General features: G+C 60.6%; 5 protein-coding genes and 1 long non-coding RNA gene across 8 annotated transcripts in view; 2 read left to right on the top strand and 4 right to left on the bottom strand.

Moving 5' to 3' along the window:
- Positions 1 to 4111: 4111 nt before the first annotated feature.
- Positions 4112 to 22847, bottom strand: ADGRA1 (adhesion G protein-coupled receptor A1). Of its 2 annotated transcripts, none has more exons than XM_090278815.1 (7): positions 22532 to 22847; positions 21730 to 21934; positions 16086 to 16213; positions 14972 to 15095; positions 11356 to 11501; positions 6326 to 6466; positions 4112 to 5803 (listed from the first exon to the last, which is right to left on the bottom strand). In XM_090278815.1, the coding sequence occupies exons 2-7, from the start codon at positions 21730 to 21732 to the stop codon at positions 4606 to 4608; spliced, it is 1740 nt and encodes a 579-aa protein (XP_090134941.1). In that variant the 5' UTR covers positions 21733 to 21934; positions 22532 to 22847; the 3' UTR covers positions 4112 to 4605. The 2 variants fall into 2 exon arrangements, with proteins under 2 accessions (XP_090134941.1, XP_090134942.1); XM_090278816.1 differs by having other exon boundaries at positions 6326 to 6424.
- A 26969-nt stretch (positions 22848 to 49816) lies between these two features.
- CFAP46 (cilia and flagella associated protein 46) lies at positions 49817 to 115826 on the top strand. The gene is made up of 60 exons (XM_090278789.1): positions 49817 to 49865; positions 50070 to 50194; positions 50341 to 50472; positions 53289 to 53353; positions 55156 to 55320; positions 56034 to 56157; positions 56582 to 56676; positions 57243 to 57353; positions 59044 to 59143; positions 60932 to 61030; positions 61817 to 62007; positions 64175 to 64403; positions 64502 to 64622; positions 66133 to 66256; positions 66895 to 67025; positions 67868 to 67995; positions 68216 to 68349; positions 69582 to 69794; positions 71011 to 71176; positions 72087 to 72236; positions 72976 to 73083; positions 73546 to 73712; positions 76772 to 76903; positions 77176 to 77338; positions 79694 to 79778; positions 80880 to 81018; positions 81306 to 81489; positions 86420 to 86579; positions 87379 to 87584; positions 88299 to 88436; positions 89205 to 89354; positions 91420 to 91568; positions 92083 to 92181; positions 92837 to 92969; positions 93482 to 93628; positions 94152 to 94352; positions 94429 to 94535; positions 95782 to 95958; positions 96849 to 96984; positions 100811 to 100999; positions 101737 to 101925; positions 102543 to 102671; positions 102742 to 102921; positions 103024 to 103194; positions 103569 to 103666; positions 104023 to 104099; positions 104800 to 104930; positions 105115 to 105127; positions 105264 to 105360; positions 105867 to 105946; positions 107076 to 107258; positions 109753 to 109823; positions 109914 to 109974; positions 110046 to 110081; positions 110356 to 110458; positions 111099 to 111211; positions 112346 to 112427; positions 112939 to 113075; positions 113166 to 113246; positions 115126 to 115826. The coding sequence occupies exons 1-60, from the start codon at positions 49817 to 49819 to the stop codon at positions 115245 to 115247; spliced, it is 7776 nt and encodes a 2591-aa protein (XP_090134915.1). The 3' UTR covers positions 115248 to 115826.
- LOC150010807 (uncharacterized) lies at positions 101240 to 102528 on the bottom strand. Its single transcript, XR_016511267.1, has 3 exons — positions 102382 to 102528; positions 101714 to 102025; positions 101240 to 101342 (listed from the first exon to the last, which is right to left on the bottom strand). It is a non-coding gene; the product is annotated as an uncharacterized LOC150010807 (long non-coding RNA).
- Positions 115827 to 128359: 12533 nt separating the features above from the next.
- NKX6-2 (NK6 homeobox 2) lies at positions 128360 to 129673 on the top strand. Its single transcript, XM_090278802.1, has 3 exons — positions 128360 to 128821; positions 128906 to 129078; positions 129280 to 129673. The coding sequence occupies exons 1-3, from the start codon at positions 128416 to 128418 to the stop codon at positions 129535 to 129537; spliced, it is 837 nt and encodes a 278-aa protein (XP_090134928.1). The 5' UTR covers positions 128360 to 128415; the 3' UTR covers positions 129538 to 129673.
- A 1761-nt stretch (positions 129674 to 131434) lies between these two features.
- Positions 131435 to 270183, bottom strand: INPP5A (inositol polyphosphate-5-phosphatase A). 2 transcript variants are annotated; one of them, XM_090278800.1, is made up of 15 exons: positions 269863 to 270014; positions 233468 to 233509; positions 218452 to 218552; positions 214131 to 214218; positions 182229 to 182292; positions 172090 to 172193; positions 166860 to 166912; positions 165245 to 165364; positions 155537 to 155621; positions 148540 to 148635; positions 148364 to 148438; positions 143588 to 143661; positions 134991 to 135102; positions 133179 to 133244; positions 131435 to 132435 (listed from the first exon to the last, which is right to left on the bottom strand). In XM_090278800.1, the coding sequence occupies exons 1-15, from the start codon at positions 269935 to 269937 to the stop codon at positions 132355 to 132357; spliced, it is 1236 nt and encodes a 411-aa protein (XP_090134926.1). In that variant the 5' UTR covers positions 269938 to 270014; the 3' UTR covers positions 131435 to 132354. The 2 variants fall into 2 exon arrangements, with proteins under 2 accessions (XP_090134926.1, XP_090134927.1); XM_090278801.1 differs by lacking the exons at positions 131435 to 132435; positions 133179 to 133244; positions 134991 to 135102; ... (2 more) ...; positions 148540 to 148635; positions 155537 to 155621 and adding an exon at positions 164286 to 164630 and having other exon boundaries at positions 269863 to 270183.
- A 5484-nt stretch (positions 270184 to 275667) lies between these two features.
- Positions 275668 to 277880, bottom strand: part of LOC150010803 (uncharacterized) — an 8673-nt gene continuing 6460 nt past the window's right edge. Inside the window, exons 6-8 of the mRNA XM_090279450.1 lie at positions 277462 to 277752; positions 276893 to 277032; positions 275668 to 276333 (exon numbers count right to left, since the gene is read on the bottom strand). Coding sequence (XP_090135576.1) covers positions 277618 to 277752 — 135 coding nt within the window. The 3' untranslated portion in view covers positions 275668 to 276333; positions 276893 to 277032; positions 277462 to 277617. The remainder of the gene's footprint in view (positions 276334 to 276892; positions 277033 to 277461; positions 277753 to 277880) is intronic.

Below are 277880 nucleotides of genomic sequence, written 5' to 3'. Positions count from 1 at the left end.
GGAGCCATCTAGATCGGGGACTCCACACCAGGGCTGAGGGGGCAGCAAGACGTGTGCACAGACAGCCACGCAGCCCGGGGGTCCACTGGCAGTGAGTTCCCAGCTCAGTTTCAGACAGCGCTGAAAATCCCCACGAGCAGACCACTGGCACGGCCCCCTGGCCCGGCCTTGGCACCTGCCTCCACCCTATCCGAGTGTCCAGGACAGGCCTGGCAGTGTCCCCCTTCCTGGGGCCTCTCTCAGGTGCTGTCTGAACCCTGCAGGGTTCTCATGGGCCTGGCTGACCGGTCTACTCCCATTCTGCTTCAGCCCCTTCCCACAGGCTCTCCCTGTGCACAGCCCCTTCTCCTCGGTGCTGCGATTTGGGCCTGACCCGCCCTTTGACCTCTATCCTGGTCAGTGCCCGGGACAGGAGCCCCCCACGGGCAGGGCCTCGTGTAAAGTCGGATCACGCGGGTAACTGGCCCTTGTCACACTTGGTCACTATCAGGACTTGGTCTTGTTTGCTGAGCTCCATCTCTCTGCAGATGGGGGCTCCGTCCTGTCTCGGGGGCAGTGGCCCTCAGCATGGCCAGGCTGCTCTGAGGTCAATGGAGCAGGGTTTTCAAAGCCCCGCCTCTCACTTTCCCTAAAACAATTTGAAGGGCTGTCAAACCCTTTGCACATTTTGAAGTCGACATCCAAGTTAAAAAAAAAGCATAAAGTATAAATAATTGCAATGCCTGCCCTATCTGGTGTGGTGCAAACATGGACACTTTGAAATAGAGCTGTCAGTCACTTTGTAAATGCACCAGAGTGGCGTCGGGACCACCGTCGATCGTTCGCAGAAACCACAACGCCGTCTGCCGTGAACAGTCAGGAACCCGCCTCGGGACGTTTCTCGTTAAATTCATGCGGTCGTCCAGCTGCGCCCAGAGCCTTATTCTACGCTGACATCTCTGTGCTCGAAAGTTTCTGTAGAGCTCCTGTTGCACTTTTTGGCAACAAATAGGCGTGTAAGTTTTAATAAATGGAATACTTGATAAATTATTAACGCCGGTTTCCAATAACCGTGAGACTCCATTTCCGTCTCCCTGCCCTTTGGGTAAAGTAAGCGTTGGTGCTTCTCTCACGGACGGGCACGGGTCCAGGACAGTGAGCCCCGACCTGCTGCTGGGGAGCCGGCGCGGCCTCCTCCTCGTGGTTGTCCCCCCGTTTCTGCATGCTGGCTGTCGCTGTCCTGACCCCATCTCTGTGGCGTGTGCTGAGGGTGCTGGAGAGTAGGAGGAGCCCCCCACCACCACCAGAGCCAGCCTCATCACCCCCATCAGGGACCCAGCACCCGTGGGGACGCCCACCCCCACCCTCAGAGGGCTGGGCCCCAGGTTCTAACAGCCCAGCCTTTCCCTTGGTCCCCAGGGGACCTCATGCTGTTGCCTTCACCCTTGGGCGAGCCCTCGCACCTGAGCACCCAGTTCCTCGGCACGGCCGTCCCCTCTGTGGAAGTCACAGTGTGGCCCCGCTTTCCCGCTGGCGCAGACCGAGCCGCTCCTTCCACATCAGGGTGCCACGCAGGTCTGCCACCTCCTTGCTGTTGCAATCACACGAACGTGCGGCGGAGTGACAGGTCCCAGGAGGGGACACGCAGGGACCAGGGGCTCGCGTGTCATCCCACGCTGCCCACGCTGCCCGCACAGAGGCCTGACCTTGGTGCCAGCCCACGTTGCCCTTCTGGGGACTCATGGGGCTTCTTTACAGGGCTGGGGGACACAGGGGTCCTCGTGCAGCTGCCCCGCTCTATACACACCCGAGTTGGAAACACTCGAAGACCTCAAATGTGACTTCCCACTCTTGGGGAGCTTGAGAAAGACCAGGGCTCCCTGCCCCATGAGAAACTGGCGGGGGGGGGGGCACCTGGGCAGTCGGGGAGGTGCTGCTCTCCCACGGCCCTGACCTGAGGAGACACTGTGCCCAGCTGGGGTGCAGTGGGACGCTCTGTTTCCAGCCACTGCATCCCCAACTCTGAGGGCAGAACCCAGGCCACAGGGAGCCAGGCCGCCTGTCAGAGGCAGGCGTGGGTGTGGCCAGAGCTGCGGGTGCAGGGGAACCTGCTGCCTGAGAAGAGCAGGCGACGTCAAGCAGTAGGACAGAAGTGAATTCACGATGTCACTGGGTGCGTCCCCCTCCGGGGAGGGGGACACGGCATTGGCTGGCAGTTCCTGGAGACACCTGGGTGAGGACACCACAGGGGTGACGCTTGCCAGCTGGCAGGTGTGGGGGCTGCACGGAGGAGGAGGACGGGGGTGCCATTACCCGGGGGGGCTCTGGGGAGGGCCCCTCGCTGCACCCTCCGCCCCCATGCCCCTGCCCGGGCACAGGGTTTGTGGTTCTTAGACGGACGAGGTTACCTCTGTGACGTCAGGCCAATGCCTTTGGATCCATGGCCTGGAGGGGGTTGCTGCATGACACCTTGGAGGACTGTCCCTTGGGTGGCATGTCCCTGTCACATGTGTCTTGTGTCCCTGTTACGTGTGTCTGCCTGTCCCAGCTCCATCTAGCACGCCTGCCCTCTTGGCCCGCAGGAGCCAGCACAGCGGAACTTGGGATCTGACCCCCACCCTGCAGCCTGTCACTGTGAGATGCACACAGTGGCCATGGGTCGTGTTTGAGGGGCGTGGCTCTCACTCACCCCCCTTCCTGCTCTGCCCGCCCTCTGAAGAGCACACGTGCACGCACACACTCACACAGTGCACACATGTACACACCAACGCACACATAAACACAAATCATGCACACACACATGCACAAACTCACACTCTAATGCACACTCACATGTGCACAGACTCACATGCGCACAGCCATACACTGTACAAACCTGCGAGCATATGTGTGAGCACACACATGCACACATGTCTCTGTGCACGTCCTCTCACTGCACACTCACACACCCACAGCTGTGCACACATGTGGACACATGCACAGCGCAAGGCGGGGACACAGCGTGTCAGGCCGCAGGCAGCCTGGGCTCTGTCCCACCCCAACCGTTCCGGAAGCTCCTTGCACAAGGAGCACCCGCCTGCTGTCGTGTGGTGCGTCTTCATGCTCAGGAAACGTCCCGTGCCAGTGGGACACGTCACGCGCAGCTCCCCCTTGGGCTCCGGGGTGGAGCCAATACTGCAGCTTCCGCGGTGATTTACTCAGTGCTGAGCTGCTTTGGTTGGAGTAATGAGTGGGCTCTCTGTCCTGCTAGGACCGTTGAGGTGTGAGGGATGCTGGGGGGCCTCGCCTGGGGTGGCCGCCCCCGCGGGTCAGAGATGCACACGGATGCCATTAACCAGCCGCAGGAGGGTGAACTACACACACGCTGTATTTCGCCTGACGGTCCTGCACGTACAGTGTGTGTGGCACTGTGTCGGGTCACGACCCATGTCAGCTACAGAGCAGGTGAGCAGGCTGGACCGTCCGGAGGCGGGAGGTCACCTGCTTGCCCGTCTGGCTGACCCGGGAGGACACGGTGCGGCAGGGACAGACTGCAGTGAGTTACAACTTCACGGTTAGCTTCGCAGGAGTCTCAGGAAGGGAGGCTCCTTGTGCTCAGATACTGAGTGTGCGACCCGGGGCGCCCGGCGCTCTGCGCCCTCCCGGTGCGAGTGAGGGGAGTTACTGCTCCAGGGACGTCCTCCCGCCCAGATGGCAGCACAGTGGCCTCACAGCGATGGCGGCCGTGGTGGGCACAGGGTGCCCGGCTACTCTGTGTGTGCATGATGTGCTGTGTGCATGTGTGGCGGTGATGTGAGCATGGGTGGGGGTGAACATGTGATTCACATGTGGCGTGTGTGTGTGTGTGTGTGTGTGTGTGTGTCAGTTCCAGGAGGAGGTGGGGAGAGGGGGCGGGCGGGGCGGCCGTGCACGGTCTCACGTGCACTCACATCCCTCTGGACGGCCAGGCTCGGTCTCGGCAACCACCCGTGGGCCGATGTGGGAGGGGCCCTTCTGACCTGAGTCAGGCCTGTGCCCAGCTGTTCAGAGGAATGCCAGCCCCTTCCCTTTTGGGGCCAGGGAACTTCCTTTTCCCAAATGCCCACATTGGGGTGGGTCCCATCCTGACAGCAGCTGGCTTTCGACGTCGAATTGTTGTTGAAGGACATGCGGGCGTTTACAGAGCCGTGGGCCCCCGGCCCCTCTGAAGGCAACCCCCGCGTCTCTGAGGCTCCCTGGCTGGGGCTGCACCCGGCATGGGGGGCTGAGGTGGAGATGGTGCCTGGCACAGGCTCGGACGTGGGTCCCAGATCCAGAGTGCACAGGACTGACCAGCAGGCTGCCTGCCCCTGGGAACAGAACGTGGTGCGCACACTGGGCGCCAAACACCAGCGGGCAGCTCCCCGCCCTGAGGCCGCCCGGGGCTGGGGCTGCGGGTGGGGAGGTGGGGGCTGTGGTGGTGGATGGCTTGTCTGACCTCGGGTTTAGAGTGACCCAAAGCATGTTCCCACTTGAGTCCTTCACAGCACGGGGTCCCAGGGGTGCCAGCCGCCCCCGAGAGGCTGTCCGTTGGTGACCCTCCTCCACCCTCAGGAGGCAGACGGCTCTGCTCTGCTCTGAGACCCGGCGGGGAGGCGACCCTGCTGGCTACACGGTCGTCTCGTTCTTCCAGGGCCCCGTTCGGATGTTGCCCGAGCTGTCAGTGCCGTAAGGCATGGCTGCGCACACGTCCCCCTTGAGTAGTCCGTTCTGGCCAGGGCCACCAAAAGGCAGGGACTGTGTCCTCCGGAGCATCTCGAAGTGGGCCGTGCCGCGGGCTACCTCCCTGCCGAGCCGTGGGGTGCAGCCGTAGAGTGTGGGGCTGACGTGGCCGCCCTCAGGCTGGCTGACCAGGGGGAAGGGGTCGCCCTGGGCGCAGCAGGCCAGTGTGTGCAGCTCCGCGGGGCCCTCAAGTGAGCTGGGGGGGCTGTCCGTGTGGGAGCTGCGGGGGCTGCCGTCCAGGCTGGACGGGATGTGGTAGGCGTACTCCTGCTCCGCCGCGGCTGCCCGGTGCCGGCTGAAGTAGTGCGGCCTCGCTCTGCCTTGGAGGCACCGGCGCAGGTGGGGCTCATGTCCGCAGGCGTCCTCCTCGTGCCCGGGGCCCACGTCCCCCAGCAGCTGCTCGCAGGGCATGTTGGCACAGCAGGGCGTGGCCGGCGACAGGCAGCCGACGTGGCTCTGGGCCGCCTGCAGGTTGGTCATCTTGCAGCGGCCGGCCGGTGGGTGCCCGAAGCCCCGCGGCTGGCCGGGGCGCGGTGAGTCTTGCAGGCAGGCGGTGTGCCCCAGGGCGTCCCCGTTGGCGTCGAGCGCCGCGGCCCGGGAGTCCCTGCGGGACGGGCAGCAGGACCACCAGCAGCGCCACACATCATCCCGCTTGGCGCAGTGGTGGATGAGGACGAAGAGCCCCAGCGTCACGCAGAAGGCGCCATACAGGCAGCTGAAGACCATGTCCAGGAGGGGGCCCTGGGACACGGCCAGCGCCCCGAAGGCCCACGTGGCCGTGAACAGGAACAGCGTGAAGGCCGCGGCTCGCAGCTGGGCCTCCAACGAGTGCTCGTTTCGCAGCAGCGAGGCGGCGGGGGCCACGCAGGGGGGCGGCACCCCCGGGGGGGCCCTGGGGCTGGAGCCGGCCTCGGGTCCCGCCAGCCGATGCTGCTCCTCCGTCCGCTCCCTGAGCTCATACCTGCGCTCCGGGTGACGCCGCAGCTGGATGTAGGTGCCCAGGAAGTACACGCAGGTGACCAGGGTGATGAAGGCCGCCGGCCCGTAGAACGCACCCAGGCTGGGCTCCCAGGCCATCCAGCAGCTGCAGGGGGAGAGCCAGTCAGCACAAGTCCCACTGCGCGGGGCGCCTGGTGAGCGAGGGTCACTGCCCCCAAGCGGGGGGGGGACGAGGGCGCTCTCTAGGGTCTCAGCAAGTGCAGGTGTGTGGCAAGGCACGGATGACGCGGCCCCCACAAGGTGCAGGACAGAGCCCGGCCGGCCCTGCGGCTGCGGTGCAGGCGTCCTGTCACCCGCCAGCGAACAGGGGTGAGGGGGGCACAGGCAGGTGCCCCACCTGAGCTGGGATGGGTGAGCGTGGAGGGCACAGGGCTGCGTGTCCTGCGGGGGCGACTGAGGGAGAAGGAGCTGGTGACGAAGTGGGGGTTGGGGGCACAGCTCCAGGGCCCCGAGGGTCTGGGGAGGGCAGTGCTGCGTCAGAGCCCAGTGTGGCACCACCAGGAACGTTGGGGGCGGGCTGGCCTTGCGAGAGGCGGGGGGCGGCTGTGGGGAGACAGCCCAGTGCTGCCTGTGTGGCCTGCGCCCTGCCCCCCGCACTCATACTCACTAAGCCGAGTCCTCATTTTCTGTCCCATAATTCCTGATATTGGTGGCAGCTGTGACTCCGCAGATGACGAAAGGCACCCCGCCACTGATGAGGTAGAGCCTGAGGAGAGCAGGAGGCTGGGTCCCCCGAGGACAGCACCACCTTTGGGGCAAAGGTGGGAGGCAGGGCCCAGGGGTCCTGGCCAAGCAGCGGTCAGTTGGGGGTGGCGCCTGTCCCACTGGCCAGGGAGCCGTGGCCCAGCCCGGCCGCTCCTCCATCCCTCCCCCCTTCGGCTCGCTGGCTGCTGTGCCCTGCAGAGGTGGCCTCGTCTGGCCCCAGTGCCACGGCCCCTGCAGAAACATGACCCAGGTCCCAGGGCCACGAGTGGGAGCAGGGTGACCCCTGGGGGCTCTGCCTCCCAGAATTCTATATCCCGAGAACATACCCTTCAGAATGAAATAGAAATGAAGACATATTCCAACAAAAATAAAACGAGGAGACGTGGCCGCTAGTCCTTCAGGCCGGAGGGGTTTTGTACCCGATGGACACTTGGAGGAAAGCCATCAAAATGCTAAGTACTCATGTAAATACAAATGACTTTGCTTCCTCTTCTTAAAATATGTGTGACTATTTAAATAAAACTGTTAACTCTGCCCGTGGCGTTGATGACACACATGGGTGACATCCATCCATCCACAGCAGGGGGACAGTGGGACGGGGGATGGTCCCCAGTTAGTCAAAAGGTTTCTAATGCAGTTTACATGAAACAGGAGGATTTTCACACTAACTAGACTGTGAAGAGGCTGTGGATTTCAATCTCTGAAGCAACCACAAAAGTTTATAGGCAAAAAGATGTGATACATTTTAAAAATATTAAAATAATCTGAGAGAATAAAGGTAAAAGAGGAAAGGAAGAAGAGAAACAAAGAAGTAAAAGCAGAAAACAAATAGTGACGTGCAGACCTAGATCCTACCGATGAAAAGCCCACTGAACTTCAGTGGCTGCTTAAGATTCTGAAGGCAGAGCCTGTCCGACCCGACCGACAAAAGCAGTCATTTGCCGTCCACAACAGAAGCGTTTAAACTATAAAGACACAGAGCAGTTGAAAGTCGATGGACGGAGCCTGAGGAGGCTGGAGCGGCGGGCGACATTGATAGCAGCTGGAGTGAACCTTAAGAGAGAAAGGTAAAGAAGGGCGATTTGTCATGATGCCAGTGTTCGTTTACAGGAAGTCGTGAGAACTACAAGAGTGTGGGCGCGTATGAAAAGATTCAAAACGTGGGACGCAAAATGGACAAGACTAAAGGAGAAATAGGCAATTCCAAAATCACAGCTGGTGATTTTAACTGCTCCTCCTTAGCAGTTGGTAGAACAAGTGGTAAAAAAAAATCAGCAAAGAAACAGAAGGTTTGAACAATATCAATCACTTTGCCTGACTTGCTCTTTTTAAAACATCACAGCCAACAGACACAGAGCATTCAATTTTTTTAGTTTACATGGTCCATCCACCATGACAGATGACATGGTGCTTCATGAAACACGTCTCAATACATGTGAAAGGATAGAAATCAGACAGAGTATCTTCTCTGACCATAATAAAATTAAATTAAAATTAGTAACAATAACAACTAGGAAAACCCCAAGTATCTGGAAATAAAATGACACACTTCTAAATAATTCATGGATCAAAGGAGAAATCACAAGGGAATTTAGAAAATATTTCAAGCTGAATGAGGAAGAAAATGCAACATAAGGCTTCTGGGATGCAGCTAAAGCAGGAGCCAGAGGGCTATTCATAGCTGTGAGTGCTGCTGTGAGGGGAAAAAGAAAGGTCTAAAGGGCAGGGACATCAGATTCCACTGCAGCAAGGCAGGAAAATAAAAAGATCGAAGTAAAGGGAAAGGAGCCCGGGAGAAGGAGATACCAGAGACAGGAGCAGAAATAAAAAAGAAAAAAGTCCGGGGTGTAACACACAGCATGGTGGTGACTATGTTAGCAACATGACGCTGTGTCTTTGAAAGTTGCTGAAAGAGCAGATCTTAAAAGTTCTCCCCACGAGAAAAAGAACCGCGACTACGTGGGGGATGGATGAGAACAGACCTCCTGCGGTCACTTCGCAATATATACAAACACGGAGTCGCTTTGCCCTCCGCCCGAAACTAAGAGTCTCGTGTCAGATAAACCTCCCTTTCCAAAGAAGACGAGAGAGTGACACATGCCAAGGCAGAAGCTGATGTCCTGGAAACAGAGACAAAGCTACGTACCCAGAGCCAGATCCAGGAAAAGAGAACAAATCGCAGCATCGCAGAGGTGGCCTCCACCGCCCGCCCCACGGGCTCCGACGGAATGAGACCAGGCGGTCTGGGCTGACTGCCGGTGGTGCTGCTTAGGGTTGTTCAACATGACGATGGAGCGAAACGATACGCATTCAGCAGGAACTGTGCTTTGGATTTTGAATTTTGCTCTTTCCCTGGCTGGGCGTATGTGGTACGATGTGCCCTCATGACGCTGGGGGGCGGGGTGAGCTCGGGACCCCATCAGCCATGCCACCATGAGGGTAGCAGCCGCCCCTGACGGTGGGCTGTGCTGCCAGCGGTCCTGAGCATGTATCAGGGGGGTTAAGCTAAGCTATGATGCCTGTAGGGTCGGTGTGTTAAATGTGCTTTTGACTTAACAATGTTTTCAACAATTTTCAGTCGTTCACCAGCACGAACCTCCGCTGTGAATCACGGAGCATCTGGATAGTGTACACACGTGCATGTGTGCCATTCAGCAACTTAGATGCAATGGATACATTTTTTGAAGAAGAACCAAACAAATCACCAAAATTGAAACAAGAAGTAGAAAATCGATTACTGTGTGTCTAGTAAAAAGACTTGACTTCAATATCCACAGACATCTGGCAGCGACTCCGTGTCCTGAGGTCACAGGAGAAGCCGGTCACACAGCTAAGGACGGGGTGGCCAGGGTCCTCGAGGAACAAAAGGGGCAGCACCCTCGGGTGCAGTTGGAGGCTGGTGTCCAAACCAGATGAGGACGTTAAAAGTGTGACTTCCTGTAAGTGTCCCCCGTGAACACAGGCACCCCATCTCTGACAGTGAGTCAGCAAGCAAAGTCTAGGACTTTACGGAAAGGACCGAACCGCAGGAGCGTGCGGTGTGTTGTGTGTGATGACCAGTCAGTACCTCCCCACAGATGTGTGGTTACGGGAAAGCGCACAGTGGTCCCGTCGGTGCAGAGCTGGCATCTGACAAGACGCACATATCCCAACAGACCTCAGCGAACCAGGAGCGGACGGTGGGCTCAGCGCCGTGGCCTCCATGAGCACCGCGGCCAGAGTCCTACCCAACAAGGGGACGGGGAACGTTCCCCTGAGGTCAGGAACAGAGAGGATGTCCCTGTCCCAGGCCCAGCACTGTCACGAGGCTGCCGAGCAATAACAGTGGGAGCCCGTGAGGGAAGAGATGCTGGCATCTCTGTGCTCACAGGTAGGTGACAAGATGGCCTGAGGGTGGCAGTGGGTCCCTGAGACAGCAAGGACCAGGAAGCGAAGGTATGGAGGTTGCAAGGTTAACGCACAGAAATCAGAGCTACTTTGTCAACAAGCAGGAAATCTGTAGGAAGCAGAAGAGAGCTGTTCAGTGAGGTAAAACCCGGATCCCAGCAGAGCTTTTTTAAGCTGGCAAATTTATTCTAAAAGTTAGACAGAACTGCAAAGGACCCAGACGACCTAAGGTCATCTTGAAGAAGACCAGGAGGGGGAGGACTCCTGTATCCTGGCACCAAGATGGACGCGAAGCCACGGCAACCAGGGCAGCCTGGGCACTGCCCCCTCTGCGCCCTCTCCTCCGGGGCAGGGCAGGGGCTGCCCGCCTGGCCAGAGAGATCAGGCTCTTCTTGGGAGACAGGAAACACCTGAACCTAATGCCAAGCACAGTGGCCCATGAGCAAGACCCTCCGAGTGCCTCCCTGGGCCAGACTCTGGGCAGCCTGCTGCCTGGGGCCCCTCCGTCTGGCCCCTTCCGGCTCCTGCAAACCACAGCGAGGAGGCCTGCGTGCTGCTGAAGCGTCTCCCTCCGCCGAGCGGCTGTGGGCTGAACGTGTCCCCCAAGGTCACACGGTGGAACCTGGGAGCTCAGCTGAAGGGGAGGAGGTGGAGTCTGTGGGGGGCGACCAGGTCACAGGGCGGAGCCCCTCGGCACAGGGGCGGCAGGAAGCCCTCCGCCACAGGGGCACAGGGCAGGTGGGTTTTAAACCCGGAGACCCGAGGCCTCCAGGAGGAGAGACAGATAATGAAACCCCGCCTCCCAAGCCCGCGTTGGCGGCACACGCACTGCGGGCCCCCGGAACAAGGCCACGCGTCCGAAAGCCACACCACGTCGGGACCCCCTGGCAGAGGCCACCTTGGTGGCGCAAACAACACATGACTGCCTCACCTGCCTCCAAACAGGCTCAGACGACTTTCAGGTGCCAGAGGTGTGGCTGCAGGGCCCTTCAAATTCTGAGCCAGACAGAACCCAGTCCCGGGCGTCCACGACCCCACCCGCACAGTGGCAGCAGCGGCCCCTCATGCGACCGCCTGGGTACCCAGGAGCCTCCTGGCTTGAGAAGATTACAGGTTGCCCGACTGGACTTGGGGCCCCTCCCAGAGTCGCCGTGCGCCCCAGACGAAAGTCTCCTTGAAACAGCAACTCCAGCAACGGAGCTGCCTCCGCTTCCCCAGCTAATGAGCAGGTGTCTTAACTCACAGACCCGGGAATAACCGAGGCCACCTGCTCACCCCGCCCCTGGGGCCGTCTGCACCAGGCCCACCCACGGCGAGGAGCTCAGCAGCACTGGACAGACACACTGCCCCAGACCTGCTGGCCAGGCTCTCTTCCCCAGCTCACTGACCACCCCAGCACCCCCTAGGACCCCCCAACCCCTGGCTACCTCATCCACTGGCCCCGAGTTTTCCTCCGAGCCAATTTGCCGCAATGCCCACAGCAGGTGCAGGGCTGGGGCTCCCAGCACCAGGGGTGCAAAGGGGGACATGCACGTGCACGGGTACCTGAGCAGGGGCTGCTGGGAGTACGGCGGCGGGTCTGTGCCCGGGCATGGCGGGGCCTTCTTGGTCACCTGCTTGTAGATGTTCCTGGCGGTGACAGCAATCCACAGCATGGTGCAGAGGGTGCAGAAGTGCAGTACGATGCCCACCTGGCAAGGGGGAGAGACAAGTCAGCTGCTGCCTGCACCCAGGGACCGTGTGCACACATCCCTGTGGTGGGCGTGGCCTGGGCATGGCCCCCCGAGCTCCAGGGAGCGGGTGCCCCCCCAAGGGGAGGCGGTGTGGCGTGCGGTGGCATCTCTGGTGCCGGCATCTGGTTTTTGGCGCTGCCTGCGGGATCAGCACCTTCTGGATCAATGGGCAAGCTGCTCCCTGCCTGCCGAGTTGCTCGTTACTATGGAAACAGTGCCAGGTGCGGCCCGTCGCCAGCACTGACTGCATCAGCTAATCAGGCACTGCACGCTCCGTCTGCGGGCGGCTCTGGAGAACGAGGTTACTCTGAAGAGGTAACCTCACATTTCACGGTGACAAGGGAAACATGGCTGTGATTGGAAAGGACACAGACGTTTAAGGAACACAGACTCTGAATGAAGTTGGCACTGCACCGTTGTAACGATTTATCAAACGCAGAGTTCCGCTTCCACTGATGAGAAAACTCCATAGTAATTGATGAGAACTTGGGGGGGTTCCCAGAGCTGTGCTCAGGGCTTTGGACGGGTTCCCACACGTGGGCCGGTCCAGCCTTTTCCTCGGCCTTGAGCTCCATCCCACGCACACGGCCTCACCCCACCTGGCTGGCGGGGGAGGTGCTGGGAATCCAGGAACAAGCTCACCACTGGGGGAGGCAGCAGGGAGGGAACCACGTCGCCTGGCGCTCAGCAGAGGGATGGTCTGACTCTCCTTTCAGGGAGCAGCAGTGTGGTTGTCCTCGTGTACAAATGGAGATGGTCAGCGGTGCGCTGGTCGAGGTGAGGAGGGCAGAGAGTACCCGGAGCCGGGTGGAGGGCATGGGGGTGGGGGCTGCGCTGCGCCCCGACCGCACGGGTGGGGGTCTCGAGAGCTGGTGAACAGCAGAACCCTGTCTCCCAAACATGGACTCAGGCTGGACCCATGGAGAGGCCACAGGGACGCTGCCCTGGCTTTCAGACACGCTCTGTGCCGTCCGCACCCCCGGCCCCGGGCAGCGCTGCCGCACACGTATTCTGTGAGGACAAAGCTGCCACCCGTCTGTGTTCATGATGTCACTTTGTACTTGAACGAGGCGCACGGTCATTTTTGTTGCCATAACAACTGTCTGTTCTCTCCGCCATCCGGAGCTTGGATCACTTCTGTAACATCACTCACTGTCGCCAGAGTGACCCGGCACGGGGACTGCGGCGGAGGGTGCTGTGTTGGGCACTGGGGCCGCACGTGGGGTCACGGGTCGGGGGTCAGCCTGGCTGCCTGGAGGGAGTCGGTTCACGGAACTGGGGAGCCTGCAGAGCCCCAGGTCTGCCGTCGGTGGGTGAGAGACCCCGGAGAGTGACAACGCGATTCCAGTCTGCGTCTGCGTCCGCGTCCAAAGTCAGGAGACGGATGTCGCAGCCCGAGACCAGCAGGCTTCTCTCTCTCTCAGACTTTTATGCTGTTCGGGCCCCAGTAGACAGCACACTGGGAGGGCCTCCGTTTCGCTCGCCCCAAACACTGTCACAGACACCCCCCGAATCACGTGTGCCATGTGTGCCCATCAGGAGGACATATGAAGGAGCTGCCACTTGGCCCTGTGGCACCCCCCACCTCTGCAGCGAGTGGTGGGGTGCCCAAGCTGGCTGCTCCATGTGCCGAAGCGCTGGTGGGTCCTGGTGTCTGAGTTTCCCCTCTGGAGGGGGGGTCCATGGTGCGGGGACTGGAGGCTTGTTCCTGGCTGTGCCCACAAGGCCCCTGGTGCATTTTTGTGAATGATGCCCTTGATCTCCTGGAAAGGTCGTGGGGAGGTCAGGCTGGCACCCACTGTGGAGCTCGGGGCTGGCTGCCTCCTCCAGGGGCCTGCGGGGGTCACGACGTGAGAATCGAGCATTTTCCACGCTGACGTGACCACTGCAGACCTCACCTCTCCGGGCGCTTCCAGGCCGCGCCGCCCCCACGGACCGTGCATGCTGGCTGTCCACTGCTGATCGGCCGGCCGGGCCCCGGGCGAAGTGAGGACCCCTGGCAGACGCAACCAGCTCCAGGTGCTCGCGGGCCTAGTGGGTGGGGTTGGTGGCTGCACCACCGTGAGTCTGGGGGCCCCTCCCCCAGGCCCTCCGGTGGAGAAGTACGGACAGCAAGGTGTAGCCCTGTCATGCATCTGGACGGCTCTGCGCCTCAGCAGCGTCACAGGTGGAGCGTGAATCAGGTGCCCAGGTACCGCCTCAGTGGCTTCCATGCCTGCGGGAAGGTGCGGGGAGGCCGGCTGCCCTCATCCTGGGCTTCAGGTCGGTGCTGGATGGCGGGTCCTGACGTGGCTTTGCAGAGAAGTGACATCTCCTCCATCGGGCCCCAGGGCCCCAGGATCTGGCCGGGCACCCTCTCCCGGGCCTGGGCCCTCGCTTGTGGGCAGGTGGGCGTGGGGAGCAGGAGCTCACAGCCTGATTCTTCCTCAAGGCTCCCCTGCGGGAGCAGCATCTCACCCACCAGTCTGTGCAGGTGGACAGGGGTCTCGTGTGGACAGACGGCTGCCCAGCTCAGCGCCAACACACACAGGCCCAGGTGACAAGGCTGCGGCAGCCCCCAGAGCAGCACTGGATGACTCCACAGCAGCCAAGGCAGTAAGGACAGAGCGTGACTCCCTCGTGGGCGCGAGAGCTCCCTCCACGGGGTCCAGGCGGATGCACCCACGTGTGACCGAACCTCGGGGGTGAGCCTTTGGGGAGATGCCCTGTGGTCTGTGGGGCAGCCCTCGCCTGGCCCTGCCTGGGCGCTGGAGCGACTGTCCCCCTGGAGGTGAGGGGACCCCGAGCAGGTGGCTGGGCAAGGGGCTGGGGGAGCAGGGGCGCTCGGAGCAGCTGTAGAGGCCCAGCCGCCTCCCTTGGCTTCTAGAAGCTGGAAGGGCCTCTTCTGAGCCCGGTCAGGGGCTGAAGGGCAGTTTAAGGTTCTCCCTTTTCACCCGAGAGGGAGCAGAACAGACTCCCCTGGGGCCTGCACACCTGTCGCGGTGGCCGGGAGTCCATGGCCGCCCGCCGGAGACCGTTTCTGCTGCCTGATGACGAGTCTCAGCACCAGCCTCCTGGAATCTCACCTGCACAGGGAGCAGGCGGCCCGTCCCCTGCTTCTGCCCCAGTCCCTGCAGAGTGCGTCCTGACCCCGGACAGACACCACTTGTGGGACCGTGAGCTTCAGTCAGCACGTCGCCCTCGGCTTGGAGCCAGTTGGTCCCAGTGGAAAATAAACTGTTTACATGACTGAACGCTGAGCAAAGTCCCAGACTTACCTGGGTCTGTAACAGCCACACCGGACGCCTGGCCGTCCCCTCCCAAGGAAAACGTGGACAGACAGCCAACACGGTTTCACACACAAGACAATGATCCCCAATCTCCCCGTTGGCAGGAGGGCTGATGTCCTTTAACACCTGCCGCAGAGCAAAGGCGTGGGCAGCACTCACCGCCTGGCACAGGGTGGGGTACTTGGTGCGGTTGATGCCGCCAGCAAACACCGTGAAGGTCAGGGCCGCGTGCAGGCAGAAGTTCAGGAGCGTGTGCCGGCCCTTGCGGCTGATCCGGATGGCACTGTGGGAGGGCAGGCACCCTGTCAGACCCTGCCCCTTGGCAGAATGGGCTCCAGCCCTTCACGCCCCTCTGTGCCCATGGGAACCAGGCTGAAGACCTCGGGGCAGAGAGACGCACCCCACAGATCAAGATGGAAAGACTGCGGAATCTCCCCTTCCCGTGTGGCGGCTGGGGTCTGGTGTTAAATCCCCCCGGAACACGAGGACTGGAGAGGTTTTTGAGATATCTCACCCAATCTGGCTGTTGACAGGTGAGGATACCTGTCCAGTCACAAAGATGGCGGTGGGGGGTAGACATCCTGGTCTCCTGTGCCCTCTCTGAGCAGATGTCTGGTCCCTCGAGAGGAGGTCATGACAGTGACTGGCTACATGTACCCCCTACTGCATGCCTGCCTCTGGACTCCCACGCCGCCCCTGGCTGTGACCGCGCCTCCCCTGGCTCTGGCCTCACTGGAGGTCGCCTGGCCTGTGGCCATGTGGCTGTGCACGGCCCCGGCTTTGCCCGTGACTCATGCTGTGGCCTAGACCTTGACATGGCCGGGGCCCCTGCTCACATTCCCTAGGGCATCGTGAGGTGATGGGCACATGGTCGGGTCGGCTCCCTGCTCCAAGGCAGAGGGGCCAGGAGGCCAGCCCAGCAGAGAACTGACTGAACTCCCCTTTCTAGAAGAAGAGGCACAAGGCCGCCGTGCCTTCGGTCTGCCGGCTGCTCCGCCTTCCCAAGGATGTGGACGCTCAGGTGTGTGAGGGGAGGCTGGGCCATTGGAGGAAGAACTCAGTTCAGCTGCTTGGACAGGAGGGAGGGCCCCTGAAATGGACAGGTGTGGCTGTCCCTGATGCTCAGCCACCCTCGCCGCCTCCAGGGTCCCCGGGGGCCGGGCAGGTTCAAGCTGGCCGACGACCTGAGACGTGCCTTCCAGAGACAGCGTGCTGCATGCGGGGAGGCGGTCTCACTTTGGGGGCTGCGCTGGCAGGGCACAGTGGGCCTCACCTCTGGTGCACGAGGTAGGTGATGGCGGAGGCAAGCAGGCAGAGCAGCATCACGGCCGTGCAGGCGTAGACCACGGGGTGCAGGACCTCCCCGGGGTGCGGGGGCAGGGAGAGCGCCGCCTTCAGATCCTGGAAGGACACAGAGCAGCCCCCCTGAAGCGACCTCAGAGAAACTGCGTGTGAGGTGGAGCCTCTGTTCTCCCCGAGGCCCCGCCCACCGAAAGGCGCTGGAGGCATTTTCTGAGTCAGGGGACTTGGCTGGGTCTCAGCAGAGGCAGCCGCCCTGCCGGACCGGGGAAGAACCTGCTCAGCTGAGGGTGCACACGCAGGGGGACCCTGGCCTTGTGGGCCCATGTGGGGTGTCACCCTCCAGGGCTGGCTCAACCACCCGTCTTCACGGGGTTCTGGCGGCCCTTGGCGGATTTCCCTGGTGGGGTGTCCCTTCAGCTGCCACCATGACAACAGAGAGACCCTGGATGCCAAGGGGCTTCTGCATGGTCTGACAGCTGAGGGCCCTGGTCCACAACTGAGGTCAGAGGTAGTGCCCTGGCCCAGAAGATGACCGGATGGGACTGGGGGACGGTGCTGGGACACCCACAGACTGCAGGCCGGACACCACGGTGGCACCATGCTCAGTCTGCACTGTCCACGGGCGAGGATGTTGGAAGGGCCAGTGTCCACATGCCCAGAACAGCATTGATCCCTGTCAGGACGACACAGGGTTTCCGCGGATGCGCGTGGTGCACCAGCCCAGATTCCGCAGACGCTGGAGCCCAGGGGAGAGACACGGAGGGATGTAGCCTCAAGGGGATGGATGCCGTGTGCTGCGGCATCAGCTGATGGGGAAGGCCGTCCCCTGGGCCCCGAGGAGGGTCTGCGGTCACATCCCTGCAGGCCTGGCACGGCCACCCCAGTCCCATGCCCACTGGCCCCTTAGCCTGGGGGAGGATGGCCTCTGTGACGGGGACAGTTGCCTATTGGTGAAGAAGAGGAGCCTCACAGGCCTGAGGGAGCCAAGAGGGGCAGTTCTGGGCAGCAGCGCCCAGGCACATGCTGGACTCACACCGCTGCTCAGCACCTGGACTGCCAGGCATCTGCCATCACGCGAGGGTGGGAGGGACCCTGGTGGCCCAGGAGCTTCAAGGTCACCTGCGTTTGTCCCGGCCCAGCACGGGCCAGCTGCCTGCAGAAGGCATGTCACTGCAGCAGCCAGGGAGGAGCCCGCCTCCGGGTCAGTCCTGGTTTCGAGCTACAGGGGCTTCCACTCCCTGGCCTTGTCTGTTGCCGGCAGGTGGGGACCCAGTGGGCCCAGGAATCAGGCTTGACTTGGTGCCGGCGATGTCTCCAGCCAACTCCTGCCCTGTCATCCTTCCTTGGGGAGTCCAGGGGTCCTCCCTTCCCATGACAGCCACCCAGCTGGCCACTACAGCAGGCCGTATGTGCGCGCCCGTGATAGCCCCCGCAGCCATTGGCCCTCCCCGCTCAGAGCACCCGTGTCTGCATCCTCGAGCTAAATGCCTGCCTCGCCTCTCTGGGGACTTACACCCCCCTTGCGGCCTTTCTCAGGGGCCCTGTCACTGTGCCTGGAAAGCCTGGGGACCCACACTGCTCCCCTAAAGTCCCGTGGCTCGTGCTGACGTCAGACCTGGGGACAGGGTGCAAGGCGGCGGCTGGGAGGACAGCCAGCAGAGCAGACACGCTCATGGGGAGGCAGCGCCATGCACAGCGATGCCCTGAAACCACGTCCAAGTCCAGGTCACAGTATGTCTGCGCCCAGGAGGGTCAGAGCATCTGTCCAAGCGCACCCTGTCTGTCGGTTTTAGTCACAGACACACGCCCACCCCACCCCGCCCCACCCCACTCAGCCAAGGAAGAAATCAGGGGGCTTTCTGTGATGCACAAACGTCTCAGCGTTGGTTCAGGACGCAGAGGCGTTCTGTGGGGATGCGCCCTGGCCGGTCTCGCAGGCTGGGTGCTTCCTGCGGGCGCTTCCTCTCCTCCAAGCGCCCAGGGCTGAGGCCCTCCCGGTGGCGCCGAGGCAGCAAGAGGCCCCCGACCCCGGAGCAGCTGCATCCACAGGGGACGTTTAATTAGAAACATTGAATTTCCTTTGGCCTCCGATTTTCTTCTTTCTCCAAATCAGAGTCATCAGCAATGCCGGTCTACATTTTTAGAGGTGACATTTAAAATTCAAAGTAGGTAATGCAAAACAGAGGCATATTTTATATTTCTAAGTTCACATATGTACAAATTGCTCTTGGAAGAATCCACTGGGCCAGCATCTGGCCAGCAAATCCTCATGAGGGCTGGTCTGCGATTGGTGGGGCTGGGCGGACGTTGCGGGCGCGTCCCCAGGGCCTGTGGTCCCAGCAGGGCCCTTTGAACCAGCAAGCCTGGGTGCAGCCCGGACTTCACAGCAGAAGGGCCGGGGAGCCCTGAGGGGGGGAGGAGGGGCCTCACCCGCTCGCCCGACAGAGGCTGGGGTGCCCGCAGGACACATGGCTGTGTCCTCTTCTTGGGGAACACTGGCCTCTGCCCACAGGTGGCCTCTGTCACAGGCCTGGCAGTGGATTTGCTTGCATTTCCTGTGTCTTGAGTTGTAACATCTTTTATGTTATATAATTATTTTACTTGCACGTATCTTTTTGGTATATCCTGCAAATCAAATAAGTCAAGGCATTAAGAACAAGAGGAAGAGGGGTCAGTCTGGCTGCGTGTTACTTGTCTGAGCAAAACATCACCTTTAGCTGAGAGGGACACAGGGCGAAGGGGCCCAGGGCAGCCGTCGTCATAGAGAGGCGTTCACGGGCCGGTCCTGCGGGGGGCGGGGGGCACGCGGAACGTCCTTCCTCGTGGTCTGTACCAACTGAGTTTGATTTCATTAGAGCCTGGTGTCCCTGGTCGCCTTTTTAATGATGATTGCATCTCATTGATCTGTCAACCTTCCATCAGTGTGTTCCCGGGGGAAACGCGGAGGAAAAAGTCAGCAACTGATTCATTCGGAGCACAGCTTCCTCTGAGTGGACATTGCGTTTCCACGTTTGCTTTGGTTTCCCTTTGGGGGCCGTGGGCTGGGGGACACTGAGGGCGGGGACAGAGCCCTGAGCAGCATCGCTGGGATGTTCCTGCTGGGCTGGGCGTCACTTGCTTCACGTTGGTCACAGTAAGCGGACACATTGTGGGTGACACTCCCCAGCTGCGGGGGTGAGGATGGTTCCACGAGCCTTTGGAAGTGTGAGCTCCGGACAGAATTAGCAGCAGCCGGCGGAAGCCCTTCACTGAGACCCTCCAATGCCCGCAGCACCCGGGGCGGCCTCTCGGGAGAGGTGGGAGAGGCCGTCCCGCGGGCGGCAGGGTCTGGGTGGGAGCCCTGCACTGCCCACGCGGCCCTACTTGGGGTGCCTGAGAGCTGGCGTGTCCGTGCGGTGCTCGGCCAGGGCCTGACCAGCTCCGACAACCAGCGCTGCCCTCCGTTGGCTTCACAGACACCCTGCCTGGCACATACCCCGGTCTCTGGGGTTTTTCACTCCCTCTTGAATGTGGGATACTTCCGTGGGGAAAGGGGCATCGGGAGTCTGCCCCCTGTCTCCATCCCAGCCTGGCTGGGCAGGACTGGCCTCCTGCGCTGTCCTGGTGTCGGCGGACATGCCCGAGGTTGCTCCGATGACACTGATCCCAGCCCTGCTGCTGGGGTGCCTCCGGAGCCAGAACCACTCTGAATGGATCAAGTAGCCTTTGTGCCACGTCAGGGACGGGCGCTCCCACTCAGCGTGACCGGACGCTGCTGTGACCAGAGGTGAGAGCAGGCACTGCACCTCCCACCCCACCCCCCAGGCCCCTCCCTGCAGCCGCCTCCCAAGCCCTGGGGCTGGTCCAGCACAGCCTTCCGGCTACCGATGCTGCTCCAAAAGTGGCCGAGCAAGTGCAAGGGTCTGGATGCTCGTGGGGCCACCTCCAGGCCCGTGGCCCTGCTGCCCAGAGGAGAGGTGGTCCCCGAGGCCACGAAGGGACGAGCGCCAGGGACAGGCCAGCCCACACGGCTGCGTTTCCTGGCTGCTGGGAGGAAGGCGGGGCAGTGGGGGCCTGGGCTTCACGGCCAGACACGGGCCTCCTTGGGGCAGCGCCTGGGTGTCCGGACCCCGTCCGAGTGCTCGGCAGACAGTGGGACGTTCGGAAAGGAGGCGCGGGCCCTGTGAGCCTGCCAGGGACGCTTGGAAGTCAGCGCCCCAGGGCTCCAGCGTGCGGCTGTGGCCCTGCAGACGTGGGAGCCAGGAGGCAGCTTGCTGACCACAGGGGTCAGGACGGTGGCCGCCTGGGGCAGGCAGGGGCAGACCCCCTGCTGGCTGGGCCCTCGGGCTTCCCTCCGACGCCCCTGAGCCTTGGGTGACCTGCTCAGGTGTCTGCACCACTGACTCAGACACACGGAAAGTGCTCGCACCTGCACGTGACCCCCACGGGAGGGTAGCCGCTCTCCACTCCATTCAGGGTTGGCTGTGGCCAGGGCACCACGTGCAGACCTGTCCCTGACACGGAGACTGAGTGTTAGGGGCTGGCAGGTGGGAGACAAGGCCAAGGCAGCCAGCGGTCCCCACGGTGGCCCTGAGGGGGTGCCAGGCCTGGGCCCCTGCAGCCCCTGTCCGGTCGCCGGTCCTCCACCGGCAAGAGGCTCTGCTGTGCACGCGGGACCTACATTTGCGGAGGGAGAGCTGGGAATTGTGCCACCCAGGAGGCCACGGCCGCGCTGGGCGTGGCACCTGCGGGCAGCAAGCGCGCGTTGGGAGCTGGGGCCGGGCAGGCTGCCGGCCTCTCCGTGGCGCGGCCTGTGCCCAGAGCACACAGCCTCTCAGCCGTCTGAAAGGCGAGGGCCTGGCCTCCTTCCAGGCCCTGAGGTGCGGGGCGGCCTGCGGGTGACGCTGGATTCTGGCAGGAAGCATTTCTCTTGTTTGGACATTTCTAATCAAGAGAAAATGGACAAGTGACTCAGACCGACCGCTCCTTACAGAGCAGAAAACCGGGCCAGGCTGGGACTCATTGTCGGGGCCACGGCCGCTGCTGGGCACACTGTCCTCCGGCCATCAGCATTCTCCGCACGCGCTCCGCCGGCTACGCACACGCGCGCTCACACACGCACACACAATGCATTATTCACTCGGCCCTCAACCTTCCGGAGTCCAAACCGGCAGCCGCCACAGCGAGCCCCTCACAGGCCTGGCCGCTCCCGGCAACCAGCCCCCTTTGCTGGTGAGAGAAACACCCCTGTGTCAGCCGTACGTGCTGCTGAAGCCCACTCATGTCCCCCTGGGGTCCTGTCAACTCTCTGTAGGGAAGAGGGGCAGGGCTGCCGTGGGAGGGACCCAGGCCTGGGGCCAGGAAGGCACTCACAGGCCCTGGATCTGAAGGGGACGGGGGCGCAGGGCGGACGTCTCCTCCGTGGGCGAGGTGATTCAGCGGTGCGGCACGCCATCAGCTAATTAGTATGATCCTCGCCGAGCCGTCAGGCAGGAGACAAGCGGCCGCCCCGCCCCCAGGACCCCCGGGGACAGGACCAGCCTGTGCCTGGCTGCCTGCTGGCTGACCACGGACAGCTCGCTTTTCCTGCCGGGCGTCTGTTCGCAGGGCGGCTGTCCCTGGGCGTGTGGACTCACCATGGGCACGTGCAGCTGCTGGAGGGCGGGTGCTGGGGGTGCAGACGGCGTCGCCGCCGGCCAACTATGTGGCACCTTCCTCCCCGCCAGCCTCCATGGCCGTCCGGAAGGTCAAGGTCCCTGGCAGTGGCCACAGGGCGTGAGCCCGGTTCCTGGGCCTCAGGGCGACGCTGGTGGGCAGTGAGGGTGGAGAGGTGGCACCCACCTGCAGAGACAGGGCCTGGTCAGGGCAGGGGGCGTCTTCCTGCTCCCTGCCCCCACCGCCGGCAGGTCCCCACACCACCCAGGGGCCCCCCTCTCGGCTGCCCTCAGCCCGGCCAGCCCGTGGACTCTGACTCAGGGCTCCACCTGCGAGGGGCAGACTGAGGTTCCGGGGATGAGCTGGGCACGGGAGCCCAGGGGCCTCAGCCAGACGCACTGGCAGCCAGACTGCCCCCCGAGGAGCACGTCCTCACACCCTGCCAAGGAAACTAAACTCACAGAGGTGGGCACCTGCCTGTCAGCTCGAGTCAAGAGACTCCACAAACCTTGAATCAATCTCCCCAAGAACAGCCAGCCCTGGGCGGGTGGACGTGGCCGGGCTCAGGGTCTGGCGTCCCCCCGACAGACCCACTGCCAGCTGTGGCCCTGCGCCCTGCATTTCGCCCGAAGTCACTCGGAATCTGCATTTCCAGGAGCAGGAGCCACCGCACCGGCTCAGGGCTGATGCCCGAGAAAGGACCTCGCCTCCCCCACCTCCCGCGCTTCCCGGCCCCGGGCCCACCGGCCACTCAGACCTGAGACAGGAAGCCCAACTTCTTACCTATTTTGGCAAAAACAGCTGGAGTGGCAACAGTGTTGTGCCTGTTGCCCGGGAGCCGCGGCGAGCTCTGCCCGCCGGGGAGCAGGTCTCCATTCCCAGGGCCCACGCCGGCTCGCCAACGGGGTAATCAACAGATTGCAGGACCGCAGCCGGGAGACGTGAGTCAGAGCCAGGACGGGCAGACAGGCAGCGAGGCTCTCAGCACGCAGCTTCCAGAACCCGGGTGAGGAATGCCAGCCCTGCTGTGCCTGCTTCCGCGGGCGACAGCCGGGGACGAGGACCGGCGGGAAGCGGGAGCCGTAACCATGGGGATGGGGGAGGGGGATGGCGGCGCTGTGGCCGGCTCCCTGCCGCAGGCTGGGAATGGTTCTTCCCGCGCCCATCACACACTGCAGAGCCGATTTAAAGAGACAACCGGCCAGGCTTTGCTTCCCCTCCCAGCAGAGCCGGACAACTCACGTGAAAATGTCTCCCTGAAAGGAGGCAGGAGGACCAGCAATTTTCTTAAAGGAGAGCTCTGTTCGTGGAGGGCTCGCGAAACAGAAATGAGAACAGAACATCGCTTTGAGAGGAATTCTCATAGTCCTTGCGTTAAGACATCGCGAATCCAAACACGTGCAGACAGAGGTGAACCCAGAAGGAGTCCATCCAGCGTGAGTCAGCAGGCGATGCTGCTGGGGTCAGGGTCGGGGGTGGGGGGCAGACAGGAAGGGCCTTGCAGCCCCCACACCATCCAGGCCCTAGGCCCGCCCGGCTGGAGCAGGGAACAGGGAGCTGCCGGGAGAGGGTGGGTCCTGCCTGTGCTTCCGGGGGTTTGGGCTCAGCTTGTGGGAACTTGGTGGGGGGAGCCCACCCCTCTTCCCTTCGGTCTCAGAGGCTGTGGCTCTGCTCCTCAGGTCCCTGCTGTCCCCAGATTGCGAGAGGCCTGATTTTAAGGGGGTCACTTAGGATGAAGGAATGAGAGGGGCTCTGTGCTTCTGGCCCTCGGCCTCAGGGTGCCCCGCCTCCCAGGGTCCCTGGTGGGCTCTGCGATGAGTCCTGAGCCTCTGTGACAGGCGTGACCCCCAGGGGTGAAGCGACTCCCAGGCATCAGGCAGTAGGTGTCAGAGCCGGGGTCTGAGACCCCCTGCCCCCCAGGCTTGCATGCCAGGCTTGTGGGCAGCCGTGGGCTCCCTGGGGGCCCGGGCCAGCAGACACACGGGGCAGGGAAGGAGGCAGGAGACCCATCCTGAACCGGGGGTTTCTGCGCAGACTCCCCCAGGCTGGACGACCCCCACAGCATGTGTGCCCCAGTGTCCCCCCTTCCCTGCAGCCCCTCCATCAAGACTGACTGGTACGGGGTCAGGGTGAGCTTGGGTCAACCCCTCAATGCCCCCAGGTCTTCCAGCCCAGAGAGGGCAGGAAGATGGAGTGAAGAGCCCCTCCAGGAGCCCAGGTTCCCCAGGACAGGCTTGGGGAGGGGAGGTGTGCAGAGCCTCTGCAGTCACCAGCGGCCCCTTTGCTCAGGGAGCAGCCTCGGGTGGTGTCCCTGTGCTCTCCCAGTAGTCAGTGATCCATGCTGGCCTCGGAGCAGGGGGCCGGAACCAATCCGGGGCTCCCCAAATCCCACAGAGGTGGCTCTGGGCGAACGTGAGGAAGATGCTGCTGGGACAGGGTGGGGGGCAGCCTGGTCTGGTGGCCCTGGGAAAGCCCCTCCCACCCAGTGCACCCAAGCTAAGCTAAAAGCTAAGCTCCAGACTCACTCTGGCTCTGGTGGGGTGCACGGAGGGTCCTGGGTGCTTTGGGGAGCTTCCTGGGATCTAATGGGACACAAAGAGGTCCCTAGGTCCTTGCGGGATGCTCTGGGGGTTCCCACAGGCAGACGGGCCTGGCTGACAGCTTACATTCTGACCCTGCAGGCACCCTGAATTCCAGTGGTGACTTGGGTAAAAGTGGGGCATCCCTCAGGAGGAGCCGGCGGTGTGGCGACCCATTGAGGGCTGTCCCAGGAGCCATACCTGTGACCTCTGGTGCTGTGAGGGGTTGGGGTGCCCACTCACGGCTGTCCCACCAGCCCCTGCAGGTCTCAGCTCCTGGGTCCCCAGGCCTTGCAGCTGCCACAGAGGGCCATCTGCTCCAACCCCTCCTCTGGGGCTGGTGGCTGGGGTGTGGAGGGGGACCATGGTGTTTAATCTTGCACGACTTCAAGGAGCAGATGGTGCTCTGCACTCAACGGAGAGCTGCGCACCTGTGATGTGGGGAAACCGAGCCTCGGGGTGGCCAGACGTCTTGCTGGCCCCTGGTTAGTACCACAGTCGGGCGGGGCCCATCCTGTCCTGGCTGCTGCTCTGTGATCCCCGCCTGGGCCTGCCCAGTGGGTCCTGTCTGGGGACAGCCGTCCAGGGCAGATGGGCACCATGAGAGTGAGCCACAGATCTTTGTCCTGACGAGACCACGGCCGCAGCTCAGAGGACTCAGAGGGGACCTATCTGGTGTGACAAGTCTGGGAAGTCACGGGCGCCGTGCTCTGTGACAGAAATGTGCCTTCGGCCAGGCGCCTCCTCCCGGTGCTGCTGTGGAGATCTCGGGGTGCAGGGCCCCTGAGCCCGTGCGCCACACCCTCTAGTTCACCAGGGACGCCTCTGCTCTCTGGAGCTTGGATTCGCAGGAGGACGCTTTCCCTTCTGATGTGGGGAAGAAGGTGCGCTGGGCACCGGCCTCTGACGGCTGGCGTGTGGCCCGAAGAAAAGACTCGCTTCACCCCAGGCAAACAGCGCCTGCCGCTGCCTGCAGCCTCTTGGTCCGGACACCGGGGCCCAGAACTCCGCTCAGTGGCCACCAGTCTTTCCTACGGCCGATGTCCTCCGTCTCTGAAGGAGGTCACTCTGCCACAGTGTGGCTGGGCCACTCAGAGGCACAGTGGTTGGGGGGGGGCGGGGGGAGCTGCGGCCCCACCTCCTCAGAGGACAGAGTTGGATGGCTGCTCTGCACAGCTGGAGAGCCAGAGCCCTGGTTCCTACGTCCAGGACACTGGCCCTGGAGCCTGGCTTCCCTTGGCACCGTCTGGCCTCTGGAACCTACGTGTCGTCTGTGGGAGAACAGGAGATGCCCGAGGTCGGGGGCCAGCCTGCGGGTGGATGGAGCCAAAGGTCAGACCAAGGGCCTGGGGGTGCTCAGAGCTGTCAGCTGTCACGGCATGGCTCAGGGAAGCTGGGATGCCCTCTCTCTTGTCTCTTGGGGAGCATGTGGCCCCCATCGCGGGCATGCAGGGAGTTTTCTGGAAACGCAGTGTCTCCACAACAAGAACAGACTCTGTGCGGCTGCAGACATCTCAGGCTGGACTGCCTCTTTTCTGAACGTTTTAGAGAGCCTGGGAGCTGCCTCGTTTCCAGCCACTGTGTGGAGTTCTGAGGACCTGAAATCAGGAGACACCCCATGATGCTGGAGGTGATCTTCCCGTGTGCGGGCAGCCTGGCCTGGAGGGCACGGGACAGGACGCCAGCCACCGCATGTGCCCAGCTCTGGGTCTCTGGTTGCCATGGCAACCAGCCTGGCTTTTGTGTGTGTGTGTGTGTGTGTGTGTGTGTGTGTGTGTGTGTGTGTCTCTCTCTCTCTCTCTCTCTCTCTCTCTCTCTCTCTCTCTTCCCCTCCCACCCCCCACGGCATCAGTTTGAATTTGCGCAGACCATTTCTAACAAAGATTTATGCCAACAAATTCATTCAGCCCTGAGGTGAAGCCTAGTTTGGAACCAGATAATAAAATTAACAAATTTCGAATGTTCTGAAGAGGCCCTTCCATTTGTCAAGTGCTTGTTGGGCCCAGGAGAAGCTAGGCTGCTGTCCAAGGTCACGGGCAGGTCATGCAGGTGTTTTGGGCAGCTTCTCTCTGACCATTAGCAATAAGTAATAAGTTTGGGTGCTTTTGAGTCCTCACAGAATGAGGGTCTTAGGCGGGTCTCCCCGGAAAGGCTTTGCCCAGGGCCTGTGTGCACGCCCAGGCTCAGGGGTAGCGACATGAGCCTCCTGGTCGGGGCTGAGCAGGCCGCAGGGTCAGACTGGGCGGAGCAGGGACTGCTCAGTGAGTGGAGTCCCAGGGGGCCCATCTCAGTCTCTGGGTGGCTGTGCTCGCCCCGGACTGCTACCCTGCTGGACACTCCAGGCCCCTCTGTGACCTTCAGGGCCCCTTGGAAAGGCCACTCTGAGAAGACACTTGAAGGGAGAGGACAAGAGGGGACACACGAGAAGACCCCCTGAATGTCAAGAATGTCCCTTCTACTTCGTTTTTTCTGGCCTTTCCCAAGTGGTGGCTCCATTTTTAGTCCCTTTTTCCTGCAAATTACATCTTCTCTTCTCCTTCTTAGTCCCCAGACCCTCCCGGACCCCAGACCCACGGCCCCCTCCCTGCAGGGAAGGTGCAAAATGAACATCAGGGGCTGGTGAGAGATGGCCAGTGGACGAGCTTGGGGGGGTGATGGGCGCTGGGCGTGCCAGGGTCATCCTGTGTCTAGGGGGCAGAGACCGGGCTGCCTGCCTCCTTGCCGGCCTCCTCTGAGCAGGACCCCGAGGGGTGTGGGCTGGGCTGGGGTCCCAGCGTGCACCGCCTGAGTCCGGGGCTGTAGGGGTGGCACCAGCCCTGACAAGCAGGGACGGCGGGAGACCAGCTGCTTGGGAGCATGCCTGATGCAGCCTCGCCCACCTGCTGACACACCTTCCACCCAGCAGGGCCCTGGCTCCACCATCTGAGCTCCTCTGACCCACAGGGCCCCGTCTGGCTGGACTGTCAGAACGGCCTGGCTCGGACGGACCTCACCGGCTCCCGCTGTCCTTGCCGCTGCCTGTCACTTGCCTCCTGCCTGGGGGTTGCCGAGGCTCCTGGCATTTGGGCCAAAGCAATTTTACCAAATTAGATGTGGTCCAAAGCCAGGGGCTCCACCTGGCAGTTCTGGTAGGAGAAGGATTTGTTGGAAAATTAGTATTCCCGCATCCCTGGTTTTCTAGCCCAAAACCCCTGGCAGAGCAGTTTCACAGAAGGAGACTGTCCTCCGCCCCTTTCAAAATATCCTGATGCCTAAAAGGAGCTGCAGTTTAAGGTTCTAGTCATTTTCCGCCCAGTTATTCTGGCTTTGAGCTGTGGAACAGCAGAGGTTTGCAACACTGGCAACTTCTAACGCTGGGGGTGGTCGGAGCGGCCCCTCGTCACCTGGTACCTGGCCCACAGGCATGGCTGGGAGCCGGTGCCCGTGAGCATGAGTGAGAGTGTGTGACAGCGGGCAACGGCACACGTGTGCTATCATGTGCACACGTGCTGGGCACACAAGCACACGTGATTGTGCATGCGCACGCACACACACTGGGCATGCATGTACGGGCACCATGCATGTGCATGGGTTGGCCCATACATGTACACACGCTCATACAGGCATGTGCACAATGAGACCACCAAAGAGGATGGGGGAGTTGGCTTGGTGCCAGGCCTGGAGAGAAGGGTGGATTTGGTCACCTTATTTTCTTGTGTCTATATTTTATACCTCATGTCCATGACAATGTATTGTTTCTTTGTAAAGAAAAGTCCCAACAAAATCAGTTTAAAAAATAACAAACAACATGAAAGGTTAGAGTTGAGACATTGGGTTTTCGAGTAGTTGTGGCTATTTGGTCCATGGCACTACTTGCCTACATGAAATGGAAGGGCAGGAGAAAGCAGACCCAGAGGTCTGATGCAGCCCCTAATGAGCCCCTGCCCTTCGAGCCCCAGGCAGGGCCGGCAGAGCCCTCTGGGTCTCCTCCCCCTCCTCTCTCCCCGTCTCGTGCTTACTGGGGCTTCCTGGCCCCTGACAATCTGCCTCAACCTGCTCCAGCCTCAGACCCCCAAGCCCCAGGCGTCCGGAGAGGCTCACCCCTCCCCCAGCCTAGCCTCCTAGGAGCTGCCCTGGTGCCCTGGCCCCAGAGGTGCCCCTGGGTCCCTGCTGCCTGTGGAGGTCGAGGGTCAGCTGGGCTCATGGCCTGCCCTTGGGGGCTCGCTGGCTTCGCAGCCCCAGGGACCCAGCCCAGCCGTTGTCACCCGTGGTCGAGCTGCCGCAGCTCAGGGGTGTGTGTGTGGCCGGAGCCTGAGGACCCAACACACGGGTGATGGTGATGCTGTCCCAGCACCAGTTTCCCCAGTAGGTCCCTGCCTGGAAGAGTCAGGCCAAACAGGCACCCGTTTCCGACCAGCTGCTCAGCCGTTGGGCCACGGCCTGAGCTGTTAGCAAGTCCCTGTCTTGAGACCAGAATGGGCGCTCCCGGGGGTCCCCAGAAACTTCTGGCTGACTTTAAGACTGCATTTGAGGAGAAACGCTTTAGATAGATGACAATAAATTGGAAACGAAATGGAAAAGCTTGATGCGTGAATTCTGTAAATGAGATCCTTACGGTTCTGAACTTTTCAACGAGGCATAATAAACACACGTAAACTTGACACTTTGCATCGAAGCCAATGACGAGGCTCCTGTGACAAGGTCCCCCTGCCCCCCCATCCTCGGCCATCAGCATCGCTGACGGTGGGCTCCTGGCCGCTGCTCACAGCCCCTGGGGCTCCCCGGGGCTTTCTTCATCCCGGGTGGTGGCCCGGCCAGCGCGGGCCTCTGTCCCCAAACAGGCTCACTGAGACCAGCTTCCCACCAGGGAGAAGGCGCACCTGTTTCCTCTGTTACCAGGTCACTGGATTTGACAATGCCCATCAGCAATCAACAGTCTGTGACCCTCTCCTCATTACTCACTGAGAATTTGTCCCCAGCCTCCCCTGCAAAAGCCTCATCAGCAGGTCTACGCTCGTCCCCTGAGACCTGGCCCCCCTCACCTCCGGCAGGTGTTCTCTCTGAGACAGGAACTAACCTGGGCTTGGACGGGGGGACCCCAGCCCCGGGAGCACGTCACTGCTTGGGATGGTGGCCCGCTGGGCTCTCCCCCGGGTCCACTCCCACTGTCCTGACGGGTCCCCAGACATGCCTCTCCCAGGCGGCCTGAGCTGAGCCGCCGAGTCCTGGTCGAGCCAGCAGACCCTTGGCCGGGGCTAGTCTGGATTCTCACACAACACTCATTCCACCGACACACAGGCTGCCCCTTCGTTGAAGGGCCGACCCCTCCCCCTCAGGCCCCTCGAACACAAGGGCCTGGGGTCAGGACCCAGGCTGCCATCCTCATTCCCTCCCTGCCCCGGACTCCCAATGTCATGCCCGGGCCTGACCCCAGGGACACTCACGGGGAGCAGCAGGATGGGGAGGGGGGCAGAAAGGGAGAGAGACCCCCGGGCGGAGCTGGGGAGGAAGCCGAGGGGCCGGGCCACAGGGTCCCAGAGCCTGTGCTCTGGGAGAGCTGCCCTTGCTGCCCTCGCAGGGTGGTCTCAGTGGGCACGGCCCATCTAGCTGCCGCTCTGACTGCAGCTGTCCTTGCGGCTGTCCAGTCCCATGTTCTTGGTGACAGGGCCTCGCCGTGGTTGTAGGCTTAGCGGTGATGGATCCACCAAAACACACATCCGGATTTCACAGCAAGTGGTTTCCATGGTGACAGACTCACCCCAGCAGGCAGCCCTCCTTTGTCAGGGGGCTGAGCCTCCTAAGGAGGTGGGGGCGCCTCTGCTTGGGTCTGGGGAGCCCAGAGAGAACAGAGGAGCCACATTCTCCAGAGTGGCTCTGAGGGCCAGCACTGTCCTCCTGCATGATGGAACTGAGGCTCATCCTGCACCTGCCAGGGCGTGCCAAGTCCCGCTGGGGTGTGGCCAAGGAGGGGAGGGGGGCGGGGGTCCTGCCATGGGGAGGGCAGTGGCCCTGAGGAAAGAGACCTGTGATGACTGTGGTTTGAGGTGGGATGGGAGCAAGGTTGGGCAGAGGACCATCTGTTCTGAAGGGCAGGAGCAGGCAGGCAGGGCTTCCTGGAGGAGGCAGCCTATGAGCCCTGCCTTGAAGGAAAAGTAGGAGTCCACTGAGTAGGGAGGGACTGTGGTGGATGGGCAGAGGCATTCAGGCCAGCTTGCCGGGGGAATGTCCTCTGGTGCCATGGGAGCTGCCCCCCCCCACCCTCCCCGTTTCAGGCAAAGGAGTGGCTGGGAGGGAGCAAGGCCGCAGGGTTACTGCTTGGGCCGGGTGAGGGTGGTGCAGCGCCCCGCCCGCTGCAGCGTGGGGCCGAGCAGGAGCCCCTGAGATGCCTGTAGCCCTGACCCTTCCCCAGACAAATCCAGGCTCCGGGCTCCTGTGGCCAGACTTCCATCCACCCTCAGCCGCCAACTCTCCTCCTGCAGCCCGGCCTCTGGGGGTCCTGACGCTGGCTGAGTTCAGCCCAGAGGTGCCCCACCTGCCTGCAGACACCCAAAGGGGTAGGTCCTCTGCTGCTGGGGCAGATGTCGTCCAGAGGGGCACCGTGCATCCACAGTGCCGGAACGCTGACAGCTGGCCCCTTCCAGAAGGTGAGCCCCGGTGGGGTCCGTGGGCTGCTCTCTGCTCCCAGGCTGCTCCGGTGAGGGCGGGGGTCTAGGACCCGAGGTCCTGCCTGTGCTCCAGGGCGGCACTGCTGGTCCTTGAACTAGGCTCCTGCAGGGACCGAGGCCACCGCTCTGGGTGGCTCGTATGTCCTTTGGCAGAGGCAACTTAATCAAATACGTTCCTCACTATTCCTGGCTCAGCAGACGCCTGTGGAGCGTGCCTGCGGCAGACAGCGGGCCGGCCCTGCCCAGACCTCCCGGGACAGCCCACTGGCCGGCCCCACGGCCCCACGGCCGGCTTTGGGTCCCTGGGGCCCAGGGGCCAACTGGGTGTGGCAGCAGGAGCTGGAGCGGGTTGCCTTCTCAGCACGGGAACTGGCTTTGCTCCCACATAGGCTAACCATTCTACTGGTTTTGGTTTGAAAAGAGGAGAGGCGCCAAGGGCTCGGCAGTGATTAAAACCCAGCCGCGCTGGCCGCAGCCGAGGGGCCGGCTGGCAATGGGGCCCAGCTGGTGCAGAGCAGGGTGGTGAGGGCTGCGGTCGGTGCGTTAATTAAAAGAGCGACCTGCCTGGAGACCTGGAGCCTCTGAAAACGGAACGGCCCCGGACCCGGGCCTGCGCGGACGGGCCGCAAGGACAGCTGCCTTGGCCTCTCTCCCGGGACCGATGGGCACCGACTGCGGGCCCCAGTCCTGCCGTGACGGAGACAGGGATTCCCAATGACTGGGGACCGTCTCTCCAATGAGCGTGGCTCTTACGCTGGCAGCCTCTCAGGGGGAAAATGATATGGTTCCCACTGAAACCTGCGCCAGGTGGAGACGTGCCTCAGTTTGCCCCCAGTGCTGCCCCCGGAGCTCACAGTGCAGGATGGGTGCAGCATGCGTCCCTCCCCGGGAGAGGCCGAGCACGCGGCGTCCTGTGTGGCCAGCAGGGGGGGCCTGCTCCCCACCTCGGCCACAGAGCCGCGGGGCCCACACCAGCGGCACTTCAGTGGAGCTTGCAGGCTCACTGACCCTGCCACCTCCTGGGGGATCCCAGCCTTTCATGTCGGGGTCCTCGAGGAACTGGGGCCGCCCCCCTCCCCATCCAACACTCCCGCCCCACCCCACGGACGGCCATTCCTACACATTCCAGTTCATCAGCTCTGTCCTCGGGGACTAAGGCCAAATCCAGATAGAACACCCTCGTCCGCTTCCCTCCGTGACTCACAGCCGCCAGTGGGTGGGGTGCCTTCGCTGGTCTGTAAAGATGGTGCTTTCTGATTCCGTCCTGTGGGGCTGACGGGCACTGGATGTCCGGGACGAGCACGGGCCGTGAGCTGGAACCAGTCACACGATGGCGGCCCGTCTCAAGGGCCTGGAGAGGTCTGCCCGCCGCTGCAGGCCCCTGGAGAGGGGGGTCGAGCCCGCTGGCACCCCTCCTGCGGCTCCCGCCAGACGCACGCCAGCTGCTCGTCACAGGTGCTCGTGGTGAGGACAGCAGGGGGAATGGGGGTGGTTCCCTCCTGCCCACGGGTCCCAGCGCCCTGACCCGCCTTCCCCACCCCGAGCCCCACAGCAGGGGCTCCTTGGGGCTGCAGGAAGACGGGGTGGCCCGCAGGGTCCCTGGGGTGCACCACAGGCAGAGTGTGTGAGCCTGGTCTCCCTGGGACCAGTGTCCTTCCTGCCGAGGTTCGCACAAGCTCCTCAGAGGAGGCCACTGGGGAGGGGCCCGGGAGGGGCCTGCAGCCGGGGAACCACAGCAGGGAGGGATGGGAAGGCGGGGATCCTCTTCTGGGAGGAGCTGGCAGACCATCCGTGCTGCGTCCACACAGGACTAGCAACATGGCCAGGACACAGCCCCACGGAGGCAGCAGCGGGAGGCGCAGGTGTCTGCAGTGGGCGGGGGCAGGCCCAGCACCCCGTTCTCACTGCTGTGGCCACTCTCCGGGTGGCAGAGCCTCGGGCCGGACCTCAACCCACAGTCAAGGAGCCATGGAGGCCGGGTCTTGCGCCGCCTGCCACTTTCTGGGGGCGCAGGGGTGTGGGTGGGGCGGGGGTGGTGGGGGCAGCACCTGCGCAGCGAGGGGCCCAGAGCCCCTGCGTCTGGACGGGGCTGAGGACAGGCTGTGCGCCCGGCCCTGAATCGGGAGGGGCGGGTGCTGCTGAGTCTCAGCTGAGGCTGTCACTGAGGGGCAGTGGGTCACAGAATCAGGTGCCAGGAGTCTGACGTGTGGTCAGCACTCATCTGCTGCAGGGACAGGCACCGACTGCGCGTCCTTGCGTGCTGGGCACAGGCTGCTGCCTCCTGACCAGACGCGGCTGCCGAACGGCTCCGCCGGTCACTGTCGCCGGCTCTGCCCCAGAGTCTGAGACGCTGCTGTGCTCATATGGACGGAGCTGCCAGCTCAGGGCTCCTGGACAGTCAACGGAGGCCCCACGGACGATGGAGCAGATGTGCGGTGGACCGAGGATGGCGCGGGGACAGTCTCATGTGGTCACACGACAGCTGGCGGGGACGGAGAAGCAGGTTTGTGTGTGAAGGGAGTGAGTGATCTGGGACGTCAGAGGCACTTAGTTGGTGGTGCATAAAGTGAAAGTGTCGCTGTGGGTCCTCGCTGTCCTCTGTGCGGGGCCTCAGGATGTCCGGCACCCGGGCTCTGGGTGGGTTGGGGTGCGGCCCACTTCCCGCAGTGGATGGTGGCAGTGGCCCCGGCGCGGAGTCCACAGGGCTGGCTCTGCCTGTGAGGGAAGCGCCGTGTGGCCGCAGGAGCTGGCAGAGGCTGAGCCGACAGTGTCTGGACGAGGCCCTCAGGCTGCAGGAATGCACTGCCATGCAGCCGGGGAGCCCACGGGAGGAGTGCAGACAAATGGCGAACACACGAGAACTGTGCTCCTGGAGGGGGACTCCTGGGGGTGGCCTGCTACTCCCAAGAACTGCCCGGATCTGCCAGAGAGCGTGGGTCAGACCCTTTGAATTGATGTCCAAAGGAGAAACCACATCTGAGCTTTTGACACATAAAGTCATTGGACCTTCATGGGGACTGTCCTTGCTCACCCTCACATCTCAGGTGAGCGGGGCCGGCGCCACCCTGGGTGTGGGCTCTGATCTGCTGACTTTTTTTTTTTTTTTTTTTAAAGATTTTACCTTTAGAGACAGAGGAAGGAAGGGAGAAAGAGAGGGAGAGAAACATCCACGTGTGGTTGCCTCTCACGTGCCGCCACATGGGGACCTGGCTCGCAGCCCAGGCACGTGCCCTGACTGGCGACCCTTTGGTTCACAGGCTGGAGCGCAGTCCCCTGAGCCTCACCAGCCTGGGTGGATCCGCAGTCTGCACCGATTTGCTGCAAACCCCACCAGTCTGGGTTTGAATAATAACAACACCCAGCAGAGTTTTCTTCCTTGATTAGGACTTAATTTGCCAAAACCATTTTCATTTGCTGATGCTGTTTTCTCATTAAAAAAAAAAAAAACTGAAGAGAAAAAAAGCAAATCACATCCACGTGACATGAACACATTTGTGAAGAGGCCAATGTGTCCCGGTGACCGGGAACGGGGACGGAGATGGGGCGCCGGCAGCGGAGTCACGCCCGCCGTGGAGACTCACACTCACTGTCGCGGGAGGTCTCGGTGCAGCCTCGTGTTAGTGCCGATGGCAAATGTCCTCAGCACACATTTACCTGCTCAGAGTTGTTCTGAGGCCGTCTCCTTGCGGGGGATCAGCCCAGCAGGGCCGGGAGCACCAGGCTGCGGGCCCCATTGTGCCAGGACAGAGGGTCAGGGAGCTTCCCAGGTGCATCTGTGAGCCCTGTGCCGGCCTGTGCGTCACTCCTGGGCACACGGATGCGGTGGGTGCCGTGACTGCCCGGAGCCTCCTGCCTGGAGGGTGAACTGAGCCCCTGGGGAGACCATGGGCACAGACAGGCTCAGCCTCGCGTGGGGACGGGCCTGCGCCCTCGCTCCTGCTGTGTCCCTGCAGAGCGCAGGGCGTTTCCCAGCCCCTACCAGCAGAGGTCCCTGGGGCTGGGGGCTCTGGGACCCGAGGGAGTCATGTCCTCCAGACACATTGTCTACAATGCTCATGTGGCCCCACTTTGGGGAGAGTCATCAACACAGTTCCCCCGAAACCGAGGAGGACTCATTCTGCTCCAGGGAGGGCCACCCCTCGCCATGGGGCGCGGCAGCTGCCTGGGTCCCACTGCCGCCTCCCCGTCAGCCTGTCTTGAAGGCCCACGTCCCCTTCCTTTATGAGGACAGTCATTGGGTTTAGGGACAACTGAGGACGACAGCCCCTGAAGACATTTAACTCACATCTGCCAAAGACGCTGTCCCAAAGTCCTGCTCACAGGTCTCGGGTGAAGACCTGCTGTTTTGGGGCCTCTGCCCTCTTCAGTCCTGGGGACCCACAGCTCCGGCCGCAGGTGAGGGGGTGCAGGGCAGGTGAGGTGTGGTGGCCGGGGGACAGCACAACAGCCAGTGACTCTCCGCTGGTGAATGAGCGGGACCGGGGCCAGGCTGGGGATGGATGGGCATTTCTCTCCCTGTCTCTTGGGGGCCACAGCCCAGGGGACTCTGAGAGAGAGAGGCCCAGTGAGCGGGGGTTTCGCTGCCCGTGCCAGTGCAGGCAGTGGGGTCCCGGCCGACCTCCTGGGCTCCCTGAGGCGGAGCGGGAGGCTCGTCCTCCATGGTTCTGTGTCCTTGACACCCTGCGGCAGATTTCGAGGTCAGCGTCGCGCTGTGCTTACTTCACGTGCACGCCGACGGCAGAACTGGGGGTCGTGCTTCGTGGGCACGGGCAGCCTCGCCCCCCTCCCGGGTCTGGGAGGCTGCTGTACGCGGACGCCTCAGAGGAGGCGCGAGCATGGTCCACCCGGCAGGGGCCACGGCTGAGCTTCTGACGGAAGCTCCCGACTCTCAGGCGGCCCTGGAGGGATGACCCCACCTCCCGCCCTCCTGCACCCTGCCTCGGGGCACCCGTCACTGCAGGAACTGGGAGGCCGCCCTCCCCAGGACCCCGCGGCTGGGTTCATTTCCGGCACAATTCGCTTGGTCACGTCTTCGCCGTTCACTTGGATTTCAACCTGAACCCGAGGATTCCAGCTGCTTCTTGGGTAAAGAAAATGCTCCTTCTCTGTTCAGCTTCAGCGTCTTTCACCCGGCTTTCCCGTCCGGGGGTGGCTGCACAGATAAAACCCTGTAATCTCCTGAAAGGCAACGGCTTGTTATACTAAACATAACACTAAATGGAAAGTTTATTAGGAACGGTTTTCCTAAAATACTCTGAAACTGCACGTACTTGAGACTAAATTGATTAAAAATGTATTAGTGTTTATTCGAGACTCATATTTTATATCTCTCTTAGCTTGGTTGAAAGTCTACATATATTTTAAACATTAATGTGTTTCTTCAAGTAATAAGTTTTCTCTACAAAACAAAAATGTTTAGCCTTTAAAAAATTTATGTCCTTAGTAACAAACCTCCTCCAGCCTCAGGGCTGTTGAACGAGCGCATTCATTTCCTCCCCGCGGAGCGGCCGCCACGGAGCCGCCACGGATGGCTGGTCTGCGACTCTTCCATGCCATCTGGGCAGAGCAGGCTGAGGGCAGGGGCCCCCCGCGGCCTCAGGGAAGGGGTGGGCTGCCCCTGCCAAACCTCCCGCCCTGGCGCCTGGACCCAGGAGCCGCCCACAGCCTGGGATTAGCTGCAGCCATTGGCTCTGCTTTTACTTGGTCTTCTCATTTCGGGCTCTTCTTCTTTCAGCAGGAAAAGCTTACTTGGTTTTGTAAAATATGATACGCGCTCCTTATCAAGGAAGATGCGAGCTACACAGACAACCACCGAGGAAGTAAAAATCGTATCCAAATTCAGCCGCTCAGCATGCGGACTCTTTGCACCACCTTACAGCTGGAAAGGGGAGGTCATCTGTGAGGACTGGGATGACGTACGCGTGGCAGTTTAACAAAACAGACACAATTTCACTCAAAATCAACCAGAGAAGAGCCAGTTGATGGAACGTGTCGAGCAAACATTCCTTTCCTGAGGGGTGTTGGCTCTGCCCCCAACAGCGGGCCCCGGGGCCCACGAGACCCCAGAGCTGCCATGGCCCCGGCCACAGTGGCCCCCGGTGCACTTGGCACCTGAGGCTTTGACAGCTCCCCAGACGGCAGCCGGCCTGGCCGGAGGGTCCCCCTTGGGACGTGCTTGTGAGGAGACGGGTGCCAGCTGGGAGCAGAGTGCACGGGGCGGCACAGGTGCCCGTCCCGTCCACGGGGTTTGGGGCCCAGGCTGCCTGTCCCCGCACCTGGGCTCCAGGGCGGCAAGTGGTGGGACTGCAGGTGGGAGGCCACGTCTGAGGCCCCAGGACACCCGGCACCCCGACCGCCCTTGGTCAGCCTGATGGGGACGAGGCGCTCTGACCGTGGGCCTCCTGCTCGCTGTGCTGCTGCAGGTGCAGCGTGGGGTTCTCTGGTGGACCTGTTCCTCACCTCATCTGGCCTCTGAGAGCCAGGTCAGGTCAGAGGAACAAGCCAGGGCGCCAGGCAGCCCCATGTGGGCACAGGGACCCCTTAACCTCACCCAGCCGCTTTGAACGGGCTGTGCCTGGGCCCGCCTCCCACCTCCCTGGCACTCCCGCTTGCAGCCTGAGATCAGACCTCAGAGGCCCGACCACAGACCGGCCTGCAGACGGGCCCTCAGCGCCGGGCCCTGCGCCAGCTTCCCGGGAGAGGGCCAGTGCGGTCCGAGGATGTGTCTGTAACTCTGAGCGCTTTCAAATGCCAGAAGGATCACTGTGCTTTTTATCCAACTTTCAAAAATAAAATGGTGTGGACTTTGTGGGGCATGATCAACAAAGAGAAGGCGCCCTGCGGTCCTCTGCTGGCTGCACAATGACAGGGCACCCCGGGCTTCTGAGAAAGCTCAGGAAGTTTTAACAAGCCTGGTGTCAGAGTCAGGTGGTCTGGCTGCCCCGGCGCCGGCTCCGACGTGGTGCGTTTAGAGTTTCCTCTTGAACCAGGACATCCAGCCCCTGACTGGGGCCGGAACGCGGGAGACGGATGTCCTGGTGCTGAGATGACAGGTTTCACAGCTGCCTTCTCGAGCCTCGCCGGGACCCGCCCGGCACTGAGAGCCGTGTCTGTGGGCCAAGCAGCTCTGCTGGCCAAGCCCAGCCCTTCCAGGCGCCCAAGGACTGAGGTGGGACGGTGGGGCTTCTCACAGGTGCACAGCCGCAGGCCCGGTTGACGGGGGTGTCAGAACGCCTGCAGTTCTGCAACAAGACTAGGAGGCCGCAGACCACCGGCGCTGTGTGCACTCCGTTGACGTCACGTGTGAACACCACCTGCAGGTCGCGGCCCCGCGCTCCTTGGGCACATGCGCCTGCGTGGGACCTGGAGAGAGACGGGAAGTCCCTCGCCTCCGCCACCTCTCGCTTGCCAGGGCACAGCCTCTGCTCTGGGGACGCAGCGCAGCCTGGATGCAGGCTGGCCTCCGGGGGTGCCTGGTTTGCAGCCGCTGGGCCCCACTCTCCAGGGCGTGTGCGCGGCCGCGGGTACTCAGGCTGTGGCCCAGCGCTGTGTTTCCACATGGTTCTCATTGAAGAAGACAGGCAGACCCGGCCTGCTGGTTCCTCTGCACTTTCTCGTGTTTTATTTGGGAAGCTAATTATTTCTGGGCTTCCCTGATGGCACTTGGGTCCCGGGGTCCCCCGGGCGGGGCCTGGACTCCTGCCCTGCTCCTGGGAAAGGCAGCAGCCAGCTGCTAGTTCAGAAACACGTGTTTTTACCTCCACGGTGGCAGCTGAGCACTGGGGACACTGGTGGGTGACAGGGCACAGAGCCACACCAGGACACAGAGGCATTGGGCCCCTTGCCCAGCCTTTCTCCCCGAGGGCCCGGCAGAGGCATGGGATCAGGTGCCCAGCAAAGAGGTGGCCGTGTGGCCGCCTGGCACCTGGCTCAGAGCGGTAGCTCCGCACCTGGGCTCGGCTGGCTGGGGCTCACTGGGGCCCACGTGGCGGCCCATGGGCTGCCCTGGCCTTGGCTGGTACTGGGGGCTGTGCCTCTGAGGACCAGCAGTTCCAGCTAAAATTGTGTGAACAACGTCCCAGAGACCGTCAGCCACGCCCTCTGCCATCAGCGTGGCTGCGGGAGCGTGGAAGAAACACAGCGTCAGACACACCTGCTTGCGTCTTGCAGTTTCTAGAAAAAAAGGGACCAGGATGTTCACCCCCAGCCGGACCCCGGGGACAGACGTGACTGAGGGAGGCGCCGTGTGGGGGACAGCGACCACCCGGTATGAGATCGTGAGCCCACCAGCACCGGGCGGCGTGAAGGACGAAGAGGGCACAGCCCTGCAGAGCTTCCTGGTCTATTTTTAGCTCCTTCCTGTGATCCCGATGGAGCGCCTTGGTTGCAAAGGATCCGGCAAGATCGGCAGCAGCTCCTCCACCCCTCGCTGACGAGACAGACGCGCGGCCGGGCACAGGCGTTGCGGCAGCACTGAGCTGTGGGGTCCGGCGCTCCTCCTGCCCAGGCTCCTTCCGGGACGTGGCTTCCGTGGGGCGCCCAGCTGCCCAGTCCCGGAGAGCAGGGTGTCTGCTCTCAGTTTCCCTCCTGGACTCTGCAGCTCCGTCCCCTAGTCACGGACGCCACCCAGGGCCCCAGGCCGTCCCGGGAACCCTTGGGCTCTGCACAACCAATTTTTAAAGTTTCTTATTCTGCTTGCTTCAAAAAACACTTGTGTAGACTGTGGGTACCTTCCTCCCCACCCGAAAGCCACGGAGACCCCGGGGCCGCCTGCCCACTGTGCCTGTCCTCACCTTGGCGCGGGGGAGGGGGAGGCGTGCTGCTTATATGAATTAGCGCGGCCCTGCTAGTGACACGCACTGCTTCTGTTAACCAGGAAAACGTCCCGCCCGGCTTCTCAGGAAGTATCTCACTCGTGGTCACATCGCCAGCCCTTCGTGCGAGGCCTCCTTCCCCGGGAGCGACGGTGAAGCGCTGCCTCGGGTCTCGCTGTTCATCCGCGGGCGGCGGCCCCTGCGTCAAGCTCGGCCCGCCCAGCTGTTGCACCCGGCGCTGGGCCTGGGAAAACCTGCAGCAGAGGAAGGAGAATCTGCCAAGGACACGCGCAGGCCAGTCACCCTCCGTCCTCGCCTGACCTTGGCCACAGCAGACACGCCCGCACCTCTGAGCGGAGCCTCCCTTTTGTCACCACCTGTGCTGGTGCCCCCGTCCCTGGCCAAGTGCAGGGCCTGTGCTGACCACTCGCCCGGCCTCCCCGCCCCTCGGGCAGGCTGCCTGGCAGTGGGGCCCTCAGACCCGGGAGTAGCACCCTGGCGATGGCCAGGGCACAGCAGCCCGGAGGGGCTGGTGACACAGGGATGGACGGCCCAGTTCTGGCGTGTGTCCCACGGTCACAGGACCCCGGTCACCTCGGCCTGCTGGGCCTCCAGGCGGCGATGTGGGTGGGCCTGCGCCTCACGCCGCCTCCTGGGCTGTTTTCTTGTTTTGGAGGCAGTTGAGGGACCCAGCTGGGAGCTTTCGGAAGCTGTCTCAGGATGTTGATGTTGGAAACCCTCGAAGGAAGAACCTGGATTCCATGGGGGCTTTCACGGGAATGCTCCACCTTGGACACTTTCCAGGCCACGGGTTCTCAGACATGTGCTTCCTGGTGCCCCTGCCCCGCACGGCCAAGGCCCCTGTGGAGTTCTGGGTGGGCTAGGAGGGGACCCAGCTGGCGTCATTAGACAGCACCCCTGGGCACGGAATGCACACATGTGGAGAAAGAATGGGAGGGCTGTGCTCCAGCTCTGTGCCTTCCGTCGTGATTACAGGGGCGTCAGCATAGAGGCTCGGGGGCCCTTCCTTCCCGTTCTCCCGAAGCCCGAACAGTAACGCGCGCTTTGAACCAGTGGGTTCCACATTTTCCCTCCCTTTTAAGCAGAAGAACCTGTATTTTCCTGAACAAAATCTCACACGGAGCCCAGACAGACAGCCTCACATCAGAGCCCCCTCCATCTTGAGGCATCTCTGTCCTTGTCTGTCAGGGGACAGGCCTCTGGGACTTCAGTGATATCACCAGAGGGGACTGGAGTCCACGGGTGCCGGAGAGCCCAGGCTCTGGGACACGCAAGGCCAGTTCCTCTGCAAGGAAAACTGCCAGGAACCCAGTCAGCTTACGTCCTGCGGCTGCTGTGACAGTCGCTGGCCACGGTGCCCACAGCACCCACCTTGACTTTCAGCCCCAGGGAGGGTCCCCCAGGCACGTCCTCTGCCCACCGGAGAAGCTGCCCGGCCCAAGGGACTCAGCGTGTCCCGTGTGCACAGCCATCCCCAGGGTGGGCGGGGTCCCCGGTGGGTTGAAGCCGGATGGGCTGGTTGCGGTAATGAAATGCCGTTTCATGAATGTGCACTTCTTCTCAAACTTGTGCAACATGAAAACAAATTCTGACAGTAAAAATCACACTTTTATTCCTCCTGCGTTTGCAACACCACAGGTGTCAGCCTTTTCAGGAGGCACTTGGGCTGTTTGCCACCGGGGACGAGAGGCGGGCGGCTCTGTCTTGGGGGCGGCTCAGGTGAAAGATCCTCTGTGACACCCCAGGAAGCTTGGGACTGCAGCTGCCACGGGAGCGAAAGGGGCCACCCTTGGTCCCCCCCTCCCCGGGCCCAGCCCGCACTCCTCATCTCCAGGGTTCACGAGAGACCCAGTGGGCAGAGGCTGCCTCGAAAACGGCCGTGGCGTGCTGTGGATCGCAGGACCCCAAAGCGGCCTGAAGCATGGCCCCCTGTCCGCTCACCTGGCGGCTCAGTGGCACGGAGGTGTGTTCCCACAGGCCTTCCGCTCCCACCCAGCTGTTGGCAGCTGTCAGGAGCGGAGTCCAAAGGCCTCCTCAGGGCATTTCCTTTCTGTCCTCTCACCTGGTGACGAGGGTCCCTAAGGACCTCAGCAGTGGCCCCAGTGGGCTGGGGACGCCCAAACACAGCCCGGGAGGGTCCTGCAGACCTCTGCCCCCAGGAGCAGCCCCGGCCGCCCGTGTGGGGTCGGAGGGAGAGCCCCCTTTGCCTGGCACGGCCCCTCCTGGATGGACGTCACCAGTGAGCCACCACTGCTGCCCATGGCACCTGTGGCTGAGCCCGGGCCACGTGCAGAGCTCGGCCAGCTTCGGCCTCCGCGTCGTGGGCCATTCGCGCCCCAGGGCTGTGGATTTCCCAAGCCTCCGCTGTTCATGCAGCTTCAAAGCGCTGATGCAGCCCCACCACAGTGGGCTCTCCCCAGAGAGCGGGGCACAGCTCGTCCCTCGGTCTGAACCGCCCTCCAGGGACACTCGGTGCCCTTCCGAAGACTCCCTGTGCTCCGTGGTAGCGTGTTCAGTCTTAACAGACAAGGAGGTAAGAAGGCCCCGCCAGTGTTGAGGGCGTCTCCAGCAAGGGCCCCGGGACACCTCCCTGCAGGGCCGGCTGTGACTCGGTCAGAAGACAGGCCCCCAAGCGACATGGAGAAGCAGCTTCAAGCCCAGGACACGCAGGTCCCACCAGGAAGAGGCGTCCTTTGTGCCTGAACTGAAAACAGGCAGCACCAGATGTGGCCTGCGGGGCCCTGTGAGCCACAGACAGACGCTGAGTCTGGGGGGCGGGGCCGGGGGCTTCTGAGTGGGGGGGAAACCACCTCCCTGGGGGGTGAGGAGGCCGCCTGCGTCCAGCCGGCCCCAGTCCCCAGCTTCAGGAGAGCCGCTCCCTGTCCCCCCTGCAGCTGTCGCGGCCCCACCGGGGACCCTCCCTGAGCCAGCCCAGCCCCCCAGGGCCCCGGCAGGAGGAAGCCCCATGGGCGGCGGGCAGGCGCCTCCTCTGCAGGCTGCACTGTTTCTAGGTCAGGGAGAGGGGCGCTTGGCTATTTTTAACTGAATCGCCTGAACTTTTATAGAAGGACAGAGGTGGATTCTTCTCTTCTTGCCCCACGGTCTCTGCCACCCACGGTCGGATCTGTCTTCAAACATCTGAGGAAAAGGCTCAGTAAAACTCAGTGATAAAACTTTGGTGAATCATGTATTTATACCGTTCTGAGCTGGAAGTCTTTACAGAGGCCGGCAGGCTGGGATTTTTGTGACCCGTACGGTAACCTTTTCTGAGACATCGTCATCACAGGAAAGGCGGGGGCGCGTCACCTTCCCGGCACTGGGAGCAGAACAGGCCTTGAGCTCTGCTGGGCACCCCGCATCGCACTGCCCCCCCCCCCCCCGAAAAGCAGCCTGCGGGGCCCTGACCCACCTGGGACCCTTCCCCAACGGGGAGTGGCAGCTGGAGGGGTGTCTGTACAAGCAGTGGGGTGTGAGCCCCAATCGCAGGGCGAGGTCGGGGTCTGGGGCCTTGCAGGCGAGTCCCCAGGTCCTCTTGGCTGACCATCAGTGGTGACCCGTACAGTGGTTCCTCTCGCGTACCCCACCCTCCGGTGCCGCGGCCATTTTACCCCCGAGTCCTCCGAGCCTGGTGTCCTGCCGGCCAGAGGAGGCGGGGAAGCAGGGGGAAGCGGGAGTTCTCAGGGGACCCGGGACTGCGGGCTCCACTTCAGGGTGAGGCTGACCCTCTCCGTGCAGCCAGAGCCGCTGCAGGACCGAGGGTGCCCTCCGCTGGCCACCGGCGCCACCACACCCGGGGCTCGGGGACCAGGGACCACAGCCAGCACTGAGGGCCTTGGCTGCCTCCTGCTGTCCACCGGAAGCCTCACAGCAGCGACTCTAATATTTCTCATGTCTCCCTGTGTGATATTGTGATTTCTAATAAGAAGTACGTACTTGGCCTTTGTCCCCACTCGTGGTGCAGAGCTCCTAAGAAAACCCTCGGAGCTTCCTCGGTGATGAAGGAGATCACGGCGTCTTCTATGCTAATGAGGTGACTTTGGAAAGCCCCTCAGGATGAGGCTGGTGTGGGGGATCCCACCTGATGTGGGGGGTTGGAACTTGCAGTGCCCTCCCCCTGGCCCCCAGGAGGGGAGAGGGTCTGGGCGTTGAATCTGTCACCATGGCCAAGGATCTTACCCATCTCGCCCATCTCGCCCAGGTGACGAAGCCTCCATGGAACCCCAAGAGGAGTTTGGAGAGCTTCCGTGCTGGTGAGCATGCAGAGGTTTGGGGGGTGGGTAACGCATCATCTCTGGGAAGAGATGACGTGGAAGCCCCGCCCCTTCCGCAGACCTCGTCCTGTGCGTCTCTTCCACCTGCTGCTCCCGAGTTACATCCTGTTGTAGTGAACCGGTGATCTAGCGAGGAACCCCCCAACACACACATTGGACCCTCGCAGCTCACTGTCCCTTTTACTGACGTCTCTCATGGAGCTCGGATTGAGACCTTAGCCACTCAGCAGCCGCCTGCCCAAGCGCCAGGTCTGTGGTGGGTGGCTGAGGTCCGCGTCCCAGCCCCTGGTCCCTGTGGGTGCGACTGAATCTGGGGAGAGGCCTCTGCAGATGTGAGTAAGGGTCTCGAGATGAGGCTGCCCCGGGTTTAGGGGCCCTCATGCTGGTCACCAGCGTCCTGATGAGACACAAGAGAAGGAGGCTTGAGGCAGAGACCGGGGGCAGGCGGAGGCAGGGGTTGGGGTGATGTGGCCACCGGGAGCGGGAAGGGCTGGGAAGGAACCCCCGCCGAAGCCTCGGAGGCTGTGTGAGTGCAGCTGGGACTTTGGCCTCCAGGGCCGTGAGAGGAGTTTCTGCTGTCAGAGCCGCTCAGCCTGTGCTCATTTGTGCAGCAGCCGTAGGAAACCAGGGCCCGGGCGTCCCCAGTCCGTCACGTCATCACCTCTCCCAACGGGTGGCTTTGGGGGTGCTCCCGGGAGCTGACAGGGGCCATGCCCACCAGGGGGGTCTTGGCTCTGCTGGACGTCACAGCCCAGCCTCGGCGTGTGCCTTCACGGGCTGCCCCTCCCGAGGACGGAGGACGGAGGACGCCCCGCAGACTCAGGAAAGGTGCCAGGGAAGGCTAGGGTGGTGGACGGCACACGGTGGATGCCGATGGGCTGAGGGAGGAGAAGGGGCCCCGGGAGGGAGCTGTGCTGCTGCTTCGCTGGGAAGTGGAGGAGACCTTGGGAGGTCCGGGCTCAGGGGTGACTCAGGACAGCGACTGGGACCGGAGGGAAGCTCACAGAGCAGACGGGAGGCTCTTAGGCTTTCGTTCCAATCCATCTGCATGTACCAACACCTCCCTTCAGTTTTGATTGCGGTGGGAGGTTATTAAGTTTTAATTCCAATAACTGAAACTAAGGCTGTTATTCTTGCCCCTTTGGCCCTTGGGAAAGGCTGGAAGCTCCTTGCCAACAGAAAACTAAGTCGTGAGCTGAGTAAGTCATGAAACACAGGCAAACGACTAATGCGTAGTTTTTCATAGTTCCATGGGTACTTCAGCAAACAATAGGAGCCTCCGTAGGCTGAATGACAAGGCCAGCGGTGGGGGCGGGGGTCTTCTTCCCCTGATCAATTGATGCCATTTGTTTAACATTGAGGCAGCAGTTAGTTTTATTGTCCAATTCATTGAAGGAAGATGTTTATGCTCCAGATGACACCTCCCAGGACAGGTGTTCACGTTCCGCTCCCAGGAGATGCTTGTCAGTTCAGCTGGATTCTGTTCTGGCTGCTGCTCCAGGCAGGGGGAGCATCTCTCCGGGAGGGGTGTCGCCTGCCTGCTGGGGGCGCATGCAGAGAAGTTTGTCACACGCTCACACACAGATGCTCACATTCACGCTCACACACACGTGCTCACACATACACATGCTCACTCACATGTTTACACACAGATGCTCACACACTGACACATGCTCTCACACACATGCTCAGGCTCACATCACACACAGGCTCATGCACACACAGGCCCCACGGCCCTGTGGGTGATGGAGAAAGGCCTCCCATGCCAGTGCAGGCTGCTTCTCTGGCTCCCAGGACATGGGTGTGAGGCCGTGGTTTCTGTCTGCAGAGAAACGCTGGCATTTCCTCCTGGCTTCTGCCACCTCTGCCCTTGCTGTGGCTCCAGCCTTTAGGAGGATCTTCAAAGCCACCCTCAGTCAAAACCCTTGCAGATTTCCAAGACATCTGCTGCTGTCAGGAGTGCTGACAGCTCCCGCCTGCCTCCAGCACCGGCGGCCCTGCCTCCCCTCTCCCCGCCCCTGTGCCCCTGGCTGGCCAGCTTGGGGACATGGGGCTGCAGGCAGATGTCCCAGGTCTGCTACTGCCCACAAACCCCGAGGCCTGAGTGGGACAGCCTGGACCCATGCATGCCTTTCCCCAAAGGACAGTCTGTGGTGCACCATGTCCAGGCCTGGGACCTCGGGGCTGACATGTGGCAGTGGCTTCAGCGTGGCTGCAGGAGGGCTGCTGTCCTGGCAGTGTGAGGTGGGGCACGTTCCCTCTAAAGGACTCTAGGAGCAAAGTCTGGGAGCCAGGCTGGTGACCTGTCCTGGCAGGGTGTGTGCACGGCCCTGTCCCTGGAGGCACTCTCCCAACCTCCATGTTCTGGCCACACCCCCGCTCATCTGCCTGGTCAGCTGGGTGGGACGTGTGGTCACACCCGCCAGTCAGACATGGACCTTGGCACTGAGGCCCCTGGACACGGGGCTGGCTCAGCCCCAAGGCCAAGACCTACCACAGGAGGGAGCTGCCCAGCTGCCGGCTGAGATGAGAGTCTGATGGGAGCTTATTGGGATGGCGGGGCAGGGGGACAGGAGAGGGAGGGAGGGAGGGCTGCTGGGACTCAGGACATGGGTGTCCCTGTCCCCAGGGAGTGAGCAGAGCTCTCATCGCTGACTCCCAGCAGCCTCAGCAGGGGGTGGGGGGGCAGCCCCAGCAAGCAGGCTGGTGAAGGGGGGGGTACGCTGCCTGGAAGGTCACGGGGGAGCCTCAGGCCCCCAGCAGCAGGGGAGACCAAACGCTAAGAGTGGTCACAAAAATCGGAAGTGCTCCCTCCCTTGTGGACATGTCAGCCCTCTCTCGAGATGGCGAGTGACCTCCGGAGGCCCAGAGGGGACAGTCAGGCCAGAACCAGTTGCTGTTCCTTAATGGGGCCTCCACGCATCAAGCCCTGCTGGACCAAAGTCCCAGCCTCTGAAAAAGCAGTGTGCCACCCAGGGCCACCAGCACCCCTGCCCTGAGTGGACGCACCGGCTGGCTTTGGGAGTGACGTGCTTACAGCAGCAGGGACATTCCTGGCTCACTTGCCCAGTTGGGGCTCTCGTGAACAGTCACTGATCAGCACACAGGTGGCCGCCTCTTCTGGGACCATGGCTGTCCCTCAGTCCCTGTGGGGGATTGGTTTCAGTCCCCGAGGACACCCAAATTCACGGAGGCTCAAGTCCCTTACATACATGGTGTCAGACTTGCACACCCTCCCGCCTATTGTGAATCACCTCTGGATCATACTATAATGCCTAATGCAGTGTAAATACATGTTATACTGTGTTGTTTAGGGACCAACTTTCTGGATTAAATATATATATATTTTCTCTCCTCATTGGGTTGAATTTGTGTCTACAGAATCCTCAGCTATGGAGGCAGATGGCACTGCAGAGCCTCTGTCCGGCCTTGCCTGGCCTTGGGACCCCATCAACACTGAGGAGGCCACCAGGTGCAGTGCCCCTTAAGTCACTGAACTTTTAGTCTGAGGCTGACTGCCCCCTGGTTATGGGGACCTGGGCTGGATTTGGGGGCTCAGGGCTCTGGCCCGAGGCGTTGGCTAGCTTGACCATCTACTGCCCTCTTGACCCCCATGGCCTCCTCATGCAGGTCTGTGCTGTAGCCCTAGATGCCCCAACAATGCCCACCCCTGGCGTGGCTGTCCCTTGGGGTGCCCGCAGCCCTGTCCACCACCCAGGCTGGCAGCTCCAGAACAGCCCAGGAGTCACAGCGTTGCTCCAAGAAAGGACAGGGTCCCTGGGCACCCTGTGTCTGTGGGCAGGACTATGGAGAGCGTGAGCCCCGGGGGGCTCTGTCCTCATGCTGGGCTCACCTGTGGGGCCCAGACCCTGAAGGGCCCCTACGGCACCCCCCAAAAGGCTGCGCAGCACCAGGACATCAGGGAACAGAAGGCAGCCATTCCTCTAGGGACTGGGTGGTCCCCTCACCACCACCGGGAGCACCTGGAGAGCGGGGCCCGTGGCTCAGCACAGCTGGTCACTGTCTGTGTGCAAGGCTGGAGGGGTCACTGCTGACAGCCCAGTTTAGTTGCCACCTTGGATAGGTAGATTGTGAAGTTTCCTATTTCTAGCAAATCACTGTGCAGCTTGTCAGAGGCGGCTGCTGTTGCATCTGAACAGCTAGCTGCCTGCGGTGGTGCTGGGAGAATAATAGGAAGAGTGTTCCTGAGGCCCCTAGCAGGAGGGAGGGGCCTGCTGAACAGGTGGTTAAAAATACCTGTCGGTGCCCCAGGGGGCAGAGCTGCAGGGCCCGGAGGCTCTTTCTTCCCCGGACACAGGAAAGGACATTCTCCGCAGAGAGTGCGCCCTCTGCAGCCAGGAATCTCCTCAGCAGAGCCCAGCGGGCAAACTCAGGTCTGGGCACTGAAATATCCTGAAGCCACCCGGGCACCATTCACCTGGCAACACAGTGCCCGGCCGGGCCCCCCACTCAGCACAGCGTGTCTGCACAGTCCCCCCAGACATGGGCCGGCCCCTGATTTGGCACGAAGAAGGGACTCGGGCTCCGTGGCCTGCAGCTGCTCAGCGAGGGATGAACATGAATGGGGCAGGGCCTGAATCTCGTGTGTCCCCCCACCTTGCCCGCCTGTGGGATGGATGAAGGCCGCCTGGCCTCCTGGGGTGCAGTGTGTGACCAGGTCCTGGTCTCTGGCCTTTGATTGCAGGCACCCTCTCCATTCTGTCCCCTCCAGCCAACCGGCAGGAGCAGCCTCGCTCCAGCCTGCTGTCCGGGCCTCCCCTCCTCTGTCCCTTTGCTCCTTCCCTCCTCACAGCTCGGGACCCCTTTCTCTTACACGTCTGCTTGTGAACCAACCCCGGGAGGGCGCGCCCGCGCTGCCCAGGCCTCACCAAACAGCCTTCGGTGCTGGAGCTCTTGAGCGGGGCCAGAGCGCGCTCTCAAAGGTCGTCTCCCCTCGGGCCTCCCCCCGCAGTTCCTGGGTCCCAGTGACACCCTGGCCTCGCCTGGGAGCTGCTGCCCGGTCCCCAGAGGGGCAGGGGGCAGATGGGGGAGCGGGGCGTCCTGGGTCACTGAGCCCCACGCCGAGTTGGGGGCGTGGACTTGGGCCCAGGGAGCATGCGCTGCACACGGCTCCAGGCTGCCCTGGTCCAGGTGGTGCCAGGTCACTGTCCCCAAAGCACACGAGTCCTCGTCTTCCCGCGGTCTCCCCACCCAGCGCCTCGTTCAGCCTTCATCTCCTCCCAGACTGACGGATGAAGGGTGCTCGCTCGTCTTTGCGGTCACGGTTCCCTTTACGGCGAGACTGTCCGCGGTCTGTGGGGTCATTGAGGGAGTAGCCCCCCCATCCGAGACTTCGATCCTTTAGCGTTTGTGTGGGTTGTCACCAGGCTTTCTTTTACAGCCTCTGCCTTTTGAGTCGCATGTACCCAGCCCCAGACCGAGCAACTTCAAAGTAGCCGGCTTCCGCTGGGGGTTCCTGGGTCTCGTTCTAAGTGCTGTTGAACTTGTCGATTTCCCGTAGAGCCAGTCCGGGGTAGGGGCGAGGCGGCCAGAGCCGCCGGGTGTCCCTGTCACTGCCCGTCCCGCCCTGGGAGCAGGGCCCCCGCTGCAGGTTTGCAGAAGCCGCGGGCGGGCGAAGGGACTTCCCTTCGGGACAAGTCTGGCCCCGCCGCCGACCCGTAGGGGGCCGGTGCGCGTCCCCGGGCGCTAAGCAACCGCCGCGGAGCCGGAGAGCCGCGCCATGGACCTGGTTGTCACGCAGGAGCTGGCCCGCGCGGAGAGCCGGCAGGGTGCGCGCCGTGCGGGGCCGGGGCGCCGGGACCCCGCCTGGTGGCGGCGTGTGCGGCCGGGCGGCTGCCCTTCGGAACCGCCGGCTCCACCGGGGACGCTGCTGGGCGCGGGCCGTGCGGGGAGCAGGGGGTCGCTGGGACGACCCGGCCGCGCGGCCCCCGCCGCTCGGTGCTCACCCGCCTTCCTCAACGTCTGTCCCCCAGACGCCGCCGCCCTGCGGAGGGCGTACGAGCTGATCAAGTCCGCCAACCTGGGCAAGTCCGCCTTCGACCCCAGCGAGAGCTTCAGCCCCGACCTGTTCGTTCTGTGCGCGGAGCAGGCCCTGAAGGTCGTGGTCCCGGGAACCCAGCGCTGGGTCTCGGCCGGGAGCGGCGGGGGGCCGGGCCGGTGCCCGCGGGAGACGCTGCCGGGTCCCCTCCGTCCCCCACGCGGCCAGTGGGGAGGCAGGCAGAGACCTGGCGGCTTCTCCTGCAGATGGGGCAGCCGCAGATGAGCGAGGACTGCATCCAGATGTACTTCAAGGTGAAGGGGCCGGTCACCCAGTTCCTGGGCCGAGCGCACCTGTGCAGGGCCCAGCTGTGTGCGCCCCAGTCCGCGGACAACCTGGTGAGAGCCGGTCCCAGGAGCCGCCGCCCTGCGGTTCTGTCTCAGTTCCTGTGACCCGCGCTGCCTGGGCACCGTCTGAATGATGTCCCGACATGGGGGTCCGCCCCTCTCAACGCACACGTGTCTGCCCTCTGTACTGACCCCTTGGGTTGCCTGACGCTCCTCAAAATGCCAACAGTTACTGTTTTACCCTCCTCCCCAAACTGTCTGGCTACACACATCTTTTTTTTTTTAAGTATATTTTATTGGTTATGCTGTTACAGTAGTCCCAATTTTTTCGCCCTTGCTCCCCTCTGCCCAGTACCCCCCCTTCCCTCCAGCAATCCCACCCCCCTTAGTTCATGTCCATGGGTCGTGCATACAAGTTCTTTGGCTTCACTCTTTCCCATATTTTTATTAACATCCTCCTGTCTGTTTTGTACCAACTGATTATGCTTCTCAGTCCCTGCCCCATTTCCCCGTTTCTCCCCCTCACCCTCCCAGCTGATAACCCTCCAGATGACCCCATACCTATGATTCTATTTCTGTTCTGGTTTGCTTAGTTGGATTTTGTTTTTATTTTTTAGATTCAGTTGATAGCTGTGAGTTTGTTGTCATTTTAATGTTCGTAGTTTTGATCTTCTTTTTCTTAAATAAGTCCCTTTGACATTTCATATAATAATGGTTTGGTGATAATGATCTCCTTTAGCTTTAACTTGTCTGGGAAGCACTTCATCTGCCCTTCCATTCTAATTATAGCTTTGCTGGATAGAGTAATCTGGGTTGTAGGTCCTTGGTTTTCATCACTTTGAATACTTCTTGCCTGCAAAGTGTCCTCTGAAAAATCAGCTGATAGTCTTCTTTAAAAAAAATTATTTATTTGTTTGTTTATTTATTTTTAGAGAGAGGAGAAAGGAGAAAGACAGGGAGAGAAACGTCAGTGAGCAGTTGCCTCTCATGCACCCCCATCTGGGGACCTGGGGTGCAACCTAGTCATGTGTCCTGACTGGGAATTGAACCAGCGACACTTGGTTCGCAGGCTGCCACTCAATCACTGAGCCACAGCAGCCAGGGCAGCTGATAGTCTTCTTATAGGCACCTCTTTTTAGGTAACTCTCTGCTTTTCTCTTGCTGCTTTTAAGATTCTCTCTTTAGTATCTTGAACCTCTGACATTTTAATTATGATGTGTCTTGGTGTGGATCTAGCTTGTTTGGACTTGTATGTCTATTTCCTTTGCCAATTTTGGGAAGTTTTCCTTCATTATTTTTTCACATAAGTTTTCAATTTCTTGCTCTTCCTCTTCTACTTCTCGCACCCCTATGGTTCAGATGTTGGCACATTTAAAGTTGGCCCAGAGCTTCCTAAGCCTGTCCTCATTTTTTTTCAATTCTTGTTTCCTCATTCTGTGCTGGTTGGCTTTTTTTTCTTCCTTATATTCCAAATCATTGATTTGAACCCCAGTTTCCTTCCCTTCACCATTGATTTTGTGTGGATTTTCCTTTGTTTCACTTAGCATAGCCTTCACTGCTTCTCTCATGCATTTGCTGTACTCAAGCATATCTGTCAAGCCTGTGAGCATCTTTATCACCAGTGTTTTGAACTCTTCGTCTGTTAGGTTGGCTGTCTCCTCATCTGTGGGGATGGCTATCTCCTTGTCTGTCAGGTTGGCTATCTCCTCGTTGCTTAGTTCTCCCACTGGAACCTTGATCTGTTCCCTCTTTTAGGCCATACTTCTCTGCCTCTTCATCTTGACAGGCTTCTGTGTTTGTTTGCCTTCGTGTCTTAGGTAGGGCTGTCACACCTGTTACGTTGTAAAGGGTGGAACCTTAGGGATTCATCAGTACAGGGCCACCTGTTTACCACGTTGTGGTGCTGTATGTGGGGGAGGGGTCTGAGAGGGAACAATGCTGCCTGCCCAGCACTCGCCCCTTTTCCAGGCACTTCTCCCACTTCCGTATGGGACTGGTGCCTCTCTAGCTGTTGCCCTGGCCGTCGTTCCCAGAGTGGGTGGGTCTGTGGATGTTCTAGGACCGTGGGGGCCCTTTAAACAAGCGGACTCTGCTGAGAGACCGGCAGTTTCTGCCTCCGCCCCAACCCCCACTGGTCTGCACAGTCAGAAGCAATGAGGCTTGATTTTTCCTGGCTCTGGAACTGTGAGCTGTGTTGTCTGGTCTGGTGCTGGGAGTGCTCCCCAGGTGTCCCTCCCAACTCTTTAAAACATGTGACTGTGTTTTCTGCCGGCCTGCTGCAACCTCTGCTGCCGCCGCCACCACACCGTGTCCTCTCCTCCCTGGCTCCGCTCCTCCTACCTTCCTGGATGAGTATTTCTTCTTTATATCTTTGTTTGTTGGACTTCCATGCAGCTCTATTTTCTGGAACTTCTGGTTGTCTCTAGTTTTGAGGTGGTTGTATTCCTTCTTAGTTGTGGAGGGAGACACAGCGTGTCTGTCTACACTTCCATCTTGGTCGGAAGTCCTGGCTACACAAATCTTAAAATATTGTTTACCCAGAGTTAAGTGACCAGATTCATTTTCAGGGATGTTTCCTGTTGGTTTTCTCCCTGAGCACTGCAGTCTGACTTGCACCGTTTGACACTTGACCTGTGTATCCTGGTGTCACCGCCGTGACCCCAGCAGCCACCCTGAGCCAGAGGGGAACGTGCAGGGCAGAGGCCAGGGCTTCCCCAGCATGCGTAGCAGTGGCCTCTCGCAGTCCTGCTGGCCCGGGCGGGGCTGCCAGGCCCTCTCTGGTGGCCCTGGAGTTCCCGGAGTGGCCATGAGCGAGGACGGAGGCGTCAGTGGCCAGTGGGGTGAACTCTGCGTTCTCTGTGTTTTAGGAGGAGTTTGAAAATTGTGTGACTCAGTACATGAAGGCGATCAACTTTGCAAAAGGAGAGTCCAGGTGGGTTGGGGTTCTGCCCTTGCTGACTGGGACTGTGGAAAAGGTTTAGCCCAGCGTCTGCCAAGTGGTTCTCTGTCCAGACGGCAGGGCGTCGTTCTCACTCTGTGCTTTAGCACACGTTAGTGTCACGCACGTCACTAGTGTTGAGCTGGGCTGTGGGCACTGTCCCCAGAGCTGCACCCTCGGCTCTGACCAGAGGTTTCCGGGACCTACAGGTGCCTTGTGCCAGTTTCCTCCATGGGCCTCTTTTCAGCAGCCCCCCTGGCCCTTGGGGGTTCAGCATCTCAGTTTCCTCCCTGTGCTTCCCCCACTGGCCTGCACTTCCCCGGCCGCCACCTGGGCCACAGCCTCCTGTCTGTGGAAGCAATTCAGCTGAGACTCCAGCAGTTTTCCGCTTAATTAATGCCTGCTTCATAAAAATGAAATAATATTGAGACTCTTAAGCTTGCACACGACCTATTGAGGCAGGACAGCACATTTAGAGATTTCAGCATAAACCCTGGGCTTGCTCACTTGCTCTCCCACTCCCTGCCGTTCCTGGCTGGCCCCTGTAACAGGTGCTGGGGTGCTGGGCCCAGGCCCCGGCCCTCTCTCAGCGGGGACCTGCAGCCAGAGGCTCTAAGGACCATGGGTGTCTCCAGGGCACTGTGCCCTGCAGGCGTGGAGCTGGGGCGGTGGGCATGCTCGGGGAGGCCCTGGCCACTGCTGCACACCAGGGATTTTGGGGCCCCTGCACAATGCCTGATAGGGGACCAGGAGCCTTGGGGGCTGTCGGGACCACCTTTAAAAATAGACCTGGGCTCGTCCAGGTGGAGTAGGAGCAGTGCTCTGAGTGAACCCACAAAGGAGCCAACAGTCTGTCCTGCTGCCTGTGCCCTGGGTCCTTGTCCTTCCTGGGTGCTGGTGGCCACCAGCTCACTCGTCCATCTAAGTGGGGAGGGCCGCCCGGCACCTAGGCCCCGACAAGGCCCGGCGCTGCAGAGAGGCCTGCAGTTAGAGAGGGGAACCGGCCCCTGTGCTTCTGAACGGGACCCCGCAGCCCTCATAAATGTGCCCTGACCCCCACACTTTGTATTTCCTTTAAAAAACAACAACACAGATTGTTATTCTATTACAGTGGCCCCAATTGTTCCCCCTTTGCCCTCCTCTGCCTGGCCCACCCCCCGCTTCCACAGTCGGTCCCCACACCAACGTCCATGTCTGTGGCTCATTCATTCACACAAGTTCTTTGACTAGTCCCTTCCCCTTCTTTCCACCGTTTCCCCCTCCCCCTTCCCTCTGGTCTCTGCCAGTCTGTTTCAGTTCCCACGCCTCTGGGTCAGGTTTGTGCATTTCCTGTGCAAGCACAGAGACTGTTCCCAAAGGCTCTGCTCTCCCTCTTCCACCTGCTCTCCTAGCTGATTCCTGGGCACTTTCTGGGTCTCGGCGGGATGCCACCTCTTCCAGGAAGCCTTTCTTGGTTCCCCCAGCACTTGCCTGTTCTTGTCTACCCCTTGGTATATCTTCATGGGGAGCTCTGGTCACTTTGCGGGGTCACTGGATGAGGGAGGACAGCTGTAGGCTGGCAAAAGAAGTCTGTGGCCAGGTGACAGTGGCTGGGGCTGAGCTGGATGTGTGGCCTGTCTGAGCAGGGCACCCCCAGGGAGGGCTGTGCATGTTCCCTCCTGCTGTGGGGGCCCCGTGTCTCGGAGGGGACTGCTGCCATCTGCTGGAGACAGAGGAGTCCAGGTTGCTTCCCAGGGGAGGGCTGGGTCAGGCTGTGCTTCTGACTGAGTCTCAGGTGTCCTCCTCTCGCGCCACAGGTATCACTTCCTGGTCTATAACGCGTCGGTCCTCTACTGGCGAATGGCGAGGCCCTTCCTCAAGCCGGGATATTTTCACCATCTGATCCCCAGCCTCTCCCAAATCGTGAGCGTGTTAAATCAGACCGAGGAGGAGGACAAGGACTGGCAGGCGGAGCTGATGCTGTGAGTGGAGGTGGCCTGCCTCGCATTCCTGTGCGCCCCCCAGCCCCCGCGCTCTCCCCGTGGGTGACCGTCTGCAGTGCAGGCGTGGGTCATGGCTCCCACACTGCAGCCAGAGTCGGTTTCGTGTCGGTTTCGTGTGAGTTGTCTGAAGATGTCTCTAAACTGTGGGAGACATCGTATGGGTATGACAGCAGGACACGCGTTTCAATTCAGAACACAGGGAACGGGAGCGTGTGCCGCAGTCCTGGCTCAGGCTTTTAAAAACTTGGTTCAGTACGTTGTGAACATAGTAGACGTTTTAGCATAAAACTCAGCCAGAGTGGGAAGCGCGCGCTGAGCCCGTGGCCACAGGCTCGGCCTGAGAAGCCACCGTGGGTGGTGCCAGCAGGCGGCCCTTGTGCCGATGGCACGGAAAGCCCAGGTGTCCCATCATCCTGCGTTCGGGGTGCGCAGGTCTGTGCTGTGGCTGGAGCCCAGTCTGCAGGCCTCCTCTGCGGCTGAGGCCCTTTGGGAGCCTTTGACGGAAAAGACGTACGAAAGGGACCGTCTCACGTGCCCTGAGCGGCTGCTGTACCAGCCAGACCGTGGGCCTGGGGTCGGGAGCCGGACGTCCTGAGTGTGAAAACAGAGCACGCACGGCAGCCCGCGCGTGAGGCGTTTGCCGCGGAACGCGGTCTCATCAGGTTTTCTCTCCGTCCTTCTGCGCTGCCCAGGGAGCTTCTGCAGTGTTACCTACAAGCTGGAAGGAAGGAGGAGGCCGTGACGTTCTGCGCCGCCGCCGCACCATTCATCAGGGCTCACGCGCCGCACAGATACCGGCACATGTTCTCCGTGATGGTGAGTCGGCCCGTGAAACGTGCGGACAGAGAAATGATTTTGTTTGACGTAATTGTTCAGAAAACTGTATAAAAGCTGCCGCAGGTCCACCTGCCCAGGGGTCTAAACGGTGCCGGCACAGACGGAGCAAAACCAAGCCTCTAGCCGCACCGGCTTCGAAACAGTGGGAAATGGGGACAGATAAAGTCATTGCCATAACGATGCAGAGAGAGAGCGTTCGTAACTCATCACATTTTGTGTAGGAAAGCAAGCCATCCATGGAAAGCTAAATACGAAACCTAGTTAATGAAAAGATACTTGTTCATTACAAAATTAATGTTAACGAAGGGATATTTGCAAAAGAATAGCTGGACTAACGAAGTCACTGGACTTCCCCCCTGACTCCTCCTCTGCGCCTGAGTTGCAGTCCTGTCCTGCGTCACAGGTGCGACATGAGCTGATGGACGAGCTGCAGCTGAAGGAAGAAAAGAGAAGGTCCAGCAGCTTGTCGGTCACTTTCCACATCAGCCTGCTACAAGGGCAAGTGCTGGAGGGGAGCAGGGGGTTCCCCCGGCCTAATCTCTGCAGGGGCGCGGCTGTGCCGGGGCGGAGCTGCAGAACCTGCCTGAGACTCCGTCCCCGGGGAGGGTCGAGACTTGGCCAGGGGATGGGGCGAGGCTCAGGCAGCTTGTGGGTGAAGCCCTGCTGGAGTGAGCCCGAGGGACCGGAAGAGGCTGGGCCCAGGCAGAGGCCCGCTGCGGTGGGGAGGGGGGCGGGCGGGGGGGGGGGGCAGTGGGGAGATGGCCGGAGCGAGGAGGCCTGGGCCCTGGGCAGCGGGGGGAGGGCTGGCATCCTGCATGGTGGCCCTGCGTGTGTGGCTGGTCTGGCCGGGGGGCTGCTGCGCAGGGTCCTGGGAGGTTGCTGTCGTCAGCGACATCGGAAGGAAGCCGGGTCTGGGGTGAGGCCAGCTGAGCCAGGAGAGAGCAGGCGGGCTCATTCTAGGCCCCTGTTCGGTGGCAAACAGAGCTTCATGGCCTGAGAGTTGTTAGGGTACTTGGAAGAAACCTGACAGCAGTTTGGTTATTGACGGTCTGAATTAATTTTAGAAAACTGGATAAAAACGATTTACCTGAAGACGTGAACGAAATTCTGAACAGCGCCTATGAACAGCTGGGCTTGTACAATCACCAGCGCTTCCCCGCGGTCACGGAGGAAAAGTAAGTGCGAACGTTTCCCAGTTTCTCAGCTACGAACGACGTGCAAAGCCGGTAAGTCCTGGAGAACAGGAACGCACGAGGAGCGCCGGAACTGCCGCCGCTTGCCCGCCGCGCGCAGCCTCCGCGAGTTCCTCTGGCTCCTTGGGGCCTGAGGTCTGTGCTGTTCGGTGAGCACTTGGAATATGACACTTCACGTCATACTTTTGAAAATCATATTTAACTCTGGTGGAAGTGCTTCTCAAGTCCTTACAAGATCTCCCACCTTTCTGGCGGGCCGTGCGCCATTTCTGCAGGTGGAAGACAAACACCCCACCCCCCACCCCCAGCACGTTAACTTCTCAGTTCTGGGCATCCTGGTTCCTGAACCCTCCGAGCCTGTTCAGAGCTTAGTGGGGTCCTGGTTTGACTTCCTGGAAGGGGGGAGTGGAGCTGGAGGCCACAGCAGGCTGACTGTCCCCAGGGCGTTCCTGCCGAGGTGACAGGCTCCCAGCCCCGCAGCGTCCCCTTCTCCTGTGTTTGCCTCCGAGAAGGGGTCAGCGTAGCTGAAATGGCCGCATTGCCTTTTGCCTGACGCCTCTGACCACCTGGGTGCAGCACTCAGGCCAGCCTGGCCTTTGATCTCCACCCGGGGCACCTGCCCCTTCCTCTGTGATTGTCTGCTGCTCTGCCCTCCTGACGTGGGGAGCGCTTTGGCTGTTTGCCGCCAACAGTGGTTTTGGATAGTTTTCCAGTTTGACGTTTGATAGCTGATTTGGGGTGTTGTGGGCTGCATTGGGTTTCCCCAAAGGGGATCACATCCGAGCCCATGTGGTCTCCTTCGGGAACAGGTCTTCGCCGACGTGATAGGGTTAAGAGGAGGCCAGGCTGGGCTCCGACCCAGTGACTTCTGTTCCCATACGAAGGGGACATTTCAGACACAGGGACTCCCTCAGGGAAGGAGGCGGAGCGGGGAGAGAGGCGGCAGGGACCCCGGCCCCACCTGGAGCCAGGAGGCCTCCACCTGCATTTCCTCCCAGAACCTCCAGAGGGAGCAGGGCCGCGACCGCGGACTGCAGTCCCCTGGCCTCTAGGCCCGGCAGCCGGGCCACCTCATTCAGGGGAAAGTGTCACGGCAGCGCTGAAACCCAGGCTGGCGTGGTCTCCGGTGCCGTGGACAGGGCAGCACAGACCGAGCAGCTCAAACCTTCCGTGCTGGTCGCCTCGCTCGTCCGTGGGGCTGGGCTGTGGCCAGTGCCCTCCAGGCTCGTGTGCGTGCTGGCAGCGTGTGGCTCGTGGGGCCTCTCCGTGGGGCAGCACGCTCCTCCCAGCCAGCGAGGGGCAGCGGCCAGCCCAGGCGAAGCCGCTGTGTTCTGTTGCGGATTTGTTTTTCTGTTTTTTGTTTTACTTTTTGTTGCTTGATTTGAGAGAGAGAGAGAGAGGACGGGAGAGACAGACAGACATCAGTTCACTGTCCCACGTACTGATGCATCAGTGACTGATTCTTGTACGTGCCCTGACTGGGGACGGCACCTGCGACCTGGGCTGCCGGCAGGACGCTCTAACCAGCTGAGCAACCCGGCCAGGGCCCTGTGTTCTCCCCTCACTTCCTGCTGGGGAGAGTGGGTGTCCTGCCACAGGATGCTGCCCCAGCACCCCTGGGACACTGCCCAGCACCCCCGCGGACACGTGGCTGCTTTGTTTTTGTTGTCAGGATCCTTTTGCTTTTCGAATTGGCTCATCTTTCTTTGACCCTGAAGTGTGAGGACATCTCCTCCCGCTGCCTCGCCGACCTGAAGAGTGTGGGCAGCAAGGTAACTGTCCAGTGGCAGCTGCCCACGTGATCCGGCGCAAGCGGGAGGGAAGGGGAAGGCTTGGAACCCCCAGGAGGCACGCACCCCGTCTTTCCCACGCACGTCTTCACGGGAGGTGTGGCTGTGCGTCCTCTGCCCTCTCCTGCTGTCCTGCTGAGGAGGTGCTGGCCCCCGTGGCCGCCGGCATTCGGACACTGCAGCCCGGGACTCGCAGGGCTCCCGACCCAGCTTCCTCCCCAGCACGGGCCCTGTCCCTGTCTCTGCACGTCCTGTTATTCACTGCGCCTGCCATGGAGGGTGGCAGTGAGCACAGCTTCCCTGTTGGTCAGGGTTTCCCTGAGTTTGTGGACATGACATTGTAACCCCAGGGCGTCCCCACTCTCAGCCTCACGCCCGGCCCCCAGATGGTTGCCGGGTGCCTGCCTCAGGGCATTTGCTTTTAATTTGAGAGGCTGTGGAGGGTCCCCCCCGCCCCCCCTGCCGCCTTGTGCCCTAGAGCGAGAGCTGGTTTTAGCAGGTGAATGAAATGCCAAATTGCTCTTGAGTGATACTGTGAAGAAAATGGCAATATAAGCCAGATGCCGAGAGGTTTTTCAAGGTTTATATCTGATAATGGCCTGTACCCAGATTACGTCGAGAACTCGAAATGCTCAGGAAACCCAACAGCCTAAAAAACGCAGCAGACCTGAGCAGACCTCCCCACTGGCCCCCGTGGGCGTCAGGGAAGGCCCGGTGCTGCGACGGTCCCTGCTGTTCTCAGGCAGCCGGGCCTCCTCCTGTGGCCGCGCCTCTGTTTCCACACAGAACACATCGCTCCGGTCACTTGTGCATCCCCAGCTGGCGCCCTACAGTGAGCGCAGCTCTGACGCGGTCTCCTGGAGGTGCTCAGCCCCACGAGGCTGCCCCCACTTAGATGCTGAATCCACGTCATTGTCCCCAGGTTGCCCACAGCGCCTGCCTGACGTGGCTACAGGCGGGGGTTCCCACGACCCCTCCTCGGGTTTGATTCATTTGCTAGCGCGGCCCCCAGGACTCAGAGAAGCACATTTACTGGTTTATTACGTCATGAAGGACACGACGAAGGACACAAAGAGGCCCACCGGCGGGGTCAGGCGGGCCTGAGCAGGGCGCATCCCGGGCCGATGGGACGCTACCCTCCCACATGCGTGCCCGCCAGCCCCACCTTCTGCAGGAGAACCGGCCAGGCTGAAAGGCGCCAGCCTCTGACCATGGCCTGCTCCTCCCGGAGCAGCCCAGGACCCCACCTAGACTCGCCTCGGGGTGCGCAGGGTGTTAGGAGCCCATTACCAGGCACCAGGCAGAGACCTCTGTGCGTGTCACCGTGCAGCTATGCGCCCGTTAGACTGTGGCAGACGGGGAGACGGGCTCACGTGCCCGGGTCGGGGTGCAGCGTGGCTGTCCTGTGGAAGACATGCCAGCAGGTTTGTAGGAAGTGGAGTTTCCTGGCCTCCTCCCAGCAGGTGCTCACCCCGACTCGCAGGGAGCAAGTGACCCCGGACTGTCGGCCAGAGCTCAGGACAGCTTGTGTTAAAATTCAGTGTCCAGCGACATGACCTATATTCTCTCTATTAGGCTGTAAAAATATTTTTTTAGTTTACTCAAATCTGTGTAACTTTTGGAAACATTTTAAGTTTTTAAACATATTTTCTGTTTTGATTCTTATGTGTTGACTCTCTGTCTAGTGCGTTGAACTATGATTTGAGATGGGCTTTGCGGCTGATGGTGAGCACGGCCGCTTTGCTGAGCCTCCATGTGCATGCCCTGCAGGACCCTGGGAAGCTGATGGAGATCGAGTGCCTGGGGTGTGAGCTAGAAGCCCTGAGACTGGAAAGTAAAGTGAAAGTCTACCTGCGAGCGGCGGTGGAGGTAAAGCGCAGCGGGACTCACGGGATGCAGCTGTGTGCGCCTCTCCTGCAGGTTGAGAGCCACGTCTGTGCTGCGTTTGAGGGGGCTGGGGGCATGGCGGGGGCTCTGCCACTGGCTCCTGTGTCACAGGCATGAACATGGCCTCTCTGGCAGGAACTTCAGGGGCCAAGGTGGACCCTGAGCCACGCTTCTCCACAGCTCCGAGCACGGTCCCCTGTGGCTCCCGGGGCCACCTCGGCCTCGTGGGCATTGGGCCAGGGTGAGACTCTGCCCGAGCTGGGCCCTCCTAAGGCCTGTGTGGAGCTGCCTGCCCCTGCCTTCCACGGATAACACTTCCGAGTGGCCAGGTGGTGCGGGGGCGGGAACCCCAGCTTGGGCTGGACCGCTGGCTCAGGAGCAGCGTGAGGGGGGCCCTGAGGCCCTGGGGAGGGGTGGAGTGGGGAGGCCTGTCCCCGAGGTCCCGAAATGCCACGACCAGACCTGTGTGCTGGGCAGGGCACAGACAGCACAGGTCGGAGGGCGTGGTCTTTGGGTCACCTGCATCATGGGGCACAAGACCCGGAAAACACACCAGACCGAGAGGCCAGCATTGGAATCAGTCCACCCGTGGGTGCGTGGGGAGGTGTCTCTGAGGCGAGCAGTCCTAGAGCTACGCACGCTCTGGGCACGGGCTCTGCCTGCTCGCTGCCTCCTGGCCCGCAAGCTTCCCAGGCTCGGGGTCCACCGGAGGCAGGTGACTGGTCCTCGTCTCCTAAGCCCCTGAAGTGGTCACCGTCTTCCGTGCAGACGCAGCTGACTATAGTACAGAGACTGGACGTCACGCTGCAGCGAGCCACCCGCCTGGGCGACCCCGACGTCATCCACGTGGTGTGCACCACCCAGTGGAACCTGTGTCTGCCGCTCCTGCAGCACAACCTGCGGCACCACCTGCGGAAGCCGCTGACCGGCATCGCGGAGGTCCTGGAGAAGATGGACAGGTAGCTCGTGCGTCTGCGTCCTGGCTGTCGGCTCTGAGACGGGACATGTGGTCGGGAGAGAGTGAGGGCAGGAGCCTTCACACCAGGGACGGGGGGTGGGGGTGGGGATCCGGCTCGTTTCCCCCGGAAGTGCCACCAGCAGGACAACGCACCTGTCTTTAAAGAGCACAGCATCCCCCGTGCTCCACGAGCTCTGAAGGAGGGACCTGCCATGGCCCAGCGCGGCCCAGGTTGGCCGTGAGCCAGCGTGCACTCACCTGGGTCTGGAGTGCTCACCTGTCGGGGTGGGCCCTGGGTTCCCCTGGCAGTGTGATGCTCAGGGCCACGTGCCTCTGCTCTTGGGGTTGAGTCATTTGTCACATGGGCTGAATGTCAGCCTCAGGCCAGGCTCTGCACTGGTCCCCAGAGCCACACAGTGCAGAGGGGTGGCCAAAGCATGTCCCTGTACATCTGCACCTACATCTCTGTCTGGGCCTCCATCCCCATCTATACCTGCACCTCCACCTGCACCTGCACCTGCACCTGCACCTCCACCTCCACCTGCACCTGCACCTACACCTGCACCTACACTATATACACACCTATATGTACGTGTATTTGCACCTACACCTGCACCTCACTGATATCTATACTTACACTCAGGTGCACCTACATCTGCATCTGCTCCTATACCCACAGCTCACCACATGTTAATATGCCAGCTGAGGTATGAAGATCCCATAGTGGGGAGTGGGAGGGGATCTTGGGGGTGCAGTTTGTGGCAGGATAGTTTCCATCGGCCTCTGAGCTACTGAGAAACTGGCCTTGTCAGAGACCAGACAGTGGGGAGGGAACTGCGCCCTGGGGAGGAAGAAGGCCCAGGAGCAGAGCCCCGCAGAAGGCTGGGTCCAGAGCTTGTCGGACCCTGGAGCCATGTGACCTCCTGAGTGAAGGGTGGGCCTCCAAGGGTCGGGACAGAGGAGGGGCTCAGGTGTCCAGGGATAGCTCTGTGCTGCTGAGAGCTGCCTGTGGGCAAAGCAGGTGGCAGGAGTCCAGGCGAGAGGTGCTGGAGTAGAGGGGGCAGGAGCTGGGCAGGGCAGGTATGGGCACGAGGGTGTTGGGGACTTGTGCCCCTCCCTGGCATCCCTGGCTGGAGAGGCTGGGAGCTGTCCCGTGGGAGGCAATGGGCTATGGAGTGCGGGGGTGACTGCAGCGGGGACCTGGGGTGCCGCTTGGGCTTGGGGAGGGGAGGAAGCCCGCAGTGACGCCCTCTTTGAGGCCGGGCGGCTGGGAAGGAACAGGCGTGGCCTCAGGAGGAGGATGTGGGTCCCGGCTGTCTGTGAAGGGGCTTCATCAGGAGAGGTCCCAGGCTGCAGTGGGCTGGGCGGACGGGAGGTGGCACGGGGCCCGTGGGAGCAGGTGCCGGAGAGCAGGACAGGGTGGGCATGGCCTGGGAAGCGCTGTCCTGGAGAGGGCCATGAGCAGTGGCCCCATGGCTGCCCCTGGGTTTCTCTGTTTTGTTTCTGGCCAGGCGTGTCACAGCGGGGTGACCCCACAGACAAGGGGACTCAGTCCTGCAGGGGGAGCAGAAGGGCGGGCTCCACTTCCAGAGAGAAATAAATGAGTGCGAGGCTGAGAAGCAGGGCCCTGGACTGTGGGAAGAGAAGGGAAGATGAGGAGGGTCCCCCAGGAGGGCAGGGAGCCAGCAGCAGGGGGCCCTGGGGGGCACTGCCATGCTTAGACAGCCGCAGCAGGAAGGAGCAAGCCCCAGGCAGGGACGGGCCCAGCGGGTGTGGTGCCTGCTGTGAGCAGGCGTGTACGCCTCGGGTGTGTGCAGAGGCTGGGCATCGGGAGACAGCCGGGAGAAGGGGGCTGCCCGAGACCCTCTCGTGGGCATCACCGAGCGCCATCCAGGCTGGGGTACGGGATGACGGCACCAGTGGACAAGGGGGGGAGCCCCGGCGTCACGGGCTCCCTCCCAGCAGCTCTCCTGGCAGGGACTGCTTCTCAGTCAGCGGGGCCCAGGCCTCTGTGGCCTGCAGGGACCTCCTGCCTCTGTCCCCCTGTGAGGGTCCTCAAGGAGGGGCAGGGTGGGGCATGCAGGAAGCAGGAGAGCCGGGATGCCGGGTCCCCTGAGAGTCTGCCAGGCAGCCGGTGGCCCCGGTCGTGACGCTGCTCTGTGCCCCAGCCTCCTGGTCCTGCTCCGCTGCCAAGTGCACATGGAGCTGGCGTGCATTGAGGAGGATGAGGACCGGCTGGAGCCCGCCCTGGAGCACCTGCGGAAGGCCATGCTGCTGGACAGCCAGGGCCTCTACCAGGAGCGGCTCAGGCTGGCCGTCCGCCGGCTGCTCCTCTGCTCCACACTGTACCAGGCCCCGGAGCGCCCAGAGGACAAGGCCACCATGGCCATCGAGCAGGTGCGCACGGCCTCGCGGCGCCTCGGGGCCACCTGGGGCCTTTTCAGAGCCCTGAGCACTCAGGGAAGACCAGCTCGCACCATCTCTTCCTCGTGCAGGCCAAGAAGGCGATGCCCAAGGACAGCGTGCGGAAGAAGCGGGCCCTGCTGGTGCACGCAGGCCTGGCCCTGGCCCCCGATGCCTTCCAGATCGTGCTGGACAGTGAGAATGAGGCCAAGAGTAGGTGCTCCTCACTCCCAGCCCAGGGGGTCCGCCGCTGCGGCCAGGCAGAGCCGACCGGCCCTTTGTGGGGACCACGCCGGGCCCCTGGGAAGGTGTGACCCTGGCTGCCCTTGACCTCTGTCAAGTGGGCCCTGACATGGGGACTGTGGTCCCTGGAGGCTGGCTCTCTGCCCGTCAGCTGGGCAGCTGCAGCTGGGGGCCGGAGGGCTGCCCACACGCAGACACCCTGCGTGGTGTGGAGGCCGGGAGGCCGTGCCTCCTGGGGCTGCGAGACTTCTCCCCTGGGCTGCGCCTTTGTGCCGTCTTCCCTCTCCATCTGGCCCCGGTCCAGACCTCCCTTTTAAGAACACTGGTCCTGACTGACTAGGGCCCACCCTCGTGGACACGTTATCTCTCCACCACCCGGGAGAGACCTGTCTCCAAGCGGGGCTGCACTCTGGGGCCGGGGTCGGCATCGTCAGAGCTCTGGGGGCTGCTCTGTGCGTCTGTGGGGACAGGCCGGCGTGAGCGACCTCCTCCCTGTGCTGCGCTCCGCAGCCAGCCCTTCCTGCCTCAGCGCCTCTGAGTAAATAGACGCAGGGTGGTGCCCCTGCAGGTGGCACCGTGTGGATAGCAGATGTGTGCCCTCCCTTTGGGGTCCCACCCAAGGTCCCTCAGGCTTCCCTTTTGCTCTGCTCCTGGCCAGCGGCTCTCAGCCGACGTGACCCATTTGTCACAAAGGCAGGAGCCCCGGGGTCCTCGGCCATCAGTTGCCAGCGTGCAGGATCCGTGGTGAGGGAGGTGGGGGGAGGGACGGCTCTGGGAAGTGAACTTGGAGCCAAGAGGCCGGGAGACCGCGCCCCTCCCTTCGTCCTCCATTGCACCACCTCTGCTTCCTGCTGCCGGGGGGTGGCTGGGAAGCGCGGGCTCCAGGCAGTCACACAGGACACGCCTGGCGCCTCCCGGTGGGTCTCGCACAGTGCGCGCCACTGGGAGCCCAGGGAGGAATGGCGTCTGTGCTGAGGGGCGGGGCTGGCCTGGCGGCAGCATGCACCACGCCCACGCCTGCCCAGGCCCTCGGCGTCCCCGGGGCCCTTGTACTGGGCGGCTGAGGCGCCGGGGTGACGCTGAGCTCTTAGAGTTCATGTCTGTGTGCTGGGAGGAGCAGCCTCCAGGGCCAAGCTGATCAAACGCCCGCCTCGGGGGTGGGGACGGTGGGAGCCAGGCAGGGGCCGGCGTGAGGGAGAGCCAAATCGGGGGTCTGGGTGGGCGGAAGACGGGGTGGTGCTGCCGTGGGACAGAGGGGCAAGGTGACCAGGCAGACCCTGCCGTGCACTGCGCCCAGAGGCACAGTTAACTTGACCGGATGCCCATCACAGACCTAAGTGCCCCAGGGATGGGCCCTCTGCTGTCCGCCCTCTGCCCTCTGCCCTCCCTCCGCCTGAGTCCAGAGCCCTGGGCTTGCGTGACAGTGGCTGCACACCAGTGATCCAGATCAGCCTCACGTGTGTCTCGCTTCTGCACTCAGTTTCCATCGGGAAAAGCAAGAGCCGGTTCACCGCCCTCTTTGCTAAGGCCCGGCACCACACCATCAGCGTGGACAAAGCCGCCGGACACTTGCGGCGCTTGGGGAGCGAGAATGACAAGGAGAGGTGAGTGGGACCCGGGGGAGGACGGGCTCACACGCCACCAAGCCCCAGCCAGTGAGGCGGCTCCGGCACCCAAGAGCAGGAGCGACAGCGGTCACCCGTGGTGGCTGAGTGGACGCCACCCTGGGTCCCACATGCAGTCCTGGAGGCCGGCGGGAGGAGGTGGCGCACAGCCGCAGGGTTGGGGGCCTGGCAGGCGGACCCCTCATTGTCCCTGAGACAGCCAGCCCCAGCCTGGGGGTGGGGCGCTGGCCTCTGTGGACACCGTGCTGACTCAGCACATGCCCCGCCTTGGCCCTGCATGCGGTTAGGAGGGTCGCTGGAGCCACTCACGCTGGGACTCAGGGAGGCTTGTCCCAGGGAAAGGACACCTGTGGTGCTTCTCAGCCATCACAGCTATGGGACCGGATAGCGGCCTGCTCTCTTTCCCCCGGCACTGGGGGCAGCCTCCCCTGTCCAGGCCGCCCCGCCCTGCTGCCTCACCCGGCTGTGAGCCCCAGTGGCCTCACGGTTGCTCTTGGCAACCTCGCAGCAGCAGATGCCCTGGGCCTTGTTCTCAAGGGCTGTCGCTCTGGTGGGCTCTGGTCCTGCCAGCCAGGCCCGAGGTCATGGTGTCCTTTGTCTGGCTCTTTGGCGAACAGAGTGCATATCTGGGCAGAGCTCGCCAAGGTCGCCCGGAAGCAAGGCGTGTGGGACGTCTGCCGGACAGCCTGCCGCTTCTGCCTCCTGTACGACAGCCCCAAGGTGAAGAAGCTGTCGCGGCTGCGGAGAGGTGCGTCGTGCGGGGCGCGCCCGCTGGCACCCGGTGGCTGCACTGGCTGTGACCCGCCGGGGCCGCCGGGGCCTGGAAGAGGCTGGGGTTTGGTCCGGAAGTGAGGGGAGGGGTCCGTGTGCAAGGACTTGGGTCCAGGGGCCTTTAAGTGCCCACAGTATTTTACAGGCGTTGGCAGCTGACTGCTGAGACTATTCACGGTGGGGTGACAGTGACCACAGGGTCACCCATGACGGTGACGGGGAGTCACCCTGGTCATCACCATTGCTGCCCAGGAGCCTCTTTGTGCGTCTGGCTCCCTGTGCCTCTTGTTTGACCCTCACGGTCACTTGGGGGCCACCAGGGGGCTGAGAAGAGGGACGGAGCCTATTTTGAGTGGGAGAACCAGGGCGTCGTGGTGGGAGCCTGTGGGCAGAGGGCAGAGGGCAGAGGGCAGCAGCATGGGTGAGCAGGGAGTGTGGAGTCACCTGTGTGCTGCTGTGGTCCTCGGGGCTGCGCAGGGACTGGCTCCCCACGTCAGCACTGGGTCTGAGGACCGTCCAGGGTGCAGGTCCCTGGAGGAGCTCCGGCCGAGTGGGCAGTGCCGACGCAGGGGCTTGCAGGCGCGCGAGCAGGCACGGGAGGCGTGTGTGCAGGCACGCATATGAACAAAACCAGGACTGTGTCGTCGGGAACGCCAGCTAGGGATGGGGACACCTCCCCACCCCACCCCTGGGAGGTTTCCGCCACCCCTCAGAGACCCTCCGTGCCGCCCCGGAGCTGGGGAGGAGCTCCTGCAGGTGGGGGGCCGGCAGCCCGGCTGTGGTGTCTGCGCCGCATCTGAGGCACCGCTGCTCCCCCAGGAAGGAGGCGGCGGGTCCGGGACGGCTTGGGGCCCGACTCCAGGGCCCAGTCGCAGGTCCTGCTGCAGCGGCCGGGGTCGCCCGGCCTGCTGCGGAAGTTTGCGGAGGTGGGCTTCATCAGCGCCGAGGTGGGTCCTGTGTGCGATGCGGCTTGTGGGTGCGGGTCCCCTCGAGCATTCCCTTCAGTCCTCCCTGGGGGCTGTGGGCTCCTGGGAGGTTTGCTGGGAGAAAAGAAGAAATTGAAATGTAATGTGTGTTGATACAAATTGTCCTTAGAAGTAGTTACTGAGTCGTGCCTGGTGCTGGGCCTGTCCCCGTGACCTGTCCTGCCATGCCTTTGCTACGCAGGCCACCGTCCACTTGCTGCGGACGGAAGGTGTGGCGCTAAATGACCGTCCTACCCCACCCGAAGACCTGAGCCAGCACCCGGCCGGCTATGTGCCCGAGGACCCTGAGGACAACTCGGAGTGGATCACGTACAGGTAGGGGCTGCGGGGCGGCGGGGTCTGTGTGTCCGCAGGGAGGGGTGGGGCAGAGGGCGGGCTGGGTCCGGGCCAGGGCTGGTTGGCGCCACGGGGGGACAGCCCCAGGGCCGGCTTGTTCGTGTTTCTGACTCGCGTTCGTTCCCGTCTCCCGCGTTGTCAGTGAGGTGTGATGTCAGGGAGGTCGGACCGTGGGGGAAACAGAGGGAGGGGCAGCTCTTCCGTTTGCTCAGAGGAAAAGCCGCACCTGTGCAGGTGGGGGAGGCACCCCTGGGGGTCCCCTCAGTGGATGGCCACACGTTTCCTGTGGAACGTCCAGGAAGGGGCGCCATGTCCACACGAGGGTTCGGGCTGTGTCGGAGCCTCGTACTCGTGGCTCTGAGAGCGAGTGGCTGCCCACGTACAGTGTCACGTCCTGGAGCTGTTCTCACCCGCGGGCCGGGGGGTGGGGGGCAGCTTTTCCGTTCCTTTCTCGCCGTGGGCCGTCTCTCCCCAGCAAGGCCCCGGCGTGCGTCGGGGCGTGGGCCGCCTCGCTGGGCGCCTGGGGCTCCAGGAAGGACACAGATGGTTGGACTTGGTGTCGCAGGCACACCTGTCCCTGGCCGCCCTCGGCTGCCACGAGGGCACTGCCCGGGCCAGGAGCTCACAGTGGCAGGAGGGTCAGCAAACCAGGGCCCAGGGCGTCTCTGACCCACGGCCCGGTGTGTCCAGCCCACGAGCTCAGGGGTTTGAGTGTGTAAAACAAAATGGAGGCAGGTAAGCAGGAGAGACCACACCGAGCTGTGACGGTGGATGCCGCCTGGCACTTTATAGAAAGGTTTCCACGCCCTGTCCCTGGGCAGACAGTTGCCACTCATGCACGTGCTGAGCGGGACCCAGTCACCCTGAAGAGAGTGGCCCGTGAGCATGGGGTGGCCGCAGAGGGGACCAGCAGCAGGGCTGGCCTTGGGTCAGGACCGCGTCCTCAGAACAGCAGGGCTGCGAGGCCTGCAGACTGGGGACAGAGCGAGACGGTCTGATTGTGTATGTGACCGAGGGACGTCCCCAGGGGAGCTGGGGGAGTTGGGCAGGTCCAGGGTCCTTTAGGAGGGGCATGGCAGGCCTCCCCAGTGGGGGCACCTCCCAGACCCCAACCCGCAGCCGGGCATTCGGCCGACTCCTTGCCGGGCCCGATGCCGCCTGGCCGGGAAAGGCCCGTGTCGGAGGCAGAGCTCAGACCGTGTGTCCTGCAGGACCTGGCTCGAGAGTCTGTCGCAGTACGCCATGAACAGCTGGCTGCGGTCCGCAGAGATCGGACGGGAGATCCAGGAAGCCTGGATCGTGCAGAACGCAGTGGTCTACGTCCTCAACCACAACCACCACCTCATCACGGCCGGGCGGCAGAAGGAGCTGGTGGACGCCTTGTACCACCTCCTGAGCATCGTCAAGGTCACCGGACACAGCGGGTGGGTCCTGGCGCTGCAGCCGTGTGCTCAGACCACGCCCCTTCTTCAGTGCTGTCCTCTGGGGAGAGGGGGGCTGCCATCACCTGGGGCCTGGAGGGGACAGGCCAAGGACAAGCCTGGGGGACATGGGGAGGACTGCTCACGCGATCCCGGGGTCCCCATTTACTAGCTGTGCTCCCCTGAGCCAGACGCCCACCCTCTCTGGGCTGTGGACGGCGAGTGGGGATCGATGAGGTTCCTGGGAGCCCTCTCGCCTGCCCCAGGCCCCCCATCGGTGCCCAGCGTGGGGGCCCAGCCTGTCTCGGTTGCAAACAGAATGATGTGGGAAAGGTTTGCTGAGCCCTAAGTCACCGGGACGGGGGGCTTGGAGGAGGAGGGCAACTCTGCAGCTCTCGCTGGTGTGTGTGTGTGTGTGTGTTCGGGGGGCGGGTGTCGAAAGTCAGTCTGTGTGTTTTCTTGTCCAGATGGGAGCCGGAGAGAGACTAGCACCCCCAGGCACTAAAATCGGAAATCTGAGGATGTCAGGTTGGGTCAAAGATTTATCTAACTAGAGCGAAGTTCCAAAACTCTCCTTGTGTTTTCTGTTGTTTTGGCTTCTAGTCTGAGCGATAAGATTGAAATATTTTCATCAGATACTAAAGTAGAAATTAAAAAATGACTCAGAATGTGGCGGCATATGATAGGGCAATTTTTGATTTTTTTAATTAAAAAAAATATTTTATTTATTTATTTTTAGAGAGAGGGTTACGGGGCCACCACTGAAGCCTCTTCACAGCCGTGCCCTGCGCGTTTCTGTTGCAGACGAGGCTGGGTCCCTGAGTCTCTGCGCATGGAGCTCACTGGTGACCATTTTAAATGCTCTAGAATCAGAGGGTTTCTGGTGAGAAACACGAAGCTTTTGGTGTAAGCGTGTTCACTCTGGGAACTGACGGAAGTTCCCAGGCCACTGCCCAGGGCCTGCTGGACGCCCTGGCAGGGCCCGGTGGACGGGGGCCCTTTCTGTCCGGCCCACGTGGCTGGCTCTCACCCTCTCAGTGTGGGGGCTGCTGTGGCGGTGACGGAGCGTCACCACAGCAGGCTTGGCACGGCAGCTTCCTCCCTGAGCCTGAGGCCGGCTCCCTGAAAGGCTGCCGGGTGCTGGGTGGCACCTTCCCCTTTCACGCTGGCAGACGCTCGTGCCGGGGGTCCGTGCTCACCGCCTGCGCCTGTGTTCCAGCGACCCGGTCATGCTGGCGATGCTCTGCACCGCACTGGCTCGGGGCCTGATGATCAGCTGGATCCCAGCCCAGACGCCAGAAAAATCCAGAAAGCTCCTGCGACCAAGCCTGTCTCACGTGCCCCTGGACTCGGGAGCCAGCTCCGAAGTCAGAACTGCCATGGAGGTACAGCCCGTGGGCGTGCGGGTGGCCCTCACCTCAGTCAGGCCACGGGGTGACGATGGGGGCCATGGGGGTGAAACTGGTGGCCGGTCCAAGCCCCGGGAAGTGGGCACTGGGCGAGGAGGGGAGCATGCATTTCTCTGAAAGCGGGGGCGCAGTGTGGGGGCGGATGTCTCGCCGGCTAGCCCGTCCTGTGCAGGCTGCTCTGGGCAGAGGGAGGGCAGACCAACGCCAGTGCACAAGCCACGAACACGCACAGATCACGTGAGCGTGTGGCAGCTTTTGTCCATGAAATGCACTTCCCAGCCAACGTCCCTAAAAACGGGGAGAAGTCACAGTTGTGGGCTTTGAAAAGCACTTGATCATCTGCCCCCCATTTCCAGTTCAGAAGAGTCAGTAAACATGGAAGAAAGCAAGTTCCCTCACGAGTTAGGGTAGGGGGTCCCCACACTCTGGGCCTGTTAGGGAGCTCATCCTGAAACCATCCCAGCACCCTGGTCCGTGGAAGAGTTGTCTTCCATGAGACCGGTCCCTGGTGCCCGAGAGGTTGGGGACCGCCAAGTTCAGGGAACCGGCCAGAACCCGCAGCTGACCTGTGTGGTGAGGAGGTCAGGAGGCCCCACTGCCCCTGCTGGGGACCCGGCGGGCGCCCTCAGGGAGAAAGCGCGGGGGAGCTGCTGTGCTGCTGGCTGGGTGTGCGCGAGGGCTGGGGGCGGGAGGGCGAGCCGCATGCGGCGACCTCAGCCACCTCTGCGCCCAGCCTGTGCCAGGGCGGGGCCCGGCTTGGCGTGCGTTTACGCCGCCACTTCGGTCTGGACCCAGAGCCAGAGCCACTACGGTTCACGAGTCGGGTCTTGGCTCAGGTTTCCCCGTTCGGAATCTGGCCTCGTGAGCACGGACGCCTCCGTTGCAGGTCTGCGAGTTTGCCCTGAGCCTGACCGACGGGACGGCGCCTGAGGAGGCCCTGCCCACCGACGCCCGGCAGCAGCTCCTCGCCACGTGGGTGAAGGCCAAGCAGTTGCTGCAGCAGCAGATGGGGCCGAGGCTGGGCGTGGGGCAGCAGGTGCGGCTGCGGGCCCCGCCTCGCCCCGTCCCCTGCCCCGCTCGGCCTGCTCGGCTGGGGGCCGTGCCCAGTGGGGCTGTGCCTGCTTCTGCACGGGGTGCTTCCCTCCACAGAGGTCGCTGCGCCTGGCCCCCCGCCTGCCCAGGCCGCGGTGTCCCCCCTCCTCCAGCCCACCGGCCGCTCTTCTAAATGTGCTCCGTGCTGCTGGGTCTCTGGGGTGCTGTCGGCCCTTGGTGACACTCACTGTGGCCTTATTTGCAGGTGCACTTAGGCCGGAGGGGGGCCCCTCTTTGGCAGGGTGCCAGGGAACCCTGAGCTGGAGGAGCAAGCGGGGACCCAGAGGGGAGAGGAGGGGACTGTGTGGCCACGGAGGGAGGCCACCAGGAGACTCCCATGGGCACTGGCCAGAGCCAGGACGTGCCGGGACAGGTGGAAAGGGAGACTGAGAGGCAGTGCGGTCAGGGGTGTGAGCAGCCAGGACTGAGGACCGAGCGGTGGAGGCCCATTGCCGCTGTGCTGGCCGCCGGCCCCTCACCTGCAGCCGGGCCAGCCCTGTCATCTGACCTCTCCGCTCCGCCTCCTGCCTCTTGATGGCGTGAGGTCACTTGGAGACAGACTTTCATTCAGGCAGCCCCGATTGCTGCCATGGAGCTGGTATTCACAGGCTTAAAGTCCCAGGTGTCCTGGGCCCTCCCCGGACCCTTGGGCTCACTGGTACTCTGTGCTTCCTTCCCGCCAGGGCACCAACGAGGATGTCAACTCCGTGACCAGAGTCCTTGTCGCCCTGGAGATGTACTCCTGCAACGGGCTGGGCCTCATGGACTTCACCGTGCCCCCCCTGGCCCAGGTAAGGGGTCCCAGGTATCCTGATTGCATGCTGGGGGCCGTGCACAGACAGAGCCCCCAGCCCGACACCACTGTTCCAGTCCTGCTGCGAGAGGCAGAGCCGGGCCAGACGGCCCTGCCCTGGACGGCCTTCGCCACACCTCCCGGCTCCTCAGGGCTCCTGCGCTTGGTTTCAGGTGGCAGCGTCCGCTGACCTTCCTCGGTGGCCCCATGCAGGGCAGGGGTGTCTTGGGGGCGTCAAGGCAGGGTGGACTCCAGGGCACCTGTCCCCCAACAGCTAACCCTGAGCTGAGCTGAGGCCCGGGTTGCTGACCGGTGACTCGGTGACGCAGCCTCCGAGGTGTCCCCTGGGGGGATGGTCCTTCACCGTCCAGGTCCGCCTGAGTAACGTGGCCCGACGCTCCGCCGCGAGGTTCAGGCTTTAGCAAATGCAGGGCTCAGGGCCGCCACTGCGTCTGCGCAGCTCGTGAAGATGGCCTCCGAGTGCAGCTGGGCGGACGCCCTGGTGGAGCTGCAGACACTGACCCGCCTGAGCCACTTCGCCTACGCCGCCCGCGACCACGCCGCAGCCATGGAGTGCTCGCAGAAGGCCATCCAGATGGGCGTCAGGCACTTGAGGGACTTCAGTCCGTAAGTAGCCTCCCGGCTCCTGGCTCTGCTGCCCGAGGGCGTGGCGGCCTCCCTGTCCCCCTCAGCACCAGCAGGGCCACGGACAGGCTCGCAGGGGCCTGCGTGGCGACGGCGGTGGCTCGTGGAGAGGTGACCGTGAGGGGGCAGCAGCCCCTCGCTGGTGCCCGATCACCTTGGTGCTTCCCCAGCGACCCCACCCGCATAATGTGCCTGCCGGCCCCCCTCAGCCAGCCGCGCCCTGGGGATGGCGCCCAGCATAGCCTCCTGAGCAGCGAGCGCGGTGACCCAGAGGCGGGAAGCCCTGTCTGACAGACACACGGCTTTGCTCTCCATGACCGAGGTGGCAGCGAGGCCCCCTAAACACGTGACAGCACAACTGAAGGGCAGTTTCAGGGAAAGGAAATGTCCTCTTCCCGCCTGTCGGCCCGAGGGCTGCCGGCTGCTCGCTCCCCACAGGCCCCGGGCTCGGGACAGCCAGGGCGGCGCGGGCACGTCACCTTTCTGGTCGTTCGCTCCCGGCTCACAGGTCCTGTTCAGCTGATGAGCAGTCACTGTACTGAGTCTGTGTTTGAAGGTGAGGCTTTTAAAAATGTGCTGCGATGTAAACACTTCTGTAGTTCTCATTGTTTTCCTGGGGAGTCCTGCCAACGTTCAGCTTGCTCCCTGAATCTACTTCCTGAAGCTGAAATCGTTGCTCATGTGACCAGGGCCTCAGACGTGCTCGGGGCACAAGCTGGGGCCCCCCGAGGGTTCTTCAGGCGTCGCCTGCCTTCTGCCTCGAATTGGCTGCTCCCACACTGCAGGGGGCACACTGAGGCGGGGCCACGCCACCCGGATGCGGGTGGCAGAGCTGGGGTGGGAGCCAGTGCGTGTCTGGAGCAAACCGGTCCATAGAAGAGAAGACCACTCAGCGGACCCCACGCAATGCATTCAGACCGCTACTCTCAATTCAGAAGGACAAATGGACGTGCAGGTAGGGAACTGCGACAAAGAAGTGGAAACTGTCATAAAGAACTAAGTGGAAATCCTAGAACTGAAAAATGCAACAGCCGTCATGGAAATGACGACGTGGGTCAGCAGGCTTTGACGTGGACGCCTGGGGACGGGCACCTAAAGCTCTGGGAACGGCGGCGGGAGAGGGAGGCAGACACACACACGCTTGAACACGGAGCGGCTGAGTTAAACATGACCCGTGGCCCGGCGTTCTCAGGGAAGGACAAGCAGGAGCAGCCCCGAGGAAGCCGCTGTCCTCGTTGCGGTGAGCTGGCTGAGGACCGAGCGCGGGCGAGAACCTGGACGGGGAGGACGCGTTTAACGGTAGAAACAAGGACAGGGCTGCTGGTGTCCTGAGAGAAACAACGCAGAAGGAAAAGCTTGTCAATCTGGAGTCCTCTTCCCACCAAAAACAGCCTCCAGCAATGCAGGCAAATGCAAGACCTGCCAAGACAAAGTGGCGCTGAGCGTCCCCTTCCGTGAGACCACAGAGCAGGACGTGCCGGAGGAGGTGACGCGGGGACACGCGGCGCCAGCGGGGGGAGGGCGTCCACGTGAAAGGGCTTCCCCTCAGCGCTGCAGTGCTTGAAACAACAGTAGCCTGTTTACAACAAAAAGGCAGGTGTTGTGGGTCATGAGCCGAAGCAGCATGTCACCGTGGCGTGAAGTAATTCATCGAAGGCGGCCGTGATGTGTTAAGGGCACAGGCCACAATCCCTAAAGCAATACTAGAAGCACTGAGATGAGAAGGTAGAGCTAAAACCCCAGTAACGGAGGTCAAGTGGGGGACTGAAAAGTGCCCAGGAAGGGAGTGAGGGGCTTATGGGACAAGAGGGAGGCGAGTGGTGAAGCCATGTCAACACACGTGTCCAGTGTGCATGGGGCCACGCTCCAGTCACAAAGCACTGAACATAAAACCAAGCCCAGCCAGACACTGATGCTGCTTTAAGAGACAAATGCAAACACACGCGTGGAGAGAGAAGGGTTGCACTCTGCAAGCATGCGGGGCTGGGGTGGTGATGTCACAGACGTGTTGTCCGAGGGACAGAGGCACTTTGCGGTGACAGCGGGCTAGAGCAGCAAGAAGCCAGGCATCCCTTAAGAGCAGCGCTTCAACATTCCAGAAGCACGAATTACATGCATGTGCAGCGGTGGCCGTGGGTTTCGGCCTTCCTCTCTTAGTAACTGGAAGAACAAGGTTAGCACAGAGACTCTGCAAGTTCAAGGTCACGGTGTCTAGGGGCGGGGCCACACCGCGCCCTGGGAAAGGGGCCTCGGTGTCAGCTGCCAATTGGGAAGCCGGCCATGCGGGCAGGCTGCAGGCCTTGGGGCTCCTGCCGGCTCCTGCAGGCAGCCCCCTGGCTCGGGGCCCAGGCCCGGGCAGGGCAGGTGCCCCGGCGTCAGCTTGTTTCTCACAGAAGGGGTCAGTGCCCCCTGAGCTGGGCTGCAGGCACGCGCTCTGTCCAGCGCTGGACGGGGTGACGCCTCAGTGTGTGCGCTGCCCGGTGTGTGCCTGCCTCAGCCAGACTGGCCGCGCCGGCCGGTGTCTCGGCGGCAGGGATCGCGTGCTGTCCTCGACGCTGCGCCGAGTGGCAGCTGCCCGGGCTGAGCCCTGGCGTGTGCCGGGGCCGTGGGGGCGCTCAGGCTGCTCACCGGGTGCTGTGCACGGCACCCAGCAAATAGCCATTTCAGGCATCAGTCGGCGCTGGCATGCGCCCCCCCACCCAGCGCGCCCGTGCCTTTCCCTCCCCCTCTGTGTCCCCACAGGAGGCTTAAACTCTAAGGGTCCCCACAAGACGACGACCAGGGGAGCCGCGGGCAGCTCCCGGCGCCCCTCTGTCTTAGCCCTTCCTCGTTGCACTGTCCTCAGGGAATGTGCTCCCGACATGAAAAGAGAGGATTAAAAATATGTACCAGAGGCCGCCGCCTTGTGGTCTGTGGGTTGACTGCACTCGGCCAGTGACCGCTGCCTTGGGGACTTCCAGGAGGCTGCACTGGGCGTCCCGGGCTCACCCCCCTTCCCGTGCCCTGCCCCCCTGCTGTGCTGAGGGCAGCTCTGCCTGCAGGGTCCGGGCGCAGCTGGCCGCCGAGGCGCTGAGCACCGCCGCCTGCATCCAGGGCAGGAGCATCGTGGAGAACCTGAAGGGGTGGAAGCAGCTGCGCCTGGCGGCCGCCAAGGCCTTCACAGAGAGCGTGAGGTGCGCCGTGGCCCCAGGGCTGCCCGTGTCGCATGTGTCTGTGTCTGGGCGCGTTCTGTGTGTGGCAGACACGGCATCGGTGGGGCCTCGCCCCCTCAGATGCCCCGGGGCAGGAGTGGGGGGCCCGGGCGGGAGGCCCAGGTGGGGGCGCTTCACAGCGGGATGCCTGGGCACCCACCCCAGAGGGGGACACCTGGCCTGGCCCCACCCTTGGAGGGTTGGGAAGCTCAGGTGTCTGGGTGTCTACAGCTCGCTGGTCGGGATTCCCTCAGGTTTGGGGGCATCGCACAGAGCAGCTCCCTGGTGATGCTGGCCGCGCGACACTATTGGAACACGCAGCTCCCGCTCCTGTCCTCCGCGGCCAACAGGAGGAAAGCCAAGAGCAGCATTCAGAGGATCATCAGCGTCATCAACAAGATGGAGGCCAAAAAGCAGGTGCCCCAGGGCCGCTTCCTGATCCCACGGCTGCCCCTCGGGTTCTTCTTGGGCCGGCGAGGTTCCTGGGGAGAGACTGACCCCTTGGAACTGCTCAAACAAGGGATGGAGACGGTGGCCTTCTGGGGGGGGGGGGGCAGCTCCTGGCTCAGCTCAGTGCCTAGCTCTGACCTCCCTGCCCCCTGCCCTTCTCTCCTCGCCCTCCCCTCCGAGGGAACCCTGACCCCTCCCTGGAAGGCTCCAGAAGGAAAGGAGAGGGGAGGGTGGGGCCAGGACTCCAGCATCAGCTCAGGAAAACCACACCAGGGCTGGGCCGGCCTCTCCTGGCTGATACCCTCCCCACCCCCACCCTCTCACCTGCATCTTGGTGGGGGGACTGTCCCTAACCCTAACCCTTACCTCCCTGAGCACAGTGGTCCCCCATTTCCTCCACGTCGGGTCGGGGTCAGCGTCGCCCTCCTGGTAAGGGCTGGGCAGTGCCCATGGCATGCGGACCCTCGCCGTCTGCTCCGTGGGGGAGCACACTGTGCCGTGAACATGGGCGTGAGTCCAGTCCCTGCTGTCGGTTCTCCAGGGTCCGTGCCTAGGAAGGAACCGCTGGTCCCGTGAGGGTTCCGTGTTTCACCTTTGCAGGAACTGCGGCTGCGCCTACGGCGGCCGCCCCGTTTTCCGTTCCTGCTGGCAGCGCACAGGGTGGCACCTTCCCCGCATCCTAGTCAACACCTGCTATTTCCCCTTTTTAAAAGCGTAGCCGTTCCATTCGGCGGGAAGTGGTATCTCGTCGCGGTTCTGGCGTTCACGTCCTCAGAGACTGCGCTGCTGAGCACCTCTCACGCGCTTACGTCCTTTCCTCGTCCTGGAGCTCTGGCCAGCACGCGCACAACGCTGACCAGCAGCGGCGAGACCAGGCGTCCCACCTTGTTCTCGACCTCAGAGGGGACGCTTCCGTCTTTCACCACGAGCGGGGTGTTTGCTGGGGTTTGTTGTACATGCTCTTCCTTGGGCTGGGGACGTCCCCTGCTAGTCCGTATTTTCCGAGAGGGTTTTGGGGGAAAGGTTGGTTTTGCCAGATGCCTCTTCTCCACCCGCTGAGATGATCTGTGGTTTTCCCTTCGTTCCGTTGCTGTGAGCCTCGCATGGACGCTTTGCTTACGTTAAACGCCTGTCGTCCGGGCTCATCCCACGTGGTCGTGGTGCGTGACATCTTCATTATGCTGTCGGGTTTGACTTGCTGATATTTTATTGAGGATTTTTGCATCTATATTTGTAAAGAATATTCGTTTATAATTTTCTTGTGATGTCTTTACCTGGATTTGCTAACAGAATAATTCTAGTCTCATAGAATGAGTCAGAAAGTGCCTCTTCCTTTTCAATCTTTTCAAGAGTTGAGGAGGATTACTGTCAAGTATTTAAATGTTTGGTAGAATCCACCTTTCAAGCCGTTAGATCAAGAACTTTTCTTTCCTTTATCGGCAGGCTTCTGATTACGGACTCCGTCCAGACTCGTTAGAAGTTTGCTGAGATTTTCTATTTCTTCTTCAGGCAGCTTAGGCGATTTACGTGTTTTCCAGGATTATTTCCGCTTCTTCTAGGGGAGTTGATTTGTTGGCACAGAGTTGGTCATAGGGTTCTCTTACGATCCTTTTGTCCCTCTGGGTTTGGCTGCAATGTTCCCACTTTCATTTCTGGTTTTAGTTGTTTGTGTCTTTTCCTTGTTTCCTTGTCAATCTAGCTACAGGTTTGTCAATTTCGTTGATTTCTTTAAAGAGCCAACTGGATTCCCTTCTTTCTGCTGGTGGGGGTTACTCAGGGTGTCAGACCCGCACAGGCAGGCACAGGGGCGCCGTCCCGCTGAGCTCTGCCCCCTGCACCCCTGCCCTTTCCTCATGCGCTTGGTTCCCTGGGTTAAAGTGACGGACGTCACTTGGCCCTCCTGTCATCGAAGAAGCCAAGGAGAGTGGGTGGCTGGCTTGTGCTGGACAGCCTTTTCTTTTTTAAAAAAGAGATTTTATTTATTTATTTTTAGAGACAAGGGAAGGGAGGGAGAAAGAGAGGGAGAGAAACATCCATGTGTGGTTGTCTCTCCTGTGCTTCCAAATGGGGACCCGGCCCGCCACCCAGGCAGGTGCCCTGACCGGGGATCAAGCCGGCGACCCTTTGGTTTGCAGGCTGGTGCTCAGTCCACGGAGCCTCGCCAGCCAGGGCAGGACAGCCTTTTCTTACGAATGAAACGTGACTTAGTATTTTAGAAATTTAGCTGCAAATTCTAATTAGACACTGAGCCAAACGAAACACAAAGTGGTGGAAGAATACACCACAGCTTTCAAGTCCACGTCTTGTCTGTTTCTACTTCAGGAAAAAGGCAACGTGCAGCTCCTGCACCAGTGGCCGACTGCGGACTTCCAGGGCGGGGGCACCTCGGAAGGCTGTTTCGCCCCAGGTGTGTAGATGTGGGAAGGGAGGGCGCTCTGCTCCTGTCCCTGCTCCCTTGGTGAGCCCGGCGGGACCACAGCAATATCCCCAGGGGACGGCTGCTCAGCCTCCAGACGGTGACGCGCACTGCGAGTGCTTTCTGTGGGACCTTGTGAGGTCCCGACTGTGTGCAAGGAGCCAAGGCCTGGCGGTCCCCTGTCCAGGGCCGCGTGGGCACTCCCAGGCCTCCCAGCTGCCCTGTAGGGTGGCCCCTGGGTTATTCTGATGGGTGAATCGTATTCTACTTCCATAAGAATGTGGAGACACGCTCCCCCAAAATACTGTTTTTAGAATAATGAAAACCATGTTTTAGAATCCATGTTTAAAGAAAAAAGGATGATTATCTGCTAGAAATTCACCACCCCTGTTAATGTAAGAGTCCCAGTGTGTGCTCGGGGTGTGAACGCCGGGGATAGAGCTGCAGCCCCTCCGGAGGACTCACAGTCTCGCTTAGAGACAGAAACGTGACTCACAGTGAACAAAGTGTGGCCACACGCAGTCCAACCCTAAGCTGGGGACTGACCGCCAATAGGTAAACTGCCGGCGTGGCTGCAGAGGGGAGTGGATGGCAGCCGCCAGGGAGGCCGCGGGCATCTGGTCACGGAGGCTCTGTGGCGGGCGGAGAGCCAGCCGCGCGACTCACGTGGCACCCGTGGGGCAGCGCAGAAGTCACGTCCACACTGCTCCGTGCACTGAAAAACATTGCCTAAGTTAGATGGGTCGTAGTCTTAAAGTTCAGATTCTAGGAAAAAGTCAGAAAGTCAGAAAGCGGAGGTTTTGTGGGAAGATTATTTCCTAAACGTTAACAGGGTCAAAGTGGCAATTTCAGACCCGTGAAAGGTTAAATAGTGAGAATGTGGGAAATGCCCCGACGGGGACGTGAGCTCGGGCAGATGCGCCTTGGAGGCGGCAGCTGAGTCACGAGCTTCCCGGCCCCGTCCAGGGCCACACCGGCCGGCGGAGTCAGCTCTCTCGCTCCCCCCGCCTGCGGCTCCAGCGCTGCCCTGGTGTCCCGGGGAGGGCGGCGGAGGCCCCTGTCCCAGCACAGCCCCACGCCCTGTCCCTGCAGAGACCGAGGATGACCTGTCTCTGCGCACCGCGCTCTACGGGCTGCTGTTCCACTGCCACGCCGACCTGGATGACTGGGCGGGCGGCCTGAAGGTGCTGGATGAGGCGGTGCAGCTGCTGCCGCGGACGGCGCACCGCCTGTGAGTGCGCACAGGGCCCCCGGGTCTGCTCGGAGCTCCCGTCTGGGCCGCTCCGCCGTCCGCTTTTTGGGGACTTTCCCCACGGAGAATCCATGGCAAAGGAGGGTGGGGATTAACAACACACACACACACACACACACACACACACACGAAAACCCAAGTAACTCAGGTTCCACTCTGCTGTATCATTGTAAGGAGGAAAACAGACAAGTCAGTTTTGGGTGAATTATACAAATTTAAGGTTTGTCATTGATGCCAGATTTCAGCTGCCTTTTGCATCTCTTCAGCTTGATTTTCAAGCACATGGTCCTGGTGAAGGCCAGGCTGGGCCAGAATTTCACGATGGAGATGCAGAAGTTCAAGGACGAGAGCGAGGACTACTTGGCCCGCATGTGGCACCGCCTGGCCTTGAACTCGAACAGCGTCCAAGGGGAGCTGACCTGCTATCAGAACGCCATCCAGGCCTTGCAGGTACACCCGGGTCGGTCACAGAGGTGACCCCTGGTTGGGGGTGGGGGTCGGCGTCTCTTCACTTACTTGTCAAGGGCAGCAGAGGGCGCCCTTCCAGCAGGAGGGGCCCGACGTGGGTGTGTGGGAGCCTGTGCCCAGGCCTCTGCGTGGGGTGACGGAGGTGGGGGCGGTGCAGCCTCTGGGATTTGGGGTCTGAGGACCATGCTCCCCGCAAGAAGCCAAGACAGATTCCTCTGGATGCACTGGGGGTGGGGGTGGGGGAGTTGAGGCGAGAGCATGTGGGACTTGGCTCAGGACGAAGAAGGCCCTGGGTGGTAGGGCAAAAGGCATCCCAAAGACAGGCACCGCCCGGGGCCGCAAGGTCCTCTGCTCAGCAGAGGCTTCTCCCGTGGGAGCAGATGCTGCGTCCGGTGCCAGGAGCCCCGCGGGCCCGGACTGGGACCAGGCAGGACACTGAGAATCCACACACAGCCTCTGCCATTACTTCTCTTTTTTTCTAAAGTATATTTATTGCTCGTGCTGTTACAGTCGTCCCAATTTCTTTCCCCTTTGCTCCCCTCTGCCCAGCACCCCCGTTCCCATCAGCACCCTCCCCCTACTTAGTCCGTGTCCATGGGCCATACATATAAGTTCTGTGGCTTCACCCTTCCCTATATTATTCTTAACTCCCCCTGTGTATTTTATACCTAACAATTATGCTTCTCAGTCTCTGCACCATTTCCCCATTTCTCCCCTGGCCCCTCCCAGCTGATAACCCTCCAAATGATCCCCATACCTATGATTCTCTTCCTGTTCTGGTTTGCTTAGTTGGGTTTTGTTTTTATTTTTTAGATTTAATTGTTGATAGTTGTGAGTTTGTTATTTTAGTGTTCATAGTTTTGTTCTTCTTTTTCTTAAGTAAGTCCCTTAGACATTTCATATAGTAATGGCTTGGTGATGATGAACTCCTTTAGCTTTACCTTGTCTGGGAAGCACTTCATCTGCCCTTCCATCCCAAATGATAGCTTCGCTGGATAGAGTGATCTTGGTTATAGGTTCTTACTTTTCATCACATTGAATACTTCTCGCCAGTCCCTTCTTGCCTGCAAAGTGTCTTTTGAGAAATCAGCTGATAGTCTTATAGGCACCCCTTTTTTAGGTAACTCTCTGTTTTTCTCTTGCTACTTTTAAGGTTCTCTTTTTATCTTAAACCTTTGGCATTTTAATTATGATGTGTCTTGGTGTGGTCCTCCTTGGGTCCAACTTATTTGGGATTCTCTGTGCTTCCTGGACTTGTATGTCTATTTCCTTCACCAAATCAGGGAATTTTTCCTTCATTATTTTTTCACATAAGCTTTCAATTTCTTGCTCTTCCTCTTCTTCTGGCACCCCTATGGTTCGGATGTTGGTACATTTAAAGTTGTCCCAGAGGTTCCTAAGCCTCTCCTCATTTTTTTCAGTTCTTGTTTCCTCATTCTGTACTGGTTGACTGTTTTTTTCTTCCTTATGTTCCAAATCATTGATTTGAATCCCGGTTTCCTTCCCTTCACCATTGGTTTTATGTGGATTTTCCTTCATTTCATTTAGCATAGCCTTCATTTCTTCCCTTATGCGTTTGCTGTACTCAAGCATATCTGTCAAGCCTGTGAGCATCTTTATCACCAGTGTTTTGAACTCTGCATCTGTTAGGTTGGCTATCTCCTCGTCGCTTAGTTCTTCCACTGGAACCTTGACCCATCCCCTCTTTTGGGCCTTATTTCTCTGTCTCCTCATCTTGACAGGCTCCTGTGTTTGTTTGCCTCTGCATCCCAGGTAGGGCTGTCACACCTGTTACGTTGTAAGGGGTGGAGCCTTAGGGATTCGTCAGCACAGGGTAACCCGTTTCACCATGTTATGGTGCTGTATGTGGGGGGGGGGGTGTCTGAGAGGAACAATGCCGCTTGCTCAGCACTCACCCCTTTTCCAGGCACTTCTCCCAGTTCCTGTATGGGACTGGAGCCCCTCTAGCTGCTGCCCTGGCCATTGTTCCCAGAGTGGGTGGGTCTGTGGCCATTCTAGGACTGTGGGGCCCTTTAAACAAGCGGACTCTGCTGAGAGACCGGCAGTTTCTGCCTCCGCCCCAACCCCCACTGGTTTGCACAGTCAGAAGCAATGAGGCTTGATTTTTCCTGGCTCTGGAACTGTGAGCTGTGTTGTCTGGTCTGGTGCTGGGAGTGCTCCCCAGGTGTCCCTCCTGACTTTTTTTAATGCCTGACTATGCTTTCTGCCAGCCTGCCACTGCCACATTGCGTCTTCTCCGCCCCGGCCCCGCCCCTCCTGCCTGTCTGGATGAGTATTTCTTCTTTATATCTTTGCTTGTTGGACCTCCATGCAGCTTTATTTTCTGGAACTTCTGGTTGTGTCTAGTTTTGAGGTGGTTGTGTTCCTTCTTAGTTGTGGAGGGAGACGCAGCGTGTCTACCTGTGCCTCCATCTTGGCCGGAAGTCCCTCTGCCATTTCTGTGTGGTTCCTGCCTCATGGTCAGTGCAGAGGCCTGGGTCCCCCTGCTTCTGGAGCCAGAGACCAAGTTCTCCCTTGTGGATGGCTTGCCAGACTCTCTGGGACTAGGGAGTGTGGCCCCACCTCCGCCAGAGAGAGCAGCAGTGTTCCCTTGGGAGAAGGGCAGTCCGCCTGGGGGTCTGCAAAGGCTCTGTCCCTGCCGACCCTACGTCTCTGTCTTACGTTGCTTCTCGTTCCCCAGGGGCACAGGCTGTGTTTTAGGCCTCAGAGTTATACAGTGTCACTGCCCCCAAACACCCAGGGCCCTGACCACTGAACCCCCCCAACCCGCAGCGGCGGTGTGGCCGGTCTGCCCTCTCTCTGTGGGTTTGTGCAGTCAGCTGAGATGTGTCCTTGGTGAGCGGCTCCTTTCACTGAGCACAGGCCCAGGGTTCATGGGGTTGTGGCCTGTGTCAGCTCTGTCCCTTCATGGCCGAGTGACACCCACCCTGCAGATGGACATTCTGCGGATGGGCTCTGGTGCTGCTTCCATTTTTAGCTGCCGTGGACATTCGTCACCGTCACGTGCTGCCTACCCTTGGCATCGTTCGGTGGCTTTGTCGTGGTGCGCACGTGACGGGCCCTTACGCACACCTGGGGGTGTAGCCCTGCCTCCCCGGGGCTTCCAGGCGGGAAGCCCGCCCATAAATCCAGAGACAGCGATGCCATGGAAGGACATGGTGCCCAGGGCGGGGTGCGTGGCAGTGACAGCAAACTATCCTCAGTAGTAGACAGAGCGCGGTCTAAATCCCGATGGAAAGCGTGGTGAACGCACACCCCTGTGACACGGCCGCTAGTCCCCAGCATCCAGTGTCAGAATTGTAGGGGCTGCACTTCACACCACGGGCGGCGTCAGCACACACACGCGAGGGATACGCTGTGCTGACGCCGCCGCACTGCCACAGCCGTGGCATCTCCTCAGCTTCATCGTCGTCCCATGGAGGCACTGTCGCAGGTGCAGTCTGTCACGGGCCCAACGCTGCCACGCGGCTGTGCCTGGACAAGTTTCTGCACAGATGCGTGTTCCCGGGTGCAGCTGCGGGGTCACGGGGTGGCTCTGTGCTGACGCGGAGGAGTGGCCGGGCTGCTCCCGCGGCTGCGGCGGCGGCGGCGTTCCCGCCGTCAGTGTGCAGGGACCCGACCTGTCGCAGCGCGCGGCTGCTCCCCGGTGGCAGCGGCCGTCCTGGCGGCTGCTCTGGCGTTTCGCTGTGCTCGGCGGCCACCTGTCACTCCGACTGTGTTCCCTTTTGGGTGCGGCTCTGTCCCTTATTGCGGGTTCGTCATGTGTCTGGACACAGGTCCCTGTCACACACACCTGCTGACATTTTCTCTCGTTCTGTGGGTGTCCACTCCCCACTTTCTCTTTCTTGCTGAGGCCAGTTGCAGCTCATCTGTTTCTTCTCTGCAGCCTCTGCTTGTGGGGCTGCCGCCGGGGCCCCTGCGGTGGAGTCCAGGCCACAGCGGGTCAGTGCGGTGCTGCCCTGAGCGGCCACAGTCCCCGCTTGGCCACGGAGCCCTCAGCACATGGGCGCCTGCGTCCCATGGCGGCCGCTGTGACGGGGGTCAGTCTCTCCAGACCCCGGGCAAGGCTCTCCGTGGCCGCCCTTGCCGTCTCTTGTCAAAGCCACCACTGCGACAGGCATCTGTGGAAGCCAGGTCCCCACCGCATGGGGTCACTCCTACTGCGCCGGTCCCCACCCTGTGACCTCACCCAGTGTCCTGGGCTAATGGCCACCTCTGCACTGATCCGCCTCACAGCTGTGACCTCGCCGGTCCCCACCCTTCCTTCCATCCCACCTGCGTCACCCAGCACTCTCCAGTCATGTCCCCTCCTCCGCAGCTCCTCCTTCCCCCCCTCCCCTCCTCCACCTGTGAGCTGTGGGTGAGGGTGGGGGTGGGGCCGGGCAAGGGAAGGCCAGGAGCCACTTGCCGGGCGGGCAGCTGCACCCTGAGACGGTGCATAGCCAGCCTTGGCCGGGCCCGAGGGCTGTGCACTGCACGGAGCTCAGCTGAGCACGGGAGCTCCCTGGAGAGCCCCAGAGGCACGTTTTCCCGTGTGCAGAGGACTTGGGGCTGCGAGAGTGGCTGCGGAGCCTGCTCCGTGGCTGGCGGGGCTTGGGGTCGGGAGGGACGGGGCTGGGCCGGCAGTGTCCACGGGGCGCGGGCGGCCTGCAGAGGCTTTGCTGAGCAGTAGTCGCCTGTGAACAGCGGCTCTTCGTCTGCACCTGGGGGTCCTGATGGGCCTAGGTGGCAAAAGGAGCCCAGGGAGGGGTCTCGTTAGGACGGACACAGGTGAGGACGAGCCCCCTTTTTTCTAGAAAGGGGAGGAAGCACCTGGCTTCCGGCAACAGGTCTCAGCATGTGGAGTGGGAAGTGCAGCGTCCTCACCGCCCCCTTCTGTTTGATCCCAAAGAAGCCGGAGAGCGAGTGGCAGAAGGTGGAGTACATCGTGGAGCTCAGCGAGTGGCTGTACCACCGGCAGTTTCCCATCGAGGACGTGGTCTTCCACCTGAGCTGGGCCGTCAGCATCCTGCTGGGCATGGAGCCCGACCCCGGCGGCCCGGAGCCCACAGGTGCGTGCAGAGGGGCCCGCAGATGCGATCTGCAGCCAGCCCAGGCCGCCTGCAGGCCGCGCAGCTGGACAGGGTGTGGGGGCCGCAGCAGTGCTGGGTTTGGGCTCCGAGATGGGGGGCGCTGGGGAGGGTGCTGGCGAGGCGGGCGGCGGCTTCACTGTCGGCACAGACTGGGTGAGGCGGAGCTCCGGGCCCCGCCTGCAGGCAGCAGCCTTTTGGAGGAAGCCCGTCACCTGCTGTGAGAGCGCGGACCTCCGCCAGGAGGGCAGAGAGCTGGCTCTGGGCTCTCAGCAGCGCCTCCTGGCGGGCCCTGCGTTTCCCAAGCTCAGAGGGCTGGTCAGGGCCGTCCTCTCCTGGCAGCTGGTCCTGCGCCCCTGCCCCCCTGCCGGCAACAAGGCCGAGGGCCTTCTTAGGACCCCAGGGCCTGGGGCAGGTGAGGAGTGGGTGCCAGGGCCCCCAGAAGCCACCTGCTAAAGGGAAATAGTGGGAGCCAGCAATCCTCCCTGCTGAGCGGCCAGGGAGGAAGTGTGGCCACCGGGCTCCCGTTCTAGGTCCTGCCTCCAGTGAGAGAACACTCATGCCTAAGGAGGGCCCCTCCTCCAGGTTCCCTGCTGTGGCCACAGAGAGGCCATGTAACCGCGGGCCCCGGCCTGGCCAGCCGACGCAGGGGCCCTGGACGGGGGCAACCCTGTCTGCGTGGACCCCTTGGTGGACGTCCAGCCCTGTCTGGGTGACATGCGGAGGGGAGGTTCCAGAGCCAGAGGCCAGTAGCCACCCTCAGCCTGGCCCCGTCTTGCAGGGGGGCACTCGCCCACACAAGCAGCCCCAGAGAGGCCGGGGTTCGCGAACGCAGGGACAGTCTCCTTGGAGAAGCTGCAGAACGTGAGGCAGCTGGAGGCGCTGGCGCGCGCCTGTATCCTGCTGGCCCTGGTAGTGTCCCCGGGGGGTGCCGACCACCAGGACTACTGCCTCCTGGCGTATGTGGCCCTGCGGCGCATCTGGCAGGTGGGCCCACGCTGCTGCCCCAGGGGGGTGGGGCGGGGGGCTCCGCTTCTCCTGGGAGCAGATGTGGCTCAGTCTTGTTGCTTCCAGAGATTCTCTAAAGACTTGAGACGTGCACGGCCTTTCCCCAGGGCAGCCGCGTGTCTCTGTCCATGTTGTCCCCACCAGCGCTGCCCCTCCCGTGGGCCCCCCCTCTGAGCCCCACACGCCTCGCTGCTGTGTGCAGCGTGGACAGTCAGCTACAGCGTGTGTCTCTGACCTGCAGCAGCCCCGCTGCTGGGCTTCCCGCATCTCCCCTGCCCCAACCCCGCACAGCTTCCTCAGCCCCTGCCCACCCCCTCTCCATAGCCCCCTTCCCGGCATCTCTTAGTGGCCTCTTGATTTGGGGACCTCCTGTGGGCAGTGCCCCTGGCCCCTTGGCCGCAGGGAGAATGGAAAGGACCCCGCCGCCCTCCAGGATTCTGGAAGACCCTTCAGGACACTCACTCCCTGCCAAGCCCTCCTCGAGGGTCAGGCTCACCCTGTGTCCCCGCCCCGGGGACGAGGCAGCCACCTTCACCGGGCCGGCCCCCTGGTGCGGCCACAGTGGGTGAATGGAGACAAGGTTGCCGCTGAGCCTTAGGGTCTCTGACCTGCCTCTCAGATCTGAGGGTCCGGGAGGAAGGTGGGGATGTGCAGCTGTTCCTAATGCTGCACATTTTTATTTCATTTTTCCAGGTTTCTTTATTAACAGCAGGAAAGTCAATTTTAGAAAGTAAAACCCTAGCAGCAGCCAGTTCGCGTTTGTTGCTGCTGAAAAAGGAGAAGGAGAAGGGCGAGGGCAAGGGCAGAGACAAGAGCAAAGACCTGAAGCAGGTAACGTGTCTCCCCGGAGGTGCGCAGCACAGTGGGGGGCGAGGGCCCCCGACGGGCCACACGGCTGGGAGTGGACACCGCTCTGCACCCTGGGCCATAGGGCCTCAGTTTCCTCTTCTGTAAAATGGGGGCAGTGATCTCCTTCTTTCTCTCTCTCATACACACACACACACCCGGGGTGCTGGGAGGGTAATGGGGGGTTGGGGGGATGTCTGGCTTCTTCCTGGAGGTTAGCCCACACCAGAGCAAGTCACCGATTGAGGCCCTGCAATGTGACCCGCAGGCACATCTAGGTCCTGGGTGTGTGGGGGCAGGAGGGGCAGCCCTGGGCTTCCCCGTCACGTGGGCCCATCCTGCACGTTGTACTTACCCTGCGCATCTGCGAGTCCTCGTGGCTCTGCGCCTGCCACCCGTCGGCCCCCTGTCCGGGGGGCACAACCCCAGGAGCTGCACCCTGGCCTGAGCCTGGACGCCTAGCGATGACGGAGCCTGGCTGTGCGGGTGGCGCAGGGTCACGGCCTGGGGACCCCAGGTGGGCTCTGGGAGCACGGGGCAGGCAGCGCACGTGCGCTCTCCCGGGAGCGATGCCCAAGCAAGGTTTGGACGGGAAGTTGGACGTGGCTCTGGGCCGGCCGGCTGCAGGCCTGGGTCGCAGGGCGGCGCGGGGCTGTCTCCCAGCTGCGTCCCGGCTGCGTCCCGGCTGCGTCCCACCTGCGCCAGCTTGCCTCCTACACCTTCACCTCCAAACGCTGCGCCCCTGCTTCACAGTCTCAAACGCCGGTTCCCAGCAAGGAGCTGGAAGAAGTTCCGGCGAGCGTGGAGGCGTGGGCTTCCTATTTCTGCCCGGAGGAGGTGACGGCCATGTTTAAACAGGACAAGAGCGACTTTACCGTTAACGCATCCAGCATCCAGAGGCCGGTGGGTTAACCGAGGGAACTGTCCCCGGCGCAGGGGCCGTCCGGTGTCGGCTCCAGACCCGCGGCTCGGCCCGCGGCCTGACTGTATCACGGCACCACCCTGACCGCTCAGTCCACTGGGAAGTGCCCCTTTTCTCCTGTTCTTGGGGGGTATTTGCATAAGATTATTTCTTCCTTAAGTGTTTGGATGAATTTCCTGGTAGGCCTTCCGGGCCTGGACCTTTCATTGGGGAAGACTTAAAGTCGTGGCTCCAGGAAGTCTAATACCTGCAGAAGCCTTCGCAGGTTCTAGGCTGGGCCGGTCTTGGTGGGTTGTGTCTTTCTTGGGTGTCTCCATCTAACGTAAATTTTAAAAACGTTGGCGGAATGTGTTCTTCACACCCTTTAAGGGTCTTGCAGTGGGTCTGCAGGGGTTCCCGTGTCCCTCCCCCCCTCTCCCCATCAGCCACCCCAGGAGCCCCAGGTCCCAGTCCCTCCAGGCCACCCAAACACCCCTGCCCTGGGGGGCATCCTGAGGGGCTGTACATCCCCAGAGCCCGAGCCTTAAGGGTGTCCTACGGGGACCCCACCTTGCACTTTGCTTTCGGGGTCCCTGCACCCACTAACGGAGTCAGCAGTACCATCCAGACTCTTGCTGCCTCTTCAGTCAGCTACCAGCTGTGACCAACGATCCCAGGCCTCGGCCTTGGCCCGGGAAGTGTCCTCAGTGTCCTCAGTGTTGGTCACTCTTCAGCGCTTTTAAGCAGATTTTTAATTTAATTAAAATTCTTTTTATTTTTTAAAGATTTTATTTATTTATTTTTAGAGACAAGGGAATGGAGGGAGAAAGAGAGGGAGAGAAACATCCATGTGTGGTTGCTGCTCATATGCCCCAAACTAGGGACCTGGCCCGCAACCCCGGTATGTGCCCTGACTGGGAATCGAACCGGCGACCCTTTGGTTTCCAGGCCAGCGATCAGTCCACTGAGCCACACCAGCCAGGACTAAGCAGGTTTTTAAAGTACTTCATCCAACGTTTCTGATTTTCCACTGAAGAATAATTATTTTTTATCAAGACCATTATAGAAGAATTAATTGCATGTAAACACAAATAAATTCTGCTTTTAATGGATTGGTAGTTTTTAGTGGAAAAAATGAAACAGAAACATGAAGTTGAGTAACTTCACAAATGCATTGCTCCTGTGAGAGTCTTTAACTGTATCTGAGTGCTGGAGAGCAGAGGTAACTGCACAGGACAGAGGAAAGCTACTAATGGGGCAGGGGAGGCGCTCATCGTTCCCTCACTCACTCGTTCACTCACTCACTCGTTCACTCACTCATTCACTCATTTACTCCCTCACTCATTCACTCATTCACTCACTCATTCACTCAGTCACTCACCCATTCACTCATTCACTCACCCATTCACTCATTCACTCACTCATTCATTCACTCATTTACTCCTTCACTCATTTACTCCTTCACTCACTCCTTCACTCCTTCACTCACTCACTCGTTCACTCACTGGTTCACTCACTCGTTCACTCACTCATTCATCACTCATTCACTCACCCATTCACTCATTCACTCACCCATTCACTCACTCATTCACTCACTCATTCACTCACCCATTCACTCACTCACTCACTCATTCACTCACTCATTCACTCACTCCTTCCCTCACTCACTCCTTCCCTCACTCCTTCACTCACTCACTCCTTCACTCACTCATTCACTCACTCATTCACTCACTCACTCATTCACTCATTCACTCACTCATTCACTCATTTACTCCCTCTCATTCACTCATTCATTCACTCACTCACTCATTCAGTCACTCACTCATTCACTCATTCATTCACTTACTCGTTTACTCATTCATTCACTTACCCGTTCACTCATTCATTCACTCACTTATTCATTTATTCATTCACTCACTCATTCACTGACTGACTGACTCACTCACTGAGGCCTGGTGAACACCCAGGCATGCTGAGCCCCATGAGCACCAAGTGCTTTGAAGAAAGACTGTGAGCTAGTGGTCTGCCTTCCTCCCCATGACCCTCCTGCGTGCTGTGTGTCTGCAGACGTACACGCTGTATTACCTGGACCAGCTGGTCACGGCCCTGAAGAAGCTGTCCCTTTATGAGCTCACAGTGCCAGTCCTGCAACTGGGGGTCCTGATTTCGGCCTGTGTGGTGGACAGCAAGAGCCTCACAGATCTTTACCACCTTCGGTCAGTGCACGTTTCTTACTTCCAGGGGAGACACATTCTTTGGAGAGCTTGTGTGGCTTTTCTGCGGGACTCAACTCCTCCTGGACTAGGCAGCAGCTTTGCGCGGGGATGGTGGTTGGTTACGTGACTCAGTGGGGGGGTCCCGTCAGAAGGTACCTCGGCCTCCCATCAGCAGGCCATGCCCCTGAAGCTAACGTAGCACTGCACACCAACTGGGCTTCGATAGGCTTTTAAAAACTCGTTTTTCATAAGACTTAAAGCAGAGCAGACCAGCAACAGGCGGCCAGGGCCTGTGAGGTTGAACGGATGTGATAGTGTTTTCCACCTGAAGTGTGACAGGGCCGCCTGCTGTTTGTCCCTAGCAATCTTGCTCAGCTGGAAAAAGTCTGGAGAAGGTCACCAAGCCAGACATCTCTTTCTGTGCTCACCAGTGTTTACCGAGTGCCCCGGGTGCCATGCGGCCCGGTGGCCTGCGGGGCCCCCTGGGACAGCCTGTGCCCCTTGTCACCCCCAGGCTCGCCCTGGTCTGTTCCGATTTGAAGCTGAAAGAAGCAGCGGCTTCCCACGAGGACGTGGTGGGGCAGGCCTACCTTGGAGACATGGAGCAGGCCAGGTGCGTTCTGCTGCCAGCGGGACTCCCGCTGCCCCTGAGCCCAGTGCGACTCAGCGCCGCGCTCAGGGCTCGTGGGGAAGGAGGAGCAACCCCGTGTGGCCTAGGGGGCCCTGCTTAGCCGTGTCCACTCCAAGCCCCAGGCCCCCTCGCTCAGCACAGCTGGACAGTGGGGTGCTGGGAGGGTCCTGGGGTCCAGTCTCAGGGAGCCAGGGCCTGAGGGGCTGTGCTGGGGGTGCCATTTATTACTTCCTGACCCACCTGTGATGGCATCTCCTGGGCTGGGGCCGGGCAAGGGGAGGGGAGTCTGAGGGCCCAGAGCTTCCGGGGCAGCAGGAGGGGCGAAGGCAGCGGAATGGCGTGGGCAGGCCCGGTGGGAAGCCGCTGCCTCGCCTGGTGGGTGGAGCTCCATCTGGACAGGGGTTTGGGTTAGTGCCAACGTCTAGGTCAGAAGGGCAGGTTTGTAGCTGGGCGAGTGAGCGCAGTCTGGGGAGGGGGTGGGCAAGAAGCCTGGCTGGGAGCCCCGTGCGCGGCTAGATCCTGGGGACGCTTGTAAGGCCGTGAGTGCGCAGTGGCCTCCTGTACCTCTTTTAATTTCCAGGTGTTTCTCAGCCACTGTATCCCTTCCTTAGCACGACGTCTGCCTCTCTTATATCAGCTGCAGGAAAGAAATTGCCTTGAAAAAGGAGAAAAACAAGGAGCCGCTGTTAGAAGAAAGTCTGGGGGTGCTGAACAAGCCCCCGAGTGCTCTGAAGCCCACGGATGCGACGCCCCTGGTGGCGAAGGACCAGGTACCTCGCTCTGCTGAGCCGCTGCCCCCCCCCCCCCCCCAGCGGCGTGGTGACGGTGCTGCAGCTGCCTCCAGGGACCCGGGATGCGTCTGCACTGTGCTGCCCCCAAAACCCCCTGTGCTGTCCTGGGACCCCCAGCGACAGGTCGTGTGTGTCCCCTCCATGGGCCCCGGGTGTGCCTGGGGAAGGCATGGCTGCGGACCACCCCGGAAAGGGGCCACCAAGGGCCTGAGTGGCGATCCGGGGGAGACAGGGTGGCTGGCACGGAGGGGTGCAGACCAGGGTGCTGGGAAGGGCGAGGCCCGGGAGCCAGTGAGCGCTGGGGTGCTGCCTGTTCAGGAGTCAGACACGGGGTGTGGGGTGCGAGTGGGAGGGGGGGCGGCCCAGACCAGCTGTGGCACAGCTGATGGTGGCCCGGTTGGGTGAGAAGAGACAGGTGCACAGGAGGAAAGCTGGGCCCGGCATCGGCACCGACACGCCCTCGGAGGTGGTGTGTCCTCGGTGTGTTACAGGTTTTGCAGATAAACGGAGAGACCGGGAGAGGCCTGGATGGCACGTCCTTGCCGCAGCTGTGGACCCTCAAAGCAGAAGTTCTGCTTGAGATGGACCTATGCCAGCCTGCACGGCTGCTCCTGTCGGAAGCCTGCCACGCCTTCCAGGTAGGGCCCGCCTGCACCGCCACACACTGGCTGCTCTCTTGGGCCCAGCCACCCTGGACTTGTTCCTGCCCCAAAGCCTGTGTCCTCCTGCCTGGACTGAGTCCAGAGACCAGCGAGGCCCCCCCCACCAGAGTCCCTCCAATCGCCTACAGCGACTGGAAGCCGGAGGCAGCCCTGGAACAGCGTCTGGAGGGAGGCTCCCAGCCTCGGCTGCAGGCTTGGGGAGCCCCGGGGCTGGGTCCTGGGAGGTGGGTGGTGCTGGGGCCACTGCTGAAGGGAGGGGCTGCCCGGGGCTCTGACCGTGTGCAGAACCCTGCAGGGGGTTTCAGCACACATGGGCCCCCAGCCCACCCCGTGCCCAGGGCCAACGGGAGATGCCTTCAGGGCCGAGAGGAGCCCAGGAGATGGACACAGTCTGGAAGGGCCTGCTGCCTGGAGTGGCTGCCGCCTGGCGTGCCTCCCGTCTCTGTCTGTCCTGCTGACTATTCCCACCCCATCCTCTCTCCGTGTCTGTCTTTGTCAGGAGCTTGACGACCCTTGTGCAGAAGCCAAATGCCTGCACCTCCTGGCACAGCTGGCCAACAAGGAGAAAAACTACGGCCAAGCCAAGAAGATGATTGAGCGCGCCCAGCGCCTGGGCGGCAGCGAGGAGTTCTGGTTCCGGTCCACCCTGACGCTGGCCGACACACTCCTGTCCACGGAGCAGGAGGGGAGGGAAGTGATGGTGAGGAGGCTGGGCGCCAGGCTGGGCAGGGAGCCATGGGCGGGGCCCCGCTGAGCCCCGTACGCTGCACCCCCAGGTCTGCCAGCTGCTTCGGGAGCTTGCTGAGACCTTCAGGGCGCTCAGGAAGGAGAGGCCCAACTGTGCGCCGGTCCTGGACTTCATGGCCACAGACCTGGAAGCGAGGTGATTTTGTAAGAAAACCTGTCGGAGTCATGGTTTCTTTTCTCCACCTGTTCGTTTCTATGCTGAGTTTTAAGCCTGGGAAGTTCAGTGAGTCACCCAGAGGGGCCACAGGGCCACACACTTCCCCCGTGTCCTGCGTGTCCCTCCGACCTTCTCTGATGGACTGTCACAGCCACTTGGGAAGGCGGCTTCCGTGGTTGGAGGGGCCTCCCCTCGGGCCGTGGGCCCCTGCAGGCAGCATGTTTTTCTTTCCAGAGAGGCCGGTGGTCTAGTCATGTTCCTAAGTTCTCAGGGAATGCCCCTTATTGCTCACCAGGCACGGCGTAGGCTCCCTGGGCACCTTCCCGGGCTGAGGGACAGGTGCCGCTGGGCTGGGTGCCGGCCACTGGGCTGGTGGGCACCCTCCGGCCACTGCTCAACTGAGCCGGGTCAGGAGACTGGCGTCTCCCCGCCACTGCTCCGGCGGGTTTTGGAGCCACGTGTCCATCCACGGGACACAGATCAGGGTCCCTCCGCCTGTCTGGGCCGGCAGCCGATGTGTGGGGGACGGAGCGTGGAACAGCATCTGTTTCCTCCAGGACTGTCAGGGTTTCAGAGGCTCGGCTTGACCCTGAGCTGCCTCTCGGGAGCTCTGTCCTCTAGAAAACGGCTCCTCCAGGCCTGGGCCTTGTCCGTGCGGGTGCTCACAGGGCTTTCTTGTCGCGTTTACAAGGGCCGTGTCCAGGTCTGTCCCTCACCGCCGCTGCCGCCTCTGCGTCAGAATCCCAGCCCCCCGCGCACCTGACCGTTTCCTGGAAGCCGTGCCTGCGTGTTGGCCGAAGCAACGGGGCTCGGTCTCCCTTTGGACTTCTCTGTCCACCTGTTCCGTGTCAGGCGCTGCTTCCTGTGCCGGCCGGCGAGGGCCTGGGTGCTCTAGTCCCGTCTCCCAATCCGCCACTCAGCCCCTGGGCCTCCCAGTTCCCATCCTAACAGATCGCCTCTGAACCCAGCAGCCCAGCGGGGCCCGACGGGAACCGGGCCGTTGCCGTGGGGTCCTTCTAGGCCCGCAGTCGTTTGGGGGAGCGGTGCTGAGTTTCCAAATGGACGCCTGGGGCGGGTGGTCCTTTCCTAGCTGTGCTGCACGGTTGCGCGGTCCCTGGTTTTCGAGAAGCACGCCTGAAGGGGCCCCCCCGGCGCCGTGGGTGAGAGCTGGGGGCCCCGGGGCGGCTGTGCGCACAGCGGAACCTGACGCGGGCCCCCCCCACAGGTGCCTGAGCCTCCGGGCCCGGGTCGTCCGGGAGTCGGTCGGCAGCGAGCCGTCCGAAGTCCCGTCTTTGCTGGACGAGCTGGATCACTGCTTGCTGGGCATCGAGGAGGAGTTTGTCAGCTGTGGCTGCAGAGAGGGCGGCGTGGACCTAAAGCTGGAGCGCGCGCAGATAAAGAGGCGAGCGGCCGCGCCGGGGCTGCCCCTCTGGAGGCTCCTGAGGCGGTGCCGCTGCTCCGCGTGGTCACCGGCCTCACTGAGCCCCTGGACACAGGCCCTCTTCCCGCCCTGGAGGCCCCTCCGGGCGGCCACTCCCCATGTGGCCGCTTTCCTCCCTGTCACATGTCAGTGGCCCTGCCGGATGTCCTCCTGGCCCCGGCCCTGTGGCTCCCTGCGCCTCCCTGGGGACGCCCACACTGGGCGTCTGCAGCCATGTGGGGTGTCCACCCCTGGAGCACGGCTGAGCATGGGCGTCCTCGTACCTGTCCTGCCACCTCTGTGTCCCCCGCTCTGTCTCTGCAAACACACAGACCCGACTCAGAGCCACACCAGCCCACCCAGGCACACAGTGCCCCCCAACACCCAGTGTCTGCAAGTGGGTCACACACTTGTCTACCCACATGTCACGTGCAGACACGTGTCACATATGTGTGTGTACACACAGCCTTTGCCCCGCCCTGGGCCACCTCCACGTCGGTGACGTAGCATCTGGGAGCATGACACACAGATCACAGGTCATGTGTTAACATGGGTCTTATCAGGGAGCGTGACCAGACATGTGCACAGAGTCTCTGTCATCATGGGGAGAGACGTGGGCGGCGCTGCAGGAACTTAGAAATGCGACAAGCAGCCCTGGGACAGGGTGCGGCTCTGGGTCCCTGGGGCCCAGCGTCCGTGTGGGTGAGACACGAGGGCGGCGCCTCCATGTTGTGGTCAGACGTGCGGATAGTGTCGTACATGTGAAGTGTCAAACCTCAGCACCATAGGCGGCACGAAACACGCGGTGTGCTCAGGCAGAAGCTGCACCCTGCGCCCTGGCCCTTTTGCAAACGGCCCTTCGTCTCACGCAGGTTTTGTGCCCAGAGTGAGCCGGATGAGGAGCAGAGGACTGCCTACCGCCTGGAGGCCTACAGCCTGGCCCAGCATGCTGTGGCCGAGGCGGAGCATCTGCTCCTGGGCGTCCGGGACCTCCTGTCCCTGCAGGACGTGAGTGTGGCCCCGGGCCCTGGGCCAGCCGTCCCCCCAGGGAGAGCGGCCCTGCACTGTCCACATGGCCTGTGGCCGCTGGCTTGTGGGGACGCAAGGGAGGCTGACCACTGCCTGAGTGGAGGGGTTACAGCGGGGGGGTCCAGGGAGAGCGGGTGGCTGGACTTTGTGGGACAGAGGAGCAGAAAGGGAGGGGACAGGAGTGCCCACCTGAGGACAGAGCAAAGGCCCCTGGGGGGACAGGCCCTGAGGCTGGGGAGGCATTGCGGAAGGAGTGTGAGGGACTGGGCCTGCACTCACTCAGGGGAGCGGTACTGGCCCCAGGGAGCCCACACAGCCCCGTGGGGCTAGGCAGGCAGACCGAGGGCTGCCTCAGTGGGTTGGGGATCCCAGCCCTGGGGAGCGCCACTCCCGCGCCGCCCGAAAGGGCCTGTGAGGACAACCGGAAGGGACAGACTGTTCCCGATTGAAGCTCAGTACCTTACGGGAATATAAGAGACCTGGCACCCTACAAAATAAAACGTACGTCTCACACAGCCCATCAAAAATTACCTCTTTATCGTTTTGTCTCTAGGAGTTTGATTATCAGTCATGCAAAAGGCAGGAAAATATAGTCCATAAGGAGGATAACCTATTGATCAAAACCAGCCCAGAGCTGAACTGGAACTCGAGGATGTTCAGACAGTTGTCACAACTCTTTCCCACACATGAGGCAGCAAAGTAAAGACGGGGGAGATATTTTAAAAGGCCCAAGTCAAACTTCTGGAGGCAAAACTCCAGCGTCTGAGCTGGGGATGCGGTGTGCGGGGTTAGCTCAGGCGCAGGTGAGAGATTGCAGAAGGAAAGATCAGAGATACTAAAGGCAGCAAAAGAAACGACCACAAATTAAACAGAGGAACAAGAATAATTTGAGTTTACAGAGTAACAGTAAGCTGTGGGGCAGAAGTAGGTTTACAGTTGCTCGCATGGAAAATAATCTAATCGCAAGTAAATGATAGGACAAGAACAAACTCCGTTTCACGTAGTTCCAACTGCCAACCCACTTCTCCCGACCCTGTGTCGATGAGGGACTGTCGTGACTACCCAGGTGAGGTGGAACAAATCAGAAGAAGCCATAAACTACCATGGCTCCGTCCAGAACAGACAGACCCGGGGATCCCTCTGTCCATGAAGAAACTGAATTCGTAGTTGAAGGTCTTTCCTCAAAGAAAAGGCCAGGTCCCGAGGGCTTTCCTGGTGGGTCTACTGTGTAAGGAAAGAAGGAGACCAACGCTGCACGGACCCGCCTAGAAAACGTACAAGGAGGGAGCACGTTCCACCTGCACGAGGCTCGCGTCACCCCGGACCCAGACAAGACCTGCGGCCATTCTCTTCATGAGCACAGCCGCAGAAATCCCAAACCAGGTCTTGGCAAATGTAATCACATGTAAAACGCATGGTACATCCATACCAAGTTTGGGTTATCCCAGGAGTAGTTTAGCATCCAAAGTCCTCAATTCCGTTCTACATATTTAAAAACATTTTACACATCACCTCAGACAATCAGAAAAAGCATTTGATAAACTGCAACTCCTATTCCTGATTTTAACAAGTGTCTTAGCAAAAAACGAACAGGAGGAAACACCCTCAGCCAGACCAAGGGCTTCTGAGCCAGGAACCAGAGCTGGCCTCGCCCGTCACGGTGACAAACTGGGTGCGCTCCCTCGGATGAGACCTGCGGCAGGGGGTGTCCCTGCACCCCGTTTGCTCACAGTGCATCAGCGTCCAGCTGGCTCAGCGGGGCAAGGAGAGGCAGTCAAAGCATCCAGTTTGGAAAGAAGACATGAAATCGTCTTTGTTCACAGATCATGCGATCTTCAGTGTAGAAAAACCTATGACGTCTACAAAAGTAGAAGAATAAAGCTACGAGTACTGACTAGTGAGTTTAGTAAGTTCACAGGCTATAGAAACAACATGCAAATGTTAATTTTATATATCTATACAAGTGATCAATCAGACATTAATTATTTAAAAACAATACCATTTATGATAGCATTCAAGTGAAATTTGACAAAAATGTGAAAACTTGTACCCTGAGAACCACAAAACGTGTGTTTGCTTATTTTTAGAGAGGGGGGAAGAGAGGGAGAGAAACATCGATGTGAGGAAGAAACACGGATCGGCTGCCTCTCGTATGTGCCCCAGCCTGGGACTGAACCCACAACCCAGGCCCGTGCCCTGATCAAGAATTGAATTGGTGACCTTTGGCTTTGCAGGACAATGACCAACCCACTGAGCCACATCAGTCAGGGCCCACGAAACATTGTTGAGAAAAAATTAACCTAAGTAAACGGAAAGCTCTAGCAAGTTCATGGGCCCCATGACTTGATGTTAGCACGTTGCGTACCGGGGAATTTAAATGCCTTTTAGAAATGACGAGCATTCTCACCACCTGTACCCAGTGTGTTCGTAAGGTGCCGCTCCTCCTCGATTACCTGCAATCCTTCCCAAGACAGCTGCAGGCTTTGCTGCAGACGGGGACAAGGTCATTTTGAAATGCACATGGATTTGCAGGACGCCGAAAGGAGCCAACACAACTGTGAAAAGAAGGACGGAGTTGGAGGGCCAGCACTGCCTGACTCTAGGGTTTATCACGAAGCTGCAGGAATCAAGAGGGTGTGGTTTTAGTGTGAAATGAGACACCCCGATCAGTGGAACCTCACAGAGAATCCAGAAATGGAGCCACAGAGACAGAAAACTGATTTCAGCGAAGATGCAGGTGCCGTTCAGTGAAGAAAGGCTGGTCTTTGAAAGATGGCGCTGGGGCCACTGGGCGTCCAAAACACGAGCTGGAATTCATGCCCCACACCACAGGCAAAAATTAACTCGAAATGAATCATAGATGTAAATGTAAGTGCTAAAGCCATAAAACATCTGGGAGAAAACGCAGGGAATCGCCTTTGCAACCTTAGTTTGGCAAAGATTCCTGACAGACGGCACCAAAGGCAAATCCGTAGAAGAGTGAATGGAGAAGCCGGACTTCTGCTCTTCAAACACCATTAAGAGAATGAAAACAAGTCACGGCTGGGAGAGAACATTTGCAAATCACCTACCTGACGAAGGCCTTGTATACAGAAAAAACAAACAACTCTGAAAACCTAAAAAAAGAACAAACAGCCCCATAAAAATGGGCATAACGTTTGAACAGGTGTTTCTCTGAAAGAAACGTGGCTGGTAAGTGACTGCATGAAGAGGTGGCAGACTTTGCCGGTGACGCGGAGAAATGCAGACTCTGAGCGCAACAGAACCTGCCGCACGCCCGGGGGGACGGTGGGCTTGGGGCCCGCCTCTCCTACACGGCTACTCTGGGAGACCGCATGGCCCCCACGCCACCCAGCCGTCCGCTCCCCGGGATCTGCCCTGGAGAGAGGAAAGCGTAGGTCCCCACACAGATGCGCCTGAACTGAGTGGACAGTGTGGTCTATCTACACAGCGGTGCTGCGGGGCAGCGAGAACGGCTGTGCGCCGCGTGGAGGCAGCTCAGTGAACGTGCCTGGAAACGAGCCCCACGCAGGGAGTCCTCACCATGTGGGCCTGTTTACGGAACCTCCTAGAAGTGCCAACGCAGGCACCGCGCCAGAAGGAGGGTGTTCTGGAGGTGGCCGTAGGGAGGTGGGATGAAGGGGCGGGAGGGAGCATCCATCGTTTCCACTGGGGTGATGGCTTGCGGGGCTGTCCCTACACGAGAACACAGGGAGGGGTCCGTGACGCCTCCTCAGAGCTGACTCAAACGACACTGGGCCTGGTTGGAGGCTCTGGGGCTCTGACCGCGTCCCCATGCGTGCAGGTACAGAACGTGAACACACCGCTGATGAGGAAGCTGGCGCACCTCAAGCTGGGCCTGGTGGAAGCGTCCCTGGACCTGCTGCGGCGCGTCGGGGAGGAGCCCCTGGACGGGCAGCTGGGGCAGGGCTCCCTGGATGGGCTGCTGGCCAGCTACCTGCGGAGCTCCAGCGACTTCACCTCCACTGGCTTGGTAACGGCCGGGGCGCAGGCAGGCCCAGCCCAGGGCCCTGGATCCGCCCGGGGGTCGTGCTGCACTGGCTCCTCCACTAGCAGGGGTTCGAGGGCTGAGTGCACAAGCAGCCCCCCAGGATCTCTGCCATGAGGCCCCCGCTGCCCCCTGCAGGCCCCCCACCCCATGCAGCTCCTGCTGCACCCTCATCCCCCAGCTTGGGGGTCTCTAGGCCTTGCTGAGGAAGGGCCTCACCTGATCATGGGAGGTAATTGGCCCATGGCAGGTGCCTCCCACACACCCAGCAGCTCTTCCTCCCAGGTCCTGAGTTTGCTCTGACAGTTTTGTCAGCATGTGAAAAAGTCTATAAAGTGAATTTCACTTTGTTAAAAAAATAAGTTGAATTTGCAAAATATTTCTTTTAAAGGACACAATCTGCCATTTTAGGCATTTTTAGACTTCATGCATTAGGAATCAGATTAATTTGCTATAACTATAAATGGGCCAAAGATAGTCTTAACATTGAACTGTTTACAAACTCGTGAATGTCACTGAGCCCTAAACTGAGGTTCTACAAGCAAACTTCAGTGATTGTCCCACCAACTGGAGAACTTCCCCAGCATGGAGGGGCATTTCTCAGACGGCTCCCACATCCCCGCCCCCCGGAGCATTAGGGGTGGATCCCAGGGCACGAGAGGGTAGGCCTACTGCATTTTCCAGGTGGGGGCAAGTCACCTGGAATGTGGCTTGTGTCGCAGAAATGGTTCAGGCTGAGGCGGACTCTGCCCCACGTTGTGCTGGTGCAGCTGGAGAGCCTGCAGCCGCTGAGCGCCGGCTGCGTGGAGCTCCGCACGCGGCTCCTGGGCCTGACGGGGCAAGCCCTGCATCTGCTGGCCCTGCGGGCAGACCCCGTATCCCCCGCCTTCTACTGGGAGGAGGGCCTCCTGGTATGTGTCCCTGCTTCTGCGCAGCACAAGCCCATGGCCTGACCTCAGAACCAGCATGTCACTCGGCCTCAGCCTGTCCCCAGAGAGGAAGGGGGTGTGGCTGGAGGAGGAGAGAAAAGGCAAGACGCTGTCTTGCCAGCAGGACCCGGGGGCGGGAGAGAGAGGTGGGTCTCTGAGGACAGACTGCAGAGCAGTGGAGGGGGTGAGGGTCCCAAGGCAGGTGGAGGTGGATTGGTGCCCGCGGGGTGGCACTAACAACACCCTCCTGAGGGGGGCCATTGGAGAAACGGGCACTAAGTGCCAGGTGGCCGGGCAGGGAGGGGGCTTTCAGGAAATGTGCCTACCCAGACCCAGCTCTTTCCCAGTCCAGCGTCCTCCTGCCTCTCCCTGCTGTGGTCCCACAAACCTAGGGCTCCCACCTCAGTGCCCAGTCCCCAGGGCAGGCAGATGACTCACTTGCTTCAGCCACATGGCTGCAGGGTGCTGCGGCCCAAGGGGTCTGGGGTTCAGGACTAAGGACACGGGCTCAGGCCTCCAGCTGTTCCTGCCTTACACCCGACTCACAGGTGCTCCTGGGCCGGGCGGCTCCAGCCTGACGGATGCCGCATGTCCCCTAGGCAGGAGCAGAGCTGAGCAGCCTCAAGTGCCTGGAGATCATCCCGGAGGACGGGGACAGAGAGGAGCGTGGCCGCAGCCGGGTGGCCCCAGGGGAGCAGGAGCGCAGCAAGAAAGGCTCAGACCTGAAGGTACCGCCGCCCCCACCTGCCCCCCCGCAGAGCCGGCCGGGGGGGCCTGAGTCCGCACCGCGCCCCGCAGGTGAGGAAGACGCTGGCCCAGCGGTACCTGGCGCAGGCGTCGGAGGTCCTGCTGCAGGCCCTGCAGGCCGCGCTGAGCCACGGGCTCCTGGAGGTCGCGGCCGCTGCCAGCCTGGAGATGGTGGAGTGCATCGGCCCGCTGGACCCCAAGGCCGCCTGCCAGTTCCTGGCGCTGTCTCAGGTGCGGGGCGCCGTGGGGAGGGAGGGAGGCCCCTGAGCCCACGGCCCCCCTGAGCCCGGCCACGCATACCCACGCCCTGGGGCCCCTCCGCGCCCGCCCCAGAGCTGCTCGGCCTCAGAGATGATGCGGGACCTGCTGCTCACGGCCACGGCGAACACCGGCGGCTCGCAGCTGGCGGCCCTGCTGCAGCTCCAGCACCGGCTGCGGCGCGAGGAGCGGACCTCCACCCGCGTGTTCGCCGCCGCGGAGCAGAGGCTGGCTGCCGTTTCCAAGGTGACCGCGCCGGGCCGCCCTCCAGACCCTGCCGGCTTCGCAAACTCGAAGCTCGTTTTATCAGAAAGTGGGAGCCACGCTCCGAGCGGCCAGCTCCGGGGGAGAGGGGGGCGGGGGGCTGCAGGGGAGCGGGCAGGGGAATCCCCGGCCTCGGCGCGCCGCCCTGGTTCGGGTGCCCGTGCACCGGGGCCGCGGAGCCCGAGCGGGACCTCTGCGCGCTGCTGCCCCCGCGTGGCGTCCGAGGGCTCTGCGGGCTCCACGCCGCGGCGGACAGCCCCGCCCACCCCTGCTCCACCCGCGGGGAGGGGACGTGTGGGTGCAGCTGGTGACCCGCTCACCCCGCGCGGGCTCGCGGAGCCCTGGATGTCGCACAGGCTTGGCGGAATCTGCAGGTCACGGACCAGCATTTTAACCTCTTGAGTGAGATCCCTCCCGCTTTCCGAATCCTCTTCCTGCACCTCTCACCGGACAGGTGAGCCCGCCCCTGTGCTTGCGCCTGCCCCCACGCGCAGCAGGGTGCCGGGTCTGCAGGGGTCCGCGTGTCCCGTTGGAAGGTCGCCATACTCTGGGCGGGCAGGCCCGTCTGCTTGTCTGCAGAGAAGGCAGCACGCCCAGCCTCCCGCAGGCCTCGTGGCCCCGCTTGACGTGGACCGTGCAGGGCGTAGCCACTGGACCTGCCTTAACCCTGCCTTGACCTGGCCAAGGGCCGCGGGGAGGGCGCTCCTGTTGGGGGTGGGCGTGGCTCCCAGAATTTGCCTCTTCAGGGCTGCCCGGGGGCCCAGGAGCTGGACCTGGACCCCACCCTGCACCCTGCCCTCCTGCCCACAGGACCCATCTGTACGGTGCTGCCTACGAGACACCCAGGTCCCTCCCCACAGCCAAGGGGAAGGCAGTCCAAGTGGGGGGTGAGTGCGTGGAGCAGGTCTTTATCAGCACCGTCCTGGATGCAGGGCGCACCCGCAACCTAGAGACACAAGTCCCTCCCCAAAGTCTGGCCTGGGCAGCTCAGAGAGGGGGAGCCCCGGCCCCCAGCTCCAGCCGGTCACGCCGTTGTGCCGGCAGCCTGTCACACTGGCGGCGGGGCCGCTGCTCCCTGTGCTCAGGCCCCGGGTTCTGCTTGCATTTCACTTGGCACCGCGGAAGGCTCCAGACCGCCAGGGCTGCGTTTCCTCCCGACCTCTGGCTGCTGGCACCACCCTGAAACTCGTCCTAAGTGGCCATGAGCTCTGTCCATGGCCAGGACCAGACCTCTGGGGCAGCCCCCCGCCCCAGTCCCAGAGGACGGGCCCCGCTGCCGCACGCTGCCCCTCTGCAGCACCCGCAGCCTTGGCCCATGCCCAGTGCCTAGCTTCTGCTTTCCCTCTTCCCCGGCCACTCAGGACCCCTGCCCTCCTGCCCGCCCCGCCCTGCCCACGACCGACAGGGCTGGTCCCCCACCCTGGGGCTGGCCGGGCTCCAAGGCTGTCTGCAGGGTGTGCCTCCCTGGGTGGGCAAGCCTGGGGGAGAAGCCCCATGCCCACAGCTTCCGCGTGGCTTCCGAGTGTCCATGCACGAGGGTGGGCTGCGAGGCCCCGGACGGGACAGCGGTGGTGTCTGAATCCACAGGCTCCTGCAAGGTGGCCCGGGTGGCTGTGAGCCCGGCCGCCTTCTCTGGCCTCTTGGCCAGAGCCCAGCAGTTCCGAGAGCAGATGCAGGCGGCGGTGTGCCGGGAGGCTGCGGCCCTGGACCTTGGCCTGGTGAGGGGCCAGGCCCCACCCTGGCTACGGGGGACCGGGACCCCAGCCCAGCAGCAGTGAGGTGCGGTGGGGAGGGCTGGGCAGGGACCCTTGTAGTGGCTGAGGGGCACCAGCCTCCCTGTGGGCAAGGCAGCTGGTGGGTGCAGGCACTTCCCGTGCTGCTGAGCTGAGCCCTGGCCACTAGGCCGTCTCCAGGAGTGGCCTTTCCCTGCAGGGTCCCCACGCGGCGGGGTCCTGCCCCTCTGCTCTCACCGGGTGCGTCCATGAGGGCCCGGCACCCTCTGACCATGGCTGTCTGGGTTGGACAGGACTCGGGCAGCCCGCATCCTGCAGGGCAGGGAAGCCCTCTCCCGAGACTCGGCGCCATCCTGCAGGCCACGGAGGAGTTCCTGCACCCACTGTTCCCGCTGCTCTGCGGCTCCGAGGCCAGGTCCGTGCCGGGCTGCCTCCCGTGTTCAGGGGCCTGAACTCCGCACGCCCAGTGGAGCTGAGTGCCTGGCGTGGGGCGGGGGCAGGCTGTGGAGGGAGTGTGCACCTCCCGTCGGGGAGCCGTGGGCCCCACAAGGCTCTCTGCCTGTGAAAAGGCCCCCGCAGCCCTGACACCTGGTTCTGCTGTCTGCCGTCAGGTGGGGTGGGGACAGCAGGGCAAGGGGCTGGCCCTCGGATGTATTTCTGGCAGCAAAGCGGGCAGAGGGTCGGGCCTGGGGCCTCCTGACTGGCCAGCAGGTCAGCGAGGCTCCCGAACCCTGTTGGCTCACGATGGTGAGCCGCTTGCCCGGCGCCTGTTCAGGGGGCCGGTCTCCGGCGTGAGCCGAGGACGGCGTCGTGCCGCTCGCTGTGTTAATGAGAAACCATCCGAAGTGATGCACTTGAGGTTCCTGGTGTGTGTGACTGTCACGTGTTTTTAAAACGTGAATGTGTGCCTTTGACGTTCAGAATTCAGATTCCCACAATCACCATGGATCTGGGGAAGCCAAAAGGCAAAGACAAGGAGCGGAAGCCGTCCGTGCCCCAGGGTGAGTGGCCGTGTGGGGAGGCCCCAGGCTCTGAGCCGTGTGATTTCGGGAGCCTCCCGCGGTAGTTGAGGGCAAAGAAGCTGGGTTGGGACTCCCCCGACCTCTGTGAGCCCAGGGGGGCAGACACAGGCTCCCGGCAACTGCAGGTGGGCCTGGGCCTCCAAGGGCTCCTGGCACCACAGGTGGGTGGGAAGGCCCCGGGGGTGGGGCGTCTGCCCCCTCCTGTCACAGCCTGTGGGCAGAGGTCAGCTCCAGGGCAGCCTGGTGCCGCGCCTCACGGCCACGGGCACCCTGCAGGCAGAGCCCTGGCTGGGATGGTGGGATGCAGCCTCTTCCCTCAGCGGGCGCGGTCCGATAAATGGCTCTTTCTGAGGCATTTCGTTCACCTCCTTGTCTCCCCCCAAAGACCTGGGAGAAGAGGGAAGTGGGCAGCTGCTTTGTCAGAAGAGCTCTGACTTCTGACAGCGCTGGGGGCCGCCCCCCTTCGGGTGCTGAGCACTCGGAGCTGAGGGTTCCGCGCACCCGCAGGTGCCCGCGCACCAGTCAGAGGTTGGAGGGTTCCGGGAGAAAAGCCCTGTCTCGCGCCAGCGCAGGGGCCAGGCTTTGACTTTCTGAGGCCACTGGTAGAGAGATTCTTCCCTGAAAACCCCCTGGACCCAGACGGCACAGCCATGCTCGGGTTCCGGGTGTCCTGGTAGCCTTGCCCGGCACCTGCCATGCGTGTCAGAAAGAGCGGGTTTTCTCCAACAGGAAGTAAGGCTGACGGGTCCTCTGCGGGCCCCTGTCACCTGGAAAAGCCCCTCCCCTAAAAGGTCCCCTCAGGGCTGTCCTCAGAGGCCAGGACCCCTCTGTGGCCTCCTCCAGGAGGAGGGCCTTGTGCAAATGGGGGGCTCCCTGGTTGGAAGCAGCCAGGTCACCCCAGGACCTGCCTCAGGGAGTGGCTGCCACTCTGGGGCAGGTCCTCAGAGCCATGGAGGCCCCAGCATCCCGTGACTGGGCCTGGCCACACCATCCAAACGAGGGTCCCTCCCCCGGAGAGCCCAGCGCACCCCGGAGCCTGGCAGCGGCCGCAGCGATGACGCGTGGTGGCAGGGCTGGCCGTGCGGCAGGCACTGGTCCCGGCCGGCAGCTGGCATTCTCTCGCCCCCAGTCCAGCCTGAGGCTGCAGACAGCGTGGTCCTGGTGGTGGACAGACCCCTTCTGGAGCTGCCCCTGGAGGGCCTGTCGGTGCTCAGGGACGGCACCGTCACCTCCGTGTCGCGGGAATTCTCCCTCCAGATGCTGAGCAACCGTCTCCACCGGGAGGAGGCAGGTGAGAGCTGCCGCTGGGCCCGACGGCTCGTTTTCCAACGGAGCTACTTTATTACATGAGATCGTTAACTGCCGTCAAAAAGTAATGATCGGAAAGGCACTTGCGGAGCACCTGCTGTGTGCCCAGTGTTCCGTCAGGATTGTGCGGCCTCACAAACGTGTGTCTTGGGGCCGGGGCAGTGAGGCCCCGCGGCTGGTGCTGGGGGCGTGGACGGGCGGCGAGTGGGGGTTCTCTGGGCGGGGCACACTGCGTGTCAATAAATATCAAGTCAAATTAAAAATAAGTAGGTCGGCCCTGGCTGGGTGGCTCAGTTGGTGGGAGTGTTGTCTGTGCACCAAAAGGTTGCATGTTCTATCCTGGGTCGGGGTGCGTACGGGAGGCAACCGACTGATGTTTCTCTCTCTCTCTCCTTTTTCCTCTCTCTCTAAAATCAATAAATGTATCCTCAGATGAGGATTAAAAATGTATCAGTAGATCAGGCTTTTGGTGCCATCTAAGATGGAACCACAAGGACCCAATTAGCCCTTCCAACTGAAACGAGGAAAAGCCCAGGCAAGACATATGAAGTAATAGTTTTCAGGTGTTGGAGACCAGGCAGTGGGGACCACGATTGCTGGGGGAGGGGCCCCAGCAGAGCCTCCTGATCCCCCGGTGGCTGGTCAGGGGGATGAGAGTCCGCAGGGCAGGGTCTGAGGTCTGCAGAGGGTCCCCCGTGTCTTCGGTGGGGACTGTTTGTACAGGGTGTGAGGAAACCCCCCAGCCGGGGGCAGAGCCGCCCAGAGCAGCAGACACAGGCCCGGGGGCACGTCTGGGCTGCGGCCGGGTCGGGGGGGGGGGGGGGGTGCTGTCGTCCACGGGTTCCGGTATGGTGGCTGGAGAGCACCGCTCCGCACTCAAGGCCGAGCTGCCGAGGCTCCACGTGCTCCAGGCGACCGAACTGTGTCCCAAAGGCTGTTCGGGAAGACAGAGATGACGGTCTCAGCACCCAGCAGGGTGACATTCAGAACGGCGGTCATTCCACGCAGAGGGCGCAGGAGCAGGCCTAGGCAGCCTGGGTGGGGGAGCTGGGGTCACAGGAGCCAGCTTCCCACGTTCGGTGACGCGTGCCCCGCGGACCCAGGAGACCCAGGCGCGGGAACAGGGAGACCTTCGTGGGGAGCAGCAGCCGCAACAGCTGGTGATCGGGAGTGACGGGGATTGTACAAGGACAAGCCGACGGACACCAGGGACACCGGCGGCAGTGACGGGGCTTGCTGGCAGGAGGGACGCAGACGATGACCAAGGCCTCTCAGTTATTAAAGAACAAGACAGTCACTGTGGACACTGCTGTCACCGTAGTGAAATAAAGACACAGGAAAGCTTGTGGGCTCGTCCACCAGGAGGCCTGCCCGCAAGAGCGTTCCCCAGGCAGCGAACACGGGGCGCGGGCGCAGAGGACCAGACCTGGGGAACACGGCAGGCGTGTAAAACTGCCGTTTTTAAGTAACCCCTTGGAAGACTCACAGCTTGGGGCCAAGCGGGAGCAGTGAGCTGTGGGGTTTGTAACAGGTGTGAACGGACCGTCAGGTGCCGTGATTGATGGGGGGCCGAGGGGATGGAAGTCACTGGACTGCGTGACCCGGGGCCGCACACCCGCGGGTGGGGACTAAGGCCACCCCGGACAGCACGCGCACTGCAGAGGACAAGTGAGTTGTGAAGAGCACTCAGTTACTCCATTGCAGGCGAAGACCCGCTGTGTGGGCGACATGCAGGACCCCGACACGGGCCTGGAGGACACCGCTGAAACCAAAGGACAGCAATGGCGTTAAACACGGGTGGGAAAGACGGGCCACGCTGCTTGTCACCGCCGCACCGCTCTGTGTGCGTCCCCAGGGGCGGGGGCCCCTCACGCTAGAGAGATCTTCCAGCTTTAAAGATTCCTAGTAGAAAAGGAAGCGGGTCAGCGTTAGTATGGCAGCCCCTGACTTAAGACGTCAGAGCAGGAATGCAGACAATCCCGAAGAAAGCCGAGGTCGGGCTCCCAGAAGCATATGCACCATCGACAGAAAGGAAAAGAGAGAAAGTGGTTGTTTGAAAAACGAGTCGGGACAAAGTGGCGACCCCCACGTCACCGCCTCCTACGCAGGTGGACAGACAGCAGCAGTGTGGGGGCAGGAGGGGCGGCCGGGGGACAGTAGGGGGCCTCTGCCCCGCGGGCACGCTGGTGGGCGCCCAGCGCGGAAGGTGAATGGGGGGGGGGCTCGGAGCCTCGGGCCACCGTTCCTCTCCTGAGGCCTCCGGGCGCGGCCCTTTCCCAGCCCCGTGGGCCTCTCCGTTTGAGATGTCACCGTCGTTGCAGCTTCAGAAAACCTAAACCGGACGTTCTCCCCCTTCCTGGTTCCTCATTGGGGTGAAAGGCACGCGACACGCTGACCATCTCGGAGGGAACAGCGTGCGCCCTGTGTTGTGCGCCCCCCTCCTCGCATTCCGCGTCTTCTCTCCTTGTCTGCCGCAGAGGCGACCGCGACCAAGGACACCAGAGGCAAAGAGTCCAGGAAGCGAGCCCCCGCGAAGAAGGGCCGGAAGGTCGGAGGGCGGGGGCCCCGCGGGCGGTGGCTGGGGTCCTGAGGCCGAGGGAGGGCGCCCCGCCATGACCCGCCGTTGTCTGTCGCGCAGGGCCGCGCCCTCCGGGTCATCCCCTCCGGCTGCCTCACGGTCGACTCGGATAATTTCAAGTGTATCCTTTGCCGGCCCCGCCGCGCCCCAGACGCAGGCCCGTGGCCCTGGTTCTCCTTAACCCGAGCCCAGTCGTCGTGGACCCGTACGAGGAGGCGCGGGGCCCCGGTGAGCGCGGCTCCGCCCCGCGTCAGGCTGCGCGCGCGCGCGGGGAAGGGATGGCCTCTGCCTCTGTCCCCGCCCTTCCTCGGGGTCCCGCCCCGCCCCTCCCGGCCGGGGCAGCCAGGCGACCCTGCGGCCTGCCGCGCGCTCTGCGTGGTCAGCTCCGTGATTTTATAAGTCTCCCCGCGAGGGCGGGACGGAGACCAGCCCTTCCCCAGCAGTGACAGGCGCCCCGCGGGACAAAGCTCCCGTGTCTGACGCCACCCCGCTGTCCTTGCAGAGACGCTGACTCCTGTCTCCGTAACCCAGGAAATTTTGGAGAAGTTCAGAGACACGTTCGCTGCCCGATGGACCGGGTATCTGGGAAAAAGCCCCTTCCCAAGGTTCGCCTCGGCTCCCCGGAGGCCGTCCCGCGGGGGTCCAGGGTGGCGGGTGCCCCACGTGGGGGTGGCTGTCCTCAGTGCCCCCCCCCCCCCCGTCACTCCCTCAGGTGCCCTCTGACCTGACCCGCCCACCCCGTTCTGACCGGTGCCCCCCTGACTTGTGTTGCCCACACACTGGCCTCCTTGGCCTCTGTGGCGCCCGGGTCAGGGTGCCCTTGTCCTCGTCTCCGCTTTACGGGTGAGGACCTGAGCACCCAGGGCTGCCCCTGCAGGGGTCTGCGGCCAGTCCAGTGGGCGTGTCCCGTGGGTGTCCTTGGGGACCGGCCTGCTTGGGTCAGGGAAGTGTCCCTCTAGCTCTTCCCAAAACCACAGCCGAGTGGGATGGGGTCCCTTCCAGGGACTAGGGGTCCGTCCTTCTCAGGAGGGCCGCTTGGACCAGGCGCCCGGGACCCTGGGAGTCGGACACAGGAGCAGCCAGGAGCGCCAGGGAGCGTGGCCGGGCTCCGCCCACCTCAGCAGTGGAGGAGGGTGGCAGGGGGACGCGGAGGACGTCTTCTCTCTCACAACGTGTGGAGTGGGGACAGCTGCCTGCCCCTGGCTGGCCCCGCCCACAGAGTCCCCCCACCCCCACCTCGTGCAGCCAGGCTGAGTGGGAGCAGGTCCTGGGCAGCTGTGAAGGCTTCTTCTTCTACGGGATGGAGAGCTTCCTGTCTCACGTGTCGGTGGAGAGGCTGGCAGCCATGAACCTAGAAGGTGAGCGGGTCCTCTCAATCCCCGCCGGAGGCCGGGGCCCCACCAGGACCGTGGGCACCTGGTGACCACACGCCAGACAGAGCAAGCATCTTTGTCAGGAGTTCCCGGCTGGTGCGGGCATGCAGTGTCCCGGGCAGCCCCTCGGCCCCCTCCACCTCTCAGATGCCCCAGTTTGGGCTCGCGGGTCTGGCGGGCCTGCCTGGGCCTGGGCCACTCTCCCAGCTCAGCCTGCAGAGCCTGGGGGGCTGGGGGCATTTCCGCAACGAGCTGGTCGTCACCCCTCCCCGCTGGTCCCTCCGTCTGGATTTCTGGCCGCAAAGGAGGCTGCCAGGTGCCCCCACCACTGGGATACCGTGCAGTGGCTGGTGGCATTTTCAGGGACCCCCTCGAGGATGCTCTTGCCTTTGAGGTGCATGTCCCCACTGATGGCAACACGCAGACAGGGCACCTGAACCCAGCCCTGTCACCAGCTGCTGGTCTTTCCAGCCCTCCACCCTCACACGTGTGAAGCCAAGCAGGACAGGCCCCCACCCCACCCTGTGAGCAGGGCACCGGGGAGGCAGAAGCAGGGCGTCTTTGGAACTGATTCCAAGCCCCTCAGGTGGGATGCCAGCGAAGCCCAGAGACACGCCAGGTCACAGGCCCTGCTGCTCCCCACCAAGGCCTGTCTGTGAACAGAATTGGGGGGGCGGTCTGCCTGCCCCTGGACACCAGAGCCCGCCCCGGCCCCCGCCCCAGGGGGAGCGGGGTGGCCCTGCCTCTGTGGGCTGCCGCACGCCCAGGCCAGGCTGCATCGTGGACACTGGCCCCAGTTTCAGTGGTCACTGGGGACCAAGGTGACCCACTTAGTGCCCCGTGCCTGGGACTCCCAGGCGAGCCAGATGCCTGGTGGTGCGGCATGTTGGGATCCGAGACGCCCCTCCGGGCGGGAGCGTTGGGCCCCATCATACAAGGGGGCTGTGAAGGGTGTGCGGTCCCTGAAGGAATAGCGTCCCTGTGTCCCTGTGTGGCCGGTGGGTCCTGAGGAAAAGCCTCTGATGGAAGCCTGTGCCTCGGGCAGATCGGGCTGTGTCTCTGTGGTCCCCTGTGCTGGGTGAGGCCAGCCCGCACCCCCCCCCCCCCCCCGCCCTGCAGACTGCCAGCTGATGGTCCTGCTGGGCCTGAGCCGGTCCCATGAGAGCATGCGGCGGATGGCGGAGTCCTCGGAGCACAAGAGGTGCCTGGTGTCCCCTGCGCTTCTCTGCCAGCAGCCTGGTCTTTTGGGGGGGGCTACTGGGGGGTGTCTGGGGGCATAGGAGCGATGGATGTGTCCCCTGGGGGACAGTGTGCCCCTGCACGCTGTGGGCAGAACCCCAAGAGGGAGCCAGGCCTCTGTGACCTGCTCCTGAGCCCTCCCTGCCGAGTCTCTGGGTCTGTGGCAGCTGCCACAGCCCTGCCGCAGCCTCGAGGCTCCGAGGACTGACCAGGAGACAGGGCCCGCAGCGGGGAGGGTGCCAGTGCACATACCCCAGGGCCTCTGTGCATGGGCCGGTGGCCGAGCGGGGCTCCACCCTCGCGGTGGGGTGGGCGCAGTGCAGAGGCATCTGAAATGCCTTTGCTTGGGAAGTGCACTGGTGTTCAGGGGTGGGAACTTCTAAGAGCTGTCAGTCCAGACGCTCGTTCTAGCCCTCGGTGCTGTCTGGGTGAGCCCGGGCGGGCTCTGCTCCATGGAGCACGGTCCCTGGCAGTGCCCCGGAGCTCTCCTTGGAGGAGCCCATTGAGACCGCCATCCTGCTGAGCCTGGCGGGGGTCCGGAGCATCCTGGCGAACCAGTGGCCGACACCCCTGCAGGACAACGCGCTGCGGGCCAGTGTCCTGTGGGAAAGTGAGTGCGCCCAGCCTGGCTCACACCCTGGGGCCTCCCCGAAGCCCACCAGGGGGCCCACACTCATCTGAGGCGGAGTTTCTTCCCCAGATCTGCTGACAGGCGGTAAGCCGACAGGGCGAGCGGTCCGCCTCCTTCAGAAGATGGAAGCTGATGAAATGGTCAGCCCAGGTGAGTGGAGGCCTCACTGTCACTCTGTTCAGGCCACGTGTGCCACCTTGTACCCACCATCCCGCAGCCGCACAGGGTCTGAGTGTCCTCGCCTCCTTTCCTGCGTGGCCTCCACAGGCTGACAAGACCACCAGCCTCCTGTAGACAAGGGTCCATAGTGAGGCCTGGCGTCTACGCTCCTCGGGAAACACGGTCCTCAGATCTGCTGATTTGTCTTTAAAACCCATCAAGTCACACAAATTCTAAAAGTCTGGGTGTGGGTCCTGGGAGTGGGGGCCCCACCACTCATCCTTCGGAGCTGGAGACCTGAGTGAGTGAATGTGTGAGCAAATGAGTGAGTGAGTTTATGAATGAATGAGTGAGTGAGTGAATGAATGAGTGAGTGAGTGAGTGAATGAGTGAGTGAGTGAGTGAACGAGTGAGTGAGTGAATGAATGAGTGAATGAGTGAGTGAGTGAATGAATGAGTGAGTGAATGAGTGAGTGAATGAGTGAGTGAGTGAATGAGTGAGTGAATGAGTGAGTGAGTGAATGAGTGAGTGAATGAGTGAATGAGTGAGTGAGTGAGTGAGTGAGCGAGTGAATGAGTGAGCGAGTGAGTGAGCGAGTGAATGAGTGAGCGAATGAGTGAGCGAGTGAATGAGTGAGCGAATGAGTGAGTGAGTGAGTGAGTGAGCGAGTGAGTGAATGAGTGAGTGAATGAATGAGTGAGTGAGTGAACGAGTGAGCGAGTGAGTGAATGAGTGAGTGGGTGAATGAGTGAGCGAGTGAGTGAATGAGTGAGTGAGTGAGTGAGTGAACGAGTGAGTGAGTGAACGAGTGAGCGAGTGAGTGAGTGAACGAGTGAGCGAGTGAGTGAATGAGTGAGTGAACGAGTGAGCGAGTGAGTGAACGAGTGAGCGAGTGAGTGAATGAGTGAGTGAACGAGTGAGCGAGTGAGTGAATGAGTGAGTGAGTGAGTGAGCGAGTGAGTGAATGAGTGAGTGAGTGAGTGAGCGAGTGAGTGAATGAGTGAGTGAGTGAGTGAGCGAGTGAGTGAATGAGTGAGTGAATGAGTGAGTGGGTGAATGAGTGAGTGAATGAATGAGTGAGTGAATGAGTGAGTGAGTGAGTGGGTGAATGAGTGAGTGGGTAAATGAGTGAGTGAGTGAATGAGTGAGTGAGTGTGAGTGAACGAGTGAGTGAGTGAGTGAGTGAGTGAACGAGTGAGTGAGTGAGTGAATGAACGAGTGAGTGAGTGAATGAATGAGTGAGTGAATGAGTGAGTGAGTGAATGAGTGAGTGAGTGAATGAGTGAGTGAGTGAGTGAATGAGTGAGTGAGTGAATGAGTGAGTGAATGAATGAGTGAGTGAATGAGTGAGTGAATGAGTGAGTGAGTGAATGAGTGAGTGAGTGAGTGAGTGAGTGAGTGAATGAGTGAGTGAACGAGTGAGTGAGTGAGTGAATGAGTGAGTGAATGAGTGAGTGAGTGAATACATAAATGAGTGATGAGTGAACCGGTGTCCCCGGCGGATGTGGTGCATCTGGGCGGGTCCGGGGAACAGGAACCTCGGGTGGGACAGACGTAGAAACCTGGGGTTTCGTGGTTGAGGAGCAGCCGGCAGGTGTGATTCCTCAGGCAGAAGAGGGTAGCTGGGTGCCTGAGCCTCACTGTGCGGTGTGGACGTCGTCACAGAGGAGGTGCTGCCGTGACTGGGCTGCAGCTGCCCCCGCAGGCCGTGGTAGCAGCTGGCGGGCGGCAGGAGGCCCTGAGCTCGCCTTGGCGCCCTTGTGTGAGGGACACGTCCTGGTGTCCATGGTGGGGCTGCGTCTGGAGCACCTGGCTCCCGCCCACCTAGGCGAGCGGCCCTTGGTGAGCCGGCTGTCCCCCCTCCCCCAGACGGGTCTCCGCAGACCTCCAACGACAGGCTGGTGTTCTGGCCACAGCTGCGTGGCTCCGACTGGCTCTCCGTCAGCCTCAACCTGGTCCTGTACGGGCTGCCGCACCAGGCCATCGTGTGACGCTCCCATGCCACCCGCCGTGCCCCTGGATGCACCCGCCTGGGACCCTCTTCCAGTGACCTGCTGCTGGGCTGGGCGCCCCCTGCCTCCTTCGTCATCACCCAGGACCCTCCGGGCTCTGCCTGCTCTGCGGCTCCTCCACAGGCGTGTGGGGCAAGGGCTGCACCAGGGGCCCAGAACCCTCCCTGCCCTGACACGGGGGCGCGCCTATGCCTGGGGCTGGAACGAGGGGTGGTCTCTGCCTCCCATGGCCTTCAGCCGCAGGTGTGCCCCGGGATGACCCAGACAAGAGGCACTGTTGGGCTCCTCTGTGTCCCATGTAAGCGTTTCAGTAAACGACTCATTGCAGCCTCTGCGAGCGGTTTCTGGGGCTGAGACCCTGTGGGTGGCAGGGCCCGTCGTGGCCTCGCGGGCCTGGGAGCCATGACACTGCACCTTCTCCCCCCTCAGGACTTGGAGGCAGGGCCTAGCCGTGGGAGTGAGCCTGGCCTCCCCCAGGGCTTCCCACTCGGGTGGGCTCACCCTTGGCAGAGGAAGGGACAGGCTTTCATGCGACGTAAACGCAGCTTCCGCTGGTCACGGGAGGCTGGCTGCAGCACTGGTCCTGGGGTGGCTGCAGGGCCCTTTCCCAGCTGCCACTGGATCAAGGTGGGGCTATGTCTTCAGCTGGGACCTGAAATGTGAGGCCAAGGGGAGCAGAGCCACCAGGTGTGACATGCACCGGGGACTGGACACCCTGGTTCTGTCCACGTGCTCCCTCAGCACCTGGGGGAGATGCTGGGGGGGGGGTGACACAGGGAAGGCCAGGTTGGTGCCCCTCCGATTCCCTTGCTGGCTCCCCGGCCTTGGCACCGTGTATTCCACTCTGGGGACCTGGTGTCCGTGGGTCGGATTTGATGGAGATGCCCACTCTCCAAACGCCACCGGGCTGCATGGCCAGCCCTGTGTCCCCAGCCCCTGGCAGGTCCTGTGGGTGTGCTGACGGGACCTGTGCAGGGGAAGAGCTGGGGGTGCAGGCTAGGCCAGGGTAGGGAGAGCCAGCGCGCCGAAGGGGGCCAGGACTCGTCTCCCCTGAACAAAGGGCTGGAAATGACGACCGTGCAGGGTCGACAGCACCAGAGGTCCTGGCAGAGGCCGCCTGTCCTGCCGTCTGTCCTGCCTGCCGACCGCTGTCCCGTTCTTTACGGCTGGTCATCTGCAATGGCTGAATGGGGAGCCCTTCTTGATGGGCGCGGGTCCTGTCCAGCACGTTCTGCCGGCTTCTGAGCACCAGTCACGTCCCCAAGCAAAGCCTTGTCCCCTGCCTGCCTCACCTGGAGGCTTCTCGGGCTCCTGAGCACCTGGCAGCCACCCAAGGGCCAGGTGATGCCAGGCCCCAGGCCAGGAGGCCTGGTCACTACGCGGCTGGGCTGCGGGACCCAGGAGCTGAGCGGATGGGGGATGGCATGTGTGCTCGGGGACTCCCCCGGCACCCACGGCCCGTGCCCGACACGGGCTGGTGAGGCCACATCCCAGAACCCTGCTCTTAGATGCAGAGGAGCCAGGACTCAGACACGACAGCCCTGCTCGGGGGAAGCACAAATTAAGATGCCGATGAGCTAGCGCTAGCCTGCCTGCTGCAGCAGCTACAGTGAGATCTGGTGACGACCCCCGGTGCTGGTGACAACGGAGAGAAGTGCTCCGTGCGGCGGGGGGCCCTGGGGAGGGGGGCTGTGCGGCGGGGGGCGGGGCCCTGGGGCCGGCGGCTGTGCAGTGCGGGCTCCTGGGAGGCTACGGTGAGTGTGCGACCCACCTGCCACCTGCTCGCCACCCGGCCGGCCACTGACCCCAGAGAAGTGGAACGGTCTGTTCCCACAAACATGTGCACGGACGTTTGCAGCAGCTTCACCTTATTAGTGAGTAACTGGAGACCGCCCGCAGGCACTGCAGCGGGCACAGAGACACACGTGCACACATGCATAAACATGTATCTTTATGCGTGCATGCATGCACAAAGCACACATAAGCGTGTGCATGCGCCTGCACACAGTGGAGGGAACGGAGCAGCTGCCACGTGGGGAGGCCGTGTGAAGGGCTCACTGCACTGTCTGCCCTGTCTATGAGACTTCCTGAGAATCTGTGATTAAAAGTTTTTAAAAGCTTGTCCTTGATGATATTGAAAGGTGGAGGTTCCCCCTTTTTTGTTTTATTTCTTTTCCCTTTTCCAAATATATACATACAGTTGTTCCAGTTTTTTTAAAGCTAACTAATGACCAGGAATAAATTGCGATCCAAGCGGCGCTGGAAATATGAGCTTTCCGGGGTGCGAGGCTGGCGCGCGCCCAGGCCCCCGGAGTAAAAGCTTCGGGAGATATTTCATCGCCGCCCGCCGCCCCTGCGTCGCCTCACGTGACTGCGGCTTCATGTCTCAGAGGCGCTAAGATAACTTTCTGAATTATGTGCCAGCAACATAACAAATCACATTATCAATTAACTCCCACAACAGAAGTGGCTTTCTGTAATAGATCCAAGCGCGGAAAAATTACGTGGGCGAAATTTATGTAACCCTAAAAACTGTAGGGAGAAGAAAGATCACTTGGGATTTATTGGTAATAATGGGGACAGATGTGATTCGCACGGCGGACGGCCCCTCGAGGCAGGGAGACTCGGGCTGCAAGTCCAGGGTGCGGCGCCCCCAGGGCCGGCTGCCCACGCCCGGTCCCCCGTGAGCGGGCTGGGCTCGGAGGGAGGGTGGTCGGCTCCGGCAGGGCTCCGTGACCTTGAGCTCCAGCCGCTCTGACCTGGGACTGCCCAGCGCCCGCCTGCCTGGCCCTGGCCCCGCCCCTTCCGGGCTCTCAGTGAGCGTCTTGCTCTCTAATCACCTTTTTAAAAGTTCGACTTTTCTTAACTGTCTTGAAAACAGTGATTTCCATATTTAAAAAGTGTTTTAAATGATATGTTTTATTGTAGAAAACTTGGAAAAGAGCCCTGGCTGGTGCTGCTCAGTGGATTGAGCACCAGCCTATGAACCAAACGGTCACCGGTTCGATTCCCAGTCAGGGCACATGTCTGGGTTCCGGGCTGGGTCCCCAGTTGGGGGAATGTGAGAGGCAGCCGCACATGGATGTTTCTCTCACACATCATGTTTCTCTCCCTCCCTCCCCCTCTCTCTAAAAATCGTCTTTAAGAAAAAAAAAATTGTAAAATAAAGTCCTCTCATCCAAAGGCAAAGGTCAGCATCAGGTGGATTTCTTCTCTCGGCCTGCGTTCTGACACGTGAGCTCTGCTGGCATCTGGACAAGTCCCTGTGTTTCCACTTGATGTGCTAAAATTTTCCGTTTCAATATTTTAACATCAGAATCGTCGTGCAAAGTGTCCGCCCAGGCCCCTGTGTGCAGGAGGAGGGCCTGCCCACTGGGCTGCTCGCCCCTGGGGCCCCGGGGGGTCGGGGGGGTCAGAGCGTGAGCTGCCGTGCTGGGCACACCGCTGGGCCCAGGTGAGGTGGGCTCTGCGTCACCGAGGTCCGTCCTCCTGAGGTGGCACCACTCCCCCTGCCCTTGGCCTGCCCCTGGCCGCCGCCTCCCACCCTGGCACTGGCTCTGTGGGCTCCAGGGTCCCGCCCTGCACCCCCGGCCCCCCTGGGAGGCCACCCCACCCCTCCCCCACCCCCCTGGGGCGCCGGGCACCTGGGCCTCCCTCGTGTCCTGACTTAATTCACAGTCACAGCTGAAACAGGCTTCAGATTGATTTGGATGAAGAAATTAGGTGCGTTAATAAACTAAAATGCTCACAGACCCTTGTATATAAATTTCTGTTAAGTTCCCTCATCCAACACTGATCTCCAATAGTTTAACTTCTGTATTAAATAATTAAAACTCTATTTTCAATTGCTGTGAGCAATTGTTTTTCTTAATGATCTTTCTAGAGGAGCCAGTAATTTTATATCTTGTAAAAGTGATTTACCGGCATCGTTATCCCATGCCCCTGAAATACGGCCCCGCCGCGCCACGGAAGGCCATCTGCCTTCGATGGATGCTCCTTGCGTGGGACACAGAGGTCTCCTCACGCCACGGCTGTCCTCGCATTTTATTATGACGATGATGAAGATAGAAACAACCAGTTTAATGATCCCATTTCCAACAGTGAAATCAATTTGCAACATGTCTTCACCCTTTAAAAAAAGAAGATGAAGAAGGCAGCAGTGTGGTTCCTGGGAGGGGCAGGCCCAGCGGGGAGCAGGGAGCGGGGGTGCTTGTCCCCCCAGCTGGCTCTGTGCCCCCCTCCAGGTACAGGGCAGCACTGAGGGCCTAACCTGGACTCTGGGCGGCCCCTGCATGGCGGGTTTCCGGGGGTGGGGGTGACCCACAGGGGCCAGCGCACTCCAGGCTCTTGCCCCCGCCCCCCTGGGCAGGAGGTCCCTGAAGCCGGCCCTGCTCACCGACCCACAGGGACATGGCCGTTCCGCAGACGCAGTTGGGGGGACGCCATGCAGTGAGCGTGAAGCCCTTGCCTTTGTCAGGGTGATTCAAGGGACGCGCCCCGCCCCGCCGCTCCGTCACACGGTCACACGGCGGGCGCTGCCGGCCGGTGTAATCTAATTGTTTGACGTTTTTATCACAACTCATCGGGACAGAGGGAGAGGACTAGATTAATGCTCCGTGCTGCTGGCTGGTGGCCGGGGCGGAGCTGATGGGCCAAATTACAGGGGAACCCTTCGATTTTCTTACAGATTTTACTTCTTTGTGACAAGAGGCGAGAGGGGGCGTGAAGACAACGAGGTGGAGGTGGCTGTGCTCTGCTCAGTGCCCAGGGCTCAGGGTGACCCCCCCCATTCTTCTGGGCACATTCTGCAACCAGGCTGTGGTCTGGGGGCCTCGGAAGGACTCCGGTGCTCAAACAGCAGGGACGGGCACCAGGACCACTCTGCCTACAATGCTGCCCCGGAAACATCCTCCTTGAAATGGAGCTTTTGGGCTCAGAACTGTCTCCCAGAGACAGGCTGCAGAGCCCCCGCCCCCGCGGAGCCGGCTGTGCGCCCTGACGGGGCTCTGGCAGCGCCGAGGTGCCACACCTGAGCGGGGCGCCCGGTCATGACCGTGGCCGCCTGCCCCCCCCCCCCCCCCGTCTGCGGGCTTCTTGCCCGTGACCTGCCCTTTTCTTTCCTTCTCATTATTAATTCGTTATTTGAATAGCGGGGACACTGATTTTTTCTTTGTCACGGGTGTGGAGCCTGGCTCTCAGCTTCCGGTCCCTGCCAGGCCTTATTCATGGTGGGCTCCCTCACCCTGAAATTATTTCATACATGTTCCGGCAGCGGCATGACTGTTTTCTTGTCTCCAGCTGGAGCTGCATGGCGCCTTCGGGAGCTGCCCACCCTGCCGGGGGTGGGGGGGAGGGCACTGCTTGGCCCCACCCTGCCTTGCTCTGGAGCCACCCCCAACTCTTCTCCTTTGTAGTCACGTTTAGACTTGAGACCCTGCCGAAGTGCTTCTGTGCCCAGAGTTGGGCAGAAGAGACTGTGTCACTGAGGACCTTGCTGGACAGGCGCCAGCCACTCAGGGGTCGGCTGGCCTGGGGAACCCCTTCGCGGCAGGAGGGTCGCTGTGGCTGGATGGACCAGGCTGCGCAGAGGCTCCAGGTAGAGCTTGGGGACACTGGACGCTAGAGGCGGGGCTGGAGGCAGGGCCCCAAGCAGGCAGAGCAAGGGCCCAGAGCGAGGCCTCGGGTGCAGGGTGTCAGGCCCGCGTTGCTCAGGGCTGGGCCCAGGATCCCCACTGTCCCCTGAGCAAGCTGAGCGAGGGGCTGGCTGGGGGTGGGCGACAGGTGTGAGGCAATGTCTCTGGTCGCCCGTGTCCTTGGCCCTGAATGACAAGCATAGCCGCAGGCTGAGGGAGGCAACGCATGTCCAGGATCCTCTGTGACGGGCAGGTCGGGACGCCCCACAGACAGGGGCTGCTGGCAGCCCGGCCTCAGGACGAAGCGCCGCCCGACAGGGAACCGGCGGGCATGTCGGAGTCGCTGGTGCTGGCCCCTGCCCCTCCCCACGCCCCCACCAGGAAGGGGTCCAGCAGGGTTTGCTTATGAGCCAGTGGTTTGGGGTTGGAAGGCCTGGTTCGGATGAGGCCTCTGTCTGCAGCGCCCCTGTCCCGGGGGGGAGCCTGGCCCCCTTCCCCCTTCCTGGGCACCTGCTCTCCACCCCCACCCACCCCCCACCAGCCAGGCCCAGGCAATGTGTGCAGGGGCTCAGGGGTGGCCGAGGAGGGCGAGACCTGCCCTCCCCCACCCGCAGTGGCAGGGCCCTGGGTGTCTGTCCCAGGCTGCCCCGGTGGATTGAAACCCCACTCGGGACCCGACGGCAGCTGGGGCCCCCCACTGCTTGCATGTGCTTCCTGGGGCAGCTGCAGGCAGACCTGAGCTCCTGCCATGGGGGATGGGGCCGTGGACACCCGCCTCTCAGCCCCATGCTGTCGTGGCCTCCAGATGACGGGGGGCAGAGCCCCTGGAGCCCACAGGCCACCCCAGAGTCACTCTTCCTGCTGCTGGGGAAGGCGAGGGCCTTGCGGGGACCACCCGGGGCTGGCCTGTGGGTCCCAAGCCCGTGTCCCACCCACTACCTGCCGGCCAGGGGATGGGTCCTGAGGATGGGCTCAGGGCTGGACAGTCCCCTTCTCCACCTTGCTCCCTCCGAATGGCCCCTGAGGCCACCTGGGCACAGCTGGGCCGCACGACCCGAGGGCTCACAGGGACACTCCAGCACGGCCTCCCTCCCTGGATCTGAGGCCCGGCTCTTCCACGAACCTCTGGACAGGCCTGGCCCTACCCATGCTCCCGTCGCCGCTCTGTGGCCTGGCACGCGTGGCCCACTCCTGGGACAGGCCCCATGTCTGTCTCTGCCCAGGAGGCTGGAGCACACACAGCAGGAGCCTACAGCGGGCCCCCAGCTTTCCAGGAAGCCGCAGTGCCTCCCGAAGTGGGGGCTGGGGCCCTCCTTCCCTCTCCTGCTGGGGCCCCTTTCCAGGGCTCCCCATCTGCTCCTCACTGGCCTCCTGCAGTCGGTCAGCCCCTGCTGCCCCTCGGAGTCCCCAGGCCGTGGCCTCGCATGCACAGGACGCACCTGAGGGCCCAGACCGCGCCGGGAGGGGCTGGGAAAGGGGGCTACTCAGGAAAATCTCAGCAACCGCCCAGGGCAGGACCTACCGCAAGCCGCCCGCACCCTCCAGAGGGGACTCCCTTGGGGGACTTCAAATCTGGTTCCAAGCACAGGAAGCTGGTGGCACCAGGGAGTGTGCTTGGGAGCACGTGGGACCGACTGCCTGACGTCCTGACGTGCCCTCCTGCCTCCAGAGCCCCTGTCCCCTGTCCAGTGGCCCTTCCTCTGGGTCCTGTTTGTCTTACTTTGGGGCCGTGAGCATGTTCAAGGACCCTCACGGGGCCATGTCCGCTCATGGGCACGCGCCTGCCAGTGTGGCGGGCAGCCTGGAGGCGCCACATGCCCAGTGGCTTCGGACCAGCCATCCCAGTGGGCACCTGGCTTTCTCGTGGCCTCGTGGTCGGGTCCAGATCGCCCCTCTCCCTCCCAAGCATTGGTCTCCTGGGACGTGGCCCTCCCAGTCCCCTCTTAGATAAGGACACATTGTCAGGCTCAGTCATCGGTTTGCACTGTGGGCCTCGCCCCCACCCTCAGGGACAAGGGGGCAGAATTTCATATTGGGGAGCTCAGGCCAGGCACTCGGCAGCGCAGCCCTTCTGGCGCAGCCACGGGCAGCCAGGGGCCCGGACACCGTTAGGAGGGGCACCCAGGGACCGGGGAGGCCGCCCAACCCCACAGCGTGGCCAACCCACAGCCCCGGGACAGAGGCCGGCCTGGAGGCCGTCGGGAGCCCTTCCAGAAGGGCCCACGTGGCCAGTGCCACTCCGGTCCATCCGCAGACACTCGGAGCAGGCGCCCTGACACAAATCTTTTACTGGGTGCTCAATTAGCACGTTTGGCAGGTGGTCAGACACCCTCTGGAGAGCAGCCCCTGGAGAGAGCTCATTACTCGTCACTGCACAGCTGGTGCCTGCGAGGCCCCCGGGGAATTAGCTCTGAGCTGTGATTTACAGCTCCTTCCTTTGTCCTTTTCTGAAGGAGACAAGCTTCTGTGGACCTCAGAGAGAGCTTCCCAGGCCTGAGAGGCACCGTGGGACGGCAGCCCTGAGGGCCTTGGCCTCTGCAGTCATGTTACTGGATGCTTCCTCCTGGGAGCCTCTCTGGATTTAGTAACTGCCACGTACCCCCTGCCTGGCTCCCATTTGCACAGGGTGGGGGTAATTTCAGCAGGGACCTCATCAAATGGGGGCTGCTGGCCCTGCTTGCTGGGTGCATGTGTTCGAAGCTGTGTCTGGCCCAGTGTGGGTGTGGTCACGGGCAACAGGTGGGCACGGGTCTCCTCTCGGAAGCAGGAAAGTCGAACACAATGACACCCTAGGAAAAGCTCCCCAGGGAGGGCAGGCGGTTCAGGGTCGGGGTGAGGCCGCAGCCTCGGGCCCAACCAGGAGGATGTATCCTTCTGAAGCTCCAAGGTGCCTCTGCTGTGAAGTCACTCCCTCGAGCCTGCATTCGCTTGTCCAGGCTGGGCCGTGGGGTGTGGGTGCCTGTCCTGGACCAGGTACCCTACGGGGCACTGGGACAGGAAGGAGGGTGTGGGCAGCAGAGCTGGGCAGCCCTGAGGGAGGGCCTGGGAGGAGCCGGGTGGACCAAGGAGGGTGGCAGCACAGGAAGTGTGCCCCTCGTGCACGCACAGCCCCTCGCAGGGGCCACATCTGCCCGGTGCACATCTGTCCCCAAGCAGAGAACAACCCAGTGTCCTGCCAGGGGCTGGAAAGCCGTGGGGCCCACGGACACCCTGCACACCCACGTGGTCTGGGAGCCAGTGTATAGGCGCCGGTGAAGAGACGCCTCCTCTTCTCTGTCAGGTCTCGGTGCACGCGGGTTCCCTCAGAGAAGAAAGGTGATACCAGCGAAGGGACAGGGGGCACTCAGGCTGGGGGACAAGAACGTGTGGTGTAATTCTGTCCACTTTTCTGTGGGTGTTACATTTATGGAAATAAATACCTTTTAAAGAAATAAAGGAGCTGGAAGGTGAAGGGGTTCCCCAAGGTAAAAGGTGTCGGCCAGTCCAGGGAAGCCAGCAGGCCCACAGTGGGGGGGGGGGGGCGGTGCTGGCGTGAGGGGTCCACTCCCCTGCCACTTGGGCCGGAGCCCCTGGGCCTTGACTGCTGCCTGGCTGCTTCCTGCCAGGGAGGTGGGCAGCTGGGCTCCACGGTGCCCTGTCTGTTCCGCTCTCTTCCTTAGCACATCTCTGGGCCCCTCCCAGTGGCTGGTGTCCCACCCAGCCTCCCAGGGGTGGCCCGAACCTTCCCGGGAAAGATGCTGGGCTCACAAAATCCCTTTGGGGGCCGCACACCCTGGACTCAGGGTGTTGGAGGCCCCTCAGCGGAGCCTGCTCCCTGGGGGTGCACAGATCCCCTGCACTGACCCTGGCAACAGCTCTGGAAAGCCCTCCGAAGCCTGGGACCAGTGCGTGTTCATTTCCTCATTGAGCAGCATTTATTTAGTTCACGATGCACGCCAGGCGCAGGACGCACCTGCCCGGGTGCAGGCTCCCTTGCAGAGGGGCAGGGGCTGAGGGTGAGGATGAAGAGTGAAGTGTGGAGAGCAGCCTGGAGCGTGTTCCCAGGGCAGAAGGTGCAACCCGGGGAGGGGCAGGAACGGTGGTGCAGGGAGGAGGTGGCCTGGTCCCCACACCCCAGCCCCCAGCGGGGAAGAGATGGAGTTGGAGCCTGGAGGCTGAACCCTGCAGTAACGCGCAGGCGGGAGAGGGGGCAGTGCTTGGGTCAGGGTGACAAGATGGGCCCCCTCTGCTCTCCTACTCATGCCCGTCCCACCCCCAGGGGTCCCTTGCTCTCCACCTTTCACCCAGTCCCCCTCACTCCTCTTGCAAGGGCTGGGGGTTGGGGACTGCCAACTGCCACATTCAGACCCTGGGCAGTGATACGCCTTTGCCGCCACCGTTCCCGCTGGGTCTGCCTGTAGCGGGGTCTATCTAGGAGGCTGCGTTTACGTGGCTCTCCCAGGGCACCTAGCAGGTGCCCAATAAATAAATGTTGAATGAATAAGGTCTCTGCCAAGTTGCGAACTCTCCATTTCCGGAGGACGCTGTTTGCGACGAACTGCGCCGCCCGCGTTCCTCCTTTGCAGTACGTTTCCTCCGAGGCCAGGAGAGGGCATTCTCGAACCTCTCCAGGGCTTGGAGGAACGCCCGCCCCCCAGCAGTGCGGCCCCGAGGCGCTCCTTCCCGCTGGCGGCCACCAGACCTTCCCAGGAGCAGGGGGCGGCGCCTGGCGGCGCAGGGAAAGGGGGTGCAGTGGGAACCCCGGTAGTGGGTGGGTGGGTGCGGGCGCAGGCAGCGAAGCGCCCAGAGATGGCAGGCAGGGAAGACGAAGTTAATAGCCTTTATATCCGGATCGGCGCCGGCTACCTGGTGCCCTGTGCGGCAACATCCAGGAGTGTGGGAATGCGTTCGGGGCGCGGGCTCGGGAACCCCAGCGCGCAGGGCAGGACAGGGCCCCAGGGGCGCACACCAAGACGCTTACGGCCAGAAGAGCGTGCAAAAGAGACCGCCTTCACTCCGCACTCCTGGCGCCCTGAACTCACCCAAGTTCCTCCAAAACCGCTCCGGGGCCCCCATGCCGCACCTGGCACAGGTTCCCTGGAGAGTCTCGCGCGCTGTGGCTGGTGTAGGCGGCAGTGGCACTTGCGACTTCAGGCGTTCCAGCCGCAGCCAGGCCTGCTGCGTAGACAGGCCTAGGGGCGTGGGGACGCAAGGCAGCGAGACGGGGTCTGTTTCCTCAGTGCTAAAAAGGGGCTGGGAGGCTCCCGCCCAGGTGGTCGAGGAGCCAAAGCGCGGCGCTCTGAGTTGGGTGTGCTTCCTGCCTTGAGCCGGGGTCGCGGGGACCCTGCGGGAAGGTAGCAGCCTCGGTCGTCCCGCCCAGGCGCGCTCCTCAAGGCCTGCCCCATAGAACCTCCCTGCCACTGCGACCCTGGGGGTGCTGGGTGGTGCCGAGGAGGGATCCGGCCCCCCTCAGCCCCGCCCCTCCGGCCCCTCGGCCCCTCCCCTGAGCCCTCCGATCCCGACCTCACCGGAGTCCGAACCTGGCGACCCTTGCCGCCGCCTCTGGGGAGCCCAGAGAGGCCCAAACTCTGCGAGGAGGGCCCAGACTCTGCGGCCGGGGTCAGGGGGCGCACACACGCCGTTGTTTCCTCCGAGGAAGTGAGGCGAGCGAGACAGGGACGGGTCTCTCGGCCGGGCGGGCCCCGCGCCGTCCGCAGCCGGGAATCCCGGGAACGGCGCTCTGAGCGCCCGGGGCCTGGCTCCACTGGGGTCGGTCGCTCGCGGGGCAGCCACGCTCGGATCCCATGAGTGTGGCACCGGCTGGGGAAGCTGGGAGAGAGACCCCCCATCCCGTGCGAGGGGCTGCACGCACGCGGAGCCGGAGACAGTGGTGCGCGCGCTCGAGGTAGGGGCGACCATCCCACGCCTGCCCAGCACGCGGCCAGCGACTTCCCGGCCGCTATCTGGCCTAGGGACTCCAGGCCCGCGGCTAACTGAACAAAACGAAAGTGGACGCCCGAGGGTCGCGATGCGAGCGGACGTTGGGTCCTTGCACAGAGCCGCGAGGGTCGCCTTCGTGCGCGCCCACCGAAACCCTGGAGGCTGGAGTGAAACGGGAAAGTCGTTTCGGCCCGACCGCACGAGCGCGCCCCCTCCCCGCCGCCACCAAACGGCCGTTCGTTCGCGTACGTTCGGGTCACAGCCTCAAACGGGCAGCGAACAGTATCCTCCACTTATTAATATGTGACGCCACCCGGAAGGACGAAAACGCCACCGCTCGGCTTCTATTTACCCAGCGTCTCTCCCCACCGGCGCTCGGAGCCCACCGCGATTTTAGCTGAATCCACAGCAATTCGGGGGAGGGGTGTTTTGTACCCAGAGGACACCTGCTTGTCTAGAGGCCGCGATTCTACCCGCTGCGCTTCGGACGAACCCACGTGGAGGCCCCGGACGCGGTCCGCACCCCGCGGGTTTCAGGGCCCTGAGGCTACGAGGCTCCCCCTTCCCCGGCGCAGGCTGTGCTCACCGGGAATGGCCCCTGGGCGCGGCCGCGGGGCCCAGATGGAAGCTCGGGGCTCAGGTTGCCTCCCTGGAACCAAGCTGCAACTTAGACCCGAAACGCCCGATCGGAGGCCAGGACCGTCTCCGCGCTCCAACCCGGCAGCCGATGGTCCTGCGGGCGGGGAGGGGACCGGGAACCGCCCAGCAGCGTGTGCGAGCGCGGCCCCGGGAAAGGCCTCGCCACCGCGCCAGCTGTCTGTCAGGAAAGGCAGATTCGCGAGGGCCAAGTCCGGCCACTCGGCTCCTGGACTCTTAGCTCCAGATTCTTTCGTCGCCCGTTTGCATCTCCGACAGTGTCCCCAGCAATGTTGGCGATCCTTCCCCCACTTGAGCGGGGCGTCTAGGGAACCTCGGGGCGGGGCGCTGGCCGTGTCCCCCGACGGCTCCCGCCCTCAGGGGCGCTTAGCCTAATGGGGCACATGGGAGCTGCCGAGTGGGTCCTCAAGTTTGCATTCTTTCGGGCGATAAAATATGCTCTCGTATTTTTTCCTGATTTCCTATTAAAACCTTTGCCTAACTAAACTCCCATCCAACGGGATTTATTTCGTCCCGGGGGAGATAAATCGGACAAATTTACAGCCCGGAAGGCACCTGCCGAGCTAATGGGCCCTTCATGGAGTGCGCGGCCGGCGGGGGCGCGCGGCGGGCGGGGCGCTGGCCAATGGCCGGGCCGCGGGCGCCCGCAACCAATCAGCGCGCGCGCCGCGCCGGGGCCCCGCGGTTATCAGCGCCTCCGGCCCGCGCGGCGCCGCTCCGACCAGCCCCGGAGCCGCCGCCGGCACCCGCCGTATCCCGCCGCCGCCGCCGCCGCCGCCTGGCCCGGCCCGGCCCGAGCCTCGCGCCCGCCCTCCGGGGCCGTCGGCGCCCATCGCGCTCCGCGTCTCGCGCCCCGCGCCCCGTGCAGCGGCGCCCGCCTGGGCCGCGCGCGAACTTCCCGGGCCGGATGGGCGCCCGGGCCAGTGGCGGCGGCGCCCATGGACGCTAACCGCCCGGGCGCGTTCCTACTGAGCAGCGCGCCGCTGGCCGCGCTGCACAACATGGCCGAGATGAAGACGTCGCTGTTCCCGTACGCGCTGCAGGGCCCGGCCGGCTTCAAGGCGCCCTCGCTGGGGGGCCTGGGCGCGCAGCTGCCGCTCGGTACCCCGCACGGCATCAGCGACATCCTGGGGCGGCCGGTGGGCGCGGCGGGCGGCGGCCTCCTGGGTGGCCTGCCCCGTCTCAACGGGCTAGCCTCGTCGGCCGGCGTGTACTTCGGGCCCGCGGCCGCCGTCGCGCGCGGCTACCCCAAACCGCTGGCCGAGCTGCCCGGGCGCGCGCCCATCTTCTGGCCCGGCGTGGTGCAGGGCTCAGCCTGGAGGGACCCGCGCCTGGCCGGCCCGGGTGAGTGGCGCACGCGGGAGTCGGCCCGGGGCGCGGGGCGCGGGGCGGGGCGCGGCGGCCGCGCTCACCCGCTCTCCTGTGCAGCCCAGGCCGGCGGGGTCCTGGGCAAGGACGGCAAGAAGAAGCACTCGCGGCCGACCTTCTCCGGCCAGCAGATCTTTGCGCTGGAGAAGACCTTCGAGCAGACCAAGTACCTGGCGGGCCCGGAGCGCGCGCGCCTCGCCTACTCGCTGGGCATGACCGAGAGCCAAGTCAAGGTGAGGATGCGAGGCCGGGCGGCCGCTCGCGGGTCCCCAGGCACCAGGCAGACCCTCCCGTCCGCGTCCTGCGAACGGCCCGCGCGCGGCCGCGGGCCTCGGCCCAGCTCCAGAGGTGCCGCTGCCCGGCGGCCGGGGTGGGGGCCGGGCGGCAGGCGGGGCGCCCCGGAGGCGCCATCTGATGCCCTCCTGCGCCGCCAGGTGTGGTTCCAGAACCGCCGAACCAAGTGGCGCAAGCGGCACGCGGCGGAGATGGCTTCTGCCAAGAAGAAGCAGGACTCGGACGCCGAGAAGCTGAAGGTCGGGGCGTCGGACGCGGAGGACGACGATGAGTACAACCGGCCCCTGGACCCCAACTCAGACGACGAGAAGATCACGCGGCTGCTCAAGAAGCACAAACCCTCGAACTTGGCGTTGGTCAGCCCTTGCGGCGGCGGCGGCGTAGGGGACGCCTTGTGAGGCCGCGCGCGGCCGGAGGGCGGGGAGGGGCGGGGCCGGCGCCCCCTCGCCGGAGCTGTACATATATTTTTACAGAATAAGTTATAAAGCGGCCGGCTCGGGCTCGGCGGAATCACTTTGTATCATCAATAAATTATTTAACACGTCCCGTCGGAGCCGCGGCTCCCGGCTGCTCCGCGTGTTTCTTCCTCTCCGTCCCTTCTCCGGGCTGCCAAGGTCCTGCGCGGGTCGTGCGCGGCGGAACCAGCCCGGGCCCCGGGCCCCGCGCCCCAGAGCGGAGGTTGCGGCCGACGGGGCGGTGGGAGCCGGGGGCCGGCGAAGGCCTGGCGCGCGGGAGGGCGGCCCGGCCCCGCGAACGCTCTGCGAGAAGGAGCCGCCGGACCCGGCGCAGGAAGAGCTGCGAGGAGCCGGACGGAGCGGGGCGCGCAGCGCCGGCAGGTGAGACGCGGGGCGGCGGGACTCCCGCCCATCCCTCCCGGGGGCCGCGGGCCCGCGTCGCGCCGGCTCAGACGGATTAGGTTGCGGATTGAGACACATTTTGGGCCCGTCCCCGCTCCCTTCGGGCCCGTCCCCGCTCCCTTCCCGCCCGGCCTCCGCGGACGCGTTCTGCCCTGACTGCGTATTAAAGTGCCTTCGCCCCGGTAGCCGAATACGTGCAAGTTCGCCCTGAGCTCACACGGGGGAAGTGGGTTTTGAATTCCCGGCTCTTCCGCTCCCGTTAGAGAAAGTGCTATTCAGCTCGCACTGGGACCCAGGAGCGGCGGGGACGGCACAGCCCGGGCAGCGGTCGGCGCTCTGCCCGGCGGGCGGGCGGGTGAATCGGCGGGACTGGGCCGCCCGCCAGCACGGCCCGGACGCCCTCCTCTCGGCTCCCGCCGTTCGAGGGCCGGTCCCGGAACCGCCACCCTCCTCTGTCTCGTTAACAGACCGTCCTCTGCTAGACTCTGTGGCCCCGACTCTGCATGTTGCATCCTAATGGGCGTAAGGATTGAGTATCAATTCTAAAAATTAAGTATCAACTATTCTATTACGCTGCGATTTCTGTTCGATGCTGCAGAGGAACAAACAGCCGGGGCTTTGTCACCACGTGGCTGTGCCGCCGGCTGCAGAGCTGGCACTTCCAAGCAGCGGCGGCTGGTGGTGTTTTCTTTTCAAAGGCGCAATATGAAAATTTACTTTATTTCTGCACGTGAAGTCTTCTCTCAGCTAATGCTAGGAGCAAAGGAGTTTCCAGTCTCAAGGGGGAGGGTAGCCAAGCATTTACATGATCTCATTAAAAACGCCGGGCGGGGGGCGGGGGTCCCACTCCTTAACGCCCAGGTAGGAAGGCCGGGAGATGCTTCTGCTCGGGGCCGCGGCATCTGGGGGGGCTCCCGGGCGGCTGCTGAGCGCGGCATCTGGGGGGGCTCCCGGGCAGCTGCTGAGCGCGGCGGGAAGGAGGCAGGGGGCACAGGGCTGCCGAGCGCAGGGAGGAGAAACAGGCGGTAGGACTGCGTTCACTGTGATCAATTTTATTGCTTAGGAACCGGAGCGGCCGTTTCTAAAGGCTCCACAGTGACCAGCCGCTGAAACCCCGCTGGACAGAACTGCCGCCCGCCGCGCGCCCCACTGTCCAGGACGCAGGTTCCGCGCGCGCCCACCGCCCCGCTGCCCGGGACGCTGCCGGGCTTCTTAGTGTTCTAGCAGAGGGACAGGCTCCGCCGCCGCTCGCGCAGACTCGGCGCTGGGAGAGCGGGAGGCCGGGGCCTCTGCCGCGAGCCCAGGACAGTTGTTTCTCAACGTTTTTATGTACAGTTCATGTTAAAAGCAGTTTCTACTGGAAGCAGACTAGGCTACTCTATGTCCCCCATGATATTATTGTTTTATGTAGAATACTTGGCACCATAGAACAGTAACAAAAGACAAAACGGTTTACAAAATTCTTAAAAGGTTCACCCAGGCCGGCTAGAAACTTCACATTCAGGTCTTAATACAACACAGAAGAAGGCAGAGGAGCGGCGGCTGAGTGTGGCCAGGTGAGCTGTCGCCGGTCACCCACGGTGCACTGCCAGCTCACATCACTGGTCCTGCAGGTGCGTGACGTTCAGAGCTGAACTCCGAGGCTCCGATTCTACTCGCAGAGGTGACACTCGAGCGTTCATACTGGAAAGTACATTTAGCGTAAGTTTTGGTACAATTTATAAATTATTTTAAAAAGTATATATTTATATATATTTATATATAAAACCGGGAAGCAGCTGCAGTGTGATTCAGAACCATGTACATGGCAGTAGAGGGAACAGCACGGGAGGGGCCGTCAGCTGGACCCGGAGCCGCGCTCCCCGAGGTCAGCACGGAGCCTGCCCGGCCCGGGCACGCCTCCAGCCGCCAGCAGGGCGCAGACACCCGTGGGTTCCCACGCTGACAATTATTACAAACTGAAAACCGTGAAGTCTAAAATACAGAATCTCTGCTATTAGAGTTTTGGCAACAGGACTGTGACTTATTAAAAACCCCAATACGTCTACTTAATGTCACATGAGCAGACAAGACGGTGAGGTATGTGCGGCTCCCCCGGGACGGCCGGAGGCGAAGCAGAGTGTGGGCCGCCGCTAGCGGGCGGCGCTCGGGCGAGTTAATCGATGCAGCTGTTGAGTGTGGATCTCAATGGACGCGACTTCCATCCGCTGCTGGCGCTACAGGCAGGGCTGGCGGAGGGTCCGCTCCTGGTGCTGGCCTCGCCTCCCTGCATGGAACCAGTGGTTTGTTAAAGGGACAGACACAGGGGCAAAGCTCAGAAAAGGTGAACTCAAGGGAAGGAGCCATATTTACCACACGTCACTGCACGACACAACACTTGTGCACGTGTGCGTGAGCTTTACCTGCCCCGGGCGCCACGCGGAAGGCCAGGAACACGGGCTGCAGTGGGACAAGAGGAGGCGTCAGCACCCGGGCGGCCAGCGGCCAACTCCACCCTCACACGCACTCGGGGCCACCCCGGAGCCCCACTGACGTGAATCGAAGCCAGGACGGGCCCCTAGGGACTCCAGGCAAAGTGGCTTCCTGTCCTGTAACGAGGTGCTTTTAGATAAGGACGGACTTAGACTGCTGACTGGGCCCCCATAACGGGCTGTGGGACCGAGCTCCCGCCTGGCGTCCCCGTGGGGGCCACGTCTCAGGACAGCACCCCGTGGTCTCAGCCCCACAGCCTCACAACAGGAGCGCGTGGAGCCCTCCAGGCGGCCTGGGAGGTGCACCCCGTTGCTGCACGACCCTCAGCGAGGACAGTCTCCCGTGGGAATTAGTGCCTGAAGCGCTGGCCTGAGACCCCCGCTCCACCTGCCCGCTGAGCCTGCTCGGCGAGGACCAGAAACAGCTGAGGTGCACACTTGGGAAGTGGCCGTGACGTCGTCTGTGGGAACCTGCATGTGCTTGGTTACAAACGGTAGAACTGTATTCTGTTCTACGGTGATGAGTCACTTCTGCCTTCTCCTCTGCCTGCCTACCTGCCACCGCCTGGCCTTTTATTAGAGTTAAGTGAACACAGACGGCAGACGGCTCAGCCTCTCCTGGGAAGTCTGACTGGGGGGGGGGGTGGTGGAGTGTAACACAGGGACAGGAGGTCAGGGTGGCCGCTGCCTCTCTGGCCCAGGCCGCATCACCTTGTGGTCTCCCATGCAGACGCTGGGCCCGATGTGGTCGTACGTGATGCCCTCCTCGCTCTCCGCCTGGGAAAAGCAAACAGAGGGGCCTGTGAGCGAGCCCTTCCCCGGCGCCACTGGCCCCGCGAGGCAGTTGCTGGCCGGGGGATGGAAGCTTCCGGCTGATGCGGCAGCACTGGGGCCTCTGGGCCCTGGACCGGGCGGAGGCACAGCACCCCAAGCCCACCGTGGCTGGCCGCCCCCTGCTGTGCCTGGCAGACACCTCACTTCGGGGGCGAGGGTGAAGGCCCTGTTTCTAGCCACCAGTCAGCTCTGACTGGGCCGGGGCTTTCGATCCACAGCAGAAGCACCTGAGACTCTCAGGTGGAAGCTGAATTACCTTTAATGCAGCAGGAAGCTGCCAGTCAGGTTTACTTGGCGGTGTGCTCACCAGCCGGTGGTGGGGGGAGAACTCAGCCTCTGCGGCACCTCCCGCCCCTCACAGCCGCCCCGCCGCCCTGCGAGTGGGCCATCCATCACCGATGGCGCGGTAATTTACAAAGGCAGCACAAAACTGTGGGCTTCCAACTGCATAATCCTGAGACACATAAACAAATGACCGCGGGCGCGGCACACCTCGCTGAGCATCCATCACCGGCCTGCAGGCAGCCCTGCCGCGCCGCCACCTTCGGCGTTTTCAGGCGGGAAGCAGACGGAACATGATGACGAGGAAACCGAGCGTGGCGTGATGGATGAGGCCGGGGAAGCAGCCTGGAGCATCTGCGGCCTGTAACGCCCGCCACCCAGCGTTCCCCAGGGGAGGGCCTGTCCGGACTTCGGCCCAGTTGGCCCCCATCACATCTGCAGCATCAGAGCTCATCCCCCCAAACCATAGACGTGAGAGGATGTGAAACAGTCTAAGCCCCGCCTCCCGCTGAGCTGCCGTGAGCCCCGACTGCAGGCGTGGGGGCAGCATGGGGCCCCGCACTGGAGCTCTCAGGGCAGAATGCACGTCCCTTGCTTTCTGACGTTCCCCTAGGTAGGTGGCACCTGTCCCATCCCCAGAGGCGCTTGTTCTGGAGGGCAGCCTGTGCTCAGCTTGCCCCATGTGCTCAGAGTGGCCAGGCTTGGGGCCCAGGCAGGGCTTGCGCACAGGCTGGAAGGGCTGCCGGGCACCTTCTGCCCGGCAGAGCAGGCCTGCAGGCCCCGTGAGCACAGGCTTCCTCCCGGGCCGCTCCGGCCTCAGGGAGGAGCACCCAGGGCAGGACCCTCACCAGTAAGGCCGGCAGGGCCCCTTAGTGGGGGAGGGCAGGGCCCCACGTGGCATGGGGCATGGGGCACGTGGGTGGCGTGTGTGCTAAGGGCAGAATGTAGGGGCTCTGCCCTCCTGCCAGCAACCCCTCCTGCCCGGTGGGCGAGGCCCAGGTTCTGGCCCAGGAGCAGAGACAGGACCGGTGAGTGCAGCCCAGGGCACTTGGAGGGGATTTCCTGGAGCCAGGAGGAGATGGAGCTGACGTCTGGGGTGGCCTGGGGCAGTGGGGTCACCGTGCCCCTGCCCATGGCAGACTGGGCACCAGGCTGCTGCCAGGGGAGTCGGTGGTCATCCTTACCCTTGTTCATGATTGCATTAGTGGGGCTGACAAACCAATTCAGGTAGCGATTCGTTTGAAAACGTTCTTTTTGTGTTAAGATATGGGAGTGGAAATCCCTGGAAAACCAAGAGGCCCCAGGAAGCCTGAAAACTTCCCAATGTCAGATCTTGCAGGTCCCAGACGCCCCGCCCCACTCTGCCCACAGGCCCCGCAGGCCGGGCAGAGCTCGTCCACCGCTTACCCTCAGAATCAGCTCCTTGGCAGACGGGGACATGAGCACGCGGTCACACCAGGCGGGGCACCGGGTGTTCATGTACTGCTTGCCCTGGCTGGCGTCCTCGCTGTACGGGTAGCTGGGGAGACAGGACAGAGGCGGGTCAGCAGGAGGCTCTGGCCCCTCCTCTGGGGCCTGCAGACAGCGGTGGGGCTTCTCTCTAAAGCCCATGGAATGGCTGGTTCTCCAGGGAAAGAGTAACTGTATAGAACTTTCTAGAATATAAAGTCAAACTCACAGTTCCTTTAAAGAAATGATCCTCTATCAAACTTTGCTTTTATTTTCGGACATGGTCTAAAGTACAATACAACCTGCGTGGAAGAAAAATGGCGTCAGGACCTCAAGGGCCCGGTCACATGGATGTGCCCAGCGGGAGCCTGTGGGAAGCTGGGGCCCAGCCTGGCGACACGCCCGGGGCCCAACAACCTGCTGCCACCTCAGTTCTCCTCTCAGGAAGCGCCCAGGGGCCCTGGCCTTGGGGTCATTGCTGCGGACCCTGCCCTGGCCACAAAGGCCCCACTGCACGGACCTGCTTGGCCACCGGGAGAGGCCTGGGGAGCCCCTCAGGGGTGGAGGCACCACAGCCTCCGACTGACCAGGGAGTGATGCAAACGGGAGTGCTGCCAGCCCCCAGGTTGGGCCTATGGCCACCAGCTGAGCACGGTCCCATTGTCCTCAGACACCGGCCACCTGCCCACAGAGTCCTACAGCCGCCTGTCCAAGGCCCCTCACGTACCCCCCTGCACCCCCCCCCTGCCCCCCCGCCGCCATGGGCAGCTTCCTCCTGTTTCCAGAACTCACTGGAACATTCCCGCCTCTGGGCTCTGTGTTGCCAGTGGGCCTTCCCTGGTGTGTGTGTAAAGCTGCTAACCCAACCCGAAAGCCCGAGAGCCCTCGCCAGGCCCTCGCCCCCCTCCTCGCCCTCCCCCCACCTTCCTCCTGCTGCCAAGGGCATTCTGATGCGGTCGCACTGAAGTCATAATAAACGGACTCAGAACAATCTGGCATTGTGCAGAGACTTCGCTGCTCTCAGTGTGTCCTGCAGCGCCCGCATCCCCATGGCGCGGTGGCCCTGCAGTGCGTGTGTCCCCATGGCACAGTGGCCCTGCAGCGCCCCGCATCCCCACGGCGCGGTGGCCCTGCAGTACGTGTGTCCCCACGGCACAGTGGCCCTGCAGTGCGTGTGTCCCCAGTGTGGTGGCCCTGCAGTGCGTGTGTCCCCAGTGTGGTGGCCCTGCAGTGCGTGTGTCCCCAGTGTGGTGGCCCTGCAGTGCGTGTGTCCCCATGGCACAGTGGCCCTGCAGCGCCCCGCATCCCCACGGTGCAGTGGCCCTGCAGTGCGTGTGTCCCCATGGCACAGTGGCCCTGCAGCGCCCCGCATCCCCACGGCGCGGTGGCCCTGCAGTACGTGTGTCCCCATGGCACAGTGGCCCTGCAGTGCGTGTGTCCCCAGTGTGGTGGCCCTGCAGTGCGTGTGTTCCCACGGTGTGGTGCACCTTATGTGGCCTTCACGACCCATCAGGGTCTCTCCTTGTGAAAGTAACGGGTCCCTGTAGGTCAGCTCTAAAGTGTTACACGGTACTGGCCGGACGCAGCGCCTTCCCCTCCGCTAAGTTTCCCTCTTTCCAGTTTCTGGGCCGCCCCCAGCCCTGCTCTGGGGCGGGGGCCTTGAGTGCCTCGCAGGCAGGCGGCGGGGCTGTACTGGCCGCACCCACTGTCACCAGAGACCGGACTGTGACCCCGGCCTGCGCACAGAGCCCCCGCTGGATTGGACAAAGACCTGAAGCAGCAGATGCAGTTGGACGCCTGCCCACGCAGCCCCTCCCAGCCCCACTTATTTGACAGCACAGAACACCAGCGCCCACAGCGCCTCCTCGGGACAAGTGGCAGCGAGTGCCTGGCCCGTCTCCACCCTGAAATGACAGCGCCGCGTCCAAGGTTCCTCAGTTTAGCCCGACTGGGCCCTGCTCTGCCTGGGACGGGCCGTCCAATCGGGCATGTGCAGTGGGACCCACACAGGCCTTCCCCTTCCCAAAGGACAACACGCAGGCCACTAGGCAACGCCCACCCACGGCTGGGACAAAGGTCAGGGTCAGAAGGTCCTGCAGGCTCTGAGCCCACTGCCAGCTGGTCCTTGCAGGCTGTGCGGGGGGAGGATGCCTTTGTCACAAAGGGGCTGCAAAACAAGATGACAGACTGCCACCCGCCCGGCAGCCCAGCACTGTCTGGTGGCCTCTGCACCGATGCTGTGAGTCAGGCATGTCCTACCGCCTCCGGAGCATTCCATTGCCACGTGTGGTGCCGTGAGTGGAGCCCGGCACTGGCTCCCTGGCCCCAGCCACGCCCTGTGTGAGGGGCAGGTGTGTGTCAGCAGTTGGGGGGGCTTGGTGCCCGTTGCCACTCAGAGACGCGGTTGGGGTGGAGACAGAGCGACGTCCACCTGCTCCAGAAGCCACTGCTTCCGGTCAGTGGGGCCCATGACACGGTCTCGACCACAGAGCCCTCCCCTCCCAGAGCACCTGTGTTCAGGTCCCACCCGCGGCGGCAACACATGCCCACGCCCCCCGAGGGGCTGGTGCCCCGGGTACCAAAGGCGCCTGCTAAGTAGCTCTGTGAGCGATGGTCCCTGTGCACTTGGGGCCACGAGGGAGTACCGGGCTGCCTCCTCCCTGCCCGCGGGCGGGGACCCGAGAGCCTGGAGCCCTGGCCAGGCCCCTGCCCCTCCGCCCTCCTCCTGAGGCCCAGGACGGCCCAGCCGCAGCTCAGGAGCAGACACTGATTAACCGGGGCTGGCTGTACCCTCAGACTTATCTGAAAGCAAACCCACGCAGGGTGGGGACGCGGGGCAGCTCGGGGGGGGGACTGCCATCATGAATGGCAGGGTGATAAAGCTAACAATTGCCCACCTGTCCTCAAGGCCCTGCCACCCCCAACTGCCCTGCACCTCAGGATGTGAGCAGGGGCCCCTCAGCTGGGAGGCCAGCCCTGCCCACCAGGCCCATGTCCCATGAGGGCGGGCTGGGTAGGCCAGGCGTCACCAAGGCCCTGAGGCCAGCACAAGGCCTGCTGGCCAGGCCAAATCTGCCAGAATCTGCAGGGCCGCCCCGACTCAGCAGGAAATGGGGGGGGGCCCTTCCGGAACCAGCCCCCGGAACAGACAGGGAAGGGGCGCGCTGCGCGCCTCAGGGAGGGTGAGGACAGGGCCCTCGAATCTGTCCCGGTAAGGTAGCAGCTGTGCCCAGTCCCAGCTCTGCACAGGCACAGCAGCATGGAGGCCAATGCTGTCACCGAGAACGTGGGGCTGCGTGTGTCACCAGAGACTTTCCCACAGCCCCACCTGGGGCCTCCAAGACTTGGTTCCAAAAACACCAGCCGTTTCTGAAATTCCTAGAAAAGCAACAAAACTGGAATCACAGAAAAAGACGGCGGCCGAACTGTGGCCACACCGACACCTCTGAGAGCAGCGTTGTCGCGTCCGCGTGGGAGCCCGGGTGCGGGAGGCGGGCACGCGGGCTCCGCCCTGGGTAGAGCGCACCTGCACCCGGGGGTCCCTGGGCGTCGGCCACTTTCGTACGACTGGTTCTCTGGCCCCTGACTCCTCAGCACTTGGAGATGAGCATGTGCGTGTGCTGTGTCCAACAGGGTGCGCGGACCAGTGGGAGTCGGGGTGTCGCTGGCATGCGCCCCACCCCTGAGTGTCGCCCGAGCGCGCACAGAGCCGGCTCCTCTGCGGAACACCTGGGCCAGCAGCTCCAGGGGCCCCGTCAGTGGCCCTCAGGCCTCTGACCCTGATGCTTGGGATTCGGTGGGAAGAGGTGGTCGGGGGCCGTGGGCGTGCCCTCCTGCAGGGCAGGCCACCACACGGGCCACCCAGCAGCCACTGGGGCTGGGCAGGAGCAGATACGAGGCCCCGTTGTCATCTATTTAGCTGAGCTTTCAGAATATTGTTTTAAATGTGAAACCATGCCACTCTCCTACAAATTATGTTTTGATTAGGAAATACTTTTTTTTTCATAAAAATGTTATGTTAACGTGCAGTGGCTTATTATTATTTAAAAGTAAGTTAGTAATTAAAGGTACAGTAACTATGAGTAGGTGTGAGCACGGAGCAGGGCTCTCTGGGGTCCCGGGGCCACATGGGACCCGTCCCCACAGCCAACCGCAGCCACTTGGTGGTGGGACATGCTTTCCCTCCTCAGTGAGTGGGAAGGTTGGTCCCTTTACTACCCGAGGACCAGCACAGATACTGGGCTGTGTCTGAGATGAGCCAGAGGCAGTGGCAGGACAGCCAGCTGTCATCTGCAATATAGACATGAAGGACAGAGCCCTGGACAGGGCCCTGCAGGAGGGGCCATCGGCCTCTGTCGCTGACACAGCCCAGTGATGTCAGGAAGGGGTGCTGTCGTGTTGTGGGGCCACTTCTTGGGGATCCAAATTCTCTGACTTCAGGAAAGGGGGTCCTGGAGGAGCTCCCTGGGGAGTGGACAGGGTGCCACCAGCAGGGTCTGGGCTTGAGGCTCCGTCCTTGGGGGCAGACTGTGCCTCTCAGGGCTGGGTGCTGGACGCAGGGCGCCTCCCTGCCGTGCAGGGCGGTGAGGACACCCCGGGCCGCTGCAGCTGCGCTGCTGCGTCTGTCTCCCTCAGTGTCGACGACATGATGGTCAGCAGTCACTGGTGATCACGTGCCCCGGCTGGCAGCACAAGGGGACAGAGGCCTTGCCCAGCCCAGCCGCGTCTACTTAGGCTGGGCTCTCCCAGGCAGCAGCCAGACTGGGGCTCCGAGGCAGGAGCAGTGAGTGGGTGCTGGGCCCGAGGGGAGGCGGGGTCTCTGTGGAGCCCCTGGGCAGCTGCATGTCTGAGGCCGGCCTCAGACTCTGGGGTGTCCTGCATGGGACCCTGGTGTGGGAGATGGGACTCTACCTCTGTCCCCACAAGGTGCCCTGGCACCCTGGTGCGGGAGAGGACAGATCCGGTAAAGGGAACAGGTGCCAATCTCCTGAGGGAGCCCCCTGGGACAAGTGCTTCTTCATCTCATGATTCAGTGTAGCCACCTCTCCCCACAGGGCCAGGACAGCCTGGGCAGTGTCCCCGCGCTCCTTCAGGCAGAGTCCACTGTGAATCCTCTGCTGCAAGACAGGGTCCTCAACCACTCCCACCAGCGACAGACGGCTCCATGCTAAAAGCTGTGCACCAGTGACACCCACACAGTACACACACCCAGGCAGCACACAGACATATATACCCTACATCCACACCCAGTCCCACACACACCAACACCCCCCCACACCCATATATGCGCACATGGGGCACACACCCAGGCACCATGAACATCCAGACAAAATGCCCACCCACACCCACATACTGCACACACTCTAACTCACATGTCCGCACACACCCATGCAATGTACACACCCACCCACATCCACACCCAGGCAACATACCCACCCATACCACACCCATGGACATACCTACGCACATTATGCAGGTGCATGCACACCACATACCCAAACTGTGCACATGCACACACACCTTACACATGTATATATTCCCATGTATACACCATGTGCATGCACAGGTACAACTCATGCACACACATACCCACAACCGCTCAGTGCATATCTACACACATTCATATACATATGACGAGGTCTGTCTGGAAAACAGTCAGGTGTTGTTAACATAACGAGAGCAGTTTGTGCAGCACCAATGGAACCCGGTAGCCAAGGAGTGGGCTGGAATGCGCATGCGTGAACAATGACGACTTCACTGTACATGTCAGCGGGGGTGGTAGATGCCATTGACTGAGCGTGTGTACTGTGTGGCCGTCCCATTCAAAGTGACTGAGCGGGTAGAGCAACAAATCTGCATCACGTTTTGCGTGAAGCTTGACCGTTCCTCTGCAGAAACTATTCAGCTGATTCAGAGGCCGCAGCTGTGGGCACCTGGTGCCGGGCAGCTTCATCACGACAACACGCCTGCTCACGCATCACATCTCGTGCAGAGTCTTTGGTGAAACATCCCATCACCCACGTGACTCAGCCCTCCTACAGCCCAGATTTGGCCCCTGGGACTTCTGGCTTTTCCCAAAACTAAAATCAGCTTCGAAAGGGAAGTGATTTCAGATGGTTGATGAGATTCAGGAAAATACGATGGGGCAGCGGATGGCGACTGGGAGACCTGTGTGGGGTCCCGAGGTGCCTGCTCTGAAGGGGACCGAGGCGTCACTGTCCCGTGTACCGTGTTTCCTGTGTCTTGTATCTTCTTCAATACATGTCTCTATTTTTCATATTACATGGCTGGATACCTTCTGGAGAGACCTCATATATACACACAGGCCCATGTGTACACATATTCAGACACATGTGCACACATAACCCACACTCTATAAGATGTGCACACATGTACATATAGTCAAACCTATGCATACCCCCCACATATACACATCCATGCATGTATACACTGTACACACACATGCAAATCTATGGAATGCATACACACGTGCACACAAGTGACCATAACCCACTCACATAACCCTGCAGACACACCGTACCTGTGTACGTACACACATACCTACAGACGTGCACACACATACACGGAACCCACGTGATGCCCCCACATGTACACGAGTGCACATGCAGCTGCACAGTGCACAGATCAGTGGGTACACCCATGCACACAATCGTCTGTACACATACCCCACGTATACAACACACACACCCCATGCAGGGCACACACCCGCGTGTGCACACTCTCCCGCACACACACACACCACCTGAGATTGTGTGTTTCACGGCAGAGTCTGAGAACACACTGGACAGGTACGAAGCCCACAGCTGCCGCCCCAGCCATCGCCCTGCTGTCCCCCGGCTACACTCCTGCTTGAGACAGCTCTGCACACCCACATGGCAGCCATGGGGCTGCGACTCTGGGTGGTGGCCATCAACACGGCTTTAAAGATACAGTACGACCAAAGAGAGGGAGACTTCAGGCGTGACCGGGGCAGTGGGGGCTGCAGGAGGAATGACCTCAGGACTTTCGGTGGGTTTTGCACCTGAGCTCATGCTCTGACTAGGCTGAGGTCGCTGGAGTCCTTCCTGGGGACCTGGGCCCCAGCCCCTAATGCTGTGCCTTGGTTAGAAATGCCTCTCCCTTTCTTCTCCCCACTCCTCCATCTCGCAACCTTCACACGCGATTTCCAAGTCACAGGGAAAATATCCAAAAACTAAGTCAACCGGTCAAGCGGGCCTGCAGGCTGCCCCCAGCCCCGAAAGCTCTCCCCTGAGGGCTGGGCACTCCCTGCTCTAAGGCACCCTGCATGGCCCAGTCCCTTTTGTCCTCAAGTGGGACATCCGCAGGTTCCCAGAAGAGGGTGGAGACATCGCTGGGACCATTCTCCTACCACATGAACCACCAATAAACCCTGCGGAGATTTTGCTCAGCAGGTCTGTCCTGTGACCTTGCTGAGGGCAGGTGGGCTGCACATGAAGCCACCCCAGTATACTGTCCTGGGGGTTCGGCGGGGACACCCAAACATCAACACCCAGAGGGCTCTCTGAAGCCATTCCCACTTGCCACAAAAGCATCCCCTCCCATGTCCCCGGGACAGAAAAGACCCCAGATGAACAGGTGGAGTTAGGGGCCACCAGGTCACAGCTGCCTTCCTAGGGAGGCCTGAGCTTCCCCAGCCGGCCGCCCAGGGACTGCCAGCCCTGCACCCTGCTAGGGACCTGCTGTACTCCTGTGCCCCGTGTGGGGGGTTTTCAAGGCCACAGTGTTTGGGAGAAACTTGACCGGCAGAGGCCAGTGTGGGCACAGGTGTCCACAGGGTCACACCCTGGCCCACGGGGGCTCCCAGGCCTCCTTCATCCTCCGCCAGCTCAGCAAAGCCCTGGGGAAGAAGGGGAGTCCAAACAAATCCTGGAGAATGTCAACCTCTGGTTGCAGACGTGCCTGAAGGGCTCAGCGCGCGCTGACTACACTGGGAGCAGCCCTGGGCGGTGGGGACTGCTGACGCACTCGCAAACACACAGAAGCACCGAGACAGCCTGCGCACCAGCCTGGGGGCCTGAGGGCTGAGAGGGGCCCACAGCCCTGCTTCTCTGGCTCCCTGACACTCACACCATTGGTCTGGGTGCTGAGCCCACCCTCCTGGCCAGAGCCTGCACCCCGAGGTCACAGGGGCATAGGCCCAGGGCCTGGCGGCTTTCTGTCCGTCCTTCTTCTCGGCTGAGTCCAGGCCCCTGGGAGGCACTGGGGTGAGTGACTGGTCAGAGTGGATGAACAGGTGGCAAATGCCATAAACGTCTGGATTCTAAAGTGTCAGAGTGAAACATAGCAGAAGCCGGCGGGCACATCCAAAGCCACGCAGACCCTGCTGCGCAAGACGTGCGCAGGAGCCTCCGCTGCCGGCCCCAGGCGCACAGCTGGGAGGCCGGTTTCGCGTCCTGGAAGAGCATCTTTGGTAAAGAAAGAAGCCCTCGTTGCCCTTGCCTCGGCCGGTTGCTTCTTCAGGCCGCAGGAAGGGCGTTCCGGCCGCCCCGAGGGGAGGACAGAGGGACAGTTACCTGGGCGGGAACGAGATGTCCAGCTCATGCAGTCTGTCCCTGAAGACGGAGAGCTCTTGGTCAAATTCTAGGAGCTGAAGAAAGAAACAGATGAGAAGAGTCACTGGTTGCCTGTCTGGCGGCACTGCGAGGTCCCAGGGACCCTGAAACTTCCAGGGGCACGACCCCCAGTCGACAGGTTTGGGTGTAGGTGGACCCCCTCCCACCGAGACCGGCCTGATTGTGTCCCGAGGGACTGGGGGGCGCCCTGCAGCCCCTGCTGGTCAGGCCACATCCAGGCTCCAGCTGGGCTGCTGCTGGTGCTGGGACCCGCCCGCCTGTGGCCGAGCAGCCGCCTCACTGCAAAGGCCACGTGGCACAGTGGGCAGGGCCAGCACTGTCCCCAAGAGGAGACACCACTCCTGTTCTGCTCAGACCAAGTCAGAGGTGAGCAGTGTCCACCTCACGGAGGGAGCTGATAAAAATGGCCCCAAGTTTGCACACCCCACGGAGCACGGTGGCCCTGGGAGGGAAGGGGCGCCACGCAGCCTCTGGCCACACTGGGCTGTGACGAGCCACCACCACACGCACCCTCGGCACGTGTTCATTAATCATGTCCCCTCACAGCTGGGTGGGCGCGCGGCCTCATGCAGGGGCTCCCCTCAAAGCCGCCTCATCCATCACCCCCGAAGCGTGCGATCGCAGCACTGTGTACACAGTAATTACCCGCATGCCAGGCTGCTACCTGAGCACCGGCAGGCAGCCCCCCTCCGCAGCCCCGCCTGCCCTGCCTGTCGCCTGGGCTGGGGAGGGGGAAGCGGAGCAGAAATCCCACGGGAGGGGGCTAGCTCTGCGCTCTGGCACACCGGGGACCATTTCCAACAGTTCTGTCAGATGTCCGGGTCATGACCCTCCCTGCAGAGACCCTAGTCTCAGAGAGCCTCCTGCCCTGCCTGGTGAGGCTCGGGGCCCCAGGGGGACACATGCGCCCACAGCTGCTGCTGAGACGGGCCAAGCCTGCAGGCCAGGAGCCGGGGCCCTGGGCAGGGTACAGGGCCGGGAACGGGGGCCGGGGGTGAAGGCGAGGACAGCGGAGGGGAGGGCGGAGTGCAGACTGGCTTCCCATGAAAGGTTCGTTCCACCGCTGGGGGGCTCTGGAAAGTTCAGAGTCAGCTCCTCAGCGGGGCTAGGGGTAAGGAGACATCTCAGGGGCTGAACCGCACCTTCAAGGGCAGGTGTGCCCGTGGGTTACACACCAGTCCACAGTGTGTGTGTATCTGTGTTTATGAACATGTGTTCACGTGCACATGTGTACTCGAGACAGTTTGTGTCCGCATGCACATGCGTCGGTAAGCACAGCCCCACCTGGCGACTGGTCGGGAAAGCTGGAAAACTCTGGCAGAGGCAGCTGGCAAGGTGGTTTCCTGCCCCCAGCTTGGGTGGATGCACCCGCGGCCCCCCGCCCCGTCCAGGCGCAGCCTGTGGGACAGGGCCGCCCGATCTCCCCGCCCTCCCACTCGTTAAGGGTCTTAAGTAACAAGCACCGCAAACGAGCACCTGGTTTGGGGCCAGACTGGGTCTCCCGGCCGCTCAGACCGGAGCAGAGCCCACTGCGCCGTCCCGTGCGCCCTGCCTGTCCTGCCCCGCAGCACGGCCGTCCTCCCCAGCCCAGCCACAGAACAGGCAGCTGTCCCGAGACGCTCATGCCTTCCGGTCCCACGTGGACGCGTTCAGCCTCTGCTGTGTCAGGGGCCATGCCAGACGCTGCCCAGGGCCATGGACGGCACCAGGCAGTCTTCGCTTTCCAGGACTTTCCAGTGCGGGGGAGGCGGGGGCTAACCCCATGTCTACACGAACAGACGCAAACCTCCGCGGTGCCAGGTGGGCCTGAGACAGCAGCACTTACGAGCCCCGATCCAGGCTATCAGACCCCCAGCCTGGCTGCCCTGGGCAGGGTAGGCATGGGCTGGCTTAGCCCATTGCTCAGTTCTGACAGGTTGGTGGGACCCTCCCCTGGGGATCAGCACGGAGATGGTGCCTGAGTCCAGGGCCTGGGGACTGCTCATACCCCGTCCACCCGAAACAATGGTCTGGTGGCCTGCTGCTTGTACCAAGCACCGACAGGGGACATTTCTGATTAGAAACGATGCTGCATGTCTGTGGAGATGATCATTTGTATCTCTGAGATTTTTCACAAACATGATAATCAGTTCCACTTGTATCTTAAACATTCTTCTTGATTACAAAGTGAAAAACAGCGCGGGGCATGTGTGGACAATGATAAAGCAGCCGGCCGATCATATGTATCTGTCAGGAGTTCTCTAGCCGTACAGATTCCACTGTTGCTGCAAAGACGCCGCGCTGATAAAGGAAAGAGCCAGAAAATCAATGCGCCCAGAGCTGCAGCGGCTGCCGAACACTCAGCAGACACTGCCGTCGGGCAGGCTGGGCCCCGCGGAAACCCCGGCCGGCCGGGACAGCCCAGTGAAATTTAATCTCTCCAAATCCTCGCCAGGGCGCTCCATCCTGCAGCCTGACAGCACACGTGTAATTAATTATACAATTTCGATGGGAATATCGACTAAACAAAGCCATAAATCATAGAAAAAGTCAATAGGCATGGACACATTCAATCATGTCCCGGCCAATGATTACTACTCTTAAAATACAATAATTATTTTCAGGAGCCAGCTTGAATTAAATTTCTGTCAGGCGGGTACAAGACCGGTGGTGGATGAAGGATGCGATGGATTTTGGGGCTGCGTCCGGCGCGGGCACATCCATCCTGCGGACGGCAGTTTGTCCCAGTGGCCGTAACGCTGTGTCTCGCCATGGAGCGGAGAGGCTGTCTGATGGCCTGTCATGCCGTTTATCTTGTCCCCGGGGCGCCGAGTGACCCCATTTCCGTGTGGCTGACAGGAGGCTGACCCCTCGACGTGCTGAGTGGCCCGGGCAGGGAGCACGCACCCACGTGTGAGCCTCTGAGGTCCCGGAGCCGCCGTTACTGTGGGTGTGGCTGCGGGGCCTGCTCTCAGAGAAACTACAGCCCGGAGCCCGTGAGGGTCCTGACGTGACACAAGGGGCCAACATGGGACTCTACGCCAACCCCACTGCATGTTTGCATCTTAGAATCAAATTCTGAAGTGCCCCTGAATATTCAAACTGATTTTCCTCCATCTCAAAAAGCACGTTCTTCTTGCTTCCAGTAGCAGCAATATGTGTTCTGTCCAGTGGCCGCTGCGCAGTCTCTAAGTGCCAAGAGAGGGAACCGGCGCCTCTGCACCCACACGTGACCTCACGTCCGCTTCTGGGACGTGGCCTTGTCTCCAGCCCATTGTGCCACCCGCTGCAGACCCTGCTTCTCCCTTGGCCGATGGAGTCTCCTCTCACCAATCTCCTTGTTCCTTCCAGAACATTCTGGCCCCTAGGCTGCCCCAGTGCCAGCCCCCCAGGTCCACTGTTCTCCCAGGGAATCTCCACTCTTTTCTCCGGCTGGTGGCCTCAGGGCCCTGGCTCTGAGGGGCCCTTTCTGGGCTGGGGTTCCGCAAAGTGTGCCCCTGCCTGGCCTTCTCCAGCTCAGACGGCCACGTGGCTGCCCAGGGACAGGGTAGCACTGTGAGTCTCTGGGCACTTCCCCTCTACACAGCACAATGGACCATGCTCTGTCCCCACCCTGACCCTTGGGCTCTGGCCTCCGCGTCATGTGCCCCAGGCCCGAGTCACCAGGCACAGGAGCAGCAGGACACGGTCCCTGTCCCACGGAGCCCCCCGTCTGGTGGGAAATGGTTGAGCTGAGTACCCGTGCGCTGAGTGTGGTGAGAGACACAGTGGCCAGTGTGTAGGGACAGAGTCCACCAGGGACAGGCTGTGGAGTGGGCAGGGAAGCTTGGAGCGTGTGCTGGGCCCTGACCGGAGGCCATCGGGCAGGGAGGCGCTGAGGCCTATAGGCCAGGCCTGCGGACAACGGGAGGGTTCCAGACGGAACCCTCGACACACCCCTGAGGAGGGTGGGACGGGCAGATGGGGTGAGGAGGGCGGCCTCAGACGGCAATGTCAGCACGCCTGGGAGGGTGCAGTGCTCCCAGGGGCAGCTGGGATGGTGGCGCCCACAGGTGTCCCAACCTGCCCCCAGGGCACCGCCCGCACAGCCCGGCCTCTGCAGCACTGATGCCCGGGGGTGAGGGGCCCGGAGTCGGCTGGCTCGGACTAGTTAGAAAGGGCCCAAGTGTCAGGTCTCAGGAATCTGGGAGCTGGCTGCTAATCAATGCTGCCACATCAGCTCAGGAGTGGTCCCAGCAGAGCATCTTCGCCCGGGAGACACAGAAGTGTCACTCATTACTTGATCATCTACCAGTTTACACGGTCCCTGCACAAACAGGCTCCCAGCAAACACCCTAACCAGGCCCAGGCCCTGTCCCAGTAAAAGGTGGGGCTGGCAGGGGCAGGCCTTCCCCGAGGGGTCTGAGCCCTGTGCACGCACACACACGTGCACACATGTAAGCTTGGCGACAGGCTGCCTTGTTGACATGCACGTATGGCCTCTCACGGCTCTGGAGGAAGTGCAGGCCTGGGCCCTGAGCCGGGAAGTCTGCGTTCACCTCTCACAGGTGAGGGTCTCAAAGGCCCATGGCTCGGGGAGTCATGCTGCCCGTTAACAAGACTGAGGCAGGTGCCACAGCCCAGGGTGGTGGTGGGGCCGACGGGGAACACTGTGGGACCGCCCGCAGAGAAGTGACAGGAGGCACCAGGCCAAGCCAGCCTGGGTCGCGCGCTGAGTGCGCTGACAACGAAACTCACCGCCGTGCCGTTGTCCTCGCGGAAGACCTCCTGGTTGAAGTAGTCAAACAGTTTCTTCTCCAGCTGCAGCATCACCTGCCAGGGACAGGCTGTCAATGTGGGGCTGGGGGGCGGGGGCAGGGCTCCCTGGCTCAGGACGGCTGCTGAGTCACCCACTCAGAGGGACAGGCTCTTACCTTCCGGTCATTATCTGACTCGCGGAATATCAGCTTCACAACTTCATTGGTGTCAGCGGCGCGGACCGTCTGCATGGTGGCCTTTGTGCAGAGAGTCTGGGGAGGACACGGAGGAGCTTAGGCCCTGGAGAGGGTCTTCCGCCCGATGGCCACAGACGGCCACGTCACACAGAGCAAGCAGCTCTCCCTGACCTCTGTCCAGCCCCGTTTCACACCTCCCTGTCAGGGGCCCCAGAGAAGGCCTCCAGGACGCTGTGGGGCCACGAGCTGACCAGCGGTGCCTGAAGGCAGGCCTGTGCTGCCGTGTCCCGGGCCAGTGCTGCAGGCCACATCCTTGCCCATCCCCCACCCCGCCAACCTGGTGCTCCCCTGGGCTCCGGACCAGGGATGGCTGAGCAGGCTTTCCAAGAACAGTCTGAGTGGAGGCAGCTGGGGGTGCTCTGAGGGAGGGGCAGTGGCCGGGAGCTGAGGGGAAAGGGAAGGGCAGGCACTGTCACCCTCCCAGGCTACCATTTGGTTGGCTAAAAATTAAATTAAATCTGGGTCGTTTAGAAAATTCTTCCATCTGTGTGTGTGTGCATATGTATGTAGCACACCATGGAACCCCTCGCCCGCGTGGGTGGGTGGGGAGGGGGGCTCAGGACATGTGTAGCAGAGTAAGTGACCATGTGCTGCGGACAGGGCAAGGCTCTAAAGAGGGTGGCACCCCATGCTCACACACATGGGCAGGATGGGGAACAGCCGGTGTGGTGTCGGGCCATGTGGCCTGGTGTGCACACGTGTGGCTTGTGTGCAGATGCACCTCAACAAAGCCGCTTTCCAAAAGGGCCAGATGGGGCTGCCTTGGAAGACAGCCTGCGATGCCACAGCGGGATTCACCTTGTGACAACAACTCCTTCTGAAGGGCACCGGTGAGGCCCTGGGGCTGAGCAAACCTCGCCTGGGAAAGTGGCTGCCGTTAGCCCAGCAGGCGCTCCAGGACAGACCATTGACATTCAGAGCACAGTCAGCTAAGTGGGTCAAGCCCCCCCAAAGTGACTTTTGGACTCATGTGTCACAAATCAGTCTGGCGGCCTTCCAACGGCGCGGATTAGAACGAGCCTGGCACAGTCCACAATCCAGAGCGGAGTGGCCCTGCCTGCCCTGCTTCCTCAGAGGTGCGGCTCCATCCAGATGCTAATGGGCTTAAGTGGCTTAAGCCCTGCGGTGAAAGGGACGGGGCTGGGCCAGCAGACGGCCATTGTAGCCACGCAGGGCCAATTCAAGAAATTCATGGGTCTCCTCCCAAAGGCATTTGCTGGAAACGTTTTTAAAAATTGCTTTCTCTGGCTCCTCCAGGCAGGCTCCCAAAGGATAAACATCTGAGCTCCCACACCCGCCCCCCGCTCCCCGGCCTGCAGCGTGGAGCTGTGACCAGGCCCCGGCCGCAGCTTGCCGCCTGCTATTGGCGTGCCTGCTCATGCGGAGATGCGCAGGCTGGCCGTTCCGGCTCACTACCGAGGGAAGGGATTTTTCTCTTTTGAAAGGAGAAAAAGTACCCAAAAAAGCTGTTCTTAAAGGGCCATCCAAAGTTTATTTCATCCTCGGCAGCCACACACGGGCACAGGCCAGGCCACCCAGCGCCTGTCCCATCGGCACTCGCAGCGCCTGCTTTTTCTCTAGGATATGAAGGGGCCGCGGCCGCCAAGGCTGTCCACCTGTTGCATGGATGACGGGACTCCTGCGTTTCTTCTCAGTCTGGATGGCCAGTGATGCATGCCACTGGGCCCATGTCCACCCAGGAGGGCTGCAGCCCGCGCTTTCTGCGAGTCATGCATCTCTGTGGCCTGTGGGATCCGCACAAAGCTGTTGCGTCGGAGCTGCCTATGTGCAGCGGCCCCACTCACCACAGGAGCTCAGTCTGACTCGTCACCCCAACTCAACTGTCACAAATGCTCCCACAAAGTCCACACCCTCCTGAAGGTAGAGCCTCTCAGACCCTAACAGGCTGAGCCTCTAGAACCCACTCTGCATAAAGTTTGCTCCGTGTTTGTAAAAATCACGTCAAAACCAATATATAAACACAGGTTTAAACCTTTCCACCAGGAACAGAAACTAGGTAAGGCAGCTTTAAACACTGAGCGAAAGGCACAGGGGTTGGCAAAGCTTCCTCGTTTCATTATTATTTTCATTTAAAAAATGTTTATTGATTTTAGAGAGAGAGGGAGAGGGAGAGAGAGAGACGGACCGGTTGCCTCCTGCACGCACCCTGACTGGGGACCGAACCTGCAGCCCAGGTGCGTCTGCTGAGCACAGGGCAGGGCGAGTGTTGTCTCCGGGCCCCGAGCCTCTCGGCGGTGAGCAGCTGGGATGCTGTGGTCCCCGTGCGCCCCCCTGCAGGGTGGCAGCTCAGCCTGCAGTTCCCAGCAGCTGCTGAGCTCTGGGTGCAGTTATAGTGGCAACTGCAGAGAGCGTCCACCCGACAGCCCCCACACCAGGGCCGGGAGGGTGGCTAGTGAGGAGACGGCAGCCGTGCAGGCCGAAGCCTGACAGGCAGTGGGGGAGCTGCGGAGCGTGAGTGGAGCCGGGGCGGGCGGTGGGGGGCGTGGTACGCACGGGGGCAGGGTCGGGCATGTAGGCACAGCCACCCCGGGGAGCTCCGGTGCCCAGGACGAGGGCCGCGGTGCCGAGCTGCTGGCGAGCTGGCGGCGGTCCTGGAGAGGCGCTGCCGTGAGGCCAGGTCAGCTGTGGGGGCGCCTTCTTCCTCTTTGTCCGATATTGTCCACTGTTCCTCCAGAACAACAACGGCCATAAAGGCCCTTTCATCTGTTCCGCAGAGGGTGGGGCCGCTCCCTGCAGCCTGCTGACGCGGGCCGCGCTGCACAGGGCCGAGCTCTTGCTCCGAGAAGCCGTGTGGCTGCCTCAGACTGACGCCCAGCAGGTGCTGGGGCCCGTGCTGCAGGGCGTGCGCTCTGCCCACAGAGAGGTCCCAGCAGGGGAGCTGCCACATTTTAGTTTGGCTTCTTGAGAATGTCCCCAGACTTCTACGGACACCTGGGCTCAGAGTCGGCGGGGAGGGCATGTGAAGGAGGCACAGGCCGGCGCCGGGTACAATGGTGGCCTGGGGAGCCACCCCTAGGCCTGGCAGAGACCCACTCGGAGCGCTACGGTCCATGCGGGGCTGTGCTAACCCCAAGGGCCGGTGGACAGCAGGACCTGGCCAAACACCCACAACCACACAGACAAGGTCACTGAGCACAGAACGGCCCGTGACTCAGGAAGTCTAGTTCGGAGAACGGGAGGCGGGGCGGGGGGAGGGGGGTGGTGACCCACCAACACTTTGTCTTTTTTCTATAATTGTGGGAAGAATTATTCTGACATCAACCTACTGGCTGGAAACACTGGCCATGTTTATAAAGCAAACTTTCTGGAAGAAAGTCATCTAAGGAAAACCCAGGAGAGTCATCACAATTAAGGGTAAAATTATACTTCAGTTTTGGTTAATTGACATAGGCCCTATGTTAAAACAGATGAAACAGAGGTCTCTTTAGAACAGTGGTTTAAAGTCAATGATGTGAATTAATGATTCTATTGTTTTAAACCAAGACTTAAAAAAACCGAGCCAATAACCTGCCAAGGATGGCACGGCGAACACAGCCCCCGACCACGTCCTTCAGAACAACTGTGTCCGAGCTGCAGGCACGCGTGTCCGGAAGGGGAGGGAGGCCGCTCCGGCACCGCTGGGCCCTGCGCGGCCAGTACCGACCCGCACACGCTGGCTCCCAGGTCAGAAGAGAACCCCCCGGGCACTAGCGGCGGCTGAGGCCAGCACAGCAGGCTGGCTGCGCACTTGACAGCCCGGCGTTCTGAGATGAAATGACAGGACTGCACAGGCCTTGTCCGAAGTAAGGCTTCCTCTGGGGCAGGGGAGTTGGGGGCCCTGTCCTGTCTCCTGTCCTGTGGAGGGCAAATGGCCAGGACCTCCTGGGCTCCTGACACAGGAGCCAACTCCTGGGGGGCTCCTGCCGGGCTCCGCTGGGCGACCAGGCTGCCCCACCAAGGTGTGGCCCCGTCACAGGCCTGCACACACGCATGGGTCCAGCACAGCTGTCACCCCGCAGGGCCCCACCAGGAGCTGGCCTGCCTGCACCTGCTGTGTCCCCAGGCTGAGGGTCCTGGATGCGGAGGCGAGGCAGGGGGCTCGTTCAACAAGGAATGAGACGCCAGCCTGTCCCTCACGTGCTGCTCGAGTTCCGCTCACCTGCGCCAGTCAGCACGGCGGCGGTCCGGCTGGGCAGTTCTCAGCGTTAACCTCGGGCGACGGCCCTTCCCAGGATCGGGTGCCCCCGAGGGGGGGAGGCTGGACTGCTGGCCTTGCCTGTCCTCACCGGCTGCCACGGTCTCATGACACCGTGACGTCTGCAGCAGGTTTCCCCGCCCCTCTGAGGCCGCAGGGCCTGCGCGGTGGCCCCAGCTCCCTGTCCTCTCTTGTGGGCACGAGCCTCCCAGGCCAGCTCACCCTGGCACCTGCCACATGTGTACCTGTCAGGAACTGGCAACCAGGTTTTGAAAACGGCTGCCAGCCTCCAAAAACGCATCCATCACTGCCATTGTCAGGCGGTGAGGGACAGCAGGTGGGCGCTCGGCCGGGCCATGCGGAGACGGGAGTGCCTGGCACTGCTGTCACTCTCTGTCACTGCGGCCAGCTGAGCGCCCAGCTGCCAGTTGCCACCGCACAGGCATAAAACACACCCTCTGAGCGAGCGGCCCTGCCAGCAGGGCTGACGGGGCTGCATTGTTCACCAGCTCCCTGACGCGCGGCCCCGTAGGTGGCACACGACGGTCATGTTTAATCTGTGTGTGTTCTAAGTATGGCCAAGGCGGCGCCAAGTGTGGTTGCTGTGCTGTCCTCACAGCCCACTCTGCCAGCACTTCTGTCCTCGTTCGCGTCTGGAAGGGGAGCTGCGGTCCCCAGGGCACCAGGCTCTCGGGCACACAGAGCCCACTTCCCTGGCTGGTGTGGCCCAAACCACGGCAACCTGTCACCCTCCCTCACCACAAATGACAGCAGGGGCCTGCCTGTCCCGGGGCCCCTCCTGCTCCAGCCACAGGGGGACAGTCACTGCCTTTGCCTCGCTGCCTCCTGGACCCAGCTCGCTGTCCTCTGCTGTCAGTGGGCTGCAGCCCTGCAGGCACGCACCTGCCTGAGGGCCCACGGGCCTCCTGCGGTCATGCCCACGAAGTAAGCAAAAGGAAACACGAGTGCTCAGAGGAGTTGCCCCGACGGCACCAGCCCCCACTGCCCATGGCACCTCGTGCCCTCCACGGCTGGCACCCAGCTCAGCATCCCCCACGGGAATCGGGCCAGGCTGTGTCCACCTGGGACAGTTCTGACCTCAGGTCAGAGCTCTGCCCTTTCCCGTGACATTTGTTTTGTTGGGAAGAAGAGGCCACGGGGAGATGCCCCTGACCTCTCTGACATGCGGCCTGCAGGGCGGTGCCCACAGATCTACCTCAGTCGCCGGAGGCCCCTCCACTGTTCTGAGGGGTACCCTGCCGGTGAGCGGGGGATGTCCCCAGCACAGCAGATGCCCTGGTCCTAAGGATCCGCCAGCAACAGCCCCGGGACTTGAGATCACTGAGCAACGCAGTTTTCCAACCCCCAGCGGACGAAACTTTGCTCAAGGGCACCAGCCTCTGCCGGCTCCGGAGGTCTGCGCGGTTGTCAGACATGGGGCAGAGTTCAACACCACAGAAGCTGCTCCCGAGTTCCCACAGGGCACAGGGCCCAAGGGACTTTGACTGGGTCTCTGATACCTGATTAATTAGCATTTTAACTTCAAAATGAGGAAAGAAACCTCAGCAGACCCAAAGGAAGGATTCTGCAGTCCCCAGTGGAACTCACCTGTCCACTTGAGGACACTCTCTGTGGGCTGGAGCCCCCACCCCTTGGTGGCCCTCGCTGGCGTGGGGCCGTGCACTCCTGGCAGCCGGTGAACACTCACACGTGTGTGTGAGGCTGGCTGGGTGAGGTGCCGCCAGCTTAATTCAATTACAAAAGAGGATTTCAATACAACATTATTCATTTCTGTCGACCAAGAGGAGACAGGGATGATCAAAGCCGGCTCAGTCCGTCTTTAAGAAATCATTTCCCACCAAAGATGGAAGATGGATGTGTGACGGCGTTTGTAACGAGGCCGCTAATGGGAAGATAATAACTTGGAGGAATGACCACATTTTTGTAGTTGTTCCCACCACGGTTGCCGCACGCAGACTCCGGGGTCTGTTCCCAGTGTGGGGCCAAGCCCTTGAGAAGCTTGCCTGGCGCACGGCCGCCGGGAGAGCCGGCTTCAGAGTGTCGGCCCAACAGCTACGAGAGCCCTCACCCCGCTGTCTCCGTGCCCCACAATGGACGCCACCACGGGGAAGCCGGCCTCCGGGCCTGGGCCACCAGCCTTGCTTCCCGGCCAAGGGGGCCAGTCGCGGGTCACGCAGCTGGGACGCAGCGGGGCTGCCCTGAGCCCAGCCTTCCGACCTCACTGCCGCACGCTGGCGCCAGGCCGGAGGTTTCCATCTGCCTGTTCCCCAGTAGGGATGCCCTGCCAGGGGTCCCGTAAGTGCGCCATGGAGACAGACACAGCCTCTGCGTCCTCCACGCGGGAGCGACGGATTATTCAAGGACACAGCCTAACTCCTTTGCAGACGTGCCACGAAGAAGGAACGGCAGGGACACAGCTGCGGGGCGGCCCAGGTGCTGCTCCTATGCCGCCCTCAGTAGCTGCCGACTGAGCAGCCCAAAGAGCGCGCCCTGGAGCCCGGCGGCTAACCGAGCGCACCTGCCTCCAGGAGCGGCCCCCTTGCTGACAGTATGACATTTCTCTGTGGCAGTTTTTGCCGTAAACATGACCAGTGGGAACGACAACAGGAACTCGCCCGTGAAGGACAACACGTCTCCGCTGCCTTCCTATACCACTGAACACGTGTGGGCTCCAGGTGAGGCCGGGACCGGAGTGCCTACCTCCACCACGGACTTGGAATCCAGTCGGAAGTTGAAGTCGCCAAAGACAAAGTAGGACACTCTCTCGAATCGCTGGTCAATGATCCTGGGAGGAGAGAACGGGACAGGTTACGGGGCGTTCACACCGACCGGCTGCCGCAGCCAGGCATCGCCTCCCACCACGCACTGGCTCCCGTCTCCGTGGAAGGCTGACACGCACCCCTACACTTAGCACAATGACCACACGTGTCTGCACACAGGCCCCCTCTGACATGCGTGTGCCAATGTCTCATCAACCGGACTAGGGCGGCATGAAAACCACAGGTGGTGGCAATTACAGCCTGCCCCGGGGTCCCCAGGCTTTGGGGAGCGGCCGGGAAGCTGGTGTGGTGGTCTGTACAGGGAACTGTAAGGGCAGAACCAGCTCCAAGAAGCCCCGGCACCAGTTACCCCCTGCACTGCGGGTAACACCATGAACCTAACTGCCCCCACGGAGCCACAGGCCAGGATGCAGCCAGACCGGAGCACCTGGGCCCTTTCAGAAGGAAGAGCTGGTGTGGGGGCCCTGACACCCACCCTGAGCACCGGCTGCGGGCTGCACTGCCTGCCAAAGCGCTTCCTTTTTTCCAAAGCGGGCGCCACGGTGCTTGCTCCTGTGCTGTGCACAGTGAGCCCTCGCGGGCGACAGAGCGGGGGACGGGCTGGTGGCCCTGAAGGAGCATGTGCGCGAGACGGCCCTCAGCGAGCCTGGCTAGCTGTCTTCCCCTGCCTGTGGACAGTCTCGCCAACAGTTTTCACGTGTTACCCTGTTTGGATATTTCCAAGTCATAAGGTAATGGCAGCTTCGTCTTCCTAAGCTCGGCTTAAAAATGTTTTTCCTCCTTACATTAAATCTGTTACGGCGTGTTCCGTCAAGTTTCTCCACGGGAAGTGTGCCTGTGGCAAGTGTCACCTCTGCCCCTGCCCTTACTCAGGAAGCCGCAGACCTGCTCACACCAGTGCCCCCGCTCGGAGGGCGGGCAAAGCGCTAGCTCCTCCCGTTTGCAGAGCAGGAGAGCCTCTGCTAACGAGTCAGTCACCAACAGCCACTGTGCAGGCGAGGCAAGCCTGGTGATGGAGCTGCCATGGTCACACCCAGCTGTGGCTTCACTCATACACCTGCTGTGACGGAGCTGTGGTGGGCCACCCCCCGAGACAGATTTGAATGCTAAATGCACCGGCAAGCAACAGCCAGAAGGAATGTCTTCGTCAGAGTCACTCCATCCCAGCCCACCCGTGCGGCCGGACAGTGCAGGTGTGACAGGCCTCGGATCACCGGCTTGGCCTTTTCTAACCCGATTTGTCAGCTGGAGAAACAAGAGGTGGGTGACAGGAGGGACGGGTCCGTGCCTCGGGCAGGGATGGGCACAGCTGGCCGCGGCTGTGAGGGCCCGGCTCCCAGGTGCTGTCGGGTGGCCCAGAGGCTGACTGCTCAGCTGCGTGTGACCAAGGGGGAACTTGCGTGTCCTACGTGAGGCACCTGTTTTAATCTGTGTGATTACCAGGAGGTTGACTGTCCTTTCACACTCCTGTTAGAAGCTGCATTTTCTCTGTTCCTATTTGTTCACAGCCTGGTTTCTTTTTAGTTCCTGGCCTCCTTAATTTTGAATCCCAGGATTTTCCCTGTAAATTGTGCAGTTAACCCTCTGTCTTTTGCTGACTTTCACTGTTTACGCAGAAGCGTTAGTTCTCATGCAGTGAAACAGACCGATTCTCCAGGAGGCCTGCCCAGCCTCGGTCACAAGCAGCGCCCCTGCCTTGACCTTCGAGACAGAGTTCTGCACTGGCCTTGACCTGCCACGAGTCACGGTGGGAATGGGGGTCCGAGGGCGCTGACTTCTCAGTGGCCGGCTGGGTCGTACCAGCCATTAAACACCCACTGCGCTTCCCCGAGTTCGTAAAGTACAACAGTCCCCATGACTTGGGTCTTTTTGAGACTCCCCACTCTTTTCTGTGGACCCCTGACCTATCCTGGACACTTTTAATTAATCTGACTTTACAGGGAAACCCTTCTTGTCAAAAATTCTTTTAAAAATCACCTCGGGGTTTTCCTGTTCCTGTGGTACATGAACTGCCCTTTCATCCATCTAAATCCCACGAGAAGCCGGGTCTTCCTTTTCCACAAGGAGTCTGAAGCCTCACTGCAGGATCTGTGCCCTTGGAGGGAAGAGCACACCTGCACAAGGTATCGCCGTGGTGCAGGGGACCAGCGAGCTCACTGACTTGTTCTCCAGTTAGATCTTGCCGTGGGGGAGACGCTGCTCAGGAATGAAGACAACGGGCAGGGACCCTGCCTCCCTCAGGCCCATGGACTGGCCACTGTGTCCAGACCAGCCACTGGCCCCGCCTCGCCTCCCGCCTGCCCCGCATGCACAGGTGAGGGGACAGAGCCCTGGGCCTCAGGAGTCTGTCCACAGGAACCCAGCCAGCACAGCCATCCTGAAAAAATAAACTTCTTTTCTGGAGTTGAGCACCGTTAGAAGAAAAACACCCCTCAGAGAACCTGCACAGGCATGTCGTCCCACCAGGACCCTGGGGACGGGGCTGCTGGTCCCCCCCCCCCCCCCCCCCCCCGCAGACGTCAGGGTCTGGATCCGTGGCTCAGAAGCTGCGACCGGGAAGGAGAAGAGGAGGCCCTGTCTGTCCCCGCAGGCTCAGGGCCCGTCCCCCACAGGCCGCCTCCCACGACGCTGCCATGTGCTGGCTGTCCCTGGACCAGCGAGAGGTCGGGGGACACAGTCATAGGGCTTCAGTAACATCGATCTTCTCTGAGAAACCGGAACGGGTGTCCTCCCCGCTCGCTGTGCTGATTTCCGACTGCTGGCTGAGCCCACAGAGAAGCCTGCGGTCCCCTCGCTCAGGTGCCTGTCCGGAGCAGCGTCCCCGACGAAGAAGGGTCCCCTCAGCAGGTAGGCGCGGGCTCCTCCCCGTCCTGTGCCTCACAGGCGCCCGCGGCCGACTCTCTCTGCCTGGCTCGGCGTCAGTGCCCTGCACGCCCCCCAGACGCAGCCCCGGCCCCAAGGCCCCACCAGCAGGCCCTGCGGCAGGAGCGCCAGCCATCTGCGCAGCCCTGGGCCTGAGGACTGGGCGTGCCCACGCAGCTCCACGATGGCCACCTGGGGCCTCAGCGCATGGCAGGGAGAGCACAGCCCTGAGGCAGCTGGGGGTCCGAGGCCACATGGGTCCCGTGCCCCAGGCAGGAGTTCCCTCACGGACACCATTCCTCCTCCAGTGTTCGTGCTGCCCCACCCCCAGGGCTTGTTCGCGGCCCTGTACCAGCCTCCTGAGGGGCTCCCACGGGGCAAGGCTCCCAGAGGCAGAGCTTCTTGGTCCAGACTTGTCCTCGGGGCACCGCACATCGAAGGCTGGAGGGCGGGAGGAGCACGGCCCGGGGCGAGGTGGGCCTAGGGGTCCCCAGGGCCAGAGAGCGCTGTGCCCTCGATGTTCCCGAGACGCCTCTGCTGCTCAGAGTCAGTGCCGCTCTGCCCGGGGCGGGGGGTACGGCGATGGGACGTCAGCACCGCACCTGGGGGGGTGGCTGGCACAGCCTTCATGGGTCCCCCGTCCAGCGGGCGCTGTCAGCCCCACCGCTGTGGCAGCCTTGGCGCGTGCGCCCCCTCTCCACTCAGAGAGCCTCCCCGCAGCTTGACTCTGCCGCAGGGAGAGGTCACCCGCTCCCGGGAGAGGGTTTGCATCAAAGTGTCGTGTTGTTCCTCTCGGTGAGTGTGGGCCTCAGCGCGGGAGCCTGCGCGCTGGCGAGGGTCCCGGGGAAGGCGGCCCAGCTCCGGGCGGCCCGGCCGTCACTGCGCACTGTCGTCACTCTGTCTCATGGTGCAGTGGGTGCTGAGGCTGAGCAAACGCACGCGGGCGCGATGGCGGGCGCCCCTGTGGCCCACATGGCTGTGAACACAGGTGACGTAGGTGTCCTTCCACCAGGCGCTCTTCCTCTGTCCCGTGAGCCCATGGCAGAGCGTGCGGGTGGAGGGGTCACTGCAGAGCAGGGGACTGACACGTGCCCACCAGTCGTAACCGGTTCCTGAGGCCACACACTTCCAGCCAGTCTGGGCTCTAGGTCTTCACTCCACTGGGTGGGGCAGCAGAAAAGGGCGAGCACGAAGGGTGCGCAGCGAGGAAATCACCCCCCGGCGGGCGCATGGCCCTTAGGCCACCACAGCCAGGGTGCATCTGGGGACTCCATGGTGACCTCCGGCTGCTGCTCGGGGCTGGGAGCCCGAGCTGGGCCTTGGCTGATCGAAGGTGCGAGGGTCACCTCCACTGAGGTGCTCGGTGCTGCCGGGACTGGAGGCCGCGAGCCCCTGCCTGTGAGTCAGGACGCAAACACCTGTTTGGCCAGTCGGGCAGGGGCGGAGCCCTTTTTGAAGTACATTCCTTTTTTAAAAAACTAACAGATTTCAGATTTAACATCTGACTCAATAAACTTTAAAAAACCCCGAGTGTTTAGAGAGAGAACATGTTACCTTCCAAAGGCCCAGGCTCCCCCACATCCACGGGGTTGTGGGGGCAGGTGAGGGGGTTCGTTGGCATGTCTAGAACCTGGTGGCACTGTCATTAAAAACCTAAACTTTATCATCTTCCCGGGGCTCTGCTCTCCTTGAGGTAATGGCCTGAGCCCATTAATAACAAGCAGGGTCGCGGAGGTGGTGCGTTGGTGGCGGGGGAGGGGCCGCCACAGGCCAGGCAATCGCCTGAGTGCGGGCCTGCGGCCTCACTTTTAATTTCAACAGAGTGCCATTTGGACCAGGAGAAAAAAAGCGTTGTTTTAAAATTAATTACCTTGTCAGGAGCTATTATGATTAAAAAGTAGGCCCACATCAATATTGTGTGCCTAATTCAAAAAGGGAATTACAAGAACAGCCATAAAAATCAATTTTGGGGGCCTTGAAAACAGAGTGTCTTTCTGTTTTGACAGGTGATTTCATCACGAGACAAACCGCAGTGACACTTGCTGCGCCACCAAGGCCCGCCCTGTGTGCCGGTGCCCGTGTGGCAGGTTACAGACCCCCGGTAATGGAGACAGCATCCCCACGGGAGTCCCGGGGCGTGTCCGCAGGGCTCACAGCCGCCCCAAGCGACACAGATGTGCCACCACTGGGCCTCTCACCAGGAGGTGGCGCGGCTTGGAAGCCACGTGGCCATGGGACGTCCCCTCCAGTGACCGACATGCGGGGCTATCCCCTTTCTTTCCTCTCTTGTCTGTTAGCTGCGGACGCGGTGGCGTTTATGGGTAACTAGGAACTGAATGCCAGCTTTCATTTCCCAGGTCTGGTAGAGACCACGTTCTCTAACAGCTTTTGTCAGCAAAAGCACCAACAACATAAACTAGTAGAACAAGGCAGAATATGTTTTTGTTCCTTAAAGTTTCCCCCAACCTTACACGTCTCATTGAACCTGCTGTAAATAAACCGAGCACTCGACCCACCATCCTGGGGGGCAGCGTGGGCCGGTCTCGTGCTGGCTGATGCTGCCTGGGCTCTGGCCCAGTGGGGCCTCAGTGCACCATGGATGGTCCTGTCCCGACAGCAACGGCACAGGGGACCTGGGTAAGATGGCCTGTCTCCCGAGATAGGGATGAGGACAGTGGATCCAGTGTGAGGTAAGGACAAACCTGAGCCAGGGACAGCGTGGGCACGCGGCGCCTGAATGTCCTGTGGTGCTCCCACTGGGTGTCACGTGCAGCTCCGACAGTCAGTGCACTGGGGGCACTCAGGGCTGAGCCTCCGAGGCCCCAGCACACACTTCCTGCAGCTGGGTTGGCCGAGCGGTGCCCACTGTGTCTGCCATGGGCTCCCCAATCACAGGTGACACATGAACCCTCAGAAGTCACGGCATCTTGGGCGCAGCTGCCGCCTTGAATGAGCAGCACGGAGAGAGCTGGGCCAGGTGGGGTGTCCACGGCTGAGGCCTTGTCACCAGGACCCACTCATTCCCACAGGTGTCCCACATGACCTGCTCACGCTTCCGGAAGGTCAGCTCCTGTCGCGGCTGCTGGGGCCTGGGGCCCTGCTCTGCACCGCATTGTCTCCCCAGTTCATGTGCCGAGGCCTGTGCACACATGGCTGTGCTGGAGGCGGGCCTGTCAGGAGGTGGCTAATGTCAGCTGGGTCCCAGGGTGGGGCCCTGATCTGACAGAAGTGGTGGCCTCAGGACAAATGACACAGGAGACTCCGCTGGGCACCTGAGGCCACAGCGAGAAGGTGGCCATCGGCAAGCCTGGAGGCGGGCCCTCGCCGGGCCTCAGAGCCCTGGCCTGCAGAGCCGTGAGAAAGGGCTGCACGCTGTGTTAGCCACCAGGGCTGCGTCCTCAGTGTGGCAGCTGAGGGGGTGGTCCGGCTGCTCCTGGCTGTGGCCGGGCCTCACTTTCCCAGCTGTTTGCTGCGATGGTCTCCAGCCCACATAGCTGCTCCTGGAGGTGCATGGCCCAGTGGGTTTCAGGCCCAAGGGATCATGTTGGCACTTCTCAATCTCCAAGTCCCTGCCAACCTTCCAACACCCACGCCGCCGTGACAGCCATCCCCACGAGAACCGTCTCAGCCAGAGTGGCTGCGGGAGACCTCTGGATGCACCTGGCTGGGGGTCCTGCTGAGCTCCGCCGGAACCATCCTTTCCACTCGTTGTTTAACCAGCACTGTAGCAGCAGATGGGCTTTCTTCGCTCTGAGAGCCACGCCTCGCCCTCCACTGGCCACTGCCCCGAGCCCCACGGCCAGCACAGAAAGCCTTAGCCTCCTTAGCCACTTCGGTCCTCGGTGCTCAGCTCAAAACCAGGCCTATCTCAGCTGAGGGAGCCCTCAGTGAACATGGGAGCTGACAGTCCACCGCTCAGGTGCTGGGGAAATGCCGACCATCTTGTGTGCCCAGCCTGGTGTGAGCGCGTGTGCCGGCTGTGGGCGGACACGGGCGTGCCGGTCACAGTGCCAGGGAGTGGGCTGAGCCGGCAGCCGGAGCACTGCTCCCAGCAGGTCTGGAATGTCAGCAGAGCCCCATGGATGGTGTGGCAGCAGGGGCAGGGCCACGCCGGGACCGTCTGCAGAGCAGGTGCTCAGCGTGATACCGGAGGGCGTGTATCGCGGTGCGGATGGGGTAGACAACAAAGCATGCAGACGGGGCACATGTGTCTGCGCAGACCGCAGGCCGTAAGTGTGGCCTGTGAGCGAGGGAGGGGCAGGCGCCAAGTCGAGATGGTGAGGGGAGGGCAGGGGCGTCACGGCGTCCACGTTTCAGTTGTTAGCAAGGGACCCACGAGACAGACATGGAGATGTGAACCTGACAGAGCTGAGTGTGTGGCTGTCATTGGCCTTGGATACTTTCTGGACATGTGGACTAGTTTTCGATAAGTGAGAGCAAGGACACAGCACAGAGGCCATCAATCCTCGGAGGCGTAAGGAACGGTGAGCTCAGCTGTTGGGGCTGTGACTGGACTTCGTGGGTCCTGATGGGGTGCGACTCTGTCCAACACCCTGGAAATGCGGGGGTAGACACTGGCCTGTCTGGCCTGGACTCCATGCCCTTCCGAGCTGGGCTCCACACAGAGGTGACAACGGCCACCTGGGCTTCGGGACGGAGGCCCCTGAGCGGACGATCTGGGAAGTTGGGAGGCGGAGAGCGTGCCCAGCACCCAGGTCTGCGGAGCCGGCCTCTGGCCGCAGAGCAGCCCTTTCTTCTGCGCGCAAACAGCCAGCGAGCTCTGGGAACGGCCCGAAGAGACACATTCAGGCCGGAGGGCCTTTGAGCTGGCTGACAGCTGACGGATGACCAGCCCTGGGGTGACAAAGGGGACCGTGGGCGGCCTGTGGGCGGCCGGCATCACATCGCCTCTCCCTGGGAAACTAATTGCCCTGAATTGTCTGCTGCAACATTATTTTTCTGGCCATCATCTCCTTTGAATGCCCAAAATGAGCATGAAACAACTCTTTTGACTGGACATAAAAGTTAAATGTCCCAATGTTGATCAAATTAACTTCAACGCTGTGACAATGGACTGTATTTGTGAGAAAATAATGGGGGGGACAAAGGGGCGCTTTGTGCCAAGATTTCACAGTTGTAATGGAAAAATGTTTCTGTTGAACTAGGCCAGGCCACATCTCAAAGGGGACACAGAAGAGCCCTGTCACTTGTGGAAAAAAATCTCATTTCACGGCCCACAGCTCCAGGAGGTGTCAGGAGCTTCCGCCTCAGAAAGGCGCTGCGAGGGGAGGCCTCTGCTGCCGCTTTCTCCCCCACATGCTCCCGAGAGCTCGGCGTGTGCCTGGGAGCGGACCCACGGGCCCCCCACCAGTGGTGCGAAGGTGCCTGTGGCCATCTGTACCAGGAGCCCCTGCCGGAGTCCCCAGGGCGGGGTGGGGGGACCCAGGCCCACAGAGACGCAACAGCCCCGGAGCACTGCTCAGCTGAGCCTCAGCTGGATGGAGGGTGTTTGTTTTCCTTTTAATAGTTCCATACCAAGAGATTAAAAGTAAAAAATTCAAAAATTAAATTGCACCAAAAACCATGAAGATTATTACTTGTAATAACCCCCCCAGAGGAGCCCACGTCTTCCCGCATCTCCAGCAGGAATCCTCCCCCGATGACCCAGACTGGGGGACGGGTGCTCCCGACTGCACCTGCACACCACGCGGGGGCCCAGGGGCAGTGGCGCGCACCTAGTGCTGCTGGGAGATTAAATGCTTCTGAAGAGCTTACAGACTTCAGACAAAGAGAGTTTGTCTCTCCATTTTCAAAATAAGCTCTTTATTTGGAATAACCTTAGATTTACAGGGAAGTTGCAAGCATGGCTCTGGGTGCCTCTCAGTGTCAACACTGGGCTCCACCAGCAGCCCTGGGAGACGGGGCCTCGGGCCGGCAGGCCTCCTTCCCCGCTAGCGCCACCAGCGGGTGGAAACACGCACCCACAGAGCTCCCCGGGGGAGATGGAGCAGGCCAGGCGGGCCGGTCCCTGTGTCCTCGGCCCGCAGACAATGCGCTCGAGGTTCCCAGAGCGGCTGGGGCGCTGTTGGTGGCAGCGGCCATTCAGAGGGCTGGCCGGGCATTGTCCTCCCCTCGGCAGAGCAGAATGCAGCCTGCTGGTGGCTGCCAAAAGGTTAGCGGCCCTGACGCGAGGGCGGCCCAGGACTCACGCTCCCACAGAGCCGCCCTTTGTGCTGAGTGCGGGCCGGATCTGCGGCTGGCCGAGCCCCCACAGAAGCGGTGCGTGGGAATGCAGAGCCGCCGGAAAGGGCCGGGACCGAAGGCTGCTGTCCTCAAGGCTGCAGAGGGACGGCAGCTTGGGGCAACGACACATTCTAATGCCACACCCACTGACAACCTGACCACAGTCACCACACCAGCCTGCTCAGGGCGCTGCCTCGCCCCGGCTCCACGGGAGGTCCTGCTGAGGGTTGCGCAGCAGCAAGTGGGCCGGAGCCACGGCTGAGACATGACTGTCAGATTGCGAGACACCCCAGCTGATGCCTACTGCTGCCACAGCTCTGGGTGTGGCTCCTGGTCTCTCCCACCACACCGAGGGGACCGCAGGAGGCCACCTACCCTAAGTCCGTCTGGGGCACTGCCCGAGGGTGGGACTTGCATGCGCTATCAATGAGTCAACATGAATGAGTTTCACGCTTTTGGTCAACAGAAAAACAAAAACAAGTGGCTGAGAAGAACAAGCCTCTCCTCCTGGGAGGGCACCTACCTGTCGAGGACATAGCCCAGGGCCTTGTGCCGGATGCCCGCGTACACAGAGGGGCTCGTTTCCCACGCAACCAGGTTGGAAGCATCATGGAACAGGTGGATGTTCACCAAGTCAAAGGCGCTGCAAGACAGAGAAAGGGGGCTCTGTGACCAGGGCCCGAGCCTCGGGGCCCCAGGGGCAGCCCTGCCATCGTTGACCCTGCCTGGGTTCCTGGGGGATGCGGAGCCAGGCCTGGCTGGGCCCCGGGGCGGCTGCTGGGCACAGCCGCCTGTGCCATGCGCCCACCCTCCCAGCTGCCCCAGGCTGGCCCAGAGCAGGACACACCGGCCCAGGGCGTGTGCGAGCTGAAGTGCCCCCTTTAAACATCTTTGCTACTGCAAAGCCACAGACACTTTCCTCGAGCCGCCAGTACACCTGGAGGTCAGAGGGGAGGAGGCGTGAAGGCGGGAGCAGTAGAGGGAGGTGGAGGGAGAAAGAGCTGGAGGGGAGGGGAGGGGCACCAGGTTCCTCAGCCAGCGGGTGCTCCTTGTTGGGCCCCCTAACTGGGGGTCACTAAGTGATTTGTTTCACTCCCAGTGAGAAGCCCCAGCTCCAGCTCGGGGAAAGCCCTGTGGCCTCAGCTCCTGCAGGGCTGGGTGAGGTGGAGCTGCGTGCAGCCCCCAGCCCCGCTGTGTTCACTTCTGATCACCTGCAGAGCCGAGAGTCCCAGGCCCCAAACCCAGTGAGACGGGACTGACCACGGAGATGCAGGAGGGCCCCACCCAAGGCTTGTGCCAGCCCCTCCCCCACCCCTTGGTCTGTGTGACCCACGGCAAAGGGTGAGGTGGTGGCCTGCCACTACCTGGATGAGGTCACAGAGACAGCAGCTCTGTCCGAGGTTCCCTTCCTTGGTGGGGCCCCTGCTCCAGGGAAACCTGACCTGGGAGGGCCCATGTGCAAACAGCCGGGGCCCAGGGCCCTCTGCTCCACCGACCCCTGTGGCCGGGGCCACTGCCTGATGCTGGCAGCCTCATGGGCACTCCAGGTCCCAGTGGGGACATGGGCTGCAGAGCCAGCCGCCGACCCCAGCGGTGCCCTGCCCCACACTCTCCCTACACCATTGGAGGCGGGCCCCTGGCCTGGTGGGCCATACAGGCCCGTCAGCAGCACGAAGGGGACACACTTCCTCCAAGCACCCAGCGCAGACTGCAGCCCTCAGGAAGCGCACGCCAGGGTGAGCGGCGCAGGTCTTCGCAGGCAGCCAGGAATGGAGGCCCGGGGTCTGAGCCACCACCCATAGGACGGCCCGGCCCAGGTCACTGGGTGGGGGGGTTCTATTGCAGCTGGGCTCCAAATTGCAAAGGACACACTGCTGGCCACCTTCCTGCAGTGGGGCTGCCAGGAGGAGCCCAGCCGCCGCTGGGGCTGTGCACGAGGAGGCCTTCAGGGACCCGGGGCCAGGGAGACAACAGTCCGTGTCCCCACGGGGTCACCGACAGCACACAGGGCTGCAGAGCAGGGCTCCGGTTGGGCAGCTGGGGCACTTGGGATGGCGACACACGTGACTGTGCCGGACCCAGAAGGGGTGTCCCGACACCTCGCGCAGCAGAGCCCAGCAGTCAGACGAGACACGTACCAGCCTGCGACGCACCACCTTGTCCGGACGAAGCCCTTTCGTGACCATTTGCACTGAAAAATAAACAGGTGACTCAGGTCAGCGGGGAGGAAGGAGGAGCCTCTGCCTCCCACGTGAGAGCGGAGGCTTCTCACCAGAGGCTACACGGCCTCGCGGTTGGAGGAGCTGATATCCCAGCCCACAGAGCAGCGCCCGGGACAGGCGCAATCCGCACGACCACACCATCAACTCCAGCCCCTTCCCCAGACCGGACAGGAGCTACCGGAAAGCCGCAGCCAGGCTGAGCCACTGGGAGCCTGAGCCGCGCTGTGCAGACGTCCCAGACAGCGGGCAGTGGCTGGTGAGAAGGTCCCATCTGGAGCTGTCCAGGCGCAGCGGCCGGGCGCATGGGGCCGGGGCCTGCCGCACGAGAGCCCGGGCCCACGGGCAGGCGGCAGCAGAAGGACCGCAGAGCTGACTGCTGCTGCTTCCGCACCTCCCCAAGTAACCTTTGCCGGGGAGCTGCAGCGACGGTCACCGGCTCCCCAGTCCTCCCTTGTTGGTTCCTGACCTGAGAGGACCAGAGGGGGCACAGAGGGCCCTGCGGGTGGGACCCTCACTGCCTTCCAGAGACCCACTGGGCTGGCACCCGCTGGTCCACTCATGCCTCACACGGGAGCCACTGGCCTCCGGGGCCACTGAGCACTAGAAATGTTGCCATTCTATCCTAGCACTGATTTAAATAGCAGCACTGAGCAGGGCCACTTCACAGCCTCGGCCATGGGGGAGCGGGGCTCCTGACCAGCAACCCTGCAAAGCCCCGGGAGACACTTAGAGGCCTTGCCATGTCCCCAGTCCACAGGCACTGCGCTGGCAACTGTGGGCAAGCTGGATGTGAACGTCCTGCGCCCCCTGATGCCCCAACAAGAGCACCAGGCCAGCGGCACGGCGCCTCCGTCAGCAGGGGCGCAGAGCAGGGGAGGTGTGCCACGGGTCAGGCAGAGCGGTGGAGGCCCTGATGCCGCATCAGCGGGCCGGGCTGCCCCCAGAGCTGGGGGACGACAGAAAGGCCTGGCCCCACCAGTGGGGATGCCCTCATTCACACAGGACTCTGCCTAAGGCCTCAGCTGCCGCCCGCCCAGCTCTTCTCTGCGTCTAGACACACGCTCTGCAGCAGTGGGCTCCCAAGTCCCGCCCTCTGCCCAGAGGGCCCTCTGCCCAGAGGGCTCTCTGCAACCCCAGGTCGTGTCTCCGGGCTGCGTTCTAGATGAACCCACCAATAACCCCGTTGAGACACCAGTGTGACAACGGCTGGTTTAGAATCTGCTCTTGTCAGCGACCGTATGTGCTCATGCAGCGTCCGCGAGGCCTGTGAGCCCTGCCCCCACCCGCCCACCAGACAGACGGTGCCCAGGGGTTGACAGGCCTCGCGCCAGATGCTCACAAGTGTATCCAATCCTCACAGCAGCCACGGGTGGGCCCCACAGTGCCCACTCTACAGACTGGGAAGCTGAGGCTTGGAGGTTGAGAACCATGCTCCAGGTCACAGAGGGAGGGGGTAGGATGAGCCAGATTCGGGGTGCTCAGAACTGGACATGGGTGGGGCAGGTCCACCCTCATCTGGTGAGGCCCACAGCTTCTCTGTCACACTAGGAGGCAGGGACATCTGTCCAGGACAGAGCAGCCCCCTTGCTGGGTAGGGAGAGGGGCCCTGACGTGTGCACCTGTTGGAGTCGGCAGCTTCTCGTCCACCCCAGGCGCTGCCCTGGGCAGCAGAGGACTCTCCTCCCTGGAGAGGCTGTTCCTAACTACAGGCTCGCAGCCCCCCAGGAGAGGCCCTGCACCCAGGGCCCCAGCTGGCCGCTCCCCTCCTTCCTGCCCCTGCTCCCCACATCCCCTCTCCCTCCTCCTCAGATTCTGGACCCCACTGCAGAATGTGGGAACACCTCAGGACATGGCCTCCAGGCCCCATCACTTCTGGGAAGGGGAGCCGCCCCTGAAGCCCCTGCTCCCCACCATGACCCCTTCCCTCAGCAAATCAGCCAGGAGGGCTCCTTTTACTCCTCAGTCTCAGAAACAAAGCCTTCCAGGACTCGTGGCTCCTTTCTGCTACCCTGCCCACCTCCTTTGCCACTGACAAGCTCCTTGCTCTCCCCCAGCTCACAGACACAAGGCCCTCGCCCCACAGCCACAGAAGGGCCCATGGGTGTCCTAGGTGCAGAGCTCACTGCCAGGCACAGAGCGCATGTGGGCAGGGCTGGGACTCCATTCCAGTCTACTCGCTAAGCGTCCTGGCCTTGGCCACCTTCTGGAGTTGCACCGAAGGCTCCAGGCAGCAGTGGACGGGGACAGCAGTGGCCGGGTGGCCACCCGGCTCTCAGACGTTGTCACCACACAGTGAAAGCCACGTCACGCCTGGGCAGGGAGTGGGGGCTGCATGTCGCTCACCTTACAATATTAAGTCTCTGCTCAGATCCCCTGTTAATAGGATTCCTTTAGGCAGCAGATGGATGGCGAACACCGGCGGTTTCATCTACTAAAAGACGGCATAAATCACCCGGGAGAGGGCGGCTGCGGGAAGGTTACCGCCACACAGCCCCCACGCCAGGCCCGCTCTGGAGCATTAGTGAAATGAATTCATCCTTCATACGGGCCGGGAGCGTGCTGTGATCTATGGGAACAACCCACTTCTCACCACGGCGGAGGAAAGGCGCCTTCGCCCGATCGACTGCACCGCTCTGCTCTGAAAAATGGCCTCGCGGTACCTGGAGCGCTGCCCCCAGAGGCGGCGCCCGAGCGTCACGCCGAGCCAAGGCCACCATAAATCAGCGGGGGGAGTTTTGTTAGTTTTATATGCAGGGGCTGTAATTATTTGCAATTGCCTCCATCATGGTAATTACATTTAGATTATCCTTAAGTGACGGTAATAAAAGAAAGGGAAATCTGTCTTAGACTAATTCCCTCCCCCAAAATGTGCTCCAATAAAGCTGAATGTCTGGCCTGAAGGCGCAGAACAGGGAGAGCGGGTGGCCGGCTGTGGCCATAGCGCATCTCCTGACACCAGCCCAACACCGGCCCCCGACACGGGGCCCAGGTGCCTTCCACCAGAGACACACTGAGCCAGGACGGCTGTGCTCTCCAGAAATACCACGTCACTGGCAGACCCTGGAGGTGCGGCTGCTTTGAGTGAGATCTCCCTTCAGTCCCTCCCCAGGGTAGAGGGAGGAGCAGGGCGCCCTTCTGCTGCCCCGGGAGCAGCCGCATGGGAACAAGCCCCTGGGGCTCCTTCAGGCGCCCAGCAGGCACCCACGCCCAGGATGGAGGCAGGGCTGGGAGAGAGGAGGGCTCCAGCATGAGGGGCGCCTCGGTCAGCGCAGGACAGGGACAGGGCCCTGGGCACCGCTCCCGACCTGTTCTCAGCGTTCACAACCGTTCAAAACTTGAGAGTGGCAATGACAGGAGGACGCTGCAAACAGAGATGCTAAACTGCTGGGGGGGAGGGGTGGCCTCAAGGCCCCCGCACGGGCCTGTGCCCAGCCCCGCCCGCTGCCATCACGGGCAGATCTGCCAGGCCTCCTGGCCCTCCCCTCGGCCCTGCCTCCCCCCAGGTGCCTGTGGCCCTCGCCGCTGCCTCTGGGGAACCTCAGCTGCCCCAGGTGGGGTGAGAGCCCCTCTGGGCGGGGCGGGGCCCCAGGATAAGGACGAGGAGCTCAGATGACCTAGGTCCTCAGCCCAGTCCTGCACGGCCGGTGGTGCACGGCCAAGACAGGGGGGCCCTGGGGGCTCCGCAGCCTGAGAGGAGCCAGGACACCGCAGGCCTCTTCCTCGCCCGGCTCCGGGCTGTGCCCACCTGGCGCGGCGGAGCTGGCCTAGCCGTCCTGCTGCTGGGAAGAGGCCGAGACCACTGTCCCCAGCCCCTCCGGCTCCCACTGCTCGCTAGGGCCCTGGGCCACCCTCAGGCGAGGCCCCAGCCAGGGTGGGCTCCGGTGTGGATCTCAGGTAAGGAAGGGTGGGTCTGGATCAGGATGGGGGCCAGGAGCTCAGCCACAGCTGGACTCTGAAACTGACTTCTCGTCCCTGATGTCCCTAAGGATCTGCAGTTGTATCAGCTCGACCGGATGCCACCATGGCCAACGTTCAGGAGGGTCCTGGGGAGACACGGATTCGGCTGTAATCGTGGGACGTCGAGAACTGAAGCTTCTAGAGCTTCCCAGGCTCACCTTCCTCCAGCCTCACAGGGAGCAGGGGACAACGGAGGGCCAAGGGCAGCCAGGATGGGAGGCCAGCCCTCGGACACATGTCCTTGGCTCGGGACAACGGACGAGGAAGCCACGTCCTGGCATGACAAGAGGGCCCATCCTTCACAGAGGCAGCCTCGATCCACCCCTCCAGGCTCAGGGCATAAAGCAAGTTAAGGAAGCTGATGCCTTGCTGAGGATCTGCTCCACGTGCAGGCAGGGTGTCTGCCGAGTGGCGGGCAGTCCTAACCCCCCCTGGGGCGGAGCAGCCCTCCTCTGTCACTAGGGCTGAGGGTAGCCGACACACAGGCCTTCCATTACAGTCACACCCAGCCCCAGTGGGACAGACGGTAAAGGACAGGGCGACCGGCTCTGGACCAACAGCTGATGAGCAGGATTAGGAGACTCGGGAAGTCCCGGTTACGATGCTGACTAAACGCGCAGGATCTAAAATCACACGTGTGCTGTGATACGCTGAAAATAACTTGGCTGTGTGAGGGTGTCAGGTGCAGAGGAAGTACGTCAGCACCTCTTGAGAACACCTGACGCGCGGGAAGCAGCCACTGCTGGGACACATGGGCAGTGCCGGGTGCCAGGCTCTTGGCCACGCCTCTCACGGGCCACGGACAGCACTCTGTGGAAGGGAACACGCTCCGTGTGTCCCTGCGCCAGGCAGGCCACTGGCCAGACTGACCCGCTCACACTCCAGGCCCCAAGTGAACGATCATTATTTTTCTGCATCTTTGGGGACGGCTCCTTTGCCAGGGAACAGTAATTAGAAAACTGACCAGCTGGTCTAACCAAGAACAGTGCATCTCTTCCTGTCCTCTCAGCACTTAGCTAAGATGCCCAGAGGAACCCACGCGCATTTCAGATCCTCCCAGAAAGGGGACAGTGGCGCGTGGCAGCAGCACGTGGGATTCCTTCCATGAACGTGAACACCGTGTGCCCTCAGCTTCCATCCTGGCATGACCACCCTGTGAGACGGTGGCCGGCGGGGCCCCGACACGCACCTCGGGGAAGTAGTCCTGGGGGAACTTCTCCTTCTCCAGCATGGGCGTGCTCTCCAGCGTGTCCGAGTAGATCTCTTTGCCAGTGACCTTCTTGTACTTCTTCGCTGGAAAGGAGCAGAGGAACCATGTCAACAGCTGCGGCACGACCCCACCCAACCAGCCACGCGCCGTGGGGTCCCGGGTCCCACGTGGGGAGAAGGTGGCCCCAGGGCACCCGACGAGGGGCGCGGACCCGACAGGCCAGCCGCTCCCGCTGACACTCGTGGCTCGTGCATCGCGGCCCCGCCCTGGAATGGGACACCCACCCTCATTATGCACTAACAGCCCTCAGCCTGCAGACTTACGGGGGCTAATTGGCACGCTCCGCTAGAGCCGTGAACGTGTTTAACAGGGCCGTGGAATTACCGTTCGCTCATACCTTAACACAAATTTATTTAATAACATTGATTTCTCCCTCGCATCCAGCCAGCATCACTCACGTCCTCAAGTCCAAGGACGAGGGGTTTATGTGAGATGGAGAGGGGAGCCCCGCAGACCGAGCTCCTGGCCGCCTGCCCAGCACCCCACTGCCTCACGGGCTGAGGTGCCCTGCTGGGCCAGCCCCCCCGACGCCCTGGGCCGACCCTCTGCAGAGGGGCTGGGCCCGGCTCTCTCACACCCCGGCCTGGGTGGCTTCTTCTCACGGGCGGTGTCCCCAAGCAGTGGTGGGGGCCGGGCTCAGCGGTGGGCTGCCGTCGGGACCCTGGCCGCACGTGGGCCTGCTGAGACCCTGCAGGGAGACCCCTGCTGCCAGCCCGCATCACCAGATGCCCTGCTCCTCGGCCAGGGACGGCTGGCGCAGGGCGGTGCCTGGGGCTGTCAGGATGTCCCTGGAAGCCCAGTGACGAGCGGTGCTGTCCGGTTCCGAGGGTCACGCTCCGAGCCCCACGAGCACTCGTACCTGTCGCTCCCGGAGCACCATCCCACCCACGGACCCGCCGACGGGGCGGCACGGCAGGACGGAGGCTGGATGCCGTGTCCTGGGCGGCGTTTGGTGGAGAGCGAGCCCCGGGCAGAAGCACAGCACTAGGGGAGGGGACTTGGGGGGAGACGCAGGGCCGGACGAGACACTCAGTGTGTCTGGTTTTGGAGCTGGTCCCCCGAGGCCCCCCAGCTCATCACCGTCACTTCTGAACGCTCATCAGGGGAGGCTGGTGCGGGGGCAGGTGGGCACAGGCCTCTGTGCGCACACAAGTGACGCACCCAATACACCCATTTGCAAAAGGCCGTGGCGCAGAGTGCGCTTCCTCACAGAAGCGCTTCACAGAACCACCACCCACCTCGGCAGCAGGACGGGGTCTATCAAACACCAGCCCCTTGCAGCTGTCACCACACAGCTGAGGTCAAGGGAGACCTGCCCAGGCAAATGGATGGGGGCGGGGCAGCTTCCACGTGAGTTTCTCACGCAGCTTCTGCCTGTGCTCTGGGCTTCCCACTCTGCCTCCCCCAGTCCTTTTCCATCGCTTTGGGCCCCACTCCCCAGGAGCACTAAGGACAGGGACCTGGACATGGGACATAGAGCTGGGACACAGGAGTGGACCTGGATACAGGACAAAGATGGACACGGATAAGGCAGGCGACACACAGGATGTGATCTGAACCCCTGGGGCATGGGGCCGGGGACAGTCTCACCCACAGCACAGGGATGCAGAGTCCCTGAGTGTGGCCATGGGAGAGGCCTGAGTGTGGGGTAGATGGAGGAGCCAGGATGGCAGGGAAGAAGGAGGGCGCCTCAGTCAGTGCAGGACAGGGACGGGCTGCCGGGAATGAGCACAGCAGTGGGGATGGGGAAGGGGACCCGGCCCTGGGCAGGGCTGAGCCACAGCCTGTCGGGAGGATGGAGGTGCACCCAGGCCCACGGGGTAAATGTGCAGGTGAGGGGTGTCCCTGCTGCTCCCAGACAGTCACCTGCACCGCGACATGGCTGGGAGGGTGGCTGCAGGGCTCTGGGACCTCACGGACCTCCGGGTGGCACTGCTCACAGTCCACACCCACAGGGAGGGTGCATCTCCTCCCTGCTCCCTCCTATAGGGCCCTGCCGCCCACAGCCAGGGTGCGGCTCACTCGCTCCTGAGGGTAAGGAAACAGTCCTTCGAAGAGCCTGTTCAGGTACAGGGTCCATTCTGGCAGAGGAGTGATCACAGCAGCCACCAGGGCCAGCAGTTCATGCTGCAGAAGGATGGACGCCTCCAAAATGCAGTGCCGGGTGGACGCCCGCCAGATAGCGCCCCCCCGGCCTCAGTGCGCCCGGGCGCACAGGTGCAGAAAGCCCGGAGCGCTGTTTCCAGGCCGCGGACTGTGCAGCGCGTGTGCCGTGCGTGTGTAAGCCGGGAGGGGCAGGAGGCTGTGCACCGAGCACTTCTGCCCGCGCTGGAAGCTGGTCAGCTTCGAGGAAAGAGGAGGGTTGGCCCTGGGAGGCGGGAAACGAGCCCTTCATTCTTTGTTCAAAATACTTTATTTTTTGAGCCGTTTTAGGTTAGTAGAGATCGAGCAGACAGTGCAGCTCCCATATCCCTACCGCCCAGCTTCCCTGGCGTTCGTGGGGGACACACCATCCCTCCCTGAGGTCCACACTTGACACTGGGGGGCACTGGCTGTGTCACGTTCTACGGTTTCACACGTGCACGACGCCACGCGCCCACCACTGCCGTAGCGCATGGAACGACTTCGCCTCCGCAAGAACCCCTGGGCCCCCGTCACCCTGCTCCCCCAACGCCTGCAGCCGGCCATGCTTCCACTGCCTCTAGTTGTATCTTTCCCAGAATGTCCTTGTTGGCAACGTACTGGACGTAGCCTTTCCCAGTTGGCTTCTGTCGCTGAGTGACACAGTTGCCTCTCGAACAACATGGGGCTCAGGGACGCCAAGCCCCCTGCGGTCAAAAACGGAGTTGTCCTCGGTCTGTACGGGGGACTGGTTCCAGCCACTCTCCCCGCCACGCCGGACACCAAGATGCTGGGGCGCTCGAGCCCCTCGTGTAAAACGGCATGGGTCGACGCGTGCAGTCAGCCCTCTGCACCCACAAACTCCCAAGCGGATCCACGGCAGTCCGGGTGCTTACTGAAAAAATCCATGTAAGTGGAGCCGTGCAGTTCATGCCCGTGTTGGTCGGGGGGCCAGTGTGTACCTCTGAGCACCCCCATGTCTCATTCCCTGTCACTGCTGAGTGACGCCGCGCTGGATGGGTGGCCGCTGGGGGCGCCCTCACTCACTCACTGTGGGGGAGATGCTCTGCTTGCTTCCGGTTTGGTGTAATCACGAATAACGATGCTACAAATGTTTCTGTGCAGGCTTTTGTGTGGACAGACGTTGTCAACTCATTTGGGCAAACCAAGAGACATGACTGCTGGGTCATATGCAAGAACACGTCCAGTTCGTGAGGAGCCGCCCAACGGCCCTCGGGCGTGGCTGCACGTTCTGCGCTCAGCAGCGAGTCCACACGCTCCCCCATGCCCGTGCGGCCAGGTTTCCGGGTTTGAGCCACTCTAACAGGTGTGTACGGCGCGGCACCGCTTCAGTCTGCATTTCCCTGGTGACACGCGAGTTCAGCACTTTTCACATGTTCGTTTGTCATCTGTATCTTCTTAGGTGAGATGTCTATTTGCATTTTGGGCTCACTTATCAATTAGGTGGTTTCCTTATTGAGTTGAAGAGCACTTCATTTGGTTGGTACAACAGGCCTTTTTAGCTGCGTCTTTTGCAAAGGCTTTCTCGCGGCCCATGGCTTGTCCTTCCACCTCACTGAGCGTCTCCGCGGGGCAGGCTTTCCCGTTCCAGTGGGGCCCGCTGACCGGTGTTTTCTTTTGCACACTGCGTGTTCGGTGTTGCACCCAAACACTCATCTGCACGCCCAGGCCACCTGGTTTCCTCCTGTTTCCTAGCAGGAGCTTCATAGCTCTGTTTCCGTTCAGGGCTATGACTCACCTTGAGCTCATTCTTGCGAGGGGCAAGGTGAGAGTCCAGACCCACTTTCCCACCCGTGGCTGTCCCGCTGCCCTGTGCCCTCTGCTCCTTCGTCAAAGACCACAGTGGACGGTGTCTACAGGCATCTCCCCTGGGCCCGCTGTTCTGGGGCACTGACCATCGGTGTCTTCCTTTGCCAGCACCACGATCTCTGGGTGGCTGTGGTCTGGAAGGTGGGCAGTGTCTTTTCCTTTCACAGTGTTGGCCATTCTTTGCCTCCATATCAGATTTAGGATAAGTTTGCTGATGTCCACAGAACAGCCTGCTGGGATTTCGGTCAGATTGCACTGAACCTACAGATCAGGTCGGGAAGAACTGACCTTTTGACCGTGATGAGTCTTCCTGTCCGTGAACATGGAACGTGTCTCCATTTATTCAGAGCTTTGACTTCACTCATCAGGGTTTTGTAGTTTTCCTCATACAGGTCTTGTGTGTATTTTGTTAGACTGATTCCGAGTCCTTCTTTTCCGTGTGTGCTACTGCAGCTGGTATTGTGTTTTTCCTCTCCGGCCCCACTTGTTCATTGCTGGTGGATGGAAACACAGGGGACCGCTGCATTTAACCTCATACCCTGCAACCTTGCTTGTTAGCCCCAGTTTTGTTGTTATTGGTTCCTTGGGATTTTCTACAAAGAAAATCATGTCATCTCAGACTAAGACAAGTTGTTTGCTCCCTCCCCAATTAATAAGCCTTTTATTTCACTTTCTTGTCTTACTGCGTTAGCCGAGCTTCCAGTACGACGTTAAAGAGATGCGGTGAGAGGGGTCACCCCGGTCTTGTTGCCGATCTTAGCGGAAAAAGCACCTAGTTTCTCAATATTAAGCCTTATGTTAGCTCTAGGTTTCTGTAGCTCTCTTATCAAGTTGAGGAAGTTCTCTATTCTTCGTTTGCTGAGAGTTTTTATTATATATGGGTGTGGAGTTTTGTCAAATGCTTTTCTGCATCTATTAATCCGATCATGTGACTTTTATTTGTTGGCCTGTTGATGTGATAGGTTACATTAATTCGTGTTTGAGTGTTGAACCAACCTTGCATACCTGGAATAAATCTCAATTGGTCACAGTGTATTCGGTTGAATTCTAGTTGCTAATTTATTTTTAGAACACCCACATCTTATGCTCATGACAGAGCTGTCTGTAGTTTTTCTTTTCTGTCATGTCTTTATCTGGTTTGGGGGTGACGTGGCCTCATAAGATCAGTTTGGAAGTATTCCTCTGCTGCTTTTATCTGGAAGAACTTGTAGCGAATGAATATAATTTCTCCCTTAAATCTCTGCTTGAATTTGCCAGTGAAATCATCTGGGCCTAACGCTTCCTTTTTTAGAGGGTTATTAATAATTGATTCTGTTTCTTTAATACATAAAAGCCTATTTAGATTATCTAGCCCTCTTTGTATGAGTTTTGGTAGATTGCATCTTTAAAGGAATCGGTTCGTCTAAGCTATCAAATTTATAAGCATAGATGCGTTCATAAGATACCTTTATTACCCTTTAATGTCCATAGGATCAGTAGTGATGGCTCCTCTCCCATTTCTAATATTAGTAATTTGTCTTCTTTTTTCCCTTGGTCAGACTGGCTAGAGGTTTATCAATTTTATTGATCTTTTCAAAGAACCAACTTCTGGTTTTGTTAATTTTCTTTATTGAGCTCCTGTTTTCAATGTCATTGATTTATGCTCCAATTTTTATCATTTATTTTCTTACGCCTACTTTGGATTTAATTTGCTCTCCTCTCGTTCCCTAAGGCAGAAGCTTAGATTACTGTTTGTACATCTTACTTTTTTCTAATATATGCATTTGCTACCACAAATGCACCATTTTCACTACATCCTCAATTTTTTGTTAAGTCTGTTTTCATTTCCATTTAGTTCAAAATATTTAAAAAATTTCTCTTGAGACTTCTTCTTTGACCCACGTTACTTAGAAGTGAGTTGTTTGATATCCCAAGTATCTGAGAGCTTTCCATTTATCGTTCTGTTATTGATTTCTAGCTTAATTCCATTGTGGTCTGAAAGTATACTCGGTATGATTTCTCTCCTTTCAAATTCGGTGAGGTATGTTTTATGGACCAGAATGTGGTCTGTCTTGGTGACTATTCCATGTGGCTTGAGAAGGACGCATTCTGCTGTTGCTGAATGGATTCTCCTATAAATGTCAATTAGCAGGTGACAGATGGTGCTGCTGGGCTCAGCTCCGTCCTGTCCAGCTCAGAGGGAGGCGTGCTCAAGCCTCCAGCTATTACGGTGGGCCCAGCTCTGTCTCGGTGCAGTGCCATCAGTTTTTGCTTCATGTGGCTGATGTCCTGGTGTTAGCTGTATGCACATTAAGAGTCGTCATACTGTCTACAGAACTGACCCCTTTATCGTTACCGTCTTTATCCCCAACCACCTTCCTCACTCGGACGTCTGCTCTGTCTGAAGTCCATAGAGCTACCCTGCTCTCTTTCTGGTAGTGTTAGCAGGGCACATCTTTCTCCCGCCCTTTACTTTTTATCTTGATGTGTCTACACATATCTTAAGTGGGTTTCCAGTAGACAAGGCATAGTTGGATCTCGCTTTTTTAAACCCCTCTGACAGTCTGTCTTTTGACTGGTGAATTTGGACCATTCACATTTAAGTAATGATTGTAGTTGGAGTCACACCTTCCACATTTATAACCTTTCTATTGATTGCCTTTGTTCTTTGTTTCTTCTCCTCTTTTTCTGCCTTCTCTTGGCTAAACTGAGCATCTTGCATAATTCTGCTTTCTCTCCTCTTTTAGTATATCAGTTACACTTCATTAAAAACATTTTCGTGGTTGCCAAAGAGTATGCAACACACATTTAGAACTAATCCAAGTCCATTTTCAAATAACACTCTCCACCTTCACAGTGTGTGTTCTTTACAACGAGCGGCCCCAACCCCTCCCCCAGCCTCTGTAACATCTCACTTGCCCACAAGCTACAGTCGCCCAGCGCGTTGTTGCTACTAACGCTTTGAACAGAAGTGATCCCAAAGCAACTGAGAATAGGAAGTAAAAGGGTTTGCTTTATCGTCTCCTGCTCCTTCTCTCGCGCTCCTTCTCCACGAAGCTTCGGGCCTGTGCCACTTTCCTTCTCACGTGTCTCGCAGGGCAGGACCACCGCTAACAGACTCCTTCAGCTCTGGTTTGTCTGAGAAGGTCTTTGTTTCTCGTCCACCTTTGAAGGACAAGCGTGCTTGCTTGGTTTAGAGTTCTAGGTTGTTCACACCATCTCCTTGCTTCGAGCACATCCTTATCTGCCCCCTCAAGGCCAGGGTCCCTGCCCGCGCCGCCCTCGCGGCCTCTGGCCTTCTGTGCTCTGACAGCGCGGGCTCGGGTGTGGCTCCCTGGCGCCCCCACTTGACGCTCTCTGGGCTCTCAGGGTCAGGGGCTGTGCCCATCACTGCCTCTGGGAAACTCTCGGCTATTCGCATATTTCTCCTGCTCCTTTCCGCCTTATCCTCCTCCCGTGGGTGTTGCCATCACGCACACGCCACGCCTTTTGCAGCTGTCCCTCGGTTCTGAGACGCTGTTCTTTCTCCCTCTTCGCCGTTTCCGTTTGCAGAGTTGCAGGGGCAGAGCCCGTAGTTGATCGGTCCTTTCCTCGGCGCAGCCCAGCGCGGCAAGCCCGTCACGGCGCTCTCCGCCTGCGTCTCAGTGCTTCCGGCTTCCAGCTCGTCCCGTTTCTTCTTCCTTAGAGTTTCCGTCTTTCCTCTGTGCTACCCACCTGTCCTTGCGGGTCCGCTTTTCCATCAGAGCCCTCAGCAAATCCATCCGTCATCTTTAATTCCCATCTGTGCGATATCTGAGTCTGAGTGCTTTTTCCCGCCGGGGGTGTTCTTCCCTTTTGGCACACCTTGTAGTTCGCTGCTGACAGAGCACGTGAGTACCCGGGCAGGAGAGACTGAGGTGGACAGGCCTTTCACGTACGGGCTCGTGCTGATCTGACGAGGAGCCGGGCTGTGTTTCCTGCGTGGTCAGAGGCTAAAGCTCCCTCCAGGGCCCTGCTTCCATCTCCTCTGCCACCTCGGGGCCCCTGTGAGACTCTTACCTACACGGTCTGAGCTGGGCAGGACCTGCCGTCCTGAACCCTGGCTGGGAGGCTGGGGTGGGGCTGTCCGGGTGGAGGGAACTGCTCCCCGTCCATGAGTGGGGCTCAGTCTCACAACAGTGTGTGCCCCTCACATGTGTCCTCAGCACCCGCCCCAGAAGCTCCGGGGGTTTCTTCTCTGATCTCCACCATGAGAATGCGGCAAGTCTCCTGGTAGAAGCCACAGAGGTGTGGGGCACCCCCAAGGCTGGGTCCCCAGGCATTTCCCACGCTTGACCTCCAGACTTTGTCAGCATGCTGTGGCATGCAGCCCAGTGTGGACTGCAGCCACGGTCTCTGTGGCTCGTTGGCCGCAGTTCGCCCTGTGACCCCGCCTCTCAAGGGGCCCTAAGAAGAACTATCTAGTTCCCATGTGTCCAGACTCCTTGCTGTGAGGACGGGGTGACGACGTCCAAGCTCTTCCCACACTGAACCAGACACTGGAAGTCACTTTCATCTGAAATTTCTAACGAGGTATTTGTTAAAATTTGGGCTATTTTTTAAACACAAGGTTATTCAAACTTTTCACAAATTCTCTACTGCTTTTGCTGTAACTCAATTCAAGGCAGAAGAGTGAGCCCTGAAAGGCAGGGGCTGCAGAGCAGGGGACAGGCAGTGCCCCCACCTGCACCCCACACTCTGCGCCTGCACCCACACCTTCCCCTACACCCCGTGCCCCACCCCTTCACCCACGCGCCACCCACGCTGTGGGGCAGCAGGAACACTCGCTGTGCCGGGACACAGTGTTTTCAGAATGATGTGTAATGACATGCCTAAGTGCTCAGACCACGTTCACTGCCTGTCACTGTCCCAGGGCTTGTCACTGAGACCGTGGAGGCCCCACGTAAGCTGTGTTGGAGTCCCACGCACCTCCGACATCCAGTTTTACACCTGCGGTGGGCCAGCGGACCCTTTTGAACTGGCCCGATTTCACAGTAGAACTGTAGGCAGATGGTCATGTAGAGAAAGGACAAGCTCAACACATCAGCCCACCTTCCAGCCTGTGGTGCAGGCAGACCAGCAGCATCGGCCGCTCTGCCACCAGCCCCAATGGGACGTCCCCACCGTGCCCCTGCTTGGGGATGCGACACACTCCTGTGGGCGTCTGATCAGACCATGGTAAGTGTGGCCCACCTCTCACCAGGTTTGCTGGTGGGGAAGTCAGATGCCCATGTCTAAAGCATGTAGAGAATCCTCAGGTGACAAGGCTGGTGACAGCTGCCCGCTGGCTGGAACCCTGCTCAGCCTTGACAAAACTGCCACTCAAGTCACCCAGAGAGGGCTGCTTCTCCGTTGGGTAAGAGGCACTCTATCTCCCAAGTGAGCAAAGGTAATGAATCTGAGCCCACTGACATAATTAGTGGCTCCCACAGTTATTACGACTTGAACGACAGTTCAAATTAATGGGATCTGGCTCAACGGCCTAAGCGGAGCGCTGAGGAGTTTACACATAACCTGGAGACAAAACACTGAGTGTAAGATAAAAGCACCAACGCGCCTGGCGGAACGGGGCCACGGTGACATTTGTCAGATGTGGGGTGAAAGGCCTCCAGTGCTCCTGGGGACGGGGACAGGGACCGTGACATCAGAGGCAGCCCAGGGAGAGCCTTCCCTACGCAAATGCGTGGTGCTCGCCCTGCAAACTCAGGGCAGCGCTTCCCCTTGGCCACAACACGCCCTCAGCTCCGGCCACGCCGTCCTCTCACATGTGACAGGGACACAGACGCCGAGCCCTTCCCTTCTCCTTGTAACTGTCACAGGAGAGCCAACCGCTCCCCCGAGCCCTGCCCTGGGAGCGGGGGTGGCGGGAGGTGAGGCCGCGAGGTGGGGGGCCGGGGCGCGGCTCGCCAGCTATCTCGGTTTCTCTGTAGCTAGAAAGCCAGGTTTTCAGACGGGGTCCCTGGTTAGTGGGAACCAAGACCATGCCAGCCCCTCACAGGGACCCGGGGCAGAAGGGCCCAGAAGCACCCAGACCCAGGGGCAGGGCGTGGGGAGTCGCTGAGGCGGGAAACCCAGAAGGAGTCAGGGCAGCTAACAGCACGCATTCTTACCTTTGAAGTCAAACTGGTAGATGTTTTTTAAGGACTCGTGAAGAAAGTAAAAGCTTCCTAGCGCCTGTGGAGCAAAAAGAGAGATCAGGTAAGGGAGCGGCACGTGGGCACTTCTCCCGCAGTCTTCAGCAGGGAACAAAACGCTCTTTGCACCAGAGAGGTGCGCGCGCGTAACTCGGCCACAGGCACGGAGCCCCGGAACGTTCGCCGTGGATGCCCCTCCCGCGTCCGCACCCCAGGAGGCCCTGCGTGGAGCCCGCTGCCAGCGGCATGTCCTCCCACAGGGGTGCCGTCTAGGGCAGCTCACTTCTGCAGTGAGGCCCGGAGGCTCAGAAGGCAAGGGCTCAGCCAGGGGGGACTGGTCCGAGTGCCCGGACATGGCTTCGTCATGGCCACGCGCTGTCCCCGCCCCACACGAGGAGCCACACGCTGCCCCCTCTCTTCACCACCTCATCCTGATTACGGGTCGGGGGAGCACCAGCGTTTGAGCCACGCTCTCCATTTAGGAACAGGTCAAAGTGCAGGTGCCAGCCAGGGGCAGGGACGGCCACCAAGGGAAGGGAGCAGGAGGCACCTGTCACAGGAAGTTACTTGCTGTTTATCTGAAATGCAAACTTAACTTGGTGTTTTTTATGGGTGTGCATGTGTGCGCACGTATGCATATTCATGTGTGCAGGTGTCCATGCGCGTATGTATGTGTGGGTGTGTTTACATGCGTGTACGTGGGTATTGTGCAGATGTGTGTGCACATGTGCATACATGAGGGTACATGTGCACACAGGCATGTGCGCGTGTATGTGTATGCATAGGTACATTGGCATGCATCAGTATGTGTACAGGTGTGTGTACACACATGCGCGCGCGTGTGTTAAGATGTGTGCATGTGCATGTAACAGCTCTGGGCGCGGGTCCCACGGGCATGACTTTAGCCCTGCCATCTGTGTTGCACTTGACAGGAAAGTTGGAGTGGTACAGCTGAGCAGTAACACGCCTTCCATCCTGACCAGGCCCCACACACTTTACATGTGCGCACACACCTACACACATGTGCACACACGTGAGTGCCTGATGAAGGTGGGAGAGCACCAAAGCCACTGGTCACCTTGCTGGGCCTCCTGATCACCACCCACATGCAAGCTGCTTAGGCCAGCTGACACGTGGCGGGGCCTTCTGGGGGGCTGGGTGGGGCCCCTGAGAGATGCAACGTAGCCTGCTGAGTGGATACCACAGTCCACAAGCACCTCCGCCTCTCACAGGTGGGCCCAGGGACCCTGCCCTCAGGGGAGGCAGGAGCACCTGGCCCCGGGCCTAGACCCCACCCATCCTCTGCCCTTTGCCAGGCCTGGCCCAAGGCCACACACCAAGGTGGGAGCTGTTTTGGAAATATTGTTACAATGTTTCTCCCTCCCGGCATTATTGAGACAGTTGACATATAACGTTGTGTAAGTTTAAGGGGTGCAATGTAATAACTTGGTGTTTGTATATATTTTGTAAACTGGTCAGTTGAACATCCATCTCCCACATGGTTACAATTGTGTTTTTTTGTGATGAGAACTTTTGAATACACGGCACAGTATTGCCAGCAATAGTCAGCACGCTGCACATCGCATCCCTGGGCGTGTTTTACGAGGCCATCGGGTCCTAACTAAACTGGGCGCACAGGCTGCTGCCCGCCTGCCCACGGCACGGCAGGCGGAGGGGGAGCCGGCACCTCGGCGACACACCTGGGCACGCCTGGCACAGCTGGTGCTCGGCTTCCCTCCGACGCTGTGCAGCTGAGGCCCCGCCTCGTCAGATGGACGGCGGGCTGCCCGCGGCCTGCGGGCCGGGGAAGGCGGTGAAAGGCCGCACCTGCAGCACTCGGAGACTCTCCACCGTCAGCCTCACATAGGAAACCCGAATCTGTTTTGAGCAGAACGCACTCAGCAGCGGTGTAAGTAAATAAATGTCACTGCGAACATTTAAACTATCACCTCACTGAATGGGATAAAGCTAATAAAAAGTATGGTTTACAACAAATAAATGGAAAATACATTGCCAATGTGGGCACAGGAACTGTAATTCATAGAGTCAGAAAATCCATAATTAGCTCTAATGAATATTTGAAGTCAAAGTTCAGCTAACTTTCCCAATGTTTAACCTGCTCTGTCGATACGGTCCAGGGCCCTCATTTGTCATGGCCGCGCTGGCGTCCGCACAGAAAGGCGCCCGGCCTGCTCCCCGGGCCCTCCGGCCACAGCGCCTGTCAACGGTGTGCTTGACGCAGCTGAGAATATTGACTCCTTGCCTGTTTTGCTAAAAACAATTAAAACACTTTTTACATATTTATAAACCTGACTGTCAAGAGTGCTTATGAGTCTGTTAGCGCGTGTGGCCCAGTCACTGCGGCGTGTCTGCCAGAAAAGCAGACACGGTAGCAGCCCTCACCCTCCTGTGGTGGGACAGCCTCGTCGGCAGCGGGTGATCAGTGGTCACCCCCGAGTGGAGCCCCTCGGGGCTCTGAGTGGCTGGGCGGCCCTACCAGCTCCACACAAACTCGGAACGCCATAGGGGCTGTCTCTGAGAAGGCCATGACCGATCCCAAGTCCCCACCCTCCTGGGCGTCGGCAGGAACCAGCGCCCGCTCCTCGGGCGGCTCAGCCACGACCCTGGTGCCCGGAGGAAACAAGCGCTGGCCAAGCAGCCCGCAGGCGCTCGGCCCCGGTCGCAGTCCGCTCTGCGGAGAGTGGCCGCAGCCCGGCCCCCAGGGTGCTTCGGCGTGTGGCCCTGAGAGTGCAGCCCGCTCTCGGTGGCTGGGACAGGAAGCGATGCACAATGGCAAAGCGCCGGCTGTCGGGGTTCCCGCCTCCCTGACGAGGCCGCCACACGAAGGCGTGGGGCCAGGAAAGAATCCGGCTCCTTGTTAGAAATGCCTCCATCACTCTTTATTTGCAAACAGATCAAACGCCTAGTGATTGATCACTTCCGCGATTGGGTTGGCAGCCAAAGTACATACCATTAACCTGCCGGCCTCCTGCCTCCGGCTCACTTTTTCATGAGACAGAAAATTCCTAACACTCAAATCAAGTCGGCTTAGCAGTGAGGGGCACAAGGGAACACATTTTTCTTCCCCAGATACGACGAAAGCTGGAAACACACAGTGCTTCTCACAGAGGAGCCCAAGGTGGAAACAGCCGCTTTCACCTGTGCCACCCACGTCCACGTGGAAGTGTCCCAGCGGCGCATGTCCAGAAGCGCCATGGTGACGGCCAGCTCTGAGTTCCCGCAGCCTGCGGGAAGGAGCCTTCCTCCTGAAGTCGCAGGAACAGATCGTCTCTGTCCCTCCCAAGCAGCCAGGGCTGGCGTCTCATGTGCAGCCAGCTGCTGCCTCTAGTCCCGCTACCAGGCAGGTGGACTGCATTTACCACGTGCAGCACAGAATTCAGTGGCTCTTAGCTACTCCAAGACGGCGCCACATTCTGTTGTTGGCATGTTCAAGTGTCTTCAACTTGTTATTAAAAATATAATAATTGGACCGATAAACAAGAAAAAACTTCACAAGATATTGTCTGTAACTAACCTTCAAGTCTGCAACAAAACACAGACGTTAGTTGATCTGAGAATCAACAGTTGCATGAATCATGGCTGGAAACGCCTATTGACTTGGAGAGTGTGATGAATTCTCCGCTTTGCCCGGGCTCAAGCACACAGCACTCCAGGGACATGGGCCCCCCACCAGCGAGGGACGCGGCCTTGCCCACGAGCACGTGGGTGTGTGGGGGACAGGAGAAGTGCCGTGTGCACAGCTGCATCTGCATGTGCTCTCAGGGTCAGCGGCAGACACCTCCGCTCCGAGGACAAGGCTGGGCACCCCAGAGGCTGACTTGGTGCTGTGTCCCAGGCTGTGCGTCCCTCTCACATGTCGCCTACCCCAGGAGACAGGAGATGTGCTAAGACGCTCAGGTTCGCAGGACCTGAGATCGCAGAGGATGGGTGCACACACGGGGAGGTCCCGTGAGCCTGCAGCCTACGCTTCCGCAGCCCGCTTATACCCAGGGAAATGCTCGCATAAGCACGCGCACACACACATGTGCGTGTGCACTCAGAGCCCCCTCTCAAGGAAGCGAGGACCCTCCGACCATAGGCACCAGAAATGCAGGGCAGCGCTTCTGAAAACACCAGAAACCAAAAACAACCCAAATGCTCAAGACGGTGAGGATGGGTGAATAAAATAAACAGATTGGACCCTAAACCATAGGTGGGCCCCAGGAACAATGCTGAGGAAAGAGGGGGCTCCTAAAACACCATATGGCATGATGCCAAGACAAAGCAGTATCGGAAGGACCTAACAGAGCAACAAAACGGGGTGATGAGAGGATATGCTGAAAGGAAGGAAGTGATAAGCGCAAGGAAGAGGGCTTCTCCGGGACAGGGGATGCCTGGCAGTGGGCTGGTGCAGGCGCACACGGCAGAGGTGAGGCCCCGCTCCCGAGGACCAGCGGCTGCATGGGGACTCCGGAGGGTCATGCGGACCGCGCCCCACGGCCACTGCCCTCGCTCCCCAGGGTGGCTGCCATCCTCACGGCCAAAGGCAACACCCAGCAGGACCCGTGACTTGATCAACGCCCCGAATCTACTTTTCTCTCGGATTTGCACTCAGAGTTGTAGTTGGTGCTGAGGCATGGAACGCCGTTTTTTTAATGCTGCACAATAAGCCAACATACAAAAACACAGCATTGCATCTGTCCGTCCCTCTGTTGGACATGGAACCCGTTTCTGATGTTTTTGCTATTCTAACCAACATTACAATGAACGTCCTTGTGCGGTGTCCTTGAACACACGTGTGCATGCATGTATCACATGTGCACACACGAAAAGGCATGGGTTGGAGTTTCTGGGTCACGGCGATGTGCATCTTCAACACAGGCATCACCAGGCTGCAGTGACAACCTGCCCTGCCACCAAGGTGTGGGGCGGTGCCTGACCTGCGGCCCCTGCGGCCGTGGCCAGCTGGATGGGCATGAAGTGAGCCGTCACCATGGCTGAGTTCTCACTGCATTCGCCGAGTGTCCTTTCTCAGAGTGTTGGCCATGCTGGAGTGCTGTCCTGGAGACTGAAAGGTTGCGGGGTCGATCCCCGGGCGGGGTGTGTACGAGAAGGCAACCGACCAATGTCTCTCTCTCTCCCTCCGTCTCTCTCTGGAAGCAATGGGGAAAATGTCTTCAAGTGAGGATTAAAAAAAAAGGATCGGCAACTTAAGTTTCTCCTGTAAATTTCTTGTTCGTATCTTTTTTCCATCTTTCATTGATCTTTTTTCTCATTTTCTTGGTTGTTAAATTTTTCAATACGATCTGGTATTACAAAGACTTTCTCTCACTTTTTCCCTACTTTCATCAATCACTTCACGGCACCTTTCATCAAAGAAAAGTTTGTAGTTTTAAAGCAGTCCCATTAATCAATATGCTCCTTTATGGGTTATATCTTTATGTCTTATTTGAAAACAGAGCCCTAATCAGATTCCACATTGAGACTCTCTAGTCCCACGTAAGAGCCGTAGGGTTGTAGGCTCTGCAGTAACAGGGACTCACATGTTGTTCCGCTCCACACGGAGCCCCCAGGGCCCGGTCTCACCGTCACTGACGCCACTCCTCACGCGCCACATTCCCGTCTCGCTGGGGCTATTCTTGGAGTTTTTGGTTTGCTCCCACTGCCCTGTTTCCAGAACCGCTCTCTCCCACGGCAGCCCCGCAGCGAGTCTGGGTAGCAGCCCCGTGAGTGCCCTGCGCTGCCTTCCTTCACAGCTGCTTTTGCTCCTGTGGGCCGTTGGCATTTCCATATAAAACTTACACCCCAAACATCCTGCTGGGTCTGCATTATAAATGCAGAGAGTACAGACTGACCTGGGCGAGCTGACATCTTTATGATATTCAGTCTTCCTTCTCATAAACAGATCTTTAACCATATGCTGTGGTCTTACTAATGTCTTGTTAAGTTTCATGATTTTCCCCATATAGGTTATGAAGATCTTTTATTAGATTTATTTGTAGGCATCTTTCAGTTTCTGTTGCTACTAGAAAACCTAATTTCTAAACCACCATTGGCTTAGAACCACTGTTGCTAGCGCGTAGAAATGCTGTTGATTTTTGTATATTAATCTCACATTCAGCAACCGTGCTCAGCTTCCTCTGAGTCCTAGCACTTGGAGATTCCCGGTGATCCTTTGTGAGGGCTGCTTGCTCTGGCTTGTCCCTTCTTCTTCACAGCCCTTACCATTTCCTCCCTTTTCCCCCCATCCTGTTGCACTGCCAGAGGCCCTGGCTCCGCGCTGAGCCCGAAAAGCTGGCTCTGCTGAGCACAGATGACGTGCTGGGGGTGGGCGTGCTGGGGTGGGCAGGCAAGGAAAGGGGGGTCCACGATGCCCCCGGGGCAGGGAGCTGCTGTTTCTGAGGCGGAGGAGACAAGGCAGACACACAGTCTGGAGGACAGCAAGGTGGCTGCGGTGGGCCTGGCACCTGAGGTGCCTGCCGCACATGTAGGTGGGGACCCCCCACAGCCACCTGGATCCGTGAGTCTGGAGATCAGCATCATGTGTGGGTGAGAAGGGTCATTTTTGACTCATCGTTGAAGGCTGATCGCAGCGCCGGCAGCGAGAGCAGGGCCGGCCAGGGTGAGGGGCGGGCGGCCACAGGCCCTTCTGGTTTCAGTGGGTTAAAGTAGTGAACTGCATTAGAGACGCGAGCGTCAGGTCGGCTTTCCGTTGCTGGCCTTACAGTTTGTGGTCACCACGCGTGGTTTACACACTCCTGGATTCTGCCCGCTGACACCGTGGTTAGGAGTTCTGCCTTGTTTCTGAACTGGCCTCCTTTCTCACCAGCCCAGTGAGTTATTCCATGCCAAGTCTGCAGTGACATTCCAGTCGCAAATCCCGAGCATACTTCTCATGACACTGGGCTTCTCAGCAGCACGGGCACCCTGCCACCCGTCCCGCTTCACGTACCTTCACCTCTGGGGTTTTGGACACCATGCTGCCTCTCTAGAATCTCCTCCTCTGCGTGACAAGGGCACACTGCGTCTGCTCAGGGCCCCCTTCCCTTCGTGGCAGCCCCTCCCTCCCATATTCCAGGTGACGGCTCCACAGGCACAGCGCCAGCCCCTGAGGGCCACCTCACAGCTCCAGAGGCAGCAGTCCCCACGTGGACATCTCTCACTGGGAGTCCTGTCTCCGCCCCGTCTCAGGACATCCCTGCCTCTCTCCCCCTCCTGCTCTCCCTGCAAACTGTCACTCTCAGGACACCTCCCGCAGCTTCCCCACCACATCCCTCCCCAAACATCTGTGGACTCCAAACTGCCACCTGTCTCTGACCTTCCACGTCTCTGCACCCCCGCTGCCCAGCCAGTGGACTCCTTTGTGGACCCCTGCTTCTTCCACCACTGTTGCCCCTCAGCCTCTTGTCCACAGAATGCCAAGGCAGCCTTTTTAAAAACAGAAAGCTGGTCCTGTCACTCTTCTGCTCTTCAGTGACCTCTGCCAGGCCTGCTCCCTCAGGCCCCGCAGGTCCACCCAAGCCCACTCAGCTCCAGCCACACTGGCCCTGACCCTGCAGAAGGCCACGTTCTCCCATCATTAGGATATTTTTCTGCTTTGCCTTCCCCACTTCCAGCTTCTTCTCAGATGATCCCGCTGCTGCTGTAGGTCTCCATGGAAATGCTGCGTCCTCCCAGCAGCCCTCCCAGACTGCTCTGTGCAGAGCCTTGGCAGCCCCAGCACAGCCCTGTCCTTTTGCAGTGCTGCCCACTCTGGCTGTGAGCTTCCTTTCTTCCTGCCACCTACCTTCTCTTCTGGGAGGAAGAACAGGAAGCCCCTCGGGAATGGTCTGGCCACTCTGAGTCCCCGGCACCATGCTGGGGACACAGCAAGCATTGCATGAGTCCTGGTTAAATGACGGAGAAGTGCAGATGCAGGGCACTCGCAGGAGTGACTGGCTACGAGGCGCAGAAAGTGACGTGCGGGACTGTTCCCTCAGGGTTCAAAGGACATCCTGATGCATCGCTTCCTTCCAGGAAGTTGAACGTGACTTCAAAAAATAACACAGTTTTTTACCATGAGGAGGAACAACTATTTCACAAGACTAAGCCCTGAGACTCCTGGTTTTAATAAAGTTTAATAGATTGAGTAATACATCAAAGCTAAGTTACACTAACATTCATTAGATCATAAACAATAATAAACGAAAAAAAGCTCGTTGAAATCCATGCAGCGCCTTGTTGAACCCCCATGATTGGAGGAGGTGCGCAAGGCCAGCCCCCCCAGTCGCCCCCACAGGGCAGCGGGGCAAAGGGCCTGTTCAGCACATCACTGTCGCGAGGCCGCCCCACCTCTCCCAGCCACTTTGTAGCCACTGAAAGTGAGAGCTGACTTCTTTACAGAGAACTGACTTTCCAATCCCAGCTTCCAGGCTAAACAGGAGGCGGCGGCACAGCGGTGTCCCCATGTCTGACCCTCGCCGCCAAGCCCCTCCCCCGCGGGCCGCCTGCCTGAGAGACGCACGTGTAATTTCATTCTGTCCCCTGTCCAACGGCCGACATCTGAAGTTAATTAAATTGGCTGTCCATTGTGTTCATCTACTTACAAAGTTAATGATATTCTGCTGCTGAATTAAAGAGCATTTGATAAGCGCGCACCATGGGAGCTGGCATGCGTGCCCCGGGTGCTGAACCCTGTCACAGCCCTGGTTGTAGTGTCCCCAATTAGGCAGCCCAGCAGAGGGTCGGGCAGAGCACAGCCGTCATGACAGGGAGGGTGAACACTCCGAGCAACAGCCACTGAATGTCACGCGGCCAACAATAAATCCAGCAGATGAACGTGCCTGTTAACATTTCGTATCGCCGCAGTGGGGACCGGGGGGGGGAGGGGCTGAGGGGGATGGGCTGCTGGTAACAGGCGCCTGTGGGTGCTGACGGCCACGTGATGGGTGAGGCCAGGTCTGCACAGTGCAGGGGACACTCGCGCTGCCCCTTATCTGGGGCTGAGGCCACCGATGGGCGCAGGCGCAGCCTCACTGAGATTTGCTCAGTTGCTCCCAGAAAATGCGCAGCACCCACCCCGAGCTGTGCTGGGAGGAGGCGTCTGCAAGTGTCGCGAGGTAAATGGCCCAGTATGACACGTGGGACAGTGACACGGTGCTTCATACGAAGGGTCAGCTTCTGAACATGGGCACAGGAGGTGCCCGAGGGCCACCAAGGTTTTCGCCACGCCAGAGGGAAGTGGGTGCTGCCATGCCTGGACGTGAGGGCTGTGGCGGGGCGCGTCCACCTGCAGACCTGCCGAGGTTGAAATGACCATGAAACACCGCAGGGAGATGTCAAAGGCAGATGGACACTGGGGTCTGGGGTCCAGGGCAGAATCTGGGTGCAGATATAAATAGTTCACATGGGGTCTCTTTCCAATGATGCTGAGCTTGCTGAGGACTGACTAGAGCCAGAGAAAGGGCACAGCCAAGGACTGGGCCCGGGACCCCTGGTGGGGAGGGGCTGGAGCAGGTGAAGGGCCGACAGAGAGGCCAGGGTGGCCAATGTGGACAAGGGGCAGTCAGTGGGGACACGGGACGGCCAGTGGGGACATGGGGTAGTCAGTTGGGACATGGGGAGGTCAGTGGGGACACGGGAGGTCAGTGGGGACATGGGGAGGTCAGTGGGGACAAGGGGCGGTCAGTGGGGACACGAGGCAGTCAGTGGGCTCACGGGGTGGTCAGTGGGGACACGAGGCAGTCAGTGGGGTCACGGGGCGGCCAGTGGGGACATGGGGAGGTCAGTGGGGACATGGGGAGGTCAGTGGGGACACGGGAGGTCAGTGGGGACAAGGGGCGGTCAGTGGGGACACGAGGCAGTCAGTGGGGACATGGGGAGGTCAGTGGGGACACGGGAGGTCAGTGGGGACAAGGGGCGGTCAGTGGGGACACGAGGCAGTCAGTGGGGACATGGGGAGGTCAGTGGGGACACGGGAGGTCAGTGGGGACACGAGGCAGTCAGTGGGGTCACGGGGTGGTCAGTGGGGACACGAGGCAGTCAGTGGGGACACGAGGCAGTCAGTGGGGTCACGGGGTGGTCAGTGGGGACATGGGGAGGTCAGTGGGGACATAGAGTAGTCAGTGGGGACACAGGGAGGTCAGTGGGGACACGGGAGGTCAGTGGGGACATAGAGTAGTCAGTGGGGACACAGGGAGGTCAGTGGGGACACAGGGAGGTAAGTGTGGACACGGGGAGGTCAGTGGGGTCATGGGGCACATCAAGGGCATGCGGAGAAGTGACCCTGGAGTCCGCAGCACAGAAACCAGTGGTGAGGGGAGCAGCCGTGTCCAAACCCCTCACCCTTGGAGACCTGCTTGTGTGAGGGGACAAAGGTGGCATAGAGAGCAGCGGGTGCTGTCCACAGAGAGACACAGGTGCAGGAAGTGCTGGGTCCCCAGCTGGCCCGCCTCTCCCCCTGGGCAGGGCGGGCTGACAGTGAGGCCGCACTTGGGCATGGCTGTCCAGGGCGAGAGGGAGCAGGGCCTCCTCGCTCCTTTTCCGCACGCACGCCCTGACAAGCATGCAGCACGTTGTCCCGGACCTTCCTTTCCGACAGGGAAATCCTACCGACTTTTGCCTGGTTTAGTAGATTTCATGAGCTGACGCCTGGCAACAGGTGGGAGAGGAGTCGGCTCCCTGAGCCCAATTCTCCTGGGGAGAGAGCAGAGCGTGCAGAACTCAGACCGTGTGCCCAGGGCCCACCGAGGTGACAAGAAGTGGCGCAGGCCTAGACGCCCTTTGCAAGCATCCAAATCATTTTCAATTTGCATCACTTGGTGCTTTCCTCTCAAAATGGGATTCATTTGCAATATGGGTGCTCTTTTCGATAATACAGAGTTTGCAAATGGAAATGTTTCAGTAATGAGCAAAGAAATGTATTAGTCTTAAAATAACTAGTTTGAATTACGAAATTTATTAAGTCATATTTTCCATGTCTAAGTGATTACAAAAGTAAATCAATAAACTTTTATGCCAATGAAATTATGTGGAGAGTTTGTATCATAATTAAAATAGCTCTGACTTTCATCCTTTGTCTTCCAAAAATCATTAGCTTTTCAATTACAATCTCATTCTTACAAATGTCCCTGAGAAGCATGTCGTGTGCATTATGGACAGAGAGGCAATTAAAGTAAAATGCACTTTCAGACGCGGTGACACTGAGCACATGCTGTTTACAAGCGACCTCTGCCATTCGGAGAGCGCAGGGATGGAAGATGCTCCCAGGAAGCCCCCCTGGTGTGTAACTTCTGGTCACACTGGGAGGCGCCGTCCCCTTCTGCCAGGAGTGCTGTGCTCAGCCCCCGATAGGCTCGCTCGCAGCCGCGCACTCCCAGGGCCTGCCCGCGGCCCCGTTCTCCGTCCTCACTGATCTGCTCTGCGTCCAGAGCCTTGGACATGGTCCCACTGACCCCGCTGGACAGTGTATTATCTCTTCACAAATAACTTCTGACCGGCCTCCTGCTCTCTTCTCAGGCTCCGATCATAGAGGGTCAGCGGGCACCTGCCTGTCTCCCTTCCCACCGCCCTCTGGCTCTCGGGCCGCGGGGCCTCTGTGCTCCCGACCCGCCGGCAGCTCCTACTCGGCCTCCAACCCTGCGGTGTCCAGCCAGGTGGCCTGGGCAAATGCGCATGTCTGCAAAGCCCCAGCTCCCCGTTCGCAAAGTGGGGCTGTGTTGCCCAGTTCTTCGCACAGGAGGGTCTGCCCGAGGCAGCCCCAGAGAGCACAGCACCTGCTGAAGAGGCTGCGCAGAGCGTGGCTCTGGCCCCGGGCCCTGCGTGATGCTGTCGCGCCCCAGCCTCCAAAGTGCCTGCCCTCCCGCTCTAAAACCCAGCGTTTCCTGGGTCAGCCCCTAAACCACAAACTGCCGCCACCTTCACCCGCATCCCTGCTCTGCTGAGTGAGCGGTGCGCAGAGCCACGCTCAAATCCTGCGTCTGCCCCAGTCTGAGGGCCTCTGCCACGTTAGGGACCGCTCTGTGCCTCAGCTTCCCCACCTGCAATGTGGGAAGGCACAGCGCCTGCTTCATGGGGTTGTTTCGTGCCCCAGGGCGAGGAGGTGGAAAGCACCCAGGACGGCGCTGACAGTTTGGTGGGAACGACTCAGTGGTGACATCCGCATCCTCTCCTGCCACCCTGGCGCCTTCCCCACACGAGCAGGACAGACACCAGAACCACAAGCACAGCGGGACAGAGCCTCCGTGTCTACCCCCGCCCGACACCCCCAGGGGAGGTCACTGCCCTGAGAGCCACGCCCGGCCACTAGCCCGGCACAGCCCTGTGGCCCCAGCCAGAGGGGCAGACGTGGGAGGAGGCTCCATGGCGCCATGCTCCCATCATCTGGGTTCTCACCTTGTTTCTGGGGCCAAATCACGAAATGCCCTTCTGGGAACTGCTACCTCCATCTAATGGCCTTGACATAAATCAGAGCCACTGACGAGGCCGCGGAGGAGTGACGCCCGTCAACTGCCCACTGATGCCGCTGCCCTGACCACGTGGAAGAGAAGACAGACCATTGTTTCTGCAGGACCAAGAAGAAGGGAAGGCAGGGTGTCGAGAAGTGTGTCCCATCAGAAGAGGGGATGCTGGTGTGTGTGTTTGCTCATGGGAAAGACCAGCCAGGGGGTGGCTGGAGGGGCTGACGCTCAGGTAGGTGCTGGCAGGAGGGGACGGGGCTGGACGTGGAGAGGGGATACGGGACACCTGGGCCAGGGCTGCGCTGAAGACAGAGTGCCAGGGCTTCAGGGAGGGGAGAGGCACATGGGGGAGAGGTGTAGCGGGATGGACGCCCTGAGGCCCAGTGGCCAGGGCTCTGGGGGGAGGCGGGGGGGCTAAGAAGGGCTGGAAAGAGACAGGCAGAGCCACTAGGTGAGACCAGAGTGATGGTGGGGACGGCTCAAACGGGGACAGAGGACACGTGCGCTGGGGCTGTCAGAGCCGAAGGGCAGACCATCCGTGTGAAGGCCTGTCGCGTTCCCAAGGAACTCAGTGCAGGGACATCCCCGAGTCAATCTGTGGCAGGCACGCGCCATGTTGGGAGCCACACCTGGAGAGGGGCAGGGCGGGGAAGGGACAGTGGCAATCCATGTGGAACAATGAAATGCCAGAGCGCAAAAGAGGCTGACTACAGGGAGAGTCACGTTCTCTGCGTGTTGTGACTGTTCGCAGGTGCCCGGAGGAGCGCGCTCACTCCCAGGTCACCTCCCTCGGCCACTCCTGGCCCGAAGTGGTACCATGTGCAACCACGCTAAGGGCATTGACGGGTTTGCAAGCACAGGAAAGGAGCTGGCCCGCCGCTCACGGAGGAGGCTGGGCCTGGCCCAGTGGGAGTGTCCCCGGGTGTCCTCCTGGGATCATGATTTCCAGTTTATAACACGAGTCACTGAGGCTCTGCTCTCTCTGGTTCTCAGTCCATCTCAGATCCCTGGGCGGCAGAGAGAGCCTCAGGTGGCAGAGCCCAGTGGCAGGTTGGCGCCTCTGCACCCGCCCAGCAGGGCCTCTGTCTGCCTGTGTCCCTGGGTCCCCAGCTCTAAGACAGACAACCCTGGCAAACAGCAGGGGCCCAGCAAGCCAGCTGTGGTGCTGGTTTTACAGAAGGTCACAGACACAATGAAACCAGAGGTGCTGTCGTTGGGGCTGAAGACGACCGAGCGGCTCTGAGGGTCAGTGACGTGGACAAGCGGCTCTGAGTCGCGCGGAGGAGAGGTGGCAGGTCCTCTGTCTAAAACGCCTGTACCAGCCTGCATCTCACTGGGGGAGAGCCCGCAGCATCTCTTCATTCCCCTGATCACACTGTAATTAAATCTCCAGCCCGCTGCTTAAAGCAAAGCCATTACGGACAGAGATCAAGAATTTCATCATCCCCACTGAGCCGTAAAATCAATCACCCACGTTTTTATTACGTAACCTCTAAAGACGGAAGCAGCTAAAAGACCCGAGTATCTGACAGAGGCTGAAAGAAGTCCGTCAAAGGTGCTCCCAGCCAGCAGCACCCCTAGCCACGGGGCGCAACTGTGCCGGGGATCACAGGAAACTGAACGGTGCACTGGAGGCAGGCAGAGGACCGTTATCTCCAGGGCAAAGGGTGAGGCTCTCATGTCGTGTTTTTGAAAAGTGGGGTCAGCGACCCTTCAGCCTGGAGCCCGCCTCTGGAATGTTTCAAAGGTGCCTCTGAGGCGTGGCTGCAGGGGCCAGCCCCCGGCTGTGATGCGCACCCAAGGCCCATCACGCAGGAACACGCAGCACCCTGGGCCCAGCCGCCACCCGCTCTCAGCACATGGCCAACAGTCGCAGGGGCCTCCACACATGAGCACGCTAGGAAAACTGAGCGACTGTGTTTGATGTTACCCAGAAACAAGAAAAAATAACAAATACTTATAAAAGTTACACCTGAAAAATCTCCACTCGAGCCTACGTTCAATGTACTTAGCAAAAGGTCAAAGCGCGGAATTTGCTGGACAAATAAATGGTGCTGAAGCGGCCGGATCACTGGAGAATTGGTGCATGGCAGCGAATGAGTAACCTGCAAATGCTGCCCAACCCCATTATTTCCCCTCTTCCAGGAGCCCAAGATTCATGTCCCCGCATGCCGCCAGTTCATTACCGAGAAATATCATCCCTCTCCCGGCTCTCGCTGGGCAGCCGCGGCCCCTGGAGGACCCTTTAATGTTTAATTCCCCATCATCCGCTCCACTGAACAGCTTAATCTCTGCTTGTATGATCAATACTATATCAGTGTAAATTAAAATGACAATTTTAAAGTAATTAAGCCTGTTAATGCTCGATTCAAATGTCATTATTTGCACGAGGGATTGAGGAGAAATTACACCGTGTCCAGGGGACAGGAAGACGCCCGGGCCCATGCTCTGCTGCGCAGTGCCGCCAGGCCTCGGCAAAGCGGGTTAACTGCGGCCTCCCTGCCCGGGGCCCTATCCAATTTCTGAAGAGGATAACACAATTTGATAAATTTAATTCCAGCTACAAACTCAATTATTGTGATAATAGATGAAAACTGGGAGGGGATTCTAAACAGGCCCACATTTTAAAAAATACACTTAGCTCTGAATGAGATACAACAGTTATGGTTTGATTTGATTTGTCCTCTCTCTTTTGAAAATCCTTTAAATAATTACGACAGTTGGAAGAACAGCCAACATTTATTAAATAGCTCAGCTCCAACCCGAGGGGCCTGCCGCGGAGCTAACTCGGGTCACAGTGGAAGCGGCTGCTGTCCTGAGCCAGCCCGGCCCGTCTGCTAGACGCGCGCAACCCGCTGTCAAGCCCCGGCGTCCGCAGCAGGTGCAGAGCCCAGCCTCGCCCCACGCTGCTGCCCAGCCTGCCCAGACAGCCGCATCGGCTTTTTCCCCGAGTGCTGGGCTGGGTGGAGGCACTAGAAGAAAATTGAAGGCCTCTGTGACCCCAGGGCACCAACTATGTAGTGCGGGTCAGACTGCCCTCTGCATAGGTATCTCCTCCCCACCTGAGTCACCCATGGGGGCAGGGGGGTGCCCCTGGAGAGGCTCCACAGGCTTGCAGGGCTGCCCTCACTGGACCTCATCCGTCAGAGGAGCAATAAAAACGGACAGCCCAGCATTAATTTCAAGAGGACAAGCGAGCGTAACAATTTCCCTTTGAAAGATGGTGGGGGCTTTCTTGGGCCGTCACGGACACTTGCGCTCTGAGGGTGGCCGGGGGCAGGGTCTCGGGCTGACGCGCCTCGTACTGGCTGTGTGGGGGTCTGGCAGGGTTTCTGGTGTGCTGTCGTCGTCTGAGCCCCACGTTTGGTATGGACGGAGGCCGTGGCTGGCGCTCTGCACCGTGTCACCTGCATGTTGCAGGGGCCTCATCTGTCACCTGCTCATTGAGTGTGACCGCTGCCCTGTCCTCAGGGCCTGCATAGGGCAGCCTGTCCCCTGGGGCCACTCTTTTTTTGAATTCTAGACATGAATCCCTGAGCGTAAGTCATTGCGCCACGTTCACAGATGAGAAAGCCGACGGGAAGGAGTGCTGACGAGGCCCTGCATGTCAGTCACAGTGCGGAGGGAGCAGTGAGCGAGAGACGGGCGCACGCGGGTCTCTGGGGTGGCCTGCCAGGGCGTCCTCCCCTTTAACCAGAAAAACCATCGCACGTCTCAGTGCCACCTGAAAGGAAAGAGATGCATAGTCGAGGGGACGGTGGAAGGAGGTGAAGTCAGGAAGAAAACCTCAAGCTGTGAGGTACTTGGGGGGACGTGTTCCAGGTGACAGCAGACGGGTCCATGACGTTGGCCTTTTCTAAAAACACGTCACGTAAACGTAAATATAGTTTCCAAACTCTGTTTCCATTCCCTCCTGTCTCAGCAGCAACATTGGCTCAGTCGGGGGGACTGGCCCTGAGCCACCGCTGCTGATGGGGGAGCAGGGCTGTGGCCGTCAGCCACCGCGGCCACCGCTGGCTTCCTGCAGCTGGACGGCAGCAGGAGCCGGGACCAGGGCCAGGAGCCCTGCACGGCCAGCGCCACCAGGGTCCCAGGAGCCAGGCCTGCCCTTCACTGACGCAACTGCTCAACACAGCAGAGCCGGAAGCAGCATAACCCAATGGAAGCCAGTCTCACGGGTGTAAATCCAGAAGGATGTGGCCCACACAAAGCCTGATGACTACCCTCCTGCTGAATTAGGGCCCATGGCCACCAGGTGGCATGCAGAGGGGACAGATCTCTGACTGGTGATGCGGGCCCAGGGCTGTGGCCGTGGGACAGGCAAGTGGGTTCCAGAGGCAGCGGGCACATCTGTTTGCACATGTGGGCAGCACAGACTAACCGACAGGGCAACCGAGACTGGCCCACGGAGCCAACTGCCAGCCACCAGCTTGTGGGGCCCAGTGGGCAGGACATGGGTCTGCACAGGCCACTGGGCGCAGCTGGATGGGCCACGCAGCACCCTCCTCTCTTGAGGAACACATCACTCTCCTCATGTGTGGCTGTGGGTGTCTTACAGGAGGAGCCCAGCTCCACTACCACCCTGACCCATGACAGGAAACGCAGGTTCGTCCACACTGAAGGCTTGTGAGGAAGTAACAAACGATCCCCTGGGGGTCCTTTCATGGAGACGCAGACCTCTAGGACAATACGCAGGCCTGAGAGGCCATGGCTCCGCCCCTGTCCCCGCAGCCAGACACTTCTGTGACCACCTCCTGGAGACCGGCTCCTTGTAGGACTGGGCTCCAGGAACATGGCCACCCAGCTGCACCCGCAGGCCCACACCGGCCCTTGGACTCCGAGGTCAGTCCTGGCTGGGCTTCGGACAAAGTCTGCTCCGTCAGGTTCCTTGCTCTCCCTCCGGAGTGTCGGGCGGATCTCTGGGGAGGCAAGCAGAGCCGGGACACGTGAGGATCCTGGAGGGAAACTGTTGCAGAAGGAAACCCTTGGTGAGCGGCAGCTCAGAGCCAAACTCCGGGACTGAAATGTCACTTGAGGCCAAATAAATAGAACAACAAGCTGAGCCACGAATCAACCATGACTATTTTTTTTACGTTCACTGCTTCAGTGATTTTCTGTCAAAAAATGCTAACAAGCATGAAAGTCCTTAAGAGCTTTACAATTTTTCAGTTTGTTCACCAATACATCCCGTGGTGGACTCGTTTCCCGGCCGTGGGTGACATGGCACTCCATCACGCCTGTCTGCCTGACAGATCAGCGGCCACCAAGCTCCTCCACCCTGCTGTCACCAGCACCCGTCTTGGGCTTCCCAGAGAGCAGGCGCTGTGACCAGGAAGGGCCCTGAAGGCTGCGGCAGAGCTCCCAGCCCCCCAGCCCCACACTGAGGTAGGGCCCGGGGTCATGGCTGTGGGAGCAGAGGGGGTGCAAGGGCCAAGCAACCACAGCATCAGGGAAACTGACAGCGGCACGGGGACCGTCCTCGTCCTCTTCACCCAGGAAGCTTGTCCAATACCTCTGCCCCTTCCGCACCCTGCCAGGCAAGCCCGGTGCTGCTCCTCATGGAGACGAGGCCCTGCAGGCAGCAGCGCATGTAGATGGGCACAGGGCGGCTGGTGGAGACTCGCCTAGGGCACGTGGGACTTCCTTCTGTCACGAGGGGTGCACCGCCTCTCCAAGCACGCAGCCCAGGCAAGAGTCCAGATCCCAGCTGTGAGGGGTTCTTCTCACTGGCGCTCTGGCCATGTGCGGCACGGACCCACCTGCTGACGCCCCTAAACGGGGACCTGGTGTGGCTCCTCAGCACCAGCGAGGCGAGGCAGGGGGCTGAGAGGGGGCTCCCAGGCACACCAGCCGGACCACACACTGGACCAGGATGCAGGCTTGGCAGCACGCACGCAGGAACTTGGCCAGACAGAGGTGCAAGCTGCATGCCACTGGGCCCAGGGGCACAGCCAAGACATCACACACCTCTGGGCCTGGAAGCTCACAGACACAGACCAAGATGATGACAACGTCTGAGGTGTGGACGCAGCAAAGGAGGGAGCGCCCAGAGCATCAGACGTCTGCTCTTCCAGGCTCTTCAAAGCAGACAGCAATGGATGGGAAGAACAACTCCTCCTCAGCACAGGAAACGGCCCCATTATGGGCACAAACTCATGGGTAAATTGACTGGCCAACTCTAAACCCAAAGACAGCCCCTGCCTGCCCACAGTGCAGACAAAATGTGGGCTAATGTCAACCAAAACCACTTTCATTGAGCTGGAGTAATGTTACACTCAAAAATCAATAAAGCCTTATTTAATCTAAACAATACCTTTTCAATTTTCTGTTGATAACACTTGTAGTGTGAATATGAAATAAAAAATTATTCACACTCTGCTGTTAATTTCTCGTGCAATGTCGAGTCTCCTCAATCGTAAGACACACAGTGATTTGTACAGCTTCTACGTGGACTCGGATTATAATGGAAACATTTCCTGTTTCAATGAAATTGCTTAAACCCGGGCAGCTTACCCAGTGTTCCTGATGCACGGCGACACTCACGCACTGCACAGACACGAAGCGCACAGTTGGGTAATGTCTGACGCACCTGCACTGTGAAGCCATCACCCCAAGAGCCGCCCTGTGTCCTGCTGTCCCCACAGAGTCCCCACCTCCAGCCCAGGGAGCCATTCACCTGCTTTCTGTTGTCACAGATGAGCTGACGTTTTCAAGAACGTGACGTAAGTGGAAGCATACAGAAGGTGCTGTGTCTGCTCCTCCGCTTGGCCCAGGCGCCTTCACAAAGGGTGGCCGCTGCGGTCACAGCTCCCTCCCCGCCGCGCGGCTCTGCAGCTGGCCAACCCCCATTCACCTGCCAGGGGGGCTGGGTTGCTGGCAGTTTGAAGCGTTACCAGTAAGGGTGCCAGGAACGTCTGTGTCCCAGCCCTTGGGTGACAGGGGCTTGCCCTTCTCTTAGGCAGGTACTTAGGGAGGAACGGCTGCCTCTCACGGTCAGTGTATTTTCAGCTTTTAAGTAACCGCCAAGTGTTTCCCGGGTGGCGAGGTCTGACATTTCCTCCATAGTGACATCTGAGAGTTCCAGTTGCCACAGCCTCACCAAGGCTTGGTGTGGCCAGTCTCTCTAATTTCATCCAGGAGCGGGAAATCTGTGCCCTCCATGCCCACAGGGTGCCCTCCGTGCGCACTGCTCCAGTGACGGGTCGTGCAGAGTGCCTGTCCATGTGCTCGTGTGCCATTTACACCTTCTCTGATGAAGTGTCTGTTCAGGTCTTTAATCGTTTGGGACGAGTTGTCTGGTTCGTGCTGGGCTGTCGGAGCTCGAGGTCAAGTCCTCTGTCAGGTGGATGTGCCAATGTTTTCTCCTTGGCTGTGAACTGCCTACTTTTGTATCTTTTGAAGAACAAGTGTTTTTCATTTTGGTGAAGTGCAATGGATACATTTTTTCTTGTGTAAGAAAAAAGCCCAAGTTACCAGACTTCCTCCCCCGCGTTCTTGTAGAGACTACGTCGTTTCAGCTCTGCTCGCTCAGGGACTGGCTTCGTCCACTTCTCAGGAGCCTTGGCTTCAGGGTGCAGGTTCTCTCGGCTCCTGGTCACCTCCCCGGCACAGAGCCACCTGTGAAAGTCTCCTTCTGAGTGGCCCGACGCCTCTGTCAGAACTGGGGCAGGCCTCTTCCGGCCCACGACCCGTCTGTCCGGTTTCACACCACTGCCACACAGTCCAGGTTAGTGTAGATTTGCAGCACACCCTGGTCACGGGGTGTAAGTCCTCCATCTGTGTTCATTTTCATACTCTTTTGGCCAACCCAGGTCCTTTACGTTTCCGTATAAATTTCAGAACCAGCTTGTCAACTGCTGCAAAAGCGGAGTCTGCCCAGAGTTTGGGTGACATCACCCTGAATCTTCATATCCATTTTGGGGAGAAATGATAGCCCTGGCCTTCTCAGTTGTGAATTCTTCTAAGGAAACTATTCGGTTGTATGTCTTTAAGGTTAGGACCCATGACTGGAGGTGCTTTCTCGGCACCTCTAGGTCCCGGCAGAGCAGGGGCACCGGCCCTGGAATGCCTCTGTGTGAAAGCGCACAGACCATCTGGGTTCCTACAGCAAAGGGACGTGCCCATCCCTCTCTCCACACCCGAGAAGCCCCCTGCCTGAAACAGCAGACCCGCCCCTGCTCCTGGGGTCCCACTCTGCATCCCCGAGGAGGTTTGGGCCCAGCACACCCGTGGGAGCCTTTCGCAGCAGCCCCTCCACCTGTCCTCTCCGCATCCTCGATGAGCCGACACACGGCAGCGCTCTAGAACTTCTCTGCAGGCAGTCAGTAAGCCTTCCCTGTGCGCTTGCAGGGGGCGGGGGGCGGGGAGCGGGCATCCTCCCTGACACGCACCCTCGGCTGAAACATTGCTTCTCAAGGTGGGAATGGAGCCCACAGCAAAGAGGTGGGTCCAGGGCCCCAGGAAAGGCTGTTACGGTTAGACACATGGCCACAGGATGGGACACGCGTGCGTCCTGGTGCTCAGACATGGGCTTTGTGCTGGAGAGTAGTCATCTCAGCCCTAGGAGAGTGGTCACTTGTCCAGGAAGATGGGATCCTCTCACCTCCCACCCAAACCTCGGAGCAGGGTGATGCTCCTGACAGAGCTGTTATGCTGGTGTGGCCCGCCATTCCATGTCCCCTTGTTCTTCCCTCTGAGACGGGCAGTTCCCTCCTCCAGGACCCCCATCCCTCCCAGACAGGCCAGAACCCCAGGGGCTCTGGCCTCCATCAAAGGACCCGTGATGGCCCCAGCCAGTAGCCCTCCTTCCCCCTGGCCAGGACACGAGCCACCTCCCTGTGCTGGCCCAGCCTGCAGGCTAGAAGCCCAGGCTCTCATGCGGGCCCCGAAGCAGCCCTGCTATCTCGGGTCCAAGTCAGAGGGACTGTAGGGCAGCTTCCACCCAGTGGGGCTGCGAACCACAGGTGCACACAGGTCCGAGACGCCTCCCGGGAAGCCTGCGCCAGGGACCAGCATGAGGAGCACCGCACGCCTCTCTCCGCCCCGGCTGGCAGCACCCACGGGGGAGGGGCTGGGCAGCACCCTGGCTCCAGAGCAGGCTGCCCGCAAGCATGCGGCGGGCCCTCCTCATGGAGAACACACCGCACAGCAAGGGGCAGGCAGTGAGGATGGGTGTCCCCACGGAGCCCTGGGCACAGGCCCCCACTTCTGCTCAGGGAGCCCTTGCCTGGCAGCTTCCTGACCTGGCCTCAGTGGCAGCAAAGGGTCACGAGGAACCCAGACTCTGCGGGGCAGCGGGATATGCGTGTTTTAAGTCCTACCACCCTCCCAGGCACACTTTCATCTCCCACAAACAACCACAGACGTGGCCACCGCACCATTTCCTCTGTCCTTCCCGAGCTACCCCTGACACCTGCTATGTAGCAGCGGGGACTTACCCAAACTTTCAAGGGCAACCTGAAGGACAAGCTCCCAGAAGCACATGGTTCAGCGTCTCCTTGTGCCGACAGACCGCCAGGGCATCTGAGTCCCGAGCCACCCACACCACTGGGCCTGGCCATGGCGGCTCGCGGAGCCCGGGCTCACGGCCTTGCTCAGTAAGGGACTAGCAGGGGTCCGGGAGGGCTGCGCTCGGCCACCCAGCCTGCAGCCCCGGCACACCGATGTCACTGGGGACACAGGGAGAGGATACAATTAACCTTGTGTCCACTGTTCTCCCTGCTTGATGGCCTGGCGTCAGCTCATCTGTTAGAGGAAAATAAAAAAGTCAGGCCTCAATGTATAAAAAATTATGATGGAAGCGCTAAATAAGGCCGAGACTGTGAGCTTATTGAGTCAAAAATCAATCAATCAATGAGTGAGTGGATTAGGAGCACCTCGTGAGCCCCAAAGAAATAATTTGCCCAAACACTGGGGTTTAACAGTGGAAGACCGAATTCCAACACTTTTAGGAAGTAAATAATGAAAAATCAATTCAGAGGAAAAACAGATCAAGCACCTGCACTGTGACGTGCGGACACATTTATTGCTGAATCCCATTCCTCGCTGACCCGAAAACTTCGGAAGGTGTTTATTTACTTTCAGCACCTTCCCGAGATCAATATTTTTAATTTGGATCCGAGTTATTATTTTTCACATCACAGCAGCGGGAAGCAGAGCAAAGTGGCTCATATTTTAGTGCTAAAAAGATCGATATGACAGCTTCACCTTCACCGCGGCCCGCCACTGCCCGGCGCACATCGCCGTGTCCCGCGGGGCTGCAGGTGCTGCCGAGGGGGGCGCGGCGCTACCCCGCCAACTGAGCCGACAGAGTGATTTAGCTGTGCGCGGGCCCGGGGCCCTCGGAAAACCAATCTTGCTCCTCTCACTCCATCAGGCCTGTCTGGACCACGGGCAGGGCGCAGGCAGGAGACACGGGCCGTGGAGGCGCTCCTGGAGCAGATTAGTTTCCGCATCAGAAATGCATTTGCCTTCCTCCTCTCCTTGGATCAAAGAACATCAGTAAACTCCATTAATTTCTCATATATTTCCCCTAAAATCTGGTTCGGGAAAGCAGAGCCGGGGAAGAGCAGTCGTGGAGGAGGACAGACAGGCAGGGACGGTGTCTCCCTGGAAGGAGCGTGCCTCCGGGCTGCACTGCCACCACAGGCAGGAGGGGCAGGTCGACAGGTCGCCCCGCGGTTCCCTGCGGCAGATGCCCTACTCTCAGAGGGAAGCTCCCCGCTGCCCCCCGGGAACCAGACTGCCAGGGCCGAGGTGGGGACCCTCCTCCTGGCAACATGAAAGGCCAAACAGGGGCAGGCAGAGGGCCTAGTTCACTGGTGGCCAACGGGCAAGGCACGCTGGGCCCAGGAGCTCCCGGCATGGACGCAGCATGGGAGGTGCAGAAGCATGGCTCCCCTGGGTGAGGACTGACCCTGTGGGCATGGGCCACCGGGAGGACTGCCCCCCACTCTGTTGGGAACACGGCCCTGTGGGGCTGGGGGGGCGTGTGAAGTGAAGCTCTGGGCCAGGGCAGGGAAGTGGCTGTCTGGGGCAGCTGCAGGGGGCACCTGGCTGTGTCCCCCAGAGCGAGCCAGCCTGCCTTCTCCTCACTGCCTTGGCTTCACCCCGGCGGGCGGGCAGTGCCATACTCCTAGGAAGGCTTGTTCCCGTCGTGGATTTCTGGTTCAGCTGCTCTTCTCGCCACGCAGGGAGTGAACCTCACCTGCGCTCCTCTCTCAGAGACCACGTTACCATGGAGACAGAGGCGGTGGCTGGGGCGGCCGGAAGGCAGGGTACGGAGCCGGGGACGCCTGGGGCACTGCAGCCTGCAGGCCTTCCTGCTCCGGGTGATGCCGCCCCCCAGGCACTGCAGCATCGGGTCCGCCTCCAGCTGCAGCCCCTCTGCCCGGACGGAACGCCCTCCTAGAGCTGCTATTACAGCCCTGCAGCCGCCAAGGATGCTCGGTGTAGAGCCACTCCAGACCGCCTCTTCCGCCGGGGTGCCGAGTGCCTACCCGTGGCCCCTGCTTCACGCTTGAGAGTTCTCACACCCTTCCCCACGCGTTTTGTCCCCCGAGAGGCCCCCGCCCGCACTATGGCTGCGAAGGTACCCGCATCTCGCCAACAGCAAGGACAGACTCTGCCAGCCCGTCCTGCAGGCGCGCACCGCCCCAGAGGCCGCTGTGTTGGTTTGATGAACCGCAGCGCAGTCCCATGTGCTACACAAACGCTTCTGAGGCTGACGGCGGAATGAGCAAGGACCGGGGGAGCTGGCCGCCAACCAGGCCTGTCCCGCAACAGGTGTGGTGGCGGGGGAGGCGCAAGGCCACAGCGGCAGGAGATGTGTCTGTGCTGCACAGCGGACGGTCGGTGCCCCCTCCCCTCACCCTTCCCTGCCCACTACCGAGTTCAGGAGGCTCTGCGGGGGCTGTGCCCAGCAGCCCCTGCACCCTGCTATGTGCGGCCAGTGTGGGCTCCAGGCAGGCTCAGTGAAGAGAGCCTGGTCTGTCCACCCCGAGCCCATCTGCCCAGAGAAAAGCTGCCACACAAACATGCTCACTACAGTCCTACAGCAGCACCACTATCCCCAAATAAAAGGGTTCCCTGCATACTTGCACCAGCCCAGTTCTTCAGGGGGCCGGCCCCCTTTGATACTGTGTGTTGGGGTCCCCGTGTCAGCCTGGACATCTTGCCAGAAGACTCCTTCCGCTCCTCCCCACAGGCCACCAGGTAAGGAGGCAGGAGGGCAGCCCCCGGCAGAGCTTCCTTGGGGCCTTCTGCCGCCCCAGAAGCCCTGTGAATTCACTCAAGGACACAGCCCGCTCTCCTTTCTGTGGCCTCGCAGATCAGACAAGTGGCTGAAGGGAACAGTGGCGGCCACCTCATGCTGGGTGCTTTGCTCCTGCCGTGAGGCAAGATGGCAAGGAAACCACACAGAAGCAGGTATGCACTGTCCTCCTCGTCAGCTGTCCCTAAAGGCGTAGCACAGGGAGGCTGTGCCCTGGGGATGCCCAGGCTGTCCGGGCAGGAAGAGATGCATTTCCCGTGCCCCTCCGCATGCCTGTGCAATGACATCTGAGTCCTGTGCTCCGGCCTCTGATCCGCTGGAAGCCTGAGGGACTTCCTCAGTGTCAAGGCCCATGGGCCACAGGCGCGCTGTGCAATTCATTAAGTAACACTCATGACAGAAGAGGCCACCTGAGGCCTCCCAAGGAATTCTTGTCCCAGGAGGTGGGTCCTGGAAGGCTCTGGGTGGAAAGCATTTTCCAAGGAGCCAGACGACAGGCAGACGCCAGGAGACAGGGGGTTCTGGGGCCTCTGTGGATACTGGGGTAATCCAGGCAGGTTCAGGGTCCCCCTCAGGGTCTCCTCAGGAGCCTCCTCTCTGAACTGCATCTAACTCACCCAGCCAGGCCACGTGGCAGCCCTGAACGCCCTCAGGCAGGCCCCCCAACATCTCCCTGTACTCTGGGGCCGGCACCCATGGGGATGGGGGACGTGAGCTGCCACTCCCAGGAAGCGGGTGCCATCTGAGGAAGTCCCACCTGCTTTAGAGCCCATCCTTGTCACCGAGAAGGCCTCGCCCAAGTGTTCTGTACAAGCCATTTCTCCAACAGTGCAGAGTCCTGTCACAAGCCTGATTGTCAACACACTTGCACAGGGACTGGGTCACTAAGTCCAACTCAAAGGGGTGGCGGCACTGTCCTCCCTGGGAGTGCAGGACACAGACACGAAGACACACAGTCCTCAGTATGAGGGGCCGATGAGGCAGGGCAGCGTCTTGGCAGGAGGTAGGGGCTAGGTGGGGAGGGTGGGCCTCTCCCCAGGGTGGAAAGGAGGAGAACAAGGAGGGAGGGTAAAGGGGTAGAGGACAGAGGGTACGGTGGGGTGGCAGCCACCTCCTCCCAGACAGTGGGGCCCGCAGCTCAGGAGCAGGGACGAGTGAGCAGCAGCGATGCCTCTGCTCCTCGGTGTCCACTGATCTCTACCCGGCTGGACTCGTCCCCAGAGTGGGAGCTCCCAGCACATGGTGCCCACTCCGTGGTGCCCAGGAAGGACAGCGGGGCCTCCGGGGCCCAGTCACAGGGAGGGTGCCGCTCTGCTCGGACTCCAGCGCGGGAACAGGAGCCGCCTGACGCTCGTGCACCGCGGACCAGAGCAGAGTCTCAGAGCTGCTGGCGACGGGGGCTGGAGCACCGTGCTTCTCTGGGGCAGACACAAAACACCAGGGGCCGCTCAAATGCACTTGGCTCTGGGTGGTGGAGAACAGGCACGGTCACGCCCTTGGGGAGAGGCTGTCCGGGGTGCCTGCTGCGTGCTCAGCCGGCACACCGGAACAGCTCCCCCGGGGCCAGCCCTCCTCCGCTGGGTGCCCGCTCCCTCTTCTCTAGGCCCCTGGGCACCCCAACAGCCCAGGCAGGGGCAGGGCCTGCGAGGCAGTCCATGGCCACATGGGGGGCAGCCCTTGCCCTGGGGACCTTTCTGCACTGCCTTTCAGCTCCCAGCACGCCCGGCCTCACCTTCCCTCACTCCCCACCCCCGATGACCCCACCTCGTCTTCCCAGTCTCTGTGTCTGCACCCTGACGACCTCCAGTCCTGCCTCCCGGCAGCATTCTCTGCGGAGCTGGCGCATGGGCATCACGGCCCCTGCACCCTTGCAGAAGGGCCTGGGGCGTCCACATCCAACCCACACTGAGGACCCCGCTTCTTCACTGACTCAGACTCAGGCACTGAGGGCCCAGCATGTGCTGGCAAGACCCCAGGCTCCGGGCAGAGCAGGGGGACGTGATGCTGTGGCTCCGGGGGCCTGACTCAAGAAGGAAGACAGAGCCGAGATGCTGCCAGGAGGAAGGGGCGGAGGCTTCGGGGCCCTGGATGCAGCGTGTGAGCCCCCGGCCGCCCCGTCCAGCTCACAGGGCCCTCTGTTCACCCCGTGATGGTCATTTAAACAAGCTCTCAAGAACAGGACGGGCCCTGGACTTTCAGGGCCAATGTCAACACGCCAGACCAGCAGTTCCAGGGAGGGAACGGATGTCCAGCCCCCAGGTTCCGGGGAAAGCGCCTAAGCAGCGGAGGCCTGTGCGCAGGGACGCTGCCTGTGCTCTCAGCCCCAAGTGCCAGACAAGCCTGCCGCTTCCGTAAATGGCCATCAGCACGGTTCTCAGGAGCAAACAAAACTGAACGCAATCACTCTGAAGTCTACAAACTGCCCACTGAGCACCCCTTGTACCAAAAGCTCAGGACAGGAAACGCTGCTTTGACGCCATCTGCTGGTGAAGGTGGACACCTGCTGCCTCCTGCCTCCCGGGGTCCCTCGGGGCCCACAGTCCCCCCACCCCCTGCCCAAACACCTCCAGGCATAGGTCTCCCCAGGCCCAAGGCCCCTCCCCAGTCCTGAAGCCCCTCCGGGCGTGACTCCCTCCAAGCCATGGCCCTTCCAGGCCGCAAACTCCCCCAGGCCTGAAGCCCCAACGGGCTGTGCCCCCCAGGCCCAGAGCCTCCACCCGTGTTCCTGAGCCCGCTGCAACCCCCATCACGTCCACGCACCCGGTGCGGCGTCAGGTTCAATGTCTTTCTGGGAATAGGCCACTCTTTTCTGATCCCTATTAATACCTGTGACAGCATTTATGTACAAGATAAATTCATTTCAATTTCCTTTTTCAATTAATGGCCTATTATTTGAACCACACTCAGCTAAAAATATCGCTCCAATACCATTAATCTTCTAAAAATTAAATTTTCCTCCCTCTGACAGCCTGAGGCTGGGGCAGGGGGTGGCTTCTTGGCTCGCCAGAGCTGCTCATCCTGCCCAGGACCCCGGGGGTGCAGGGTCCCTTCCAGGGGGATGTTCAGAGGCCCCAGCAGAGACGGTTCCATGCGTGACCCACTGAGGGTGAGGATGGGCAGGCAGGCCCCAGGGTCAAGCAGAATTTCATCGGCAACTGTTACCCTCCCAGTCACGAGAGGATGACAAACGCGCACCTCTCCCTGTGCCTACCGGGGGGCGAGCTCCACACAGAGCCTGCAGCACGGCCACCCACTTCTCCCCCTCCACACATGGCTGTCCCCGCGGTCCAACTGAACGCCCCCTGGGAAGGAAAGCAGGCCATTAGCACCGCTGGACTACAGGGGAGCGAGCGACGCCCCTACGTCCTTGGAGGGCGGCTCAAGCCTCCCTCCCCGTCTCTGAGAGGCCGTCCCGTCCTGCGGACACCAGGGCCCACGGGGCCTCAGGCTGTGGTGCGTGTCTGTGCCAGCCCTTCCGCCCAGCGAGGCCCCACACGCTGCCCCATCTCGGGCTCCAACCACCCAGTTGGCCACGTCCCTGCTAAGGCGCCTTTGCTGTGTTTACAAGGAAAGCACTGCCAGTCCGACTGTGGACGCACCGTGGTTTCAGGTGCTTTATGTTTGGAAACCTAGGCATCAAAGAACAGACTAGAGGTCACATCATTGCCACACACAAGACTTCAACACACCAACTGGATGGCAAGACCCTGCAGGGGTGGCAGCGTGGGCTGCAGCCTGCCTCCTCCCTCGAGAGCCCTGCGGGGACCTCCTTCACTAAACCGCGCATCACAGAAGGTGTCGCGTGGCAGATGGACCCATCAGATGGCTGTTCTACCGCCTGAAAACCTCAAATTCTGGGTGTTCAAAATTACTTCCAGTTTTACTATTAAATAATCTCTGAGGACCATCCCGATACACGACTGCTGGCCAGAGCAGCGGCTTCTGCAGTGGAACCGCTGAGTTACAGAAACGCTAGCTTTCTAGATTTGCTCTCCACTGCAAATGGAGAAACGATGCACTGAGATAAATCTCAAGGGACAAGACAAGAAGGCCAAATGGAGCTCTTGGCTCTGCTGCGCCTCTAGTCAGTGTTCAGCCATTTCTCTTCTCAACCAGCCAGATGTTCTGGCTGAAAGAGGGACGGAATTATTACGTTAACATGCACCATTTGACACAAGCAGATCACGGAGAATGAGCGAAGTGAGAATTTTGAAAAACTATGGGAAACTTCCGTGGGTGGTGGTAGGCTGGGGGGAGCTCTAGGCACTGGCTCCATGAGGCTCCAGTTTCTGGGCATGTGCATCGGAGTTCCTCCACTGAGGGGCTGATGACCCTCCCGTCCCTCTTTCTGAGGCCTCTGAGGGCACGCGGGGCCTTACCACTGTCCTGATGCATGGATGGAGGTGGGTGCCTGTGCGGTGAGTGACGCTGCTCTCTGAGACACCGCACCGCAGCCTGGGAGCCAGTCCTGGACTCTGCCCGACAGCCCCGCGGCCTTGTCTGTGTCCTGGATACGCTGTCCTGGTCTGCTGGGGAAGGCGGCTCAGGCTGATAACCTGCCTACAGAGCCAGTTCACTGAATTCTCCATCATCTCATTTCTGTTTCACCGATTTCTGCTGCCACTGCATCACTTCCTCCCTCCAGCTGCTTCAGGGTAATGTACTCTTCACTAAAGATTTTCCAGTGTAAGCACTTAATGCTAGAAATTTTTCTAGGCACATCTCACACATTTTGAAGTTTTTAGTTTGTTTTTTATGTAATCGGAAATGTTTTTTTCATTTCCTTCAACTCAGGGGTTCTTTACAAGTGATTTGCAAGTATTTGGGACCTTTCATTATCCTCTTTGCTCACTTTTAACTTAATCCGTCTGTGGTCAGAGAACACATTTTGGGCGATCCCAGTCTCTCAGACACGCTGAGGTTTATTTACGGCCCAGTCTCAACACATCCTGGTGATGGCCCGTGTGGACACAAAGGCCTGTCCCGTCCAGGCTCAGGTGGGCTTGTATTGCAGCAGCGGGGGCACAAAGGCCTGGGGTATGGGCCCTGGACAAGGCCTCACACCCCGACCACAGGCTGCCCGGCTCCTCCCGGAAAAGCCCTGCAGTGACCCTCCACCTGGCAGAGTCTTCTCGAAGCTCTCGGCCTTCACATGAGAGACCCTTCTGAGGGACAGCGGGAGCTGATGGCCACCCTGTCCCAGTCCGTGTCTCTCTCGTCCTCGCCTTTGGTGGCCGTGTGCCCCTCTGTGGCTGCACAGGCTGCCCTTCTCGTCAGGGCCCCACAACGTCCGCAGGGTCACATTCGTCATGGTAACTTTCTGTCCACGTGCCGTGTTGATTAACGAGAGAAGGGCGCCAACCACCTGGACCAAGGTCTGTCTGTTCTTCAGCTCTCAGCTTGTGCGAGTGTGGGTTCTCATGCTGGGTGCACATGCTGCTGAAGAGCTGGCGCCTTACCCTCACGAAATGCCTCTGGCCCCGGAAACACTCCTGGTTCTGAAGCCTGCTCTGGCATGAGTACAGCCTCTCCTGGGCCTCTTACCTGGGTCTGCGTGGCATATTGTTCATCCCTTCATTTCGTGCACTTCAAGGAGGCTGTGAAGACCCAAGGACAGTTCCCAGGAGGACGAGGGGACTGACGCCTGTCGTGGAACTCAGTGACTTTAAGGGCAGAGCCGAGATAGCAGCAGAGGCTGGTGCCTCTGAGCACGAGGGAGGAAGGGAACTGTTTATACAGCTTGTTGGTGGCGAGCTGACCGAGATGTGCTGTGGCATGGGAAGGCTATTCCGCTCAAAGCTTGTTAGAACTGGGTTTATGGTCCATGTGTTTTTATCAAAGCTTAAAACTTTTCATGCATTATATCTTCACGTATCTATTTCCTCTTCCCGCTCCCTGGGACTCCTGTCACACGTATATCACAGATGTCCATCACCAGATGTCTGTCACAGGACAGCAGCGTTCTGTTAACTTCCCACTTTTCAGCCTCTGTGCTTTTATTCTGAGTAGTTTCTACTGCTGCGTCTTCGCGTCCCATCGTCTTTTCTCTGCAGCGTCTAGTCTGCCGCCAGCCCCAATGGGAGCGTTTTCCCAGCCGCCGTAGCTTCCATCTGAGTAAGTCCTGTGTGCAGGGAGCAGGACGTGGGGCTACAGCAGGGAAGTGTGTCCAGGGGAGCACGTATGTGAAGGAAGCGTCCAGGAGGAAGAAGACAAAAGGCAGAGCAGAAAGGCAGGGAGCTGGGTCCTGCCTCGGTGCATCTGAGACACTTGAGGGAAAGGCCACCTGGGAGTGTGGTGGGGGAGGGTCAGGAGGCACCGCCAAGGGGACACCAGGGACACTGTAGGCACAGCTGAAGGTGGAGACACAACTTGGAGCCTGTGAGTGTCTCAGTGATGGAAGGACGCCACGTAAGTAATAGGAGGAGCCCTGAATTTCAAGACTGGAAACTGACAAACGCCTCTCGAACCCCAAGGACAAACAAAGCGTCTCGGCCCAGGACGCCGGCACCCCTGCCCCTGCTGCCCCATGCACAGCGCGCAGGGCCTGCTGCCCGCCAGGCGCCCAGGCGCGAGATGAGCTGAGGAACGAGAGCCACACTCGCAGACGCTGCCTCGCGGAGCAGGCGCATCACACAGGCACCTGCACACGTGGCGTGACGTGACGGAGGTGAGGCGACACAGGCCACGGGAACAGAAAGAGAGGAGACAAAGCTGGCACAGCGGCCACAGGACGTCTCTAAAGTCAGGTGCTTGGACGTCTGTCTGCCAGACCAACAGCCAGTTACTCAAAGTCCGGCCAACGCCTGCTCCTCCGAGCAGCCTCCCCGCACCCCACACCCCGTGGCCGGGCGCCTCCCTGGGGCTGCCTGCCAGGCGTCCACTGGCCCCGGACCGGGGGCTCTGGGAGAGGAGGGACAAGACTCGCCCAGCCCCCGGAAGGCTCTGTCCCACTCCCCTGTGGCCGTCCTTCTGGAGGCATCCCGCTGCTGTGCAGAGGGAGACACCCCCTGGAGGCCACCTAAGGGACCAAGCGCCTGGCTGGGCCCGGAGCGAGCCCACGGGACACCGCACTGTGGGCGTGATGGCCAGACGCTGGGGCAGAGCAGGCCCTGGTCTCCTCGGCGTGAGAAGGCGGCGCTGGGCAGTGCTCCCTCGGGCACGGGCACTCACCGTGAAGTGCTCCTGGGACCGGTAGTTCTCATCCAGGTAGACGCGCGCCCGGTTATACTCCTTCATCGCGTCGCTGGATAGCAGCTCTCTGGAAGGAGAAAGAGTCCTTTATCAGAAGTCACCCAGATGATGGCCTGGACACCATGGGTGACATCACCCTGGAAAGACCACCCACCAGGGTGGGAGGGGGTGGGGGAGAGGGCAGGAGGAGGGGAAGAAGGGGGGGTGGCAGGAACTAAGGCCCAGGAAGGCCTATCGCAAGCGCCCGCCTTGTCGTCTCTGTAAACGAGGCTGGGACAGGAGCCCCTGTGCATCCCAGAGGCCCACGCGTGCACCAGAGCGGGGACGGGAAGCAAGGGCCCCGAGCTGCTCACTGGTCTGGGGCCCTGCTCCATGACAGCGGGGGCGGGGGCACAGGCACCATGTGACCACCAGCTGTGAGTGGGGGAGGGAGAGGCTGAGCCTGTGAAGGACCCAACTGATCCTCAGGCCCTGACTCCTGGCCAGAGCAAACCCCGCGGTCTCTGTAGGAGAAACGGGCCCCCAACACGGACGACACAGCACTGCGGTCTGCCCACCCAGAAACCACTGGCATGTGAAGCAGCAGTGAATGTGGCCCATGAGCTACAGAAAAGGTGTCAACAGAACCAGGCCTGGAGGAACAAAGTGACGGGATTCGCTGAAAAAACCCTGACACAGCTGTTTAGATATGATCACAGATTTAGAGGAAAATGTACATGGAGATGAAACCCACACGAGACTTTAGAGCTAAAAAATACAATATCAGAAATCACACCACTGGTGAGACCTGGAACAGATGAAAACCTGAAGGGCAGGTCCTGGAGCAGAAAAGAGCGCTGGAAGCTGCCCCCAGGGAAGGGGCCGGGAAGAGATGAGAACGGGAGGCCCTGCATGCCCACAGCCAGTGGACTCTCAGGAAGTCGGGGTCTGAGGACAAACGGAAGGGCAGGACAGAAAACAACATTTAAAGAAATCATGGATACACTTTCCCCAAGTTTGAATAAAATTAAACCTACAGCTTGGAAAAGTTCCAAGAACCCTAAGCCATAAACACACTAAGCGTGACATAACGAAGCTGTGCGACCCGCCAGAAGGACGGGGTCCCAGCGCAGGGAGGAGACAGGTCACACGCAGACACGGAGTCGCGCACGAGGCTCAGCTCGCCGAGAGCAGTGCGAGGCCGGGATGAGGGGACCACCGCTTCACGGGGCTGAACGAAACCCTGAGAGGCCGGGGTTCTGTTGACAACAAAAACGCCATTCAAACAGGAAGACAAAGCGTTCCCTCGGAAAACAGAGGCAGAGAGAATTCACAGGGTCGTGGGCTCCATGTGGCCCAGAGGCGGCCGGGCTGATGGAGCCAGTGCTGGCGGAGCGCTGGGGGGCGCGGGCAGGTCGGGAAGTGTCGACGGTGCTCGCTGTCCCCCGCAGGGTCAGCCAGCACGGGCGGGCTGTGTGCAGAGCCCCTGCCCGGGGGACAGGGCAGCGGGCGCCAGCGCTGCAGCCGCCCTCACCCCAGACGCGCCTCGCCCTCTTCTGTGGAAGGCCCAGCTCCCCGATGGCTGGTTTCTTCTCACTGACCCACAGAAGGCCTCTATAGATCTGATACTGATTCTCGTCAGTTAAGTGGGCTGCAGCTACCTTTCCCCACTTGTGGCTAAAACTTTACTTTGTTTAGAGAGTCTTTTGATAAATAAAGGTTTAAATTTGAACATGGTGAACTGTTCACTCCACCCTTCATGGCCGAACTGTCTGCCCCTTTGCAAACAGCGCTCTCCGGCCCCGAGCCGTGCCCCCCCCCCCACGCTCCCACCTTGGACCTCCTGCGCTCCGCCCTGCGTGCCCAGGGGCCATGAGCAAAGTGGGGAAGCACCTTTCTGGTTCCCGGTAGGGGGCATGGTGACAGCGCTCCCGTGTCAGCCCGGGGAAGCAGGTGGCCTGCACTCACCGAGGTCTGGGCTACATGGTCACCCCGTCTCACCACCTCCCAGAAGCCTCAGCGCAGTGGGGACGCCCGGATAGTCACAGGCACTGCAGCCAGGCCCGACCCCCTGCTCGCCCACAGAAACCCCACTATGAGTTTGTCAGATGTTAAGAAAACATCTTCATTGGAATTCCCTAAAATTATAGTTTAGGGAAAACTTGGCAGTTTTAAAAAATTGCCCTTTAACACATTTTCCAACAATTTAACAACTGAAAACGTGGATGGTTGCTGAGGCCCTCACGAGGCTGTCTGAGGCTGGCGACAGCGGCTGGAGGCATCCTGGCCTGGGCACCAGGCCAAGAGGACACAGAGAGTCAGTCCATGGATCTGGACACCCCCGCAGCCCTGTGCCTGACCCAGCTCCCCCCAGCATGGGGGCCTTTGGTGACAAGCCTCCGAAGTCAGGAAGCATCACCTCTCCACACTCTGCGGGGGAAAGCTGTCACCATGCCCAGAGGCTGGGGATGGGGGGCAGGCAGACAAGGCCACACTTAGGGGACACGGAGGGTGGACGCAGTGGTGCCTGAAGGCAGGGAAGGCACTCGGGCCGGAGGCAGAACAGAAGAAAGGACAGGTACTCTGGCGGCCGCCAGCCCCAGCAGCCGACTGGGATGCTGCCTTTCGGTGTGGGAACGCACGGACCGAGTGCTTGCCCCTCTGACTTGCTTCTGCCCACCGCCCACGTGTCCACTTCCAGGTCCACACAGAGTCCCGGGGCCCCTGCTTCCACTACGGAGCCACGGGGTGGGTGTGTGTGCAGCAGCCTCAGCTCATTCACCCCAAACAACACAGTTCCCCTTCCCAAAGAGGACATGAGCTCTGTCCCCATTTCACTGTGACAAACCCAGCTGCAGGCTGTGATATGAAAAGTAGTCCTGTCTGTCCATCTGTTCATCTACCCTCAGCAGCAGCAGGCTAGCTGGCAGCCATCAGACCACACAAGGCGTGACCCCCGGTACACACAGATGGGACCCTCTGCCTCGGGCCCAGGGTTGAGGCCTCTGAGCCCGAGGCACTGCTGTCACCACAGTCCCCCAGGAGGCACTACTGTCACCTGCAGTCCCTCCACCAGGAGGCACCACTGTCACCTGCAGTGTCCCCAGCATGCACCGCTGTCACCTGCAGTCCCTCTACCAGGATGCACCGCTGTCACCTGCAGTCCCTCTACCAGCATGCACCGCTGTCACCTGCAGTCCCTCTACCAGCATGCACCGCTGTCACCTGCAGTCCCCCCCCGGAGGCACCACTGTCACCTGCAGTCCCCCCCCGGAGGCACCACTGTCACCTGCAGTCCCCCCCCGGAGGCACCACTGTCACCTGCAGTGCCCCCAGCATGCACCGCTGTCACCTGCAGTCCCCCCCCGGAGGCACCACTGTCACCTGCAGTGCCCCCAGCATGCACCACTGTCACCTGCAGTGTCCCCCCCAGAAGGCACCGCTGTCACCTGCAGTCCCTCTACCAGCATGCACCGCTGTCACCTGCAGTCCCCCCCCAGGAGGCACCACTGTCACCTGCAGTCCCCCCCCGGAGGCACCACTGTCACCTGCAGTCCCCCCCCCGGAGGCACCACTGTCACCTGCAGTGCCCCCAGCATGCACCACTGTCACCTGCAGTGTCCCCCCAGGAGGCACCGCTGTCACCTGCAGTGTCCCCCCAGGAGGCACCGCTGTCACCTGCAGTCCCTCTACCAGGATGCACCGCTGTCACCTGCAGTCCCCCCCCGGAGGCACCGCTGTCACCTGCAGTGTCCCCCCAGGAGGCACCGCTGTCACCTGCAGTCCCTCTACCAGGATGCACCGCTGTCACCTGCAGTCCCTCCACCAGGATGCACCGCTGTCACCTGCAGTCCCCCCCACAGCATGCACTACTGTCACCCGCAGTGTCCCCAGCATGCACCGCTGTCACCTGCAGTCCCTCTACCAGGATGCACCGCTGTCACCTGCAGTCCCCTCCCGGAGGCACCGCTGTCACCTGCAGTCCCCCCCCGGAGGCACCACTGTCACCTGCAGTCCCCCCCCGGAGGCACCACTGTCACCTGCAGTGCCCCCAGCATGCACCGCTGTCACCCGCAGTGCCCCCAGCATGCACCACTGTCACCTGCAGTGTCCCCCCCAGAAGGCACCGCTGTCACCTGCAGTCCCCCCCACAGCAGGCACTACTGTCACCTGCAGTGCCCCCAGCAAGCGTGCTGTTGCGCACACGGGCCACATCTTCCCTCTGTGGAAAGCTGCGGCTCCCCCTCAGGGCTTCCCCATGGCAGGGCGGCGCCCACAGTTCCACAGACAGCAGGGCCACGGCACGTGCCCCCAGACTTACTTGACAAACTTGTCCACGTGTGACATGGAGGCTTCATAGTTCTTCCCGCCGAACTCCTGGCAGTGCAGGGCCATGAAGTGCGGCTTGTGCGTGTGGACGACCTGGGGAGGAAGCACAGGACAGGGTCGTTAAAACGGAGTCCCCCTCAGAGACCAAGTTGTTCCCAGACAATCAGCACCCCCAAGGCAGCAGAGGACGGAGCCCAGGCCTGACTAGTAGTCACAAGGTCTGGGCCTCTGCAGGACACAGAGGACATCTGGACCTGAGCGATGTGTTGGCTCCTGAGCCCTGCGGTGGGACCGCCCCGGCTACCCTCCCAAGGGCCCGGACAGAGGGCCGCAGGGCAGACCTCAGCGCTGCCCTCAAGACCCGGAGAGACGGTTTGTAACCTTTACGCCACCTCCAACCGTCAGCTCCTTAATGCCCGGGGCCCTGTGACTTTGTCCCGTGGCCTATGTGGCCTGCACCCACCAGGGAGTTCTGGCTTTGAGCCTTAGCTTCCCGCTCTCCTAGACAGCACCACCCCTAAGAAAACAGCCCATCTTTCTCCGTCGCTGTTCTCAGCACCCAGTGCTGGCTCTGCCGGTGCCAGCGGACAGGCCCCTTCTGTCCTGTAACATGGCCGGGGGCTGCGCAGGGCTGCACAGGCGCCATCCCACCTGTGAGGAGGGGCTGGCAGAAAATAGGGCCCCACGACTGCAACAGGGGTTCTGGCCGTGCTGGGTGAGGGCACGACCCACTGGGCGGCTGGGTGACCCATGTGGACACGGTGGGTGTCTCAGGGTGACCACCACGAGGGTTTGCTTGGCAGCTAGATGACCCATAGGTCACAGGGACAGTTGTTGACCAGCACATGCTCAGAGGGGACAGGCCCTCTCGAACACTGCCCTGCAGGAGCACAGGGGGCAGTATGTCACTGGTGGGGCCACTACTGGGGCAGGGGGGTAGCTGTGCCATGACAGCCGCCAAGGGGCTTGGCCCCGCCCCCAGGGTGCAGTCGGGGGAAGGGTTACGCAGAAGCTGGGAAGGGCCAGTGAGTGGGGGCCGCAGGGACCAGAAAGCTGAAGGCAGCAGTGGAGATGCACAGGGGACCCTGCTGTTGCTGGAGGCTGAGAGGTGCTGGTCCCCATGCCCCTCTCCCCGGCCGTCATACTAACTGCACCTGTCCATACCTGCCCGCTGCGCGCACTTGGCTCCATCCTCCCGTCCCATCTCCCAGGCACTTCCAGACACAAAGCAGCACCTGGCTCTGAAGAACTTACCAAAAAGCTGTAAAGTCACCTTCTCTCCCCAGCACACCATCCCAGAGGCAGCCCCCACACAAGACCAGCACCTAACGCCCCCCCATGTCAGCCCCAGGATCCTGGCCTCGGCCACCGCCTCCTGCTGGTGCCCATGCCCAGCGGTCAGTGCGGCTGCATCTCGATGGCCCTGGGGAGACGGGCTAACACGGCTGTGCCATCCTGGACAGAATGTGACTACGCCCAGGACTCAGCCAGGCCATGACAGACAGCTGGCCACAGGGGTGGAGGACGCGGGCACCAGGCCCACGTGGGTGTCGGTGGGACGCATGACCTGCCGTGCGGTCAGCAAGCTCCCAGGGCAGCCGCTGCCCCTAGACTGTGGGGCTGGTCCGGCACCAGAACAGCGATCAGACCGTGCCTGGTTCTCAGCAGTGACAGGGAAACACGATCCCAACACAGGGGCATTCTCCAAAAAGTGGGGAATTCCGGCCTGACCGGTGGGGCTCCGTGTGGATTGGGTGTCATCCCACAAACTGAAAGGCCACCGGTTCTCTTCCCGGTAAGGGCACCCGCCTGGGTTTCAGGACAGGTCTCCAACTGGGGGTGTGCGAGGGGCACCTGATCAATGTGTCTCTCTCACATCAATGTCTCTCTCTTCTCTTTCTCCCTCCTCTTTCCCCTCTCTCTAAAAATAAATAAGTAGAATCTTATAAAGACAATAGATAGGGAAAAACTCAGACCTGAAAATGTGTGTAGAGAGTGTGGGGAAGCCGGTTACTCCTTCGCACCTCTGCTAAGGCCGGGCGTGGATGGACGCTCCCTCAGGCCGTTCCCACGTCCCACTGGACACAGGCACAGACCACGTCCCGTGCTGAACGCCGCCCCGCAGCACCCAGGCTGTGGGGCACAGGGACCCAGGGCCTGCCCACGCTGAGATGGCCTTGCTCACACCCAGAGCCCTATGGACCAGCCAGACAAGGGCAGAGGAGGCAGAAACCTTGGAGTACGGCCTGAGGAAGGGCTCCAAGGATGGTTAGGAGGAGGAAGCCCCCAGGGAACCAGGAGACAGAACCGCGGGAGGTGCCGCGGACATGACCAGGCTGGGCCCATGGCTGGAGCCCTGGGGTGCTCGGGGAGGCTGGCCCAGCTGCTGAGCCTCAGGAGAGTGTGGGTGCCGCTGGGCCGCCACCCCTTGTCCTGTGCGGACACTGGGGTCAGGCCCCCAGGGTCTCACAGCAAGCACCCGCCTCAGGGACAGCAGGCGGCACAGGTAGGGGAGGCAGCAGCACACCCAGCTACACGCAGAGGGGCCACACGCACATGCCCCACCGAGCAGGGAAGTCCCGCTCTCCCCAGAGCCTGCGGCTGCCGGGCGCTGTGGCCGGGCAGACAGCAAATAATCCCAGAGAGAGAGAAAGAAGGAAACCCTGAAAAGTGGGGAGCAGCCAGAGAGGGCTCTGTGAGCGGACCTTCACTGGTCACCCCTGCTAGACCGAAAGAGCAGAACCCCGGCCACCAACAGGAGAGTTGAGAGGCCCCACAGATGGTTCCACGGTGTTGGAACACGCCGTGTGGCATTACAGGCTTGTAACACTGGCACCTGGGAGGTGTGGGGAGGCCCTGAGACTCAGGGGTGGTCAGAAAGCCTGGGGTCTGAAAACACGGGAAAGCCCTGGGCCCACCAGCGCGTCCCCAGGAAGAGGCTGCAAGGCATGGGCCTGGTGTGAGCCATTGCTCTGGTGATGCGGAGACAAGGAGGAGGGAGAGGCAGCAGCAGGCAAATGGGGACAGAAAAGATGGAAAGGGGGAGAGGGACCCGCCAAGACAGTCAGACATGTGCGCGAGCCCCGCGCATACTTGGACTTGGCTGGACAGACAGAAGAGGGTGCTGTTAAACCAGGAATCCCGTAAAACCCTCAATACCGTTAGGGCAAATGAAGGAAAGTTCAACAAATCCCTACAAAGCTGCTGCAGAAAGAAAAAATGTCCACACATAAACCGAGAAAAAGGCCCCACCAAGAGAAAGAATCACGGAGCTGCAAACGATTACATGGGCTCAAACGAGCCTTTGAGAATGTGAGAAGCAAAACTAAAATAGAAATTGGGGGAGGGAGGGGGCGAGAGAGAGAGAGAGCGCTGGCTGACCCAAGGGGAGAAATGACAGGAACAGACAAAGTCACCAGAGGAAAGCACAAATCACAACGTGCTCCCGGGGGCGCCTCCTGAGAGGGGAAGTCATAACTGAAGCCAGAAAAACAGGCCAAGGAAGCAACAAGGACAATAGAAAAAGTGGAGGTGACATGAAATCAGAAGGTGGGCAGGAACCCTGGCCTCCTTGGTCCCTGAAGAGAAACACGGAGGGGCCGGAACCAGCATTTAAAATCATAACCCAAGAAAACTCTCCCACTAGGAAAATCCTCACGCACACAGTGAGGGGGCTCCCTGGGCGCTGGAGAGAAGTAACCCAGGGCGTGACCAACTCCAGGCCGCATCCCAGCCAGACCACGAGATTTCAAAATAAGGACACACTCCTCAGGATCTTCGGGGACAAAGCTCAGTTAAGTTTTTTAAATATATAGACTGGCACCAGACTTGTCAAAACAACCATAGGAATCAAGGCAGCAAGGGAAGAGCCTTTCTTGAAAATCCCAGTGAAATAAAGTGTAAGCCAAGGATTATCCATTCTGCCAAGCATCCTTCAAACACCAAACCCACAGAAAAACAGCTGTCAACACACAAACATCTAGGAAGTGCTATGCCCGACCCCTGCCAGCCCTCTGTGAGAAGCCTACGAGGACAGGGCAGGGCATACACTTTCCACGAACAGCCAGATCAGTACTTTAGGATCTGCGGCCACAGCATCTCTGTGGCAACTGCTCCACTCTACCCACCGGCGTGGACGCGGACAGCCAGAGGGTGCTACAGGGTGGGTGCGGCTGTGCACCCATAAAACTCATCTCCAACCAGGCAGCGGCAGGATGTGGCTTGGGGTGAGAGCAGTTTGCTGACTCCTAACACCACCTATGGGGATTTTCAATGGACACAGATATCATATATGTGCCATATAGAAACCTATTTGAGTTCAAGATTTCCACACAGCACATGACGTGGTGTAATGCCATCTCGAAGCAGACGGTAAAACATTTAGACCCATATGTTATAAACCTAGAGTGACCATTTAAAACTATTTTTGAAAGGCAAAAAGCCAATTAGAAAACTTAAAATGGAGGCACAAAAATGAAATAATGCAAAGGAAGCAGGACTGGGGAAGCAAAGGCAGGAAACCCAAGGGTGCAGGTGCAGAGCGGCCGCGAACCAGCAGAGCCCGACGCCACGCCCGCGCCCAGACTGCACTCTACAGGAGGCAGCCTCGGGGCTGCCTAAGTCAACGACAATGGAATATGTTTAAAATCCCGCACGGCTCACACTTCAAGCGGTCAAGGCCACAGGGAGCCGGCAGCTGCATCGCTGGACACCACAGACTGAGCACTGCCACCAGCAGAGGAAGTCCTGCGGGACCACAGCGAGCTGCCTAGACATCCCAGTGAAACACAGGCCTGACGCACACGCGGCCACCGAGACGGACTTGCAGCAGAAAGACACAGGTGGACGGAAAGTAGTGGCCAGAAAAGACGCAGCGTGCACACGTCAGGCCGAGGAAGGCTGGGGCGAGCATGTTAGTGAAAGACGAGGGACTCCGGGATGAAGGACATTTCATGATGAGCGCAACAGCTCATTGGGAAGACAGCACCACCGCACACCTGCATGTGGCTGAAAACAGAAACGCACGCACATACAGGCACAAAGCATGTACACGTGTGCCCATGCGGTCAGCCGATTCACGGTCAGCCCCTCTGATCTAAAGCCTGGACACACTACGGAGCATCGTTCTTCCGAGGCCTTCTCTCTAAGAAAGGCCTGACGCCGGGCCCTCAACGCTGAGGTGGGACCACGAGGACTCTCCCTGACCACATGGAAGCAAAACCAAGGCAAGGGAAGGCGACCACAGCAGAGCGCACCGTCTGACTCCTCGGCCACGGGACTCTGGACAACGCAATGCATGGACAGGGAGTGACGGACAGGCGCCAGGAAGCACACGAGGCGACGGACACGTCGCTCATGGTCTGGATCGCGATGGCTTCCCGGGTGCAGACGTACCCCAGGCTCCCCCAGCTGCACGTCTGACACACGTGAAGCCTGTCGTGCGTCAGCCACACCTCCGTGAGCCTGCGAGAAGGCCAATGTTTACCCCGCACGGGTCCACTTCTGCATACAAGCCGCAGACACCTGGGAGGCACCTGGAGAGACCCGGACGGGCTGGCTGTGGGATGGCATGATGGGACTGTCCACCCCAGGCGCAGCAGTGGCCCTGCACGGCTGCTGTCAGGTTCCTGCGCAGGGACGGGGCAGAGTCCTCGCCGGCAGAGGATGCCGACCAGCGGCCGCCTCGCGGTGGGCTAGGGGAGGGAGGTGGGCGTGGGCAAAACTGAACAACCAGCAGAGAGCTGGAAACTGTTGAGTGGGGTGATGGCTGTGCGGTTCACTGCACTCTCCTTGCCCTGCGGGTCTGAAATTCATAATAAAAAGTTGCTGCACAGGCTCATTGTTTAACCAAAGCCCTGAAGGACCCCTCACCCTCTAGCCACACAGGGCAGCGCGTCAGGCACATCGGAGCTGGCCGGGGCACTGATGGGCATGTCCCTGTGAGCGCGCCCACAGTGACGTGCAACTTTCTATTCCTCTTGTGTTTCTCTGGCTCCTGAATGGGAGGCAAGCAGGAAAGAGCTCCTGAGGTCTCTTCTGAAGGCGCCCCTCTGCCTCCAGCTCTCGGAGGGCAGGTGCCCCAATCAGAGGATGAGTCCCTGGCGCGTGCACATCTGTAACAGTTCTCCAAGGTGACTGGGACACACAGCTGAGACTTCATTTTCAAAAAGATTTAACTAGTGCACGAGATGAGAAATTCTCAAAACTGCTCAACAGAAGATGGTAATTTTAGGGGGAAATCTTTGCTAATCATGAAAAATACTTTCTCTGCAAGGGAGTGAAGCTGTGGGGCATTCGCTGATGGCACCATAAACCACACCGGCTCGGGAAGTGAGGCGGGTGGGAGCCGGGGCTGGGGTCCTGGGGCAGGTGGTCCTGGAACAGCCCTCCACAGGACACTCCTACCAACCGCACCCCAGGTCCAGCAGGACTTGTGTGGCCCTGGGGAAGAGTCCCCGTGGTCAGCGAGATGGCCCTGCTCCACAGGTGCGGTGTGCTGGTAAGAGTTATGGCCAGCACATGGGGCAGAACCTGATCCCACTGTGCAAATGCCCCCCCCACCCCAGACCCGAGCCCGGCTCCCGACATGGCGCCGCAGATCAGAAGTTGGGGGCGATGCTCAACGACACACCCTCAGGGCTCCCTGCTGAGACACAGACATAAACAACCAGGACCCCAACAGTAAAGTCACCCAGAAGTGCTGCGTGCCAGGTTTAAAGTGGTGGATTCGGTTGTAGGTTACAGAATTAGGTCTTCAATACTGCTGCACTGAACCCCTGGCTCCCAGTTCCTGACACCTGCCAGCTCCCGTGTGCTGGCCCAGGGCACTCTGCAGGCAGGCGTTCCAGAAAGCCCACCGCCTGGATTCCTGCTCTGTCACTTCCCGGCAGGGACCCTGTGCCTTGTGTCCAGGGCTCTCCGAGTGTCTGCTGCCCGACGAGCCTGCCTTGGATGGTCCCTGCATATGGCGAAGCCCCTGACCGGTGGTTTGAGTCCACACCAGTGTGCATCCTGGCAGATGGGCTGTGGCTCAGGTGGGACAGAGCTGCTGGCCTTCCTGATCTAGGAAGGGGCTCTGGAACCTGGAGGGTCCTGCACAAAGATCCTTGTGCCACAGGGCCGCCAGCACAGACATCTTGAGGACAGTGTGGGACAGAGGTCCCGTCTCAGCTGGGAAACGCATCTCGGTAAAGCAAGAACTCAACACGGGCCCCAGGCAGGTCGCCTCGCCCACCCCAGCTCTGGCTCAGCAGCTGACGCCCTACCTGACAGTGATGCTAGCGTGACTTCACCTGGGACCACAGGCAAGTCACTGCCCAAAGCTGCACATTTGGTTGACCAAAAGTCTACAAAAAAAAAAGGAGCTGCTTCTAACCTTAGGGGGAAAAATAGGCAACTGATAAAAAATACGTGTGTTCTTTCATAGGAAAGCTAAAGAAAAATATTTTGGAAAAGAGTGAATTACAAGTTTTGGCAGGAAAGAGCATAGGGAATTAAAAAAAAAACCCACAGCAACCAGCCAAATCAAAAGCAGCTCCCCCCTTCCTGGCGCTGCGCAGGTGGCCGAGCGAGGGGCAGCTCTGGGCTCCCAGGAAGCACAGCGGCCGGCCCACCGGCCCCTTGCTGGCCAGGAGTCAGCGTTAAAAATAGAAGCAGCCAGGCCTTGTTAGGCTTCCTCCCAAGAGGAGTGTCTGAGTGACCAAAAAAGGATTCACATCCTCTACGCAGCCCAGCGGGAGCCTGAGACCCAAGATAAGGAGCAGAAGAGGGACGAGAATTTCTCGAGAGAAGATGACGGCTGCCCACCCAGGTGCTCTGGAAACACCCTGCCCTGAAGACCATCGGCCCCCTTTGCTGGGGCGGCTGGGGGCTCACCCAGGACACCCACACTGCCCCCAGGGCTGCACCCTGTGACTGCAGCTCCAGGGGGCCCTGATGGGACGCCTTCCTGGAGGCCACGCCTGCACGTGGCCACTGATCGGGGCGGCAGCCAGCAGTGTGGGCAGCGGGAACGCCTCCTGCCACATTTACAGGGGACGCTGCACATCGCTGTGACCTGCCAGGGGGTTGCGTGGCCGCCCATCTGTGAGGGCGTCTCCCAGCCCTTGTGTTCGATGTAAGGCCCGGCATTACCTCTGAAGTGGGGCTGGGTTTCCTTGGTGCCCGCTGGCTGGGCAGAAGGACTGACCGCCAAAGCCAAGCAGCAAGCCGACAGCAGGGTGGCTGCTGTCCCCTGGTCTGGACAGCTGGGCAGAGGCTACGTTGCCACAGAGGCAGAGACGGGGACACTGCACCAGGCCTTTGGCTCTGGGACGTCAAAGCTTGACGCGAACTGATGCACCTTTTTTCTTTTTTTAATATGGCGTGTACACCAGGAGTACGGGGTCTCGGGCCATCTCAGACTTTTACCTGCCACAGGCCCACTCACAGAGAGACACCCGGGCGCACCCACCCCTTGACTTAACTGTTGATCTAAGCTTTATGTTAGAGGTGCCATATGCTTCTCCCTGGAAATTCTTCCCTGGTAAGTTCATAAGAAAATCCAACAGTTTTTATAATCCCGATTTTTGATTTTTGAATGATTCACAAAGAAACCACTGGCACTGCAGAGTTTTATGGGTGATGGGCAGCTAACAGTCAGAGATTCCTCCTAGAGGAAGGTATCAGGCCTGGTGCGTATTCCTAGAAGGGACCCTGCAGACCCTGCCTCTCATGCACGTCCTCAGACGAGAACATGCCCAAAGGTGCTTTAACAATACCTGACGGAAGAGGGACAAAATCAAACTTTCTCATACAAACCTCATTAGCAGCCTTTTCAGGAAAGAGATGGAAGGAATGAGGAAGGGAGGAAGGAGAGAGAAGGAGCACATGGCCCCGCTGGCACTGCTGACCCGACTCCCATGCCCCTCCCCTGATGGACACAGTCCAGTCTGCTCAGAAGCTCTCAGCAGATACCCCCAGCAGGCCCTGTCCCCAGCTCCAAGTCCCTTGCTTGGTTTCTAGTATGGCCTTTGGAATTATGGGCTCAGTCTTGTGACAGCGACTACGTAGCTGTGTGGCCAGGGGCGCCTCCCACAACCTCTTCGAACCTCATCCACTCCTCTGCAGACGGCGGTGCTGGGCGCGGTCCTCCCTGCACCACAGCAAGAACCACGACGGAAGGGTCAGGACAGAAAACACACACACACGGGTCACCTGAACCCTGCAGCCAAGTGTTCCCACGCGCAGGAACTTAACTGTCTGCAATGTCACAATGAACGTTACATCGTAAGCTGTTTCCCCAAGTCACTCCAAGTCCAGACCTTCGGGTGTGGGCAATAAGCTTCAACAGCTCCCTAGAGGCCCCGGGCACCCAGCCCTGGTGGTGCTGGGTGTAGGAAGGCAGGAAGGTGGCAAGAGGCTGGAGGAGGCCCCTGCAGCCCGCCAGGGGGAGGAGAGAGGTGCTGATAGGCGGGTGGCCGATGGGGCAGGCAGAGAGTCCGGGGGATCAGGACAGGCTGGAGGAGGCTGGCTGTGCTGGGGGCAGAGGGTGGAGCCGTCCACATCAAGGGCCCAGAAGGCAGCCAGGTGGGGCTGGCAGCTGGGGCCGTGGGACGCGGCAGGGTGGGCACTGGAAAGGAGCAGGGACTGGCTTGCAGTGGCTCGCGTGCCACCGCCCAGGTGAGGATGCAGAAGAGCGGTGCGCACGCAAGACGGGGGCCTCAGGAGCAGTGACATCGCGCGCCAACGCCTGGCGCCCTGCTGCTCACGGCCTGCCCGAGCTCCTGTGGCACCGGCCCTCCCGTCCCCACCGCCGGGCCGCCCCACGGGCTGCACACGCGGACTCGGATGGCAGGCAGGCCTGCGTCTGGCCTCTTGCACAGGGGCCCACGAACAGGGCAGCTGCAAACACCTGTCCCAGGTCCCTGTGGGGGAACCCGCGGGGTCGGGTGGGGTGGGCAGTGCACCGTCACGAGTGAGGCGCCACTCTGCGTTCCCACGGGCAGGCTGGGGCTCCCCAGGGTTTTCCCCTTTGGTTTGGTTCGTGTTGGTCGCCCTCACTGACGGATGTGTGCTCAGTCTCCCTGCGGTGCCCCGCACTCCCTGACGACCAGGGGTCCTTGAGTGTCTTCCACGCGCTCGTTTCCCACTGCGCGTCTCCTTTGGTAAAACGTCTGCTCAGGCCTCCTACTCGTTCTCAGTTTGGCTTCTGAGAGTCCTCTACGCCTCGCCGCTCTTCAGCGCCTGTGATGTGCACATCTCTGCCCCCGCCCGTGACACGTCTTTCCGTTCTTTAATACTGTCTTACGAAGAGGAGAAGTTCCTAATTTAGGTTCTAATTTATCATCTACATTTTGCTTCTATGAATGGTGCTTTTGGTGCTGCATCTAAGGAATCTTTGCCTAATGTAAGGTCATAAAGATTTTTGTTTTAAATTTCCTCCTAGAACTTTTATAATTTTAACATCTAGGTCTACAACCTATTTTAATGTTTGCAGATGATGCAAAGGATAGAAAACACCTTTTTTTGCATGTAGATGTCCAATTGTTCCGGCCCCAATCATCAAAAAGACCGTTCTTTTTCTGATGAATGGCCTCTGTCCATCACCTGGCTGTCTGTGCAGGTCCAATTCCTGCTCCATGATCCATACTCTGTCCTTCTGCCAAAAGGACAGTGTCTTGAATGCAGTCTATTTTCAGTAAGTCTTGAAATCAGAACGTGTGAGGCCTTCAGGTTCACCGGCTTCTCAGGGCTGTCTGGTTCACTCCCACTCTGCTGCTGCTGGAGGCACCCGGCGTCTCGTCCCCAGACGCCCGGCCGAGGTTCCAGCTGGAAGGGCATCAGATCGCAGGTCGGTCCGTGGTGCCAACGAGCTAACGCGGCGAGCCTCCCGACCCTGACGGTGGGGTTGCTGTAGATTTCGTCCTACCTTCTCTATTTCTTTCATCAGCGTTCTGCAGTTTCCCGTACACAAGTAGTGCCGTATCTGTTAGATTTCTATCCAGCTATGTCAGTGCTTTCAGAGACTTCAGTTCTTAGGTTTCGATTGTTCATAGCTAATATAAAGTGATGTTTTCAAAGTGACCGCTTATGTTGCAAACGAAGTTAATTCACTGATACTCTCTTAGGAAGGTCTGGGTGGACGCTCCAGGCCTTTCTAATGAGCAGCCAGTCCTCTGCCCTTGCAAGTCCTCTCTCGGCTGAGACAGCTGTGCCTCTTCCCTCCCGTCTGTCCTCCCCCTCCCTTCCCACCTGGGGGCTGGCAATGGCCTCTTGACACAGGTACGCCGTTCCTGTGCCTGTGTGTCTATCGCTTACTTACTGACATATGCTCTGCATACACTCATATGTTGACTTGTTAGAGTCTCATGAGCATTGGCACTGGTTGCCTGGAGCATCTTCATCTCTGCCTGTGATGTGGAGGCGGAGGGGCACAGGCGGTGAGGAGGTGTCCCACGGCCTCAGGCGTCTGGAAGTGCTTCTGTGGAGCTGCGGGTCCTGCTCTGGCCCTGGGAAGCCTTCTGAGCAAAGTTAGGCAAGGTCTGAGTTCAGCAGAGAGAGGGCCAAGAGGCCATTTGTTTCTTCTCTGCGCGCTGTTGCCCACTAACCAGCCCTTTCGAATCTGTCAACATGAGGCCGTTCCCGGTGTCCCTCATTATTCCTTCAGTGCCACCCGTGCCACAGCTCTGAAACTGGCCGTGCTCCTTCTGGCCTCAGAAACCGGTGCAGATGGCACCCAAAGCGATCAGAGGGAACGGTGAGAGCAGGGATCCGTGGCGACAGGCAGAGCGCACGCGCTGTGGAGCAGGCATGGTTCCCCGAGACCAGAGCCGCGCCGGGCCGGCCGCTTCCGCCCGGCGCCCCGCTCACCTGCCCCTCTGCCGGCCTGGACAGGGAGTGCCGGACAGGAGCAATACAACCTCCCCCGTCGCCTGGCTGGGCGCTCGCAGGGGAACACTCTCCCGGCGGCCATGGCTGCCCCGCCCCCTCCTCCCGCAGCCGCAGCTGCCACGTCCTGCCTGATGGCTGGTGCTTGAAAAGCACTGTTTCAGAGATTTCTGGTTTTAATTCCTTTAAGGCAGGAGGGTGGGTTACCCATTCTTCTATGCTAGCGGAGGCAGATTTGCTCATCACGATACTTTTTAAATTGTCACAAAAAATTGTGACTTTTAAATAGGCAAAAAAAAAAATGTCAGGGTCCTGTTTAGCTCACCTACTGGGGTGTCTCTACCTTGACTTATCTGAGTTGTTTTACAGCTCTGTGAGTTCTGAAGGCCGATGGTGACGCAAACGTCCCAGGTCCCCGGGCAGGCAGAGTGTCCAGGGAGGGCAGTCGTGACAGGCCAGCTCCGCATCTGTTCTGCAAATTCATTTCAGCACCGCTGATGGGAGAATCTATTTGAGCCACTCAAAACATCCTATGGGTCCTTCCATTGATAAATAATAAATATTTATTATCACAATAAAGTCTTTAATACTTGCTCATCTTGTATTTGTATGCAAGCCAAAATTCTATCAATTTTAAAATTTATCTATAGCATTACTACAAACTTGTACAACCCAAGGTTCATCAAAAGAAAAACAACTTTAATTTAATTTCAATGATGACCTATTCACATGATAAAATACTCTAAAGCCATTAAAATGGACAGCGTATATTAACTTACATAGAAAGACTTCCTAGTTTACCCTCCAAAAGAGCAGGCTGTGGAAGCACATTTATCTCCGACTGGCGGAGGAAGGTTGCCAAACGGCAGCCACATGGACGGTTAGACAGAGGGTGTGGACATCCAGCCAGAGCGGGACAGGAGTGGGGACATTTGTTTATACTCTCCTGCTTTGTGCAATTTCCTGAGTGCTATTCAGCAAGGAACTGCTAAGAGGCGTCAGACGTGCTCCCAGGTGCTCAGGACACGCTCTGAGCAAGACAGGTGCTGACTGAGAGCTCCAGTGCCAGCCCCCCCTTACCCCCATTTCAGAGACAGGAAGTCACACCTAGCGGGCAGCTGGAGACCTGATGAGGCAGGAGGGCTGCCCCTGCCCAGGCTGCAGGCCTCCGTCCATCTGCCTCCTGGCTTTCCTGACAACCCATGAGCCTGCAGCTTCAGCCACCAGGGGGTTCCCTTCCTTCCCAGGCTGCCCCGGGGCCACCCTGAGGAGTTTCCGAATGTCTCTCTGCAGGGCCACGGACGCCCCCAGGGCAGGGGCTCTCTGGCCATTCACGCTGGCCCCAGGCGGGTCCCAAGCTGTGGTCTCTTCCCCTGCTTACAAAGCCGCGAATCCCATCCTGGAGCCCCACCTCATGACCTCAGCTCATCCCAGTGACCTCCCAAAGGCCCGGTTGCACACCCTCCCGGTGGGGTCAGGCTTCAACAGGAGTTGGGGCGGGGGGAGGACACACACACATGCAGGCCACGGCAGAGGGGAGCATGCCCCTCCAGTGGGAGAGAGAAAGGAACGGGCAGTGATCGGGATGGCACCACGGGGCACGTCGCCTCCCACGGCCCCTCCCAGAGGACAGCCACCCCCCCAAACAGGCTTCCCGCATGTCCCCTGGGGGTCGTCACTGCCAGAGCCCCTCCCAGCCAGGAGCCAGACCAGCTGCCTGCTCGCCCTGACTGGACGCGCCCTAACAATCTCAGCCTCTGCCGCACACGAACTTTCCAAGGCCCGCCTTTGAAAATCAAACAGACAGAAAAAAACCCCACAAAACCTGTAGCTTAACATGACAGATGTTTTGACCCAAATTAACAGGCCCAGGGAGCTGGGAGCTGGATGGGAGGGCTTGGGCCACACCGAGGACTCTCACCCTGTGGCCAGGCAGTGGGGGGACGTGGGGACTGTGCAGTCATGCGGGGAGCCCTTGCCCAGAGGGGCTGCCCCCCAGCACAGCTTCCCGAGGCGGCTATGACAAGCAGCAGCCTGCCTGCCCGGCTTGGGCCAGGGGTCCCTGACACCAGGCGTTACCTCGGAAGAGCAGAATAGGTGGAAAAAGGGCCCAGGCGATGGGAAACCAGCCCCCTCTCACTTCCCGAGACCCTGCCTTGGGTGGCCTCTCATCTGCCCCATCCCAAGGACATTCTTTCCTGATGCCCCTGCTCCTGGGCCTCAGCTGTTCCCCAGGGACCTGCCTTCTGTCCCAACAACCAACACAATGCCTGGCAGACAATACACGTCACTGGGTGAGGGAGGAACGTCACCTCCACACACTTTAGGGGGACACACCTCGCAGGGACAACAAGGCCTGCCCTGGGCCTCTTCCTCCAGGTCCCCACTGTCATCTCCAGACGGGAGCAGGACCCTCACTGCCCTGCGGCTGGGCCCTGAGCACCTTTGGGGACGTGGATGTCTCAACACTGGTGGTTCCGCGACGCCCCGCGTTTATTGCAGCAGTGGGGCGGTGCTGGGCCGTCCTCACAGCTGTGCTCGGCCGCCCACGCCCCGCGCCTGGCACGGGACAGCCCTCTGGGCTGTGGCCACAGTCACGTCCTGCCAGGCCCAGTCCTCCTGCAGCCTCGGCCAAGCTGGACGCCCTTCCCACCCAGAGGGGCCTCTCAAACGCCCCACCTAGGACCCGGCACACACACCTGTACACATGCTGCACCAAGGACCACGTGACTGCCTTGCTCATCCTCACTGTCACGGAAGTACCTGAGCCGTCCTTGGGGGTGCCAGGCATCTGTGTCCCCGGGATCGGAGCCCCCGTCACAGAGCACAGCTCCCCGAAGACAGGGCCTCTGTCCACACCTTCCCAACCACCCACACTTTCTGCCGACCCCACGGCAGCCCTCTGCGTGGTCTCATCAGGCTGTAACCCAGCACATCCCCAAAAAGCACCCGAGTGTCCCCGCAAGCTTCCGGCAGCTTCTCCTCCAATAATGAGGAGACCTCTCCCAGTCCCCTGAACCCTGGCCACAGGGAGGAGATGGGAAAGGGACTCAGCCGCGTGAGGCAGGAGTGGGACGCCCGGTGACGGCCGCAAACACACACTTCAGCAGCATCCCCTCCGCAGGAGCCGCGCTGCTCACCTGATAGAGCTCCCGAAGCCAGTTCTTCTGCAGGTTTTCCGGCTGCAAGTTAAGAAGAAAAAAGAGAAGCCAGTCAGACCATTGACACAGCCCCAAACAGCCTGAGCAGGAGTTGCTATGACGGAGACCTCCTGCCGGTCTCCCTGTCGGGGCGGGGCGCCCACTCCGCACGGGGGACCCGCTCTGCACAGGACGGCACTGCCGCCTCCACTGTGACCCTTCCAGGCAAGCAGGGAAGACAGTGCCGCAGACAGAGCACAACCGGCTGGAACCGGGCAGAGGGTTTGAAGAGAATGACCGACAAGCACAAGGCCACCGGGCGCTGCAGACCCAGCCACGGGAAAGGCAGCCCACTCCCCGGGACACGGAGGCCGCAACCCCAGACCCTGCCGTGGGAACGTCTGGCAGGGCCTCAGAAGGCTGGGCACGGAGCCACCCTGTGGCCCAGCAGAAGGGAAAGTCTGGGTCCGCACAGAGGCACATCCACAGCATTGGTCACAGTAGCCGGCATGGCCTGAGACAGGACAGAATGTCACTTGGCCAAGGAAGGGAAGTAGCATGGACGTGCTAGGACATGGAGGCACCGCAAGGACATGATGCGCGTGAGAGAAGCTGGACGCAGAGGGCCAGCCATGCGTGGCTCCGCTCTGTGGGGTGTGGGGACCCGGCGAATCCACAGGGACGGCGGCGAGGCTGCTAGACTTGGCTGCGGAGGTGGCTGCCCAACCCTGTGGACGGACACACTGAGACCACTGCCCGGGGTGCCCCTCTTGCCAATTCCGCCGCCTTGGCCCCGGACCAGGACAGCAGATGGCAGGGGTGGCGCCCAGCTGCGGCTCAGCTGTGGGTGAACTTGTTCCACGGATGTGACTGCAATGCACTCTTAAGTTTGTTAACACGCGAGCAGTACAAGTTTCCAGCCCCGTGATAAGCAGGCTCCACCCGACGGAGGCACAGAATCGGTGGGCTCCTCGGCCCAGCGTCACTGCTCACACCGTGACTGCACACGCGCCGAAGGGATGGAACTGGCGGAAGAATCAGAGTTGAGGACAGGGTCTGCAGGGCCACCTCACTGCCGCGGTCAGTGTGCTTCCTTTCACCCCTGCTGGTGCACAACCCTCCATTAACCTCCCTCATGGTCTCCTGGAGATGCAGGGAAAACTGATTTCTTGAAGTCACAATGGAATTTAGTCTGACACCCTGCTGTCTGCCTCAGTCTCATCCTGCCACATACAAGGTGTTCAACAACAAAGCCCCATGTCCTCCGTGAGGCAAGTCACGGCACACGCCCTCCGGGGCCGACAGAACAGTGTGGAACATGCCGAGCTGTCCCCCAAGACACTGTCAGGAGGAAGCGCACAGACCACAGCAGAAACTACTGGAAGCGCCAAAAGGCCTTGTCAGTTATTGCTCCAAACTTCTAGAAGACAGACCCTTAAACAATATGGAACAAACAAGCCCATGTGCACACACACGTACTCACTTGCGCATGCACACACATGCACATACCCCACTTTCTGTAAAATCAGACCTGCCTGCCACAGCACCCTGTCACTGAGGGCTGGGCCGGCTGTGCTCGGTCACACTGGCCACGTTTCAAGTGCACAGCTCCGTGTTGACATGACAACGTGGCGGCTCTGCTAGGAGTGGCTCTGGGCCAGGCCTAGAGGCCACATGGATGCCAGCCTCCTCAGTGCTCCAGCCCATGTTTGGTTAACACAGAGTTATTTTTAAAGCCACTAAAATAGGAATAAAATATAAACACACAAACTAGATCTTCGAGAAACACTCTCATTTTAGCCCAAAGTAGAGGCTGCACTGGGCTGTGCCCTAAAAGCAATGTTTTACAATTTTTTTCAGGGAGAAGGGAAGTTATATAGGTCAAAACTTTGGATTTACATAAAGAAGGAAGAACATTAGGGAAGCAATACAGAAAAGTAAGAAAACCCGAGAAGTTCTTCAGTAAAAGCTGTAGCCGCTTAGGACAAGCATGAATGGAGCAAGAATTGGCAGGGACTTCCCAGAGTAGGAGGACTCCGCTTCCTCCGGTGTCCCGTGTCCCACACTGGACGCCCCTGCCATGGGCGGGACCTGGAAGACAGTGAGGTCACTGCAGAGATCAGGCAACGCTGCGTGGCAGGAGCAGAGGGCTGGCAGATGCTGCTCATTTCCCAAGTTCGCTCACCTCGGGTGCACGGAGAGGGCACACCTGGGCAGGGCTGCCCTTACCAGAGGCCAGGTGCTCACCAACGGTCAGACTCTGGGGACAGAGAACATGCTCCTGCCGGCCCCGGAGGAGCGAGCTGCTTGGGTTCTAGCCCTCAGGGAAGGGCCTCTGCCACAGCCCAAGGAGCGTGGACAGACGCCTTCCCCGGCCATCCCGGGTGAGGGCTCAGCCTGCGGAACCCTGAGTAGAGGGCTCAACCAGGCTGCGCCCCATGTCTATCTGCAGGAAGGGCAGACAAGAAGCGAATGTCTGTTTCAACCACCAAGTCTGTGGTAATTTGTTACACAGCAGAGACAACTCACACACGTCCTTAACACACGTGTGGGTGTGTCAAATAAAGTAAAACAGAGATTGTTTTAAACATTCTTGCCCCATTCAGATTTTATTTTGGTGTGAGGTGTATGGTAAGGGTCTGATTTACCATTTGCCCTAATAGTGAGTCCAGTCTATAACAGGCTGTTAAACTAGGAGACCCTGTTCCTGAGCGCTGCCAGATGGTCTGTCCATCTGTCTGTCCGTCCCTCCCTCCTTCCCTCAAATAATTAGCCTTATCAGATATTTATTTCACTTATGTATTCAAACAAATAACTCTTTACATTTTCTTAGTTTATTGTCTTTATGGGCTTTTCTGTTTTTTGCTTTTAATTCAATAGAATTTGGGTTTATAGTTATCCTTCTATGTTCCTTCAGTGTTTGGCATGGTTCTGTAAGTTAGCTGTTTGAGTGAAATGTTTCCTTTATTTTTAGTATTTCTTGTTTAATAATGACAATTTCGAATACCACAGAATCTGTTATTAGAAACCTCACCCGCCCACAGATCCGCGTGGCCCAGAGCAAGCACGGCCCTGGCAAGAGACACGCGGCCACACCCACCGCGGCCAGGACGGAGGCAACGGGCCTGTTCCCACCACGGCGGGAGCGCGTCTCAAAGGCAGCAGGGAACGGCGGGGACAGCAAGAGGAGCCGCCAGGGGCAGCACGCCGAGAGGCGGGACCACCCGCGTCCGCACGTGGCAGGACAGGACATCAGGACAACCCAGGGGCTCAGTGAGACAACGGGGAAAAAATGAAAGAATTTAGAAAAAGAAAAGCCCCACTTACAATAGCAACATAAAGAAGGATACAAGTGAGGAATATGTGAGAATTGTATAACTCCTGGCAGACACAGAAAGTAGCCCTGAGTCAAGGACGAGCTCTGGCTCTCAGGAGGGTGACTCAGCTCTCTCCAAGTGGCCCAGAAATGACACTGTCCCCCACCAGTGCGTGACCCGCCCCACCCAGCCCAAGCGAGATAGGCTGATGCTAAAGGTCGTACGGAAAAATACACTATGACTCAAACTCCAAACACCATTTGAAAAAAGAACGATACTTCCAACTACAATTAAAAACAAAAAACTTCTGCATGGCAAAACCAGAAGCCAGATCAAAAGACAAATGTCAAACTACCTGACAATGTTTGTAACATAAATCACATAGCTGCTCTACCTGATATTTGAGGAACTCTTTAAAAGTCAAGGAAAAACAACAAAAAATCTGATAGGAAAGTGGGAAAAGACCCGGACAGAAGAGTCACAGGAAAGGTCTCCACACGCCCTCCCGGGTGAAAAGAGGCGCACCGTCGTCCCAGGTAAGAGCTGGCAGCGGGCCTCCTGCGGTGGGGGCAGGGCGCACCCTGCCCACCCAGGGGTTTCGCTAAAATGACGTCCAACCCAAACTAAACAGGAAGGGACAAGCAAAGATCCCAACCGTGGGGCACCCTGCCGTGTGAGTGGTCGTAACTCCACCACGTCAGGGTCAGAAAGGCCAGCGTGGAGGGGGGAGGGCAGAGTGACAGACTAAAGAGCTGTGACCCCCAGGGCGGCGTGAACGCCCCGAGCACAGGCTGGAGGCAGCTGGGTGACGGGACCGCAGACTGCGCAGGTGCCTTTGCACCCAGAACACAGGGCCGGAGTGAGGACGGAGCTCAGACGGGAGGCGCCTGCCTGTGGGGGTGCCTCTGACGTCTCTGAGCACCATGGTGCTTGCCACTCACTGTCTAACTGGTCCCCCCACCCCGCCTGCTCTCCTCCCTACAGCCCCTCTGCACCCCAGCAGGTAGCTTGTGCCGGGGACACTGGCCAGTCCCCGGCTGCCTGGGGCCAGGGCAGGTCCTGGCAGGATGCGAATGGGTGGAGAGGGCAGAACGGGTGTGCGGCCCATGACCCTCGGCAGAAAGCTCGGCTCTCACTGAACGGCCCCTCCTTGCACCCCTGCCATGCTCTGCTCCAGGAATCGCCCCCACCTGACCCCTCAGTGGCTGCCTGAACAGCAGCCTGGCCAGCCAGGAGGACCTCACTGGTCTTGGTGGCTCATCCGGCCCATACTAGCCGATGCTCTGAGTGCCCGCTGGAGTGAACCCCACACGCTGCCTGGGCACCCCGGCTTCTCCACCACTGGATTGGCACGACGGCTCCAGGAGCCCCTCCCTCAGCGGAACTGCCGCCCTCTACCTAACACGGAGAAGGAACTCAGCCCTGCGAGCAGCAGCGCCGGGGTCCATCCCAAGTCTGCCTGCAGGGCCCCAGAAAAGGCACTGGCTCCTCCAGCCCAGGGTCCCGCAGGGCAGATTCAGACCCCGCCTCTGCCGCCTTTGTGGGCAGGGAGCTCAGCAGACCCTCCGACGCATCCCGCCGGGTGACAGGCGTGTCACTGTAGCCTGCAGAGAGGCCGGGAAGGGGCAGTTTCCTGAGGAGGCCGCCGGCCAGCCAGGCCGTGAGAGTGCACCCCGCGGGGGAAGATGTTGGACGAGACCGAGGCCGCAGTGCAGACGGGGGCCCCGCCCAGGGTCAGAAGATGTCCCTGTGGGCAAAGGTGCCGGAAAGCCCACCCCAGCAGGACTGCCTCGTGGGCACTGCTCTCCCCTGGGGGCTCAGGGTTGGGGAACCAGGAGCCCCATTCCGACCCCCCTTCTGAGACACCTTGGTCTCCAGGTCCTGCAGGAGAGGGAGGGGCTCGCAGAGCGGAGGTGTCGCTGGCAGCACAGGGGTCACTCAGGAGACGGCATGGCTGCTGAGCTGCAGCCTGGGCTGCAGGCAGGTGCGGACTCCAAGCCGCACCCCCAGTCCTGGAGGCAGCACCCAACCCCCGCGGTTCACTGGCGCTGACACAGCAGACCCGCGTTCCAAGAAGAGTGCCCACCAGGACTGTGCCCAGGGGATGCAACCTCACTCCCCTCAAACAGTCCCTCAGCCCTGCCAAACGCGGGCCACCTCCCGCAGCGCTCCCTGGGCCTCTGTGCTGGGGCCTCTGCTGCGCACTGCGCGATCCGCAGGAAATCCTGGCCCCGCCACCCACTTATCCCTGCGGAAAACCGTTTCCTTTCACGTGAAGGGAAATCTTGTCTGTGCAGTCAGAAACACACCGAGGCTAGAAATAGCCCCGCAGAAGGAAGTGACGGTCAGCCTCCGCCAAGTGACAAGTGCGGGAGCGGGGCCGCGGCAGCGGCAGCGGCAGGGTGGCTGGGCAGCAGGGAGGCCGCTGCAGGGGGCTGTGAGGTCCACCCTCCACCTTGGCCTTCAGCCCTTTGGCGACGCTGGGCGCAGCAAGAGAATGGGGAAGAAGCGCGTGAGAAGAGCGAGGCCGTCCCGGGAAGGGCAGCTAGAAACACCCTCTTCTTTCATGACACAAGAAGGAAAAGCCCACTAGGGTCTCCAAATTATGCCAGGACGCCTCTGAAAGATGCTTCCTCTGGAAACCTTAATCACGGGGCAAAGGGGCGTGGTGAACTTACAACAGAAGAAATGCTTTCTGCTAAAGGGTGTCCCAGAACATAATATATTCAAAATAATTTATCATCACGCCAGATCAAATTCGAGGAAACGAAGCAAGTTTAACGTTGAAATAACGGCCTCTAAAAGGCGATGCCGCCCACTGGCCAGGCCGGTCCTGCACGGCAGCCATAGGCGAGGCCCAGACCGGGAGCCGGTTTCCCAGCAGAAGGGTGTCCGGCTGGAATGCCGCACCAGATGTGGCCCAGAGCAGGACACGGGCGGGGCCCAAGGCAGTGGCACACGCCACAGGACACCTGCCCAACCCGGGAAGTGCCCCCAGCACCACCGCCTTCTCCCCTGTGACGACGACTCCAGGCAGGCACCAGAGAACAGCCGTGCCAGGGCCCCGGAGGGAGGGACGGCTGCTGGGCGGGCGGAGGACGGAGGGGGCCCCTCCCAGCCCCTCACCTCCCCGGGAACCAGCCTAAGCCCCCATGCCTCTCCCTTCCATCCTCCGACTTTCTCAGCACAGCTCAGGGGCTGCGGCCCTCACACTGGCTCTCCTTGTTCCCTTTTCCAAGTGGGATTGTAGGAAAGGAGACTGAGAAGGAGTAAAACTGGAGCACACCGGGGGGCTCATCCACGAACACACCCCTGGTCCGGAGGAACTGACGGAACCCAGGGCGCGCCAGGACCAGAGCAGGTGCTGGGGAGGGGGCCAGCGCACGGAGGCCCTTGGAAGTCCACGGATGATGGAAATTAAGCCCCAGGTCCAAAACGAACAGCAGCAGAGCCCAGGTGTGAGTGGTGAGCTGTCATGGGGACCAGCCTTGCACGGCAGGCCGGCCACCCTTCCCAGGCCGGGGCCGGGGCACTGCCGCTTTCAATGAGCAAGGCATCCCTCCCTCCGTCCACTTTCTAGCAGGACTTCTCTTCAGAGTGAGTCACACCCACAGCAGACATCCCAGGACATTCAGCCAGGGCGGAAGCAAATACAAAACCGCTGCTGCCCACCATGCGAACACCCTGGCGACCCCAGTGCTATCCACCAACGACTGCGCAGCCACCTGTCACCTGCCCCTCCAGCCGTCCACTGCGGCTGGCCAGTCAGGTGGCTTCTGAAGCCCCGTGAGACGAGTCACAGAGGCGGGCGCACCGCTGACTGTGCCTCAAAGATGAAGTCCCAGTGGGAGTTCTGGGGACAGGTGTGCAGCCTGCCCAGAGCTGCTGCTGCCACGCCCGTGTCCCCACGACGAGGTGGCCACCAGCAGCCGTCAGTGGTGCTGAGGTCCCCGAGCCCACGTCCCTCGTGGAGGGTGCTCACTTCTGCTGGAGACAGAACTGGAGTGTGAGACGGAGGTGGCCTGGGAGAGAGAAAGAAACAGAGATTCTGCGTCTTCTGATGGAGGTCCACCCCTGGAGGCAGAACACAGGCCCGGCCACAGACGCACAAGGCCGGGCTCTAGACGCACTCTCCTCTGCCCCTTCTTCAGTGACACACTCGACTCCTTCAGAGACAGGTCTGCCACACTGCTGCAGCATCTCTTTCCATAGACGAAAGCTGGGTTTCAGGGACATGTTCCCGGTTCTGGTCCCTGGGGCTCTGGGGAGGTGAGCCAGCTCTGCTGTGACCGAAGGGGCACCCTGACCCCACAGAGCCACCTGCTCCTGTCACCGCGTGCAGCGTTCGGCTCACAGGTGGGAAAAGGTCTACAAAGAAAGGGCCAAGCTCAAGCTGGGTCTTGGGGGAGGAAGACCAGCTATGGGAGGAGGAGAGAATCCCAGAAGGAGACAATTAATATAAGTGCACAGAGCTTGGGTGGGGGGTGATGCCACAGGGGTGTCTGAAGAGCAGGAGTGCAGCCGTAGGTCCATGAGAAAGTGACAAAGGAGAGAACGCGCCCCAGGCAGGTCAGAGCCAGGTTTCCGAGCAAGTGAGTGCCCATCCTGGTCACACGATGGAACAGTCAGAGGCAGAAACTCAGCAGAAGTGCAGGCAGCGGACAATAAAGAAAACAAGCCAGCCCAGCCCGGAACCTGGCTCTTAAACAGACCAGTCAAACTGATAAACCCCTAGGCAAGGGGGGTAAAGAAAAAAGGATTCTCACGACCAATATCAGAATCCAAGGTCATCAATGCAGATGTTCACGAGCAACAGGAGAGGCTACGAGCAACGGCAACACAAGTGGCCGCTCGGGAGACATAGGCAAAGTCCTTGAAATAAAGCGGCACAGGAAACACAAAACCTTCATGTTAGAGGAACTGGACTGGTAGCACAGCCTTCCCACGGAACACGAGGGCTTCGCTGGGGAATTCCATTAACCGCCTGAGGAGGAAACCCCCACCTTACACGGCTCTTTCACAGGAGAAGAGAGAACACTTTCTGGGTTGTTCTATGAAGGCAGCATGACCCGAATCCAAACCTCAACAGAGACCTTCAAAGACATGGCCAAGAAAGAAAACTACAGACCAGCATAGTATCTCTTATGAGCACACACGCCCCAAATGCAGAAATACACGTATGTAAGAGACTATGATGTGACCACATAGGGTTTAGCCCAGGAATGATGGCTTGCTGGAAAAACCAATGTAATTCACTATATTTACAGATTAAAGGAGAAAAACTACAGGATCATTTCAGTAGATGCAGAAAATGCATTTTCAGCATTTAACATTTTTTCATGGTTAAAAACTCACAGCATCATACGAGATGGAAGAAAATGTCCTCATCTTAATAGAAAAACATGTGAAGCAGGAAAACTGACTTCCAGCCGCCACCCTGCTTAGTGGTGGCTGCTAAATGCTTCCCCGCGAGAACAGCAGGCCGGCTCCAGGCCCAGGGCAGAGAGGCCAGAGGCACCCAGGCAGGAGGCAGCCGCACGCCGGCCGCTGCGGACGTTGGGGGTTGACACACAGTCCTCGCGACTCTGAAAAGAGACAGTCTAGCGAGGTCACAGGAGTCAAAGTTAACACACAGAAGTTCACTGGCATTTCTGTATCACAACAGCAAACAACTGGGAAGTAACTGCTTTCAAATACCATTTACAACAGCATTCAAAAAACATAAATTACATGGAAATACATTTAACAAAAGGTACACAGTCCTCCAGGATGAAAACCACACAATCCTGCTGAGAGACCTTGACCTAAACAAACAGTGCTGTGTGGTCTCCAGTAGCTGAAGACCCAGCACTGTCACCATGTCCATCTGCCCGTGCAGCCCGAGGGTTCAGTGTGACAAGGGCTGCGAGTGAGCAGCTGATGTAGGACGTCCCTGGACCTGCGACAGGCCTGAGAGAATGCAAAGCAACCGCGAAGCACAGGGGAGTCCGAGGGCTCGTGCTGAGGCTCCAAGCCCCCTGGGAGGCCACCGTGGAGAGGGCGCCTGGACGGTCCTAGAGGCGGACAAGTGTGACCCACGGCACAGAGCAGAAGCTGGGGAGAGGCACGCCCCCACTTCCATTTTTCCACAAAGGTGCCCAAGAATCCACTCAGGAAACAAAATCTTAACAGACGGTGACAGACTAGCTGACATCCACGTGGAAAAACTAAGTCTCAGCCACGGCCTCACATCATACACCAGCTTCATCTGAGGTGACAGAGAACCGAACAGGAAAGGTGAAACCATGAAGGAGTCATGGGGAGACCTGGCAGGGACCCTTAGGGCACGAAGCAATAATCCCTAAGAAGCCACCCTGCCCTGGCCGGTGGGACTCAGCAGCTGGACGTCGTCCCGCAAACCGAAAGGTCACCAGTGTGATCCGCAGTCGGGACACAGCCCGGGCTCGCAGTCTCGTCCCCATTGTTGGTGTGCGCACATGGATGTTTTTCTCCCTCTCTTTCTCCTCCCTTCCCCTTGCTCTGAAAACCAATAAAAAAAGAAATCTAACGGAAAGTCTGTGGTCACCACTAAGAGGGCACAGAGTTCAGGGGAGGGGTCTCCGCAAGTGCTGGGGGCACACACCAGTGACGCAGCAGCAACGCCAGTCCCAGGAACAAACACGCAGCAGAAACGAAACACCCACACGGCCAGCAGGCCCCTGGACAGGTGCTCAGCACCGCTGCACATCCCCAGGATGACAACGGGGACAAAGACCAAACGAGCAGTTCTGGCCATTTCTGGAGAAATAAGCAGAGCCACCCCATGGCTCCCCTGCTGCCCCCAGGTGCAGTCCCCTGAGAGAGGAGAGCATGTCTGCAAAGGGACTTCGATGGCAACGCTCAATGGCATCCAAAGCGCGCCAAGAGCCCAGGCATCTGCCCACAGAGAAGAGCCACATGCCCAGTGTGACCAGAGGCCTCACAACTTGGCTGCCAGAGGAAGGGATTCAGGGACAGCACAGACCGCCTGCCGGGGACGGAGTCTCCTGGGGGACCCGCGATCTGACCCCTGGGGCCCAGGGGGAACCAGAGCCTGGCCCCTCGGGGTGCGGCTGCCTCCTGGAGTGACGGCCACACCCCACAGTCTGACGACGGTTTGGCTGCAACACAAGCAGTTGTCAAACTCAGTCCACGTGCACTTAAATCTGCCCGTTTCACTGTATGAGCTTCCACCAGAAGAGCAAACAAAACCAAAACTGCACTCTGGCCAATGACCTTCCCGCTGCGGCGTCCAGAGAGGAGCCTTCTATTGTCTGCTACTTCCTCGGAAACGCAGACGAGAACGAGCGGGGTCAGGGTGTGACAAAACCGGACTAACATGTTCAAGGCCATTGAGGCGGGGGTACCCAAGCATTAAGGACACGCGATCCTATTCCTTTTGGGAACTTTACTCCTCGTCATAAATGTTGGGAGAGAAGATGAAACTGAAAGCTAACAAGGCGGAAGCTGACGGTCCCGTCTGTGATTTCGCACGAAGCACAGCCTCACGGGAGCCACGGGAGCTGTCTGCTCTCCAGCCAAGAGGACCAACCGCAGAACATGTGCGGCAGGTGGTTCAGTGACAAGGCCCCCGGCAGCAGGAAAGCTGCATGGTGTGGGGTCTTTCTGGGCAGGGGGCCCTTGGGGAGCCCGTCACCCTGGGCGGCCACGGGGCCCACGAGGGAGACCAGCGTTCAGGTCACAGTGGCAAAGCAGTAAAGTCAAAGCATCCCTTCTACACAAGCTGAGTCTCCGAGGGTTTTTTAAACTCTTAAAATTCACGTTCAGAACACCTGGAGTCTAAAAGTAGGGCCCTTGGCAAGTGAACACGGGAGAAGCCTTCCTTCCACTGGAGTCACAGCAGAGCCACGCCCTGCTCAGGGCCGAGACCACACTCCCATCCAGCCAGGGGCTCCCATGCAGGAGAGAGTCAGGCCAAGGGCCAGGGATCCCTGGAGGCCCCCCGCCACAGGCCAGGCTGATTCACCAGAACAGCTCCCTTGGTCCCAGGCCCCGGGCTGGGCGGCAGGGGCTCCAGGAGGCCCACGGGGGGGCTCCCTTGGCCCCGGGGTCCGGCGCAGCGGCGGGGGCGCAGGACCCGTGTGCCTGTGGACGGGACTGCCCAGCCGCACCCGCCTCCCAGCACAGCACAGCACTGGCCCACTTCTCCCTCCACTCGGGAAGGCCAGGCACCCAGAGCTCGTCCCCCGTGGGGCCCAGAGCTGTGCTGCTGGGCTCCAGCCAGGCTGGGAGGGGAAGAAAGATCCTCCGCGGCCTTCACCCAACTTCTCAAGGCCAAGAGCTGCCGCCCTCGTCTTTGCTCCCTCCATTCCCCTTCTCGGTTCCCCCTCCTCCCATCGGGAGCCCCCGCTCCTGAGTCCCTCGTGCCCCCACCCACCATGGCTGGAGCCCAGGGCCCCCCAGTAGCCTGGGCCCTGCCATCAGCAGGCAGCTGAAAACCCCGGGGCTGGTGTGAACTCAGAGGGACAGAGCCGACACGGGTCTGCACGCGGAGCTAGCCTGAGCTGCCACGCCTGAGAAATGTGCCAACTCTCCTCACCAGCTCTCCCTCCCCAGAGGCCCAGTGGTCACCAGGAAGAGAGAGGGCAGGTCAGGAGCCCCGCAGAGCAGGGACCAGGGAGGTGGTGTAGACAGGGAGGAGGTGATGCAGACAGGTGGACGTGGAGAAGAGGAGGGACAGGGCAGGCACAGCCTTCAACCAGCCCTGTCACTGGCCGAGGCTCACCACGTGACACCTGGTGCTAAGGCACCACAGGCCCTGTCCCTGGTCCCCAACGCTTCCTCCTTCCTTCAGAAGCAACCTGAAGGAAAACACCTAAGGCGACTGTGCACTTGGCCTGCCCTTAGGTCAGCAAGGACGCCCCGGCCTGCACGTGCCCTCTGTGCAGGGCCACTACCACCTAGCCTTCACCGCATCCTCGGTGGGGATCACAGACATCACCCCACGCGCACGGCAGCTCCACCATGCGCCCCCACAGCCAGGGGTGCCAGAGCAGGCTGGAGCCCCCTCGGCCAGACACCCAACCTCAGGTCCAGAGTCAGGACCCAGGGAAAGGATGGAGCAGGGTATGCAGGAGACACGCCTGTCAACGGGTGCCACACACCTGCGATGTCCACCCACAGCCGCCGGGCCCTCCCGCCCCTCAGTGTCCGGAGAACACAGACTGCCCAGAGCACAGTCCAGGCGCAAACAGAAGCACACAGCTGCTGGGAGCAAGCGGTGTCCTCTGACTTCCTTCTGGGACAAGAGTCAGGCACTCGCTCCAGTTCCCGGAGGCCAGCAGGGGACAAGCAGCAAGTTGTCACCAAGTGCTGGCTGACACGCTCCACCCACGTGCTGCGGACTCCGTAAGGCTGGTGTCTGCGCTAAGCTCTGGTCCCGAACAGGCTCACGTTCCACAGTGTTGAAAACAGACACAAAAAGGGGGGGCGCTTGGCTTTTTTTTACGGATGTTAAAGTTTGGCAACATTTTTTACAGGGGCATGATCATCTCCCAAGGGTTAAATAACTTTCTTCAGCATATTTAATTTCAGAATCCTAGTTTTCATTCAATGGAAGTTCAATATTGAGCCTAATCCCAAAACAAATTTTGAGAGAAGCCAAATCACTGACATTTAATGAATAAGCCCAGGACTAAAATCACCCAGAAATCTGTCAGGGCTGTTCTGTCCCTACTTTTCAGAGTGCACCCCTAAGGGGCAGCCACCTAGCTCATCAAGGCTCCTCTCTTAGATCAGGGGCTCCAGGCCACCTGGGAGCACAGGGCATGCTGCCCCCATGTCCCGACGGGGGCTCAGGGAACCACGCCCGGCCCTGCCCACAGCTGCTGGCCCGCCCCCACCATCCCAGCCGCAGCCCCTCAGGCACTGGCCATGCCTGCTTCTGCCCACCCAGCGTCTCCGCCAAGGCCCCGAGGCCCATCCTTCAGATCCCCGCCTGTAGATGTCACTCGCCAGCTGCGCCCGAGCGGGCTGGGCCTGATGCAGCCCCGTGGACAAGCGCACTCTTACCATACAACGCGGGCCTTACGCACGCAGGGACCCAGGTGCTTCCCCCAGTCACACCCACTGCTGCATTCAGGGCAGGTGTGTCACAACCCAGATAAACCTGTAACTCAAGGAGTCACAGACCAAGGTGACACTGGTGGGATTTGGGCCTCCCGGTGCCCTGCCGACCTCCCGTCTCTGCATAAACTTGCCACGTGAAGCGGAGCCTGGCCCTCACCGCCACAGTCAGCAGTGGCCCGGGGGGCTGTCTCTGTCCTTCGAACTTGTCTTCGGGCACAGCGGCCGCACTGGGAGCACCCTGCACCCTCCTCCATGCCCCGTGTTCCTGCCCTGCCAGAGTGCCCCTTCCAAGGCCCCCCTTCAGTTTCCTGAGCCCCTGAGCACCCACGAACCCTGGAACAGGCTGTCTCAGCCACAGCTCTTGACCCTCAAGTGGGCTCCCATCAACACGGCCAGTCGTGACGTGCGTTTCCGGGAAACGGCAGAAGAGAGCAGACCCAGCGGCAAACACAGGTCTGCTCTGGGACTCAGGCCCGGTTACAGGGATGCTGCCCATGTCCTGCGGGCCCCGAGCCCCAGCTCTCCGAACACGAGAGCGCCAGTCGGCACGGGGGAGCTGCACGCCACACGCCACCTACTCGATGTAGAGGGTAAACCCCAGTGCTTCCCGTCGTGCAGACAGGCTGTGTCCAAGGTCGTCCAGGACAGACTGGCAGGCACACCGCTGGCCAGCCGAGGAGAAGGGTGTCTGTGTCGTGCGCAGGGTGGGCCCAGGGCGGGCAGAGTGCCAGCCGGGAGGGGGGCAGAGGGGCAGGTGGGAGGGCGACATCCCAGCCTGGACCCTCTGCAGCCCCCACAGCCGGGAGCCAAGGCAAGAGTTCTGGCTCCCGCTGCACCCAGGGCAAGGACCCCAACCCCCTGGGACCGGGTCCTGGAACCCGGGGCGACGCCCAGCACTCGCCCACTGCCTGATTCCGAGCCCACCCTCTGCCTGCAAAGAGGGTCAGCACTCAACAGGCCTGGGGCTGTCCTGTGACCCCAGAAAAGCACACTGAGCCAGCACAGGAGCGGTGCCAGTCCTCAGGGGTTGGGGACTGGAGCAAGGCATCCCCGCTCGGCCCTGCCGTCTGACCCTGCTGGGTCTTCATGGCTGCGCACACAGCCTGGTCTCCACCACAGTGGTCACGGAGCCGGGCAGAAGCCAGGATGCCGGGGAGAGGGGCCGGGGCAGCAGTTCCAGAGCCACCATGGGTGAGGTGGCAGCTGGGTGCAGGGAGATCTGTGGTGGGCAGCCCAGAGAAATCCTTTCCCCAAAGAGCCGTGCGTGTTAGGGGAGTGGACAGGAGCCACAGCCATTACGTCAGACGGGCCCTTTGCTGCGACAGTGAGAAGCAAACTCGTCGTCGGCAGCCGTCCGTCTCGAGAGACGATGGTGTAGCTTCTTAAGAGTCTATCTGCACCGCCGAGAATGGCTGTGCAGTCCGACTCGGGAGTGACACGGTATCTGTCTCCTCCCGTGTTGAGTCGACATCTTGCGATGACGCTGGAGTGTCCTCTCCAGTGGAGCTGAAGCTACAGAGCCTGGGCAGGGTGATATGGAGGGTCTGCTGTTGCCCATGCAGCAGACCCCCCCTCTCTTCGCAGCTGAAGGGTCCAAGGGAAAGACGGAGTCAATACAGCTTGGCTTCAGGTGCGCCGCAGGAGTTGCCGGTGTTGACTACAACGTCAAACCGCCTTAGGGACTCCGGCTCCGGATTTTCTGTCGGGGTTTACTCCCTTAGCCTTTCCCCTGAAGAGGTATGCCGCAAGGCAGCGGAGGTTCTTTGGAGTCAGAGTTTTCCTTCTCTGATGTGCCCTGACTGGAAGATCGAACCAGCGACACTTAGCTCGCAGGCCGACGCTCAATCCACTGAGCCAAACCAGCCAGGGAGAAGCAAACTATTGCACGAGTAAGAAGGAAACCAGACAGGCAACATTTCGGGTCCCCCACACCCCTAACCACCCAGGACCCCGAGCAGGAGCAGGGCTGGCTGGAAAGGCAGCCCCGAGGGCGGCGCCGGGAGCAGCTGTTTGCGTTCGTCCGCGACTCCTCCTCACCCACATACACACGGCTCACAGAACTTCAAATAAACGGGCTTCTGCGGGGAAAGCCGGGAAGTAAATACACTCAGCTGCCTGCGGTCTGCTGAGGGAAGTGGGATCAGGCTGCTCTTTCCCACTTTTCGCCAGTGTCCAAATGATTATGGATGTGGTTAGAATCTCCCAAGTCAGCCTCATAGAACAAAACATTTTAAATAAAACTTAAAACTGTCTTTCACCGGAGAGAACTGATGACAATCCAAAGAAAAGGATGGAGAAAGTTTCTGAATTTAACACCATCTGCCGTGGCCAGAACTAAACAGGTGTTCCCATATGTCCAGCATTTATACGAATTTCAGAAAGAGAACACGAAGAAGATGCCATCTTGACTTGTAGCCTCACTTTTTACAAATACAGGCAGCAAACGTACACATGTGAGGCAATGACATTTCAATCCCCGTTAATTTTTCAGGAAAATATTTAATAATGTGCTTGAAATGGAAAGCTCGGGGCTTTAGGTAAAGAGAGCCAATAGTTTCGCTGATCTCGTGGAGCTGCTAGAAACAACTCTGGCAACACCAGACCTGGACTGCGAGCTGGCGAAGGGCCTTTGGGGAGAAGCACACGCAGACCGGAACCGGCTCTGGCAGAGGCGGGGCCAGGGAGCACCAGGAAGGACGTCACCGGGGTCGGCCGGCACGTGATGATTTTTTCCAGATGTTGTACTTGAGCCCTAAGGCATCACGTAAAGAGGCAAAAAAAGTGGGAGTGCAAGTCACACTGTTTCTTCTCAATAAACTTCGTACTCAGAGAAAATTAAATAATACATTTCAAATACCCAGCTATTGAAGCAATGAAGTGGGCTGTTTGGACCGCAAGGACAGCAACAGGGCCTCGGTGCAGACACAGGCCAATCTAAATGGAAACAAATATCCCGAACACGAATGTCACTTACAGACCGGCTGGAGCGTGAGGGGCTGGAAGGCAAAGGCTCCCAGACCGGAAGAAGTTCGGTGAGTTTCTGACCCCGTCAGCTCCGTCTGGCGCGGGGACTGGGGCGGGCCCAGCGCTCTGACCACACTGAGAAGCCATCGTCTCCACCTGAAACGCCACCTCCGTCCCGCGCTGGGCGCCCACGCACATTTACGTCTCCTTGCAGGTTCTAACACGTCTCACTGGCCTCTCTCTTTCCCGGCTTTATTGAGATATAACTGCCATACAACCTTGCCTACGTTTAAGGTATATGACGTGATGATCTGATACATGTGTACAGTCACAGCTGCACAGCAACACTGGGCCCGCGACAGACCGCACATGGGACAGGGGTCCATGAGATGACGACAATGCTGTAAAATTCCTGTCACTCAGGGAGATCACAGCTACGACAATGCGGCCCCAGCACAACACATCCCTCACACGTGTGTGTGGTGACGCCTCCTGGGGTGTGAAGTGCAGCCCCTACAACTCCGTCTGGGATGTGGCACTAGGCGCTGGGGACAAACAGCGGAGTCACAGGCTCACGCATTTGCGACACCCCAGTCCTCACCACTCCAGAGCGCCGCTGTGCTCAGGAGCCCAGCGTGCTGTAAACAGCGCCAGGCCGCCTGCGGGCCTTTAGGGCACCGTTTGCTCCTGGCCTGGCTCCATCTCAGGCTGCTTTATGGGCTGAGCAGAGTCTAAGGGCACAGCGTCACACAGTCTCCTGTGGCGTCCCGTCACATCCTGGCTTTGGCTTCATGTCCCTCATTCTTCCCTCCGACACCCAGAGCAACGTTCTGCCCTGCAGGTTCCGTTCCGCTAAGTGCCCTGCACGCTGGGAACAAGGCCGAGGGACGCTGCATGCAGAGGAGACTGAGGAGACATGGCAGCTAAATGCAGGTCCCTGGGCAGGACCCTGGGACAGAAAAGGGACATCGGTGGAGAACCCGGTATGACCCCAATCAAGCCTGCGGTCTGGCCAACAGGGCTGCACCGACGTTCATTCCTCAGCTCTGACAAACGGACCCCAGTCCCAGACGCTCGTGTGAGGGAAGCACAGGGGCCTGTGCTGCTTGCGACCTGGCCGTAAATCTAGAACTTTCCCAAACTAAGCAGTTTTATAAAAGTTGCCCAAGAAAAAGGTGGGCTTTTCCGTTTGGGTTTTTGAGGGCATGCCCCTCACCCCAGCTCCACGCGCTTCCTTCCTGACTCCACAGGGTGTGGTGTCAGCATTTGATGGGGACATCCAACATCTGTCCCAGAGGGACTGTCACGAGCCCAGGGAGTGGCAGGGAGGGAGGAGAGTGGGAGCCCCGGGCGACAAGCCGAACCACCAGCCCCCCAGCAGCCTCCCCTCCAAGCCTTCCCCTGTGTCGAGGGTGAAGCAGCGATTTCAGCCAATGTCAGTACGAGGCCTGTCCCCGGCTACCACAGCCCCTCACCGACACGGGCTCCCTGGGAGGCTCGTCAGACTGGAAGATTAACAGAAGAGCCGTTGCCAGCCCTAAAGCGCCAGTCAGGTGTTTGCACCGTGAAGTTCTTCATGGCTGCTCCCCACCGAAACAGGTGTCCAGACCTAGACACAAATCTGCTCACCGCTCTGTGCACACCTCCCGCTTGGGCGGGTGCAGGGGAGCAGGACAGTGCTGTCCCTAGCCTGCGGGGCAATGGTCCCTGAGACTGGGCACACCGACAGCCCAGCTCTCCTCGTGCCTCGGGCCTCACTGTGAAGTCAAGGAGCCTTCGCACTTCATCCAGCAAATGAGCGAGCAAAGAGATGAACTTTGAAAGCTGCCATCAGGGTAAACACGTGTTTTTAAGTCAGAGGGCTCCTCACACCGCCCTGAGCCATGCCACACACTCGCATGTGACCCACTCCGGAAGGATCTAGATGCCACGACAGAATCTGCCCTCAAGAAACTTCACACCCAAACCGGCACGCACACACTCAGAGATCTTAGTAAAATGACAAGGTAGAACAGGAGTGACAATTTGGATAATCTGGACAGTAAACTGCTTGAATTAAAAATAGATACCATTTATTGAGCACCTACCAGGAAAAGTGACTAGTTCTGCCTAAGCTGCTCGGCCCCTCGCCAGATCCAGGCTGTCGTCAGACAAGTCTCATTCCCCAGGTCACGCTCACATGTCTGATCATCACCAATGGGGTCTCTTCTGCCCCGAAAGGTAACAATGCCACTGTCAGGTATATTCAGTTCATGACTAAAATCTGGGCGCTCAGTAGATTCTCTTGAGTTTTCCAGATTCATCACTGTCCCTGTAATATGATTTGTAAATATGTAAATGGGTAACTATGTAATGTGATTTCTAAATGTCAAAAACAGCTTTGTTTCTCCGTTCTCACATTCCAATGTTTTCCTTCACTTTCTCTTGTTTAATGACGAGGGCCCAGCTACAGGTCCTGGAGCTGCATTCAATAACCCTGCTTACAGCAGGTATCTGTCTGTCTTAACCCGGGCTCTAATGGAGACATCTGAGCCCCATGTTTTAAAATCAAATTAAGGGAAAATCTACCTGTTTCAATTTTATTAAGAGTAATAATTTTTTAACGAAGAGATGCTGAATCTCATCAACTATATTTCCAGCATCTACAGAGATGAGCCAATGAGGGGTTTTTCCTACCAAGCAGTTGCTGACTTGTGAGTATCTGCTGGTTTACATCACATTCCTGACACAAGGACTTGCTTCCGGGTCTCACACAGACAGACCCCTACCCGTCCTCTGCTGCTGGAGCATCCCTGAGAGGGCTGCTCTGCCCACAGGCAGAGCGAGACCTGGCAGCAGCTGCCCTGGGGTGCGGCCTGGCAGCCCCCGCGTCTCGGAGCGCCCTGGTCTCCCTGAGCTGGGGCGATGTGAGCAGAAGGAGGTGAGTGTTCTGCGCAGCTGGGCAGCGCCCACTGATGAAAAGCTACAATGGAGCTTTTCGGGGGCAGTGGCTTTAGGTCCATCAATCTTTTTTCTCTAATTATGGGCCAATGTAGCTTTTCTGTCTCTTCTAGGGTCAGTGTGACCCTGTATATTTTGCTAAAAATTATCAATTGCATTAATTTTTTCTAAGTTATCTGAACATAGTTGAACAAATGTCTTTAAGCTGTCTGAATTTTGATAGGTTTCTTTGGAGAACTGAGGACAGCAATGCAGGTGGCCAGGTGACAGTCCCAGCCTGAGATCATTCCCAGCAACCAGTGCTGCACAGCCTGCCTGAGGCCACCACCAGGCCACCGAGGCTGCCCAAGGTTCCCAACACAGCCCCTGACCGCTATTGGTCCAGGTGATAAAGCGGAGCAATGGGTCTTCCTTCCTAAGACCCCAGAAAAGCCGTCTCCATGACAGAAGCCCGTGTCCAGACTCTGGATCAGGAGGGAGGAAACAGCCATGTATGTGTGTGGGGGGGGTGGCTTTGCGGCTGGAGTGGGACCCCGACCCCGCGCACTAACACCCGAAGCCAGCCTTCCCCGACGTCTGCGTTCCGACCGGCTGCTACCCCAACCCCCAACGCACCGCCTGCATCAGAGGCAGCGCTGCCAGGCGCTGACGGGAGAAGGGATGCAAAGTGCTTCAGGGCACTCTTCAGCTTATTCCTTAACTGTTTCAGGTTTGGAATTAAAATAAGTCCTCAAATATGTACCACTTAAAATATCCTCTCTATATAAAAAAATAAAAATAAAAAGTAAGTAAAAAATAAAATACCCTCTATCACGTGCAGGACACTTTGAACTGTGCAGAAGCTGTAAAGCGACGCTGCAGAAATGACCTGCTGATGTTTGTCTGCGGCCAGCCCAGTGGGCACTTGGCACAGGGTCACCCCGCAGAGAGGGGTCACCAGCTGAGGGATGCTCAGCAGAGGGGTCACCTGGCAGAGGGGCGCCACAGCTGAGCGGGCCCCCGCCTCTGCGTCGACAGCAGCTCTGCCTCATGAGGTGGGTGCAGGCTCCCCCACGCACCCTCGGCCAGCACAGCTGCGAGCCCAGGGGTGCTGTCCCTGCGCACAGCGTGGGCCGGCCCGCAGCAGACGCTCACAAACACTCGGTGCGAGAACACACACACCCTGAACGCAGCAGCGCAAAGACAAGAACGCTCAGAGGCCCTGGGACCACGGCCACAGCCACAGCCAGGGGCCCCACAGAGGATGGTGCTGGGCACCAGCATCGCACCCCCCTTCTGTCCTCCCAAACCACTGTGTGCCTTCAATCACAGGCTTTCGGCGCCTCTGAAGGGGTCCTGATACACGCGTTCTCCAGATACCAGACACCGCCTGCAGCTGACTCTCAGTCACATGAGTGCCGCCTTTGCAGCCTGCGCTCTACTGAGGATGCGCATGAGGACTGAACAGGTCATGGACGGAGGGACCGCCCAGGGGCACCGGGACAGGCCCTGGGCCTGACAGTAGCCCCCGTGGAAAACCCCGTGTCACATGTCCACAGACCGGGGCCAAAGCCTCTCAAACACATTTCAGATGCTCTTTACAACGCACAGTGGCGGGACTGGGAGCCAGGGCTTCCTGGGTCAGGAGGGGCCTGTGGGACAAACTGCCATCCCAGTTCATCTGCCGCCTCCAGGACCAATGACGGTCTCACCGTGAAGGACAGCCCCATCGCCAGGGGCCCCCCCGCCTCCCCAGCCACACCGAGGGGACGGCAACAAGAAGTCAGCCAGCCAGGGGAGGAGGCCGGGCAGCAAGTGCCGGGGAGGGTCTGGCAGAGATGGTGGCTGCCAGCTCCTAGGCGGGTGCTGAGAACCTGAGAACCTTGGTGCAGTGGGATGTGGCCACCTCCCAGAGGGTGCGCCCCCTTTAGAACCGCTCTGGATCACGGCGCCTTGCGTACCGGCCACTGAATCCCTCCCCCAGCCCAGCCAGCCAGCCAGGGAGAAGCAGCACAGCCACACGGCCAGGACAGTCGGGGCTGCTGTCCTGCCTTCTGCTGCCTCTCGGGCTTAGCCTTTCTGTGGGACACCCGCCCGCTCTTCCTTGCTCACCAGCAGTCCTGAGGGACAGGTGCTCCGGGTTTTAAAGTTATTCAGCACAGTGAGCCGCAGTCAGGGTCTCTCGAGCACACAATGTCTCCTATCACCTGCAGCTTGTCCTGCCCTGCTTACGCTCTGCACTCACTCACCGAAACTCAAAGTACCAGCGTTTTTGTTCAACTTGTGAACGTGAATATGCTCCTGTCTGATATCCTTGATTTAAATACACGGCCCACATGCAGCTTTGAGACACTTGGTCACCGTGCAGAGGGGCAGCCTCAGCAGACGCAGGGCTGCCACCCCACCCGGCCGTCCCGGACCACTCGCGCCAGACCGTCGCACCAGGGCCACGGGCTGTGCAGGGCGCGGCGGGGCTGCAAGGAGACCTGGGCGCCAGGTGGGGCTGCTTCAGAGCCTGCGGCCCCACGGCCCAGATTCTGAACTAAGCGCCAGCTGCTGTCCAAGGCCTGCCAACGCTGGAATTCGTGCCGTTACCACCCATTACCCACCTATGCTTTGAGCCCCAAGGGAGGGGTCAGCAAATGTTTTAGACAGAAAAAGTGTATATAAATTAGGACAGGACTCCAGTGGCCCTTTGCACCCTCTCTCATGGCCTGGTGTCCTAGGAGCCCCAGTCCCAAGGACAAGGACACCTCGGTCCTAGCAGGGTCCCAGAGACTCCACCTTCCAGAAGCCCCTTCCCCCCACCAGGCCGTGCGCAGGGGCAGGTGCTTCCTCCTCCCGACCACCCGAATGAGCTGCCCTCACACCCAGAAGCCCAAAGCCACCCCTGCCCTGCAGACTCACCGGCCAACACCTTTATCCTGACCCTGCCCTCCACCGGCCTCCTGCTCACTCCTCCCGCCCTCCGCTCTCTCAGTCCCTCTGCCTGGTCGGGGGCGGGGGGGGGTCTCCCCAGGTCTTCACCTGGCACCGCCTCCCAGCAGCCCTCAGCACGGCAGAGGGGCGACTTGTTGTGATTCTGGAACCAGGCCCGTGTTTACTTTACTGGGGCTGCCGTGATCTGCACTCGAAGGACCCAGCGCAGTGTGGCCAGCACCACATGCTTACAACACAGACAAGCTCAGTACTGCGTATTGTTCAAGTACGATGACTGCTGCTTTGAAAGTTTTCCAGAAGGTTCTGCTTTGCTCTCCATGGGCAGAGGACACTGTGTGAAAGAACGAGGTGAGCCAGGCTGAGCAGGCGACCTGGGAGTGCCAGATGGAGATGAGAAGCCTGAGGACCCCTTGCTCAGGGCCACTGTGTGGAAACCCTAGAAAGGCCACTCCACTGCAGACACACTGCCCGACAGGCCACCGAGGGGCTCACAAGCCAGCAGTGGGTGACAGAGAACAGAGCCAACGGGTGTCCCGGCCTGGCTCTCTGCCCACACGGTCCTCTGCACCAACTCCTGAGGAGAGACCCAGGGACGCTCTCTGTGGAGCCTGGTCAGCCCCGGCCCACCACCTCCGTGCACAGTGCAGCCCACATCGGAGCCATGGCTCGTGGGCCTGGCTGTCGCCAGCCAGCCTAGGAGAGACCGCAGCCCTCATCTGCCCTGGACATTCTTTTAAAGGACAGAGGACAAGAAGAGGGGGTGGCGTGACCCTCGTCTAAGGCCTCTGCACATCCCACGTGAATCCCAAATGTGTTCCTGGGCCCTGGGCTACGCTTGGTCTGCAAGCCGCCTACTGCCAGAGATGTGCGAGGCGGGCAGACGCAGAGCCCCCCCTCCTACAGGGGACAGACCGGGCCACACACTGTCCATGGGAGGAGAACAAGGAAGAGGCAGGACAGGGGGCCAGAGGCCACAGGCTGCATCACAGTGGATGCCAGGGACGAGGACACACCTGACCATCTCAGACGGCCATGCGGGCCCCGTGAGCCCTGGTGGCACAGGGTCCCTGGCACAGAGGCCAGCCGTGGACAGCCCAGACCACGGCTCCACACACAGGACTGAAGTGCTCTGGCATCGCACTGGGTTTGGGGAAAGAGAGAGTCACAGTTGGCTGGTGAGGGCAGGAGCACGGGCGTGGTGCAGCCGGTGCTGTCGGGACCAAGAGCTCAGGAAGCCTGGCTGAGATGCCTCAGGTCGGGGGTGGGACAGCAGCAGGAGCCTGGGGAGCAGTCTGCATGGGACCCTCCCACCCCGGGACCCTGCCTGAGGCTGTCCCTTCTTCAGAAGGGACTGAGGAGCAGGAGCTGGGGTCAGGGTAGAGAGGGTCACACGGAGAGGAGGGGCAGACAGTTCACCACTCTGAAGTCACACTCAGGGGACAGAGCGGGTGGGGGGACCAGTCAGGGGACTGTCCACAGGCTCAGTGAGCAGGGCTTCCACAAGAAACAGTGTACTCTGATGACTGAACTTAGAAACTGAGTCACACGTCGTTTAGGTCTGCAATTTGTTTACGAAAAAAAGGAAAACAAAAAAAGGAAAAATGGGTACGGCCAGACAAGCAGGGCCAGGAAAAACTCTCAAGATCCGACAGCTAGAAAAACTGGACAACTGACCCTGGGACATCAGTGGTCCTGACGGGGAAGGTGCACCGAGGCCCGAGGGCAGCCCAGCCATCCTGCCCAGCACCTCCCCAGCGCTCTGCGCATCTGGCCACCAGGAACGTCACGAGCGCTGGTCCGCAGACGTCCACGGACGCCAGAGCTGGGTCCCCTTGCAGTGAGTGGGCAGGGAAAGGTCTCCTGGCATCCGAACAGGAGGGCAAAGAGCACAGTGTGGGCAGCAGGGGTGGCCGCCTCTGGGAGGGGCCTGGAGACAGAGGCAAAGGGGGCAGGACTTGCACTGAGATCTATGAACACCACTGAAACAGACTGACAAGGAGCTAGTGCTCGTGGGTGCGAAGCAGCAATTAGTTGAGGCGACAGCACTCCGAAAGCCCCCAGTGGGTCCAGTGCGACCCCAGCTGTCCCGCCTGTGGGGAGTGACGGGCTGACCCTAGAATCTGTGTGGAAGGGGAGAGACCAGAGCAGCCAAAACAATCTTGAAAAAAGACAACAAAGTTGGCGGACTCCCCCGTCCTGATTTCCCAGGACAGACGTACAGGTCAGGGGACAGAAAGGAGAGTCCAGAAGCACCCCGCACGCTTCCAGCCAGTGCCAGCACCACTGAGTGGGGCGAGAAGAGTCTCTTCAGCCGCAGGACCGGGGCAATGAGGAGCCACACGCAAAAGAAGGAGGGAGCACCCCCACCTCACACCACATGCAGGAATTAACTCACAGCACAGGCCCAGAGTAGCAGCCCATTTGAGGTGGTGGCCCTGCACGCAGCCACCTGGCGGCCACCCTTGCCCTAGCTCACTTTGTAAGTGACCTGTCACAGACTAAGCCCACAGTCACAGTGACGAAGGCACCCTCACTCCATGGCCAGTGCTGAGGCCGGCCAGGTAGGACTCTCCCCTTAGAAGGGCTTCTTCCAGCAGGGACCACTCGCCCCTCCGTCTGCCTGGCCCCAGCACCTTCACCTGCCACCTCACCAGAGACAGATGCTCCCATTTCATCAGCTACTTGTCACAGCGCACTGGCCGAGGAGGCCCACGTCTCTGCTGAGGTCACATGGTGGAGACCAAGCAATGAGGGCCACACGGGACATCTGACTGCTCCTGGCAGCAAGACTGCCAAACCTTTGGTCGGGGACTTCCACGTGGGTATCAGGGCTCATGGAGGGAAAAACATGACTTTCCAGTCAAAAGTCCTGCACACAGGCCTGTCCGTACACATGAACACAGCCCTGAGAAAGTAAATGACCCTAAGACTCGGTCTCGGTGACCAAGAAGTGCGGCGACTCCACAAACCCTATTATCCCCTCCTTATCAGAATAACTCTCGGTAAGTTACAGACAAGACCTGTTAGGGCTGGACAATTCTAAAACAAAAAGTCTAGAAAGTCCAAGAAAAGTCTCAAAAACGATGCTACAAGTAACCAGGAAAATGCAAATGCAATGAGGACAGATGTCACAGCCACCTGAGTGGCCCCGTTTCAAAGACTGACCAGCAGCAGGGAGTGAACACGTGTGTGATGTGCACATATGGACAGTGCACAAGGTCTCTCCACAAAGTACCCAGCCGTGCAGTCTGAAAAATAAAGACATTTACTAAAGAAGATACGGGACACAGGAAACACAGTACACGGGACAGTGACGCTCGCGCCTCGGTCCCCTTCAGAGCAGGCACCTCGGGACCCCACACAGGTCTCCCAGTCGCCATCCGCTGCCCCATCGTATTTTCCTGAATCTCATCAACCATCTAAAATCACTTCCCTTTCGAAGCTGATTTTAGTTTTGGGAAAATCCAGAAGTCCCAGGGGCCAAATCTGGGCTGTAGGGGGGCTGAGTCATGTGGGTGATTGGATGTTTCACCAAAGACTCTGCACGAGACGTGATGCGTGAGCAGGCGTGTTGTCGTGATGAAGCTGCCAACCACCAGGTGCCCACAGCTGCGGCCTCTGAATCAGCTGAATAGTTTCCGCAGAGGAATGTTCAAGCTTCACGCAAAACGTGATGCAGATTCGTTGCTCTACCCGCTCAGTCACTTTGAATGGGACGGCAACACAGTACACACGCTCAGTCAATGGCATCTACCGCCCCCGCTGACATGTACAGTGAAGTTGTCACTGTTCACACACGCGCATTCCAGTCCACTCCTTGGCTGCCGGGTTCCATCGATGTCACGCAAACCATTCTCGTTACATTAACAATGGCTGGACTTTTTCCCGACAGACCTCGTAAGAGATGCGCACACATTATGTGTAGGACATAAACATACCCGTGTATGTAACCCTGTTCACCGCCCCTTGGTGTTCCGTGAGGACATTTCGTCATGTTCACTCATGGCAGCTAAAATGCCAGGGAAACCTCATGGAGCCAGGACGTGCCAGGCACAAAACAGCAGCAGATGCCTGACCCACAAATGTGCTGCTGAGATGCCTGTGTATCTAATAACTTCAGTATAAGGGGCTTGCGGCCTATCTGTGACAAGGAAGGGCCAGCTTGGGGGTCCCTCTGCTCTACACTCTGCACTCCAGGACACTGGACACTATGACAGATGTTGGGGCACAGGGTGCCGCTTCCAATTTGGAAGGAAGCAGACCCAGTATATGCACCCGGGCCTGCAGCCCCATGGCACACCAGGGACAACACAGACTCTGAGGGAGGGTCACCAACTTGGGATCCAGACTTTCCCCCTGAAAAGCAACAAGCGGCTGGAATCACGTTATATTCCACAGGGAAGTGGGTGTTTATTCTCCTACAAAATAAAGCTTTGCCCTTCATCCACATACAGATTCCTGAAGCAGCAGCAAGTGCCACGCACACTGAAATCTGACCAGGTCTGTCTGTGCGGGCCTCTGTGTCCGCAGAACACGGACGGGCGCTGCAGGCCTTCCGAGAGGCGGTCCACACGTCCCTCACTGTAGAAAACTAAAATTAGCAAGGCCAGGGTCAGAGACACCAATTTTCTCCCAGAAACTGGGATAAATGTTTAGCTCTCTCCCCAGGGGACATTTAATTACACTAAAATAGAACTGGCCCTGGCCGGTGGCTCAGTTGGTTGGAGCGCTGTCTCGTACACCGACCGGTGTGGGTTCGGTCCCCAGTCAGGGCGTGTGGGGGAGGCCGCTGATGGATGCTTCTCTCTCACGTTCTCTCCCCTCCCTCAGGTGACGGCTGAACAAAATAAGCCTGGAAAGTACATGGGGTGGTGCCTTCATGTTTGTCACCTTTGGTTCCTCAGGGGTCGGTCCACAGCGAACCCCACTCTTGGGGCCATCCCCATGCACCACGCAGTGGCACCCCTGCATGGACACCGATCCTCCAGCCGCACTTCCCTGAGTTGCTCTGAGCTCCTCGCCTCTGGCCGGGCCCGGAGCCCCGCTTCTTCCCCTTCCGGACTGACTCACTTATCAGTAGCTTAAAAAATACTGATAGAGCACAGGCAGCTCTGCAGGCCCCAGCGGGCACGCAGGAGGGAGCGGGCATCCGCGCTTGGGCCACGCCCTGGGAGAGGACAATGGTGGGGCCAGGCAGGGGCCCCCGCACCCCACCACATCTCCCAAAGGCTGCAGAGGCGGGTCATCAGCTGCAGTCCGCAGGGCACAAAGGAAACAGGGGCTCAAACACACTCCCCCTCAGCCGGCAGCTCCCGAAGCAGGCCCGCTTGCTGCCTGCCGCCCCGCGGTGGCCCCAGTGGGCTCCCTTTCCCACCTCCCTAGGTCAGCTCCCACACCCCAGAGCCTTCGCCCCAGTCCGGCCTCGTGCCCAGGGGGCTGTCTGTGGTCTCCACACCTAGGGCAGGCGTCGCATCCTAAGTCACCCTCACGCCCACCTCCTGCTGCACTTGGCAGCTGGGGGCAGCTCAGGCCCAGAGCAGAAGCCCTGAGCCAGGCTCCGGCGCAGGCCCCCTGCCCTGACAGTGGGCTGCACCCCATGCCTGCAGGATGAGGAGAGGGAACCCTGACAGCGTTGGAGGCACCTCTGCTCCGTGAAGCCGGGTCATGGCTCCGCCTGCTGGCTCCTGGGCCTGCCTGGGGCCCCACTCCTGGCACCCCCAGCAAGCCCTTCTGGAAACACCCCTCCCCACACTCCCAGGACGCCCCTCTCAGGCCCCATCCCGTCCTTGCCTCTCCTGGCCTCAACCTGAGGATCCTCCATTCTCTGCCTCTCATGCCCTGTGATCTCACCTGCTCCTCAGGCTCCACCCTACAGACCCCTCCTGTCTTAGGCTAGGACTGATGGGGGAGGTGTGGCAAACTGGGGGTGTGTATGTGCAGAAACTGGGAAGGCAGCATATAAGGGGCTTTAGGGCCCCCCACCCAGAGGTCCGCAGGCTGCTCCCAGGGTTCAGCCTCTCTGCCTGGCCAGTTCAGAGGACGCCCACAGAGGCAGCATGCTCACTGGAACACCGCCACTGGGAGGCCCAGGGGTGCTCCCTGCTCCCCCTCCAGCCCCTGGAGAGGGGCTCAGGCCTGAGGAAGACTCACTAAACACGAGTGACTGGGGAGCCCTAGGCTGCCAGGACCCGCTATCAACAGTCCCTGACAATCAGCTCTCCTGGACCCTTATCCCCCACGTGCCTGCAAACGCAGCTGAGGCTGAGCCTGGGCAGCTCAGCAGAGCCACTGAATCCTGAAGGCTAGGACGGGGGGATCCCGGGCTAGCCTGCATGGAGCCCAGACCTCCTGCCCTAAGAACTCCCCTCTAAAAACAGCAAGTGTCCCCCGGGCCATGTATGTAAGGACAGAACCCTGGAGGGTTCAGAAAGTTGGGTGAGACCCTACCTGGTCCTGGTGACAGTCTTGTACCGTCATCGAATGGGCCACCAGGGCGCTACTTTTGTTTCCCAAGTTGGTCAGTCGCCCCTGCTCACCAGATTCTGCCTGCAGCGTTAATAACCACGACCCCCAGACCTGCACGCAGCCCCGCCTCCCGCCTCCCGCCTGGACCGCGTGCAGACACACTGCCTGGATGCAGGACGAGGGTAGCCACAGCGGCACAGTGAAAACAGGAAGTTGCAACAGATCTGAAAACCGTAACAGTGATGAAGAAGAAAAGAAAAGCAAAACACGTGTTCCCACAAGTTTGACTGTGAATTGGACAGATGTCATTTGTAACAGAATGAATCCGTCTGAAAGTAAGTCCCAAGTCACCCCAAATTACAGTGCAGCAAACGCAGAGGGTGCTCTGCACCCAGGTGCCAGGTAAACATTTGCTGGCCTGGTAAAGCCAGTGCCCAGCAAGGCACCCCAGTCAAGCCTGGGGCCCGGAATCGGTACAGCACTCTGAGGGCGCCCAGAGGGCATCTTTCGGCAAACTAGGACGAGGGGTCTGTCCGCTCCCTAACCCTTCTGTGCCTGCCTCCTGGGCTCCCATGGGCTCTGCAGAGGAGACCTCAGGATGGCTTTGAAAGCAGTGACCACTCAGCCCAGGTCTTGGTCCACACAGGCCGGCTCGCCCACGTGGCCAGAGTTCCTGACCTGACTCCACGCTCTCAGCTCTTACAGAGCCGGCAGGTATCCACCAATGGTTCCTGAAAGTCTAAGTAGGCCGGGGGGCGAGGGTGGGGGGTGCTCAGAGCTGAGACCCATGCCGGGGTCGGAGCAGCTGCCCCCCACACTCATCCTCAGGACCCCGTCCTCCTTCGCCTGCTCTGTGGCCTCTGGGACTAATGAACAGTGTGGCTAATGAAGCTGCTGGCCCAGAAGAACCCCCTTGCAGGCCCTTCCAGGGGGGCTGCAGGCCCTGAGCACACGCCCTCACCAACGAGGGCCAGGCTCCAAGGGAAGGGCCACATGCTCCAAGGCCTCCCCAACGGCCAACTAGCACGGGGCCAGCAAGTCTGGCGGAAACCATCCTGCAGTAGCACATCTGATGGGGACAGCAGGAGGCCAGGCCAGTGAACACGACCTCTGAGCCTGAGTGCCCCTCACCTCCGCAGTCACAAGAAGTAAAATGTCATCCCTAAATGGAGAAAGAAGGCTCAAGCAGTCTTTCCCCTCGTTCCTCTAACGTGAAGTAGCTGGAACATTGGATCCGACACCTGCCCCCCGCTGTCCTGCAAAGCCAGTCCTCACTGGACGACGAGCCCAGACCAGAACCACCGCAGGTCCATCAGGACGATGACAGACCTGTCCCTGCAGCACTGAAGCCCCCGTCCCACCCAACGTCAGGCCCACAGCTGCCCCTTCATAGAAATTCTCCACCCGAGAGGGCCTGCCATAGCCAGGTGAGAGTGCACCAGAGAACCACCACCCCACAGGCAGCAAGGCTACCAGAGACGCTTGCGAGGCAATGAGGGAGGTGGGGACAGCCCTCTCAAGCGGCCACCACACCCAGAGGCCGGGGGCAGAGGAGTCACCTGCGAGAAGCCCTCTCTGCACCGGCCTGTGTTGGAGTCCGCCCTGTCCAGAGGCAGTGGGAGGGGAGCCTGGGGTGCACACGTCCCTTCCAGGGAACCCTGCTTACCACTGCCCGCTCCTAAGGACTGATACTGCCAGAGGGACCCGCACTTTCCCCCCAAACCAGAGGGCTGACCGCCCCGCCCCCAGCGCCACCGCGCTCTGACATGGGTGTCTATGGACATGAGCATGGCAGGGTCCAGGAACCCAGCAGTCTCGCCGCTCTTTTGATTCCCATAGCTGCGTCCACTCTGCCCCTACAGCAGTCCACGGAGAACCCCGAGCCCGCCCCTGCGCCGGTGGGTCAGAGGCCAGCACACCTGAATGGAATGCCACGTGATGAGATCCCTATCAAGAGGGAAGGCGGAGGGACCAAAGCACAAAGCTGAAACCAGTTCAGGGTGCGGCATCTGACTGCTGCACAGGGCTAGGGACAGAAGGTAAAGGCGGTCCTCGTGAAGGAGCGGCTGGGGCGGAAGCACAATGACGGGAGCACGTCTGGTCCCGGCCGAATGTCATTACAGGTACAGGGTGGGCAAAACAAGGCGGTCCCCTCGGCCATGGTCAGGGGACAGCTGATGGACCCACCAAGCAGCCTGAGTGCTGCTCGGCCCTGGACACAAGTGAGGATACGGCTGCCGCCACCAGGAGGCTCTTGGCCAGGAAAGAGGGGACAGAGACCCACTGAGGATGGCACCCAGAGACACCTGACAACACCAATGCCACACACCTGCCAGGGCTTCCATTCCCTCCCGGACCTGCTGCAGCCACCAAGCCAGATGTCATTCCTGCCTTCCTGACACACATACAGGCTACAGAAGGTCCAGTCACGTGCCCACAGCCACACGTGACAGAAGGCAGGGACAATTCCAGCCTTCCTGCCTTTCTGTGGCACTCACTGCCTGCACTCAGACACTGGAGTATGGTCTCACCTGGGGTATTCAAGGCAGACTTCCCTCCACCGAGACCTACTTCCTAGAATAACTGCTAGTTGTTCAGAGGCCCTGAGAGGTGGGGCAGGAAGGATGGCTGTCCGGACCCAGGCCAGTGCGCTGGGGCAGGACTCTGCCAGAGGGGTGGTGCCCTGACCTCCAGGACTCAGACGCAGACACCAGTTCCCACGCTCTCGGACCAGAGCAAGATGAGCCAGGAAGGCCTGGTAGACAGGAAGTAGCAGGGCAGGGTGCAGGTGGAGGAGACGAGGGGTCAGCGTGGGCCTCATGGTGCCAGGCAGTCAGATGGGGCAGGAACTGGGGGACAGCCACCCCAACCCCCAGGGCATCCTGCTCAGGCAGGGGAAAGACTGCAGCCCACAGTGCACGCGGCACCCCCAACCCCTTGTCAGGACCCTGATGGCCCAAGAAGACAAGTCCCAGATCAGTAAGAGGCTGACTCCAAGGCCATGCTCCTGGAAGAACTTACTCTTACTCGCTAAAAGAAAAGCCAAAACCAGGGGCAGCACGTCCCCGAGCGTGGGTGCCCTTGTGTGCTCCCCTGACAGCCCGGGCACCTGTCAGCCCAGGAAACCCCTTTCTGTTGGCAACACCAGGTCCAGCCTCGGGGCAGGGGGACCTGTCACTTCCCAACCTGGCGGCCATTGGAGACCCACGCCAGCTCCATGTCATGTCCGGTCATGTGCACACACCACACCACCACTCAACGTGGCCCCACAGCTCCGCTCACCTCTGCCCTGCGATGTGTGGAGCCCTGGGCCCCCCCAAGTCTCCTTCTCCGAGGAGACACTGCTCCAGTGCCATCTCCAGCAGCAGGTAATGCTTGAAAGTCGCCGTTACAGTCATCTGGGGAAACGCCACCTTCTCTCGTCCCCAGGCCCACAGTCACTCCCCCTACGCTCACTCACCCTGTCTGAAAGGCCCGAGTGTGACCACGGGGAAGGCTGGGCCGAGTCTCAAGGAGGGATGACCACAGGTGACTGAGATGATGCTGAGGCCCTCCGCCGCCTTTCTGACCAGCCACTGGTCTGGGGCTGACCTCCCGCCGACTGGACCTTGTTCCTGGACCAAGCGCACCCCCTAGCAGGAGACCCCCGCCCACCCACTCAAGCAGAGGCGGAGGCAGTACACATTGGAGAAGTCGTCACCCCACAGTCCCTTACGGAGCCCTGCACCTCCCCGCAGTCAGCCACCCCCATCACCTCCCCTCCCCATCAGTGGGATCCCCGGGGACGGTCTGCTGGAGGCTGGCCTGGTCCGCTTTCTGTCCTCCCAGGTCACCGCAGCACAGGCCTCGCGCCCCCACACCTGGCCATCGCCCGCAGGAGACAGGTCCCAGAAGGCAGCGCGGCCCTCCTCCCCCACTGCAGGAGGAACGTGCAGACCCCGTGCCGACGGTGTACGCCGTGAGGGCACGCAGGCCCCAAACCAAGCGCGGGGGTCTTTCTCGGGGATGTCCCACCAGAACAGGACCTCCCCGAGTCACCCGGGCTGAGCGGCAGTGGACGTGTCCCTGTCCTCCAGGGCCGACCTGCATTCATATAAGCAAAACAGTGAATACTTTACATAGAAGTGCGCCCCCAACTAGTGAGCTAACCCCTCCCTCAGCGACTGGAGAGCTGATGAAAACAGGATACCCTGCAGACGACAGAGTGAGCTCCCAGAGCCTGGCCGGCAGCGGCTGAGCACAGCCAGTGAGGGCCAGGGGGCAAGAGTGGCTGCTCTCGGACCATCGCCACGGTGACTTCCAACTAGAGCCACATCAAAGGCAGGCAGCGTGAGAGGTGTGCAGGGCGCAGACGTGGTTTCCTGACACGGAGAAAGCTGCCCCGTAACGACCGGACTGGGACCACCGGCTTATCTGACCACCGCCCGTCCCCATCCACAACCCAGAGTCCCACACTCGGGCGAACAGACCCAATTCCCACAGAGGAAGTATGCTGAGGTCTCAGGTCAGGGGCCGTACTGCCACAGACACCCCCATGGGGCCGGGGGCCCCAGAGAGCAGGGCGGGGCCTGTGCAGAGGCTGGCAGCCAGCGTCTGCCCAGCCTGGCACACGGGAGCCTGCTTTGGAGCTGTGTGCACAGCAAGAACCACCGCGTGCCCACCCCCTGGGAGCCTGGGCCCTGGCCTGGGCGCTGGGCCTTCCCAGGCGACAGCATGCTGGGCTCAGGGTCTGGGTCTGAACCCCTCCCTGCCCCCTGGTGTCTGCACAGCAACGGCCCTCGGAGGCCTGAGTCTTCTGCTCCCCAGGAGGTAAGCGTGGCTGGAGGAGGTGGCGCTGCTGGGAGGTGGAGGGAGGATGAGAGCCAAACGCAGGTGTCCCAGAGCCCAGGAGGGGTCTTGGGAAAGAAACGGTGGTGCTGCTGGGAGGAGATGCTGCAGAATGGGGCAGCCACCATGCCTGGGACACGGTTGGCAGTTCCTTGGCGGGGTCAAGGAGGAGTCCCCACCAAGCCCTGGTGCCCCTCCAGGCCTGTGCCCGGGACAAAGGAAGCGCACGCCCACGCAAACCCCGGGCAGTGCTACTCCTAGTGGCCAGATGCCGGGTGCCCACCACAGATGGGAGGTCACAGACGCCGGCGGGAACGCAGCCCTGACGCGCACCCAGGCTGAACACGAGTGACTCCATTGTGTGAAACGTTCACAACAAGCCAATACCTAGCGCCGGACAGGCACATGGGAGCCTGCTTTGGAGCTGTGTGCGCAGCAAGAAGGTGAAAGAAGGTGAAAGAAGGTGAAAGAAGGGGGCGACAGGCAAGGCCTACTGAGTTTCTTCTTCAGGTAGAAGAATGTCCTCAGAGTGGCTGGTGATAGTCACACAACTCTGAGGACACGCTAACCCCCGGGTCTGGACACTTAGGTGCTGAAGTGTGTGGCATGTGACAGCTGCCTCAGTGAAGCCATCGCCAAACAAAGGTCCTCGAAGAAGCAGAGGACCCAGCCGTCAGCGGCGCTCAGGCACGAGGTCCTGGGGGCTCCCGCCAGGCCCGGAGGTGGAGGGCCAGGCAGAGCGGGGAGAAGAGGCTGAGGGCAGCCAGCAGGGCCCACGCTGCACCCAGCGAGTGGAGCAGCAGGAGGGGCCGTGAGGTGCAGGGGGCTTTCAGGGGGGGTGGACCTAGAGCAGGGGGGGGGGGGTAATGGGGCAGGGGAGGGAGGAACAAGTGCCGCAGGTGCCGCACCCCCCGCTCAGCCCAGGGCAGTGGCTCAGGGACACCTGCTGTCTGCAAGGCCCTGGGAGGCCTGCAGCCCCGCTAGCGCCTCAGCAGCGCAGTTGCACAAGAGGCCTGCAACCCCAGGGCAGAGGGCTGCGCGGCGCGGACGGAGCAAAATGGGAAACGAGCTCGAAGCTGACACTGAGCTCCGAGCGGCAGGACACGGCCCTGCAGGCAGCCGCCCAAGAGCGAGCTGTGCTCGCAGTCCTGCCGCCTGGCCGGGTCTCCTTCCCGAGGAGCAGCCTTACCATGTAAGGGCGGCCCAGCACCGAAGCCTCGGCCTGCGGGAGGTCACCTGTCAGCTCGCTCCCAGCGAAGGCCGACAGCACCGAGAGCTGGGGACCTCGCTCGTCACACCCGCCGTCTCCAGCAGGACAATCAGGAGCACAGCGCTGGCCTCCCCTCCGGGCGGCAGAGACCCGCTGGGCTCACGGAACAGCCACGGTCTCTGAGGGCAAGCCGGGGGGCACCGCTGGCTGTGCTGGTGCGGGGAGGGCTACGGCCGGGAGCGGGCCCTGCGGCGGGGGCCCAGGACACCTGGGGCGTGTTCGGGGGGCACACAGCGCAGCGACTGCCCCTCCCTCCGCTCCTGGCCGTCCCGCGGCCTCGGCCCTCCAGCACCTCCCTCTGCCGCTGTGGGGACGCTGGGAGCCACAGCCCGCGCAGCCAGCAGCGTTTCAGGGTCGTCCGTGGACTCTAAGACAGTAAGAGGCAAAAGTTTGAGGACCAATGCATCCGGGTGTTTGTCACACCCTCACCTGTCATGACGGGGTGAGGAGCAAGCAGAGGGGCCCTCCGTGGGGACTCATGTGGCCCGGCCGTTCCAGGGGACATGACAGAGCAGGGGTGCCAACAGGTGGGGGCGGGACGTTGGGCCAAGTCACAGTTCGAGGCAACCGCCGGGGTTTGGATGTGGCCCCTCCGGAGGGGGCGCAGGCGACCAGCCACAAGGGCACAGGCACACGCCCGTCCCCTGCGCGCCAAGGACGCTGACGGTCGCCAAGCCCATGCCCCACCCCGACCACGAGCCAAGGCGCCACAGCCCCCGTCACTGAGGAGCTGGGCGCGGGCGCAGGGGTGACACGGTGTCCCGCAGGCTGAGCCTCCGCACCGTGCGCGAACCCCACGCCGCTCCGGATGGAAACAGAGTCGCCCCGCAGCCAGGAGAGAGGCGCAGTCGGAGCCCGCGGGAGCGTGGGGCCCGCCGCCCTGCCCCTGTCCCGGCACGTGCGGCGTGGGAGGCCGGGCCTCGGCCTGCGGGGCTGAGCGGCAGCAGCGGACACGCGGCGTCGGGCAGCGACAGGCACAGCGCCGCCAGCTCGCTCGGGACACCCCGCGCGGGGCGGAGAGCGGCCCTGCCGAGGCCTGGCCGTCCCCTCCGCAGCTCCCGGGCCGCGTGGCCCCCCGGCCCCCCAGGCCCCCGACGGCGCGGCCGCACGCGGTCACGCCCGCTCCGGCCACCAGAGCCGCCCAGCAGCCTCTGCCCCGGGGGGGGGGGGGGGTGCCCGCGGGCGGGACGGGCCAGACGCAGGGGCTGGGGGCGGGGGGCCACCGGGTGGGGTCTGGTGCTCCGGGGGCGTGGACGACAGTGAGGACCGGGGTTCAGGGGCCGGGGGTTCGGCCGGGGGTGCAGGCGGAGCTCAGCGCCCTGGGCTCGGGGGTTCAGGACCGCAGCGTACAGGGCACCCGCGTTCTGAGGACCGCAGCTCAGGGTCCAGGATTCGGGGTTCGGGGTTCGGGGTCAGGGGTCAGGGCCCGGCGTCCCAGGGCTCCGTGCCCGGGTCCACGTCCCAGGGTCCCAAGGCTCGGGGGTCGGGGCCCGGGTTCAGGGACTGGATCCCGGGACTCAGATCCGGCCTCGGGGTCCCAGGGTCCCGGGGGCTCAGGGCCGGGCCGGCGCCGCCGCGGCACTTACGTCGTCGAAGAGGGAGCCCACGTTGGCCGTGACCAGCAGCACCGCGGTGCCCGGGGCGGCCGCCTTCCCCGCCATCGTGGCCTGGCCGCCCGGCCGGTGTCCGCGGGCCGCGCGTCAGCTGCGCCGGGGGGCGGCCCCGGGGCGCATCGCGGGCTCGGCGGGTCGGGCCGGGCCTGGCCGGTGTCCGGCCGCGCGCTCGCTCGCTCTCCTGCCCCGCGGCCCGCGCCCGTCGCTGTCGGCCGGCGCCTCACCGCGGCCCGCGCGCAGCCATTAGGAGCGCCGCCGCCAGAGTCCCGCAGCGCCGCCGCCGCCACCGCGCTCTGAGGCGAGGCCCGCTTGGGGCGAGGGCGGGGCGTGCGCCGGGGCGGGGCCTGCGGGGGGCGGGGTCTGGGGTGGGGCGGGTCTGTTGGGAAGACCAGCGCGGGGCGGGGCGGGGTCTTGATGGGGCGGGGCCTGAGAGGGGCGATCCCGCTTCGGGCTGGGTTGCGTCGGCCGGCACTCCTGTCAGTCAGTGGCCGCCCCGCCCCATCCTCGCCCCCACCCCCTCACGCTGTCGCTGTCGCTGCGCGCTACTCCGCCCGCTACACTGCTATGACGTCACGGCCCTAGGCTGGGACACTGCCTCTTAAAGGGGCCGCGCGTGGTTCCGCGTCTCGGATGGACTCGGGCCGTTCCTGCCGTGGGTTACTGTGCGCCCCGTCTGGTTCCTCAGAAGTGGGAAGAAGAGGCCAGTCCAGGGCTGAGTGCCCAGCACCGGCCTTGCAGCCTGGACCCAGGTGTGGCTAGGAGGGCAGAGGTGGCTAGACAGAGCCCGACTTGCGCAGCTGGCGAGGCGGGTGAGGCCTGGTGCCGGGGCGCCGCCCCTGGAGACGAGCGGGCCCCACCTTTGTGAAGCTGAACGTCCTGGAAGCTGTGCCTGCAGGACGTAACATCAGTGGTGCACTTGACCGAGAGGTACGGGTATCGTTCATATGCAACCGATACTTAGACTTCATACGTGCACATCCCAAACTGAGACACTGAAGCGGCGTGGGGTCCCACGGGCATGATGCCGGGGCTCACAGCCACGTGCAGGCGGCCGCCCAGCGGGACAGTCGGCCCCCAGAGCTGTGCGGGCCCAGTTCAGGGAGGGGGGCGTCCCGGAGAAGAAGACGGAGCCCCTGGTGCTGGGCTCCAGCCAGGCCAGCCTGTGGCTCCGGAGGAAACGGCAGTGCCCGGGGCGTCAGGAGATGCGAGTGCTGTTCTGCTAAAACAGACGGACAGACGCCTCCCACCTGCCGGGGCTGGGGCCGCCACTGGCTCTGGAGGCCGCGCACCTTCGCCAGGGAAGGCACCGCCTCTGCTTGTCTCCGCCCACAGACCCCGCTTACAGCGGCGCCCGGCCTAAGCACCAGGATCCGTCTGACGTAGAAACCAGCGTCTAATTCGTCCGGCGGACGTGGGCCGTGGACTTAGCAGTGCCCCGCCGAGCCCACAGGGGAGGTGAGCCGCAGCGCCCAGCGTGGCTGTGCAGGGAGATGGGGCCGACGGACGGCCGTTCCGGTGAAACGAGGTCCCGAGAGGAGGCTCTGCTCCGATAGCACTGGTGTCCTCGTGGGAGACCGCAGGCCCCCCACCCACGAACGGAAGACAAAGCAGAGGTCGTGTGAACACACAGCGAGAAGGCACCGTCTGCAAGCCGGTAAGAGAGAACCCTCACCTGAAACTGAGCCCCGCGGAAGCTTGACCTTGGACTTCGGGCCTCCAGACCCCGAGAGATGAATTTCTATTGTGCAGGCGGCCCGTTCAGTGCTGTTATGGCCGCTGGGGCTGATATGGCATCTCTTGTTTTACTATTTTACAAAGTCTGCACATGTCATGGGAACCCTGGGTAGATACCAAAAGCAGGGGCACCAAGGATACGTGGAACCTGTTTTCTAAGTAGTGGCGCTGCCACCCGCCCTGCCCTCCGGCTGTTTCCCCCTCATGCCCTCGCGTTCCCAGGCCAGAACCGAGCACACCCGCCCACACATGCCTGCAAACGCACCGACTCGCGGGCCGTGAGACCGTGCCTGGGTCAGCGACACTGAACTAGAGGGCCCCGAGCCCTGTGCCCCTGGTGTCCCTCGGACCGTGGGGGCGTCCTCACCAGGCACTGAGCCTCCAGGCCTCTCTACGCATGTGCCCTCATCACCCTAAGGTGTCCTGTCACCCCTCTCCCTCACCAACAGCCTTCCCCGCCTGGCAGATGCTCCTGCCTTTCCCCCAGGACGACTTTGCAGCCTGACATCATCCTGCCGAGTTGGCAGGCCCCCCAGCGGGTGACGGCTACTGCGCCTCCTCTGCCCGGCACTGCCTCCTGGGTCTGTCACCAGCTCACACACGTGCTGCAGGATCTCAGGCCCCGAAACGTCCTCCTTTGCCATACACCCCTCGGTTTTCGTCCCCTCTCTTCACTCCCTTTGCTGCAAACCTTCTCCTAGAAACCGCCCAGGCTCTGCCCAACAGGCCACCCCCAGGCCCGCCACCCCCAGGCCGCAGGGCCGGCCTCACAGTTACCACTGGCCAGTCTCACTCTCGCCCGACACACCTGACTCCTTGCAGGAACGGGGTCTTCCCTGGAGACCATGCCTTTGTCCCCCCTTAATGCCCACCCCCCTCAGCCTTCTTTCCTGCTCCTCCTGGTGCCCTGCCCCAAGGCCTGGCTTCTGGGCAGTCCTGGTCCCTGCTGCACTGGGAACAGCTCCTCAAACCCAGCGGCAGGCGGCAGACCGGCCCTCTTCCTCCGGTGCACCTGCTCACCGTGCGTGGGACCCGTGGCCAGCTCAGGGCCAGGGGCCTCTCACGTTCCCCTCCTCCAACAAACAGACGCCCCTGCCCACTGTACCCCTGAGCCTCCCTCACACCCTCCATCTCACTGTGGAAACACGGGCAGCCAGAGAACTGGGCCCCCAGTCTGACGGAGCCCACCACGGAGACACACTCAGTGTGCGTCCCACGCGTCCATGGCACACGCGCGCATCCCCGTGCCCAGGCCTGGGACTACTGGCTTTCAGAGAGCTGTCGAATGCCGGCATCACCCACGTTAGAAGACGCGTTCGCATGATCATGGGCGGGAGGGTGACTTGCGTTTCCGGTACACCCTCCTTCCCCTTTGGAATGCCGCCCCAGGTCAGCGTGTTACCTTTGCCAAAATAATAACAACAATAAATTTTGCAAAGCCCTGCTGCCTCCCTCCCCCAGCATCTGGTCCCAACCCCTCCGTGTGGGAGGGCAGAGGAGGAAGGTGCAGGCACTCAGAGCAGTGGCATGGCTTCCTCAGAAGTGGCCAGCCCGCTCCGCCCCAGCCGGCCCAGCCAGACGCTCTCTGGGCCCCCAGGAGGGCGAGTGGCCCCGGGTTAAACAACAAGCTCTAAGCCTTCTTTGGTCGTGGCCAATCCGCGTTGCTTAGAGTAAGATAGGAACCAGCTTATTTATGGATTCAGCTATCAGACAGCTGCAAGGTTTGCAGCTGGGTTTCCTCATCCGCCAGCATGCTCAGAAGTGATCCTTCAGCAGGTGGACAGATGGATGGATGGATGGACGGCACTCTGTTCTTGCAAAGGACATCTATCATTTAATTAATAATAGGTTTTCAATGCCCCTGTCAGGTGGGTCAGCCTCAGCCCACCCACATATAAGAGCGTTGGTTAAATGACTTGTTCAGGTTACTTTCTGCTGCGAGAAGCCTGGCTGGGCACACAGTGAAAGGGACTCAGGGCTCTGTCCCTTTGCAAGAGGCTGGACAAGGTGGCTTTAGCCAGAGGCATTTTGCCATTAAGAAATTGATGGGCAGCTCAGGACCTGGCCTCAGACTCATCCGGGACAGGGCGGTTTCTTTCTCTCTGAATTCCTTGGATACTTTTCTCATTAATCAGCTCAGCAATAGCTGTCCTTGCAGGACCAGACCTGGCAAGAGGTGGTTATGCTCAGTTCTCACCCTCCCAGCACTCATAGGAAGTATGCATGTTTTACAGATAAGAAAACCGGGGTTTCGGGATTAAAAAGCTGGCCAGCTTTTCACAGCCAGGAATAGCGCTGAGCGCAGACTCCAAGCCCAGCTGGTCACCAACAACCGGTGCAGCTTAAACCTCCACCCGCCCTGTCATTTACATACTCATTTGTTCGTTCATTCACGCTTTCCGTGGGTATTTGCCAAGCTCAGGCCTTCCCTGTGCTGTGCCCTGTGCTGAGCACCAGGCTGGAAGGTAAGTGTCCGCAGAGAGCTGAGATTCCTGCAACAGAACAGGCAAGAAATGCGTGAGGGTCACTGTGACAGGGTGGCACCGTGCCAACTTCCTGGACGTTCCCTTATGGAAGTCACAAGCTCATCAGAGAACGTTTGAAAACTAGAGAGCAGGACCCAGAGCCAGACAAGGAGGAGCAGGCACTCTCGACTTCACCCCACACAAACCACGCTGTTCCTAGTTAGAGGGTATGTCTGTCCCTGTCGTATAGACTCAGTTCCCCACTCGACACTCTGAACGTGCCCTACACGCAGCTCGGACTCCCTTTTGTAAACCCAGCAATATTGTGTAAGTGCTTTCTGATGCAACCGAAAACTCTCCCCAAGTGTCCCAACGTCTGTGCGAAAATCTCCGGGTAGGTGCGTTCCCATTCGCCCCGGGGATGGCAGCCTGGTGTTGTAAGGTCAGGCTGTTGCCAACTCTGCATGGTCAGGTCAGTGGATTCAGAAAAGGCACTTGAGAAAAATTTAACATCCTTTTCATGACACGCAAGAAAAAGCTGTCTGCAAACCAGAATTAAAGGGAACTTCCTGCATCTGATAAAGTGCACTTCGAAAACTTTCCAGCTGATATCACACTCGGTGCTGATAGATGAAGCGCCTGCTCACGACACCAGTCAGTGCTGAACGGAGGGTCTGTCTGTGCAAGAAAGTAAGACGAGGACGTACAAGGCACCCAGGTCAGGAAGGAAGAAGCACACCTGCCTTTGGTTTCAGGCAACTTGATCATCTGTAGAGAAACTCCTAAGGAATCCATGAAAATGCTACTAAGTGAGTTACCAGGGCCAGGGAATACAAGTCGATGTGCAGAGATTAATTGTGTAGCTATATGTCAGAAATGAACACCAGGCAGAAGAGTAAATCATTTCCGTTTACTGGAGCATGGACATTAAAGGGTGTAGGAACACACGTAACAACTGTGTACGAGCCGGCTGCCATGAGGGCCCTAGAACAAGGCGGGCTGGAAGTAAACAGAGCTAGACAAACGGAGAGGGACCCACGTTGGTGCTCGGCCACAGGGCTCCCCGCTCCGCTCTCTGGGCCCTGAGAGCCCGTCCTTTGGGCTGTCCTTTATCAGCTCCATGAACTTAGTGGAGCCATCATTGTTCCCAGCACGTGGGAGATCCCTGTCAGGCCTGACATCCCCTTGACTGCGCAGGAAGTCAGAGCCATGCTGGGATTCCCTCGGTGATGGCTCAGATGCCTCTGCAGTCAAGTGCACACGGGCGCGCGAGGTACCCGGTGTCAGTGAGCTTCCCTCCTCTGGCAGGAGCAGGCTGTTGGCAGAAACTGGTGCCTGTCCTGGGATTCAGGCTCGCAAGGGCTGTCCATGGGAGACCTGCTGGGGTGACACCCCTGCCCAGGACCTGTCCCAGCCAGAGGCAAACCCTCCATGTCCAAAAGGACAAGCGGGTCCCAGAATTGCTGAGTCTCAAACGATAAGTAAGTCAAAGCCAGGGCAGTCACACAAGGAAAATGTGTCTCTGTGTTGGCGATGCTCTTTTCCAGTTGTCAAGGCTCCCAGAGCCGCAGGGACTCCTTCGGGAGGAGCGAGGCTGCCGTCTTTCCCTCCCGACGCCCAGGCTTGAAGGAGTGCCAGCGTTGGCTCCAGCGGCCAGCGTTGCCAGCGTTGGCAATCAACAGCATACGTGTTTCAAGGAGTCTCAACTGGGCTGTAATTTCTGTTCTGCAACTTTGTATTCATGAAATCAGCTTTATAAAGATTCCTTTTCATTGTCTGTTGTTTGACTCTTTAAGACCTCAAACGTATCCTCGCCTTATTTTAAAAGAAACGAACAAAAAAAGCCCACGGGTATCTCGGCCCTTGGTCAACACTAGCTTGTAACTCCCGTGACTTCTTTGCTCCAGAGCCGGGGTGGAGTGGCCCTGCCAGGTGGCGTGTACTGAACAGGAGGCGGATGTGGCACACGCGGGGACTTGGTGGCCGTGAGGGATGGTGAGCAAACCCTGAACCCAGAACAGAGGCTCTCACTGAGTTGAGATTGTTCAATGAGACGATATCATTCTAAATTTTTACACTCTTTTGAGTCGGGGCCTATTCAAAATTAAATCTCACACCTCACGGGCATTACGTATCTCTCTCCATTAGGGTCCGTTTTTCAGTGATTCGTTTTGGACAAGCAGCCGCAGCTGGCTTTGGCGCGTCCTCGCCCCTAACGTGCTGCCAGCGCACAGTTTCCTCCGTCCTAAGGAAAGTGGCAGAGATGCGGGTGAGCGGCGGTCACCGGACACTGACCGTCAGCAGCTGCGAGGGCTGGGAACTCCGGGGGCGCGGAAGCGAGTTTCAGACGTGGCTTCGGCAATTGAGGGCTGTTTTTTCTGTCCCCTGAGATCAGTGTCAGCCACAGCTCGGGGGAGGGGAAGCAAGCCCTGAGGTTAGTTGCCTCCCTGAGGCTTCCCACTCAAGAGCTGCGAGGAAAGGGACGGAAGACTCTGTGTCGTGGGGTGGGAGAGCATCGCCTGGCTGGCCACACAGGCCTGGGCGGCAGAGGCACGCCAGGCCTCCCCCGGAAAGTAGGAACGCCAGCATTAGCAGAAAGGAAGCACCAGGGAGCGGGGAGGGCGTGGCAGCCGCAGGGAGCTGGCAGCCCAGGTCCTTGGAAGCCAGTCACAAAGTGGCAGCAGCGCTTGGTCTGGTGATGAAGCAAGAGTCGCTCACGGCCACGAGAAGAACAATCTGACCCGGGGGAGAACGGGCCAGCCCACTGGGTCAGCCGTGCTTGGCAGGACCCAAAGCGATCCCACCTGACAATTCATCCCCTGGGCAGTTCCCGGCCTTCTCTGCAGGACATGTGGCTCTTTCCACTGTGGTCATCGCACGGCGATCACTGGCACATGGCGTCACCAGGAGCGCTGTATACAGGTTACAGCCACTCTGACGGTACCTGGAGCTGGGAGAGAGAAAGAGAGCAGGTGGCACAGGAAGGTAAGACAGACGGGTGGCTGCCCTGTATTTGAGGGCAACTGTAAAGCTACCTTCAAGCCCCACACACTTGTGGCCCAACGCCACGCCAGCTTTGTCCTCCGTGTGGGTCATCCTGTTAAATGGAGACACTGGGCCTCACCTTTATTACAAAGTGTTTTCAGGTATCTTTCTCTTTAAAATATGTACTTATTTCTAAAGACCTTATTGAAACAGGTTCATTCCTAAAACCAGGACTGTCTTGGGCATAATTCTAATTAGACAGTTAAGGGCCCCACAGCCCTCACGCACACTGACGACTTTAATTCATTGTCGGTTCATATCTAAGGCTGTCAAGTCTAATAAGAAAAATCAGAAGAAAACAAATATTTCATTTTCTTTTTATACATACTTATGGGTTTTTTTGTCTCTTCGGTGAAACAGAAATGTAATGTTAATCCTATTAACCCTGCAGTGGTCGCGCTTCCGAATGGAGTGTGAGAGGTCGCGTGGGTGACGTGTGTCATCCAACTCTCCCTGTCGCAGAATTCCAGGCAAACGGCACGGCTCAGGCGCTCGGCCGGGACTGAGGTGATGCATGCAGCGTCGCCAGACTGTTGTCATCCACGCGGCCACTTGAGGGTTGAGAGTGTTCTGATATTACACGATGCATTCTTCTATTTGGTAGTAAGTTTTTATTATCCTTTTAATTATAAAGTTAAGATATGTTAACATTAAAAACAGGCATTTTTATCAATGCAAGAATTCTTACGTATATCCGTGCAATTGTCTTTTTTATAAAAATGTCATACACACTTCCTAAAGTATTGT

This window comes from Furipterus horrens, unplaced genomic scaffold (genome assembly GCF_987537825.1).
Source record: "Furipterus horrens unplaced genomic scaffold, mFurHor1.1.pri manual_scaffold_5, whole genome shotgun sequence".
NCBI classification, from domain to species: domain Eukaryota; kingdom Metazoa; phylum Chordata; class Mammalia; order Chiroptera; family Furipteridae; genus Furipterus; species Furipterus horrens.
This window is presented reverse-complemented; position numbering and strand designations above follow the sequence as displayed.

Excerpts from the sequence above, each read along its gene's own strand:
- CFAP46 (XM_090278789.1), top strand. The coding sequence starts at position 49,817 with ATGGACCTGGTTGTCACGCAGGAGCTGGCCCGCGCGGAGAGCCGGCAG. Across the intron at positions 76,904-77,175 it reads GCCTTCACAGAGAGCGTGAG|GTTTGGGGGCATCGCACAGA; the intron begins GTGCGCCGTGGC and ends GGATTCCCTCAG. Across the intron at positions 103,195-103,568 it reads GGCTGGCTGCCGTTTCCAAG|GCTTGGCGGAATCTGCAGGT; the intron begins GTGACCGCGCCG and ends GATGTCGCACAG.
- ADGRA1 (XM_090278815.1), bottom strand. Across the intron at positions 15,096-16,085 it reads ACCTACCTCGTGCACCAGAG|TGCCATCCGGATCAGCCGCA; the intron begins GTGAGGCCCACT and ends GCCCTCCCACAG. Across the intron at positions 11,502-14,971 it reads ACCCCACCCTGTGCCAGGCG|GTGGGCATCGTACTGCACTT; the intron begins GTGAGTGCTGCC and ends CCCCCTTGCCAG.
- NKX6-2 (XM_090278802.1), top strand. The coding sequence starts at position 128,416 with ATGGACGCTAACCGCCCGGGCGCGTTCCTACTGAGCAGCGCGCCGCTG. Across the intron at positions 128,822-128,905 it reads CCCGCGCCTGGCCGGCCCGG|CCCAGGCCGGCGGGGTCCTG; the intron begins GTGAGTGGCGCA and ends TCTCCTGTGCAG. Across the intron at positions 129,079-129,279 it reads TGACCGAGAGCCAAGTCAAG|GTGTGGTTCCAGAACCGCCG; the intron begins GTGAGGATGCGA and ends CTGCGCCGCCAG.
- INPP5A (XM_090278800.1), bottom strand. The coding sequence starts at position 269,937 with ATGGCGGGGAAGGCGGCCGCCCCGGGCACCGCGGTGCTGCTGGTCACG. Across the intron at positions 143,662-148,363 it reads GCGAGGACAACGGCACGGCG|CTCCTAGAATTTGACCAAGA; the intron begins GTGAGTTTCGTT and ends TTCTTTCTTCAG. Across the intron at positions 132,436-133,178 it reads TCTGCATGGGAGACCACAAG|CCCGTGTTCCTGGCCTTCCG; the intron begins GTGATGCGGCCT and ends GTCCCACTGCAG.